The following is a 288358-nucleotide window of genomic DNA, read 5'->3' as shown; positions in this document are numbered from 1 at the left end:
GTTCTCTATTCATCTTTATGGTCTCACTGTACTCCTCTCAGAAAGTGCCTTTTTTCTTCAAATTTCCTCAGTGCAGTTATATTCCTCCTGTCAACATGGGTTGGTATCAGTCAAGATCCACTCCCCTCCTTCTATCAGTGTAAGTCTGAGGATGCAAAACTTAGCAAAGTCCAAGTAAATTGCTTTAGAAAGCACCTTGGAGATATGGCCATGGTCTAGACTGCCCTTTAGAACTCTTAGTTTCTAGCCTCCAGCTTGTGTGAGGTAGCTATGCTTCCTCATTATTTAAAATCTTTCTTCCTCCAGCAAATAATTATGGGGTAGGTCCTTTCTCTCTGGGTGTGCTATATACACACATCATTTTCAAAGATACATCTGTTCTTTGAACACCTACTGTTCTTCATAAATACTTAAACTTTAAAGTATAGAACTCACCAAGCACCTACTCTCTCCTCTTGTAGGCCAGGTCATCTGCTTATTGACATGCTGACAGTACAGGGCCTGAATTAGACTTCACCTCTTCCAGCCACAGGCCTCTGTGGTAAGTACCTGCTGAAGTGATCCTGTTAGGAATCCTGGCTTGTCTTGTACATACCACTCCCCCTCAATAGTTCCTGCTACTGGTTTATAGCTGAACGGATAGGAGCTTCCCTTAGTCCATCTCCATATACAAGTCCATTTAGAATAATTTTTCCTTTAAGAGGATCTATTATTGAAGTATAAAACATGTGATGGTTAATTTTATGTATCAGTCTGGGGTGCCGAGATTAAACATGATTTCTGGGTGTGTCTGTGAAGGTGTTTCTGGATTAACATTTGAATCAGTTGCCTCGGTAAAGTAGAAGTTTGGTACATTTCTGGAAATTTTCTGTGTTCATCTGAAGAAAAATTATTTGTCCAATGTTAGCAAAAAACGGTTGTTAAAGTTGGATAGGTTTTAAAAACATTCAGTCTTTTCTTTAGTCTCAGACCCTACATGAAATACATTATATCACTGAATTCTCCTGATCATAGAGCTAGAAGAAAAATTGACCTCTCTCACTTTACCAAGGGTCAACTTTGTGCACAAATTCACCAAACTCTTCAATGTACTCATTTGCTCATTCCTTTGTCCCAGTACTTCTAGGTGGGGTCCTCATTCATCCAAAGGATTAAGCAAACCGCTGGAATCCTTTTCCAGATTCCTTTGAAGAAATGTATCCACTTTGCTGGGGACCCTAATTTGTTCTGTCTTTCACACACACACACACACACATCGTGTCACACACTCACACACACACACATCGTGTCACACACTCACACACACACACACACACACATCGTGTCACACACTCACACACACACACCATGTCACACACACACACACACCCCATCACACACACACACACCGTGTCACACACTCACACACACACACACACACACCGTGTCACACACACACACACACACACACACACACACACCGTGTCACACATACACACACCCCGTCACACACACACACACACACACACACACACACACACACTTCTATTTCACAGAGAAAAATGACCAGGAAGGGGACCTGAGCAACTGATAAAAAGGCCAAATGTCTCAGGTGTCAACCGAAAGAAAAGTAGCTCAGATCAAAACCCGCTCATTTTTCTCTGCCGGGCTAGCTTTCAGCCTCTTTTTCCTTCCCTTTACCAGCCCCAGTCCACCCGCCCATCATCGGGTGGCTGTCCGTGTCCTTCCCTACTGGTTACCAATAAAGTTGTTACAAAGTGACCTTGAGCGTCTTCCCCGCTGCGCCCGATTCCCCGCCTTCTCCATCCGGGTGCCGCGGCGCGGATAAGAACCGGACCGCGCCTGCGCGCCCAGCCCCACTCCTTCGACCTCTGCCGCCGCCGCCGCCGCCGCCGCCGCCGCCTCCTCCTGGAAGGTAAGCCGAGGGCGCGGAGCCGGCCCGGCCGCGGGAGCGGCGTCCACGGGGACCCATTCATTCGGCTGGCGTGCCGCTGGGCGCGGGGCCCAGGCCGCCGGCGCGCACGGGAGCCCGCGGGACCTGGCGGGGAGGACGGGCCCTTGGGGGGCGCTTGACCTTAAGCCTCCTTTCCTCCGCAGAAAGCGGGAGAGGAGCCCACGTCGCCTGCCACCAAGTGTCCAGCCGCGCCGCCCCAGGAGTGTAAGATGTTCGCCTGCGCCAAGCTCGCCTGCAGCCCCGCTCTGGTGCGTAGCCCCGCGGGGCCCAGGGCTCGGCGCCCGGCCTGTGGGCCTGCAGCGTCCACGTTGAACGGGCCACGTCCCGGCGGCGCACACCGCCCTCTCTCTCGGGACAGCTCGCCCCTCACTCCCAACCCTGTCATTTCCCCCCCTTTCCCTCTAGTCCTGGCGCGCCTCGCTCTCCTCGCGAGGGCGATGGAGGGCGGCCGAGGCCTAGCTGGCTGTCAGGCGCCCAGCGGTGTAGGTCAAGCCCTCCGGCGTCCATGCCCGCAGCGCCCCCTCCCCCACCCGGGTCGCGCTGTGCGCCGGGTGGGCGCCGGGGCCCGGGGGCCGTGAGGACGGGGGAGGCCGCCGAGGCCTAGCTCTGCGAGCAGCGCTCTCCAATGCCTGCCTGTAGGTCAAACTCGCTGCTGCAGAGGGAGGGACTTTGCCTCGCCCTGTGTGGGTGGAGGAAGGTGGCGGAGCAGCGGAGCCTCTTCCTGCCTCTAGAATGTGATTTCCAAAACCATTTTGGGGGCTTTAGGGGAAGTGAAGACCTGGGGGATTTGTCTTACAGAATCCGATCTTGGTTCTGAAGGGATTTTCTGTGACCTTAGTTTAGTGGACACTCAAGGGCAGGCAGAGCAGCTGGACTGGAATATGTCCTTATGGTCAGAGTATTGCACTGATTATTCTTACTCTGATATGGAATTGCTTAAACTGCTTTTTAATTTTATGATTAACTGGCATATTGGAATATCTTGGAAATGGGGAGCTCATATTAACTAAGGTGCTGTTTTAAATAAGAAGCTTTTAGAGTGACACTCCTAATATGCTCATTTGTTGGTGCTCTTAAACTTAACAAAAAATGTGTGGTGTTTATTGTCCTTTTTCTGATCTGAATTATGACACCACAATAATTAAAATTTTAAAAGCAATATGTATATTTTAAACTAATTGTTCTTAGTTTTGTTTGGTATATTACAAATAGCTTATGAAGCAAGCTTTAAAATTTCATTAGCAACTTTAAAACTATTAAAATTGCTTCATCTATTGAAAACGACCAAACTGCCAAGATAAGTGTCAGTACAGAAGCCATGAACTTGGACTCATTTTTCTTCTTGCTTTCTTAGAACTCATGGTGTGAGAAAGGTCATTGAAATCTTATCTGTATCCTTATTTAATATGTGAATTTTCTTTCATTAATAGATCCGAGCTGGATCCAGAGTTGCATACAGACCAATTTCTGCATCAGTGTTATCTCGACCAGAGGCAAGGAATGGAGAGGTAATAGTAGTAATAGCAGAAATTAAGTGACACTCCTAAGTAAGTCTTATGGTTATGCCTAAAGTGAAGGGGGTGGGGAAACCACCTCATTAATGAATGGTTTGAAGGCAATCCTTTCCATCTGATAATAAAATGTGCAGAAGATAAGCCAATAAAATAAACTTCGGTTTCCAAAACTTATTCACCTGATTTGACTAAGCAATATAGCCTGTAGGTATATTTAAGTGCATAGGCTTGAGTTGTCTATATTTAAGATTATAGTTGCTGCAGTTATTGAAAAGCCTACTCTATTAAAAAGCATATGCACATATTTTGTTTCTTAATTTTCAGCTTTCTAGGGTATAGCTAGTGTTATTCTTATTGTGCCAGATTGGATTTATTTTAAGCCCTTGATTTTTCTATTGTGCCACATCACCTCCTATTCAAAATTGGCTACAAAAAAGAGAACTACTTATCATTTTGACAGTATGGTAATTGAAATAGCTAACTGTGATAACTGATTTGACCTTTGCCTTTATTTCCTGTTCTCTAGGGCTCTACAGTATTCAATGGAGCCCAGAATGGAGTGCCTCAGCTAATCCAAAGGGAGTTTCAGACCAGTGCAATCAGCAGAGACATTGATACTGCTGCCAAATTTATTGGTGCAGGTGCTGCAACAGTAGGAGTGGCTGGTTCTGGTGCTGGTATTGGAACAGTCTTTGGCAGCCTTATCATTGGTTATGCCAGGTAATTTCAATAGCCAAATAAGAAATAATAATAGCTAATTTCTATAAAGTGCCCACTCTGTGTTTTGCATTAGATTTTGAGGGCTTTGCACACATTATGTCACTTAACTCCCCATTTGTCATAGCTAGTAAGTGTCAAAATAAATTTTAACTCAGTTTGACTTCAGAATCTACACTCTTAATTGTTAAACTATACTGGGAATACAATAGTACGTTCTTTAAAAGTCCATTTTATTATGTAAGACCTTATTTCTAAATTCAGATCTTAAAAGGTTTAGAACATACTTTCATAAGAATGGTTAGTCTTCACCCAAAATGGATGAAGACTAATGGTTTATATTAACATACAGAATCAGCTCTCCCCCTTTTCTTCATATGATTAGGATTGAGGAGGAAGGGATGTCAAAGGCAAAGCAAAAGAGATCTAGACAAATACTCTTCCAGTATTTCCAGTTTACAGAGATCTCCATACTAGTAATCTGATTATTTAACATTGAAATTCAAATAATATTTCAAAATAATGTGTTGTGTGTCTTTTTTAGAAACCCTTCGCTGAAGCAGCAGCTGTTCTCATATGCTATCCTGGGATTTGCCTTATCTGAAGCTATGGGTCTCTTTTGTTTGATGGTTGCTTTCTTGATTTTGTTTGCCATGTAACAGAAATTACTGCTCGAAATGTTGGCATTCATATTAATTACGGATGTAATTCTGTGTACCTTACTGTGACTCCGAGCACTGTAGTATTGGTGTCATGGAAATAGACATTATTTCCAAAGTCATTTCATTAAAGATGAAAACTTTAATTTTTGCTGTGATTTGTACTTCCCCTACAGTTAGATCATCACAAAGAAGGACATGCATTCAGGCAAATGCTGTACAAGTCAGAGGGAACTACAGCCATTGTCTCACTGATGAAAAAGACCCTAATGTAATTTTTATGGGAATTATTTTATATAGTGTCTGAACATTGTAAATTATAGGGTTTTTGATTATTCATTAAAGCAGAAATATTTGAATGCTTTGAGCTTCTATGAAATATGATTAATGAAACCAAGATAGTGAATTGCTCAAGATGGTTTTGAGTTTTTAAGGGCTAATGAATTCAATACTTGGAAGCAGGATCACCTTCCAAGAGTAACTTTGCTGGTCTTACACAGCTGGGTCTAAAAATCATGTCAGCTTTTTAGGGATTGAAGCCTTGTTAAAGGGGAGTGGAAAGCAATTTTCACTTTTCATTAAGTTATAAGCAATTATGTGTCTATGATGAATCTTATCTATCTTCTAAGAAACAGTCTGGCAGCTAGTTTCTTGCCTAAACAAGTCTCTCCCTAACCAAATATCAAAAACTAAACTGAATTGGCTACATTTTAAAGCCAAACGTTGCTAAAGCACTGCTTATCATTGATACTAACTTGTGTATAGTAGGAGTCTTAGAAATAAAGAGTTGCCTCAATAGTATTTTGCTTATAATAGTACATATTAGTTCTTGGTCAAATTTTTCCTATTAAAAGGAAGAGAGTAGTGCTACTATAGAAAGGCTGAGTTTTCCCCTATCCTCAGTTTCAGGGTTTTCAATAAAGGTTAGGATGACAGTTACTAAACCTACTTTTTATTCCTTTAATGCCCTCTGCCCAATTTAATTCCAACGGAGTCATCAATTACCAGGGTTTTTCAGAGTGCTGTGGAAAGACCACCTCCAGCAAAATCACCTAGGATGTCTGTTAAAAATACAAATCCTAGATTCTGGACCTACTGAATTGGAATCTTGGGCCATGAGACTCAGCCATCTGCATTTTTTAGGTTTTGTGCACACTTAGAGATTTACTAACTTATATGTACCCTTCCCACTTTCTGTAATGTGCAATGAGTCCACAAAGAGCTAGACCTAGAACTATTACCACTTTTTGGTTAATCATCTAATCTATAACATTCCTGGAGTCTTCACTATTGTTTTAATAGTATTATGCAATATTTGAACCCCAATGTAAAAGTTATATGATCCAGCAATTCCACACATTGGTAAAAATCCAAAAGATTTGAAAACAAGTGTTCAAACAGAAACTTGTACTCAAATGTTCATTGCAGGCTGCCCCTTAATATTCACAATAGCTCAAAGGTCAAAACAAAAACCAGTTGTCCATCAACTGATAAGCAAAATGTATATCCATGTAGTAGAATATTGTTCAGCCATAAAAATAAGAGTACTGATAAATGCTAATGAACCTTGAAAAGTTGGGTAAGTGAAAAAAGCCAGACACAAAAGGCTGCAACTATATGATTCCATTTATATGAAATAACCCAGAATAGGCAAGTCCATAGAGACAAAGCAGATTACCAAGGAGAAGGGAGATGGGAAGAATAGGAAGTGACTGCTTATGGGTATAGAGGTTACTTTTGGGGTAATAAAAGTATTTTGGAACTAGATAGTGGTGATGGTTACACAATATTGTGAATGTACTAAATGCCGCTGAATTGGTACACTTTAAAGTGGTTAAAATGGCAAATATATTTTACTATAAGTACTATAACCATGTAGTATATAAATCATACTACATTTTTTTAAATGTAGGAAAATAAATTAACTAGTCCTCTGTTCCAAGTTGGTTTAAATAAAATCAACTTGTATTTAAAAACAAAAACTGTTCTTAATACTGTTTTGGTGGCTGGCTGAAGAGGCCTGAAACTGATTCTGGGACGGGTCTCTTGCAAGAGGTGTCCCTCCCTGAGGAAATCTAAAAGTGAAAATATCGGGGCTGCGGTTGCCTAACTTCCATGTTGCTGAGCAAAATAGACTTTAGAAAGTATAATGAAGTATAAACACAGCCTACTTTACCTAGAAGGAAAAGGAAATATTAAGTGGTCAATATCCTGGAGTATATCTCTCTACTTATACTTCCATTTCCAGTAACAAGTTTCTGACATTGAAAGAACCTCACTGGAATACATGGACTCTGACAGCAGAAATGTTTATTGTGCACCATCTTAAAGGAGGTACTGCTTCCCTTAGTTCATGAGCCTTACAAACAAGCTTTTCACCAGCTTCTTAGTTTCTAAACAGAGGCCAGTAAGATTGTTATTTTCACATCAAACAAGTGAATTCATATTGATAGGAATTGGGTCTTTTAGTAAGTCCACATTTTCTAGGCATACGTTCTTTTGGTATTGGGTTCTTACCTTTCCAAATTGCAGAAATGTGATATTTTTAATGCTTTTGGAATTAACTCAAAAGCTCGAGTGTGAAATGTATGTTTGAACTAAAGAGAAACTTGTCGTGTAGCCACAAACACTAGGTATGTACGGAAATAACTAAAACTCAGAAGGGTGAGTTCCAGAAGAGGAGCAGTAAGTACTAACATGTTCAGAGGTGGCAGAAAGGATTTCCACTGATGGAATCCTGTGAAGAAATGTAAAGCTCAAGGAACTGGTGAGATGAAGACAGGCCAGAAGAGGGTTTCTTGGCTAGTGGTTTCATCAGGAAAGGTATGTGAGAAATAAAGAGCTGCCTGGGTATGGGAGGGAAGCATTGTGAGATAAGGCTGCCAAGGTAGACTGCCAAATTAGGTAAACTGGCAGGTATGAGAGAGTGGGTTTCATTCAGGTGACTACAGCCAGCCTTTGGATGTTTAGAGCTGTGTTTTAGAAAGTTAATATAAGACCAGTGTGTGGGACAAACTAGGGCTAGTAACCCTTAGTGGTTGCTATAGTACAGTGATCAGCAAACTGTGGCTCGCGAGGCACATGCGGTTCTTTGGCCCCTTGAGTGTGGCTCTTCCACAAAATACCATGGCCTGGATGAGACTATTTTGAAGAAGTGGCGTTAAAGAAGTTTAAGTTTAAAAAATTTGGCTCTCAAAAGAAATTTCAATCATTGTATTGTTGATTTTGGCTCTGTTGACTAATGAGTTTGCCGACCACTCTTCTAGCCACTGAGCCAAACAAGCTAGGGCTAGGCATGCCTCTTTTTATTGAACTTCACTTTATTGCACTTTATAGGTGTTGCATGTTTTACTAAATGAAGGTAAGACCCTCCACCTTCAAAAAGAATCCGACTCACTTTATTGTGATACTTGCTTTATTACAGTGTTTAAGTATCTCCCAGGTATGCCTGTATTTTCTATTTCCCTATATCACATCCTTTCAGTTATCTTTTTATAATCTAAAAATTGGCCCAGACTCCTGGTCAGAATCTGTACTTTCTCCTGACCGATGCTGATAATCTAACTCCTCTTAGAAATTTACTACTGTAGAGTTCCTTTCTCAAGGGATTTTAAATATTAAAAAGAGGAATTGACCTGAGACTAAAAGGGACTCATAAATTCTAGAGCTTTTGATTGTCCCATGTATTAGGTTGAGCTAACATCCTACAATTGATCTTGGCAGATTCCTAAGGGGACCCATGGTTGTTGGCTGCCTTTCAACAGCAACTTTTAGTCAGCACTTCCCAGCCATGGAGATTCCAGGATCTGCTCCTCTTGTAGGAGAGTCCCAGAGTTTGCTTCCTCAAATAGCTACAGGCTGGCTGAGTCCTCAGCCACTGAACAGCTCAGTATTTGACAGTATTGAGAGGCTACCCCTTAATATTCCCTTAATACTTATAGCCAAAGGGCATCTCAAAGCAATTATCTACCTCTAGAAATACCTAAAATATCTGTAGCTCATAAGTCCTCTAAAGTCATATGAAAGGTTATAATACTGCATATTATTACATCCTTGCTATATTTTCTCCATAGCACTTACTACCACTATTTAAATCTTATTTTCATACTAGAGTCCTAGTACACAAAATTTGTGCATGGGTAAGGTCCCTAGGCCTGGCTAGCAAATCAGGGCCAATCAGGGCCTTCTGGCTGCCAGCTAGATCCTTCATTCCATGCCGCCCCCCTGGTGGTCAGCACACATCATAGGGAGAGATTGGTCTCCTCGTTGGTTGAACTCCCAGGGACAATATGCATATTAGGCACACATATTTATCTCTCTCACCTTCCCCATGACAGCCTCCTTAAGTGACTGTCTTGTTTATAGTTGTAGATTCAGCACCAGGAATAGTGCCTGATATGTTTATGCTCAATACATCTCAGTGTTATGAGTAAAGAACTATGTAGAGACACAGCATCTGATTGATAGTTAACCCAAGAGGCTGTGTCCAAGGTTAGAAAGTACCTAGAAAGAGCAAGTTATTAGGGCCCAGACTAGTTTTGGTTCCTAGCATAGGAGTTCATGGCTTTAGTATTATGTGGGCCTCAGGTTGACAAATAGACTAACCATGAAGGGTAGACACTGAAATACCCGGCAAAATTATTTACACTAGAAGTGGTTCTATCTATTTTTACTGATAACTTAGTGTGAGGGAAACAATATAATGTTGACAAGCCTCTGTCTAGCGCAGTGGTTCTCAATCTTTTTGATGCCGCAAACCTTTAATACAGTTCCTCATGTTGTGGTGACCCCCAACCATAAAATTATTTCCGTTGCTACTGTTAATGAATCATAATGTAAATACCTGTTTTCTGATGATCTTAGGCAACCCTACTAGTGGTTCTCAACCTGTGGGTCTCGAAAACACAGATATTTACATTACGATTCATTAACAATAGCAAAATGACAGCTATGAAGTAGCAAGGAAAATAATTTTATGGGTGGGGCTCACCACAACATGAGGAACTGTATTAAAGGGTCGCAGCATTAAAAAGGTTGAGAACCACTGGTCTAGGGAGTGGGATGAGAGAGATTGGAGCAGGCATTGATATGAAAGATGAAAATAGAGCCCTTAGGTTCCATTCTCTGTCTCTGGGCTGTTCTCACTGAGGCCGGCATAAACTAATTGGTACGACTTAAAGATAAATACAGCCCTCTAATTTTCCCCCCACAAGGCTATGCACAGTAAATAAGTTATTTTTGAGAAACCAAAGATTGGGGGTGAGAGGTGGACAACGGTCCCCCCTGCACTTGAAATTCATGGAAATTTCCATAGTGAGAACAGGCGCTGAGAGGTAACTATAACATAGGTCATTTTAGCAATGTACAGAAAAACCCTGGGCTGTAAGATATAAGATTACCTGCCATGGATAGAAAGTACTAAAAATAATTAACACTATGTGTAGGGCCATACTGTTTTCATCTCATCTCTTTGATATCAGGTGGGTGCACACTCATGCCTTGCCTCGTCCACCCTTTTCATGACACACACACTCCTGATCTCACTGGCAAAATTCCAGCTAATGCACTGTACTGAGTTGCATCTTGAGGATACCTGTGAAAATGCAGAGTCCCAGGCAGATATAAGGGATGCCCTAGAGTATGTTTAAAGACAAACTAAAACCCTAGCCAGTTGGGGTCAGTGGATAGAACATTGGCCTGTGGACTGAAGAGTCCCAGGTTTGATTCTGATCAAGGGCACATGCCCACGTTGCAGGCTCGACCTGTTAAAAGTGTCCAGTGCAATTACAATTTCATTTATGCTGGATACCATTATTGAATTGCAGTTCATTAACTCTCAGATACTATCCACCACAATCTCCCAACAATTTTAGTTACACTTTGATTTAGAGATGTGAGTAAATTTTGTTAACCCATAAACTGTATTCATAATTTTGTTATGGACAAGAAATTAACACTTAAATGAAAAAACAAGATACTGAAAAGAATTCCCATTTATTAATAGTTAATGCAAATTTTCCACAGGGGCCTGATCATACTTCTCAACTTATGCCATGTGTATTTATTGAACAATCAATAGCTATATACTTAACATCTAAACATTTAAATTGTATAGGTGATCATAGAGCAACATTAAGAAATAATTTTAACACTGTACTTATTTTGGTGTTTTTAGGAATTTGTGTGTGTCAGTGGCAAAGAAATAAATACAGGGGTGGGCAATAGTAGGTAGATTACATCATCATTACCTAAAAGATAAATCATAAGAAAGGATACAAAATAACACAAGTAATACAATAATTAATAATACAAGAATAAACCCCGTTCACAACTGTAAACCTACTTTTGCCCACCCTGTATGGTTTTTCTCTCTCCTGTTAATTTAACATATTAAGCAGTGGGATAATATTGTGGAAAGTGGGGCATTTCTATGCCATATTCTAATTTAGTGTCCTTTGGTCCTCTCTAAAATAGTTGTTTTAAAGGGTTGAAATTATTTCTACTAATATTGATACATATCTATAACTACTAAATACAGGGAAATTGATAATATAGGATACACCAAAAAAAGGAAGACTTTCTCTTAGAAGCAAGTTCTTGCATTGTTTTAAATTACGTTGTTATAGATAGTAGAAAGCATTAAATTTCCTTTTCTTAAGTTACTTAAAACATAATTATATGCTACCATCACACACTACTAGACGCTTAGTAGCTGGAAGAATCAGTTCTAGTTATAGCTTAGTAAAATTCGAACAAATTTTACTTCGCCCTCCTGAGAGCGAAGGCTTTTCCTTTCCTTTCCAGAACTGACTTATCAGGCTTTCCCGCTTTAAGCGTAAGGGGCTGGGGGGTTATTTCCGGCAAACTCCGCCCCTTCCAATCTGCTCCCCGAGCTCCCTCCGCCGGCTTCGGGGAGGCGGAGAGGTGGGTTTAGGCTCCGGCTCCCGGCGCTTTAAGCCTTCTTCCTTCCCAGGGCCAGGGAGTGACAAAGACGGAAATACGGTGATTCGTCCCCGCTCTCCCTCCGGCCACCCCTCCCCGCACGCGGTCCACCCCTTCCCGCGACCTCACCGTCCACCTGCTTTAACGCCCCACACCCAGCCCGCCTCCACCTGCTGCCAATCACGGGCTTCCGCACGTCCGTTGCTACCAAGACACCCGGTTTGGGCTACCTGGTTACGCCCCCTCCAGATCCGCTTCCCGCCCTTCGTGATCTTCGTCCAATCACCTGCCTCCGAGTGTTTCTTGGTCCCCGCCCCCTCGATCCCCGCCTTCCTGAAGTCCCGCCCCTTCCCTTAAACCCGATGTTCTCACTGGACGCGGAGGCGCTCCTCTGAAAGAAGGCAAGGAGGGGCGTGTGCACAGAAGGGAGGGGCCCGAGAAGACAAGGGGTGGGGGATGCCGGGAGAGGGGCGGGGACAAGGGTTGTCAATCCGATCTCGCGAGAGAGGACGGAAGCCTGTGGGAGCCCGTGGCCTTTAAAGTGCCGTTCAGCCCTTTCCTCCAAGGGTAGTTTGTAAACACGGCCGAGCTCGGGTCTTGCCGGCGACCGAGAGGAGCATGAATTAGTGACCGAGGCCGGTGAGTAGCGGTGGGCAGAGGGCCGCAGGGCTGCAGCCTGGAGGGATACGGAGAAAGCAGGCGCTAACATGGCGACGTCGCTCACCCCAGTCCCCACCCCCCCCGCTTCCCATCACCTCGGGCGCTCCTGCCTCGGTGCCTAGCCCTCCGGGCAGTTTATGGTGCTGCCCCCTCCGCGGCCGTACAGCGTCGGCTGCCTGGGCACGACCGGCGCGGCCGGCCCGTTAGGTAACCGCTCTTCCTCGGCCGGGCCCCTCCCCGCTCGCGCGCTTTCCTAAGGCGGAGGAAAAAGGGATAACGGCTCCTAGACCCCTCCCCCCCGATTTATCTCCTTCCGTCAGCCCAGGTCCGAGACGCTCGGGTTTCAGGGAGACCGACCTCCTTCAGACCTTGGAGCGGGAGGAGGGCTGGCTCGGTCTCCCAACCCCGGACCCGGAGGCTGGGGACTGTGGATGCGATGCTGGCGGGGATGCAGCTGAGGGAGGCGCGGCTGAAGCAGGGTCAGGGTGCCGTGCTGCGGGAGAAGGGGATAGGACAAATGGAACGAGGAATCCTGGAGTTGAAAGTCAGCCTTTTCTGCCCGTTCTGCCCCCTCCCACTCCCGCCACCCCCCTCCCCCACTTCTTCCCGGCGGGGCGGGGCCGAGGTGTGGGTGCGTATTGATTATTGTTTTAACCCCCCTCCCCACCCCCCACATTTCACCTCCCTGGATGGACTGCGGAGCTTCTGTTGGGAAATAACCTGTGTTTTGTATTGATGCCCCAGGAACCAGAACCGAGTGTGTGTGTGTGTGTGTTCTGTATTCGCTCGTTGAACCTACACTGGAAGGAGGGAGAGGGTGGAGGAGCTGGGGACTATTTGTGTGCCCTTATGTAGTATGAAATTGTCCTCGTTTAAAACTAGTGAAGCCAAGAGTAACACTAAAGTGCATATGATGGAGTAAAAGGGATTACTCCTGATGGGTTTTAGGCCTTTTGACTAATCCTTAAATTATAATGTGAAAGCTACAATTTCTTGGGAATTTTAAATCATGGAAACGGTAACAATGCATGAATTTAATATATATATTTGAAACGAGAGCAAAAACTCTTCCTCTGAGCATATGTTGCCCTATTTGAAGAAATTCATAATCACTGGCATGGTCAGTAATAGCTTTTCTAGGCATAATATTTAACCATGTATCCTTGGCCTTTTGTACCAAAGCTCTGAAGGTGAGAAGCTTGTTAAAAAATCAATCCTATAGGGTTAAGTGCCCTGAAAGACACCTACTGTAGCAATTATATCTCTTAATTAAATTGTTACACTGACTGAGGAACCCATTGCAAACATATTTTTTTTTTCAAAAATTGCAAGGAACACTGATGTAAAGTATGTTAAAAAATAGAGGATCAAGAAACAGAGTCAAGAAAGTTCATGCATCTTCAAGGCCACCAATTGAATTGTAATTAATAGTCCTAGTCTTTGTAATTATGAGAATCTTCCAAATTTATGGTGTGTATGTTGCTTTTCCAAAACATGTTTAAGCTTGCTTCTAGAAAATGCTACTGCCATTGAGTTTTTATTTAAAATACAATATTGTGATAATTTCAAATTTAGGTGTTTGTATTTACTGACAAGTAAGGAAGGAGTTTTTAGAAAGAGACTTTTGCATGTGTGTTTTTAAGTTATATAAACATGCATTCCAGAAATTCCTGCACTTACTTTTTTACTTGGGAGTATTGATTTCATGTGTTGTTGTTTTTTTTTAATATATTTTTATTGATTTTAGAGAGGAAGAGGGAGATAGAAACATCAATGATGAGAGCGAACCATTGATCGGCTTCTCCTGCACGCCTCCTACTGGGGATCAAACCTGCAAACAGGGCATGTGCCCTGATTTGGAATCTAACCGTGACCTCCTGGTTCATAGGTCATTACTCAACCACTGAACCACACCAACTGGGCTGTTTCATGTATTTAAACTAAGATAATAGTAGAAATGGTTATTTTGTCAGCTCTTTAATATTTTGCAGGGATACTTTCTATTAGTATTATGCTACAGGATTTAGAAGCTATATGAATATTAAAAAGTTGTATGATATGCATGAAAGCCTACTACTTAAAACTAGCATGCCCTAGCTGGTTTGTCTCAGTGGATAGAAAGTCAGCCTGCAGACCGAAGGGTCCCAGGTTTGATTCCAGTCAAGGGCACATGCCTGGGTTGCGTGCTTGATCTCCAGTAGGTAGCTTACAGGAGGCAGTCAATGATCCTCTCTCATCACTGATGTTTCTCTCTTCCCTCTCTAAAATCAATAAAAATATATTTTAAAGTAATAAAATAAATTAAAACACTAGCATTAACTCTTAAGAAATCATCTACATTTTTTTCTACCTACATTTTTGTATTTTGAAAAAGTTGTATTTCAATGATTTTTATGTTCTCTGCTGGTATGTTAAATTGTTAGATCAAGTATGTGGATCTCACTGTGTCACTGAGGGCAAATAATAGAATCTCTCATTTAAGAACCAGTGGATAACAAAAAGTGGATATGCAACTAATCCTTATAAAAATCAATACTTGTTATGCTATTCTCTATAACTAAACTGTACTGTACAAAATCCCCAAATTTTCCTTGTTGTAGTTAGTTTAACATAGTATTTCTGTATTTAACCTATACTCACCCCTATTCTTTTTTTTTATTTTATTATTTTTTTTTTTTTTTTACAGAGAGGAAGGGAGAGGGATAGAGAGCTAGAAACATCGATGAGAGAGGAACATCCACCAGCTGCCTCTTGCACACCCCCTACAGGGGATGTGCCCAATGTACATGCCCTTGACAGGAATCGAACCTGGGACCTTTCAGTCCACAGACCAATGCTCTATCCACTGAGCCAAACTGGTTTCAGCTCACCCCTATTCTTTGAGGCTAAGAAATTATCTAAAAAGCTGTATGTTCTCTTAATGTTTTTAATAATGAGGTAGTAGTGACAGTATTTACCTATTTCTATCTAGGGGTAAACCCCATAAAACATTTTATTTTATTTTTGTTCTGATTCTTAAGCTCAGGATTAAAAAGTATAGCCCTCATGGGTTTGGCTCAGTAAATAGAACTTCAGCCTTCAGACTCAAGGGTCTCAGGTTCGGTTCCAGTCAAGGGCATGTATCTGGGTTGTGGGCACATCCCCAACAGGGGGTGTGTAGGAGGCAGCTGATCCATGTCTCTCTCTCATCAATGTTTCTAACTCTCTCCCTCTCCCTTCCTCTCTGTAAAAAATCAAAATATATATTTTTAAAAATATATATAGTTTCATAGAAATTTAAGGGAGTTTGTGGATTTTTAAAGTCGGCAATAATTGGAATTATTTACGTATATTATTATAAATATATATCATATAATTATATATACTATTTTCATTTATTCTTTTTAACAACCTTAAAACTTGTCTTTATTTACATTTTTAAGTAAATTTAGTGGTGCTGTTTTTTTCCTTGGCATTTTGCAGTGGAAATAAAGTGATTAAAAACTTTTTGTAACAAGAAAGAATGTAAATAAGTAGAATATTTTTGTGGCAAGGCCTTGTCACCCATGTCTGTATTCTGTATCTTAAAAATATTGGTCTCAACCATTTTTCTGTCTTGGTATCTAAGAAATAGAAAACACTCTCAATACTAGTAGTAGGTTATTACCACAGAGATTCTCAATAAGATTAATGGGGAAAGACAGGGTGGGAATGATAATAATTAGCAAAAACCATTTGGCAAAATACCAAGTGCACTTGGGCTATTTTGGTAGTATATGGTTACCTTAATATATAATTAATTAAATTTATAAATATGTTCCCTAAATGTTCTTTAGTTCATCTAACTGAACCTAAACCTTTGCTTTTTCAGTTTTATAGCTTGGTGGTTTTTTTAATTATACTGTTTGGACTAGTGTGTTTTATTTATTGAACATTTGTTAGAATAGTGTTACCAGAAATCAACTCCAGTTTTGCCCTATTAACAAATAATCATTTTCATTTTATTTTTTTTTGTTAATCCTCAGCTGAGGATATTTTTCCCATTGATTTTATTTTTATTTTTAGAGAGAGTGGAAGAGAGAGGGCAAGGAGGAAGGGAGAAGGAGGTCGAGAAAGAGAGAAAGGGAAAGACATAAGCATAGATGTGAGACAAACGAATGGATTGGTTGCCTCCCTCACTGCACCAGAGTTGGAGATTGAACCTGCAACCAAAGTATGTGTCCTTGACCAGGAATCAAACCCTTGACCCTTCAGTGGTTCTCCTGCCAGTGCTCTAACAACTGACCCACACCAGCCAGGGCTTTTTTCATTATTTTTGTTGCCTTCTAATTTGTGCATGTATGTTATGGTTTTTACAGAATTATGATACAGAATTTTGTTTTACTTTTTATATCATTAACATTTCCCCCATATTATCTACTGGTAAATTTTATAATATGTAATGATTACATGACATTTACCAAATGACAGTTAAAATGTCCTCAATTTTAAATGCCCAATAAGAAAATAATTATCTTCACTTTTTGCCTACTCTAATAGTGAATTGAGCATCTCTGTGCAGGTACTTATTTTGAATTGCTTCCATTGTTTACTGTTCTCAAATGAGATGACTAGGTCAGAGGATATTGTTTCTCCAGTTGCTAATTTTTTGCTTTCCCAAACATTTGAATAAATTTACACCATCAGAATATGAATGCATCAATTTTGTTATAATTTCACTAACTTTATAGTTGTGCTTATTAACAAAGAATTAATTAGGAATTATTAGTGGGAATAAGTTTCATTATTTAGCAGTTTGATTTAGTTGACCATATCAATCTCTAGTTATTTGTCTACCAGTGCTGGAACAGATATATTCCATATTTTCTATCATTTCACTGACTTTTTCTTAAAGATTACTAAAATTTTGACAGTCTAATAATAATAACTCTTAAATTTTATGCAGTTTTACATAGATTATATGTGGCATGTCTTATGCTAGTTTGTTTTAATATAATACTTTATAAACTATAGATTTATGAGCTGTTAAAATTCATAATGAATTTCTGTATAGCTAACCTTTGAAATAAAGAATATGCATATTATATAGCCAAATTGAGTTATTGCTTCCTCCATATCATTTTCTGGTACATAATAAGCATGTAATCAATGTTTTAGGGAAGTTATTAGGAGCCAGGTTGTCATGGTTCTACTACTTATTATCTATGTCACCTTGAGCAAATAATTTCCCTGTGCCTGATTCCTTATCCTTAAGAATAACAATATATAACTTCTAGCTTGTTGTGATAGTTGAAATAATTAACATATATACAATGTTTGAAACACTGTCAGAAACTTAATGAGTGTTCAGTATGTGGTGTGGTAATTATTATTGTTAAAGTTCATGCAAAAATAATAATCTATCACAGCCCCTCCTGGCATATGTGTGGTGTGACTTGAAGGCAGACATCAACCATCTATTTGGTAGCTTTGGCAATATAGTTGGTTTCCCCAGGAATTTATAATTTGTGGTAGAATTTATCACTTTAGAATGTTTGTAAATCCATGCTAGAAGATATATCATCTTTTTTGTCTCATATATGCTACTTCACCCCAAATCAGGCTTTTCTATATCAAACACATGCAATATAGCATATTTTGTGATAATGGAATTATTTATGATTTCCATAAAATCCAATTCTTATTTTTTTCTGTTCTATCAATCCCACTTATACACATTTCAGAGAGACCTTCCATTTCTTCCCCACTATAGTGGAAGAGATGATTAAAGTACCACATTTCTAATGTTCATTTGAATTCCTTACAACTTTTCAACTAATACAACTACATCATTAGTTCTTAACCAGTGTTGAAAGTCTCTGATGTCTTTTATCATTTTTAAGGAAGGTTTTTAATGATTGTTGAAATATATGTGTTTAATTGATGGTAATAACTCACTTCCTTGAATTTTGACATACTTTGAGAGGAGTTGAGAGAGGTGAGCTTACCAGTGTTGTAATGGGAATTGTACATAATTCATATCCTCTCTTATTTGTGGCTTCTTCATACTGAGAAATTATTTATGTACTTTTAATAGCAATGACAACTGTGAATTGTTGTAATACTTGGTGAGATATGAATTTGTTTTCTTTTTACTTTTACAAAAGACAGATTTTTAGTAAGAAAACAAAAACAATGATAGATAAGTACATTTTATACATCTACCTTGAACAAAAATAATTCATTGGACATTATTTTATATTATTTTACACTAGTGCCCCAGTGCACAGATTTGTGCACATTGAAATGAAATTAATAAAAGGTGGCCAGCAGGGCAGGACTGGGTGAGATGGGCTGGACATGCCCTGGAGCCAACCTCCTGAAATCCCTCCACAGCATCTGTGGAGTGAGCAGGTTCCCTCTGGCAGGTGAGGTCCCTCCACCTGGCCTGTGGGGATCGGGCTGAAACTGGCTCTCTGGCATCCCCCAAGGGGTCCTGAATTGTGAGAGGGCAGTTCTTGGGTGACACACCCTGGAATTGCGCCGGGCCCCTTCTCTCTGGTTTTGAGGTTAGTCACCTGAGAACCACCACTGCCAAGTTACCACAGCTTAGCAGCTCCTGCATTGAGCATCTGCCCCCTGGTGGTTAGTGAGCATCATACCTACCGGCCAAACAGACAGTTGGATGGTTGTTTAGCCCAGTGTTTTTCAACCTTTTTTGGGCAAAGGCACACTTGTTTCATGAAAAAAATCACGAGGCACACCACCATTAGAAAATGTTAAAAAATTTAACTCTGTGCCTATATTGACTATATATAAAGTAATTCTCTTGAATAGGAATCAAATAAACACAAAGAAAGTATTTTATAATTACTTTATTATGAAATATTAAGTAAACAAAATAGTGAAAAATTATAAAATTCTTGTCTTGTCTGCACCTACGGCACACCAGGGTGCTGCGGAACAGCGGTTGAAAAACGCTGGTTTAGCCATATGTGTGTGTATATATATGTATATGTATATATATAGATAGATAGATAGATAGATAACAGATACAATTACCAAATCTAAAATGTTACTAGTAAAAACTTGGATTAGCACTGTTCATGTTCATAACCATTAGTCTGTAAGTTCTTTGTATTTATATATTTCTAATGAGCTGTTGTAATTTTAAACTATAAAACAAAAACTTGTTTGCCTTACCTTACCTAGTGATTAGAGGTCTGTGAATAATCAAAACTCACTTTAAAAATGAAATTTAAATTAGACTTATGATTTTTATTAAAGAATATTTTGAGATATGGGGCTGACATCATTTCAGATATTAATAATGTACTTTCATGAATACAATATTGAGAAAATCTGTGATACTCTTTATTTGTCCCATTAACTTTGAGGAATTTCATCAAAACTTTAGTATACTCCTAGGGGTTGTGGTATGTGTGAAGGAAATCTGTCATGTCTGCTGTGATTGGGGAAAAAACTAAAAACTGCTGCTTTCCTGTTAAAGCTGGGCTTATATTTTTCTTACATCTCAGGACTTTGATTTAACTACATTGATGAACTAAATGTCATGTACCAAATAACGTTTGGGTTAGAGGTTAATGTAAAAATCTTCTAAAAGTTAAGTCTTGTTTCACATGTAGGTCTCATTTTCTAGCTTTAAAAATAAAGAAGGCAGTAAGTGTAAGGTTGATCAAGCATTAGGAAAATGTACACTTAAAGTCAAAATAAAATGCAGTGAAACTTCTAATAAACTTACTGGTTACTTTATGAGCATCATACACTGTACTGTGTATTTGACATAAATTTCACTTATTCAGGCAACCCTGAAACTGGTATATTATTTCTTACTAGAGAGGATTGCAGTGAAATCATACTATTTAAAATTTTCCTAATAATAGAAATATTGAAAAGGGAATGAAGTCCTTCCAGCTCATAGCTGCAGGTTTTCAAACTCTTAAAATTTGTTATTTTGTTGTTTCCAAAGTGAACTCTAGGATTAATTCATGCATTTTTGTGATGCTTGACTAAGATAGCCTATATAATAAAAGCCTAATATGCTAAGTGTCTGGTTGTGCAGTCTTCTGTTCAACCAATCAAAGTATAGTATGCTAAGGATATGCTAAGGCTGCTCAACCACTCGCTATTATGTGCACTGGCCACCAGGGGGCAAACAGTCAACCATTGACCAGTAGCTATGACAGGCACTGACTACCAGGGGGCAGATGCTTTGACTGGTTAGCTTGCTGCTGGAGTCCAGCCAATCAGGACTGAGTAAGATGGGCCAGACATGCCCTGGAGCCCTCCTGTGGTCCCTCCCCTGCTGGCTAACCTCCTGTATTCCTCCCCAGCCCCAGTTGTGCACCTATGGGGTCCCTTAGCCTGGCCTGTGCCCTCTCACAATCTGGGACCACTTGGGGGGATGTTGGAGAGCTGGTTTCAGTTCGATCCCGCAGGCCAGGGCGAGGGACCCCACTGGTGTGAATTCATGCACTGGGCCTCTAGTAAGGAAATAATAGCACAGAGAAAATTCTGCAAGATGCTGATGCCCTTGAAGCCTTGGGATACAAAGCTTATCCTCCTGGGCACCTTAGCTTTGGGTCTTACAAAGCCAAAATCAATATGTTGGCAGAGCTGTGTTTCTTTTTTGGAGTCTCTGGGGAAGAATTCACTTCCAGTTTCATTCAGATTGTTGGCTGAATGCAGTTGTAGGACTGAGGTCCTTCCAATCTTGCTGACTGCCAGCCAGGGCTGGTCTTTGCTGCCCCCCTTCAGTAATGGCAGGTCAGGTCTCTTCCACACTTATACTCTGTGACTGCGGCTGCGGTGCTGAATCACTGATTCCAGAGGGAGGAAGTTCTCTGTTCACGTAATTAGATTGGGCCCCCTGGATAACCCAGGTAATCTTACTTTAGGATCTGTAATCTTTTTACATCCCCAAAGTCCATTTTGCCTTGTAACATAACCTATTCACAGGTTCCAGGAATTTAGGTGTGTGCATCTTTGGGGGACCATTCTACCTACTATACTCATATGCACCTGAAAAGAATTTGATTTAGCTGAAACCGGTTTGGCTCAGTGGATAGAGCTTTGGTCTGCGGACTAAAAGGTCCCAGGTTTGATTCAGGTCAAGGGCATGTACTTGGTTGCAGGCATATCCTCATTAGGGGGTGTGCAAGAGGCAGCTGATCGATGATTCTCTCTCATCGATGTTTCTAAATCTCTATCCCTCTCTCTTCCTCTGTCTGTAAAAAATCAATAAAATATATATATTAAAAGAAGTTGATTTGAAAAGTTGAGGAAAGTATAATTTCTAGCCTTTCTAGATATTGATACCACTATTTTGTAAGTATCCATTTTCCAGGGTGATTGATACTGTTATTGATTTTAAAAACAAACTTGACTCTCCATGCTGATAGCACTCCTGCAAACATTGTGAAGTTCCTAACACCTGTCAATACTTTCTGTACGTGTGGCAAGCATCAGCCCTACAAAGTCATACAGTACAAGAAGGGCAAAAATTCTCCGTACGTGCAGGGAAAGTGGCATTATGACGAAGCAGAGTGGCTGAGGTGGGCAGATTAAGCCAGTTTTCCGCAAAAAGGCTGAAACTACAAAGAAGATTGTGTTGAGGCTTGAATGAGTTGAGCCTGCCTGCAGATCTAAGAGAATGCTGCCTATTAAGATATGTATATATTTTGGGAAAGTAAGAGCCACATGATCAAAGTTGCATGTTTTGTTTTATTATGTAACAATAAAATCTTGATATGTTCACTTAAAAAAACTTGAATTCATATTTTTAAGAATATTTTTATTGACTTCAGAGAGGAAAGGAAAGAGGCAGAGAGATAGAAACATCAATGATGAGAAAGAACATTGACTGGCTGCCTCCTGCAGGCCCGGCATGTGCCCTTACTAGGAATTGAATGAACCATGACCTCGACTCTCAACCACTGCACCTTGACAGCCTGGCAACAGTTGGAAACTTTTGATGTTCCTTTTCCTTTTTCTATTGAAGTTTTATTTAATTTGCACTTCTCTAACAATTTTACTTGAATCCAGAGTATTTTAATATTTTAAAATAATTATTAATCACCTATTTTCTCCGCAACAAGTATAAATTAAATTTTTCAAAGTTTCTTACTGATTTCCCCTTTGTTTTGTTCTCTTGGAGCTCTCTGTCAGGACAATTCATTTTTGGAGAATATTGTGCGAATGGAAATCATTAAATGAGAGTGTTTTTTATTGTTACAGTCATTACACTATGCAATATATCTGAATTCAGAACATTCCTAAATATAGGGCAAAACAGCATTCTAAAAGCCATGCTTTGTGGGTTTTGTTTGTTTGTGTTTTTGTTTTTGTTTTTCTTAAATTTGATTGATTTTTTAGAGAGGAAGGGAGAGAGAGATATTTAGAAACATTGTTGAGAGAGAAACACCTATCAGCTTCCTCCTGCACACCCGCTACTGGGTTGTGCCCTCAACCAAGGTACATGCCCTTGATTGGGATAAAACCGGGACCCTTCAGTCCGTAGGCCAACACTCTATCCACTGAGCCAAACTGGTCAGGGGAAGCCATGCTTTGTTTTAACAAAAATATTTGTAAGACAGGAAAAGACTCAAGTCTGAGATTTAATTAATGGAAGCTTTAAGACATCTTAAATTATCTTTTGTTTCCTGGGGGATTTTACAACCTGGGCAATATATTGTAATAAGATTTTATGTTAGAGAGAGATGGGTTTCTTTTGCAATGTGGAAGACTGAGGACTTAAGGAAAGTAGGCAGATCATTTTTAGGAAAGCAAACATAGGGAAGTTGAAGATATTGGAATTGATTTTCTTAAAACTTGTTCAGATTTCTTTTGGAAAGTCTTATATACACTATTTGAACACTGCTGCTTGGAGAAAATGTCTCCCTTTTGCCTAGTTCCCATCCTCTCACAAGGTCAGAAGCCAACTTCTCTCTTCCAACCAAGATTGCCTTTGAGTATTTTAGACTCCTCTGAGTCCATGTCCAAGAAAATTCCTTTCTCATACTACCTCTTATGCCCTATTTCCTGGCGCAGTATCTACCTTTTTCCAGTACTTGCCTTGCCATTAGCACTGTTTATCCCCTTCAGCAGAGATCCTACCCCTTACCCACAGGTTAGTTATATTCAAATATAAAAAGTACATACACAGTAGTCAGGATAGAGTAGAAACAAGAGTCTTCTGGTATTTGCATAAGTTTTAAACATACCATATTAACGCCATTTCAGCCAACTTTATTCAAAGTAAAAGTGCAACCCTTCTTTCCAACATTCTGTACAATAAGGAAATCTCTGAAGTTCATACATGACCTAATAATGGGAGAGGAAAGTCTACTTTCCCTTTTAACATCTTGCTTCTGAGTTCATTGCCTTTCCCTAGTGCATTTTGTAACTAAGCTTTCTGCCAAGTTCTTACCCAATCTCACCTTGGGCACTCCCTTGCTTACATAATGGTCCTGTATAATTCTGTGTTTTGTGGACTGCTTGGATGAGTTTATCCTCCTAAAATACAACTATATAGATTGTTTCTTTACTCTGGCTTTGTTACTGGGGCCCTCAGATTTCCCCCTCTGTCACCTACAGATTGTCCTTGCATATTTAGAGTAGTCCTTGTGGACATTGGTCTTGTTCCTTGATCACTGGCAGGACTTGCTGCTTTTGAAAGCTCTCTTCAGTAGACTGCTAAGGCAGCTCTACAGGCATCCAGCCATCTCACATTTTAGAATGAAATGAATGAAACAACTAATTGCCCACTAATATTCACTCTTTCTTTTTCCTTATTAGCTTAGCATATGGTGAAATAAAAATTAAAAAAATGCATTTCCCAGATTTCCTGCTAGCTGTGGCCATGTGACTTAAATTCTAGCCTATGGAAGGTAAATAGAAGTTTCCTGTGAGATTTCTAAAAAATTTCCCTAAAGGGAAGCTATTGCTTATCTCCTTATTCTCCTTCTTCTTGTCTGATCAAAAGATGTAATGACTCTACCTTCAGCAGTTACATGTTAAGGGTGGCAAAACAACAAAAAAGCAAGAGCCTAGACCAGTGGTCGGCAAACACATTAGTCAACAGAGCCACATACCAACAGTACAATGATTGAAATTCTTTTGAGAGCCGAAAACCGACTTCTGCACATGGGCCACAAAGTTTCAATTGCACTGTATGTGCGCACCCGCACGTGGTATTTTGTGGAAGAGCCACACTCAATAGGCCAAAGAGCCGCATGTGGCTCGCAAGCCACAGTTTGCTGACAACTGGCCTAGACTAATGATCACAGTTCTGAACTGCCTGTGTTTATATGAGAGAAATAAACTTCAGAATCTTTTAGGCCATTGTTATTTTGAGTTTTCTGTCACTCACAGCTGAACCTAATTTTGATTCAGGTATACAAAAGTCAAGCTGTTTCCAAATAAGAATCACATAAACTAAGTCCCATAGATGTTTCTTCTGTCAGTGTTGGTAGCACTGACAGAAGAAACACTATAATCTGAACTAACAATTTTGATGCTCAGATTTAGCACTGCCATTTCACCTGTTGTCTATGACTACCTCTCCCTTCTATTATGGTAAAACTAGAGGCCCGGTGCACAAATTCATACATGGGTGGGGTCCAGTCAGCCTGCCTTGATGGGGATCATCGGGCCTGGCTGCCCAGGGGGAGGGGATGCAGGAGGTTGGCATATTAGCCTTTTATTAGATAGGATAGGATGCTTCATTTTTCTCCTTTCACCAAGATTCCCCTGCGGTACTTCTATCCTTAAAACTTAATACTCTCCTAAATGGCAGTATACCTGGAGTTATGGAGGCCACAAGATAAATATCTTCCTGGAGCATTGAAGACTTTGGAGGGAATCCTAATTTTTATATAAAAGTAATAGCATGGAAGGCAAAATTCACATGCATTTTAAAATATAAAATAAAATTCACATTTAAAAATATAGTGGATGGAGTTGAACTGGATGAGCCATTTTCTTTAGATCTCACAGAGTAATGAGTTTACTCTTTTCTGCCTCTTAGAAGGAAACCTGAGAAGCACTGCTTACCTGCCTAGAACTGGGAGATTCCTGGCAGCAGAGTGACTAAAGCTCATGGCCCACCAACTAGAAAGGTAAGAGATTTTAAGCTTTTAATGTAAAAGTATCTTTTTATTTTGTGATTGTCTCTCAAATATTACTGAATTCAATAGATATCTCCAGATGGTAGTCTTCAGAATGCTGGTGTTCTACTATATTGATATAAATATTCTAGTAATTAAATAGTAATTAAAAAATTCTGAAGTTCAGCAAATTTGAAAGTGTCCTTTTGGAGCTACTATGCATAGTAGCACACTGTATACTTACATTGAAGTGTTTAATTTTGTTTAACCCAGAGGTTCTTAAACCTTTCTGATTAGGGAGTCTTCTATATAGTACACTGGTCCTAATATGAAAGTTCCAATTCTCCTAGGATTTCAAAAGGATAGTAACAGGAGTTAATCCCTGACACATTTTCTACATTTCAAAAATATTTCACCCACTTTAAGACAGTACCGCTAACTAAAATGTCAAAGCTATTTGCTTTTGGCTTGAGTTTAGTACCATGATTATTTCATGCTGATCAGAAACATTTAATAGGAAGTTATATATTCAAACATTTACCTTTATTAAATATCTCTGTCGCAGCCGCAGTGTGCTGATGTTAAAAGATACAAAGTACAATGAGTTCTGGTCTCAAGCCATTTATAATTTGGGGATGTAGCTTCTAAAAATGGAAAGAAAATACTGATTTAATAAATGTGGCCCAACAAATGTGGCCTGGTGATAGTCTTTGTCAGATATATCAAGATACACAAGAAAACTGACATATTTTGTTGTATCTGAATCTGAAGATTCAGATCAAAAGAAAAACTGTATGTAAATGTACATTTGCTCTAATTTTGATAAAAAACTTAGAAAATAATTTAAATGTACATATGTATTTGAAAAAGTAAAATATTTTCAACAGGTATAAGGAGAAAAGGATGGCAACACTCGGTAATTTTTTCTTATACACTGATACCTACATTAAATAATTTTGAGCTACCTGCCCCACTTACATGTTGGTTAGAACTATTTCCATAAAATGTAAATTCCATGAGGACAGGTACTGTGTCTATATCATTGTACTCTGGAATCTAGCACACTTCCTACCCTTCTGCACCTACTCAATAAATATTTAATCACTAAATGACTAAATAAATTAGAGATCTGAATTTCAGGTTGTGGGTAGAGTGGATGGAAGAATATCAGAACCAATGTAAGGATATGAGGTTTTATCTTAAGAGCATTTTTTCATAAGCAGGTCCTTTTCTCTCACTTTGATTGGTGCTGCTTAACTTTAGACCATTATTCTCTTTGCTGAGGTTAGCAGTAGATTGTACTGGTTTTCTTTTGTATAGTATTGCCCTCTCTAATCATGGTACTAAACTAAACTTTATACTTACATTAGTGATCTTACCAGTGTGCCCCTTTTATTATCTAATTCACCTGCTTTAAATCTTTTCACTTTTTTACAGCAGGGTTAAGCAAGCTTTATCTTTAAAGGGCCACATAGAAAAAATGTAAGGCTTTGTGGGAACCACATATTGTCTCTGTAGTGTTGTGTTTGTTTGTTTTTTTAAATTTACTTATTAATATTTAGAGAGAGAGGAAAGGGGTAGAGAGAAACATCAGTTTATTGTTCCACTTTTTTATGCATTCATTTGGTTGCTTCTTGTGTATGTCCTGACCAGAGATCGAACCCACAGCCTTCGTGTATTAGGACGATGCTCTAACCAACTGAGCTCCCTGGTAAGGGCTCTGTAGCTTATTTTTCTTCCCTCTCCCACTCCCTACCCCCCCCCCCCCCAACCAATTAAAAATGTGAAAAACTTTCTTAGCTGAACATTTTGGCACAGGGCCCTAGTTTATAACCTCACAGTGGAGGTGGGGTGGGGAGATAAGTATAGATTTGAACTCCTTGCCAAGGCGTTAAAGGCCCTTCAAGTTGTGTTCCCTCTCTCATTACCGCTCTTCCCTTCAACCTATGTTTCTATATTTCAGCCATCAGAAGTCCTTAGAGATCCTTCAGTGTATTCTGCTTTATTGTGCTTTCTACATGGTGTTTCCTCTGCCAAAGCATCATCTCTAACTGGCTGATGCCTCTTTCATTGAGAAGACTAAGTGCAGACATTGTTTCCTTCAGTAGTCTTCCCAAACTCTTTTGCTAGGTACTGTCTTAGTTAGGGGATAGAAAATCAGATAAATTCAGGTTAAAAAAGTAAAAGGAGTTTCACACTCACGATAGAGAAGACTCTCTCATGACCCAATCATAAGCATAGTTAGGCATAACAGAAACTACATTACTTCATACTGACTGAACTGTTTCTCATATCATTTTCTACATCATTGTGGTCTATGATCAGTATGAACTTGACAGAAAATATCCACCAGTTTTGAGTATGATTTTGAATCTCTCGTGCCCACCTGTTTGGCTGATTATGTTTTTCTTTTATAAATTTCTTGAAGAGGTAATCTACTTGGCTTAACTTGACCAGGTGTCTCCTCTGGTTCACCTGAGCCAGGTATGTTAGGGGCAAGGATATATAGGATTATCCTTTACTATGCAATTTCTAAGGGCACTGTGGGTGCTGAGGAAGATGACTGCTCCAGTATACCCCTTATTTCCCCATGTTCCCTTAGTGTTTGTCTATATATATAAAAGCCTAAGTGACAGAAATACTGGAATGCCAGAATGACTGGTTCCTATGATGTGCAGACCACCAGAGGGCAGACAATCAACACTGGTGATCAGTGTGCTCTCACAGCCAACCTCAAGGAGCCAAAGAACCACATGTGGCTCGTGAGCCGCAGTTTGCCAACAATAGTCCTAAACCACATCAATCTTGACTCCAGGCTCAGAACGGTGGCTATTTACAGATTTTCTTACAAGAATCACCCATTGTTTTTGAGCAAGACATTCTTGACAACAAAATTATAGAAGCAAAATTATGAAAAATGAAGTTTTTCTTTCTGTAACATTGGCTTATTAAAATAAGTGTTTATAGTTATTTGCCTACTAGATGGAATTTCAGTGAATCCAAGATGAAATTGTATTAGAGTTTTAATGGACCACTGACCTGGATAGTTTCAGTAAGTTACTTGTCCTTAAGCTAATATCAAATAAGTAAGTAGTAAAATTATGGAAGTGAGAACTGCTTATATTGATCAAATACAATATGAGACAAATAGATTTTGATGAATTAGGCTGAGAACCTCACCACCATGAACTACATTTTAAAAAAATAAAAGACTTTTGAAATACTAGCTCTCATCTTTCTCATCAGTCTTCAAAAGTCAGGCTTTTCACCCTTTTAAGGGCTACTCTTTAATCACAGCCATAAAGGTCAAATGAAATGTTTCTCTTTTACTCTCTTTGTGGTAGAGTTTGATATATTAATATATAACTTTATATATATGTAAATGTTTAAGTCATTTACATGAGTGGTATTCATATTTAAGAAGTAGTACTGTAGTATAAAGATTCTTAATAGTGACTGGATTTTTAGATGACAGTAACAGTGTCATTATTTGAGTATTATTTTTTCTACAGTGTTTCAAGGACTGTTTAAGTACTATTAAGAGTGGGAAGCCACTTGGAGTTTTTTGTTTTGTTTTTCAGTATCCTTGCAATGAAAAAAAGGACGTGATAAGTTGTTCAACTTATGAAATTCAAGTTACGTGTGAATTCTGCCAGGTATGTATGCAATATTTGATATTTTTAGCCATTTTAATATTTTAGAGTATAATGTTTTTCATAGGTTGTTTCTAGATAAATATTTTGGTGTTTTTCCATTAATAAGAAAACACTTGTGTGTTATTTAGTTGAATATACTATTTTTAAAATTTTTTTCAAATATATTTTTATTGATTTCAAAGAGGAAGGAAGAGAGAGAGAGAGAGAGAGAGAGAAAGAGAAACATCAATGATGAGAATCATTGATTGGCTGCCTCCAGCACAACCCCACAACCCAGGCATGTGTCCTTGACTAGAATTAAACTTGGGACCCTTCATTCCTCAGGCCGATGCTCTATTCACCTAGCCAAACCAGCTCGGGCTGTTTTTAAATTATTAAATAGAGCATCTAAATTCATTTAACTATAGTAAACATAAACATATTTTAGGGTTTTGTTTTATTTTAAAATGATTACAAATAATAATGATCTCATGAGATAATCTGTAAAAAAGGGTTCAAATAGCAAATGGATGTGGGAAAAATATTCTAGGTGCTCCTTTATTCATTTCACTTGAACATGTGGATGTCTCTGAGAAGTAGGACCAAAAAAAAGTACTTTAGCATTTTCCAAATTTGTTTACATTTTTCTATAATAGCTATTGTCAATCCTACTGGAAATGCTTTGGGAAACATTGCTATGAAGAGATAACAAGCTCTTGTTATTGAAAAGGCCAGAATTTTTAGTTGCACCAAATACACTTGTTATATGTAATTTCTAGAAAGAATGCAAAACAAAAGCCTATAAGTTGATAGAAGGAATAATTAGAAACTTTAAGTCTAAATCTAAAAGTAGGAAATAATCTTGACTTAAAAATGTCTTTTTGTAGTTGTTTTGTTCAAATCAGGATCAAAAAGGTCACCATATTGCATTTGGTTAGTATGTTTATAAAACCTCTTTTAACCTAAAACATTTTCCTCTATTACATATTCTCTTTTGTTCCCTATGTTATTTACTTATCTATTGATGAGACCAGGTAGTTTGTCCTATAGAAATAAGCTAATTACAACCTGGTAGTGTTGATCAACGTGTTTTTTTATCACTTATATTTCCTATAGCTGTATCTACAGAGGCTTAATTACATTAAGTTTGACTTCTTTACCCCCACGCATACTTCATGTGTTTTCTATTACATCATATCCAGAAACATGTAAATTTTTTGTCCCACTTTTAGTGATGTTGATTTAAGACTGATCAGCAAGTTTAGGTGCTATCAGCCCAATTCAACCTTTGTAAAGTTCCCATCGCTTTTTTCAAAATGGCTTTATCAGACATTAATGATAGTTGCCTAGCTCCATTATTTTATTAGGGGTTAAAGTGGTGAATTTCTAGCTACAGTATTTCATGCTTTCTGCACTTTACTATTTAATAGGAAATAATTTAGCCTGATAGATCAGGGTTCCTACCTCCTTTTTTTTTTTTTATCCTCATTCAAGGATGTGTTTGACTTTAGAGAGAGAGGGAGAAGAGAGAGAAACATCCAGCTGTTGCCTCCCATACCCAACCCTGACCAGGGATCAAACCCACAACCTGTGCCCTTATGTGGAATCAGATCCCCATTCTTTTTGGTGTACAAATGGAGCCATCTTGGCAGGGGCCTTATCTTTTTCTTCTATAGTATAAAATCTGCATTGTTTACATACATTTGTCTACTCATAATAAGTTAGAAGAGAGGAGAAACCAAGATGGTGGCATAGGTAAATACCTAAACTGCAGCCTTGCACAACGATTTCAAAAATACAACTAAAAGACAAAACGGATATCATCCAGAACCACAGGAAAGCTGACTGACTAGAAATTCTACAACTAGAAGGAAAGAGAAAACCTCAAGAAAATCAGAGGAGCTGTAAAAGCCTGAGGTTCGGAGCCACGGGCACACGCACATGTGTACAGGGAAGATGGAGCCTGAGAGGACAAGGTGGATGAATGCCTGGCTTGTGTTCTCTAGCGGGAAGGAGATAAAAGCTCCAGACTGTGCTGAACCCTAGTTTCTACTGCACTGAACTCCAGTTCCAGGCAAGACCCTGAGGACCCAGGCTCATACAGGCAGAATCTGGGCTGTACGGCGGAAACTTAGGGGCGTGGCTAAAGGCAGAACTCCGGAGGTTTGCACGTGAATGTGCACAGAGGATGGACTGTTGACTATGCCGCCGGATTGCCCTAGTGAGAAGGAAACAAAAGCTCCAGACTGCACTGCACCCCAGTTTCGGGCGAGAATCTGGGAATCCAGATTCATTGGGGGAGAGATTAGACTGTCTGACAGCGGGCGAAACTTGAGGGTGCCTTTCTTGCAGCGATAGGGCTGGGCTGACAGGAAGCCAAGGCTATAGACTCCACCCTGAAACTCCACCCTATCCCAACTGAGCACAGAGGCTTTTGCAATTTTTCTGTCTTTTCGAATAAGGCTGTCTCCCAGCATAGACACAGCTGATCCTCACAGCCAATTGGCCTGGAGATCAACTCCTCCCACTGATACCAACAACAATCAAGACTTAACTACAACAAGGCTGTACACACAGTCCACAAAGAGGTGCACCAAGAGTGTCCACCTCAGGTAACTGGGGAGGCCGATCCACTGGCCCATATAGGAAACCTAGCACACAAAGCTAACCTACCAACTCGGAAGCAGTGAAAATGCAGAGACAAAAAAACAGATCACAAACGAGAGAAATGGAGGAAAACAAATAACTGAAGACAGAGTTCAAAACCACGGTTATAAGGTTTTTCAAGACTTTCCTAGAAAGGCCGATAAATTGAGCGAGACCCTCAAAGATATGGAAAAGGACCAACTAGAAATTATACATACACTGACTGAAATAAAAAATACTATGCAGACACCCAACAGCAAACTAGAGGAACGCAAGAATCAAGTCAAAGATTTGAAATACAGGGAAGCAAAAAATCACTCAACTGGAAAAGCTAAAAGAAAAAAGAATCCAAAAATTTGCAGATAGTGTAGGAAGCCTCTGGGACAACTTCTAACCTATCAACATCAGAATTATGGGGGTGCCAGAAGAAGAGAGAGAGCAAGATACAGAAAACCTATTTGAAGAAATAATGACTGAAAACTTTCCCCACCTGGTGAAATAGACTTACAAGTCCAGGATGCACACAGAACCCCAAACAAAAGGAATCCAAAGAGGACCACACCAAGAGACATCATAATTAAAATTCCAAGAGCAAAAGACAAAGAGAGAATATTAAAAGCAGATAGAGGAAAAACAGTTAATTACCTACAAGGGAGCACCCATCTGATTGTCAGCTGATTTTTCAACAGAAACTATGCAGGCCAAAAACTATGCAGGAGTGGAAAGAGTCAAAGTGATGATTAGCAAGAACCTACAACCAAGAGTACTCTACCCGGTCAAGCTGACATTCAGAATTGAAGGGCAGACAAAGAGCTTCACAGATAAGAAAAAGCTAAAGGAGTTCATCAACACCAAACCAGTATGATATGAAATGCTAAAAGGTATTTTTTAAGAAGAGGAAGAAGAAGAAAAAGGTAAAGATAAAAATTATGAACAACAAATACATATCTATCAACAAGTGAATCTAAAAATCAAGTGAATAAAAAGTCTGATGAACAGAATAAACTGGTGAATATAATAGAATCGGGGGCATAGAAAGAAAGTGGACTGACAAATTTTGGGGAAAGGGGAGTGGGGGTGCAGGAAGAGACGACAAAAATTGTACATCTATGGATGAGGACAGTGGGGAGGGGGGTAAGGGAAGAGGGTGGGATGGGAACCAGGTGGAGGGGAGCTATGGGGGGGAAAAGAGGAACAACTGTAATAATCAGAACAATAAAGATTTATTTAAAATAAATAAATAAATAATGCAGGTGGAGAACCTGAAGCTCTGAACAACTCAGCCTGTCTACTTACAGACCACAGCTCTTGAAATTTTTCATTTCCATGTGTTCATCTTTAAAGAACATGTGCTTAATCAAAATTTTAGAAATAGGGTAGAAAGGTTAGTTACAGAGCTATTCTATTGATTTCCTTGTTGTTAAGCAATAATTCTGTGTCATCCCTAGCTGGTTTGGCTCATTTGGCCTGTTGACTGAAAAGTCCCAGGTTTGATTTCATTCAAGGGCATATGCCTGGGGTTGCGGGCTCGATCTCCAGTAGGGGGTCGTGTAGGAGGCAGCTGATCAATGATTTTCTCTCATCATTGAAGTTTCTATCTCTCCCTCTCTCCCTTCCAATCTGAAATCAATAAAAATATTTTTTAAAATAATAATAAGTTAGAAGATAGGGTTAGAATGTCACTAAAAGTGTATCATTTCACATTTAAATAGAGAAGGTAACAAACTTAGTGAAAATAAAAATTATTATTTTTTAAATTATTCTTGAATTAAAAATCTATACTGTAAAAGATTTAGCCATCTCTTAATGTTTTACTATAGGCAATACAAGGACCTGTGGAATATGAGTGATGACAAACCCTTTCTATGCACTGCCCCTGGATGTGGCCAGGTAATACATAAATTACTTTAAATCATTTTGTATATTTATATTTGTTAAAACACTGATGACAGTATATGTTATCGTTAAAAGGATTCCCTTATAATATTTTGTACAGTTTTGGGGTTAAAGAAAATAACCCAGAATAATTTGGGGAAGGAGTTCTTCTTTTTCCTCAGCATTATGTTGAGTTTTAAAAAGTTCAACCTAATATTGAAAAAAGTTATATCTTATAATGAAAAGATGAAAACCTGGACAAAATCTAGGGTTTTAAAGTATTTTCATTTGACCATTATTGGTTGAAAATCACTGTAAACTGCCTAATTGGAAATTAGATGTACCTTATCATATATGAAAATTATTTTATTTGCTCAACTTTTATGAATTTAGCTAATATTTACCTGAGAGTATTATTAATGTATTAATGTTCTTAAAGCTAACATCTTTAATACAGAGCATGTGTAGAAGCATTTTCAGAAAATACTTCAGTGTTGTTTCAGAAATAATATTTCAGTGTTTTGTAACAGGCTATTAAATTATTAACTTATGCTATTATAATTATTCTAATCTTAAAATAACTACAGGTACTAAAGAATTAAAGAATAAATTTAATGTGTAGTGAAATTACGGACTACTTAAATAGATAAATTATAAATAAAAAGTAAGTATGAAAGTGTTTTATTCTGGCATATCACATTTACTCCTTGGACTCAGTACTGAGTTAAATGGACAAAGAAGTGGTATTACTCAAGTCATCCATTTTACTAAAGTGGTTTGAACAGACATGATTCTATACTACCCTGGATTATAGTAAACTCAGTATGTTTGTTGCTAGAGCCAGATTTGCTGTGTTCTAGGAATTATCCTTAGAAACTCAGCCTCAAACAAACCCCTTATTCCTTCTCTTATTCTTTTCTCAAAATAGTAAGAATTGTTTGTTATCTTGTGATTGATCTTTTACTAATACGCCATTTTTAAAATAAAAAGTATTACATTTAAATTTGCTTAAATTCAGCAGAACAAAAGGAAACCTGTTGCTCATATAAGAATGTATGAGTATGTATATCATAAGAGATTGTTTCTTAAAAGACCTTTCTAATATTATAAAAAGGAAAATATTAAGGAGTTAGAATTGTTTTTAGACTCCATTGTGAAAGGAGTTAACATTCATAGCTCCTTCTACCCCTTCTTCCCATTTCTTGATGTTTGATAATTTTGTTTTGTTTTTTTACATTGTCAAGGTTTATAATACATTTTGTCTAATAACCTGTAATTCCCATATTTGCTTATCTTACTTCCATTTAAATAATATAGATAGAGAAAAAGGGAAGAACTAAGTTTTAAGGCACTGTGTATTTAGAAGCCAGAAAAAGGAGGAAAGGAAGGATGTAGAATAGAAGGCTGAGAAGCAGCAAACAAGAAAATTGTGTCCTGAAAGTCAGGTGGAAGGAAGTGTTTCAAAATGGAGAAACAACGTAGTTCAGATAGTTGACAGGAAAAGGTGAGAATTCAGAATTTACTATTGGATTAAGAAATATGAAGATTATTATGTGAGTAGTTTCATTGAAGTGGCAGTGACAACAATGTGATTGCAGTAGGTTAAAGAGAAAATGGGGAGAACCAGAAGTGGAAAACATTGTAAGACAGCTCTTTCTTGGAGTTTAGCTTAAAGGGAACAGAAGAATATAGCTGGAGGAGAACTGAAGATGGAGCTTATTTGTTTTGCATTGTATAGTGGGAATATCACAGCATATTTGACCCTGCAGAGAGAGAGATTGTTACAAGATTAGAGCCCTTAAGTAGGTAAAAGAAAGGATGGGCTCTGGTGCTCAAGTAAAGGGATTGGCCTTAATTAGACCATGGGCAATTATTCCATAGTAAAAGAGAGTAAAAAGGGAGGGGTAGAGGTTTGGAAGGTTTAAATAGAGAAAAGAAAGCATACAGACATATTTCCTTCAATATAGTCACCATAAAAAACAAAATTACATTTCTGTTTATTCCATTGCACACAAAAAATTACCTTTAGAAGCTATGGCATGCTGTTTTAAATAGTATAGATAGGGGTGGCAAATTTTTAGCCATTTGTTTTACTTAGCGTACTGGTTAGGTCAAAAAGTCAATCTAACAATAGCTTGAACAGTTTGTTTTTCATGTAACAGCCCAGAATTAGGAGTTCCAGGGCAGGCTGACTGCTATCCTCAACATTTGAATTCCATTTTTAGATCCAGGATGGCTGGCCCAGCTCCTGCCATCAGGTTCACATGCCAGCAATAAGGAGAGAGAATTGGAAACAAGAGCACACACGCTCGCACACACATACACTCACCATTTTATTAACATTAACTGGAAATAATGCGTATAATTTTCATTTATTTCTTTTGGTAAGAACGCAATCACATGGCCACCTTATTGCAAAGGAAGCTAGAAAAATGTAGTCTTTGTTCTGGGCAGCCAGGTATTCAACTAAAATTGGGAAATTCCTTTGGGAAAATTTTGAGTAATGGAGATTAAGGAACAGTTAGCAGTCCTTTTCATAGTTTTCAAAGATGATTTTTCACTTGGGGACATAGCAGTAAGTCATTTGGAGCCTGAATTTGGTTTACCTGGGCACAGTAAGTCCTCACTTAATGTTATTAGTAGATTCTGCAACTTTAAGTGAAACGACATATAGCAATCATAAGCAAAAATGAGTGAAAGACCTTTCAAGGACTTGCTATACTGTTTTTAAAGTTGAAAATAAAGTTTTCAACGTCTGGAATTTAGTTGTCAGTAATGTATCAGTGGTGGTTTCTTAGTTAGCAGTATACCATACCTATTTTTTATCTGTGCCCAACTTGTTTCAAATAGTATTTGAGAAATTAAAGGTTCATATAATAGTTGTCATAATAATAAAAACAATAATATTTTTAACTTAGCTAGCCTCTGTACTAAGAAGGTTATGTGGATTATCATTTAATGTTTCCAACAACTCTATGAAATCGGTGGTTATAGCTCATTTCTCATGAGTCACAAAACCGGGAAGTATTGGAAATAAGTTTGTACCTAAAAGCCTGTCTTTGTGTTCTGTCCGTAAATAGAATGTTCAGGTTTCAAGGCATATTTGAATACAGGTCTTGGTATTTGTTATCTTTCAATTAACATGGTTTTTATTTCCTCTTAATACCAAAAGTTTCCCCGAAAATGTTGACAAGCTTAACATGGCAAAATAAAATCTAGAGAGGACTTGTTAACATTAGGAGCATTTCATAAAGTCCTTCTCCTGTCTTATTTTTTTTAAAACAAAATTGGGACCTTACTTCATTTACATAGTTTTATATTCCATCAGTATAGAGATTACATTGCATGTTTTATAAGCATTTTGTGTGGTAATTGAAAACATGGGTTTATGTTGCTGTGCCCTATTCTATTGCCAGAACATGTCCCATAATTTATTTACTCATTCCTCTATTATGGACTTTTATAATTTTATAACTTATTAAATTTGTATGATTTTTATATAATTATAAAATATACAATTTTATGAGTATATATAATATAACATAATTATATATAATGTTATAATTCCAGTATTATAAACAATAGTGTGATGAAATCCTTTATATGCATCTCTAATTAATTTCTCAAAATACATTCTTAAAAATAGATTACTTGGCCAAAATGTATACACAGTTTTGAGGTTCTTCAGGCATTTTGCCATATTGTTTTTAAAAGCTAAGCCAATTTTTATAAGCACTGGCTTCATCATGAACACTCCAGTTTGGGGCATTATTACTTCTGTTTTGTGTCTGTGCCTGTATTTATTCCCTAAGGGATATAAAATAATATTGATGTTATATTAATATAACTGCTACTGATCAAAATAGTAACTTTGCTGCCATGGTCGGGTCTCTCAGTTGGTTGGGAGTGTCATCCCATACACCAAAAGGTTACAGTTTGATTTCTGGTCAAGGCACATACCTAGGTTGCAGGTTCAATCCCCAGTCCAGGAGCTTGGAGTAGGCAACTGATTTTCTCCATTCCTTTCTAAAATCAGTTAAAAAAAACATCCTTGGGTGAGAATTAAAAAAAAAAAAAATGTAACCTGGCTAATGCCAGCATCATCCATTTGTTAAGTCTCTCTAAGAACAGAAATGGAATGTCTCTTTAGATTCAAATAATATTTCCTAGGAAATCAAAACTTCAACTGGTATTATCCTGATGGCCTCATAACTTAGTTGTACCTATTTATCTGTTAAATAGGAATAATAATCTATATCATGTGTGTGAATTAAATGCAGAATGACTGATTTTTAAGGAAGTTAATTCTAGTTTGTGTTCAAATGTTCATGCCTTGGAATTACAGATTTATCTATACCATATATCAGAACTTATATTGCTTTTATTATAAAAGCATCAGATTCCCATCCCTTCAATCTGTCAGGTTGCCCTTCCTTTTTTAACCTTTTAAGAAAGATTATTATCCTGTTCTATCTTTCTTGACTGCTTTTCTCATTGCTTATTCAGCTATATGCTACAAAGTCTTGTTTAACACAATACTGTGCACATTTCGCATTGGATTTATGCTCTTGTATTCTTAATATGTTGTTATTGCTAGCAGTATCATTACAATTTTATTCAATATACATTTTTAGAATAAATTGTTTAAATTTGGCTGGGAAAACAGATTTTGCAAAAATTTTATTTTAGCATATAGTAGCTACTTTTATATAAGTATTTATTGAAAAGATGCACTTTATTTATTCATATATATATATATATATATATATATATATATAGGCATTGGCAAAAGTAGGCTTACAGTTGTGATGCAAATAATATAATTAATAAGTAAATAATAATACAAGAATAAAACCTGTGTGTTTTGTGTACTCTCAACTACAAACCTACTTTTGCCCAACCCTGTAAAATATTACATATGTCCCTTTTCCCCCCCCATTGCCCTCTCCCATTCCTCTCCCCCCCCCCCCCCCCCAGCCTATTGGTGACCACCTTTCGACAAGATTGCCTTTCGCCACTGTCTTAAAATTTCTTGTTAGAGGTAAATAAATTTTCTTATGACAATCCAAGTTTAGAGTTAAACTTGGATTGTCATAAGAAAATTTATCAACTACTTATTTTAGTATATTTTATCCATGTATATAAGTGATACCATTGTATGATCAACAGTTCGTTTATAAATAGCATTTAGGTAAGTTTGATCTGGAGATCGAACATTCATATTTCTTTAATTTCTCCTTTTAATATTAATTAATATGACCCAAAATGTTTTTAGGGTCTTTTTAGCAGCTGCTTTTCACTTAAGATCCATCTTGGTGCCATTTTCACATGTTTTATACAAAACAATGTTATTTATTCTATATGTAGTTGCTCTTTGATTTGAATATTTGTGGTCAAGCCATCTAAGCAAAAGATATTGGTAGAATAAAATTCCTGGGAGGTAATTTTCTAGGTTCGTATGCATTAATTATGTTGACTTTGCTGTTTTGAAATCTATGTTCTCTAGCTACCAAAATACATTCACTCACAAATGTTTACTGATTCTCTTCCATGCAGAAGTCACATTGTTAGGTTATTTGTAACATTAAAGCGAATTTTGCTTTAAGATACATGTACTTTTAAACATGTAATGCAAAGTTAAAAGCAATGAAATAATGCCAGTAAACTGCAGATATGTTCATTCTCTAAGAGTTTTGTTATTCAACAGTCTGTCAATTCTCCAAATTTGCAAGGGATTCTTATAATGATGCAGGGGTCCTCAAACTTTTTAAAGTGGGGGCCAGATCACGGTCCCTCAGAGAGCTGGAGGGCCGGACTATATGAACTACTAATTCCTACTGTAACACCTCAGCTGCGCTCACTGCCCAAAAAACCTGGCGGGCCGGATCAGACTCCTCTGCAGGCCGCATGTGGCCCGCGGGCCATAGTTTGAAGACCCCTGTATAGCACTTGAGTGGAGAAAACTGAGTTATGGTTCCAGTTGCTGCTTAGTAAATGTTTGAAGAGTGAAAAAATGAATAAATTAAGACATCAGGGGGAGGGGAGGGTACTGTTGCATCTGAACACAAACTTTCAATGGGACCATAAACAGGTTTTGAAAGGGGGTCATATAATAATAGATATTTTTCTATTGGTGTATACAGTAACCTAAAGACTGAGTGGTAAACCATCCTATCTAATAAAGAGGGAATATGCTAATTGACCATCATCCCTCACAAAGATGGTAGCATCCACAGCCAATAAAAGGAGGGAATATGCTAATTGACTGCCATGCCCTCAAAGATAGCAGCACCCACAGCCCAGTCATCTCAGCACCGCTGGGGTGGCAGGTGCGTGGCATGGCCGGACCCGGCTCCATGCACCTGCCTCAGGAGTCCCCCGGTCCTTTCAACCCCCAGCCACCCAGGGATGTTGGCTGCCCAGCCACTCAGGGCCAGCTTGAGAGGCAGGCAAGCCTCGGATACCAGCTGCCCAGCCACCAAAGGCTTGTGCCCTGGCAGTGGCAGCAGCAGAGGTGTGATGAGGGCATCACCTTCCCCTGATTGCTGGGTCACTTCCCACCCCTGAGAGCTCCCGGACTATGAGAGGGGGCAGGCCGGGTTGAGGGATCCCCTCCTCCAGTGCATAAGTTTTCACGCACCGGGCCTCTAGTACTTAATAATACAGCAAAATATGGCCAAATTAAATAAAAGCTTACTTTACTGAATATCTATGGTTTTGGTGGCTTATTTTTGTTTCTTCTTTAGACTGGGCTTGAAGATTAAACTGTTTAATTGTAAGGAGCTCATTCTTTTGAACATTTATTAAATACCATATGTTAACTTTGGGGGAGCACAAACAAATAGGAACTCAGACTACTTTAAAGAACAGACATACAAAATAATCAATATAATATTGATAGGTACTATAACCAAGGCATTGTGTAGAGCATAATGGGCATTAATGAGAGAGATTATTATTTACAGAGTGAGGGTCTGGTTGGCTTGTAAGGATGATATAGGTAGATATTCAGTGTCATACTTTTAGAATAATTGGAAAACTTTAGAATAAAGAGCATAATGGTAAGAAATGTTTCATTCTTTTACATTGTTTACATTTTATATGATCCCTTTTCAGAACCTGCTTATGGTCCCATTGAAGATAAATGTTCAAGTGGCAATAGATTCCACAAGAGAAGGAATCCATTTTGATGGTTTAGCAGGGGTCTTCAAACTACGGCCCGCGGGCCACATGCGGCCCGCAGAGGAGTCTGATCCGGCCCGCCAGGTTTTTTGGGCAGTGAGCGCAGCTGAGGTGTTACAGTAGGAATTAGTAGTTCATATAGTCCGGCCCTCCAGCTCTCTGAGGGACCGTGATCTGGCCCCCACTTTAAAAAGTTTGAGGACCCCTGGTTTAGAGGAACTAAGTTAAAATATCATAAACTTAACAGCCCCTTTTGTAGGTAGATAGTCTAGGACTGTGGTCAACAAACTGCGGCTCTTGAGCCACATGGGGCTCTTTGGCCCCTTGAGTATGGCTCTTCCACAAAATACCATGGCCTGGGCAAGTCTATTTTGAAGAAGTGGCATTAGAAGAAGTTTAAGTTTTAAAATTTGGCTGTCAAAAGAAATTTCAATCATTGTACTGTTGATATTTGGCTCTGTTAATTAATGAATTAGCTAACCACTGGTCTGGGGAGTGAGTTTAGATCTCTTGGCATTTTATAGTAATTGCTCTGAAATAAAGTGCTTCAAATTTTCAGTTATAGGAATTACTTAGTAGCCAAAACCGGTTTGGCTCAGTGGATAGAGCTTCGGTCTGCGGACTGAAAAGTCCCAGGTTCGATTCTGGTTAAAGGGCATGTACCTTGGTGGGGGGAACATCCCCGGTACGGGGTGTGCGAGAGGCAGCTGATCAATGATTCGCACTCATCGATGTTTCTAACTCTCTATCCCTCTCTCTTCCTCTCTGTAAAAAATCAATAAAATATATTTAAAAAAAAAAAAAAGAATTACTTAGTAAAGAGTATCTTCATTAAGGTTGATGTCCAGACATTCAGGAGATATTTAAATTATGCATTTATTATATTGGCATGCAGGACCTAACCAAGTTAAATGTAGCTTTAAAAATAATCTTGCTTCATTTTTAAGAATTGTGGTGAAAAACATCAATATTTTAAGTAAAATTTTTTTATTTTCAATTAACTATTATTACATTGATTGCTATTTCTTCACTGAATTGTGACAGAGGCATTCTTTTTATATGTGGTAACATAAAGAACCCAATTTACTTCTTAATTTATCCAGAAGTAATATTTTTATAAGAAAAGTCTCATTTTAAAAGTGGTAAGTAACTTGAAGTCTAAATACAGTCCTTTTTTCAAAAGTCATTATACCACAGAGCATATATTTTTATTGTGATATGGCAGAAATTAATAATGGTCTATTTTTAATGTCCAATGAAATTTATATAAAGTTTGTTTGCCTCAAGTTTTGTTTTTATGTGCTCTCAAGTGAGCTATGAGACCTAGTAATATATCAGCATTGCTTATTCTTGGGTAATGGGTTTCTCTATGATTACTTGAAATCTAGTATGTTTATACTAACAATAGATCCTTTTATAGTTAACAGACTGCTATTTCATTGTTAATGGTGGTTTTACATGTTGTGGAAATGAATTTCCTTATTTTACTTATTTGATCAAATTGAAATTCTTAACTATATTTTAAAACTTTTTGCCACAGCGTTTTACCAACGAGGATCATTTGGCTGTCCATAAACATAAACATGAGATGACACTGAAATTTGGTCCAGCACGTAATGACAGTGTCATTGTGGCTGGTTAGTATATGCTTTTATTAATAGCTTATATACATATTTCACCTGGAATGTGCACAATTTTTGTGTATTCTCTGTAAATAATATAGACTGGTGATATTCCAATGACTTCATTTGCAATAAATGTTGGCAACATGTATTTTACCCATTACATATCCATGTTTCCTTCTGATCATTCATTTCACTTTTTGGATTTCAAATGTAGATTTCAATGTCAATTTTGTGGAAGTTAATTAGAAACCTGGGAGCATTCATACCACCTCCAAAGTTTAGATTTAATAGACAATTGAACTAATGTGATGTTTAGTTATTGTTTCTTTTAGCTGTTCACACCTGGTCTACAGTGCTGTGCGAAGACAGAAAATGATCACACTCCTCCTGTTGGAGAAAGAGCACTTAGCTGACTTGTTCATTAGGATTTTTGTTTCTATTTCTTTGTACGAAACATCCATGTTAGTAAAATAATTCTGAGTACTCTCCTAAATTCAGTCATTTTTGTATGTTGATCCAGTATCACCTAAGCAGATGATTATCTTTCACAATATGTGAAAAGAGAATATACGTTGTTTTATTGTCCTTCATACTGTGTTAGTTGCTCCTTTTTAGGCATATATAAGCACACATCTGTGTATGTGTATACACACATAATATGTGTAATTTTACCATATTTCATATATTTTCTAATTATTGTGATAAAATGTTTATATGAAATCTAACATATTTATGTAATTTCAGACTTTTAGTATCATAACCACAGATTCACATATCATAAGTATTCAGAATAACACTAAATTATTTTCTTCTATACAGCTTAGGTTATACTCTTTGTAAGTCTGTATTTATATCTGAATACTGAATATTATTAATACTTTAAAATTATCACCCGAATCTAGAGATCAATTTTACATATGCAATCTTTGGAGCAATATGAGGCAAATATTAGGTGGTTCTTCTAGTACTTTCAGCATCAAAGTTTTTGTAATGAAAAAATTAGAGGTAACAAAAAGTTGGTAATTTATCAAAATAATTTATTTATGAAAAACGTAGGGAAATGTTCAACCTTTCTTCAACTCCACAAGTTAAAGGAAGCTAAAAAGAGTGAGGTGTGCATTTCTTTAGAGTGTCATGTCTCAGATGCTATAAGCTGGAACCAGAAAACAGTCAAATAAGCAGTATAGCAACAACTGGGAGGTTCGCTCTCCTAGGTATGAAAGTCTTTGTTTCTCTAAAACTGTCTTAGAGCAATATTTCTCTTTGTAACTTTAACTCAAAAGTGTTTGAGATTGCTTTCTAAAAACTACTTTTCTATCTGCATTTAGTACAATAAAAAAAAAAATAGAACAAATTCAGACACAGTACTTGACCATTTTTTTACTTATGTCAAGGTGAGTAATTTAGCATTACTATATAAATAGAATGCATGATATATGTACTATATATTTGATGATGATCAACAGTCATAAGCCATCTGCATGTTAAAACAATTGTGCCTGTGTTGACTTTCTCAAGCTTGATCATTCCAGTAATCACTGATAAATGTGACTTACACATGCATTTTATTTTTAAGACTTTTCTCTCTCAAATACAAATTAGGAGCCTTCCATTGAGCTTAGATAGATAAACCCTTTAAGTGTGAACAGAAGACTCAAATTTATATACAGTTTACAAATTCAGTAATGCGTGTATGCTGGGTCTTTATATAATACGATTTTAGAAATATTTTTTGGGGTGAGGGTATGTAAGTTGCAGACACAATAGACTTCTTCAGTAATTCTAATAATACTAATAGTATCTAAAATAGACCTACATTATGTGTAATATGACAAGTAGGTCTTTTAGAGCTAACTATATATATATAGTAAGCATTAGTACTCTAATGTCATGCTAGTATATGTGTGAGGGCAATAATAAAACAATAAGTAATGCCCATTTTGGAGACACAGTAATTAACAAATGTATGAATATTAATCTCACAAAAGATTTTATTAATATTTTAGCTTAAATACGAGTCATCTTATACTTTTATTCTGCTTAGGCTAGATTGGTGATACAAGCTGTAAAATTGATGCCCTAAAAGATGTAAAATGTGACTAGAATTTCAATGTACTACCAACTCTGATCTATATGAATAGCTTTGAGAATAATAAGATTTAAGAGGCAAAATTAATAAATTTACTATTTTTTATTACACATGGACCTTGGTCACAGAAGGTCACATAGTCATTTGTTCTGTGACCAACATGTACATATATACTAATGTAGTACCTGAGTTAATGCACATAGTATGAGTAACGTTCAAATATAGTGAAAATATTTCAAGTTTTTAAAATGTAAAGTTGAAGTCCTCTGCTGTCCTAGAAATTGTGCTAGAGCATTCCATAGATATGGAACTCTTCCATAACTAGCTCCTCATACAAGCTTGACAAATGCATTAAAATAGAAAATTGGTTTCAATAGGTAGAAATGAGGATTTTGTTTTAGTTTTTGTTATAGGGCTCTTATTTTAACCTTTTTTCCCCTTGTAATATTTTGAGTTACCTGCTAAAGATTGTCCTATCTTAAGCATGCTTTCATAATAGATTATGAGCACTAGTGGAAGGCCAAGTTGAGTGTATATACATGCTCTTGTCTAGTTTTCCCCAAACTGCATGTATTTTAAACATAATTTTTAATGTAAAATTTAAAAAATCTATGTTGACTGATGATAATAGTTGATCTCTGAGCAGAGCATGTGTATGTCAGTCTACTCAGAAGGTATGGACTAAGAAACAAGGAGGACTTCTTTCATGGTTCATAAACTTTGAGGAAATATCTTGAACTGCAACAAAAACTTAACCAAATTATGTTTGCTTCAAAGGAAAAGGACTTTCCAAAGAGAAAATTAACAACTGACTGAAGCAGTCCTGCTAATTTGTTAATTTATTAGGTATATTTTGGGTTCTTTATGATATTTAAATCTATATTATTACTTCTTGACATTTATTTCAGATCAGACCCCAACACCAACAAGATTCTTGAAAAACTGTGAAGAAGTGGGTTTGTTTAATGAGTTGGCAAGTCCATTTGAGAATGAATTCAAGAAAGCCTCAGAAGATGACATTAAAAAAGTATGATGTTCACTATGATATTAAAGAGTACTTCTCACAGAACAACAATTATAGTTTATATTTCTTTTTATTTTAGATTTACCGATTGGCTTTTTTTAAAAAAACGCCTAACATTTTCTTTAATGTTTATCTTAGATGCCTCTAGATTTATCCCCTCTTGCAACACCCATCATAAGAAGCAAAATTGAAGAACCATCTGTTGTAGAAACAACTCACCAAGATAGTCCTTTACCTCACCCCGAGTCTACCACCAGTGATGAAAAGGTTAGAAATTTTTACTTATGTAGAAATACATACTAAGTGTAAAATTAGCTTCCTAATAAGGATTAATATTTGATCTACATAGCTAATAAATTGTACATCATTCAGTGTCAGATTATATGTGAAAGCCTGTGAATAGTCAGAAATTCCAGGGAAAGAAGATTCTAGATTCTAGAATCTACTTATAAAAGGTGACAGCTTAATTAAGAATCTTTATAATGAATATTGAACAAAGGTTATTTCAGCTTTTGTACATTGGTTGCTGGCACATCCCTGGTGGGGGGTGTGCAGGAGGCAGCTGGTCGATGTTTCTCTCTCATCGATGTTTCTAGCTTTCATCCCTCTCCCTTCCTCTCTGTAAAAAATCAATAAAATATATTTTTAAAAGTATTTCTAATATTGGATTATGTATAAGCTATAAGTCTCCCTAGACCTCTTTACTTCTTTTTAAAAAATTGGTTTTAGAGAGTTATGCCTTTATGTTGCCACATCAAAAATCTTATTAAGAATGAGTTACTAGTCCCATAACCCTTTAAATATATTTTATTGATTTCTTTCCGGAGAGGGATAAAGAGATAGAAACATCAATGAGAGAGAACCATCGATCAGCTGCCTCTTGCATACCCACTACTGAACAAAGGTTATTTTAGTTATTTTGGCATAGTTACTCATTCTCAGCAACGCATCTGAGGTATCAGCACTAAGATGTTGGCGATACTGTCTTAGTACCGGCCTTTAGTAGGTGGTTTCGGGCCTGACTTCTGGATCTTGAATAACCTAGTACAGGGGTTGGCAACCTTTAAGACATAAAGAGCCACTTGGACCCGTTTTCGAAGGAAAAAAAAAACCTCGGAGCCGCAAAATCATTGCGACATAAGTGATACAGCTCCCCGCCCCGCCCTGCTATCTGCCCTGCTAGTGTCGGACCTGCTGGGGGCCGCAGCAAAGGTTCAAAAGAGCCGCATGCGGCTCCGGAGCCGCAGGTTGCTGACCCCTGGCCTAGTAACTTGAACCACCTGGTTCTCATTTTAAACTTTGTATGTCTAAATTAGAGCCCTTGATTCTTTCTACAGTTTATCCTATCTCAGTATATTTTCTCTCAATCCATTAGTTTCTCAAGCCAAGAATCCTTAATTTTTTTCCTTTTTCTTCACACTGAAATCAGCAGCAAATCTTATCAGATCTACTTCCTGAGTATAACCTTCTATCATCTTCTGTCATCAGTGTCATCACTTTAGTTCAAGCCATCTTAATACATTGTCACTTCCCTGCTTGAAATCCTTCAGTGGTTTGCCATTGCATTTAAGGCAGGGGTCTTCAAACTACGGCCCGCGGGCCACATGCGGCCTGCAGAGGAGTCTGATCCGGCCCACCAGGTTTTTTGGGCAGTGAGCGCAGCCGAGGTGTTACAGTAGGAATTAGTAGTTCATATAGTCCGGCCCTCCAGCTCTCTGAGGGACCGTGATCTGGCCCCCACTTTAAAAAGTTTGAGGACCCCTGATTTAAGGTAACTCTCACTCCTTCCATACCCCTCATTGATCTGGGTTTGTCTGTCAATCCAATCTCACCTCATGCCACTCTCCTGATGTCTTTATCAAATATTGCAAGCTTTTTCCTGCCTTAAAGACATTGCTTCCTTCTCACTATAATGATCTCCTTAGTGTCAATTCAAATACCATTTTTTCAAAGAAGCTTCACTTTACTTCACTGTACTATCTAAAGTAGCTAACTCCAACCTTCTTCCAGTTAATCTTTCATTATATTATGTTGCATTTTTACTCTAGAGCACATTTCAATCTGAGATTCTTTTTGTTGTACTTGTTTATTGTCTGTCTCTTCAGATTAGTCCTTGTGAGCATGTTGTAAATTATTAAACTTGTTGTATAAATGAATTTCTAATAGTATTTATCTTTCTATGAAAAATTGGACAGATGTTATTTAGGCTTTTAAAGGGTTATGGGCCCTAACCAGTTTGGCTCAGTAGAGTGTCGGCCTGCGGACTGAAGGGTTCCAGGTTTAATTCCAGTTGAGGGCATGTACCTTGGTTGTGGGCACATCCTCAGTAGTGGGTATGCAAGAGGCAGCTGATTGATGGTTCTCTCTCATTGATATTTCTATCTCTTTATTCCTCTCCGTAAAAAAATCAATAAAATATACTAAAAGGGTTATGGAACTAGTAACTCATTCTTAATAAGATTTTTGATGTGGCAACATAAAGGCCAATTAAAAGTACACAGTTGACCCAGTTTTTATACTAACTAACTAGTTTAGGAGTTCTGGATAAAGCCCGTAATCTCTTTGTTTCCTAATCTGTAAAACTGGGGAAAAGACCACCTATAAGGTCCTGGCTAACTCAGATAATTATGTAATTATGTATTTTATATTTAAGGTATCAATATTATATGGCCATTTGATACTGAGAAATCATTGATAATGGATAAACATTTGTGTTGCTTTAAATTTTAAAAAATATTTCTATTATAAGCCAAAACCGGTTTGGCTCAGTGGATAGAGCATCGTCCTGCGGACTGAAAGGTCCCAGGTTTGATTCCAGTCAAGGGCATGTACATTGGTTGCTGGCACATTCCCGGTGGGGGGTGTGCAGGAGGCAGCTGGTCGATGTTTCTCTCTCATCGATGTTTCTAGCTTTCATCCCTCTCCCTTCCTCTCTGTAAAAAATCAAAATATATTTTTAAAAATATTTCTATTATTGGATATGTATAAGTTATAACAATCTCCCTAGACCTCTTTACTTCTTTTTTAAAAATTGGTTTAAGAGAGAAGAAGGGAGAGTGAGAGAAACATTGATGTGAGAGAGAAGCATCAATCGATTGCCTTCTGTATGTGCTCTAACTGGGGATCAAACCTGCAACCCAGATATGTGCCCTGACCAGGAATCAAACCCACAATCTTTTGGTGTGTGGGAAGTCACTCTAACCTACTGTGCCACAATGACCAAGGCCTCTTTCCTCTTTTTATAATATAGTGATAGAGTAGAACTAGGCAATCCCTTCTGGATTTTAAGTTCTATGACTCCTGAGAATGGTTTGTATTTTTTTATAAACATATTTTTATTGATTTCAGAGTGGAAGGGAGAGGGAGAGAGAGAAACATCAATGATGACAAAGAATCATTGATTGGGTACCTCTTGTACACCCCACTGAGGATTGAGCCTGCAACCTGAGCATGTGCCTGGACTGAGAATCGAACTGTGATCTCCTGGTTCGTTGATCGATGTTCACCCATTGAGGCATAGCATCTGGGCTGTATTTTTATCTTTTACTAAAATTCTCATGGAATCATAGCCTAGTTATTCTGCCTGACTTGTTTCTGGATTGATAGGAAAACAAGTTGTACTGATAAATATGAACATTGCATTTGAAATGTTATAGCTGCTTCTAAAATTTTCTTGTAATTAACTTTAGATGTTTATTTTTGGAGGGGTATTAAGTATCATCCTGTGGACACTTTTCCAAATGTATTATTTTCTGTATATTAAGGAATATAAATTTACTTGCATTTTTAAATTCTACTCTTTCTCTTATCTCGTTATTAAATAGGAAGTACCACTGGCACAAACTGCACAGCCAACATCAGCTATTGTTCGTCCAGCATCATTACAGGTTCCCAATGTGCTGCTTACAAGTTCTGATTCAAGTGTAATTATTCAGCAGGCAGTACCTTCACCAACCTCAAGTACTGTAATCACCCAGGCACCATCCTCCAATAGGCCAATTGTGTAAGTGATTTGGGCCAGTCATTGACATGTTTACGAATTAAGTTTTTGCTGTCATTTTATTGTTTCAATTGTGACCTTAGTTTTATGTGTCTGTTATATTCTGCGTGCTTTGATAAAGATTTTTTATTTATTTAATATATTGGCAATTGTCATGAGTAAATCCACAACTTTTTCCATTTTTTTCCTGTTATTTTTTCCACACTGCTACATGCATTATACATTTTAGATGCGATTAAAAATAAACTTTGCAAGCTTCTTTATTTGATTAGAAATTTTTTTAATGCTGTAGTAATAGGAATAAAAATACTCTTTAATTTCCATTTTTTTGTTTTTCTTAGTCCTGTACCAGGTCCATTTCCTCTTCTATTACATCTTCCCAATGGACAAACCATGCCTGTTGCTATTCCTGCATCAATTACAAGTTCTAACGTGCATGTTCCAGCTGCAGTACCAGTAAGTTTGAGATTTAGACTATTTATATTTTTCTTTATAACAAAACTTATCTGTGTAATCAGGAAATAACCTTTGGCTGTTTAATTGGTTTATGAAAATGAATTCAACAAACTATTAGTGGCAAGTAGTATTTCCTCTTTGATATTTATAGTGATAACGTGTACCATCCAAGAAAAACAACTGGATAGAAAACATTTTTTTCATTCTCTAAAAATCTTAGTTGTTTTTCTTGTATTTTTAATACTGAGAACATTATTCCTAGTCAGCCCATTTTAATTTGACTTAGATTTGTAGAATGCAAATATTAACACAGATTTCTATCCTTTGAGAGTTTATTTATAATAGAATACTTGTCAGATAACTCCATGGTATTTCAGATATTGTAGAAATTGTTTATAAAAACACTCTGAATTTTATGGTCAAGTTTGGTTCATAGAATTATTTTTGCTATTCAAGCATGTGAAAATTTAAACAGTCTAAAACAATAGTCTGCCACTTTCCTAATGGGGAAAATAAAAATAAAGTTGTTTGAGGGGCATGTTAATTATATAAAATTTAAAAGATATAGGTAAATATCTAATTATAATACTTAATAATTTAGTGAATATTTAAAAGCACATTATTTAGAATTATGTAAGTTAGAAATAATGCTTTTTTTCCTATTTTCACATTCATAAAACCATTTTATTCAAACTCTACAACTGTGTCTTCAGTATTAAAGTTTGCATCATTAGAATGATGTTTTAAGATATATGGCACAATTTTCAAAAACACATTATTTTCATTTTTACCTAAGAAATTTCAATAAAATACTTTTTAAATTTAGTATTCTCTTTCTGGAAGTGTAATCTCAATTCTTAATACTCATTCATACAATAAAAAGATAGTTTCTTTTTTTACCTTGTAGGTACATATTTCTGATTAGTGCCATATAATCATTTATTGCACAGCTTTAAAAAAATGTTTTTAAAGCCTACCAATAGTAACATCAAACATTTTTGGTGAGAATATTCCCCAGAATATTATTGAGATTAATGTTAAATATTTATTTTTATTAATTCTATCTTTTTTTTTTTTTTACTTTTTTTTAATTAAATTATTATCTGTGTACATATACCATTGCCCCCCACCTCCATACATGCCCTCCCAGTTGGTCCGAAGGTTGTGGGTTATTGTTAAGCTGATTAACATACATGCCCTCCCCAGAGTTTTGTGTCCATTGGTTGTACTTATATGCATGTAATATATAAGTCCTTCGGGTGATCTCTTATATTCATCAGATCTCCCTACCCTCCCCACTGTAATTTGACAGTTTGCTTGTTGCTTCTAAGTGATATTTTAAAGCATTGATAGGAATCATCTTGATTATGTATGTGCTCTTCAAATAGAACTTTGCTGTTCAAATTCATTATTTGAGAGACTTTATAAAGGTCACTACTTCCTCTTTTCTGAGGATATTTTTGAAGGGAAACATTTTTGCCCTGCATTTGAGATTATGTGGTTATCCTATGAAATGTAACTGATTATAGAAACTGAAATGAAAAAGAGGTATATTTAGTTATACAATAATCATTCAGTGTTGATACTAGGTCAAAAACAAAATGGAAAAATCTGTTTTAGGTTGTTAGAGAAATTAGAGGTTATTAGATTCTTTTTTTAATGCAGTATATTAAATAGGCTATTTTTATGTATTTTTAAAAAGCACAATTGTTGAAATTATTTTTCATGTCTATTTGTCATAAGTTTTGACATTTTCTTTCACCTCAGAATGTAAGTGTGACAGATATGTGAGAAGTTTAACTTTGAATACTGTGAGTTATAAGAAGGAACTATTTTTAAAAATTGTGAAAGTTGAAGATTAGAGAAGCAAATGTATTAGAAATTGATAACTTTTTAAAGTAAATCGGGATGTAAGGTCAATAACAATTTAGGTAGAGATATAGTTTCTGATTTGAAGTCTCAAATTACTATAACAGCCATTGTGCAAATAAAGTACAAATCTCATTTTTAATATATTTTCTAGCAATTTTTTAAAATATCTTTTTTATAGCTCGTTCGACCAGTCACCATGGTGCCTAGTGTTCCAGGAATTCCAGGTCCTTCTTCTCCTCAACCAGTACAGTCAGAAGCAAAAATGGTAAACAATATTTTATTCATTCTGCCCATTTCTTGAGCTGATTTTGAAATCTTTTTTTTTTTTGTCTGGTTTCTGCCTGTATCTTTTTAAACAAACTGTCCTCCTAGTGGAGGCTATGGATATTACAGCTGAAACTAGGTCTAATCATCTGAACACAGTGCTGATAAGTGGTTTCAAACAGTGATATACATTTGTGGAACAGTATTGACAAAAATTTTGAAATAGCACACAATTAGTCACCATTGCACCTAATATATAAAGGAAAACCATATTTTTGAGTTTGCTTTAGATACTGAGAAATTATTGTTTAAGGAAGGAACTGCAGATTAGGAGTCAGGAGACATGTGTCTTTATTTTAATCCTAATTCTGTTATTCATTACCATTAACCAAGCCAATTCTACCCTTCATATATCTTAAATTCTATCTAATGTCTTTATTTAAAATGACTTTAAATCCTACTTTATATTATATATAAATGAATTCCCTAAGAGGCTTTGTACATAATCCCTGAAGGATAACAGAGCCAGAATTTTGAATCCTGGCTTTGGCAGAGAACATTGTTTCCTCTTCTCATGTAAGTTGTGAACCTTTGAAGCAAAGGATAGTAAGAGTTAACAAAGTCTGCCCTAACCGATGTGGCTCAGTGGATACAGAGTCGGCCTGTGGATTCAAGGGTCCCAGGTTCGATTCTAGTCAAGGGCATGTACCTTGGTTGCGTGCACATACCAGTAGGGAGTGTGCAGGAGGCAGCTGATCGATGTTTCTCTCTCATTGATGTTTCTAACTCTCTATCCCTCTCTCTTCCTATTTTAATAATATTTAAAATATATATATTTTTAAAGACTTAAGAAAGTCTTAAATGTATATCAATTCATGATGCTCTTTCAGATGATATCTCCAAGAATATTATTTTTCGATCATTCTGCAATTAGATGTGCTCAATGACATCACTGAGCTAACTCAGTGTGTGGTCTATTTTATTAGCTGCCCAGTTCCCTGACGCGGGACCTCAGGACCATGGTAAACCAACTCTATGGTTTGTGAAGTTAGGGTGAAGACAGCAGTTTCTTTGAGCTTGCACAAAGAAAGTGTGGAATTCCATCACAGCTTCAGGAAGAGACCTTGCAGGGCCCATAAGCCAAAGAAGGGAATAGAATATACACCACTCACCTTTACATTATGCCATGATTCCCATAGAATTCCAGAATGAGAATGGAGTGTCTTTCCTTTCCCTCCACAATCAGTTTGCAGGGTAGCCAGCAGCTAGGCTGGTTTTCCAAAATGCTGTATGCATTATCATCATCTTTTTAAATCAGTGTGAATCTCCCTTCTACAGTCTATAATACTTCAGGACAGTTTCTTCTTAACAGCAATTAATGAATGTATTATTAGGAAATCAATAGATAAATAGTTACTAGGCACCTATTATTTGCTTCACTTCAATGTTAGGCACTGTATTAACTATATACATTTATACACATAAAACCATTCTATATTGCAAGGCTTTAAATTTTTTATTGCTAGTCTCCATTAGTGCAAATAATCAATCTGAAATTGTCACGTGATAACTTTATTTAACAATAAAACACACCATCTGATGAACTAAATAGGTGGTTGAGGAGTGTAAAAATTAGTTGGTTATTGATTGTGGTGGGAGAACTTGAAAACCTGAGAGGGAAATGTTTCTCATATCAGCATGTTTAGAGGTCAAAATTTCGGAAAACTAAGATGAATCTTGACTTGATAGCCAAAGAGCTTCACTGGGAATGTTTTTTATTTACAATTTTTACTTTAAACATTTCGTACTAATGAAAATGTTATTATTGAGAACTGAGAATAGAAATGGGAGCTAAAGAGATCATATTGTACATTACATCTAAAAATATTTTTACATATTTAGTGGGCTTCCTTTCTTACAAATTAATTAGAAGGAACAAATCAGATTTAAAGAAAACATGACTTACAAGAGTAGGCCATATTTGCAGAAATTATTCAATTTAGCACTTCCCTAAATAACTTTCTCTATTAAGTCACCAGGAAATTAAATTAATAAGAATAAAAGCATTTTGTGTGCTTGTATATTAAAAAATACCAAAGCTATAATATTCACAGATTTATATATGGAATACAGTCATCAATGAAGGCCCCCAAAATAGCATGGGGAGTCACAGATTGCCCCACTCAAATTTAATGATCCAAATATTTCTTATAGAAATTTTCTAATGTGAAATAGCTATATTTAGATGATTGCCTATTTTAATTGGGATAATAGATGTTTGTCCTTTTGTAATTAAATAAAAAGACTCAGAAATTAGTCTTTCCTTTTTTAAACTTTTCATTATGAGAAATTTCAAACATAGATAAAGTAAACAAGATAATATAATGAATCCCCACATACCCATCACTCACCTTCAATTATTAGCAGTATAACTACTATTTGTATTTTATCCATACCACAGACCACTCCCTACTCCCATTCACTTATTTTTAATAGCCTTTTTTGGTGTAAAATTTACATACATTGGAATGAACTAATTTTAACTGTACAGTTTTGATAAGTGCATTCATGTAACATCCTCATTATAGTATAGACCATTAACCTCTACCCATAAAGTTTATTTTCCTTCCCTATCAGTTCACCTCCCCCAAGTGTTTTGATATTTGTCACCAGCAGATGAGTGTATTATAGTTTGCTTCTTTTTATTGCAGTTAGTATCCATTGTATAAATAGAATATGCCACAGTTGTTTATCTGTTCTCTTGTTGATGGACACTTGAATGACCTTTAGTGTTTAGCTACTGTGACTAAAACTACTGTACACATTTTTATATAACTTTTTGGGGATGTATATTTTCATTTGGTCTTTCTACCAAAGAGTAGACAGGTATTCATTTAACTTTATGAGAAACTGCCAGAGCTTTTTCCAGAGGTTTACATTCTCATAAGCAATGTATGGGAATGCCAGTTGTTCCCACTTTTTTCCAACATTTAGTTTTGTTATTATATTCCTTGTAGACTTTCTATGATGGTATAGCAGAATCTTGCAGTTTTTATTTGCATCCAGTATGACTAGACTTAATTGTGATATATTGTGCCCATTTTTAAATTGGGTTACTTGTCTTTTGTTGTGTTTATGAATTCTTTCTATGTATATCAGATACAAATTTTTTACAAATAATTCTTAGTCTGTAGCTTGCCTTTTCTTAGTATATTTGTACTATTATTTTATTTAATATATTTTTATTGATTTCAGAGAGGAAGGGAGAAGGAGAGAGAGATAGAAAAACATCAATGACAAAGAATTGTTGATTGGCTGCCTCCTGCACACTCCCTACTGGGGATTGAGCCCACAACCTGGGCATGTGCCCTGACTGGGAATCTTAACTGTGACCTCCTGAACGCTCAACCACTGAGCAACACCAGCTGGGCTATTTGTACTTATTGGTTGCTACAGTTATCTAGTATTTCCTTTCACCTACTTAATTGGTTTAAGTTTGCTTATCTTTATTAGCTTCTTAAAGTAGAAACTTAGATTATTGCTTTAAATATTTCTATCTTTTAATATATGCATTTAAAACTACCATTTTCCTCTGCGCAGAAATTTGATACTCCATATTTTAATTATTCATTTTCTAATTTCCCTTGTGATTTCTTCTTTGAGCTATGGGTTATTTAAAAGTGAACTGTATAAATGGATTTACACAGTATTGACTATTGTGTCTGTCTTGCTTCAGCATAGTGCTTTTGAGACTTACTGATTGTTGTGTATTTCATTCTCTTTATTGCCGAGTTATATTTCATTATATGAATATATCATAATTTGTTTATCCACTCACCTGTTGATGAACATTTGGGTTGTTTTTGGTGTTTAGATATTATGAGTTAATCTGCTATGAACATTCTTGCACAAGAATTTGTGGAGAAATATGTCTTTTCTTCGGTAAATATCCACTGTGGAGTTTTACTGTTTTTATCTGCATGACTAGAATGATACTAGCTGAACCAATTATTTGCTTTTTAAAATATAAAAAGTAAGGCTCTTTTGACAAAAATGACTCTAATGTTACTATAAAGAAAATTGTTTCAAAACATCGGGATACTTTTAGCTATTTATCTTTATCATTTACTTATTTAACAAATATTTATTAAAGTCCCATGTGACAGTTGGGGAAATTTTAATATGATCTGAGTATTAGATGATATTAAGGACTTGCTGTTAATTTTGTTAGAGCATTAATGCCATATGGTGATTATGATTATTTTTTTAATCTCCAGGCATACTGATATGTGGTGAAATGGAGACAGACAGGAAATTATATAATTTCTGGCAGTAGAAAACAGAACAATGTGATAGAACAGTGTTTACAAACTAGAGGTATATTGGACGTATTGGGTTCAAAGTTATATTTTGCTTGATCTGAGTGTGAAAACTTTTCATTTGTTACTAATTTTTCACTATTTCCACATGAAAATCTAGGTTTCTGGCATCTCTTGAAAACTCAATCTGCATTTCTTTTTCTTTTTTTAAGTTTTAAGAATTTAATAGTCCTGTATAAGATGTATTTATCTAATCAACTAGATTTCTATTTAAGCCCTTTTTCTAATAAGATATTTCTCTCATTCCTTTTTTTTCTATTTTAATACTTTTAATCTATTTATATAAATTCTATATCAGGTAAAACTAATCTATGATGAAAAGATATCAGAATAGTGGGAAGGAACATGAGAGAATCTTCTGGGGTGTGGCTTTGGTTACACAAAGTTTGTACATTTGTGGAAACACTGAGTGGTACACTAACAATTTGTGCATGTTTTTATATCTATATTTCAGCCTCAGAGAATGTTAAATATTTAGTTGAATATGTACTGATTTTTGCTACTTACTTAAAATACACCAAAAAATAAGTTGACTTTATGAATGATGAATAGAGAGATGGGTTTGTGAACAGCTATGTGATAAAGCAATATAGTAAAATGTCCATAGATTGTAGTGCTGGGTTTGCAGCTGTTTATTGAATGATTTTTCTATTTTAGATGTATAAAAATGCATATAATATTTTATAATAAAATGTTGAGAAAGACTCCCTAGTGTTTCTCAAAAGACAGGGAAGCAAGGGGACTAGCCTGAGGATATATATGACAGACTTTCTGAGATACTTGCTGATCTGCCTCTCTAGTTAATTTTGGATGAACTGACCTCTACTCCCAGTTCTTGTGTAAACTGGTAGCTTCTTGACAATATCAGCGGGCATCTGCTTTTGGATCTCGGTCTCTTTCATTTTCATAATGCTCCTTGTCTATATTAGAATAAGTGGAATTGGAAGCAGAATGAGAAGTAAGACTTTATTTTCCAAGGTTTACAAACAACAATGATTATTTAGAAGAAAATATTTGTTACCTATCCTTGAACCTCAGGTACCTATTTGGCTTATAACTTTCTCTTTAAATTATCTCAGTTGATCTTATCATGCTTTTATCTCAATCTTCATAACTGTAATAGGTGTTATCCTATAAAATAAAAGGACAGCCACCACAAGGGTAATGACCAGAGACCAGAACTACCACAGCCCCTTGCCGGGCTGGCCCGGCCACCAAGCAAGTGGTTCGAGGCAATCAGGCAGGTAGGCAGAGTGGTTAGTGGCAATCAGTTAGGCAGGCCAGCAGTTAGAGGCAGTCAGGTAGACAGCAGTTAGAGCCAATCAGCCCTTGCTGGGCTGGCCCCACCCCCAAGCAAGTGGTTAGGGGCTATCAGGTAGGCAAGCAAGTGGTTAGGGGTGATCAGATAGCCTGGCGAACAGTTAATCCCCAGGGGAAAAAAAAAAAAAAAGGAAGACATAGGCCACTGGCAGCGACTCTGCCAGGGTGTGGCTGGCCAGCGAACACTCTGCAAAGGGAGGCCCAGGCCAGCCAAGCCATCGCACCCTACACCTGTGGCCTGCAGAGGTAGGCCACCTGTGGCAAGGAAGTCGGGGGCAGCACTGCACAGATGGCAAGCAGTGGCAGTGGTGGGTGTGGGGCCAGCTGCTTATAGCCAGGGGAAGGAAAGCCCCAATAGGCCCTGATCTCAAGCCAGGGAGGGACCCTACCTGTGGGGTCCTGGATTGTGAGATGGTGCAGACTGGGCTGAGGGATTGCCCCGCCCCTCCCCCCCCCCCCCCCCCGCCCCAAGTGCAAGAATTTTCATGCACTGGGCCTCTCGTTTATATGTATAAAAGGATAATATGCAAAGTGTCCCTCTGGAGTTCGACTGGGAAAACAGAAATTCAGTTGCTTGCTGTGACATGCACTGACCACCAGGAGGGGGCGCAGAACATGTCAGGAGACGAGCAGTGGCCGCAGGGTGCTGAGGAAGTGAAGAAAGGAGGAGGTGGGGAAGTGGGGGGAACCGCGTGGTGGTGGCACAGGTTCCGAGGGAAGGAGGAGGCAGGAGGCTTGGAACCTAATTGGCCCTGATCAGCAGCCAGGCCTAGGGACCCTCCATGCACGAATTTTGTGCACCAGGCCTCTATTTTAAAGCTTTTCTTTTATGTTTTTTATTTATTAACTAGAGGCCTGGTGCATGAAAATTCATGCACTTGGTTTGGGGGGTTCCTCAGCCCAGTCTGCCTCCTTCTCACAGTCTGGGAATTCTCAGGAGCGGAAGGTGACCAGGCAATCAGAGGAAGGCAATGCTCCATCATACCTCTGCTGCTGCCACTGCTGGCTGCCGCCATCCAATGCTTGCCTGCACCTCGGGCTGGCCCCGGGGGGCTGAGGGACTGGAGACTTCGGAGGCAGGCGGGCAGGGCGGGTCCAGCCTTGCCACATGCCTGCCAGCCCAGTGGAGCTGAGGGGACTGAGTGCTGCCATCTTGTGGCTGTGTGGGCTCACCCATCTTTGAGGGTGGGGCAACTATTAGCATATTCCCTCCTTATTGTCTGTGGGTACCGCCATCTTTGTGATGGTGTGAGGGTCAATTAGCATATTCCCTCTTTATTAGATAGGATATTTTAATTACTGTGCTTTGATATATTTGTCCTTTGCTTCCATTTTCTAATATATCATAGCTTTCTGGTTAGTTTGTGAAAACAATAGATATTTCCATGCTATTCAGGTAACATGAACAGGTAACAAAATACCAATTGCCTGGAATGCTAAAGGAATTCTGATTAATTGCGTTTATTTTATTGTGCAGAAATTATTTCACACTTCACTATTGGTTTGATACTTTTATCAAATATTATTAGTCTGTTTACCCTGTCTTAGTAACATAGAATAAACATTATTCAGTATCTGTTTAAGAACTTTCTGTGCTTATATGTCATTATCATCAACATCAACTATACTTACATATGGTTAGCAGGACTAATGAATATACCAGCCTGAGGGATTAACCAGAAATAGTTTGTTTTTATATATTAATTCATGTTTATATATTTTGCTTCAGTCTCATTTAACAGCTATTTCTGTCCATTATTATTTATTTAACAAATATTTCTTGGTTATCAGGAAATTCAGGTATGATCTGACATTTTGAGATTATTTATTTATTCATTTATTTACTTACTGGAGGCCCAGTGCACGAAATTCATGCATGGGGGCCAGGGAGTCCCTCAGCCCAGCCTACCCTCTCCATTCTGGGACCCCTCAGGGTTTAAAGCGGCAGTTGGATATCCCTCTCACAATCCAAGACTGCTGGCTCCTAACCACTCGCCTTCCTTCCTGCCTGATTGCCCCTAATCGCTTTTGCCTGCCAGCCTGATCCACCCCCTCTTGCCTCCCTGCTGGCCTGATTGATGTCATACTGCTCCCCTGCCTGCATGATTGACACCTAACTGCTCCCCTGCTGACCCGATCACCCCCAACTGCCCTCCCCTGCAGGCCTGGTCACCCCCAACTCCCCTCCCCTGCTGGCCATCTTGTTATAACGTCGGGCGGCCATCTTCTGGTGGCCATCTTCTGGCAGTCATCTTGTGATGACATAGCGGCCATCTTTTGACATGAAGGTGTGAGGGTCAGTTTGCATGTTACTTCTTTATTATGTAGGATAGTTAAGGATTCTGTTGTGGGGCCCTTATTTTCAGAAGCCTAGTGCTTATAGGAAGATATTATGCATTGTGTTTGTGTACACTATAAATATTGACATGAGATCCTCCTTTTCTGCTGAAGAAATTTCTTCAGAGCAAACACTTTTTAAAATTTATTTAAGAACTCTAAAATAAAATTTTGGAAAAGAGTGGTAAAAACAAATGTAGGCGGTGGGGGGGGCACAGAGACAAGATTATCTAGTACTTTTTTAAACTACACAAAAATTTATAGGACCTATTTTCTACAAAATTGCACTGTATCTTACCAAATTTAGGTATAAGGATTTTGTTTGTCATTAAACACACAAACCCTATTTGCTATCTTTGTTACCCTTCTGTTAGAACAATTTTCTTATGTAATATTTGTAATAGAAAAGTAAATCTTCTGAATGTTAATCATCTAGTTTTGTTTAAGATGTGGTAAGGTACTTAAGTGGTATTCTCCAGAATCATTCCTTTAAGATTTGTGTGACAAACTGAGAAATACCTTTAAACACAGGGGGTAGCCAGTAGGCTTTCTGCAGGGGGTTTCTACTGAGAGCTGACAGAGGGCATCTTGGCAAATGTTCAGAAACGTACATTAACTTAGTTAGGCCCTGCATGGAACCTCATGTTCAGCAGAATTCTTCTGACCTGCCTCTGCATGCCAAGCTAATCAGCAAACACCTAATGAGCCTGCTCCAAAGAAGCAGACTCTCTCCCATCCTACTTCATTTTCATATGTTCTCTGGGGGAGGGGAGACAAGACTTCAGGAGGACTGATGATGCTGCAAAGACCACAATAATGATAATTAACTTGCTGAATTTAGAAGATTATGCTGTTAATTAGTTGCAAAATAAAGATAAGTAATAGAGCAGCAGATGGTAGGATAACACCCAGGAGAAGGAGGGTTATTACTCTGATGAGCTTTTGTGGCACATATGAAATATGGATCTGACTTTTTCATAAATTGTTTCTAGAGAACATTATGTGTTGTGTTTTTTTGGGTTTTTTTTGTACTATGATGGAGTAGTTTGTTCCTACTAAGTTCTGACAGATGTGATAAAAACTTTTTTCAATAATACAACATATAACATAGAATTTGAATAGCAGATTACCCCTTAAAGTGAATGTCAGATACATCATCAGCAAAACAATCTATCTCAGACTATCTCTCTAGGAAAAACATTTTTAATATAGTAGTTGAATTTTACATCACTAAAAACTAATTCTAAACATTAAAGCTTTAGTCTGCTTAGAATTATAGTAATAAAGATATTTTCATTTTCTTCTAAACAAGGTATATATCTTTAGTTTAAAATTAAAATTATGTCAGTGTTTTATTGTACATGTTGGAAAATATAGACTTTTAAATATTTAATTTCATTGAGTTTTATTATCTTAAATTTTTTGTGAGAAATTTTGATCTTAGCAATGGGTTGACCAATGTCTGATTTCTTATTGAATCCTGATATGCATAGAATACTAAATATTAGACAAAAACTCTAGTTTGGAAAACTTTTGTTTAAAATATGTTTAATGAACTAGGAGTCAACAGACAATTCCTTATCCTGGCTCTGCTTCTACCTCAGTCTATGATTCTGGGAATTAACTTCACTCTTGGGCCTTCATTTATCTGTAGGATGGTGATTGGACTAATTGATGTCCAATATCTCTGCTAGCTCTAAAATTATATTATAAAATAAATATTCATTATATTTATATTTTTAAATTAATTTTTGAACCAAAGTATTAGTTCTTTAAACTGTCTCTAGCAAATATAGATATAGATATATAGATGATATATTAATATATAGATTGTAGATATACTAATACAGTTGTAAAATTTATATGAATCATATTTGGTGACAACATTTTTACCTAACCCATTCTATCAATATTATTTTTAGTTTACATGTATATTTACTGCTGTTTTAAAAAGTCTGCATTTTAGAGCAGTGTTAATTAACCCTTGAAAATCTTTTTATAAATTTTATACTCAGTGGCACACTCTCCAAGTCAGACTCATTGTAATCAATGTAACAGCATGAAGCAAACATTAGAGTTTCTGCACTGGATGAGTACTGTATACCCTAGGGCAGTCAAGAGAGGATAATGAATGAATACTGATGCTGTTCTAAATGCTCAATAAGGTAGTTACTTGCCCTACTAAAGATTATTCAAGAGAGTGATGTTTATGTACTTCAGAGTCTCCTATGTGCAGTTACTATATTTCATTAATTCTAAGAGTTAAGCTCTTCTCTATAAAACTTTAAATGCTCTTCAATCTTGTTTTCTACCTAAGGACTTATAAAAATACATGATTTTACCAAGTTTTACATCTCAACAGCTACTTATATTTATATCCAGAAATGAAAGCCGTAATCTAACACTAGACTGGGCACTGTTTATTGTATTTTGATATCTAATATTCTTTTGTTAAAAGATATAATTATGCAGCGTGTCCACCTCCCCAGATTCTCCTCCTTTGTTATGTTTATATAACCCACACTTTTAAACTCCTATCTTTCTACTTTTAATTCTTTGAACCAAAACCGGTTTGGCTCAGTGGATAAAGCTTCGGCCTGCGGACTGAACGGTCCCAGGTTCGATTCAGATCAAGGGCATTTACCTTGGTTGTGGGCACATCCCCAGTAGGGGGTATGCAAGAAGCAGCTGATCGATGTTTCTCTCACATTGATGTTTCTAACTCTCTATCCTTCTCCCTTCCTCTCTGTAAAAAATCAGTAAAATATATTTTTTAAAAATATTCTTTGACCATTTAGCCTAAGCATTCCTACCTGATTATAGCCAATACTCCTTTGGACACTTATTGATTTTAGTTTTAATACATCCACTTCCACATTATCCCAAGTTTCTGTATCTTAGTGACTAATGTGGTTGTTTCTGCTTGTTTAAGAATGAAGAAAATTAAGGGATGAACTAAGAATTTTACGTTATCTGAATTCTGAAAGATGTAGTGTATTTACATAATAAAATATGTCTGATGCTAAACCAGTGCTAAAGATGACCCCTAAGTTCATTTTTCCTAAGTACATTGTGAAAATACAAAAGTTTAGGAATTCTCCTGGCTCTTTGGCATCACCACTCACACATTTATGCTAAGAAAATAGAGGCTATTTTTTAAGAAATAAGGAAGCAGACATTAGAGAAATTCTTTTATTAGTAAGGTACTTTTACATATTATACTTAATCTTTACCTTAACCCTACAAGGAAGTTACCATTATTCATTCCCAGTTTTACAGATAAGGAAATTGAGACTCAAAGATTAAAGGATTTGTTCAGAGTCACAGATAGTTTGAGGCAGAATTAAATTCTGAAAATTGTCTTCTAGCTGTATAACATGTATACAAATATGTATATAGCATACAGTATGTATAGTAACCAGTGAAGATACTGTGACTTTACATATTGTAGTGCTTTTAGCAGTTCATAAAGAAGTACTCTGTCAGAAAGGAAGGGAGAAACCTACCTGATCCTTAGGTAGTGTGGCTTTAGCAGTTGCAATATCAGACTTGGCAATTCTAATATTTTGTGGTTGTCTTTTGAAGCAGTAAGCCTTCCAACCTCATATATATATTTTATTGATTTCAGAGAGGAAGGAAGAGGGAGAGAGATATAGAAGCATCAGTGATAAAAGAGAATCATTGAGTGGATGCCTCCTGCACACCCCACACTGGGAATTGAGCCCACAATCTGGGCATGTTCCCTGATCAGGAATTGAACCATGACCTCTTGGTTCATAGGTTGACGTTCAGCCACTGAGCCACACCAGTTGGGCCAGCCTCAGATTTTACTTCTTGATCATTCCTTGTGTGTTTGTTGTTTGTTTGTTTGTTTGTTTGTTTGTTTGAAGACAAATCCAGGATTTGAACTAGCTTAATGGCTGTGTGATTTTGGGCAAATGATCAGGTTTCCTAATCTGTCCTATTAGAAACTCATTGGAGCTGAAACCGGTTTGGCTTAGTGTAGGGGTGTCGAACTCAATCAGAGAAGGGGCCAAAATCTAAAATCCAGCCTAAATCGCGGGCCGAATGGTTTACCGAACAGTCATAAACTGACAGTGTCATAAACTGACAGCGGAGTGCAGTGATGACAGCGTGGTGCGGGCCACATTGCAAGGCCTGGCGGGCTGGATTTGGCCCGTGGGCCTTGTGTTTGGCACATGTGGTAGTGGATAGAGGGTCAGCCTCTGGACTGAAGGGTCCCAGGTTCAATTCTGGTCAAGGGCATGTACCTTGGTTGTGGGCACATCCCTAGTAGGGGGCGTGTAAGAGGCAGCTGATTGATGAGTCTCTCATTGATATTTCTATCTCTCTTCCTCTCTGTAAAAAATCAATAAAATATATATTTTAAAAAATAAAATCAATAAGAATATATATAAAAAAGAAACTCATTGGACACAACATGAATGGATCTCAAGTACATTATGCTAAAGGAAAGCTGGATTCAATTCCATTTACATGGTAGTCTGAGAAAGTTTTGGGGATCAGAAAACAGATTAGTGGTTTTCAGAGGCTGGGTATGTGAGGGGAGAATGACAGGAAAGGAATATGAGGGAAGTTTGGGAGATAATAGAACTGTACTGTATTCTGACTGTAGAGGGTGTTTGTTAAAACTTAAAACTGTACATCAAAATGAGTTCATTTTATTTTAAGTAACATATTCCTCAGTAAAACTTTTTTTTAACCTGCTGACTTTGTTCTTTAAATCATACTCAGAATCCACAATGATTAGTAGTAAAGAAAAAATGTCCACTAACCAGTTGTCCAGGTGTAATTAATTGGCTAGTGGAAATTTTCTTAATCTTTTCATATATGCTTCAGTTTTTAAGGGATCTGGATCATTTATAGAAGGTAAGATATGCATATATGAAAATAAAGAAACTTCAAATTTTTGAATAGTCAAATTTTCTAAATTGTTCTTAATTGGCGTGAATAAAATTATTACTAGAATAATTTATTTGGGAGCCTTTTTCAAAAGTTCTTCTCCCTTACTCACCCCTTTCTGCTATATCCAGGGAAGGAAGAGAGAAAGATTATCAAGAATCTGTTTTAGCATGTAACATCCAAGCAGTTACTTCTAGGAAGTTTGGGTAGCACTGGATAAATTGCAACACACTTCTCATATCGATATCTGTAGCCTCTCTCCTAAAATTTGCACCTGAGTATGGATCTTAGGAAAATGTAATAAACACATTTCTCTATCAAATGTTGTAAGAAAACTTTATTTTGGGTTCAAGGACTATATCTGTTATTAAGAATATTATCAGCAATAATAGTTACAGGTCTCCCATGTTCCTGAGGTCTCTTTCATCACTAAGATATATAATTTAATTATATTATGCTAATTATTTCAAATTTACAGATCATAACAATAAAATTACCCAAAAAAATTATGTCCTTCTCACCAAAGAAACCAATTTCTGTTTATTAGCAAATGTGTTTTTCACCTATGATGCATATCAGTAATGTACCAGCTACTAAAAGGAATGCAAATAAATATAAGGCAGCCTCTGCTCTTAAAATGCTTGGGGAGATAATATATTCACATGGGACACATTTTTGCTGATAGGATAATAAACTTGATTCAAATTGTGTCTTTATAAAGAGGTAGCCATAAATGTCTAGGGCCTCATTCTAACACTAGATCTGCCCCACTCTGATAGTGGGTCAGGTTCAGTCCAGTTAACTAGTGGAAGAGATAAACTCAGAAGTAGATCTGTTTACTGGAGACTGGGAAGACCTAACTAAGGGAGGCAAAACCAGCTGTAGGTTCTCAGAGGAGGTTTATCCTGACAGATAATGTACTGGCCTAAAAAAAAAAAAAAAAAGCAACATCAAGTCATTGTCGAAGTAAGCACTGACAATAGACTTGCTTGCAGAGATCAGATGGCCCATATCTGGAAAAGAAAAGATTTTGGTCTAAGAATCTAAGAACCTGAGAATATTGGGATATGGGATACAGTAATGGGGTGGGGGAAATAGGTGAAAGTGTACGTAATTAACTTCTGTTGTTTATTTATTTTTTAAATATATTTTATTGATTTTCCACAGAGAGGAAGAGAGAGGGATAGAGAGCTAGAAACGTCAATGAGAGTGAAACATCGACCAGCTGCCTCCTGCACACCCCCCACTGGGGATATGCCCTCAACCAATGTATTATACATGCCCTTGACCGGAATCGAACCTGGGACCTTTCAGTCCGCAGACCGACGCTCTATCCACTGAGCCAAACCGGTCTCGGCCTGTTGTTTATTTTATTAGTTGAACGGTTATTTTCAGTCAGCAGTGTTTTAAATTTTCACTCTTTCTCAAAATTGATTAGGAACAAGAAAGTTCAGAATTCTCTAGTAGTACTAGACAAAAAGACTCAGGGAAGCTTTCCAAAGGTCCTTTTGTTTATCTTATTGATATTTATAATGATCTTAGGAATATAATGAATTATGATAAATCAAAGCTAATTTTGAAGTTGAATGAATTTATGCTTTCCTTTATAAATTTCTCTTTTGTTTAACCAAAGAGTATTTCAAGAGTTGGATTTGGGTGGAAAGTAGAGAATTTTTAAAGAATTTGTGTTTGCATTTCAGAGATTAAAAGCTGCTTTGACCCAGCAACATCCTCCTGTGACCAATGGCGATACTGTAAAGGGTCACAGTAGCGGATTGGTTAGGACTCAATCAGAGGAATCTCGACCACAGTCATTACAACAGCCAGCCACATCCACTACAGAAACTCCGGTAGGTGTGTTGTTTTTATCTTGCAGCACTCTTATTATCCTTAAAAAGGCAAAGACAGTGTAACTTAAATGACTATATGCTTCGAAAAAAAATATTTCTGGTTATATTGTTATTCCAAAAGTATATGAGAAGTCTTAGATAAAGGTAGTTCATATATTAAATAAAGTCAGTCCAGTCCATCAGTCCATCGAGCAGTTATTACTGCATAGAACACCCTATATGTATGTAGGTCTGACATGGCACAATATCCATCAGTACTTTTAAGGAAACATATTTGCTGTTGATTATATTCAAGTAATGTATATATATGTATTACATTGCTCACATAGATGAAACAATTATTTAAAATTTTGGAAACATCACGAAAGGAAAAGATATGCCATATAGCAGTCGTTTGTACTAGAGGCCCTTTTTACTCCTTTCTAGTTCTGGACTGCCTGTTAGGTGATTGATATTTCTGTATGTCTACAGTATATTTCTATACTGTAAAGGGTTGCTGTATTTCTGTTAAATGTTTCAGAACTCAAGAAGAGCTTTTATCTTCTCTACTTAAAGAATGTTAGCATTGGCATTAAAAAGTAGAACTTTCTTTCCATTTAAAGAAACACGGGTAAACAGCAAGTTTTAGAATGCCTCCTAAGCATAGGTGTTTAGATAATTACATTTTATCTTTATGAAACTTACAACAAAGTGGAATGTAGTTGTGGTTGTCATCCACTAAACAACTTTACTAAATGTCCGAGAGAGGGAAAGTAAATAAGTGTGTTTTAATGTCATAATTCAGTGGTAAGCAAGCTGGCCCACCTGCCAAATGAACCCCAGTGCTATTTTTTTGTATGGTCTGCAAGCTAATTATGGTTTTTACATCTTTAAAAGTTTATTGAAAAGAAATGAATACGTTATTTTCTTATACTACCTATAGTTTCCATGAATCTAACTTTTTATATCTTTACATTTTATTACTTTAAATTAAAGCTCCACTGCTATATCTCTAGTTTCTAGAATAGTTTAATTTTTTTTTTTTTAATGAAGTGGAATGAATGAATCAGTGAAAGAAGGGAGAGAAGAAGGTACATATTCTTCTAATTAGCCTCAAGTTCTTGTTAGGTGTAAAAATATAACAAATGTAAATGGTAGCTTTCACATATCATAATCGGATTTAGCCTTTGCTGTAATAACTGAGTTGTCAATTTAAAAAAAAACAAAAAAACTGGCTGAAACCGGTTTGGCTCAGTGGATAGAGCGTCGGCCTGCGGACTGATAGGTCCCGGGTTCGATTTCGGTCAAGGGCATGTACCTTGGTTGTGGGCACATACCCAGTAGGGGATGTGCAAGAGGCAGCTGATCAATGTCTCTCTCATCGATGTTTCTAACTCTCTATCCCTCTCTCTTCCTCTCTGTAAAAAATCAATAAAACATATTTTTTAAAAAACTGTTCTTTCTTATTGAGTCAAATGAGTAAAAATAAGTAAAAAAAAAACAAACCCTGCTGTAAGTTACAAGGGTGAAGTAAAGAAAATATTTCAAGGTTGCCTTTCTTGAAGCCAGCCATAGAAATATTTTTATAAAAGATTAACTTGGAATCATGTACATAAAATAAGTAAACTAATACTTGATCTTTATTATTATAATTAAAATACAGTACAAATGGAATAACCCTTAAAATTTTCAATGCTAGTTATTTGGAAAAGGAATTAAATCATACCATTGTATTTTTTGGAGTTCATAGGATGAGAAGTAGTTTGGTGGTTTTCTTGCAAAACTTATCTTGATCTTATATATAAAATTTTTGCTTATTATATAGTAAGAAAATTGAAGTTTTATTTGTTTACACAGTTTTAAAATATAATTAATTGTAGGTAAAGATTGTTTTCAGACTTCTTTGGATCATGGGCCTATGGCCACAAAGTGACTGTTTGCTCTGCACTATTTCCAAGAGTTCATTTCCTGTTTTTTTATTCAAGTGTTCTGTGGTACAATTTTGGGATTTGTAAGAGGGTTGAAGTTATTTATTGCTCTGTAGTGCTAGACACTAGACAATATCATTAGCAAGTGAAGATTTCTGTCTCTCACTGATCTGAAATAACCATGCCAATCCGTTGAGGAGTCGGGGGATAAATTAAAATGAAAATCTGGACTCCTATGGGATACTGCCCATCAGGAAAATAAGCATTAATGAACCTGACCCTTAGAAAAAGACTTCCCCTAAATTCCAAAACCTGAAGAAAAGCTGAGTAGAGTCCTATGCCATTAACAATGTTTTAGTGATGGACTGCATATATGGTGGTGGATCTATAAGATCACAATATATGCTTATAGCAAACCTATGATGGAAAAGGGGGTGTGGGGAGAGACAAGGAAACTATCATAGACATATTTCTGAAAAGAGTGACACTTCCTCAAGAAGAACCTCAGGTACGCCCTTCAGGAGGCATTTTTGTCATAGGAGATGACAACTCCACGGGTGTTATTGCCCCTGAAGACCTTCCAGTGGGACAAGATGTGGAAGTAGATGGCAGTGAGGTGGTGTAAAAGTCTACAGTAGTGTACCATAGTGTCCTAGGCCTTCACATCCACTCACCAGTCACTCACTGACACACCCACAGCAACTTCCAGTCCTGCAAGCTCCATTTATGGTAAATGCCCAATGCAGGTGTGCCATTTTTTTATTCTCTATTTTTATTGTATCTTTTCTATGTTCAGATACACAAATGCCATGTGTTAAAATTGTCTATTGTATTCAGTATAGTAACATGCTGTCCAGGCTTGTAGCCTAGGAGCAGTAAGCTATATCATGTGGCCTAGGTATGTAGTAGTCTGTACCATCTAAGTTTGAGTAAGTACACTCTGTGATGTTCCCACAACAAGGAAATTGCCTAACAATGCATTTCTCAGACTGCATCCCCGGCACTGAGAGTCACCGGACTGTATACCAAAGAAGGTACATTGATGCCTTAATTTTAGAGAAACCAGTTTTTAAAAAATATATTTTTGTTGATTTCAGAGAGGAAAAGAGAGGGGGAGAGAGGTAGAAACATCAATGATGAGAAAGAATCATTGATCGGCTGCCTCCTGCAATCCACAGCCTTACTGTGGATCGAGCCCGCAACCTGGACCTGTGCCCTTGACCGGAATCGAATTCATGAGACTTCAGTCCACAGGCCAACCCTCTGTCCACTGAGCCAAGCCGGCTAGGACATAGAGAGACCAATTTACAGATTTAATGTAAATGTGGTTTCCCATTTAAATTTAAATAAGCAATTATTAAATCTTTACTTTAGTACCTTATTAGTTTTCAAAGGATTGAATAACACCTTAATGTACTTTTAAGAGTATACTTGGGAAAGTGTAAGATTTTTATATGATCATTTGCATTGCATTTTCAGTTTCTTCATATTCTATATAAATGAAAATATTATAGAAACTTTAAAGACTTTATTTAATGTAAATAGTGACTTAGTGAGAATCTTATTTTAGCAGTGCTCATTTATTTCAAGGAATTTGTTAAACCACTGGGTGATCTTCACATTGTCCCAAAATATTGATATATACAATAAGACTTAGAAAATAAAGTTAGTAGCTCTCCCCCTTTGCCACCCTTTATTGCCTGTGTTAAAAAAGCTTTCCTTTCTGTTTATTACAGGCTTCTCCAGCTCACACAACTCCACAGACCCAAAATACAAGTGGTCGACGAAGAAGAGCTGCTAATGAAGATCCTGATGAGAAAAGGAGGAAATTTCTGGAACGAAATAGAGCAGCAGCTTCAAGATGCCGACAAAAAAGGAAAGTCTGGGTTCAGTCTTTAGAGAAGAAGGCCGAAGATTTGAGTTCATTAAATGGACAACTACAGGTAGGGTGCATATGTATAAATTTTGTTGTATATATTTTAATAATTGTGACCACAGCTCTTCCCTTTCTTTCTACTTAGCCATCTAAATATTGTAGGACCCAATATTGGGTGTGTGTATGTAAAACCTAATTTTATAAACTTATTTGGATACTGAGATAAAATAATATAAAACTTTCAATTTAAAATAAGTGTTTGTAAAGTAATTTAAAATAAGTGTTTGTGTAGTGCAAAAGTACTTAAACTTTATAAAGTTGTGATATAAAGTTCAAAGAATTTTAAAAGTAAAAATATCACTGGTATTTCACTTTTCATGTTCAATTGTTGGTTTATATCACAGTGATAAAGTTGCTTTAGTAGCAGTTTTGATTTTAAGTCCTTTTGTTCTTTGAATTATAAATTTTGTTTTGTTTTGTTTGTTTTATTTAAAGTGAATATAATGCTCAAGAAAGGTGCCAGATTGACAGCTTTGGAAACTGAAGGACTCTTATTATCCACAGAACAGGTACAATATGGCCAGTGGCAATAGAAATCATTTTATGCTGCCCTGCCAATGTGCCTCAGATACATTTCTTAGGAACTTCGTGGGTATAAAGGTTTAAGGCTCCTTCCTATTCAGTCTTTGGTAAGATTTCCAATGGAAGAGCACCAAATCTATTTCCTTCCTTCTGTTTTTTGTTTTGTTTTTCTTTTTTTCTTAATGTTGTGAACATTGTCCAATAAAATGTTCTAAATTACCCATCAATGAGCATCAGCTAGAAAATTGATGTTAATGAATTCTAGTTATTGATCAGTTTTCTGAGTTAATTTATTCCCAGTTAAAAATAAATATTTCTATGTAATTATAATTGATGAGAGCTCTCTTCTTAAACCTTTCTATCTTTAAAGATATCACTAATATAAATGTCTATTTAAATGCTTGAGAAAAAGTTTTTAGCATCAGGAATAGCATTTAACATGTAATATAAATTTTATAACCTAAAAATTTTTCATATGTGTGGTAGACATTTTTTAATACTGTGTTGTGCTTTGTGCTTTGAATATTGGCATGTTAGTTTAGAACAAATGGTCTTATAAAATCTATTTTAACCATTTAGAAAAAATTTAAAAATGATTTACCACATCACAGAGACCTTAAATATATACTTATATACCAAGGTATACTAAGAAATTATTACATTATCATCTGATAAATGAATTCTTAAGAACTATTTTCATAAGTTTTTAGAAAAAAAATGTATAAATTTTTTTCCTCTTAAATTCAGTGAAACAGATTATAGGTACCAATTTATTTATACAACTATAAAAAAAAGTCTATTCTTTAACAGGTTTGTTACAATATTAACTTTTTAAAAACTATTTTAAGTAATTTAAAAACTAATTTTACTATTAAAATTTTAAATATTTATATTAAAGTGACTTAACTAGACTACTTATAGTTATATGACATTAAACATATAATTCTTTGTTAGCCTCACTTGTCTTATCCAGAGAATAGAGCTAATACCTGCTGGTCTATTTCTCTGGTTTGGTGCATAAATTAGTTGAATCAGAATGAATGTATGTATTTTTAAATACATAAATTTTAATTTTAATAAGATAAATGTATCAATATTTTCCTTTGTCATTTGGCTTACTTACCTTAGGTAAAGATGACTTAAAATTATAAATGTTATATAAATACATAATCTCATTTACAGGTATTGTTGAACTTGAGGTTTTCTGCTTTGACCCAAGTTTTAGCAATTTTAACAGCTTTTAATGAAATATTGCTATTTCCTTATATACTGCAGAACTGATCGCTATTATTAATACTGATGCTTTATTATTGGAAAACTTTGGAAAATTCAGTATTCAAAATAAATGTAATCTTTATTTATTGCATGTTTTTTCCACCATGCAAACTATAATTAAAATGTCATTGTAAAATGTGTTGCATTTTTATTTTCTAAGTGAGGTATTGATAGAAATATTTTGACTGGAGGAATAAAGGCAAGATTTATCTAGGTACAAGTTAGCTAGCACATCATTTTCAAAACATAAAACTTAAAAAAAGTCAAATTCAAGAAATCACTAAATAAAGTTATATTCAACTGTAGAGGTTAATACCTCAAATTACAAACAGAACAAGTAAAATCAGTATTTTTATCATTAAAAACTGATGATGGCATCATATATAATAAAAGAAAAACAAGTAAATTGACAATATCTCCGTTAAGCTCACCAGCCAATCAGGAGTGAGTATGCAAATTAACCTGACAAAGATGGTGGGTTAATTGGGGAGCTTGGCTCCCCAAGCCGCTAGATGGAGAGCAGAGAGGGAGAGCTGGTGGCTTGGAGGACTTGGCAGAGTGGGAGGCCATGGGACGGAAACAGAGCAGGAAGGGAAAAACCAAGAGTGTGGGGAGCACCAGGAATTCTGGTGGCAGCCCCAGGACCAAGGAATAGTAGTTCTGGTGGCAGCCCCAGCACCAGAAGCAAAAGCCCAGAGTGCAGTCAGCAACAGGAATGCTGGGAATTGCAGTTCTGGTGGCAGATAGATCTCCTAGACACTAGAGCAAAGTGAGCCTGGAGCAAGTTACTGTTGCGGTGGGGAGGGAGGGAAAGCAAAGGTGAGAGATATAAGTAAAATCAGAGTGTCTAGGGAAAATATCCTAAAACTTCTAGGAAATTTCCACCAATGAAGCAAAGAAAAGAAGAAGAAAAAAAAGCCTCTATTATTCTGTGAGCAATAAACTTAACTGGGTTGGGGTCTCAGACAATCCACTCATATGATTGCCAAGACAAACTCCCAGATTGGAGAGGGTGCAGGTCGGGCTGAGGTTCCCACCTCCCGGGCAGGAATCTTTGTGCACTGGGCCCCTAGTAGTTAGATAAGAAAGTGTTCTCAGTTTTAGAGATACACACCAAAATATGTAAGATAGGCACAATGATATGTTGTCAGGGATTTCCTTTAAAACTAGAGGCCCCATACACCAAATTTGTGCAAGAGTAGGCCTTCCTTCCCCCGGCTTATGGCACCAGCTTCCCTCTGGCACCCAGAACCCGGGCTTCATTCTGGCCACCAACAGGCATCCAGGACTCGGGCTTCCTTTGCAGCCCCGTTCCTGAAGGACGTCTGGTCTAATTAGCATATTACACTTTTATTATTATAGATAATTCTGCAAGCCCAGCTGGTGCGATTCAGTGGTTGAGGGTCTCTCAGTCCCCATTTGGAAGCCTACAGGCGGCAGCTGATCAATGATTCTCTGTCATTGATGTTTTTATCTCTCCCTCTCCTTTCTGCTCTGAGGTCAATAAAAATATATTTAAAAAAAAAAAATACTTCTGCAAAAAAAAAAAAAAAAGAAGAAGAATAAGGTTCATTTGTATGTACTAACCTGCGAAAATGTCTGTAATACATTGTGGGCAAAAAAGAAAGTTGCTGAAAACAGTCTAAACATTCATCAGTGGATGAGTGGATAAATAAATTGGGGTATATACATTCAATGGAATATTATTTGGGCACTAAAAGGATTAAAAGTACATACTAAAATGTAGATGAACCTCAAAACATGCTTAAGTAAAAGAAGCTAGACACACAGTCACATTATATGACTATTTGTATGCAATATCTAGAGCAGATAAATTCATAGAGACAAAAATGCAAATTGGTTATTGCCAGAGACTGGGGAAAAAAGAAAAGGGAGAAACTGGTTCATGGGTAATAGGTTTTATTTTAGAGTGACAGAGATGTTTTATAAGTAGACAGAGGGAGGTGGTTGTACAACATGGTAAATGTACTAAATGCCATTGAATTAATTCACTTCAAAATGGTTAATTCTGTATTATGGGAATTTCACTTCAATAAATTACTCAATAAAAAGTTAGTTGCATACTAAAATGTATACCATAAATCTTTTTCATTAGTAAAAGGTTTGTGGTTAAGTTAGATAGATAAATGTGTAGGTTTGGAAATCTATAGTACTGAATCTCTACATATACCTAGGTAAAATTTTAGGAATGACATGTAAAAGTAATAAAGAGAAGAGAGGGTATGGGGAAGCCTGGATGGTTTGGGAAGAAAAGGCACTTCAATTATGACTTTCTCTAATCAAGTAGATATGTGATTTTGATTTTTGTTTTATAGTTATTTGTCAAAATAAAAAGTTTTAAAATAGTGATACCATAGTTTTCAGAGTGTGAAGAGTTAACATGCTTATAGTAGATTCAGGGAGAAAAAATATTTTTCCATTAGCTGTGAAAAATAGAATGACTTGTAAAGAAAATTGAATGTAAAAATAATAATTAAACTGTGCTTTATGTAAACACGTTCATCAATTCTACATTTTTTAAAATAATCCTTCATGTGACATACATGCTTAACTGATTGGTGTAGTGGGCAGTAACGATTCAAAAAATATTAGATTTTTAAAAATATTATTCAACCTTATTGCCCCAGTCATGAAATTTAATTATATTTTAGCTTTCTAAAATCATTGCTAAAAAGGCAATTTTATCAAATTGTATTAGAGACATTTGTGATAATCTAGACCAATAATCTAGACAAAATTATATTTTTAAGGTAATACATGATTTCGTTGTCTTTTATTTATAATGCTTTTAACCTCTTATGCCTTTGTCTTTCAGTTATATTCATTTTGGTGGTTAGTTTTCAATTTATAACTTCAGCATATTTCCTTTATGAACTAAAGTCAGACTCCTTAACAATTACTCTATGGATAAAACTTGCAAATTTTGTTGTAGATTTTGCTTTTAAAACTTAGGTATTGTAAAATGTATGTGAAATAAGAGGTTCAATAAATTAATAGAAGCATTCTTTGATAGCTGGTTACATGAGGAGTTTTCACTTATGGAGAAGGTTTTATGGAAATCTTTTCCAAATAGTGATAGGGAAGAGGTTTTGCTTATTCGTCTGTTGACTTTAAAGGAATAAGATCAAATCTTTAGTATTTATCATTTGAAATAGAAAGGAATAGCAATAATTCAAGATGCTGTACAATGCCTGTTTTAATTTCTGAAAAAAAATATGGTATTACTATCTTCCTCTGCGCCCCTCCCCCTTAGTTTTTTTTTTATCTAGAGAAGGGGGGAAAAGGTAATAATGATGCCACCTGTTTTTTATTAAGAGTTTGAGACCTAGTATTGTTTTTACTAGCCTTTATCAAAAAAATCTAAGCCTTTACTTTCCCATCAGACAAAGTCATAAAGTACTTTGTGAGAGAGGATATAGAAAAGTATTCTGTAACTGTGCTATGTAAATACTAATTATTTATTATTTGTTCTGTCATTAAACATAAGTGCTTAATGTGTACAGGGCATGTTATTAGACACAGAGAATATAATAGTGAAAAAGATATTGTCCTTGAACTTATAAAATTTGTGGTCTAGCAGAGGAGACAAACATGAAGAGACGGGTCATTCCCTTTCATTTTGCAAAATATTTTTAAAATAGGCCGAAACCGGTTTGGCTCAGTGGATAGAGCTTCAGCCTGTGGACTGAAGGGTCCCGGTTCAATTCCGGTCAAGGGCATGTACCTTGGTTTTGGGCACATCCCCAATACGGGGTGTGCAAGAGGCAGCTGATGGATGACTCTCTCTCATCTATGTTTCTAGCTCTCTCTCTCTCTTCCTCTCTCTAAAAAATCAATAAAATATATTTTTTTTAAATTAAAAAAATATATTTTTGAAGTAGAATTCCATCATCTATATTTCTGTTGTAGACAAAAAACTATTTTATTCTCAAGTGTAGGTTTTGCATCCATGACAACCTTTGGAACTGTGTAGTGAGAATCTTGATATTTTATCATCGATTTTTCTGAAAACTAAACATGGGAAAAATTTGATCTTCAGCAATGAGAAATTCCTCTAAGAAGAAATTATCTAACATTATTTCTTTAATTTTGAGAGTAGTGGCTGAACTAGTAAGGTAAAGATCATAAATGTATGGAATACCTGTGGTCATTAAGATGTGGCCAGGTATCAGTGAGAAATTTTGATTGGTTAGTCTGACCTGATTTCATCAGTCTGATCTGTTGCAGATAAACTGTAAAAAACAAAAACAAAAACAAAAAAAACCAACACTTGTTAATTAGTATGTAAATTTCAAGTAGCTAAAAATAGAATGGATTGATGGTAAGAAAATGCCTAAGTAATTTACATTTTATTTTAAACCAGAATAATTTTTACAGCATCTGCTTTATCTTACCAAACAGGTTTTACTTTGATTAGAAAAAAATCAATAAATGCTCACATTTTAATGAGACTTTGACATTTTCAAAATGTTTTCATACCCTTTATTTCACTTCGCCTCTTTTTGGTATTTTTTACCTCCTGGACATAGAATTTCCATGGTCCTCTCTAAAGATAGCTATGTACTCTCAGTCTATGCCAGCCTGTGCTGTGCTCTGGGGATACAAAGAGAAAGATATCTGCCATTGAGAAAATCCCAGTCTGGTAGAGGTGGCAAACAAATAAACCAAAAATTAGAATCCAGTGTCATAAGTACTGTGTTAATGCACACACACACATAAGTATATAGGGTTGTGGGAACAAAGAAATGGGCATCTCTTTTTCTATGCAAACTTATGCTGTACTGAGTTGACTTAAAGATGAGTAAAATAATTGGTAAGGCAAAAAGGAGAGGAAAGATTTTCTAGTTAGAGATAGCAGTATGTGTTTAGTTAGCTATACACATTTTCATTTTTATAGTATAAATGATTAAATATTAATTATATCATAGGTTCACACTAATGTGAAGGGTAGCTACAGGTACCAGAGTATAAAAAACTGTGTATGCTTGACATACCTATCCAGCCCTATGTTATATTACAGAAATTAATAACACACTTGTAGACACGAGTCTCAAATTCAAGATGACACAGCAGACAGAGGAACTTTCTTGGAAGGTATAAGTTCGGTTATTCATAAAATGGTTTCTCATCAACAGTGTCATTAATAAAGAGCTATAATTAGCAATATTGACACTGATACAATATTTCATAGAAATGAGTTTTCTAAATAACACTTTATTTTTAAGGCAAAACTTTTGCTTTCCCTTTTGTACTTTGATCACTCTAAACCCATTCTTCTCTCAAATAGAAGAATATTCTAGGCAACTTAACCCTTTTATTAATGGTTCAGTTTTATTATGAGCATCAATATTTGTTTCATGTTTTAATACAGTATTAGAGTTCATTATTATTGGGATGTGAGGAACTATTTGATTCAACAGACATGCCCTTAGATTGCCTAATTTTTATTCTTTTGATTTTTTGTTTGTCATTGATCACATCAAGAGACCTAATGAGTCTAATCTGCTAAATTATTTTACATTGAGCTTTCTGCATAGGAGACTCTGGTAGAAAATGAAGTGCCTGAGCTTTGTGTACAATCTTTTGCTATATTTCTTCATTTAATTTTGAGTTCATGAATGAAATCTGCATAATTAAGGTTAATATAAGTTCAAATAAATAGAGGTATTTGTAAATTAAGATTTTTATGTTATCAATTTATTAAGTTTATATTATAATATTTCTAACTCTAGTATTGATAATTATCACTGATCTATATGTCTTTAATATTTGTGGGCGACCCCCAAAAAATTAACTGGGCTCTCAATTTGGAACTTTTTCAGAGAATTTTCCAGATTAATGTTCCCAAAACAAAAGCTGACTTGCTTGTTCTGTAATAAGGAATAGTACAAATCACCATTGATTTATCAGATTTAAATTTAGATGTGTACGAATTATCTAGGTCAAAGGCAACTCTGCCTTTTAGATATTACATCTACTTTCATTGGTTTTGTGTCCAACACAGTGTCTTGCATTGCACTCTAGATATCTGTGACTCCTTGGTTATTGTGGTTTCCCATTAGTAAGTAGCTTTTCCAGGTTTCTTAGAAACCTGAGTCTCCAGGATATATATTTCATTTTCAATTGAATAGAGGAGTAAAAATTTATCCTGACTCCCTTGATTTCTCTAATTTTTCAAACAAAAGAACATGTAACATACACATAGTATAAAAAATATCCTCAACAGGTAATCTCTGATATGTAATAAGCAGCTTCAAGGCAAATGGTAATATAAAAACTTAGAAATATGCTTTCTGGTTGTGTTATCTTAAATCTTTATAAAGGTTGCAGTTTTTGTTTAAATGCTAAAATATAAAACTGATATGTACTGATTAAACATATTTAAGCAGCATATTTTGTTTATTCCTTGATATTCTGATAAAGATGTTCAATTTTTGTTATCTTAACCTTCACTTGTTTTAAACAGTAAGAAATGTTTAATCTGATGCTGGTAAGGGACATAACTTGTTTCTTCTGCAGAATGAAGTCACCCTGCTGAGAAATGAAGTGGCACAGCTGAAACAGCTTCTTCTGGCTCATAAAGATTGCCCTGTAACCGCCATGCAGAAGAAATCTGGCTATCACAGTGAGTAATGTTCCATTACCTACAGCCTTAGGCTACATCGTGAAACACTGCCACAGTGAACCAAGTTTCCATCAAAAAACGGAGCCTGAAATTCCTATACTTAATATTAAATATCAGACTTCTCCAAGGTTATTATGGAATGGGGTATACTTCTTAGAATCTAGATTTTAAAAAATTTTCTATTTCTAGCTTTTATTTTAGTAATTGCTATGGATCAGCAAAATGGGTTAGTTTATAAGTACTGATGATTATTTTGTTTATCATCCCAGTATAACACTTTGACTTAGATCAACATGGTGAAGCATTTCTTGTCCAGCCTTTGTTCAGTAATGATGTGTATTTTTTTTTTAATCAACTGACCTTACTAAAAATAGGTGTCCCAAAAGAAATTTATACACATACCTTGAATAATTATAAAGTCAGTGTTTATTAAAATGCATTTCATTTTCAAAATTGAGCTGTCACCTGGTAAAACATGTATACATTTTTGGGGGGACACCCTGTATGTAGTATTCATTTACAGTATCAGATCCTATTGTTCTTCTTTAGAGATCAGCATTGTGTGGGGTTTTTAATTATTATGAACCTTTGTATTGAATCTTCTAGTTAGTCATAAAAATGCTAAAATAGAACATTATCTGCTTACCACTTTCCTCTTAAATGTTTTCCCTAAAAGTGAGGTTCTTCTGTTTTCAGCATTTTTAGAGGTTAATTGTGTTTTTTCTTCTATAGTGTCCTTCTTTTTGGTAATATAAACAGTGTTGGAACCAGCTGTAACTCTTGAATAAATGGCCTGTCCATTGTACACAAATTTGTAACAAATAACAGAGTTGGGAATGCATTAGGCAACATTCATAATATATAACCCACAGCTTTCGTTTTTATGATTTAGAGGTATTTCAGGATATTTGTAAATGTGAAGATTGTTTCAACCATATGTATCCACTTTATTTTAATTTGCCAGTGTCAGTAATTCAAAAGAAAGAAACATTTTATATTAGATGCAAATTGTTCTTCAGGTGCTCAAGATAAAACTTAATAGTCACCATCTTGTAGTCAATGTAAGCAGTTTCATCAGAATGGGCAATATTTTTTAATTTAAAAGATTCGAAAGATTTAGCAACTCTCTATTGCCATATATATTTAGAACATGGATTTTTGTCAGTTTTGAGCAAATAAATCTCAGACCATTTATAGGTGATGATTTTTAAAAATCTTTATTGTTGAGATTATTACACATCCCCTTTTCCCTCCCATTGCCCCCCTCCACTTGGTTTCCGCCCTGCCCCACGCCTTCACTACCCTATTGTCTGTGTCTATAAGTAATGCATATAAGTTCTTTGATTAATCTCTCCCCATCACCACCCCCTTCCCTCTGAGATTTGTCAAGTCTGTTCCATTTTCCATGTCTTTTATTCTATTTTATTCATCAGTTTATTTTGTTCATTAGATTCCTTGTTTATTTTGATTTTTAGGTTCAGTTATTGATATGTATTTATTGCCATTTTATTGTTCATATTTTGTATCTTTTTTTTCTTCCTTCTCCTCTTCTTATTAACTGCTTTACTCTTGCTGCTTTTAAGATTCTTTGTCTTTAACCTTTGGTATTTTAATTATGATGTGTCTTTGTGTGGGCCTCTTTGGTTTCCTCTTGTTCGGACTCTCTGCTTTTTGGACTTATAAGTGTATTTCTTTCACCAGGGAGAAGTTTGCTGTCATTATTTCTTCAAATGGGTTTTCAACAGCTTGCTTTCTCTTCTCCTTTGGCACCCCCATAATGCGAATGTTGGTACGCTTGAGGTTGTCCCAGAGGCTCCTTATGCTCCTTCATGTTTTTGAATTTTTTCTCTTTGCTCTTCTGATTGGGTGTTTTTTGCTTCCTCATATTCCAAATCATTGACTTGATTCTCAGAATCTTCTACTCTACACTTGAATTCCTGTAAATTATTCTTTATTTCAGTTAGTGTATGCTTGATATCTAGTCATTTTGACAGGAAGGTAAAACACATTGTGGAGTAAATTGGGCCCACATAGAAATATGTTTGGAGTTGGTGTTTACAGTGATTGCTGCAGGGTTGAGGCCATTATGGCTTCCATCTGACTTAACATAATTTCATATAGAAGCTGCTGAGTTCAGCATTATAAATACATGCTTTTCTTAAGAGAGTTACCTTGAATTTTAATAGTATAGTTCAAAAGTAAATGTATAATTGATTCTATAAAATTAGAAAGAAAATTAACTCATATTGCATTCAATTAAAAATTATCTACAATTTTTAAATCCTTAGTAATTTATTAGGTAATCCCAACAGCTTTCTCTCTGTTCTCTAGGCAGAATATGTTCAGCAAATATAAGCCAATTTTTCATTTTAGTCAAAAATTTATAAAGGTATTTTTAAATGTTTAGGTGCATGGGTTTATGTCTTATACCCTTAAATAAACTGACTGGAAATCTAGATGAGTAAGTTTTTAGTGACTATCTATTATACTACATTGTAAAAATGAGAGACAATTTTCGTTTTTGGAACTATACCTACCTTTTTTCCTATCTAGTCATCTAGATAGTCAATAAGTATAGTTCTAGTATAAAATTTGTCCTCTTCAGCTCTGTGGAGATAATTGGATTTTGTAGAAATTTTAAAGTAATGTCTATTTTCAGATTTGAAGTCTTTGCAAAAATACAACTTCCCTGTTGTTTAATAGTTAAGGTAAATAAAGAGATTGACTAAGTGAATATTTAAATTTTATAGAAAATAAGGGAAATTCATAAATAACTAAAACTTTTGATGTTGCACACAGCAATTACTAATGGTAGTGAGCTATAGTGCTAATTCTTTCAAGACATTTGAGAGAGAAAACTAAGGTTTCGTAGAAATTAAGAAATATTGCAAAATCTTGTGGGTAAAGTTGACAGTTAAAGTCACACTGTCACAGGGTCATACCCTCAGTCATGGGAAAACTGTGACAGTTGGCACCTTAACAGTCAAATAGTATAAAATGTGAATGAAAATGTAATATTTTCTAAATATTTGGATTCCATCAAAAATAAAGCACGAGAGTGATCTTATTGCCATTAAGTCATATTCTCTAGATCACTGAGCATAATTAAAATTATATAATAGTTGTTTCTATAATCATAAGTGGGAAGGAAAGCTTCTTGAGTTCCAAATGTCCTTGAGAACTTATACAGGTGGGGCAAAAGTAGGTTTACAGTTGTGAGTACACGAAACAGTTTATTCTTGTATTATTTATTTATTATTATTATTTTCTTCCATACAAACCATTGTGAACTTACTTTTGCCATACCCTATATTTTTCAGTACTGAAAATATATATGAACAGAGGTAGAGAACTTTAGAGAGTGAATTATTAAACATCTAGTTTCTTTAAACTTATATAAGCCTGAAATGGCTCTTGAGTGCCGTAAGATCTCTTGTATCTGTCTAGTTCTTGTGATTATACTAGTAATTTTTCTCCCCTCACCTTCTGGAAGTGGATATGGGTGCAGATATATCATATTATAAATGTATTTATAAAATTTATAATTACAGAACTGATAAGTGAGTACCTGTTTTTTGTATAGGCTAAAGATTTGCTTTACCTAATTCTGAAAGACTGGAGACAGTCACTTACCCCTTAGAATTTACTGTTTAATTTTGAGTCATTGCCTTCACTATATATTTACATTTCCTTATTACACCTATCACAGATCAGCCTCTATTTCTGAAAGCATCCCTAGAACCTAACCTCACTTGCTGTCCTGTTGGAGATCAGTGGTCACATAAACAAAAGAGAGCTTTTTACTATCTAGTGTTTTCTTTGAACACATAACTATTTGTGTTGGCTAATGAAATTGTGTTTTATAACATCTAATATAATTTTAAAAGAATTACTGTGACTTTTTTATTATAACTTGAGGTCAAATTTTATCCAAGGATGTGGTTTTGAATTCATAGCAGATTATGGAGAAAATGGGATTCTTTCTCACTTAAATTTATTAAAAATCAATGAACTAGGAGCAAGTATGTCAAAATTCCTAAAAATTACTAGATTTGAGAAAACCCTCAGAATAAGGAATTTTATTTGAATAAAAGTTGTGCTTTGCAGGGTTCCTCTCCTTCCATCTTCTATATTATAAATCATAGGGTAAGTTCTGTTTCATAGGGTGCAGACCTTTTAATAATTGACTTGCAGAATGGGGACTTAGCCATTAAGAAGAAGGCTGGTATGCATTCTCAAATTTGATAGAAAACCTGCTTATTATCTCTTCTAAACACTAAATAAAAATTATTTTAATGCCAAGTGAATAAAACAAGGTGCAAAAGAATATATCCAATATGATACTTCTTTAGAATGTTCATTATTAAACAAGCTAAACAATATTGTTAGGGGTACATACCTACTTGGCAAAACTTAAAAGAAAAAATATGGGAATGATTAAAAAAATAGCAGATGGTAATTATCTTGGTAAGGAGAAGAGCTCCTAGGAAGCATCCTAGTTACTAAGGCAATATTCTCTTTTAGAGTTGGGGGCTGGGTTCATAGGTGTTTGTGTTGTCATTGTGCCTCATAATTTACAAACACTATAACTGTTTGTGTGTTCTGCCTATCAAATTTTTCACTAAATGAAATTATTGGATTCTTTTCTGTAATAAAAACTATATGGAAGATTTGTTATTCAAAAGCCTACAAGTTGGTAGATTTATTTTTATAAATATTTAGAATGCCCTTTCTTGAATATCTTTTCAATTGTAGACTTTTATGTACATTTTTATTTGGATCTCAATTCATGCAACTATAACAGCTGGTGGAATTTAAATTCTAAATATTGCTTATTCTCATGTGTCTGCATCATTAGAATCAGGTATTGTAATCACCCAGTGCTGCAGTAGATGGAAAGTCAGCTAGAATAAATATAGTTGTGGAGACTGCAAGGGAATAATTTGAAGATATAATTTGTATATAAGAATTCATGTTGTTTATGCATGTGGTAATACTGTACATTTTTTTATCTTTTAATAAGAATGGGACATAGACCAACATTGGTTTTGTTAAATGTGTTATTTGATATGGATTTGATTATGGCGATAAGGGTCTTTCTCCCAAAATCCTACCCAGTTTAACTCTATTCAGCAGATATTTCTTCAGCTCTATTCTCTGAGGTATTGGGTACCCAGATGTTTCCATGTGTGTGGTTGTGCCTTTGTTTGGCCTGTTGAGGATAAAATGCCCACTTCATGTCTTACATCCACCTTTCAGTTATTCAATTCCCATCATACTGACTTTTCTAAATAACTGATTATATAAAATATCTTGTCGCTTTTTACTCTGTATATGGACTCAGCCTACTGATACATTCTTACAGTATTTTAAGAAACTGAGCAATTTTTCTTTTTTCCACTCAGCTGCTGATAAAGATGATAGTTCAGAAGACCTGTCAGTGCCAAGTAGTCCACATACGGAAGCGATACAGCATAGTTCTGTCAGCACATCCAATGGAGTCAGTTCAACCTCCAAGGCAGAAGCTGTAGCCACTTCAGTCCTCACCCAGATGGCGGACCAGAGTACAGAGCCTGCACTTTCACAGATCGTAATGGCTCCTTCCTCCCAGGCCCAGCCCTCAGGAAGTTGATTAGAAACCTGCAGTGCAGCAGTTTTAGATACTCATTAGTGACTTCAAAGGGAAATCAAGGAAAGACCAGTTTCCATTTATGCGAAATCTGTGGTTGTAAATTTTTTTTTTTTACTTGAAATTAAATTTGGCTCTAAAGTTGGGGTAGCAGCAGTTGATCAGACTGAACAACAGTTTTTATTCTCTGGAAAAAGGCTGATTTTGCTTTTTTATAAATATTGTTAGATTTATTAATTTTTCTGTGCTAAATGTATAAATTGTATTATAATTCATTGTGGTTTTATTTCATTTTTTATTTGGTGGTGTTTAATAAATGGGGGTGTTCCTGAATCTCTCTTCCCACTTCCATTTTTTTTTTTTTTTTACCACCTTTTATCCCTCAACTGTGATGGTAATATTATATCATTTATACCAAAGTTCTGCTTAAATCCTTATTGACTTTGTACATTAACAAAGTCATAAAGTACTTGCGAGAGAAAGTTGCTTTTAACCTTTTTGCCTTTTATTTTGCACATTATGCAAAAGGAAGAACATTAGAGAACACTTTTTGAGTGAAAAGATGGTAGAAGACATACAGTGCTTTTATGCACACTTATAATCTTAAACTAAATCAAGATCATGAATAGTGCATTTTTCTTTTTAAAGATTTTAAGTAGACTTGAATTTTGAAATCCTTTATCATTTCAAAAAATGGCTATTTTTCAAGTTTTGACTTTAGTATTTTAAACCTTATGTTTTGAGGCGAATAAAATATGAAATTATATAATGTACAATACAGGGTTATTAGATATCTAATAATTTTTTGAAATTAGGTTTTTGGGTTTTTTTGCAGATTTTAGGTTACAAACTGAGAAGTTTATGCATAATCAAGTAAGGCATGGTTGCCAGAAAAGCCTAAAATTACTACTTAGAAAATTTAAGACTGTTTACCCCCATTGTCTTGTACTTGCAAGCTAACTTGTACTTATTCTTGTGAAAGCACTGTCATCTTTTAGTAGCAAATTTTGATAACGTTTCTTGTGGGGAAAAAAATCAATATCTATCTTTAGAACAATGTAATTATAAAGTGGGAAGCAAGAGTGAGTGAGAATGTGTGTGAGTGTGTATGTATGTATGTGTCTTTCAATAGTTTATGCCAGCAATCTTTGCTTGAATGTTTAACGATGCCTTCAGTGTGATGCTGGCCAATAGATGATTGCAATTTAAAAGGTCATTACTGTGCAGGCTTGGATAACTAACATTCCATGATGTAGTTTGTTTCTGATGACACGATTGTAGGTACACTTTCCTCTTTATCCAGTCATCTGTGGGATACTGAGTTTTCTAATGTGCCATTATCTATTTTTATTCTGCAGTTACGTTCAAAATATAGTACAATATTTTAAAATAGACTAAATTGTTAAAAATTTAAAAGTAGTAGATGTGTGTAAGAGAACTTTGTAAAATAGTTAAGAGTCCAGTAGCAACTTCTGGCATTCAAGCAGGATTCCATTATGTAAATATCTGTAATGCGTTTATAATAAGTTGTGTAGTTTGTTCTGCATCCATACTACACTCCTTGCTAAAGTCTCAGTGCCATCTCCTAATGAGACTGACATTTAAAACCTACATGGAATATCCTTGACAACTCAAGGAAATAACCCACCTGCCTAAGTTCCAGACTGGGAAGCATTCAAATTATACAAATGACATTTTAGGACTTTAAGTTATGAAGATAATAGGAATTTTATTGTTTGGGTTGTTAAAACAGAACATTTTAGTTGATAATTCTACTTCTACATTTTTTTAAATTTTTAACTGATTTTATAATTTTAAAGTAATCAATTTCTAATCATGATTTTTCCATAATTATGCTAAGGAGTTGATCTCAAAGGCACAAAATATGAATTTTGCAAGAAGGCTATTTTTTATTGTAGTTTGGATGGGTTAGAAAAAGCCTCAATTTTTCTCTCTCCAAAGTCCTTCAAGTGCATTTTCCTTTCATTTTATTATTTATGCAAGTTAAAGTTCTTTGATAACAGGAATTCTTGCAACTGTAAAATAAAGCTACATAGATGTAAGAAGTCATGTAAACGGTTAATGAGCTTACCAACGTTAGCAAAACTTTCATTGTAAAACAGTCTGTACTCAGCAAATAAAAATCATTATTAGTTGTATAAACACAAATTTCATTTGGACTTTCAGGATGTCACACTACTTCTGTACCTAGCATTTTGAGTCCTTATATTTGCAATGTTACACAAACTGTACTATTTTCTTTTATGTGCAGTTTGCATGAGTAAACCATCAGAGAATAAATTCTATCTTTAAATTATGTTCATAATTGGCTTGTTCTTATCTATCTTTCATAAAGTAGCATCATCTGATATTATTTTTCTTCAGGGCATTTATCACCTGAGAAGAACCTGATAGTCTATTTCTGTGATAAAATTGATTCATTCTCAAAGACCTTTTCACTGCAGGGTGCTCAGGCCTTATTCCTGTTCCTCTGCATTCAGTTTTAGCCCTGTTCATGTACAACAAACCTTTAATTTAGGTCCCTGCAACCTCATCCACACACAGATCCACCAGCCTTTGGTGTCTCGGTGCGTCCCTGACAAAACATCTTAAAGGTAATAAATATGTCCTACGCTGAACTCTTGATCTCCCCCCTCCCTTCCCTCAAATAGAATCCTCCCACCATCTTTCATAAGTTAATAACAACTCCATTCTTCCAGTTGCTTAAGCCAGAGCAACCTTGTCATTCTCATTCCTCCTCTTTTCACAGTCCACATCAAACTCATTGGGAAACAGTTTGTTTTACCTTCAGAATAAACCAGAATTCAGCCACATCTCACCATTTACACTGCTATCACCCTGAACTGTGCCATCGTTTCTCACCCAATGTATACACCCCAACAGAGGATCACACCTTTCGGTGTACACAACAAAATGGTGCCCCAACCAACTGAGCCCCCCGGCCAGGGCTCCTATTATTATAATACAAGAAACATATTTACTCCCAGGCCTTCACCTTAAATAGACATAGACACACACACACACACACCCTTTGAATTATCAAATCAATTAGTTCTAAATTTAGAACAAAATTTAACCTGACTTTTTGAAATTGTTTTGACCACAGGACAATAGTTTTGAAGCAATTGGAGTTACATCATTTTATTTTATTTTTATTTTTAAATATATTGTATTGATTTTTTACAGAGAGGAAGGGATAGAGATAAAGAGCTAGAAACGTCGATGAGAAACATCGACCAGCTGCTTCCTGCACACCCCCTACCGGGGATGTGCCCGCAACCAACGTACATGCCCCTGACCGGAATAGAACCTGGGACCCCTCAGTCCACAGACCGAGGCTCTACCGCTAAGCCAAACCGGTTTCGGCTCATTTTATTTTTTATATAGTTGTGAAAGATTTTTTAAACTTTTCATAAATAACTTTTCTGTAATTTTCTCAGAGTTTTAAAAACAAGTGCAGGTCTATCCAGATTATCTTTAAATATAGAGACTTGGGTGTCACTGAAGCAAATATTAAGATCCTAGAGAGCTAGCATCCAATGAGGAACTGGGAAGAACAACTCACAAAATGTAAAAGATCTTTCTGATATAAATGGTAAGTTGCCAATTACATATTTCCATAGAAGAAGTGTGATCAGTGAAAGTGTTTCCAAAATGATTTATTAGTTCTGAAATAACAAAGGTAATACGGCATTGGAACCTACATAAAAGGGGAAATATATGTAGTTTTATTCTATTGCAGCAACCCAAAGCACCAAGTCAAATGTTAATTGTAAAATAAATGATCACATATGTTGCAACACTCAAATTAGAAGGGTTTTGTTATTCAATAGTGAACCAATGAGTTCCCCAAAGGTACATGCAAATTTTCGAATGGCTTTCTGGGCCAAGGATGCCATTAATACACGCTTATCTTGGTCACAATGCCTTCCCTTGCCTCTTTATTTTGCATTAGATTTTATATGTAAGACATTTCTTGAGCTAGAATTTTTTAACAGAATAGTTACATGGTTTTAGCATGCATTACCTCAGTTATTTGGGAAATATTTCTGATTCTGAATCTTATTTTTAACTATGTCATGTCAAATAAGGGTTAGTTTACTCTTTTTTTATTAAAATATATTTTTATTGATTTCAGAGGGGAAGGGAAAGAGAGAAACATCAACAATGAGAAAGAATCGTTGATAAGCTGCCTTCCTACACGCCCCCCCTCCCAACCCCTACCACTGGGGATTGAGCCCACAACCTGGGCATGTGCCCTTGACTAGAATAGAACTTGGGACCCTTCAGTCCACAGGCCAACGCTCTATCCACTGATCCAAAGCGGCCAAGGCTCTATTAAATTTTATAGTAGGTTTTGCTTTTTGTGAAAAACAGAATGTTCCCCCCAAAAAAGCACCTTTTAAAATTTTTGCTTTAATATTTTTAAAGCATGTAAGTTAAAAAGATGGACTGTTTTCTATGCCTGGCACAAAAATTATTTAGTGGGGTTTATTTACAGGATTTAAGATGATAGAGTTGTTTGAGTTCCTTATAACTGGGAACAAATTCGTATGTGAGGTCTACGAGGAACTGAGGACATTATCAATACCATTGTTCTTCAAAATAAACCCTTTTGCATTATCCATTATCACTGGTAGGATTGTAAATTGGTGCACAAATCTCATGCACCAGACCTCTAGTATATACATATATGCTTTTATACCCTGATACCAGACCACTAAAATGTTATATAGGTAGGTCTAGCCAGTAGGCCTCAATTCAAGATGGTCTCTATTTCCTTTCATTTTGTTTGCAAACTGGCCAATTCTTATTCTAAACACTGCTTTTCAGTGTGTCAAAGTAAGGGAAAAACACAAAGAACTCTTGAGGGTCTCAAGCCAGCAATTCCAGAGATCACAACTGTCACTTCTACTCACAGCCAGAAATGAGTCACATAGCTTGACCCAGGCACAAGAGGGCCAGAAGGGAAGAACTAGAAAGATTTAGTCAGTACAGTGGGTGTATTACCTTCGTATTTCACAGATGAGGCAATGAAAGTTTAAGTTACCCAGGCACATAGTCACACAGGCGATAGTTAGAATTTGAATGTAGGCAGTTTGGCTATTGACCACTATGCTACACAACTCCTAAAGAACTTGAAGAAATTCTGGGAGGTGCTCTAGGCACATGTAAGATGTGAAATCAGGGCTCAAGTTACCTCGTATAGTTCTCAAGGACACGGAACCGTAGTTCCTATCTCAAGAGTAATCTTTACAGTGTTCTGACTTTGGAACTCCCAACCATACTATCTTGTTTTATGTTAGCGCAAACGTTGCTAAAGAGATATCCAAAGGCCTCTGGGGGTTCATTCCCTCACCTCTTTCAGCAGCTTAGCAGGAAGCCCAGTTCAGCAGAAAATCTGGTAAGTACCAGAGACTGAGCTCTGAGCCTCTTTATCTGTTTCTCAGGCAATCCCCCAGTTATATCCACTAAGTGTTCCTCCCTTCCTCCCATCTTCCCCATAAATATATAAAACACTTTGGGCCCCTCTCCTGGATCATGTGCACCCCAAGATCACCCTGCTCAATAATGAGAGCTCCGTGCCAGTGCCCAGTGCCAGATCTCTGCTGTAAGTTTTTCTGGATAAACTAATTTTATTCTATTACAGCACTAGTGACGTGTACCCATACACTGTAAGACATTTTTTAACACCCAGAATGTGTGCCCGCCCCGCTACCCACATACACAGACATCCTCCCTTTAAAACATTACCCGGGGAAGGAAATAGATTCACAATAAATAACTCATGATACAGGAAGATCTGATATACCTAAAAGAGTTGTGAAAAAAAACCAGTGAGATGCATATTTAAGTTCAAATAATTATCGATACTGTATTTGCGAGTTTTAAGTAGAACTGTTTAAGGAAGTCTTAAAATGCTATGGGCATAAATTACAAAAATTAATGAACTGGAGTGAAAGTGAAAGCACAAGATGGTTTCAACAAATCTGGAAAGGTCTGGTGGAGCAGAAGGGAAGAATGAAGCTGTACTAAGATTCTCAGTTTGTTCTGAGGACCAGTAGTTGTACCCATATGCATGGCCACTTCTCAAGTAGCAAGAGAATATTTAGTGGCATTGGGCCAACCAGCTGCAGACTAATACGTCTGTCAGGCAGAGTTCATTCAGGAAAACCAAAGCTCTACTTGGCATTTAAACAGAAGAACCCAATATAGCAAATGAGTTTAATACAATAGATGTTGGAAAATTGAAAAGTCTAAGTAGGAACACTGAGGTAAAAGTGAAGTAATAGCTTTAGGAAGCAACTACAACTCCTAGAGGCGTGGGGACAGAGAGAAAACACTGATGCCTATAGACTAGGGGTGTCGAACTCAATCAGAGAAGGGGCCAAAATCTAAAATCCAGCCTAAATCGCGGGCCGAATGGTTTACTGAACAGTCATAAACTGACAATGTCATAAACTGACAGCGGAGTGCAGTGATGACAGCGCGGTGCGGGCCACATTGCAAGGCCTGGCGGGCTGGATTTGGCCCGCGGGCCTTGTGTTTGACACATGTGCTATAGACCCTAACGGTTCAGAGGACGGGTTCCCGGCTGTGACTGAGATCTCGGAGGGCAAAAGAAGCTGGAGTCTGGGACCAACTGATGCAACTGGGGTGCGGGACCATTCTTGGGGGTGACATGAAAGCAAATAAGGAAGAAGCAGTTCCTTTCTCCTATCTTCCAGTGTCCTTCCACTGACCCTTCTTGGAACTTACCACGAAGTCAGCTGACGAAGGTGAAATGTAGTTTGCAGAGCCACAATCCCAGCGCCGAAAACCAGCACTTAGAAGGGTGGGAGGGTGGGAATGCCTCTGAGCGAGGACAGCTCAATAGCCGCCTAACGGCTTTCCCAGCCTCCCTCGTCCCCGAACCGCCAGGTGGTGATGGCCCCGCTCACTGAATGAATGGAAATCGCAGGTGCAGCTCCTGAGTCATCCCTCCCTCCCCTCTTCTCTTTCCTTGGGCTGCAATGTCCAGCAAGAGGTGAGCCACCGGGTCACACAGGTGAGGTTAACACCTTGCAGATGGCGGAGCAATAAGATTAAAAAGACCCGAGTCCCTGAAAACACGGAGGCACACAATGAAGAAGAAACAGGTGTAACTGGGCTTGTTGAAACTTTAAGGCTTTATAGGGGGCAGGACGAAAGGGGGAAAATAATAATATAGTGGAAATCATGAAACTGAGGGAAACAACAGTAGAACATAAACATATAGTTGGGCAACAAAGTGATCAACCTTTAACTATATTCTCTGTAGGAGTGAGACGTGTATGTAAGAAGAAATGTTGAAAATAAAGAAATGAAAAAAGATATGCTGGGAAATGCAAACTAATAAGATTAGAGGTCAGGCAATATGGACATGGGGCAAACTAGCGCTCAGAGGATGCAGTATTAAATGAGACAAAAACTACATAAATTAAGATGGGGGAAATTTATCAAAAATATAAGTAAACCATGCATAAGCTGGGTCGAAAAAATTTTTAATTCTTGAAATTGAACTTAGCTTGTTATACAACCCAATGTCAAGTCATTGTGATGTTAAAACTACTCTTATATTAGACAGTCTAGCCAGAATCTGAGAAGTGCATCTGTGATTGCAGGGCCATTATCCCTCGGACTCCAGAGGAGAATGGGTTTCCGCATGAAGGGGTGAATAGTCCCACTGTCATTCTGGGAATAGCTCAGCCCACACAGTGACAAAGCTTTGGGCTGGAGAGAGAAGTGTCCCCGGAAATGGGAGGCTGGGCTTGGAGACGCTGGAGGTGAGCTACTCCCAGCTCAGGGGGTGGGGGCTGTTGCTACCGAGTTTCTGCTTTGTGCTTCTTTCCTTCTGTAGGTTTTATTTTCCATGATCCCTAAACCATCAGAAAAGCCTACTTAACTCTAGTCTAAATGTTCCCACCTGGTCTCAGCTTTCGCTGTGGGTGTGGCGGGCTGCCTGCTCTGAGTCTGCAGTCCCTGTCGCTCCGGCCAAGGAGGCCCAGGGCCCAGGTCCTCACACCAGCCTCCTCCTGCACCAGAGGAGGGGCTCCAGGCCAGGGGCCCCGCCCGGGCAGGGCTCCTCACAGCCAGGTTTTGTCCTCTGCTCTTTGGTGGGGCTGGTGTTTAGTTGCTGATTTGGAGGAGCTCTCAGCTGTGTAAACAGAGCTGATGGATACGCCGGAGGGAAAGGCTCATGGAGTGCGGTCCTGGGGGGAAGGCTGGGGAAGCGCTTTTTGCCAGCTGCTCCCAGGCAGCGCCCCCCTGCAGGCTGCGGGATGGGGATCCTAGGGGTGGCCCCCGGTGGGGAGGGGAGGACCTAGCACACGGGTGCAGAGGCTGGGCCAGTTTCCCTGGGCCACAGAGGGATGGTCTGTCCCGTGGGGTGGGGAAAAGGGGGCTGTGGAAAGAGACCTGGCCAGGCGCTCCAGAGAAACAGTGGCCGCTGAGGAGCATGGGATGACAGGAGACGACAGATAATGGGGGTTCACTTGGGAGGTCCGGGGAGACAGTAAAGATGGCTGTACAGTCCGGGTGGGATGCGATGGGGTCCCTGCCGTGTCATGCCCGCTCTTCTGCAGGGTCCCAGAGCCTCACAAAAGGTGGATGTGTTCGGAGTCCTTGGGGGGTTAGGGGGGGGTTCACATCGGGCCTGATCCTTAGGGGAGGGGGACCCTGGATCACAGGGACCCAGCAGCAAAAAGGTGGTGCAGGTGCAGGCTTAGGCAGTGTAGGAGGGTCTGATAAAGGGACTATGTATATAGTATCTAATATATAGAAGGGGTGGGCAGGTGTTGTCACTAGAGCTAGTTCTATTGGGCAAGGCGAATGGGTAGGTGGGGAAACTCTCAGGGAGAGAGAGGTGGGCGGAGGGGGCTGCCCACCGACCCTGGGACACAGCTGAGAGTGAGCCAGCCCACAATGGCCCACAGGGAAGAAGGAGGCTTGTCCGAGGTCACAGAGCTGGTAAGGAGCAGAATTAGAGTCTGAATCCAGGTTGTACCCAGAGGGAAAGGAAGGCTTTGAGTGGATACATAAAAGCCTGTTTTTACTATTTCTAATGAAAAAAAATTTTTTTACTTAACTAATGTTCTCAAGCTGGGAGTTCTATTATATAAGTAATCCATAATTTTGGTTTTAAACAAAGTGACTTTAGTAATAAATTTACAGAAGACTCAGTATGTCTGGAATAGGAGCAGTAGGCACTGTTAAATAAGGAATTTAAAAGTCTGGTATCTTTAGTTTTTAAAGGGGAATTTGACTTTTTATATATGGATTTTTTTTTTTTTTTTTTTTTTAAGAAAGGTGCAAGAATTGTAAATAAAAGTGATTTCTCAGTCAGGCAACAATTCATACTTCTCTCAGGGCTTGCCTCCTGCATACGCTATTCCCAGGTCCTTCCAGGGAGAGAAAAGAAAAACCTAGTCATTTCCACTTGTTGAAAGAAAAACGAGCAGTGTGTCTAACCCTGGAGGAAAGCAAACTTTTCATTTTTACCATAGCTGGTCTAGAAAATTGGAATTAGTTGGAAAGTAAATATTAAGACTGAAATGCCAGCTGGTACTGTTTACTTTTCAGTACCTTTCCTTCTGACATAGGAGTCAAAAGAAATGTTACTTTCTAATTAATTGAACAGAATACCACCTAGTGGTAGTATTTTAAAAGTGAAGAGAACATAAGTTTCTTGTAGAAAATTTGAAATGGATACAGTATCAGTTTATTTCAGCAGGTTAACTATTAGTTTAACATTAATTTAATATTAAAATATAAAGTGCTTACATAGGTGGTGTGTGTGTGGGTGTGTTGTTTGTTTTCTTGGCTGTAGCTGTTAAAAGCTAGACAAATAAAATCTTGTTGCACCAAATATCATTGAATACTCTTTTCTCATGGAGGCCTCCCTAGTGAGCGGCAACTATGTGTCTGCAAAAGTAAGAACTGCATGCTACATGTTACATTGAGCAATTTACATGTATTATCTCACTTAATCTTCACAACAAATGCACAAATCGGGTTCTATTTATTTCTTATGTTTTGTGAATTAAAGCACTGAGGCTCTGAGCAGATAATCTTCTCAAGGGCACACAGAAAGTAACAGAGCTAGGATTCTGTAATGGGGTAATGTTTTCATGGTGAATTATACAATTTCTACTTCTTTGCCTTACCTCTCACGCTAACCTCCCTCTCCCGCGAACCATCGAGCAGGAGTCGTTTTCTAGGTGCATGACCTACAGGGGAACAATTGAGATAGTTTAGAACCAAGAGGTTGTAGCTCAATTTTGACTCTCAAAATAGGCATTTTAAAGCCCGTGGTACAAAAATAGTAATGAGAAGCCTGGCTTCCTACTGTAAGAACTAAGCAAAAAGGATTCTTGCTGTGCCTCCGAGCACTGAGCGAGAAAGCTTGGAGAATTAATCACAAAGTGGACCAAGAACCACGGAGAAGAAAAAATGCAAAATGTGAATATAGGCCCTGCTTCCTGGGTTGGGGAGGGATTTGGAGGGCGTTGGGGGGGTGAGTGTAGGCAGGGAACTGTCCGGTCCTGGAAAAGCCCCTGGTGCCACGTGTCCTCCAGAACTTTGTTTTTCCTGCTTTGTTCCTTGGTGTCCAACCTGCTGAGCTTTGAAATGTATTTGTTAACCAAGAAACCTGGCAGTTACCAAACACTGAGCTAATTCTGGCTCTCAGCAGACAAGCGGAAGGCGTGCAGCGATCACCAGGAAAGCCGGCTCCTGCACAGCCGGGATCGGCAGCCCACTCCAGGCCAGCTCAAGTGCTGGGCTGCAGGGCCTGCTGTGGCAGTGAGGAGGTGCCCTGGGATCTGGGGACAGGAGCTCGAGTCTCACAGAAGGAGAGAGTGGGCAGCAAGCACTAAAGTAGCCAGAAGAGCCCTAGCCAGCGTGGCTCCGTGGATAGAGCATCGACCTGCAGACTGAAGGGTTCCAGGTTCGATTCTGGTCAAGGGCATGTACCTTGGTTGCAGGCACATCCCAGTAGGTAGCCAATTCTCATCATTGATGTTTCTCTCCCTCTCTCTCTCTCTCTCTCTCTTTCTCTCTCTCTCCCCCTCCCTCCCTCCCTCTCCCTTCCTCTCTGAAATCAACAAAAATATATTAAAAAATAAAGTGGCCAGAAGAGACCAAGAACAGAAACTACCCTGTTTCCCTGAAAATTAAGACAGTGTCTTATATTAATTTTTGCTCCCGAAGATGCGCTAGGTCTTATTTTCAGGGGATGTCTTGTTTTTCCATGCGCTAGGTCTTATTTTCAGGGGATGTCTTGTTTTTCCATGCACTAGGTCTTATTTTCAGGGGATGTCTTATTTTCGGGGAAACACGGTAGAGAAGGCCGATTAGCTGACAGGGTACCACTTTAGCACAATGGGAAGCTGCCACTAGTTCAGTTGCTCTGGGCACTTACTGCACTCTTGTCCCAGGAAGACTCTCTCGGGAGCACCTTTATCTTTTGCATTATTGCTCAGGAGTTACAGCGGCAGGCGGCCCCGCTGCCCACGCTCACTGCCTCCCAGGGGATGGCGCGCGGGGTACCTGTCTGCTTCCGGTGCTGCAGTGGGAGATGGTTCCCCACCAAGACTTAGGCAACGGAAGACTCTCCGGATCTATAATAACAAAAGGGTAATATGCTAATTAGACCCGGCGTTCTTCTGGACGTCACTCCGGACACAGCTGGGGCCAGCATGAAGCCAGTGCTGGCCACCAGGGGAAGGAAGGCCTGCTCTTGCATGGATTTCGTGTGTAGGGCCTCTAGCGTAAGGTGACCGGTCGTCCCGCTTTTGGCGGGACAGTCCCGATTTTTAACAATTTGTCCCGCGTCCCGCAGCGTTTTAAAAAAAAAGTCCCGATTTTTGCCAAAAATCGGGACTTTTTTTTAAAACGCCGCGGGACGAATCATTAAAAATCAGGACGTCCAGTCACCTTTCTCTAGTGTAGAAATAACATTCTGATGCGGGGTAATCAGAGGAACTAACAGACCCCCCCACCCCCAACCTTAGCTAAACCAGTGCAATCACAGCATCAGAAACACCGGGTAGGTAGGAGGTGGAACCCAAAACGCCAAGGCCTGCCTTCCGGCCTGCCTTCCGGCCTGCCTTCCGGCCGGACACGGTCTGGAGAAGAAGGAAAACTTCACGGGAAGTAGGTAGGAATGCTTTTAAATGTGTTTCCACGTCCCCTGGGCAAGGGTGCCCTGCAAAATGCCTTGTAGGGAGTCCGGGTGTCCCTGCTTTCTGAGAGTTCATGTCGCACCACCTCTTTGCTGCAGACCACACCATGTAGCACCTGTTTTCGTTAATGGAGAGGGTTTCCACTTTCACAAAAGAGGCAAAAATTGCACCCAGCATTTGTTTGCACCTTGTCCTTATAGAGGCAGCAGTGCCGGAGCATTAAGTGTGGCCTGTTTTCACTGTACGTTAGTGTTATGTGTTATGAGTTCGTAGATTATTTAGAGGATCTGGGAAGACTTCACTTTTTTTTTTTTTTCATGTAAATTAACGGTAATTGCTTCTTCGCTTTACGCCTAATTCAAAAGGTTTCATAGGAACCGCTCTGCTTTGGATAGCGGGGGATCGTACTGAATGAGAGTCACGGTTGATATAGGAGGCCCAGGACGCTGAAGCCGCTCTGGACTCTGAGGCCTGGGCCAGCTCAGGGAGCTGCCCGCGCTGAGCGCCTGGCAGGCGGAGTGCGGACGCGGGTCCAAGTGCCGGTGCGGTCTCCCTCCCCCTCTTCTCTCCCTGAGCCGCCCCTGGGCAGGGCTGGACTCCCAGCTGAGCCGGGAACAGCTAACGTGGGCGCAGAGGCAGAGTCTAGTGTGGGTTCCCCAGGTAAGAGTGGGGAGGGTGGTCCATCAGGGAGGCAAGTCTTGGTGCGTCGCGGTGGGAAACGAAGCAGGGTGACTGCTTTTCCATTTTAAGACATAGGAGCCCTCGCCAGTCTGATTCAGTGGATAGAGCGCTGGCCTGTGGACTGAAGGGTCCTGGGTTCCATTCCTGTCAAGGGCACATGCCCCGGTTTCGGGTTCAATTCCCAGGAAAGGGGGTGGGGGGCGTGCAGGAGGCAGCTGATCAATGATTCTCTGTCATTGATGTTTCTATCTCTCCTTCTCCCTTCCTCTCTGAAATCAATAAAGAAAAAATAAAAATTAAAAAAAAAGGCATGTGAGGTAGCTCAGGGCTGAGGCAGAGAGTTTCTGTGGCTCTGGGGCACGTCACCCTCGTGGCCAGGACAGAGGCAGGCGCCTGCGAGAGGGGTGGCCCTCAGGGGCCCTTCCTGGTCCTGGGTGTCCTTCCCCCTCCTCAGGCTCCTCCGAGAGGAGGTTTCTTCAGCAGGTCTGTTCTTCTTTGTTTGTTTGTTTCATTTTTCTTTGATACTTTTGAAAGAGACAGAGAGAACAGAGAGGAAAGAATGTGACTAATCCCCCAATCTGGGGGCCTCGGGGTACAAAACCAGGCTTCTCTGCCTCAAGGCCCATCCAGACTGCCAGGAACTTCAGCACCCAGGGAGTCGGAGACCCTAACCCCTCACAGGGCTCTAGCTAAAGCAGCGTTTTTTCAACCGCTGTTCCGCGGCACACTAGTGTGCCGCGAGATGTTGCCTGGTGTGCCGTAGGTGCAGACAAGACAAGAATTTTATAATTTTTCACTATTTTGTTTACTTAATACTTCATAATAAAGTAATTATAAAATACTTTCTTTGTGTTTATTTGATTTCTATTCAAGAGAATTACTTTATATATAGTCAATGTAGGCACAGAGTTAAATTTTTTAACATTTTCTAATGGTGGTGTGCCTCGTGATTTTTTTCATGAAACAAGTGTGCCTTTGCCCAAAAAAGGTTGAAAAACACTGAGCTAAAGCATACATTTAAAACCACAGAGGGCTCAGCTTGGAGACTTTTCATTGGTTTATGTACCCGTGGAAATGCCACCCAGATCCAGATGTACATGTGATTTAGAGTTGCAAGTCAATTCCTCACAATGCAGCTGGGGGTCATCTAAGACAGTGGTTCTCAAACGTTTGAATCATCACAATCATCTGGAGGTCTTATCAAAACACATTGCTGTCCTAGCTGGTTTGGCTCAGTGATAGAGCGTCAGCCTGCAGACCAAAGGATCCCGGGTTCAATTCCAGTCAAAGGCACATGCCTCGGTTGCAGACTCCTCCCTAGCCTGGGCCCTGTAAGGAGGCAACCAATCGATGTGTTCCTCTCACATTGATATTTCTCTGGGTCTTTCCCTCTCCCACTCTCTCTAAAAATCAATGGGGAAATGTCCTTGATGATGATTAAAAATAAATTAATAAAATACCAAAAAAATACTAAATTCTTTTTTAAAAACTACAAAAAACAAAGCAAACAAACAAACAAACAAACCAAACAAAAAACACCACAACTGGGCCAAGGATTTGCATTTCTAACAAGTTCCCAGATGATTTGGATTCTTCTCTTCAGCACCACTCTTAGAGCTCCACCCCCTCCATCCAGGAACGTGTGTGTGTGTGTGTGTGTGTGTGTGTGTGTGTCCACCACACCATCCCCCCCACACACACACACACACACAAGGCGTATACAAAGAAGAAAAGCCCATGAGCAGAACAATTGTAATTTAAATGAAATAGCCAGATACTTGGCTGATGGTCTTTAAATTATGGCTTTCTGTTGTCTGACCCATAACTCTGTTTTCATCAAAGGGTCAACAAAGTTAGAAACAGATTGGGTCGGTACACTGGCTCTCTGAGACTACTTACAAGTGAATCAATCCGTACTGATTACTCAGAGCTCAAAAGAATCTGTATGCTTTTTAAACACTGAAAGACTCTTAGAGAGGGGTATTGGTAAACTGCTTTGAGATCCTCAAAAGGAGATTAACCAGTGTTAAAATTTCAACTGAGTACATTTAAAGATCAATTGGGCTTTATTCAATGATTCATGAATCCGGCAGCATCCATCTCGCAGATAGAAAGGAGTTCCCAAGAGCTGCAGAAAAGGAAAGGTTTCTACAGGCTGAGAGGAGACAGGAAGAGAAGGTTTAGTAGCAAAGAGTGGCTCGGTTCAGGCTTAGGTAACCTACCTGTGGGGGATGGAAGAGGTTTCATTGGGGATTATCTCACTAGCGCTGATCAGGTAATTTCAGGTTGACAGTTAAGGTTACCTTTCTGGGAGAGGGGCTGGCCAGTGATTTCATCAGCCATGTTTACATATTAATAATTACACCTCCATGAAAACCTCTGCACCACGGTGTTGACAGAGCTTCCAAGTTGGTGCACACATGCAGGTGCTGGGAGGGTGGCTCACCCAGAGAGGCATGGAGTCCCTGAGCCCCTTCCACACCCTTTCTCTGTGCATCTCTTCCATGCGCCTGCTCCTGAGCTGTGTCCTTTGTGATAAATCAACAATAGCATGCCCAGGTGGAGTGGTTCAGTGATTGAGCATCAACCTATGAACCAGGAGGGCACGGTTTGATTCCAGGCCAGGGCACATGCCCAGATTGGGAGCTTGATGCCCAGTGCGGGGCCTGCAGGAGGCAATCGGTGGTTCTCTCTCATCTGTGATGTTTTTCTCTCTCTCCCTCTCCCTTCCTCTCTGAAATCTATGTATTTCAAGTAAAGTGCTTTCCTGAGGCCTGTGAGCTACACTACCAAACCTGGAATCTGAGGAGGGAGTTATGGGAACTCCTGATTGACAGCCGAGTTTGTTGGTCAGAAGCACAGGTGACAACCCAGGGCTTCTGACTGGGCAGTCTAATGGGACCTGCGCTAACTCCGGGTAGTAGATTACCCATTTGGGGAAGTGGGAGAATCGATTGGTGTGGAAAAAAAGCCGACACATTTGGTGTCAGAAGTGTTGTTGAGTAACAACAAATAAAGCACATTTAATAAACGTAAAATTAACCACCTAGATAGAATATGCATTTTTGTTTTTATATTCATTTACTGAACCTAGAAAGTTTTTCTTAACTTTCCATGTATTCCAGATTATAGGCTGTTTTTCAGTGCAATTTGAACCTACAATGTACAAGAAATAGTTTTTAAATAATAATTTTTCAATATACTATCAGTATATTGAAATATACCGATATCAATACACACACACACACATATATGTATGTGTGTGCATATACATATATATGAAGAATATACTTTGTGTAAAATATATATATTCTTTTTTAAAAGCAGCATGGAAATGGAGTAGTGTTTGCAACAAGAGAAAGGTTGTGTGGTTTTTTGTTTGGTTTTTTGTTTTGTTTTGTTTTTTTTGTTTTTTTAAGAAAAGTTAAACCACTTTTTCTGTGGAGTAAACAGTAATTCTGGTCCCCCTGATTCATTTTCATTCCTTTGTGTTTATTTCGTGTGAGCTCTGCCAGCCCGCAGTGGTTCTGTAAACAGGTATTCTGGCCATTCTTTCTTTAGAAAGAAATGCACTCGCAGATAGGATCTGCGCTGTCAGCTCTGTCTTCTGTGCCCCCAGACTGAGAGGGAAGTGACCAAAATGAAACACAGCAATTAGATGAGTTCGCATGTACCCTCATCTCAGCATCACGCCAGGGCAGGGCCACGGCCTTCTCCCGGTCCCTCCAAAGCTGTGGTGTGAGTCTGAGCACAGGGAAAGTTGTCTCCACACTAACAGCCTGGGCACAGCCTGAAGACAGGACCAGCTGCGAACAATCTGCCCTGGGAGGCAGCCTGGCTCTCTCCTCTCCCGCTGGGCCTTCAGGGCAAAAGGCAAACACTGCGTGCAGCTGCTTCTACTTATCAAAAGTTGCAATTCGTTGGTCTAGTCGTGTTTGGTTAACCTCCTTTATATCTAAACAAAATTTCCAAAAAATAGTTAGAATGTGGAATGAAACAAAAAGCAGTCATGTATGATCCATCCCTCCCACAGTTAGAATCTTTTGTTCCTATGTCCCTAAACACGTTCCCCTGGCTCCTCATGGGGGGGGGGGGGGGGGGGCGCGGGGCAGGAACTGTCTGCTTTGCAAGGCAGCCTCTCTGTCACCGGGCAGCCCTCACGGGTCAAGAGCAAGTCCTTCCCCTGAGCCCCTGAACACACAGTCTGGTCTTTAAACGTTTTACGATAGCCTTGCCATTCTGCCAGCTCAAAATGGACTTGTGGTCAGCTCAGGGTCTGTTTTACATGAACTTCTGTTCAATTATCTTAAGCCCAATTATTTGAGCCACAGTATGGGACTTAATATGTGCCTGGTTAAAGAGTAAAAAGCTGTTTCTCAGGGAAAGTAGGCCTTTTATTCAAAATCCCACAACTAATAACTGAGGTTTTAGCATACCAATTCTTGATAGCACATCAATGTCTGTTTTAATATTTTTTATTTTATTTTATTTTTTATTTCAGAGAGGAAGGGAGAAGGAAAGAGATAGAAACATCAATGATGAAAAAGAACCATTGATAGGCTGCCTCCTGCACACCCCCTACTGGAGATAGAGCCCACAACCTGGGCATGTGCCCTTGACTGGAATCAAACCCAGGGCCCTTCGGTCTGCAGTCCAACTCTCTATTTACTGAGCCAAACCAGCTAGGGCAAAGTCTGTTTCAATCTTGACTCCATCATCCAAAAAATTGTCAGCATCAAAACAAAAATTAAAAAGCACTTCCATGTATCAGGCATTAAGTGCTTTTTAAAAATTAACTAATTTAGCTGAAACCGGTTTGGCTCAGTGGTAGAGTATCGGTATTTTAGTGGTAGAGTATTTTAAAAATAAATAAATAAAAATTAACTAAATTAACTGGTGAGTTAAATTAGCCTCCCCTAGTATGAATGAGCACCAACCTTTTCTTTTTTTCTTTTCCTTTTTAAAAAATATATTTTATTGATTTTTTTACAGAGAGGAAGGGAGAGAGAGAGAGAGAGGGAGAGAGGGAGAGTTAGAAACATCAATGAGAGAGAAACATCGATCAGCTGCCTCCTGCACACCTCCTACTGGGGATGTGCCCACAACCAAGGTACATGCCCTTGACTGGAATCGAACCTGGGACCTTTCAGTCCTCAAGCCAACACTCTATCCACTGAGCCAAACCCGTTAGGGTGAGCACCAACCTTTCCCCCGCACCATGTCTCTTTGCTCAAAATTTTTAGCAAATTAAAATTAGAATGGCTGAAATTTAAAAGACGGACCATAACAAGTGTCGACAAGCATGTGGAGGAATAGTTCTCCTACACTGTTGGTGAGAATGTGAAAATGCACAACCACTTTACAAAATACTTCTTAACAATTTTTAAATGCATTTATCATCTGACCCCATCATTGTACTCCTAAATATTCACCCAGTAGGAATGGAAGTATGTGTGTAAAGACTTATACATGAATGTTTATAGAACTTTGTTCAGAATAGCCCCAAACTGGACACAAATGAAATGCCAAAATAAAAAGGAGTGAACTATGATCCACTCAACGGCATGTGTGAGTCTAAAATAATAATGCTGCATGGAAGAAGCCAGTCAAAAAAGGCTATAAAATTCTTTAAAACGACCACTAACCTACTGTGACAGAAACTCATGTTAACAAAATCCATGGTCTGCCTGGCTAGAGGAAGGAACTCCAAAGGAGAATAATAAAACTTCGGGGGATGATGGATATATTTGCCACCTTGAGTGTGGTGATGGTTTCACGGGTACACTCAGATGTCTAATTATATAAAAGTGTACATTTTAAAAATGCATAATTTGTCATATGTCAATTATACTTCAGAAAATCTGTTTAAAATATTCTCTGCAGCCCAGCCAGTGGTTAAGTGTTGACCTGTGAACCCGGAGGTCACAGTTCGATTCCCAGTCAGGGCACATGCCTGGATTGTGGTCTCAATCCCCAGTAGGGGGCGTGCAGGAGGCAGCCAATCAATGATTCTCTCTCATCATTGATGTTTCTACCTCTCTCTCTCTCTCTCTCTCTCTCTCTCTCTCTCTCTCTCTCTCTCTCTCTCTCTCTCTCTTTCTCTCTCCCCCTATCTCCCTCCCAACCTCCCTCCTTCCCTCCCTCTCTGAAATCAATAAAAATATGTTTTAAAAAATAAATAAATGTTCTCTTCAATCTCCACTATAGGCTTAGAATGGAGGTGATCTTCCCTCTCCAATCATCACTATTGGAGAAACTATGAAATGTGTGCCAATTTCTTATTGTGTCTTTGGTAAGTTATCTTTGAAGGTGTTGGCTCTAGTGGAGGTGAAATGCCTTGGGGGAATGCAACATTAGTTAGTTCATGGTTTCATACACCCAACACATCCCTTCAGGAAACTGGTAAATGACTACATCAGAGTGTTTATGTTTGTAAGAACATTCGAAATCACCGAGTTCAACAGGGACAAAAAGTAAGTGGGGAAAAAATTGAGAATCAGCCCTAACTGGTTTGGCTCCGTGGATAGAGCGTCGGCCTGCGGACTGAAAGGTTCCAAGTTTGATTCCAGTCAAGGGCATGTGCCTTGGTTGCAGAGGTGTGCAGGAGGCAGCTGATTGATGTTTCTAACTCTATCCTTCTCCCTTCCTTTCTGTAAAAAAATCAATAAAATATATATATATATATATATATATATATATATATATATATATATATATATATTTAAATTGAGAATCAAAGAAATAATTTGCCTACAGTTATTTGGATTTTTTTAAAATCACAATATAATTAATTTAAAAATTATCTTATTTGGCAAATGACAAGCCCCCTCCAAATAAATTCAACAGCTATCTTGCCTGATTTTTTGTTTGTTTGCGTCTTCAGTCATCTCTGTGATTTATCTCCTCTAGAGATACCCTCTCCCAAGGAAAAAGGGGTAGGAAGGCTGTGGCAGGCATTGGACTGCTCGTGCCTTTCTGAATTCAGCTGTTTCTCCCCCAAAGCTCTGGGCAGAATTCCTGGGACACGGTGGCCTGGTGGTGGCTCCCTCCTCGGGTCAAAGAACCACGGGGGAGAGTGACCACGTTTGGCTGATTCTCTCCTGTGGCCTGCTTTTGTCATTGGTAAGAATCAACAATAGCCGGGACTGGTTTGGCTCAATGGATAGAGCGTCGGCTTGGCGACTGAAGGGTCCCGGGTTCGATTCCGGTCAAGGGCATGTACCTTGGTTGCGGGCATATCCCCAGTAGGGAGTGTGCAAGAGGCAGCTGATTGATGACTCTCTCTCATCGATGTTTCTAACTCTCTATCTCTCTCCCTTCCTCTCTGTACAAAATCAATAAAATATATTAAAAAAAAAAAAAGAATCAACAATAACAACAAAACATACAACCAAGGGGAATTTCCAACAATCAGGCAAACATCATTAAACAGCAATAGTCATCCAAGTCCTTGCAGCAAGCTACGATGTAAGACATCTGGTTCATTTCAATAGCAATTTTGGTACAAGCTCAACTTTTTCCTTCAAATTTGGGAACAATTTTTGCAATAAAGTATGAAATAAAACAAAGTGATATTTCTATGGTATACCTGACACAAAAAATGAATTTCAGATGTATGGAGCACTTAAAACCATAAAAGTGCTAGGACAAACTATAGATGGATATACATTATACTTCTTTTATGGGGTATGTTCAATGCATGCCTTCTATTCCTTTAAGAGCTGCTCTTTCTCCACCATGCCCCCCTCAAGAGGAGCCCCCCCAGAGCTTGTGTCTCTAACTCTCCCTGGACACAGCTTATTTGTTATTGGCAGGGCGGGGGAAGAGGGGTGTCAGAGAGACAGGCCTCGCTACTAAAGGTGTGAATTAGCTTCTCTTTTCAACGAGTCAAAACTGGGGCACAGGGCTGCTAGTCCACTTGCCAGTGGTGCTGGAACTGGGGTGGCCACAGTGTGGATTATCAATTTATCAGAGGAGAATGAAGCAGATGATTAGAGAAGCAGAGCGGAGAGGGCAGAGAGGAGAGGGCAGGTAAGCTGAGAGAAATGGGAAAGATGCTTAGAGAAGCAGAGAGGAGAGGGCAGAGAGGAGAGGGCAGGTAAGCTGAGAGAAATGGGAACGATGCTTTGGTTCCTAGTTCCAGAATCTCAAATGACCTGGTTAAATATCCTACCTCCAGGTTCCAGTTTAAATCCCAGGGTGTGTGTGTGTGTGTGTATCCTCATAAAAATTAAAAATTTCTCTATTAAAAAAATGATAAGCAGGATTAAATTAAAAGAACAATCGAGGACAGAGAATTACATGACAAAGAGCTGCATTCTTAATATCACTGAAAGCTCATAACAAAAGGTAAAAATGATAATAGCAACACCAGCAAAGGTCTCAAAATAGGCCGTTTCTAATAGGAGAAATACAAACAACCGATTTGTATATAAAATGTTCAAGTGCAAAAGAAACCAAAATGAAATACGCTTTCGGTCTAGCACAGTGATTTTCAACCTTTTTTGTCTCATGGCACACACAGACTAATCACTAAAGTTCTGCAACACACCAAAAAATATATTTTTTTGCTGGTTTGAAAAACAAAAAAATGGGGGGGGGGGGGATAATTTTGATTTGTTTACACCAACGGTTATAGTTGTGTTGACTGTTGTCAATTTTTTATTTGACAATTTTTAAGGGGAAAGAGGTCAGCGCCCCTGACTGAATATTGCATCTTTAAAAAATTCTTGTGGCACACCGTTGAAAATCGTTGTCTAGCAGATAGGCGAAGTCTCCCAATGGTTTCCCACTTCTAACTTTGCATTTACTATAGTTTTTCCTTAACAGAGCCACCAGAGGGCGCCTTTTGAACACATCAGAATGTGCCACTTCCTTTCCAGGACCTCCACTGGCTGTTCATCTGGTCCAGAGAAAGCCACAACCCCAGCACCACATCGCAGCCCCCATTACCTCACTAACTGCATCTTCTCCCACTCTCCCCCCACCCCCATCCCCGGCGCCCTGCCCCCTGCCCTCCAGCCTCCTGCCTGTGGCTGAGCACACCAGGTGTGCTCCGGCCTCTAGAACCTGCTGTTCCCTCTGCCAGAAATGCTCTTCCCCAAATATGATCATGCCTTGTTCCTCACATCCTTCAAGTCTTCAATGAAAAGTAACCCTCTTGGTGAGAATGTCTTTAACCGCTGTGCTTCAATAGATGGGCCTCTCCCCCTGCAGTGCCTGCCTCCCTCCCAGCCCGTCTTATATGTCTCCGAGCACTTACCACCTCCTGGTACACAATTAACTTAGGTTAATTGTCTGTCTCTTCACACCTAGAATTCTAGCTCCATGAGGGCAGGGATTTATCCACAGGCGCATAACGGGCACTCAATAAACATGTGTTGAGTGAATGAATTTTAAAAAGGATGACATTAGCTGTGTGCAGAGTCTGGGAAATGGTTACTTTCATACACTACTGTTGAGAATGCAAAATGGTGCAATGTTTCTGCAGGATGATGTGGCAATAGCGATCAAGAGTCTTAAAAATGTGTATCTCTTGTGTAAACATTTTACTTCTAGAAATTTATCAACTAAGAAACTGATAATGTTATTTAAAATCCTTTTGGTTGCACAACACCAGAAGCGCCTTGTGCTAGCATAAGTAATAATGGTGGAGTGATTTATTACAAGGATACATCATAAGTCATATTACAAAGGGAGAAAGGGAGAAGGCACTATGTGGGCATCTAGACGTCTCTGCCACACTCTCTGTCCCAGGTCAGGCTCCCCAGAAAACATGGAGACAGATTTGCATGCAGAACGTTCAGTAAGGAAGTGAGAGTGAGGAAATGGGGATGGCACAGAGGGCACGGTGGAGCTGTGTTGCAGTTGTAACCAGTGCCACAGGCAATGCCATGGATTGTCCCATGCTAAAGCCCTGGTACCCACATATCACCCAGTCGTTGGATGTGGTCTGCTTGTGGAGAGGGTGTGTGACCTTGGTCCAAGCAGCTCCTTTAGTCCAAGTACAAATCCTGGGAATTGCTGGTGTGATCCATCATCAACAGATGTTCCAGCATCTGGGGGAACAGGTACCTCACTTCTGACGGGGAGAATCTGGGCAGCACCCCAAGCATCTGTGCTATCTACAGAACTTAAAGTCTGCGTCCTTCCAAGCCTTAGGTAATTGGAACCAGACACTTGGATGCTGTCAGGGCTCGCTCGCTCTCTCTCTCCCTCTCTCTCTCTCTCTCTCTGTCTGTCTGTCTCTCTCTCTCTCTCTCTCTCTCAACCATTTTCACTCTAGACCATTTTTGTTTCTTATTCCATGTGGTCAAAGATTATTTCCAGCAGCCCCTAACTTAAACATGATGGTTTCACCCTCACAGAAAGGGTAACTGGCCTGGCGTGGGTCAGTGTTTGTTCATCACCTACCCCACGGCTGTGCTAGAGGGTAAGTCATGTTGTAACCATTTGAGGAGGCAGAGAAAAAACTCTCAAATGTGAATAGTGGTCATTTTTAATTTTTTGGTAGTGGAAATAACAATGGTTTCTCTTTTTTCACATAAATATTTTTGTAATTGTTATATGTAGAAAATATGTAAAAAAAAAAGTAACATTTTTCTAATTGAAAATAGTTTTTTAAAGCATAATATTCTTAAGGTTTATCCATGTTGTCGCAAATGGCAGTATTTCATCTTTTCTTACGATTGAGTAGTATTTCATTGTATATATGTATCACACCTTTATCCAGTCCTCTACGGAGGTTGTCTCCATGTTTTGGCCACCTAAATATATATTTACTCTATCATTGTATATGTTTTGTTTTGTTTTAATCAAGCATCTGTATTAGCCTATCCCTATACCCCCACAGACTGTATAGGCTTGAAAACGAAAAGCAGGTCCTAAAGAAGAACTGGCATTAAGTATTTTCAATTAAATGAAACTCTGAGTCCCACTTTGCGGGAGGGAAAAGAAGGGCGGGGTTTGGAGGCCGGGATGGTCTGGAGAGAGGAGGAACTGTAGAATGTGATGCTGTCCAGCTGCCTCCTTACTGTAAGCGATGCCTGGGGCTGACCCTGATTCCAGAAAGACAGGCCAACACCCGTTTTTCCCTGGAGGAGACTGCGTTGTAACAAGGAAAATGGAGAAACGATTAGCTATGTCTTTCCATGAAGGAGTGGGATAAAAATGCCTGCTGCATGATAGAAAGCCTTAAGTTTCCCATCACAGTGGGGAGGGGGTGCTTTTGGGACTAAAGGGACAGCTTCAGTGGAAGGGACAAACTTAACCTAATGCGCCGAGGACTGGAAAAGGGCAGAGAACACAGAGGCAGGGCCAGGAGGAGGGAAGACCGGATATGAGAGCCTTTCTCATTCTGGGTGTTTTCTCCTTTCTGTTTGATTTCACCCTCTCCCTGGAGGTTATCTTTCTCTAATTCGCATTGTTCCTCAGAGGAAACCAGGAAACACAGGAAGACATACCCGCAGACAGCTCGCTTCCCTTCACTGCTCAGAGGTCTGAGGCACTCACAACGCTTTTGAAGCCTAGGAATCGGGCTAACCCAAGCTCAGAGAGCAAGCAGTATTGACCAAGTCACTCATGGACACAATAGACACTCGGTGGGAAGCTGTTTTTTCTATCTCAGATTGGAATTTTACAGTCTAGCACTCACCTGCTGAGCCTAGTATCTTTGGACCCCTTGTAAGTCCTGGGCAAGCTGTGTCTGGGCATTCTGGGGGCACGGATAGTCCAATGAGAGGCAGGTTCTAAAGACCCCTTTCCTTCTCCTCTTCCTCTCTCTGCTGCTTGGCCAGCTGGCTCCCACCAGCCAGCGTTATCCAAAGAGATCTGAGGGCAAGAGCAGCAGGTTAATACTCTCCGAGAATTTTAAAGATTTAACCACACCCCAATTATATAATGTTTCTGTCCTTGGGCCTGCCCAAAACACATATAAGAGATTTTTATCAAAGCACTTTGAAAACTATTGAGTTCATAATAGATATGTTGGATAGACATGTCATTTGCTTTATTAATTGGATTTTATCTCTTTGCGTGGCTTAGCTCCTGGCACATTGTCATTGTCAATAAATGTTTTATCAAGTGAATAAATGCTTAATTTCTAAACTGGATTCAAATCAGAACATCAAACCTAAACTCAATTATTTAGTAATTAATTATTTTTCTTTATTGATTAAGGTACTACATATGTGTCCTTATCCCTCATTGCCTCCCACCCCCACACCCTCTCTCATGCCATCACCCCTCTGTTGTCTGTGTCCACCAGTTAGGCTTATATGCATGCATACAAGTCCTTTGGTTGATCTCTCCCTCTTACCCCCACCCTCCCCTACCTTCCCTCTGAAATTTGATGATCTGATTGATGCTTCTCTGTCTCTGGATCTGTTTTTGTTCATCAGTGTATGTTGTTCATTATATTCCAGAAATGAGTAAAATCATGTGATATTTATCTTTCTTTAACTGGTTTATTTCGCTTAGCATAATGCTCTCCAGTTCCACCCATGTTGTTGCAAATGGTAAGGATTCCCGCCCCCCACCCCACCCCCACCCCCCGCGCAACCTAGTATTCCACTATGTATTGGGTCGGCAGCTAAGTAATTGCGGATTTTTTAAAGAAAATCAAAGACAATTTTTTCATGGAACTAAATAACTTTATTCTGTAATGTATTGCCCATTTTGATCAATGACCTTTTGCCATCTTTCAGGCAGCATCATAATCCCACGTTCAAAAAACTTCTGGTTTTTATTAGCAAAAAACTGAATCAGGTATGATTTGACATCATCATCATTATTGAAATTTTTACCATTCAAGGAGTTTTGTAAAGATCGAAACAAAAAGTAATCAGATGGTGCAAGGTCAGGACTATATGGTGGATGTGGCAAAACATCCCAACCAAGCTCCATTAATTTTTGCCGAGTGACCAAAGATGTGTGTGTCCTTGCATTGTCATGATGGAATACAACACCTTTTCGATTTGTCAATTCGGGCCGCTTTTCTTCAACTGCATTATTTAATTTCGTTAGTTGTTCAATGTAGACATCAGAATTGATCGTTCGGTTGGGTGGTAAGAGTTCAAAGTAGACAATTCCTTTGTAATCCCACCAAACTGATAACAAAACCTTCTTTTGATGAATATCAGCTTTTGATGTTGTTTGAGTTGGTTCACCTGGCCTGCTCCACGATCTTTTCCGCTTGATATTGTTGTAAACAACCCATTTTTCATCGCCAGTTATCAGTCGTTTTAAAAATGGATCATTTTCATTACGTTTCTTTAGCAAATCGCAGCTGCTAATGCGTTGCGTTAACTGTGATTCTTTAATTTCGTGAGGAACCCATGTATCGAGTTTTAAAGCATAGCCAAGTTGTTTTAAGTGATTTTCAATGCATGTATGTGATACATGAAGCTTCTCTGCAATCTCACGTGTTGTACTGTGACAGTCAGAATTGATTATTGCTTTGATTAGGGCGTCATCAACTTCAACTGGACGACGAGAGCGTCTTTCATCTTTGAGTGAAAAATCACCAGAACAAAATTTGGCAAACCAATTTTGACACTGCCGTTCTTTTAAGGCTTCGTCACCATAAACAGCACATAACTTTTTATGAGCTTGCGATGCGTTTTTCCCTTTGAGGAAATAAAAAAGCAAAATATGACGAAAATGTTCCTTTTGATTTTCCATTTTTTAACGAACGCCAAACGAAAACTACAAAACAGATCAAAAAACTTTTTTTACTGATTAACAGCTGAATAGCCAACTATCAAATAACAAAATGTGTTTTACATTTGTACTACGTCTGCAAACCTAAAAATTCAACTGAAGCCATATATGTGAGAAACCCGCAATTACTTAGTTGCCGACCCAATAGATTTACCACTGTTTTTTAATCCAATCATCTGCTGATGGGCACTTAGGCTGTTTCCAAATCTTAGCTATTGTAAATTGTGCTGCTATGAACATAGGGGTGCATAGATCCTTTCTGATTGGTGTTTCTAGTTTCTTGGGATATATTCCTAGAGTGGGATCACTGGGTCAAATGAGAGTTTCATTTTAGTTTTTTGAGGAAACTCTATATCGTTCTCCACAGTGGCTGCACCAGCCTGCATTCCTACCAGCAGTGTGTGCATGAGAGCTCCTTTTTCTCCGCATCCTCGCCAGCACTTGTCATTTGTTGATTTGTTGATGATAGCCATTCTGAAAGTGTGAGATGGCACCGCATTGTCATTTTGATTTGCTTCTCTCAGATGATTAGTGACTTTGAGCATGTTTTCATATGTCTCTTGGCCTTCTCTATGTCCTCTTTCAAAAAGTATCTATTGCCGAAACAGGTTTGGCTCAGTGGATAGAGCGTCAGCCTGCAGACTGAAGGGTCCCAGGTTCGATTCCAGTCAAGGGCATGTACCTTGGTTGGGGGCACATTCCCAGTGGGGTCTGTGCAGGATCGATGATTCTCATCGATGTTTCTAGCTCTCTCTCCCTCTCACTTCCTCTCTGTAAAAAATCAATAAAAAAATACATTTTTAAAGAAGTATCTATTTAGGTCTGTTGCCCATTTTTTTATTGGGTTGTTTATCTTTCTTTTAAGTTGTATGAGTTCCCTGTAAATGTTGGAGAGTAAACCCTTATGGGAGATAACATTGGCAAATATGTTCTCCCATGCAGTGGGCTTTCTTGTTGTTTTGCTGATGGTTTCTTTTGCTGTACAGCAGCTTTTCATTTTGATGTAGTCCCATTTGTTTATTTTATCTTTAGTTTATATTGTCCTAAGAGCTGTATCAGTGAAGATATTGCTTCAGCATATGTCTGAGATTTTGCTGCCTGTGGATTCCTTTAATATTTTTATGGCTTCCTGTCTTATGTTTAAGTCCTTTATCCATTTTGATAAACTCAATTTCTTAATAGAAAAGTATTTGTTTATGATATTGGGCTAATTTTTATACGAAAAGGTCCTCAATGAGCAAACTATATCAATGTAGTTGAATATGCCAATGATAAAAATGTGTCTGTGGCTAAACCTGTTTACAAAGAAAGGTGGTGGATTCTAGTTAATCAAGTACTGGAGTTAGGAATCAAAAGTCTTAGATTTTGAGGTCTACATCACCAGTTTGCTATGAGGTTCAAATGAGGATACACAAAGGATTTCAACATTCCTGGCACTCATTTTAAACTGGGGGCAAAATTTGTTAGAATTTTGTCTTGGCCATCTTTCCTACCATCTAACCTGACATAATGAATCAAAATTCCTAGTTGTCTGAGTACGTGCAGAAAGATAGCAGGGTTGAGATAACATAATACACAACCTGTATGTGACAGGTTGGCCTTCTACATACGTCCCCAGCTTACATGTCCAGCCTCTCCTCCCAGGAGTCCTTGTAATAGCCAAATCGTCCTCCCTGACATTCTTCTCAGGATTTTTCATCTCTTTTCCTGGGGACTTTCGTCATGCCTTTCCCTCACTTAAACCCTCCTCTCCCTTCCTGAGTTGATCTAATTTTGGTCCATACTCTAAGCACAGCTCCATCCCTTATGAAGCCTTTATCCATTTCATCAGCTGGAGATAACCTTTCTCTCCTCTGAATTTCCACAATATTTCATTGGTACCCCTCTTGTGGCCTTTGTCATTGTCCCATTTATCCCCCGGGGTTGCAAGTTCTTAAAGATTTGATGGCCTATATGATTCATCTTTGAGTCCTTTGCCAGAATCCAGCACAATGCCTGGTATAACATAGGTACTCAGTTAATATTTGTTAACTGGATGAAGGATGGATGGATGAATTCCAGTTGGTGCATTGTCCTAAATGTCTGATACAAAATCTATTTTACCGCAGCATACAAAGGGGCTTTAGGAAAAATCTGCCGCAGAGTTAGACAGGGTTTGAGCCTAGATTGTGATTTTAAGCGTAGACATATACCTCTCTCTTTTTCACTCTGTTTTTTAATTAGAGATTGTGTAATTCTCACCCAGAGTTCACAGCTATTTTGCTGATTTATAACCCACAATGTAATGAACTCAAATAAGTCATCTTATCATGGACACCCACATTAATCAGGAAAACCATGGCTGTGTTAGGGAGATTTGACTTGTAGCCAAGTCTCCTTATACCCCTTGAAAACAAAATCTGGCAGGAATCCAACTGCTCAAGTCAAATAGACATTTAGCTCCTCTGTGCATTAGTTATGCCCGATGACCTCAGAAAAACACACAGGCGGACATGCTGGCTTAGAGCACCAGAATATGATTATAGTTCAGAACAAAAACTCACGAGCAGCCATAATCTCTGTATTTTATCTACTGTGTATTTGAAAATGTATCTTAAGCCTATAAAAATTTCCAAAAGATCTGCTGTACTATTTACCAGGAAATAAAGTATTCTTTTAAACATGTAGTCAAGACAAATTAAAGACAGACCTTTTTACCCTTTCTTTTCTCTTAGCCACTCCAAACCAGAGGTCATTTTAACACTTCAGAGTAAATTCTATCACAAAATTAAAAAAAAAAAAAAAAAAAAGATAGTAGAACCTGTAGCTTTTAGAGGATTCTAAGCTAAGGTTTGTAGTAACACCTGTGGTTCCATCACCTATTAAACTAAATTTTCCTCTTCAAGCTGAGCAATTAACAAAAACATTATTATCCTGGGCCAGGAATAGAAAACCTTTTCATTCTGCTTTTGAATTCAATTTCTCTCCTCTCTCTCTCTCTCTCTCTCTCTCTCTCTCTCTCTCTCTCTCTCTCCACACACACACACACACAGACCTTCTACAAGCAGTTTCTTTTCACTTTGGAAGTGCTATAAGGGCTGAGCAAGCACTGCTCAGCAGTATACAGTTTCTCAGTCATGTCAGTTCCAAGTCTGTGCCTGACCAGGTCAGCAGCCACGCCCCCTTTTAGCTTGACTTTGGTGGGATTCTTTCCTGCCCTGTGTCAGAGAACTGAGAAGGTTTTCAATTCTTAAGTATTTTTCAAATTTTACTTCGTTACTGAGATCCAAGATCACTCCTGTGGATATAATTTAGGCACCCTCTGGTGGTCAACAGAACACCACTAAGTCTCCTCAACATTACCTTGAGTGATTTAAGCTGAAAGGCCAGTTTTATAGCTTACGACATAAATATTCTTTTTGTTTTCTTAAATAGTTTAATGGTCTAAATCTTTACGTTTAAGGCAAGTACTGCCTCCAATACCTGTATGGATATATGGCTTTGATCTATGGAAGTGCTGTTTATAAACCATGGAATGCCATGCAAATATCAGGTGAAGTATCCATTAAGGAAGCCTCGGATAAAAGAGAGGGAGAAACTCACCTGGATTAAGTGTTTGAGGGAAACATTATCATAGAAACAAATCTACTCTAAGTAAATTCACATTATGGACATAAATACTTCAACCAGTAATGTAAATATAAGATAGGGAGAATGTCTCCTGTTGTGAATATTTTAAGTAAGTAATTTTAACTTTAATCAGCATAACCGAGGAATAGAAAATGTTCCTATCACATTAGCAGAAATATGCTTTGTACTTTTTTTCTTCAACAGCAAACTTCTGCACTATTTTGGGAACGGGGCAAATAGTACTGGGATTGCTAGTGTTCAAAGCCATGTTGACATGATAAAGTGCTATAACTTTAACTTGTTATTGTGAGGCAGAAACCACCTCATTAATTTCTACTTCATTCAAAGCTGAGGAACAAATCGATGTTTACCAATGGGAATGAATCTAAAGGAGTAACAGAAGAAAACAAAGCACTTGTCGTTAGTTTGAAATGTAGAAAGGAATTTTAAAGGGTTTTTAAGTTCTGTTTAGTCAACAAAACTTAAAAACGAGAAACCATTTTAGTCAATTTAAAATGGATTTTTTAGTGCAGACTTTACATTTTGATCCTGTTAAACCTGAAAAAAGGTTGCTATCCATTCAATAAATAGAATCTTACCTAATAAAAGAGAAACATGCAAATTAACCATCACTCCACTATGCCCACAGCAGAGTGGATATGCAAATTAACCCAACAAAGATGGAGGTTAATTTGAATAAGCAGGTGCAGAGTGGTGTGAAGCCTGCTAAGAGGGGGAGGAGGGTGGTGGAGGGAGCTATTGGAGCGGTGCTCCAAACAGAAGCAAGGACTTGCCGGCTCCCAGGCAGCCTGGGAGTGGGGACTAGCCAGCTCCTGGGCGACTGGGAGTGAAGCCGGAGCCTATTCTTGCACAAATATCATGCAACGGGCCTCTAGTCTATTCTATAAAAAGCCTGTGGTTGTCACCCCATCATGCTGTAATGACTGATCAGCAGGAGACTGCATGCGTGGGGTGAGAAGGGCTGCGTGTGTGTGTGTGTGTGTGTGTGTGTGTGTGTGTGGCAAAGTGCACGCAGATGGGTGGGACTTGACTCTGGAGGACTTGACGGGAGGTGTGTGCGAGTTTCTGGGTCCCATTGTAGTGGCCTGTGTCTTTCTGGGCCCCACCTCCCACAGCACTGGTGGAGGGGGCCGCTGAACTTTCCTGTGTCCTGCCTCCTGTGGCGGTAGCAGCAGCCGTGGCCTCTTTCTGGGTCCGGCCGAGCTGTGGGACTCTGGGTCCTGGGTCTGAAGCGATTTTGTGCGCTGGGCCCCTAGTCTATACTAATAAAAGGGTAAAATGTTAATTAGGGCGGACATCCTTCCAGACAAAGCCGCAGTGGCTGTGAGGGCCGAGGTGCAGCTGCGAAAGGCCCAGGCTCAGGCCGGCAGTGGCAGCGGCGGCAGCAGCAGCAGGGTAATGGGCGGCAACTTTCCCTGATCTGCCAGGTCGCCTCCCGCAGAGGGAGGCCAGACTGTGGCTTAGGCTGAGGGCTGAGGCAGAGGCAGAGGCAGTTAGGGGCAATCAGGCCAGCAGGGGAGCAAGGTAGGGGTGATCAGGCCGGCAATGGAGCAAGTTAGGGTTGATCAGACTGGCAGGGGAGCAAGCTAGCATTGATCAGGCAGGCAGGGGGGCAAGATAAGGGCGATCAGGCCAGCAGGCAGAGGCAGTTAGCTTAAACTGGCAGTGGACATCCCCTGAGGGTTCCCAGATTAGAGAGGGTGCATGCCAAGCTGAGATACCCCCCCAACCCTTGTGCATGAATTTTGTGCATTGGGCCTCTAGTGTTAGTATAAGATACTGTAGATGAAATTGCAGTATTAATGTTTTAATAAGATATGGCTTCTTTATTACACTAGTTATTTATGGAACTGTAAGGTATCACTCAGACTTACTAAATATATTAGTACTTTAAATATATTGAAGAGTCAAATAAAAGAATGCCTTGCTTTACCCATTACCCAGTTAAATTAAATATTTTAAAATATCACAGCATGACAGCTAAATCTAAAAGGGACATTAGAGATAACTTAGTCACATCCCTTCATTTTACAAATGAGGTGATAAGAAGAAGGAGGAAAACATTTGTCTAAAAATGTAACTAGTTGTTAACAGAGCCAACAAATCTGGCTCTTCTGGGTGCTTGTGTGTCAAGCACAAAATGAAATTTTGAGTGAAAGATAAATGTTTTGAAAAATCAATTAATGTGTCGCCTTTTCTTACAAACAATCAAAGGTACCACCCCTAATAATCACCCCAAGAGGGTAAGGCCCTTCCTTACATTGTATCTGCAGCCAAAAGGCGACTGTTTCATTTCCAGCTAAGTGAGAAAGGAAACACACTCTATTCCTCATCAGATAACATGGCATTATAAAAACCAACACTATCTTCAAGACATAGCATTCTGATCAAGTATAGAAAGCATTTTGTTAGACCGTTAGGAAATCAATAGAAAGGAATCTCTTGTGGAAAGCTAGATGCTTGAAAAGGAAAACATGGCAACATGCAGCCCTATTGTTTCAAACAGTATCCTGAACATCCTCTGGATGTCTCTCTCTCTCTCTGGGTGTGTGTGTGTGTGTGTGTGTGTGTGTGTGTGTGGTGTGGAGTGCCAAGACTTGTGTAGGAGAGGAAGGGGAGGGGAAGAAGGTCCCCACCTGAACCTAAACTGAGTATAGCACTAGGATTCAACTGTGTTTGACACAACTAGTGAGTGCAAAGCTGCTCTAGCAACCAAAGCCTGGTACCATGGCGGTGGGGGTGAGACTGACTCCCTGACTCCTGCCCAGGATAACACCCCAGGGACACAGAGAAGGGGTTTCCCGGGGAGGGGGTGAGGGGTGAGGGGGGTGCTGAGCTGCAGCTTTGGAGCTGTAGCACCAAAACCCCGATTCTCTGGCACCTCCTTTTAAGAGAGCTTAACAAAGAGGAGGGAAAAGCAGCTGCTTCTCTCAGCCTGATTGGATGCGTAGTTCTGAGAGGACCCTGGGAATAGACTCTTGGGACAAAATTCAGCTTTCCAAACTATAAGACGCAAACATACAAAAGTGGCTGAGAATGAAATACCCTCCTTGCCTCTCCGCTTCTATTACTAAACAGTTTTTTTCTTTTAAAATTCGAACCATGTACCCTCTAAATTGGTGGGGAATGGAGAGTGGGGGAGGTGGTCTGGGACAACAACAGATATGTAAGATTTTCCTATTAATTTTGCCACTCACTGGTATACACATTTGGGGAAATCTTTTGATTGCTGGGCCCTCACTTTCCTTATCTGTAAATTAGGATAGTTTGGCCCCTTCTTGAAAATTCCATGCTTTTGTGTGAAAGGAGAAGTCTTTACAATTTTTTTTATTATAAAGGCACAAACTTTTGAGATTGCAAAGGGTCTATCGGGGGCTAAAGTAAGGCCCTAGAATAGTCTATAAATCCCCCTGGAATTGGGTGAACGTTTTTTGGTGAGTGTGTATATGTACATAAGCAGTTTTCCAGGAAGAGGGACAGGACTGTCTTTTCATTAGAGCCTCAAAGGGAAATTAGGTCCTTTGCCTTCTTTGGTTGAGACAGTAAAGGGTTCTTTAGTTTTGGATTTATCTGCTTGCAGAGCAGACCGGCAGCAATCTTTACATGGCTGTAAAATCTGTCCCACCAAGCCATCTGGAGTTTCTCATTTGTCTTCATGAGCTGAGCATTTGTAATTTTTCATGGGCAGAAAGGCTGTTCAGAATCAGGAGGGTTGTTTTTTTTTTTCATTAAAGCATTAAATTCTGGGGATTTCAAGATTTATCTTGATAGTGGTGGCTAAAGGAGAGCCATTTTACTACATCAGAAAATTTCCAGCATGTAGCACCTAGCACATCTGCCCATTCATGTAGAGTTATTTTACTATTTCTTTTATTCTTGAGTTAACGGACATGAAACAAAAGGCTTGGCTCCGCCTTTCTTTTTCCTCTGATGTTTGAGTCGGCTGTGAAATGATGAATTACCAGTGTTTCTATTTGAACAAGTCATTTATATAATATTCTTAAAAGTTGAAAACTAGAAAGAGAAGAGGAAAACGACACTAGGGAATCCGAGGAACTAAAAGAGGAAAGACGCACGTAAGGAAGAAATAGGGACCAAAGAGAAAAATCTGCATGATTAGATGCGGAAATAGTTACCAACTCCCTAAGCAAAGACTCGAGTAAAAAGGAAAATTTTTAAAACGGGGAACCTATATCGCAACCAGAGAAGACTGGATTTTTTGAATACATTAAATGAACCGAGTTTTTCAAGAACATCTTTTGGCTGCTCAGCTCAGGGCCTTACGCGGCTTCTCCTTAATTAAAGCGGAGGCAGAGGCCGGCGGAGAACATCACAGGGAGAAGGATGCTGCCCGTGATTTTTAGACAAACGCGGAAGCTCAGGGGACCGATCCTTTGTGGTCACGGAGCAGCGCCAATTAGTGAGGAACGCTGATGTTCCCCGAGACGGTATCAAAGCGCTCCACAGTCAAAGGAAGAAAAGGGCTCACACATGGACCTTGTCACCATTTATGTTGGGTGATCCCAGATGCTGGGTAACGGACTGCGGCTTCCTCCCGTAGGACCAGCTCAGCAGACCCCTCTCTCCCAACGGCTCCTAAGTCCCAGCGGAGGCGAAGGGACCTGCAGCGACCCCCGGGGACCCAGGTTCCCCCCACTCGCCCCAGACGCTGCGTTAGCCCCGTGGGCGCCGGGGAGAGACTGTCCTCAGACGACCCCGGTCCCCAGATGACCCTGGCTGGGTCCCCGTGTTCACGGAGCACCCAGTGCCTCCCCCTCTTTGGAGTAACGGCTCGGTGTGGCTCTCCTCAAATCCCATTCATGAAAAAAACCTGGGCTTTCAGCGCACACGCACACCGCCCCGCCCCGCCCCGCCGGACTCCCCGGCCGCAGCTCCGGGCCCCGGGCTGGAGGGGCGCGCGCCCCCGGCCCCCGCGCACGCGCGCCGGTTGCCATGGGGACGCACGCAGCCCCGCCGCCCGGTGGGGAGGCGGGAGGGGGCGCCGCGGCCGCTCCAGCGGGAGACGCTCGTATCGCAAGATGGCGACTGCCAGGCCGCGGGATGCGGAGTGAGCGCGCCCCGCCGGGGGCTCAGCGCGGCTGCTCCTCTCCCTCCCCGCCCGCCCCGCCGCGGCGCCGCCTCCCGGCCGCCCGCCCCGCGGCCCAGCCCCCGCCGGCAGGTACCTCTCGCGCGCGCCCTGATGGCAGCGGCCGGCGCCGCTCCCCGGGGGCGGGCTAGCGGGTCTCCCTGAGCCCGGGCGCCTGACAATAACACGATCCTAACTTTTCCTTGCAGCGGCCGCCGCGGCCCGGCCTGCAGCCTCCCAGCGCCCGCCACGCCCCTCCGCCTCCGCCGCCCTCCGAGGTGCGAGCGCCGCCGGCGGCCGGTGACCTCCGGGCGGCCCGGGAGGAGCGCGTGGACCGGCGGGCGGCAGCGAGCAGCCGGCGAGCGCCTTTGCCATGGCCCTGACCCTGTTCGGTGAGTGCAGCCCGGGCCCCGCCGCAGGGGGGCCGCGCCCCGCGGCTCGGGGGCGGGGGCCGGGGCGCCCCGGGCGCGGCGTGGAGCGGGGTCCGGGCGGGCAGTCGGGGCGCCGGGCTCGCGCCCTCGCGCCGCTCCCATTGTTCCCTCTCCAGGCGGGGCCGATGGGCGTGTGCTCCCCTGGCCCAGTGTGTGCGGGAGGCGCTGAGGTCCGGGGGTGTTTTGTAAACGGAGGGTCCCCCCAAGATGCCAACTTGGGAGCGCAGTTTGCTGGTTGTTTCCAATCCTGCGTTTCTCAAGTCGACACATAAAGGTCTTGGAAAGTTTATTTATTTTGAACGAGATGTCTGTGCATCCTAACCCATCTCAGGAATTGCCAAATGCATCCTGTGTTATTCCTGTTGAATTTTGGGGGGGGGGGGGGATTTTTTTTTTATTTTTTTAAGACGGTATATTCCGTGGAAAACTACAGTAAGTGTTGAATGTATTCGTTAAAATTGAAAATGTTTGCTCTAACATAGGACAGCAGACAGAAGAAAGTTGGTTACTGGAAGTAAGTAATCTCGGGAGAGTATCGTTGAGTGTTTCAGGAAAGAAATGTTATTTCTGTGATGTAATTACTGCAACACTATTGTTTGGGTGGCTAAGGCTTCAAGGTGTATTTTTTTTTTCTTTTCTTGCTTAGTCAAAAATTGACAAAGGGTTGGAAAGAGGGACTGAAAAGATACACATTCCTTCCTTTTACAGAAACAGCTTATGGTACATAAGTGCCTTGCTCTCAGAAAACTCAGTACGTACAGTATGTGAAAACTGGCATGTTCAAAGTATTTAGTTTTTCAAAGAAACTAAGTCCATTGGCATGTAACTGATAGCGACAAGAACAGTCTTAGTAAGTTACTCACAATGTCAAGTTTCCAGTTACGTTTTAATAATGTCATTTGATCACACATCACATACCACAAATGCCTTTTGATGTGAATGCTTAAGAGTGAATTAATCTGCTGGCTTCAAAGAGTTACTTTAATGTCACCATCTTATTTTAGGAATTACATTTAGACCCAGGAAGGGTTTGATCAAGGTTACATGGCCTTTTTGTGGCAAAACGGAGCCTAGAACACAGGTTGCCAGTCTTCAGTCTAGGGCTGTTTACGATGTCCAAATACCCACAGTGCTAGAAGTGACATTTCTTACTTTGTGTTGGTTCCCCAGGGGTGCTTTAAAGTACGGTATCCTTTTTTTGTCTGGAAGAAATGATAAGAATCTCACTGTTTCCCAATACATTGTATCTAATCTGCATTGCTTAGAAGCATTTTCCTTAAGTAGTGACTTTTTTGTTCGAAAAATGATAGGAGGCTTTACTCATAGTTAATTTCTTTCGAAGAAGCATTTATCTTACACTCTTGGTGCTAATACATCGCAGTAAATTTCTCTTTAAAACTACTTCTGACTAAATTTATTGTCCTTCCTAAAGAGAGAGTCTGTAGTTTCAAATTTGCTTTCAAAGGTTATGTTTACAAATTAACCACTTTTGGAATTCTCACATTCTGGGTGAGTAAAACAGATAGATTGAGGAGTATGTGATAAGGTTCCCAAAAGGATTCCTAAGTTGTGAAATCTTTTAATTCCTGAGTAGAAGTAAGGAAAGAAAGAAGAATTTGGAATTCGACCTTTAGAAGAATGTGTATGAAGCCATCCCACCCTTAATGTGAAACAAGTGTCTTTAAAAATATAAAGTTATCTTGTAAGAAAATATAATTTAGTTTACAAAACCCAGCTTGGTTACATTTTTTAAGAACATTCTCGTTATAAAGCAAACTTACACCTGTGTGTAGAGGCTATTTTTCCAATAATGATAGAGCAGCAGCTGCTCTCAAAAATGTGGTTGCACTCCACTCATCAGTCATCTGAGATGTCTGTTAAAAATGTTGATTCCTTTTCCAAGAGACCAACAGCACCTGCCTTTCGGAGGGAGGGGTCTTTAAAGGCACTCCCGGTGATTCTTAGGCACACTCGAGTTTGAAAACGGTTGTATTAAAATTAAATACTGGATTTCCTCCAACTTGTCCAATTCAAAATTAGCTTTTGTATATGTTAAGAGCAGTCCTCAAGGGTTAGAAGAAGTGGATCTTATTTTAGATATTACTACTATTTAACTAATTGGTCTCAATCCTAAATACCTCCTTTCCCTTCATATTTACTCTGAGTAACCAGTTTACAACAGAGGAGCAATGAGATAATCAAGGTCTGTGAGCTGGAGGTGAAGAGAAGGTAGGAACAAGAAACCAGACAGGTGTGACTTCTCAGTCATAAAGGCAGACCTCAGTAGATTCCTGCCTGAGCCTCCCCACAGTCACCATCGTCAGGACCCCATGTTGTGTATCCTGTGTGTGTCAGTTGGTTAGCCCCGCCTGCTGGGCTGGCCATACTAAAATACCACAGCAGGGTGGGTTACACAGCACACATTTCTTTCTCATCCTTTGGGAGGCTGCAAAGTCCAAGTCTAAGGTACCAGGTAATTCTCCACACATGCACACATGGTGAGGAAGAGAAAGCAAGCTTTCTGGTCTCTCTCTCTCTCTCTCTCTCTCTCTCTCTCTCTCTCTCTCTCTCTCGTCTCTCTGTCTCTGTCTCTCTTTAAATATTATTGATTTTTTATAGAGAGGAAGGGAGAGAGAGAGAGAGTTAGAAACATTGATGAGAGAGAGACATCGACCAGCTGCCTCATGCACATCCCCTCCTAGGGATGTGCCCGCAACCGAAGTACATGCCCTTGATTGGAATCGAACCTGAGACCCTTGAGTCCGCAGGCTGACACTCTATCCACTGAGCTAAACTGGTTTCAGCTCCGGTCTCTTTTTTATAAGGGCATTAATTCCATCATGAGGATCACACCCTCATGACCTCATCCAATTCTAACTACCTCCCAAAGGACCAATGTCCAAATACTAAGACATTGGGGGTTAGAGCCTCAACATATGAAGTTGTGGGAAGGTGCATTTCAATGCATAGCTCCCAGCAATAGACTCCAGCGCTTTTGCTTTGTTTTACATTGCCATCCAGGTTTTATAATCGTCAGGAGTGTCCTTTTTATAGGAAGTTAGTGAAGGTTAGCTTACTTAAAAACACAAAGGAACGAGAGCTTCTAAAATTACTACAATTTTACATTTATATACATGTAATATTTTTATCTTAATGTTGTAGGACCCTCAGTAAAATAATTATCAAATTAAGCTGAAGAGTGAAGAACGTCTTCTCTTCTGTACACTATTCATCACCTCCTTTATGCTTAAAAGGGTATTTTTAATGCAAATTTCTGCCCCATTCTGTGATAGACCAGACTCTAATCTTTCCTGGTTTTTACAGTCTTATCTGGGAGTTGAAAATATGCATTTTTAAAGGTTTAGGAATTTTCAAGAATTTTAATTCAATTTTCAGAATCCACCCTTCAGACATCAGTATTGATAATTTTTAAATCCTCATATAAAAAAAAATTACCTAAGTGCAGTTCAGACTCTGGTCACTCATCTTGCAAGAGACAAGGTCCCTGTCTTAGAGTTTACCTTCCAGAATGTACCACTTGGACCTGACTACCTAATTCAATGCAAGCTTTGTTAGAACCTCCCTTGACAGAGAAGCACATGTTCTTTTAATAATTGCCGGGGAAGGAAAGTCTCAGGTCATCTAATTTAGGACTTTTTAGCAGGTGTACTTGACAGACATCCTGATTGGCCGTCCTTAGCGCTCTAGTTGACAGAGTTGAGTGAAAAATCATTCTCCAAGTCATATCTCTTTCTCTCTCTCTCCCTCTCTCTCTAAAAAAAAAAATATTTTACTGATTTTTTACAGAGAGAAAGGGAGAGGGATAGAGAGTTAGAAACATTGATGAGAGAGAAACGTCAATCAGCTGCCTCCTGCACACCTCCCTCTGGGGATGTGCTCGTTACCAAGGTATGTGCCCTTGACCAGAATCAAACCTGGGACCTTTCAGTCCTAAGGCTGACGCTCTATCCACTGAGCCAAACTGGTTTTGGCTCAAGTCATCTCTTGGTATGAATTTCTGTCATTTATAACTAAACTGGAGGCCCAGTGCATGAAATTTATGCACATTGAAAGGGGATTAAGAAGAAATAATTTAATATTGCTATTTGCCCTTTCTCTATAATAGAAGTGTCAGAGATGAAAGAAAATTAGTAAAATATATATGAAAACCTTCCTCCTGTCAGCATCTGGGGCTCACCACGGGACCCAGAGTCAAGTCCCCGCCTACCCACACACACCTCAAAATTGTGTGAGACCCAGACCCGGCTAGTCCCCCCTCCCCCATTGGGCTAGATCCAGACCCAGCCAGTCCCACCCTTGTCAAGCCTTGCTGGGCAGAGGGCGTAGCCTCAAATCCCTGGGCCTGGTGCCAGGACTGGGGTCGTGATCTGAGGTTTCCCCAGCCCAGACTAGGGCAGGGGGCTGCCTTGAGGTCCTCCCTCAAGCCCCTCCAGGTGGGGGACATGGATCCCCTGAGATCCCCTGTCAAGCCCCACTGGGTGGGGGGCATGGCCTCAGGTCCCCTGGCCTGGTGCTGGGGTGGGGGCATGGCCTGAAGTCCCCTGTCAAACCCCACCTGGTTGGGGGTGCGGACTGAGGTCCCCTGGCCTGGTGCTGGGGTAGGGGGAGCAGCCTGAGGTCCCTTAGCCCAGCACCAGGACGGGAAGCACACCTTGAGGTCCCCTGTCAAGCCCCGCTGGCAGGGTAGCACAGCCTCAGGTCCCCTGTCAAGCCCCACCTGGTGGGGTGTGTGGCCTCAGGTCCCCTGGCCTGGTGCCAAGGGGACACCAGGGCGGGGGGCATGGCCTGAGGTCCCCTGTCAAGCCCCATGGGGGTGGGGGAAGGCGTAGCCTCAGGTCCCTGCTGATTGCTCATTAGGCTCCTTAAGGGAACTTGGCCTCAGCTGTGGGTGCAGCCATCTTTGTGATGGAGTGATGGTCAATTAGCATATTCCCTCTTTATTAGATAGGATGGGGCTGTTGTGTACAGCCAGGACCTAATGATGAGATTGGTAACTCAGTTACAGTTCAGCTGGGTTGGCTGAGCCCTCAATAACTCTTCTGTGTGGGTGGAATTGGCTCTGGGGTTGCCCCCTCTCCCCCTTTATCTTTTCCCTCTCATTACCATGTATTCACCATTATCACTGCCATAGGTCACTTCTCATTCTTGAGATTTCACTGAAATGTCTTACCTTCTTTCCTCAGACTCTTCTACTGCCATGGAAATCTTGCATCATGCTACTTCATGTGGCATCTCTCAGCCCCTGACACACTGGCCTGTGGGAATCTATCTTTATAGAGATCCTTTGGATCCAGTGGCAATGGTGTGTTCTTTGAGATACAGTTAGGAAATTTTCTGATCACCCATGACTGTCCTGCTGCTAAAATTTATCTTAAGAAAGACTGGTCAGTTGCACACTTGCAGTATGACTTGCTTGACCCAAAGCTAATTTTATAGGAAATTCCCACTTGAGTACATCCTCTGCCGATATTTTTATTTTTCAGATGTTGCTCATGAAAGAATATGAGAGGGCGTTACCTGAGCATCAGGGTGGTGCAATGGTGAGAGCCCAGCTACTTCCTAACATCGCCATTCTTATTTGCGTACTTGTTCATATTCCTTCTTTTACTGGTCAAAAACTTAATACTTCAGCTTTAAAAGTTTCCTTTTAATGTTTGGAGATTTGGGCCTGTGTAAGAGAAATAAAAGAATTACAGTTGCTATAACTCTTATAGGTACCATCTGTGTACAAGGAATGCAGCCTTTTGAGTCACATCTGTTCTTCTAAGTAGCCATCCTATAGCAGCCCAATCTTGGAAGACAGAACAGAAGATAGTGTTGTGTATAATTATAAAAAGTTGACATATTTGTTAAGAAAAGTTTCTTTTACATCAGCATTTCTCAACCTTTTTTAAAAAATCACTGTCCACATGATGCCTTTTGGACATTTTTTCAATTCTCTCCATGAAACTAATATAACCGAGATATAGTGTCTTATCTGTTTACGGACTGTATGGTATATCTGCTTTAGGCATAAAAAGTCCGTTGTTGTGTGTGTTTCTTTTTTTGATTCCCAAAAGTCAATCTTTGCTCCCTTGAGGGCATTGTTACCACCCATTGAGAATGCAGGTTTTATACTAACGTGAAGCTATCATAAGAGAATTAGGCAGAAAAATATTGTTTGGCCATGCTTTATAGGTCAGATAATAATAGTTCTGAAGGAATGACATTAGTATAAGTTACACATTTTTCATCACATTGGTTTAACCTCAGTTACTGTCATCTTGAGAAAAGCCATAACAAGGAGTTCCTGGTGTGAGGTTGGGTGTGTGTAGCTTTTCTCTAAGTCCCTCTAGTAATGATACCCTTTGATATGGAAAGCTGATGTTTTCTCAGTCTTACATAAAGTATCAGCAGCAGTACCTTTAAAAGACTTTATTACTTATCTGCAATATGTAAAACTAAATGAAGTTATTGAACTTCTGTGCAAGAAAAGTCCTGGATTTACAACCTGGCATTACAACCAAGGTACCAGTCATATGTTATTCCTATGTAGAAAACGGTTCCCATAAATTTGATTTTTATTAATATAATTCTACTACCCTTAAGAACAGAATAGGAAGAAAGTAGGGAAACAGGGTGGTGTGACCATATTTTACATTGAAAATCGTGTTGAAAAAAATAATGTCTGAGAAAATAAGGTACAGATATATATTTCTAATTTGGCTCCTTATTTTTAAACCTATCCAGCTTGAATACTTTGTGAATATGATAAAAACCACTGCATTGGATACTTTAAAAGGGTAAATTTTTATGGTATGTGAATTCTCAATATAAGCTGTTATTAATTTTAAAAAATCATCAGTGTGGGAGCAGATTGATTAGAAGGAAAATTTACTTCACTTTAACTGTAAAAAAAAAAACCCAGGAAGTATTATTTTTAAGAGCGTTTTATATCTGGGAACCTTTAGGACTTTTTATCGTTTTAGAAAGATTTTTTCCTTTTATTTCCCAAGGAACAAAAAACAAAAGTAAAAATCGGTAGGTTAAAATGCCTCTCCGTCTTTTGAATTGTTTTAAATTTAGAAAAATAAGCACTTCTTGGAAAGAGTTAATGCGGACAGTTGGGATCTGTGGGAGGGGGAGGTGAGTCAGGCGGCCGTGGCCAGCTGCTGAGCTGGGTGGCAAAGGGCCACTGCATTGTGTTCGCCGGCTGCACGGAAGGCTGCTCCTTTCCCTCTCCACGCTGACTCTCACCCAGACGTCACTGCCTCCATATTTCTAGGTGTGAAGCAAGCAGAAGGATGCGGTCCAAGAAATATGTCCCTGCTTTGATGGATTTTTATGGCCACAAACTTGACATTTCAGCAATTGAGTGGGGCCCCTTCCTTAAACTGCTAATCGTTCCTGGTTTTCCCATTTCTGCCCTCAGCACATACCTGCAGCCTGTATAGCATGTGTGCCTATGTATGGAACTTTGTGGCTGCTTTTTAGCTACTTGTTGTCAGTGAAATTAGTTTGTCAGAGATGTTTTGGGGATTTGAAGTGACTTGTGCCAGGTAGCACACGGGGCAGGCGAGTGGTGTCAGTGTTCGTTGGAGGGATATATAAATGTCTAACAACCGAACTATGTCCCCTGCCGGCCTCCCCTGCTGGATGGATTGTACAGCGTTATAATAACATTAAAGCATGTTATTACCATGAGGAATAACATGCTAAATATGCGTACTTATTTTCATATAGTATGAAAAAATGACTTTAATTTATGAACTGAAGATCTTACACTAGTAAGGCAGGGCGTGCATTTTGACTCAGAGAGCTACACTGTAAGATAAAAGGAAATGGCAGAGTACTTATTTCAGTTACTTTCTGTATTATTTAGAGGTTGGGGTACTACTAAGAGGGACCATAGTGGGTGTGAAAGCACAGCATATAAGCACGGAACAGTATAAAAACATGGCACACTTGGGATTGGGGGAGGAATAGATGAACCAGAGAGTGAGAGAAGGAAGTAAAACAGGAAGTGTTTACTGTTTCATAATTTTTCTGAAGAGTATCTCTGAGGCGGGGTATGTGTTCTTCTACTTTGTCATTTGTTTACTCATCTGTTCAATGGATTTTGGGTACCTAATGTGTGCTGGGGATCTGTTAGTTCCTGTTGTCCAGGGATTTATGTGGAGGGAGACAGCCGACTAAAAAATGTATAGTGCTGTGAAGAAAGATAAAGCAGGGGCAGGGAGGGGTCAGCTCTGTGGCAGAGGATTCAGTGATGACCCCACAGCTAAGGTGAATTTTGAGCAGATACTTGAAGGAAGCTGGGGAATGTGCTGGGCAGTTTTGAAAACCAGAAAGAAGGGCAAAATGGCTGGAGTGGAGTAAGGAGGGAAAGTGGTAGGAGATGAGGGCAGAGAGCTACCTGGGGGGTGGAGGAATGTTGGGGTCACAGATTATATAACCAGGGCAAGGACTTCACAGCTGAGGCCTTACCTCAGTCTGAGAAAGATGGGAAGCTGGTGGAGGATAGTCCATGGCACGTGGAATTAGTCCTTTCTCTGCCAGGAGGCACCGATACGGTCCCGTCTTGTTTTCCTCACGTGTAAACAGAGCCTGTTCTCTTCTCCCATTCACACAGAGAGAAATGAGATCATGGACACAAGCTCCTAATGCAGTGGTTGAAGATACATAGTAGCTAATGTTGTCACTAATTGTTATTATAAATATTAACAAAGATCCAAGATACCAGCAGCGTTTCTCCATTTCTTTATTACACAAGTCCGTGGGCTCACTTGAAAAAGTAGTCTGCAGTATTTCTCTTTATGTGTGTGGCTGAATACATGCCACGTCCCGTTATAGACTTTGTCTGAGAATGCTCTGGTGGAGACCAGATACACTTCTGCTAGTGCTGGACACTTTATACTTTCAATTACACTCTGGAAATGTGAAAAATACACTGGCTAACAGGCAGTGCTTACTTTTCCTTTGGGAGATAATCCAGAATTAATCAGATCTAGCCCCTGCCCTCATGGCACTTACATATCAAGAACTGTATGGTCAATGTCTGGCACATAGCGGGTGCTCAGTCCAGGTTTATTGAGTAGATGAATGAATGAGTCAGTCAGTGAACATGCAACAATGGACTGTCACTCTGTATACTTAGCCCGTGAATAACCTTGACTCAATTTAAACTTGAGCTTTCATTTACTTTTTTTCCTCCTTTGTTATTTTGGGTTATTCTTGTTTATTAGGTTAGAGTCCATAATTGGACATTTAAACCTGCCTCTTAGAAATTGTTTAGTCTAACAGTTCACTTTCCTACTTAAAAATCCTCCAGCGATTCCCGGTCACCATTAAGTCCAGATTCCTTAGCTTGCACGTAAGGCTGTCAGGTTAGGACCCCTGCTCACCCGACTGGCCTCATCTCCGACGCTGCCCCCTCAGCGGCTACTCTTCTGCCACACTGACCCCCTGTCCGTGTCCAGAGGGGACCGTGCTCAGTGTGCCTTTGGCACCGTCATTTCCCAGCCCTCTTTGCCTCCCTCACCACCACTCGTCGTGGCAAACCTCAGCTTGAGCAGTCATCTCTCCTAAGTAGCCTGGGTGAGTTAGTTATGCCTCTTCTGCATCCGTAGCGCCCTGCACACATTTCCGCCCTGCTGCTTGTCGTGTGGTGCTTTAATGATTAATGTAGTTTATATTCCCCTGTCTTCCCATTTGGTGGTTTCCTAATGGGAAAGCTGTGGATGTCTTTGTATATTTAACAACTGCCAGTGTCTGATGCATACCAGCTCCTCGTAAACATTTGAATGAATTGATCTTACAGTAGTCTACTATATTTCTTAAATTTGGGGGTTAATTTTAAGCCCGAAATTCATATGATGCACTCCTTTGATTTTTTTTCTCATTATTTTTTGTTCATTTGTTTGTCTTTTTTTTAAAAAAAATCCAGTAAATGTGCATTATATCATCCCTTGCTTCCATATTCTAATATGGCGTCCCCAACTGGCTGCTAACAAAGGCTTGAATAAATTGGAAATCTTTCTGGGAGCAGATTCTTAGAGGTTTAACTATAGTATTACTAACCACCAGCAGATGTTTCTAAATTATTTGGCATAATTAGATAACAAATTCCACTTCATTAAACTGTTGTTCCTTTTCATTTCAGTGGTACAAGGGAGTCGCACATAAATTAGCTTGGTCTATTCATGTTTTACCCTCACTGTAGGGAACATAATCAAATTGAATGGCAATTCAATATGAAAATGGCCAACTTACCCTCTTAGAGGTTTGAAAATAAAAGCAATATAATCTTTCTCTCATCATCATAAATTTGTGTGCTACATCAACATTCCTGTTAGTGTTTATATTTATTAAGAGAGCAGATGTAAGTGACAGTTTACTAATTCATATTTTTAAATGGGTAAAAGAATATTTTTATTTGTTACTTAATACCTCTCATTGTTCAAGAAAGAATTTGAAGTGGTTTCCAGAAAGATAGAATTCAGGAAGACTGAAGGCAGTCAGCATGGGGATTCCTTTTTCTCTTTCTTGTATCATTGATTTCACCCTCTCCTTTGGGCCGTTTCCCGTAGGTCACCATCATGCTTTGCTATTCTGAGTAAGAAAGCCTTTCCTCAGTGTTGGACCCTCTCAGTACCATGCTGAGCTGTGGGTGGCCCTCCTCCTACCGGAGGTTAATTGAGAGAGCGTTGGAGATGCCCATCTCCTCTTCCCGCGTGCCTGCTCTTTCACCCCCTACACCCTCTCGTCCAGCCACTGTGCTTTATCATACTTATTTATGAGGAAGTTGGGAATCTCATTCAGCTCTAGTGGAAAGAAAGGTAGGCAACTATGAAAGAAAAGTGTTTTTGACACTTGTTAAAAACAACAACAAATGCTGAAGCCGGTTTGGCTCAGCGGTAGAGCATCGGTCTGCGGACTGAAAGGTCCCGGGTTCGATTCTGGTCAAGGGCATGTACATTGGTTGCGGGCACATCCCCAGTAGGGGATGTGCAGGAGGCAGCTGACCGATGTCTCTCTCATCTATGTTTCTAGCTCTCTATCTCTCACTTTTCCTCTCCGTAAAAAATCAATAAGATATATTAAAACAAAACAAAACAAAAATGCAAGAATAACTTTATTCAAGGCTATTGCAAATGCCAGTGCTGTTTCAAGAAGAACTGACCCCCCTGTCTCACTTGGGAATATGTAGGCTTTCAACAGTGTGCACCATGTGGAGGGTTCCCAGGTCTCTATCTTCGGCCTCGCCCTTCCACACCCTCCAAATCTCCATCAGGATTTCCTGCAGACACTTTGAACTCCATGTGTTCCCAGGCCTTAGCTTGTGTTTTACCATCCTCTCTTCCTTTGCCTCTAATATCCAGTCAGCTGCTCAGTAACTTGCAGCTTGGTCTTTGCAATAGCTTCCATATGTCTTTCTCTGTATTTCCAACTCTTGCTCTGCCCTTACTTTCAGTAAATTCTGCAATTCATACTCCTGCCCTGACTCCCCCTTCCTCCTTCACCCCCTGCTCTGCCGCCCATCCAAAAGGAAGCTCTTCACCTTCTGAATTCTTTATCCTTTTATCTGCAAATCTCCTGTGACAGCCGTCGGCATGTTCCTTTTCCAGTAGTTATGAATCTTTATCATGTTTTTCTAGGCTGATGGTTTCTGTGAGGTAAGATTCACACTTTCTCATTGTATGCCCGACTGTCCTTGGTGCGGTGCTTCACATATAGTAGGTACTCAAAAACATTTAGGTGAATAAAATAGTTCTCAAACCATAGTATTTCTGCAGTTTAACTGTTCCAAAGGCAGAAATATAAAGCATTCTTTAATTTTCTACAACTTTGTAATACTTTAAGATGATAGTAGCTAACATATCTCAAAATTTCTCATATGTTGTTTTTATGGCCTCATGATACTATTTTCATTCTTTAAAGGAAGAGATAGATATAATCCTAAAATATCTATTACTTTGGGATAGATCACTTTTGTCAGCTTGACTTTTTTCAAAATTTCCCACTGAAATTCTGATTGGATTTTACTGTTTTATATTCTGTAAAAGCCTCTTTGTCCTCTTTTCAACTTTCAAAGGAGAGGGGGAGGGGACACTCAACAGCATCTGCAAGCTCAGGGTTTGCTAATCCAGGTTGATTGGCTGGTCCCTTTGCCAGGTGTCCAGTATTCACCTAGAAGCAAACTTCTTGTGAGACCGAGCTAAAGATGAGGAAAATACGGGTATGTCATTTGTTATCTGAACTCTGTTCTTTTAGACTTTTTCAGGCCACTAGCAGGGAGGGGGTGAAGGGAAGTTCTTCCTTGTTCAAGCTCACTTTCAGGCCTGAATGGGCTAGGCCAGTGGTTGGCAAACTCATTAGTCAACAGAGCCAAATATCAACAGTACGATTGAAATTTCTTTTGAGAGCCAAGTTTTTTAAACTTAAACTTCTTTTATCAGCACTTCTTCAAAATAGACTTGCCCAGGCCGTGGTATTTTGTGGAAGAGCCACACTCAAGGGGCCAAAGAGCCGCATATGGCTCATGAGCTGTGGTTTGCTGACCACCAGCTAGGCAAGTTCATAGGACATTTGCATATTACTCTTCAGTTTAAAAACTGTCTTATTAAGTGTTTTTAAAGTTGCTGAATGGAAGTCACTAAGCAGTGACCAAAAAGTTCATGCCAAAGATTGTTTTCCAGAATGTGCTGAAACTCCAAAAGAAAGATGGAGTCAGTGGCTTATAGGATATTTCATGTATTGCTAATAATACTTCATTTCACTGAGGGGGAAAAATTGAGGGATGAAATTGACTTTGCAACTCCTATAAGTTGTTTTTAGTGATACTACCTATTTAAGTATTTGATTAGCATTTGTTAATATTTTCAGGTTTGGCCTGTGGACCAAAGGGTCCTGTGTTCAATTCTGGTCAGGGGCATGTACTGTGATTGCAGGCTCCTCCTCAGGCCTGAGGCCTGGTCAGGGCTTGTGCAGGAGACAACCAATCAATGTGTTTCTCTTACTTCGATGTTTCTGTCTTTCCCTCTCGCTTCCACTCTCCTTAAAAATCAATAGGAAAAATATCCTTGGGTGAGGATTATAAAACATTCTCAGGTTTGGATGTTATCTCATTACTAGGGGCCTGGTGCACAACATTTTTGGCCTGCTTCCTCTCACATACTGGGAGCCCTCCGAGGACAGCCTGGGCAGGGATCCCCAGCTGGCTTCGATCGCCCGGCTCTTCCCCAGCCAAGGCCAGCAGGAAGTGTGGGTTCCTCCATTGCTGGGGAAACCCAAGCTTCCCTCCTGCTCTCCATGGCCACAGCTATGTTGGTTGGGTTTATTTGCATATTAGATCCTGATTGGCTGGTGGTCATGGCTGGTGGTCATGGCTCATGGTCATAGCTTGTGGGTGTAGTGGAGGTATGGTCAATTTGCATATTACTCTTTTATTAGATAGGATATCTGTGTGAAAAATATGTAGTTACAGCTGAGAGCCATAAAAACACAAAGCACAATTCATGTTTTTTTCCCCCTTTCATCATAATGTTTAAAAGTTAACTAGAGACTTCAGGTTATATTCATTGAATGTGAAATGATTCTCAACTTGTCAGTTCACTCTTAGTTGAAGTTAAAAGGGTATTATTTCAAAACTAGAAGAAAAGGGAGCACGATGGATTAATAATACGGCACAAAAAGGAAGGAGGAAACAAACGTGGCTATACACCGAGGACACTTGCAGGATACTTATAATAGAAGCCTGTCATCCTGAGTTTTCCAGGCAGATGGCTCTGTGGTTCTCTGGAGAGACACAAGCCTCTTTACCCACCCTCTCCCCTCATCTGCTGATCTTAGGTCTCTCCAGACAGTGGAGCCCTTGCTCTCTTCTCTTCTCTTCTCTTCTCTTCTCTTCTCTTCTCTTCTCTTCTCTTCTCTTCTCTTCTCTTCTCTTCTCTTCTCTTCTCTTCTTTCTCTCTCTCTCTCTCTCTCTCTCTCTCTCTCTCTCTCTCTCTCTCTCTCTCTCCCCCCCCCCCCCACACACACACACACACACACACACACACACACACACACACACCAACTTCAGGAAAGCTGTGAGGAAAGGAGCAGTGATTGCACTCACCAGTCTCAGAACTTGTTCCTTTGGGGTGACATCTCATTCAGCTCAGGCTAATCAAAACGTTTCTCCTTTCATCTTATTTTTCAACTATAATAATTGGCCTTAGGGAAAATAGAGGCATCTGAAAATTTAAAAAAGATTTTTTGGAAAGCATTTTAATTTAATGGAAAGTTGATAAAAATCTTAACAGAAAATGTTCAGCTATTTTCCATTACCAGGGGAAGAAGGAAAATTAATGTATATTAAGTATCAATATTAGATAATCTGCAAAAAATATCTGGCCCAATGTAGGGTTTTTTTTGTGTGTTTTTTTTTCATTTGAAATAAATATGCAGTTCTAATATGTTGTTTACAGATATATTTTAGCTGCATAACTAGATGGCAGGGTACAATTTAAAAAAAATTTAAACTGAAGGCTTATGGAAATACAATTAAAATGCACTTAACTAATCCCTAGATTTATAGACCAAAAATTTATACAATAATAGGTAAGTTTTAGCTAATTTTTTTATTGAGAAAAATGCAGCAGATTTAAATAATAAATAGCATTAAGAAGCATTTTTTCAAATTTATGATTTTAAAGCCAGACTTAGAATTGGTAATATAAATGGGAATAAATGAAGTCTGCCATTTTAAACTCTCAAGTTCTGTATTTCAAATCTATTTTTAAAAATTACATCTATCTGCCCTAGCCGGTTTGGCTCAATGTTTAGGGCAGTCTGTGGACTCAAGGGAACCGGATTTGATTCAAGTCCAGGGCAAATGCCCGGGTTGTGGGCTCCATCCCCAGTGTGGGGCGTGCAGGAGGCAGCCAATCAATGATTCCCTCTCATCATTGATGTTTCTCTCTCTCTCTCCCTCTCCTTTCCTCTCTGAAATCAATAAAAATAAAAAAAATTAAAAATTATATCTAAAACTTTTTCCCAATTATAAAAATACATTGTTAATACTGAAAACTTGGATGAACTGGTGCATTTAACACTGTATTTATTATTACTTTATATACTGTCTCTTTCTTAAAGAACTCAAAGATGAAGTTTAATGGGCTTCACATTTTATTTTCTAATACTTTATTATAAAAAAATTCCTTCAGAAAGCTGCTATAGAAAAATTGTCTGTCATATTGTTACCAGGTAACTAAATGCATGATGGTAGTTATGTTGTAAATCACTTTTAAAACTCTAATAAGAAAAAAAAAATCATTAGTAACACTAGCAAAATTATCAAAATAGATGTGGGAGATTATAGAAATTTAAAATGCCATCAGATCTTAACCAACTTACTGGTATACTTGGCCACAGCGATGCTCTCCCTCATCTCCCCCAATTATTTAATCTTTTTTTTTCTTCCAATTATTTAATCTTTATTCCCTCCCTTAAAGTGAGTGTCAAACCATATCTTTGTAAGGTTTTCCCTTACAAAGCAGAAAGTTTTCTCAAAGTTCTGCATCTCAGAACATAGATTTTACAAGATGAATATTCTGTAAACTTCAGTAGCAGAATTGGGACTAAGCACTCGTAAGTAGAGGATTGGGGAAGCATCCTGGAGCAGTCAGCATTGCTCCCTGACAGTGGAAGACATGAGCTTGGTTGCTGTTATACACCCTCCCCCCTCCCTCCCCCCAAAAAAAGGGTCCCAGGAGAAATAACCCTGAAGAAAAAAATCAGCGAAGTTAGAAAGAAAAAAATATAAACCGACAGCCGAAACTTGGATGCCTACAATGAGCAGATAAGAAACAGACAATAGGGAATGTTGAGGAATTTCCCAATTTTAAATGTTGGTAATTATTTGGGGCCTTAAAAAGCACTGTGTGGGCCAAAGAAAATACATCTTTTGGCTGGCAGGTGAGGCAATTCCAGGCCACTGTGTACTTTTAGAATATTAATATTTCTACTTTAATATTAAAAGAAAAATAAAATCATGCTATTTCTGAATTCCAAAGAGAACCTTAAAAACATGACTCGGGGGGGTATTTTCTTTCCTTTTAGTCTTTCATTTGTTACTGGTTTTTCATATTTATATACTATGTACCTTAACCACTAAATCAGATCTTTTTTCTTATAAAAAGTTCACAGACACACACACACACACACACACACACATCTGTGGATGTATGTACTTACTAGTTCCACTGAATTTTGGAGTTCTTAATGAATTTTTATAATTTAGTTTTTATAAACAAGAAAAGGCCTCTATTTTGCAATGCAATATTCTATGACTGCTACACTAAAAAAATTAGGAGAATTATTCTAACTTCTCTACTGAGTAGATGCTTTTTTAATTCCTTTGGTTTACATCTCTCCAGCTTAGCTCCTGAGAATGTCATAACAATCAAATATGATGGTTTGGCTTTAAATATTTCCATTGTTTTAGGAGAAGGAATGTACTTCAAATCCACAAATGCACTTCATTACAGCTATTGGTGTTTGGCCCCTGGAAAACTAACCTTTGGTGAATCCTTTGACTTAAAGTAACATTTTGAATATTGAGAATATTCATATTGAGAGTATTTATAATGGTTTAGCTCTGAAACTTCACTGAATAGAGTGAAAACATTTTCTAGGGAATCCACAAGATGGCGCTTGCTAACCTATTTCCTCTTTTTCCCTGAGCTTAAGAAAATGTGGTAATTTGAGAAGAAACATCTAAATATTTATGTATTTTAAATAATATTAAAGTTTAGATTTCCAGAAAGCTTGACTCCTTAAAATTGATGAGGTTCCGTTTAACATTTTGAAAAGTGCTCATTTTTAGTATAAGAGCTGAGTTTTTATTGAACATTTTAAGGTTATTTTGAAAAAACAGGAATCTGTTTAATACTAAGGACTGCCTCCATTCGTTCCAGTTGCCTTCAAACACTTCCTTTAAAAGGATATATATGATTTGTGAACATGTGGTCTATATGCATAGTTCAGTACATCTTAAAATATTGACATTTATAAGGTCCCAGTGATTAGTAATTTTTCTAAAATAATTGTTTTCTATTTAAAAACATAATCTTTAATTATGAATGTGATTTAATAAGTGGAATAGTAATGAAGGGCAACTGGAACTTACCTAGTCATAACACAGTATGCATTAGGCTTCCTTTTTACCCATGGCTATTCAGTGTTCAGTTAGTACTGTTTTACATATGTACTCTGTACCGTAACACTGTTGTTTGTGCAGGGAATTTATGGAAAGTATGTTGAGATTGGTAAGGGAAGTTTTATGTTTGTTTATTGTTTTGTGAAATCCTGCTCATTATTTCAGTGAAAAGAGCTATATTCGTAAAAGACTGACACAAAAAGTATATCCAGTAAAATTTAGAGCGAATTAGGTTTTGGTCTATAGCATTCTATAGGTCAGAATTTTTTCAGCCTCATCATAAAAGTGGTCAAGCAATGGAATCAAAGACATATAAAGAGTAAAAAGAGTAAAAGAAATCTTCTTTTGAAAACTAAGTCAGACTTGAAATTTCTAAATGAAAGATTATAACCCAATATTTTAGATGATTGTGAAAGCATTTTCCCCCACCATTCTTTATGAAGGTTTGTGAAGAAATAACCTATTATATCTGAAGAGAGAATCACCAGAGGTTTCTTTTATCGTATGGACTGGCTGCTCAGTGTGCGTGTGTCCTGTGGGAAGGTTGCACATTGAAACCACTCCCTTGTTAGCTTGCCCTTTCGATATCCAGGGTTTAGTGTTCGGTTTCAGGTTGCCATAATTTTCATCATACCATTTTGCACAGGATCTCCTTTAGAAAGGCTTATAAAACAATCTCTTTAAAGCTCAATGATTTTCATTACGTTTATGTAAACATTGAGTGTAAGCTAAATTCGATTCTGAGTGAAGACCTTTCTGGAGAAACACCCATCAGAGAAATGTAACATCACACAGGGCTGATTCACCCACTGGCATCTTTGCTCTGACATCTTCGGATTTTATTTTTAAAGTACGTACTTTGATTGTTTTTCCATTCGTAAATGAAGAGTATGGTTTCAAGTGGGCCAATTTTTAGGTTCCCCCCTCCTCCACCCTCCAGAATTAAATTCTGAAAAGCTTCTGGAAATGAAGTGTTCTTTGTAGGTCTTTTCCTTCACATCTTTAGAAAATGTAAGCATGTATGTCAAGGGAAGAAATTGTCTTTTCAGTTGGTTGACTGATTGCATGAGTTCTAAAGCTTGATTCTAAGCATTGATAAATTTTACTCGTTTCTTCTTCTATCTCTAATTGTGGCATTTGAGATAGTCATTATGCCCTCCTTACACTTGATCAGTAGGACTGCTGACATACTAAGGACAGTGGAACTGTAAGGAGCCATATTTATTTATTCCCCAAGGGATTTTCTTCTCATTTTTAAATTGTAACACACAGAAAAAAACATAGTGCATAGCCTATTTGAGTAAAATATCCAAAGAAGTAAATAAGTAAGTAAAATACAGAACTCATTAGCTTAATGAATCATTACAGAATGAACATGCCTTTGTGTGTCGCCACTAGTCAGACCAAGAAATATTATAGAACATTACTTGCATCTTAGATACTAGCCTTCTTTGGAACCCCTTCTAATCTCTTGTTTTTCTGTCTCCTGAAGCTTATCACTATCCTGACTTCTAACTCTGTAGCTTAATTTTGCCTGTGCCTTTTAAAAACAGATTTCTCCCCCTCCCCCCGTCCTTTTCTGTAGTGGAGATGAAATGCTTTTTCACAGTAGAGCAAACATGTCTAACTCAAAGGCTAACACGAGCCAAATAAAGGAGGCATGCGGCCCACCGGATGTGAGTTTGACGTGCTTTCTTCAGTTGAATCCAGTTCTATTAAATCATATTACTTTACCTTTATTTTTGAGCATTTCTTTGTTGCTGGGAAAACGTTTGCTGCTAGCATATTTGCATTAGCCAAAAGTATACCAGTTATTTAAGTTTATGAGAAAACTGAATTTGATCTAATTATCAAATTGTAAAAATTTAAACTGTAAAAATTCATTTATTTTTATTATGATATAAGAATTTAAAACACCCTTCCTACAAATAAATAATTCCCTCTTATAGACTGATAAAGTTACTTGTATATTGCTGTCATTTCTCTGAGCTTGATGTTGGTTTGAATCAGATAAATCTTTCTTAATTTTCTAGTGAATGACCTTTTGTTTTCCAATCTGTGGTTTTCAGCATCCTTGAGGGCATTCTAACAATGTTAGTACAGTAAAGCATGCAGTTAGTATTTTCAACACAATGCTTGTTCACAGCTGCATGACATAAATCTCTCAGTGGTTTTTGAATAACAAATAATGTTCTTATTAGAAAGCAGCATCAAGTCTGGAGTTAAACAAAAGAAGACTCCCTAGATATTTAAAAACAAACATCTACCTTTTCATTTTGGAAAACCTATTGGATGACACCATTTCATGTGTTAAGTATGTTGGGCATTGGCACAACTTTCTGAGTCCTGAAGTAGAATTGGGGAGGAGGGGGGGTGGAGTGATATCTAATAAATAAGAACATTTTGGACAATTCTGTAAATTTTTTTTTAACCTATGGTCAACTGAGGTCTAAAAGTATTAAATGGAAAGTTTCAGAAATAAGCACTTCCTAAGTTTCAAATTGTGCATTGGTCTGAGTGGCACGAGTAAATCTCTCATTGTCTCCCTCCTTCCTTCCTGGGAATGGATCCTGTCTTTGTCCAGAATATCCACACTGTATACTCTCTTCACCCCCCATTATTCACTTAGTAGCTGTCTGAGTTATCAGATCAACTGTCACTCTATCACAGTGGTGTTCAAGTAACCCTTATTTTACTTTTATTACAGTATATTGTTGTAATTATTCTATTTTGTAATTAACTAGAGGCCTGGTGCACATATTTGTGCACCGGTGGCGTTCCTTGGCCTGGCCTGCACCCTTTCACAATCCGGGACCCCTCAGGGGATGTTGGACTGCCAGTTTCGGCCCGATCCCCACATGCCAGGACAAGGGACCCCACCGATGCACAAATCTGTCGACACTCAACCATTGATCCATACATTTTTTTTCAAACTATTGCTATTCATGCGATAGAGGATGCTCAGTAGCCCTGGCCAGTTTTTCTCAGTGGTTAGAGTGTGGCCCTGGCCACCAAAAGTCGCTGGTTTGTGTCCTACTTCAGCTGCAGTTTCCCCAGCCCCAGTAGGGGCATGTTCGGGAGGCAACCAATCAATGTGGCTCTCTCATCTCAACGTTTATCTTTTTCTATCTCCTCCTCCTCCCTCTCTCCCACTCTCTCTAGGAATCATTGGAAAAAAATATCCTGGGGTGAGGATTAAAAATAAATGAAAGAAAATGATCAGTAGCTTAGGAAATGCTCATTGCAGATTGACAAGAAGAAATGTTATTCTGTAATGGCTTAGGCTATGACATCTTACATGTTCTGAATACTGTCTGTGAAAATCTTACTAGTGATATCTAGAAATTTCATAGGAAATTCCTGGCTTTCAGGTACCTCAAGAATCAAGTTTTTTGTTTTTGTTTTTTTAAAGACTTTTTTTTTTTTTTTTTGGCTAATAATAACAACAGCTAATCCATTTGTTCAATTGACTTCCCAAGGTCAGACTCAGCAATAGTAAGTTTTAGAAGAGTCATATTTTCAAACCTACAGAGCCCACAGTGTGGCCAGCACTCTGCACAGCAGAGCGAGCAGCACAAAGTGAGGCAGGTCCTCCCGATCAGCACTGAAACACACCAGCCTGGTCCCGTGTGTAATTCCTCTTCCTCATGAGTACCCGGGGTGACCACTCAGGTCTCTCTGTTCTTTGGCTTGTTCATTGTGTTCATAGAAATATCCCAGAACATGGTCTCAGTCATTAGTTTTTCTGACCCCTATGGATATATCGTTGTCCTCTGTTCCAGGTTTCTGTCCTTCCGAAGAAAACTGTGTTTGGTGACTAGGCCTCGAGCAGCCTAAGTTGATCTTGCTGTTGTACAAGAAAACCACAGTGCTCTGTGCGATTTAAGACATGAGTAACTGTGTTTCATGTACATGTTTTCTGTTCCATGGTCTAGCATAGTGTTGAGTCACTGTAGTTCCGTGCACCATATGCTGAAGCACAGGCTGTGCCGGAAGGAGGCATGCTGATTAGACTGCAGCCCACTCAGCTCTGGCAGTACCAGAGAGCACAGCCGTCGTCCACCATTCTCTCTCTGACCTTAGACTCTTACTCCGATGACCTCATGTAGAGGAATTTGTGGGTGAGGAACCAAAAGGTTCCAAGGCAAAATGTAGCGCCAGGGTAATCCTGTACCACTAATGAAGCAATGAAAGCCCTCATAATGTTCTTCTTATATTTGCCGACATTATATGAAGGTAGAAGACTAGCGAAAGAAAAAAGTTATCATTATCATCCTTTGTATATCAGCATCTGTTTAGGATCTTCATTCAAGATTTCAAGAATATGTTTATAAGTTCATTTTTCTTTTTCTCCTTGCTGATTTTACGCATAGGAAAGGGTTATATTTTTCTATTTTTTGTCTTCTGTACATATAGCTGAGTCAGAATTTTTCAAAACTTCTGATAGGGTTATTTCTCACATTCTCAACACTGAACATATTACACCTAGGAAAACACTAACCACCTTTGTGGCTCCTGCCCTCCTAATAGAGAGAGACAGTTCCAAGATTTCTCTTTACTTTCTTCGACCTAATTCCCATTGTTTGTCTGAATACTGCATTGCCAAAACTGACTGCTGCTCTGCCGCCCACTTGGCCTGATCCCAGATCACTCATTTTGTAATCATCCCTAAGTGATTCATGGTTTAGAGTAAGTGGAAAATTTCAAGATTGTAGGAAGTATATGTGCATATTCTAGCAGGAATTTTAACTTAGGAAAATTTGAAGTTGGGAAGGGATTACTGTCATTGACCTTTGGGCATGGGAACCAGAGAACATCCTAAACATTTCATTAAAGATTATACTCAAGATTGAGCTACAGGGAAACCAACAGTAGCAAAACAATTTTAATAGCATCATAAATGATCCTCACCATTGGGTCTTAAAGCTGAATAGATATCTTAAGATTTTTGCCCATTTTTCAGTCTAATGGAAGTTGTACTTGAATTATTTGTCTATGAAATAAACATCTACATTCTGTCCTGGCCTTCCCTCTGCTCACAGGAACCTCCTTAGATTGTCTTTCTTCAATCCCCACTCATTTGATTTTATATGGAGTTGGACAAAAGTAGGTTTACAGTTTGTATGGAAAAGAATACATTAATGAATAAACAATATAAGGATAAACTTGTGTGTGTCACATACTCACAACTGTAAACCTACTTTTGTCCACCCTATGTTGGCTTCTATTGTTTCTTGTGTATTTGATGAATGGCAAGGTGATGGAAGAGCCAGGAGCAGAGTGGTGAATGGGAGAGAAGTAGGGATGAGCTCCGCAGAGTGAGGACAGGTCATCTAAGGTCCTGTCAGTCAGCAGTTCTGAAAAACCAGGTGCATACACATCACCTGGGAACCTTGTGACAAGGCAGATTCATAGATGGGAGTTTGGTCCTGCAATTTACATTTCTAACAAATTGCCAGTTGATGTCAATATTGTAGTTCCTTTTGAAAAGCAATATTACAGGCAGTTGTAGAGTTTGGCTTTATTCTGAGTGACACAGGGAGCCATTGGAGAGGATGTAGCAGAAGAGTGTCATGTTCTGACTTACGTTTGAACATGATCAGCCATAAATATTAATAACATATTAGGTCTATAATTCCTTGTCCAAAACCCTGGGTAACAGATGTGTGTTACAATTCAGAATATTTCAGATTTTAGAAAGGTAATATATTTCTCAAATATAGAGGATATTTTATAACAACCCAGTAGTCGGAGACATCACTCTAATCACACATTAATATTTCTGCAATGAAACAAATGAACAATTACTCTCTGAGGGGTAAAGTGAGACTGTAAATAGTCTCATATTCGTTCAGGTTGAGCTTTCTGTTATCAAATGAGTTATAAAGAATTTAAAAATACTGTCAGGTTTTGATCATACCAAAGTTTGCTGCAAAATGAATTATAAAAGTACTTTCATTTTGTAAAGCATTTGGATTTTAAAATTAGGGAAAGGTAGGCCTTTGTTATTATTATACTTTCAGTTAGCTGCTCCTCTTTCCTCAGACTGCCAGAAGTTCTTTCAGACAAATACGTTCCTTACCATGTGCATTTTAGGCCTTGTCGAATGCAAATGTCAGCGAGAGACCACAAACAACCCCAGTTCTTTGGTGCCCTGGGCTCTGCTTTCAAAGGAGGAAAATAGGTACCTATCAATTTGGAACACGAGTTCTCATTTCCAGAGAGTTTTTGCATCTTGGCAGCCTACACTGTCATGTGTGCAGACAAAGCACAGTTAATTAAAACATGCTGAGCATTTTATTATACCTTGGGACAGTTAGCATGTGCTTAGAATTATCCAACTGTGCTCATTTGTGGTTGATACAGTATTACTTCTCTGACTCTGCTTTCTTTCCTACAGCTGTGAGCTGCCTTATTCCACATTTGGTTCCACATTTTGTAATCTAAAGCAAACATCTCTGTGTTTTTCAGAATCCACTTTTGTTTTTAAGTGACTGATTGGTTTTCCCAGAAAAGTCCAGTTTAAAAGAAGTGCCTTGGGAAAATATAGTGACAAGATGAAGAAGGCTGTGATCTTTCCCATCTCAGTGAGCTGTGATGTCAAAGCACTGTTCTCCCCGGGGAATTGGTTCCAGGATCCTCCCTGCCCCTACAGATGCCAAAATCTGGGCATCCTCAATTTCCTTCTGAAAATGGCATAAGATTTTCATATAACTGTGCACATCCTCCATATACATTAAATCATCTCTAGATTACAATGTAATACAATGTAAATGCGATGTAAATAGTTGTTACACTGTATTGTTTAGGGAATAATGACAAGAAAAAAGTCTGGACATATTTAGTGCAGAGCAACTATCTTAGGCCTAACCACATAGTACATGCCAGCAGCAATAACATTTAAAAGGTATTCTAGATCCACAATTGGTTGCATGTACAGATGCAGAGCCCACAGATACACAGAGCCAATGATATCAGTAAAAGGAGCATTATCTCTCTTTCCCCCAGGGAGTTTCATTTAAGAGCTAGTATATCCTATTTTCTAGGCATCTGTCCTTTCGATAAAGCTTGAAAACACTGATGTAAGGCAGGGCTTTAAAAGGTTGCTGTTTTAATGCTTGCTGACAAAATGGTATAACTACTTACATCATTGGGAAATCCCAACTATTCTGTATCAAAAATAATGTGCATTCTAATAAACACATTCTATTGCATATTCCTAAGCCTGAGAATATGGTGATAGATTCCTTTGAATATGGTGATAGATTCCTTTGCCAAGGGCAAGGATCCAAGTGAATCACTGCTGCAAAACTATGTTGGTGTATGGGAAATTCATGGGTTAGGAATAATGTCTCCCAGAGGATGAATAATAAGGAGAAAGACACTGTTTGCAACTTCTCTTTTAAGAACAAAGAGGTATGATCTATACTGTGTCTACTGAAGGAGGTGAGAGCATTGCTAACAACTGAGTTATAGTTTTTAGGTAACTGAGTAGGAAGATCCCCAATAAAGTATTGTTTTAGTTGATTATTTTCCAGAACTCATATTTATAAAAAGTAAAAGTTCCATATGATTACATATTTTATATCTATTTTCAAGTGCTCTGGATGATTAAAAGTCTGAATTGCTGGATTTGGAAACAGTATCCACTATATATATAAGTGTATATATATATATATATATATATATATATATATATATATATATGTGTGTGTGTGTGTGTGTGTGAGAGAGAGAGAGAGAGAGAGAGAGAGAGAGAGAGAGAGAGAGAGAGAGTAAGAGAGAGAGGGAGAGAGAGAGAGAGATGAGGTGTATATATATTTTTTCAAGAATGAAGTATAAGGGCTTCATAAAAAATTAATTTATTGCAGTTTAATTTTAGATGAGATGCAGAGCAATCAACTGCCATTTTTGTGTTTGTGTGTTCTGTGCTTTGTGGTAGAGGGTCTTAGAAAATGCACCATGTTATTAAAGATGATTTTTTTTTTTTTTACTTACGGTAACAAAGTCCAAATGGGAACCGTTGAGAAATGTTGAGATGTTATTGAAGACTTGGCCGGCGCTAAATCTCTTCAGGAAGATCTGTTAGAAAACATGTGGTTAAATGAGCCTCTCTGAGGACTTTATATTAATATGCCAACATATTAGGATAAATATTATCATAAATTATCAAATCCTTTAAAGAAAAAGCCTCATATATGACTTGCCTAACAGTGTTTCCCAAACTTTTGACATATGTGTACCCCTTCTATAATTTTCGTAACGCTGAGTACCCCTCGTACTCATGAGAACATAGAATCAGGCTCAGCTAAGCACTGTGCAGTGTATATCCCCACCAAACTCTGGTGCAACTCGTATCCCCACCAAACTCTTTCTGTACCCCTGCGGGTACGCGTACCACACTTTGGGAAACACTGGAGAAGAAGAAATAGTATAATATATTGGATAAGATTGTCACCAGAAGCTTTACAGGCTTGTAAGGATTGGCATGAAATATCCAAAGTGATGAAAAGCAAGGACCTACAACCAAGATTACTCTACCCAATAAAGCTACCACTTAAAATTGAAGGACAGGTAAAGAGTTTTCTAGAAAGAACAAGTTGAAGGAGTTCATTACCATCAACCAGTATTACAAGAAATGTTAAAGGGCCTTTAAGAAAAAAGAAGAAAAATATATGAACAATAAATGGCCATAAAAATAAAATTTTACCATTTACAACAGGAATGAACCTAAAGGATATTACCGTAAGTGAGATAATGCAGTCAGAGAAAGAGAAATACCATAGGAGTTCACTTATAGGTAGAGTCAAAGAACAATAAAAACAAACAAAATAGACTCTTAGAGAAAACAGGCTGATAGTTGTCAGAGGGGAGAGAGTGCTTGGGGAAACTGGGTGAAAAAGGTGAAGGGATTGAGAAGTATAGATTGGTAGCTACAAAATTGTCATGGGGATGTAAAGTACAGCCAGAGAATATAGTCAGTAATATTATAAATATGTATGGTGCCAGTTGGGTACTGGAAAATATCAGAAGAACATTTTGGAAGGTATATGATTGTCTAACCACTATGCTGTACACCTGAAGCTAATACAAAATTATATTGAATGTAAACTATAATTAAGAAAATTTAAAAAATACTTTTTTAAGAAAAGAAAGAGTAGATTGGAAAATGACAACCCTTCCCTTTGAATAGAGTTGAGTGACTTAAGTTCCTGTGTATAGTTTTTTGTTTCTAAGAGTACAGTGAAAAGATTTGAATAAGCAGAAGGGTTTTGTTTGTGTAATCTGCTTGCTGGGTCTGCCAACTTGGTTAGAGGAAACATTGCTTAGGTCTTTAATAAAGGCTAAGCTGGAGTTTTAAAAAGCAGAGGTTTCCAAGTTTGGTCCACATTACATTTAGGAGGCTTTTTTGGCCCGGGCTATGGGTCTGTGGTGAATAGTTGAGCACTGCATTTGCAAAATATTTGTTCTTGGAGCTCTTTGAAGGAGTTACATGTGAGCTGCACAGTAGTTGCACAGTCTCAGAAGTTTTTCCCATATACTAACAGTTCTGGGTCATTATTCTCCAAAGAATAAAAAACAATTATCTTTGGTTTTAAAAATAGTTTATTTCTGTCAGAATTGTATCATGACACATCAGTTTTCAACTTGGAACAATTTTAAATGACTTTGTTTCATCCAAGGATGAATTTTACTGACCTGATTTGGCCATGACTTTGCAGAGTGAATTTTAATTATTTTAGTTGAAATGCTTACTTTCCACGTTTTGGATCATTTTCTAGGAAAGAAGTTTAGTGAGGGTATGAGGTATCTAGAAACCTAGTAAAGCTGTTTTTAATTGTTTCATCCTTACTTTAGCATTGCATATGTTGTTATGAGCATTGGATTTTTAAAATTATTTATTTATTTACTTTTTTGCTGTGAATTTTTATTTTCCAAGAAATATATTTCTTTTAGAGTAAAAAGTCAGTTTGTTCTCTTGTGACTCTTTCAAATATTAACAATAGTAATTGCTTGGTACTTAGTATGAATGTTATGCCCTTGTTCTTTTAAGGGATTACTCTGTAGTAAATAAAGTTTTGTGGTCACAAGCATCTCATTATTGTGGCATGCCAGATTTGGTATAGAAACAGAAAAGCAACAGATGGGGATTAATCATTAATGCTTTGCATTTTCTGATGAAAGCAGGACAGGGAAGCTCTTGACGGTTGGTTGGAAGGCAAGTCTTCATTTGAAGGGAAGAAATGCTCTTTCTGTCAATAAGTGCCATTCTTTTTACTGAAATAAAAATGATTAATTTAAAAATCAGAGGCGATCTGAAACAAACTTGCTCAAAACATTAATCACACACTTTTTTAGTGTTCCTGGGTCCAAACCATATTTAAAATATAGCCTAGCCCTTTTTGAGAAAATTCACGATAGTGTTAAAAAGTTATAAAAAGCCTTTTTGGTTTTAGCCTAAAACAATAGCTTAAATTTGAGTCTAGTCTTTTCTAGAATGAAATATTTATTTTTTAAATGTAAAGTTAAGCAGTTTTAAACTTTACCAGAATATTGTTCTAAACCAAAAAATTTATAAGACATAACCATATAATGATACACAAAGCTATGAAAACAAGAAACTTTTTTTGTTTTGAAAGGTCAGTCATTTTTCAGTGACATCCATAGATAAGCTGGTTGTAAACAGGTTCTAACTGGAGAGAGCAGGCATAAAATGTTTTAGGTTAATCTAAAAATTTGGAGCATTGGGTTACTTATACAAACATTTAATCTTGTCAGTTAATAATTGAACACTTTGAGTACCTCCCAAATAGCCTTAATATTATAAATTATATTATATACTAGCAAAGATATTATTTTAGATATGTTTTATTAATGTTTTTAAAATTATTACCTAAACGTATAGATAAATATCTTGAGATTTTTAATATTTAAAGGAAAAATGAATGCTCTAAAAATACTAATATTTAGACATAAGAGCAGCACAAAAGGAAATTATAGGCAAAAATTTTAATACCAAATCTTGTTTAAAATCTCTATCTTTGGATTTATACAAGGAAGAAAAATTGGAATCATTTTTTATAAAAACAAAATAGATTAAAGTAAGATTCCCTCGACTCTCAATTCTAGCAATTAATCAAAAGTGAAAGAAATTTTAAGAAATTGATCTCTTTTCCATAATGAATGCTTGCCATTCAGCCGATTCATTTAGAACAGGGGGGAAAAAATGAAGAGAGCTTTCAAAGACTTTAGAATAAGCATGTCAAACTCAAAGGCTAACGGCCAAATAAACGAGGCATGCGGCCCATGGGCTGCGAGTTTGACATGCTTGCTTTAGAAGAAGATGGTACTTTATGATGTGCACATTTGCCACAAAGTTGTAGTTGATGTCTAAGTCTGGAAATATGTCAGAATAATTATAACTTCATGTGGGGTTTGTTAAATGAGATTTTTCATGTTTTTTTTTTTTAAATATATTTTATTGATTTTGTACAGAGAGGAAGGGAGAGAGACAGAGAGTTAGAAACATCGATGAGAGAGAGTCATCGATCAGCTGCCTCTTGCACACCCCCTACTGGGGATATGCCCCCGCAACCAAGGTACATGCCCTTGACCGGAATCGAACCTGGGACCCTTCAGTCCCCAAGCCGACGCTCTATCCATTGAGCCAAACCGGTCTCAGCAGATTTTTCATGTTTTTCTCTTCTTATACATAGTAGGTAATATACAACAAGTATGTCAAACTCAAAGGCTAACACGGGCCAAATAAATGAGGTATGTAGTTTGTAGGCCATGAGTTTGACATGTTTGATGTACACCTTTTGTTTAATAGTGTTTTCTCCTTAGTACAAATGTAATATATTCATTGTATAATTTTTTATAAACCTGTGTAGATATATAAGGAAAATATATATGATACTTGATTTAGTCCTCCAACAAATCTGTTACTGCTGTTCCCATTTTAGATATTTCTATTACATTTTATAAAGAAAGGTTGGTGTTCCTCTAAGAAAACCCTGTTTAGGACTAGATACATAATTCCCCAGAGACAGGACTATGTCTTTCTCAGTCACCTTCACCAAAGTCAAAGCAATCTGCAGGAGGCCCTCATTGCTCATAGGTACAGGGTTTGCACAGAGTTTGCAGAGAGTTAGGGCCAACTACAGAGTTAGAGAGCCAGTCCCAAGACTTCTCTCACTTCTGACAGCAACTGCAAATTGGAGGGGTTTCCCCCAAAGCAGCCTCGGTTTTGATAATTTGCTAAAAGAACTCACAGAACTCACTGAACACTTTTACACTGACAGCCATGATTTATTACAAGGAAAGGATGCAGACTGAAACCAGCCAAAGGAAGAAGCATGTAAGGCAGGGTCCAGGAGCAGTACAAAACTCGAAGCCTCCGTTGTCTCTCCATGAAGTCAGGTGCATATTCTGACCACATGGATGGAGTATATTATCTCTTTAAAATGGAATTTATTGGGGTGAAATTGATTAATAAATTTATATAAGTTTTAGGGTGAAAACTATGAAGGGATTAAGCAAAAAAAAAAAAAAAATCCTCGTACACAAATAGTATGGTGATTATCAGAGGGAAAGGGCTGTGGGTGGAGGCAGGAGAAGGTAAAGGGGAGAGAAATGGTGATGGAAGGAGTACAGCAGTCTGGTAGGGTTAACTTCGGGTGGTAAGCACACAATGCAGTATACAGCTGATGTGTTATATTACGATATGTAATATAACACATATGTATGATAGAATTGTACACGTGGAGTATTTCAAACCAAAGAAGCTCTCCCAAGCCTTGAGTTCAGAGTTTTTATTGGGGCTTTATTATGTATTCATGGTTGATTTCCCAAGTCGACTGATACCAAGTGATCCAAAGCCCCACTGGTTGCTCTCTGGCTAGCCTGAGGCTCACAGGCAAGTAAAATTACCTCTGAGGAGCTGAGGGTGAAACCAGACTCCATAGGATGATGTGCAGTTCTTTACTCCAGCCCCAGCCTGGTCCAGTGCCCTTCCCTCCCTGGCCACACATGGTGTCTTCTACATGGAGGGTTAGGAGGTGCCTGGTCACTGCAGCTTATGCTATTTGGACCCTGGAAAGGAAGCTGAGATGCACATGGAATATGGACAGTTGCCAAGGGAGGAGTGAATGTGCATTCTGTTAATCCCTGAACCAGTTTAGGATAGCGTTCATGTCATGAGTGAAATCGTAAAATGACTTGAATGCTCACATACAATTTTTTAGTATTTAAAATATATAATTGAATTTATTAAAATTTACTTAAGACAAATCCAATATAATTAAACTCCCCAAACGCGTGCGCGCGCGCACACACACACACACACACACACACACTGCATTAAAACCATATTTCATCCTAACTTTAGGTCATTACAAAGCAGGTTCACCTGAGTTGGCAATTTTCTTAAATAATTGCTCTTTTATATGTAGTAGTTAATCCTCATTATTCATGCTTCTGTATTTGCAAATTTGCTAGCTTTTATTTATAATTTTTAGATAAACACCTGTGACATTTTTGTGTTCATTAGCCAATGATCACCGAGTGGCAAAATATTTGAGTTGCATGATCTGCATATTTCCAGCTGAGGTCCAACAAGGTGGCCCTCTGCCGTCTTTGTTTTAACTCTTACACTGTAAACAAGTGTCCTCTTCATAGTCTATTCAGTGTCACATTTTTTGAATTTTGTGGATTTTTATTGGTGATTTTGCTGTCCAAAGGGTCCCCAAGCATAGTGTCAAAGTGCTGTCTGTGTTGTATCTTATTGAGAAAACACTCATGTTAGATAAACTTCATTGAGGCATGAGTTTTAATGCTGGCTGTGAGTTCAATGTTAATCAATAGTATGTACTAAATATTTTTAAATACAATAATAGTTTTTATTGATTTCATAGAGGACAGAAGAGGGAAAGAGAGATAAATCAGTGATGAGAGAGAATCATTGATTGGCTGCCTCTTGCACACCCTCTTCTGGTGATTGATCCCACAACCTGGGCATGTGCCCCTGACTGGAATTGAACCTGAGACCTTTCAGTACTCAGGCAGATGCTCTATCCACTGAGCCAAACCGGCTAGGGCACTAAATATATATTTTTAAACAGAAACACACTGAATATGAAGTAATACTTGGTATACCAATTGTGAATTTTGTAATCAAAGAAAACACAATTTCAAGAGAAACATCAAAAGTGCTTTTATTCAAAGTAATGTCCATTGCTAGCTACACATTTCCCCATCTTTCAGGTAATTTGTGGTTACCGTCCCAATAGAACTTTTCTTGATTTGAGGCAAACCATTCAGAGACCCAATTTTCCACTTCTTTGTATCTTTTGAAGTGCTACTCAGAAAGTGCATGCGCCGTTAATTGGAACAAGTGGTAATCTGAAGGAGCAAGGTCTGGTGAACTTCCCAGGCAAGATCTTTTAATTTGTCTTTAACTGGTTTTGAAGTGTGTGATGGTGCATTATCATGAAGGAAAATTACTTTGCCTTGTCTTCTGGCACATTTTGGTTGTTTCACAATCAAAGTTTGTTCAAATTGATTATTTATTGTTGGTAACGATCAATGTTAATGGTGTTACCTGGTTTTAGAAGCTCATAATACACCACACCTTCCTGATCCCACCAAACTCAGAGCATTGTCTTCTTTCCGAAGTGATTTGGCCTTGCAGTTGATATTGATGGTTGACCTGGATTAATCCATGATTTTGTGTGTTTGAGATTCACTTTCATTGCCAGTCACAATTCGATGCAAAAAGGACTTTCTTTCATGCCATTGAAGCAACATTTTACTGATGACTTTGTGGTTTTCCATTTTTCTTTCGTTCAGTTGATGTGGCACCCATTTACCTTCCTTTAAAATCATTCCCATTGCTTATAAACAATTGGAAATGGTTTGCTGAGCAACGTTTAATCTTTCTGCAAGTTGTTTTGAGTTTGACATGTATCTTCATCCAATAATGCTTGTAATTGTTGGTCTTCAAACTTTTTTTGGTTGACTTTGCTGTTCTTTGTCTTTCACATTGAAATCATCACTTTTAAAGCATTTAAACCAGCGTTTACAGGTATCTTGAGATGGAACATGTTCACCATAAGCTTCCCGAAGTATTCAGCAGCACTTTTCTTCAAAATAAAAATAAAGTAATGAATTAAAACTTCACACAAATGCTCTTTTTTTTTTGGCATGAAACTCAACATTTTTAAGCGTAAAAATATATGATATTAACACCTTCAGCAAATTTGACATATGAAGTTTGGAAGCTTGCTGTCAATACAACAAAATAGCATATATATCAAATCCCATATATATCAACATATGTGTAGCTCCATCTATTGAAAAAAATTTGCATTATTAACTGGTACAGCTAGTATATTGTTTGGTTGATGAAAATATGGCCAGAGGCATGCAGGAACCTTACTTTATGTTACTCCTAGGAGCAGTGGTTCAGTATTTAGTCATTCAGTGCTTGAGGTGACTTTATAGAATATAACTATTGTGAATAATAAGAGTCAACTGCATTTGCGGCATTACTTTATTCCTTAATTCATTTATTCAAGTAATATTTTATTTGTTCTTTAAGAACACATATTTGAACACTTCTGGGTGCCAAGCAATTTCTATATGACTTATACTTTCCCTTTTGTGTTCTTATTCCCAGTATTACTAGTCTTTCTGTAGTCCAGTGACTCAAAGTATTTGTGGGGTTTGTAATTGCACATCATACATGAAGTGTGAGATTGCGTTTAAAGATTGAGAATTGGGGGCTGAATGTTTTGAGACTATGGACATTTTTACTTTAGCTACATATACTAGATTCAGACTTCTCAAGAAACTTTCTAGGAATTGTCTTGCCTTCTTAAAGGTCAGATTTTTTAGCATGAAATTTCTTAATGGGTTCATGTCAGATGCTAGCAGAGCCCCACCTTCCCCCACCAAAATGCTGCTACATGGGCTTGCAGGTGGAATTTATGACTTGCAGTGTTATGCCTCAATGATGCTTTACTGATTTGAAGCCAGACCACACTGGCCCCTCTCCTTCTCTGATTCCCCCATCTCTCCCACATGTTTGCATTTGCATCTCTTTCTACTGCCTCTTCACACTGTCTCCTACTTCTGTACTCAGGCAGAGGGAGGGGAAATGGACTTGAAGAGCAGATGTTCACCTTATGGTCTTTTGTGGCTCCCTAGATACATTCTCTTCCATTGAGGTGTTTCTCATTTCCTGGCTTTGATTGTTCAGAATGTATGAGGACTAAGATCTGTACCTTCCTACTCTTCTCTCCTGACGTTAGGAAAACCAGTTATACTGGAATCCCCTAAATGTGATAGGGACAGGGTATATCCAAGTACATTTCTGACTACCTGTAAGTAATAAGTGCCAGCAGGAAAAATTAATCTTGATATTTTTGTGATAAGTAGTTAAATAAGTGGAGTGACTTTCTTTGAACATTTTTGAAACTGTACTCCAAGAAAATGAGGACCAAGACTAAAAAAAATATCTTTGAATATGCCTAGCACAATGTGTAGGACAAATAGGCCTCAACAAATACATATATTAAATTAATTAATAATTAATATATCTCATTTAAAATATAAATGTTTGGTAATGTTAATTTGATGTTTATTCTTTTCAGATACAGATGAATATAGACCTCCTGTTTGGAAATCTTACTGTAAGTATACTAATAATTTTAAATTGGGTGGATTATAGTGCTTTATAAGTAATATAAAAATACTAGGATCATTAAATAGGAAGTCATTCCATTTTGTTCCTGTTATTGAGAAATTAATTCGCAACAGGATTTTGGAATAGCAGAAGTAATTGTGGGGAAACAGGAGTGTTTATACAGCCTGTACATGGTTTGCACATGTGGAATGCATCTCATCCTCCTGAGCCTGCGTAGAATTCCATATCATGGAACCTGAGACTGCTTGTTGACAGGGGCTGATAAATTAATTCAAGGAGAAGCTAGCTAAGAATTCGGGCTGTTTAATTATTTATTCTCAGATCTTGATGCTTTATAGGAAGAAGGACTCTGTTAATGATATTAAATCAGGAAGCTATCTTGATAAAAGGAATGGATAAAAATGGCAAAAGAAAAGCAGTCTTTCTTTTTTCAGAAATTGTCTTCCCCAGTATAAAAGAGAGGCATTTGAGTTCTGTATTGCTCTTTAAACTTTGCCTTAGAATAAAAATTTCTTCAAGTCTAGGTTCTTAGTTTTTTATTTTGTCTTCCTTATTTTCTAGAAAATATGGTTTCATCAACTAAAAGATATTTTTAAAAAGTAGAAATAAGGTTAAATATAATCAATGAAGTTTTTAAAAAATTTATGAATGCACTATTGCAAAAATTTGTACTGTATGCTTTTGTTTGTTATCTATAAAGTTGAAAAAGCAACCTAAGAAACCTTTCCTTTAAATATAGATTACTAACATCTTGTACATGCTGAGTTATTCTAACTTTGATATTGGTATGTTTCTGAAATTTGCTAACTGAAGAAGCAGCAATTCAGTTTCTTGTTGGTTTTATATCCCCAGAACAAATGGAGAGTTTTATTTTAATAGGTTGTTACTTTGGCTAATTATAGTAAGCAAACTATGAACAATTTATGAAATACTGCCATATATGCATTTCCCCGCACCCCTGCTGGTGCCTTTGGTTTCTGGAGAGTGTAGAATGTATAAAAATGACTAATGTTCTTTAATCTCCTAAAGATTTTATCTCATAATCTCATTGGCAGAAGCCTACTTAAAATTATTTTCTGCATTTTTCGGTTTTCAATTTCTCTTTGTTCCCTTGCTCTGACTTGTGCCTTACACATTTTTTTTTTTTTTTATGTAAGAGTATTTATGTAGTCTCAGACTGTTATTGAATCATGGTGGTGATTTTGTTCCCTCTAAAGAATATTGATTACTATATGTAGTATATGAAATGTCTATTTTTTCTATTTTCATACGTCCTACCGTAGCCACCATTTTTCTTTAAAAATGGCATACGTCTTTTTTGGGGGGTGAGAATACTGCTACTGGATTTTAGTTTCTTTTAGTGCCTTCAATGCCTGAGCTTCCCCCTCCATCATTTTAATAGTAGAAACAGGGAGGAAATTATTAGAGTAGACTTTATCTCCTGACCATCAAATGAAAAAACTTCATTCCACGTCAAGGAAATGTTATGATTAAACTGTTAAAACCAAGTGGAAAAGCCCATTTTAAAAATAGGTCAGACCTATATCTATATCATATCTATATCTATTGATATATCTATATCTATATATCTATATCTTGGTTAGAATTGATAATTGACAATAAATTCTACGACATTATTCAACACTGACAAACCATTATGCATTCATCATTTTCTCTGTGATGTGAATTAAATTTTTGTAATTAAAAAAATTCTCAAAATGTTAATAAAATCTAAATGGATTGAGATTTTTAAGAAATGGGTTTTGTCAGTCAGTGTTAGGAGGGAAATGCAAAACAGCAACTATTCAAAGTGTTCTGGTTGTTAACTTCTAGTCTGTATTTACATTTGTAAAACCAAAGGGGACAGTTAAATCTTAATGTCAGAAGTTGCAACTTGTTAAGGTGTTTGTTTGTTTTTTACTTTCTGTGTCTAGCTCGATGGGATTTGGATGGTTTTTCCCCACCTCAGAATTCCTCCCTTCATATTATCTTTTTAACCCATAAAAAGTTATTCATAGAAGTACTTTTGAAAAAGGAAAAAGGAGCTCACACAGTGAAATATGGGCATCTAAAACTGTTTTAATGTGCTGTCTTTCTTAGGGATTTTTGCAACCAGGAAGAAAAGGCACAAGAAGACATTTCTATGATAGAATTTCAGTCATTAATAATGAGGAAGGGCTTTGTTTGTGTTTTGATTTTTAAACAGTAAAGCTGTATCTTCTCTGTGCCTTTTCAGTGATAGCATTACCGTGGTCTGTTTGGGTGATGAACTCAAGATGCATGCTGGTGACCAAACAGTACTCCAAAGGAGCTTGGTGTTACTGTCAGTCACCTACATACTCTCACAACTGATCTTTGCTGAGTGTTTACTTTGTGCCAAGGACTGTTTTGTCTAACGTAGTAACTTACTTAATCCTTTCCATATCCTATGAATTAGAAATTATTTTTATCTCCTTATTATTGCAAGTGAAGAACACTGAAGCACAGTATGCAGTGTTAGTAGCAGAGCCCGGTGTTCAGACAACCCCAGAGGGTCTGGTCCAGGAGCTCACATTCTTAGACACAATGTTATATCGCCTTTCCATAGCAATACAGGACAGTGGTATGTGTCTGTTCGCAGTACAAATATTGTATGTAATAGACACACACATACATACTTGTAGTCTAGTTATATATGCATGTATATGTAGTCTAATTGTATGTACTTATATATGTTTCTGTATATGAATCAATTCAATCAGAGGTGAAGCCTCTATAATGACATGTAATTAAAATCTTAGTCTTTATTATCTGACAATACCAGATGTCCGTGTAGTGTAATGTTATATATGTCTTTAAATACAATATTAACTTAAATTTGAATGTGATTATATATGTTGAAATCGAAAATAAATTCCAAGTGATAAATTTAAACTTATGTAAGCACACTTTCTCTAATAACCACATATTCTATTCATTCTTTTTTTTCTATTTCAAATAAAAGCCAAAGACAGTCTAGAAGATTATGGTATTGGTATAACTTTCACTGGTCCATTTTTAAACACTCTAAAAATTATTCTCTCTTTGGGAAGTTATTTATTTATTTATTTATTTGCTTCATTTGCCCAAATTGAATAAGTGGCAGTAGTGTTGGCTCAGAGTTTTGTTTAAAGGGAGATTATAAAAAAGAAATAAATAAATAAAATGTAAAAGATATGGGAGATTATCTTTGACGATAGAGGTTTGCATATAAATAGGGTAGAAAAACGGCATATCTAGCCTAATTTTAGTTTCAAGTTTGACATTAATAATGTACTTAAAAATACATAACCATTACTGGTTTGTATCAGAGAATAGTTTTAAGTAATGCAGCCACAAAAAAACGGGTTGAGGAGGAGATAAATGACTCAGATTATGGAGAAGAGAGCTAGATATCGAGTACTGATTTTTTATAAGACAGAATGGCAATCTTGTGTTTTCAATTTGTGTTTGTTCTTGAACTTGCACTAAATTTAGTTAGGTTTCCTTAAAAAGTAGGGCTGTACCACAGTTTACTTGTGACCATAAAAAAGCAGACAGTTTGTGATTCCTAATATATTCAGAAGTTCTATCTACGTGAGAGAAATGACCCGTTTTGCTTTCTTTCTTGTAGTGTATCAGCTGCAGCAGGAAGCCCCCCATCCTAGGAGAATCACCTGTACAAATGAGGTGGGTGGAATGAAACTGTTGCAATGAAATTTTTTTCATTTATTTGTTTCCCAGACTTGGACCTTCTTCATTGGCTTGGTTATTTGTGGGATTAACCATCTACAGTAGTTGGCACCATAACATTGCAACTTGAATGAATTTTTCTTAACATTTTTCTTTCTTGAAACAGCTGTCACTGTTTAAGGGACGGTCTGGGAACACATTATATAGAACATGACAGTATAGTTTTAAGTGATGCTAATCTTTTTTGTACATACATTCTTCTTCCATTTTTTGTTTTATTTTTTGCTTTTAAAACAAAGTTTGAAGGCATTATGGAAGTATTATTAATTTTTCCATTAGAAAGATGTAAGTCATGATGTAAAAAATAAGCAGACATAGTTCACAAAAAAATAGGACATATGACAATATATAGGAAAAGATGTTCAATTTCATTAATAATAGAAATGCAAATTAAAATATATAGACCATTGTCACCTTTCCGCGTAGCAGAAGTTCAAAAGCTTAGCGTATACTTGGTTAGTAAGCCTGTGAGGACATAGACATTTATCTATTGCTGATGGGAATGTGCCATGCTACAATTCTCTGAGAATTTTGTAATGTCTAACAAAATATACTTCACTGACCTTTGACCCACTAGTCCAAGTTACAGGGATTTACCCTGATGAATTATCTATACAAATATGGAATAACTTATGCTAACGTTTTTAGTGTAGGACTGTTTATAGTAAAGTACTAGGGAAAAAACCTAATTGTCTATAAGGAAGATTTCTATGATATGATATGGAATGATATAAAATGTATATACAATATAGTAAATATGGTCCCTTTTTAGTAATAAAAAAAATAACTCTGCCTGTGTGGTTCAGTGGTTGAATATCAGCCTATGAACCAGGAGGTCATAGTTCAATTCCCAGTCAGAGTATATGCCTGGATTGCAGGCTTGATATCCAGTGGGGTATGTAGGAGGCAGCCAATCAATGATTCTCTCTCATCATTGATGTTTCTCCCTTTCTGAAATCAAGTAAGAAAAAAAAGAAAGGTCATTTTTGTAAAAGAGAAACACAGAAAGGATTAGCCAGGGATTGGTGAAATGTTTATCCATAAAGAGTGGATGAGGAGTAGTGTTGATAGTATACGGATGGGAGTGAGACTTCTCTGAGGACATGTTTTGAGTTATGCAAAAATATCACATACTCAAACAACAGATTTAAATGAAAATGATAAAATCATCAGAACTGAACATAAATGAACCTACCCTTCCAGATAGAACAATGCCTCATTCAGAAAATATTTCTTAGTTGAACCAGGCAAATACTCTCTTTCAGTCTCCCCCAGTACAAATTCCTTAGAAACTTTTCTGCTAGGCCTTTCTTTATCTCATAGCCCGCACACACTGCACACACTGCTGTGAAAAGCTAGGGGAGATTAGCTGGGGAGGTTATGGCCCCAGTGAGAGAACAAAGGGGCAAGATTATGTCGAGATGTTAACAGAAGGAGGAATGTGGAAGGAAAGTCACAATCTCTTCTGACAAATTGTGGCATGAGGTCTGAGGTGTTTTACTTTTTGGATAAAGTGATGTAAATATTTTTTCATATTTGTAAAGCCTAGACATGAAAAGGTAATTTAGTCCAACTCTTTTTACAGATGAAATGTTTTATAGATAAGGAACAGGTCTTAAGAGGCAGTCTGCTGGTAGAACTGGAACTCCAGACTCTGATTTTTCTTTTTCTTAATATTTGCTTTAATTTGTCACATACACAAATGTTGAGTAATGTTTTGAACATTTGCATTAGCACAAATAACTTTCTTTTTTATTTTTCCAATAGGTAGAAAACAGACCAAAGTATTATGGAAGAGAGTAAGTATGGATTATCAGAAAACATTTTATAGATTGGAATATGTAAGAGAGACAGTTAAATGGGCGCTTTTAGTAAATGGAAGAGGTATTCAAGTTTGGATGACTGAAATTATTTTTCTCATTATAAATGTAATTATTCTAATTGGTGAAAACCCAGAAAATAAAGACAAGTATAGAGAAGAAAGTAACATGGGGAAATGTATGCAAGAATGTTAAAAATAAAGCCATGTAAGCAAATAAATAGTTCTAGATGTATATGAGGGAAACATTTATATTTGTGTGTACATGTATATATTAAGCATATAGATATATATACACACATGGGTGTGTTGGGATATGGGTTGGTTAGTCTCTATGCTTTTCTTTATTTTTAACTTTCTTATAAAATTTCTATAAGTAAATATATGCCACCTAGAAATAACTTAGCAGTTTGAAGTATTACCTTCTAAAGATCTATTTTTCTAATTGATTTTACAAAATGGAGATATGCTTATAATTTTTGTAGCCTGGTTTTCCCCCATTTAATATTAATAATGAACATTTTTCTATTTTATGAAAAATGTTATAAATTTAAAATCCTTAATTTTTCTAAATATTGAAATAAGGAAATAAAGCCCTTTGGGGAAAAGAATAAAAATCACCTATTATCTCATCATTCCCCAAATAAATTATTTGTTTTTTAAGACTTAATATCATATCAAATAATGTATATGGCAAGTATTTAGAAATTATTTAAAATTCTATTTAAGTTTTTAAGACCCTTGTGAATAGAACTTACGAATTTGGGGAGCCAATGGTGTTCTTTATGGTTATACCATAATTTAGTTATTTCTCTGCTTTTGGCATTTAGGTTGCATATAAGTTATGCAATCATATGTTGCATAATGATGGATCACATATACAATAGTGGTACACCATGTACAACCTATATGTGTAGTAGGCTTTACCGTCTAGGTTTGTATCAGGCACTCTATGATGAAATCACCTAAAATGTGTTTTTCAGAATGTATCTCTGTCATTTAGTGGTACGAGCCTGTATTATTAATGGTAATACCACAAGAAGCATCTTAGTGCATACAGCTTTTATGGGTAGAAATTTTGAGTCAAGTGTTATGAATAGTTTTAAGGGGTTATTAATCCTCACCTGAGGATATATTTTTTCCATTGTTTTTCTCAGAGAGTGGAAGGGAGATGAAGGGAGGGAGGGAGAAGGAGAGGGAGAGGGAGAGGGAGAGGGAAAAGGAGAGGGAGAGGGAGGGAGGGAGGGAGGGAGAGAGAGAGAGAGAGAGAGAGAGAGAGAGAGAGAGAGAGAGGGAGAGAGAGAGAAAGACATCTGTGTGAGAGAGATGTGGGAGAGCCACATCAACTGGTTGCCTCCCACAGGTGCCCCCACTGGGGCCAGGGAGGGAACCTGCAACCCAGGTACATGCCATTGACCATGAATCAAACCCAAAACCCTCTGGTGTGGAGGCTAACGCTCTAACCACTGCCCCGCACTGGCCAGGGCAGTTTTAAGATTTTTAAAATACCATTGTCAAGTTTTGTTACAAAATTTGTTTTCTTGATGTCATTCTTTATTATTATTATTATTATTATTATTATTTGAATATATTTTTATTGATTTCAGAGGGGAAGGGAGAGGGAGAGGGAGAGATAGAAACATCAGTGATGGCAGAGAATCATTGATCACTGCCTCCTGCATGTCCCTTACCAGGGATTGGGCCTGCAACCTGGCATGTGCAGGGAATCGAACCTGATTCCTGGGTTGATGCTCAACCACTGAGGCATTCTGGCCAGGTGAATGCTATTCTTCTTTAAATTGAGTTTTTTTAAACAAATAGATAATAAATTTTACTGATATTAATTGATGACAGATAAACTTAAAATAAACATATCCATATGCTAATCTGAAGGTAGGGATAGGTTACCATCTTCTTGCTCCAGCAGAGTCAGGGTGGACCTGGTTCTGAAAGATTGAGGAATTTGTGAAGATCAAAAATTCCAAGCCATTGCTAAACCTAGCTGTTTTAATTGTCACGATTTGAATATACCTATCCTGGACCGTTTTAAGACTTAAGTTGAGACTGATCATTTCCATGAGAAAAATCTCTAAAAAGTTGCCACTTGCACCTAATAAGATTTCTATTATTAAGGTGCCATTTCAGAGCCTTTAAAATACATTATTCCAAATTATTTCAAATTCAAGAAACTGTTATTTTGTTTTACCAGTAAAAGCTGCAAAGTTTCAGTATAGCAATAACTCAGTTCTATTATTTTGAGTTACCAAAAGGACGTAATGAATATTCTTTATAATTTGTAAATCCCATACGAATGTAAGGTGATTTTATATTTTTAATATTAATCATCAGTCACCATTGGCATATTTTTCTTTTTCAGTGTTTTAGCTCTGAGTGTTTTATAGATGAATCTACTGTGTTTGTGTAAAGAGTGTGCTTATTCTTCTTCCCCCTTTTTTCTCCGTTAATCAAAAATAGGTTTTAGCAGGGAATGAAAGCAAGTATTACAGCTCATTGCTTCTGGCTTGAGAACCAGTGGTGCAGATTATGCTCATTATTGGACAATCATGCCAATTAAGGGCAACACAGGGTCCTGGAAAATTGCCAACATGGACTCTGAGCCAAAATTTTGAGAAACGTTATTAGTATGAAGAAAGGAAATGGGACACATTTCTGTGTATTTTTCATCATGTCCATGTGGTCAGACCGGCTGCATCAGAATGGCATGTTTGCTCAGGAGAGGTGGTTGGTCTTCCTTTGGCTGGATGTGGGTTTGGGTTTTGTAATTGTTAAATGGATTGGGTAGTGGCTTTGGTGCTGTTTTATCACCACAGAGAAGCTGGCCAGGGGCCAGGGCCAGGGCAACACAAGCATAGTTAAACTAATCCCCTTTGAGTATATGGCAGTGTTTGATCTCAAAAACAAGAGGGAAAGGTGGGGATTTTGTTTTGTCTTGTTGCACTGAGAAAGGAAGACCTGCGGTTTCTGAATGGGCTGTGTTTCTCAGGTTCCATGGCAGGATCTCCCGGGAAGCCGCCGACCAGCTCCTGAGCGTGGCCGAGGGGAGCTACCTCATTCGGGAGAGCCAGCGCCAGCCAGGAACCTACACGTTGGCTTTAAGGTTGGTCGAGGACCTGTAATTATAACTGTGCTTCATTTAAAACCCTCTTAATAGAGGGCTTTAAATTTTAAAAGCATCCAGCTCGTAATTGAATTGGTTCTTGTTTTCTTGGGACCTAATTACCATTTTAATAGCTTGGAGGCCCTTAAAAAATTCCTCATGAATGGTAGCACTCTCTAATTAAGAATTGAAGAACTTTTAAAGCATTTTTATTGTAGCTGCTTTCTTGCATTTCATTGTGGGTTCTCTCCCATCTGTCCTGCTGTGTCAGCTCCATCTATTTCTTGAACAAGAAAAGGAACTAAGAGAAAAGATCTTTGTAACTCATAAAATTAAAAGCCAGTGTCGTTTCTCTTAGGTTGGCTTTTGGTTGAAGCAGTTTTTCTTGGGAGCTCTTGGCTCTTTCCTATCAGCTGAACTTTTTCAGCATTTTGTCTGTTCTTAGCTTCTAGTACCGTGCCCAGAAACAAGTATTTACATTAACCCTGCAATACAGAACAGAAATATAATAGCATGTTTATCCTTGGATTTACCTCCTGCCAGGCCTCTAACCTCATTTCATCTTCACAACTCCAGGATTTATGGATTGTTACCTTCTCCACTTTACCTATAAGGAAACAGAGGAACTAGAGACCGAAAACTTGGCCAGGGTCATATATTTAATAATTCATGTAACTGCTATTTGAAACCTGTTAATCTAGTCTGCATTGCTGCCTCTCCAAAGGCTTGGAATAATTATCCATTATCTTTGCCCATTCATCATTTATTCATCCATTCTTCAGAAAAGCCATAAAAATAGAAACTTTCTGCTCTGGCTCAGTGATTGGAGCATTAGCCCAAGTACCAAAGTGTGATAGTTTTGATTCCCAGTCAGTGGAACATACCTGGATTGCGGGTTCACTGCTCACCCCTTCACCCCGCCAGGGTGTGTACAGGAAGCAACTGATCTATGTTTCTCTCACATCAGTGTTTCTATCTACCTCCTCTTCCCTCCTACTCCCTCCCTTCCAGTCTCTCTAAAAAGCAATGGAAAAAAAATCCTCTGGCGAGGATTAAAAATAAAAAATAAAGAAACTTTCTAAGAAAGCGGTCAAAGAAATTAAGTTTCTTTCTATGGCCTCAAAGAGAGAATAGGAAGTTATGTTATTGCTCAGAACTCTAAAATGACATTCTGACTTAGTCACTTATGCCTATGTGAGTGATCAGGGACTGCTCTTATTCCCACCCATCAGATTTAATCATCTTTCTGACAAAAAGAATTATTAATATATAATTCAGTATTATTTCATACTGAATGCCGAATTAATAGCATACTTGGAAAACAGAGCTTGATTTAGGACTTCATGGAAATTTGCTTTTGATGACAAATGATAAAGTGTAAGTCCCCATTAATTATTTAATCATATTTTTGGGGGGTTTAAATTATGGCATACAGAGGGAGAAAAATCTGGGCTGGGAATTCAAAAACCTATTTGTTTTGCCACTGAATGAACTAAAAGACAGATATTGGGCCAACCACAGAACTCCTTAAAGTCGGTTTTTCATCTTTCTGCTCCTAACATTTTATAATTTTAGGATTCTACATCACATTTCCAAAAAGTCTGGTCATCTGAGTGTGTGCGGTAATAAGCCTTGAGGTCAAGGTTAGTGGATCTGAATAAGGAAGAAGGAGGTACAGTGAGAGCAGACATAGAAATCTCCCCTTTGCTGCCCTTCTTACCTGCCCCTGAGATCACATAGTAAGTTACGGAACTGGAATTTGAACTCAGTTTTGCCTCATTGCAAAGTTCCCATATCTTTCCTTATGCTGTATTGCCTGTCAGAACATGCTGTCAATCAGTTTTCACTTAATGACACCAGCAGACACTGTAGGGCCAAGTATTTAGTTTGGAGAAAAGTAGCACACAAACCTTCCAAGGTCTTCCTCATTCCCTCCCCCTCACTGTCATGCTACATATGCCTGTGTTATCTAACAGCGAGGGGGACTTTTTCTTCTTGCTCATCCCATAATTTTTATTTCTTGAGTCCCCCTACCCCCCCCCCCCCCCTTAAAGTTCCCTCTCCTTTTCAACTGTAAGCCTTTTCCTGGACTAGTTCAATAACTGCCTAATAAATATTCCTTTATCCAGTCTTGTCCTTCTGATATATCTTCCACAGTATCGTAAATGCCCATCAATCTTAAAATCTGATGCAGTGATCAGCAATGTTGTAATGTTGGATAGGGCAAAAGGTTTCAAAGATTACACCTCCCCCCATCACTGACATCTCTCCCATACATGTGGAGGCCTAGCCCTAACCTTTCACTGATGATCTTTGTGATCATGTGGGGCATTCCTCAGGGGAGTGCGTGTTATGTAAGTGCTGTCACATCAGCAGTTTTCTGCAGTGAGAAAAGAGATCTCATTCCATAGCTGGGAGGTATTCTGCAGTTGAATTTTACTCGCCTCTTCACCATCTTCTCCCATATTCCATCTCAGCCTGAATTTCAGGTCAGGCCTTGACTGGCTTTTTTGCCTTTGCCCATGTTGACCCCTTGGTTCAGGAAATAACTGTTGCTCAGTGAAAGGAAGTATACAGACAGACGTTTACATGGTTGCAGTGTGTAATTAACACATGTCAAACCCAAGGCCCGCAGGCCAAATCCAGCCCGCCAGGCCTTGCAATGTGGCCCGCACCGCGCTGTCATCACTGCACTCCGCTGTCAGTTTATGACATTGTCAGTTTATGACTGTTCAGTAAACCATTCGGCCCGCGATTTAGGCTGGATTTTAGATTTTGGCCCCTTCTCTGATTGAGTTCGACACCCCTAGTGTAATTGAAGATGCTAGGCCAGGCATCAGATAATAGTACCTTATGAAGAATTAGATGTGTGTTTCAAAGTGACTTTGGGATTTTCTGTATGTTTTTGACAACATTTGGATTAACTATAGTTTAATGAGTTCTGGCAAATACAGTTATGTGTAAGCTTAAGATAATTTAAGAAGTTTGATTGAAAACATTTTTTATCATTTTCATAGTTTTAAAACTAATTCCTTAAAAAAAATTTTATCATGTAATTTTTCTCACTAAGAAGAAAATAGTATGTTCACTGTTGTCATGTGTAGTGACAAATGAAAAGGGATAGGACAGTGCATGTTTTCTGTGATCTTTTATTAAATGTTAAGTATATACCAACGAATCCTATCTAATAAAAGAGTAATATGCAGATTGACCATCACTCCAACACACAATATGGCTACCCCATGTGGTCAAAGATCCTGCCCCCATGTGGACACAAGATGGCCACCACAAGATGACCAGCAGGGGAGGGCAGTTGGGAGGCACCAGGCCTGCAAGGAAGAGCAGTTGAGAGCGACTAAGTCTGTAAGGGAGGGCAGTTGGAGGTGATCAACCCTGCAGGAGAGGGCAGTTAGGGGAGACCAGGCCGGCAGAGGAGGGAAGTTGGGGGCAAACAGGCTGGCAGGGGAGCAGTTAGACATCAATCAGGCTGGCATGGGAGTGGTTAGGGGATGATCAGGCTGGCAGGCAGAAGTGGTTAGGGGCAATTAGGAAGGCAACAGGCAAGCAGTTGGGAGCCAGCAGTCCTGGATTATGAAAGGGATGTTCAACTGCCCGTTTAGGCCCGATCCCATCGGGTACTAACTTTAGGCAGCCGGACATCCCTCAAGGGGTCCCAGATTGGAGAGGGTGCAGGCTGGACTGAGGGACAACCTCACCCCCCTCCCGGGCTCCGTGCACTAATTTCATGCACCAGGCCTTATGTAACTTATAAGAAACACAACAATTATTAAATATGATTATAACTGTTATGTGGCCAGCATATATTTTAAGAAGCAGCCATTGCCTTTGGAATCTCCTGTGTACTGTGTATTCCTCCTCTGTTCCCCTTACTTGCTCCTGTGACTCGCACTGCAGCCTTAGCCGATGATCAGCCTTCTTTATGAATTTGTAACATATGTTTATATCCCCACACAGCACATTGTTTAGATTTGCTTGTTTTGGACTTAAAATAAATGGAACCTGTAGAATGTATTCTTCATCCTTTTTTCACTCAACATTTTGTTCCTGAGATATATCCTTACTGTAGAACATGGCTATAGTTTACTTATTTTCACTGTTGTATAATAACCCATTAAATAATTATCCTGTAATTTTAGTTGCTTGACTTTATTGTGTATATTTAACCTCTTTGAGCTTTAGTTTCCTGTTTATAAAATAAAACCTTTAAGATTCTTTAATTAGTAGCATCCCACTTTTTTTTTTTGCAACACACTTTTAAGAATCAAATTATCAGTTGAGAAGCCTTCAGCTCCAAGTGTTATCTGATACTCAAAAGCAAACTCTTCCTGCTTAAACAGTACTTTATTTAAGGTAATATTTCACATAATGAGAAATTCAGAAATGCAAAAGCATGGATGCTCAGTATCCCAGTGATATTATGGAGGACTTGTGATCTTTTCATTTCTGGCCATTCCAGCATCAGCTCCTGCCTAAGGCTGGTTTTCCTTGTGGTCCGAGGTGGCTGCAGGGGCAGTCAGAGTTGTGTGCTTCCTTCTATGTGCTCCTTGCAAGGGAGCACACTGCTGTTCTCTCGTACAGGATGCATCCTTCCCTTCAGGTTGATTGAGCCAATGTGGCCTCCCTTTCCCAACCAGGACCAATGGGCCAATAAAAGCCTGCAGGGAAATGCATGTACTAACTTTTTGTTCTGGACCTGGGAGATGGAGTCAGCTTCTGCTGGAAAATAAGGCTTTGGGAGGAGGTCTGGATAAATACATTCTGGTTTTCTTTTCTTGTTTTAAAAGAAGGAAAAAAGTTGCAGTGTGTGTGTGTGTGTGTGTGTGTGTGGAGGGGGGTGGGGCATCAGGGTGGTGAATGTGTACGGTTATACTATACAGCATAGTAAGTATTCATTAAAATAATTTCCATGTTAGACAATGAGGATCAATCCATTGTATAATTCTTCAAATATTTTAGTCTGATCAACTTCTTATTAAAGAGGCATATCCAGTTTTGTAAATAGTGGTATGAGTTCCACAGAAAGTCAGGTACATGAAGCCAGGCACCAAAGTTCTATAAATTCTCTTTGGTGATGTTGTTTTGTCTATAGTATTTTCAAAATTTGATTTAAAATAGTTTTCAATTTGACTTAAAATAATTTAATATTTTAAAGATGACATGGAGAGTCTAATTATGTTAGTATTTTTAGCACAGTGAAATAAATCCATTGTACTATTGACTAATATATTCCTTAAAATATTTATCCCTGATACGTCGCTGACATATGCCAAGGACTTTCATAGATATCAGAGTCTTGATCTTCATTATTAAATTGGGAAATTAACATAATCTCCCAGGTAACTGCATCATCAAAAACAACATTTATTGAGCTTCTGTATTCTGCCAGGGTCTGGCTATCCAGATGGGTCAAGGAAGAAGGCCTTTAAGCTACTTCTTAAAAGTAGAGTGGAAGTTTGCCAGATATAAGGTAGGATGTGATGAAAATTAGCATTTTGGGAAGAAGAAACAACCAAACCCGGAATATATAGAACAACATAGAACATTTGGTGTATGGCAGGTTGCTAGGGTTTGGGAATACAGGAAGTGTGCCAGGAAAGCCTGGTATTTCAGACTTAAGAATTTGGTCTTTCTCTGTGGGACATGGGAGTCAATGAAAATGTTTTTAGATGAGAGTGATGATTACATTTATAATTTAGATCGATCATTGTAGGAGCAATAAGAATGAATGGAGCCCTGCCAGTGTTTTTAAGTGGTTAGAGAGCATCAGCCCATGCACTGAAGGGTCATGGGTTTGATTACTGGTCAAGGGCACATACCTGGGCTGCAGGTCTGATCCCAGTTGGGGTGCATGCTGGGGGCAACCAATGGATATTTCTTTCTCACATAAATGTGAGGATGGTAGAAACTAAGTTGTACCAGAATTACTTAGATAATTAATTTAGTAAGCAGTTTTTTTTTTGGCTATGGAGAACTGATCTTTCAAAGGGTTTCTAGATATCTTATAGATTTTAAAGGGTTCACTTTGAGGAGAAATGTTAGCTTCAAATTTGGCAATTTCTGTTGAGTCTGATTCATTTTACCTACTCTAAATTGGGAGAAGAATAAGATGACAAGTGCAGGAGTCAGTACTCCCAAATCCTGTATCTGGATATTCCAGGACAGAACTGGACATAGTCCTGGGAATGTTTTACCCACAGTGCTTGCACTCTCCTTGGTTTTAGGATGGCCAACCATAACAAGAATTATTTGGAAAAAGATTTAGATAATGGAGAACAAATAAGAATTTAAAAACTGTAAAAGCATAGTGTAACTCTATATTTGGACATACTTATTATATTTTCTGTTAAAAATGTATTTATTAAATTCTAAAATATACATAGCATAAGTTAATCTGAAAAATAAAATTCATTAGAGGGGTCGTTATGTATATTATTGTACTACTTACATAAAATTAGATATCTATTGGGTATACTGGGTATATGTAAGTAGAGAGATGTCTAAAAGAATGATCACCAAAATGTTCATAGTGTTCATCTCTGAATGATGAATTCAAAGGTGATTTTTATTTCTTTGTAGCTTTCTGAGTGCCTGATTTGTTGTTGTTTTTTTTTACAATGTGTGTATAGAATTATTATAGTCGACCAAAGAAAATCAATAGGGCTATCTTCATTTTGAGAAGTATTCAAGACACTAACTGTACTCTTTAAGCAAAGTGGAAGATAAAACTTCCTATATCTCTGAAGATCTGACTCTAAGTGGAATGTATTAACTTACTTGAATAATTGTTCAGAATCGAAGAATTGGTCAGCCTTGGGGGCTATAGAGAGGGCAGTCATATGTTGATATAACTATACTGCATTTCTCAAAACCATTTGATTATGAGACCCTCTTTTCATGGAATCCCTCTGTGGAACACACTTTGAGAAACATTCCATTAAACATTTGATTTGCACAGTTCCTCTTTCTCTGGATTTCATGCACCAAGCAACCTTCTAATTTAGGCTTTCCATGTGGTCTACATGGAGAGAAAACTTAAAATATATAAGTAGAGTATTAGGAGCTTTTGAGTTATTTCTCATTTTCAAGTTAACAAATTAGAATTAAATGCTGCAGTTGGGGGAGAAAAGAAGGGGGAACAAATCTACCAGGTTTCTTCTATTTGGTAAGTTAAGAGAGACATTCTTCCGGCCAATGTGCCTCAGTGGTTGAATGTTCACCCATGCACCAGGAGGTCATGGTTTGATTCCCAGTCAGGGCACATGCCCATGTTTTGGCATCCCCACCAATGAATGATTCTCTGTTGTCGATGTTTCTCTCCCTCCCTCTCTGAAATGAATAAAAGAAAAAGAGACATCCTTCCCATTGATTTCATACCTCTTTTTGATAAGCCCCAAAAAACTTCCTACTAAAGTGTTAAGTTGATAGATAAAAATTAAGGGCTTATTGCCTCATTGATTTTTTTTTTCTTATTTCTTATTTTATTTTCCTGAACCAGAAAAGATTTACTTCCTATTTAAAGAGTGTTCTGAAACTTATGGCACCCAAGCACCATTTTTATGTATTAAAAAATTGCAGGCGTGGCTTTGCATTCTATGAACACTTACCTCTTTTTTTTAAAAAACTTTTTATTTCGTTATAAATAACATGCCAATTTACCCATTTAAAGTGTATTATTCAGTGGTTTTTAGAGCATTCAGAAAATTATGCAACAAAATCCATTTTAGAACATTTAATCACCCTAGAAAGAAACTCCATACCCATTTGCAGTCACTTCCTATTCCTCCCAACCCTCCTAGCCTCAGGGAACCATTAGCCTACTTTTGTCTCATGGAGTTATGCATCCTGGCTATTTCATACTAATGGAGTCATATGTATGGGTTCTTTTGTGACTGACTTCTTTCTCTTAGTATGTTTTTACTAAGAATAAAGTAGTGAAGTATCACTACTCTATTCACTCTATTACTTTAGAGTGAAGTCTCACTACTTCACTCCTTTTTATTAACGAATATTTAAATAATGTTCCAACGTTTGCCTGTATGCCCATTTTGTTTATTCATTAGTTGATGGACATTTGGATTGTTTCCACTTTTTTGGCTATTATGAATAATGTTGCTATTATGAATAATGCTACTCACAAGTTTTTGTATGGACATACGTGTTTGTTTGCCTTGTATATATACCTAGGCGTGAAAATGCTGGCTCTCATTGCAACTTAGTTTTGACATTTTGAGGAACTGCCAAATTTTTTTCCAAAACATTTTTACCATTTTATAGTCCCACCAGCATTACAGTATAGGATGGTTCCAGTTTCTCCTCCTCACCAGCCCTTACTATGTCTTTGATTTCGACAGTGCATGTGACATCCTAGGGCAGGGGTCCTCAAACTTTTTAAAGTGGGGACCAGATCACGGTCCCTCAGAGAGCTGGAGGGCCGGACTATATGAACTACTAATTCCTACTGTAACACCTCGGCTGCGCTCACTGCCCAAAAAACCTGGCGGGCCGGATCAGACTCCTCTGCAGGTCACATGTGGCCCGCGGGCCGTAGTTTGAAGACCCCTGTAGGGGATGTGAAGTGGTATCTCATTGTGATTTTGAACTGCACTTTACTCTCGAATGGTACTTCATTTTTCAAATGTTTATGCTCAATATCATTTTCATATACTGCTGTCTATTCAAACTTCAGTTTCATCTCAAAAGTTTGCATACAGAGCAATGGATTTAAAGCAACAGTAGATGAATCAAAAAAGTTGAGTTTAAAAATTTTTTGCATTTTAAAGGCACAGCATAAGGCAAATTCCACTGAGTATTTCATTTAGGGAGAGGTTGAGTTTCAAATATATTTGGGGGCTAATCGATAGGAACTTTGATCTGAGAGAGTTAACTGACTCTGTGGTTATCTACCTACTTTGCAAAGGGAATCTAGAATCTGACTTACAGACATACTTGAGGGTACAGTAGAAAATATACCAGGTTCTCTTAAGAGGTCCTATTACTTGGCAACAGAATGCATTGATAATGTGCCTCCTTCCCTGCGAATGATTTGTTATACCCAAATATTTTTTAATGGATTTAACCATTTTACAAATGTAGTAGTTAACATTTCCTGTATCAGACACTGGTAAATACTTTATGTGAATTATCTTTCAGTATTTTCCAATACTTTTTCATAATTGGCATCTATTGAAAATTATATTTAAGGAAGTAAATGCATGAGGCTGATTAAGGCCAAGTATGACTGGCTAAAGGACTTAAGCCTCTAACATTTCCGACCCTGTAAAGGCTTGACAGGTTTGATATCTTGTAATCTGTGTCCTCTATTTGTGGCAGCTAGGTTGGAAAACTCAGTTTTAGCTGTAAAAGAAGCTTAAGTTATATAGACTACATTTTCTGCATTTTACAGATAAAACCAAGAATTAAGTTACTTAAGAACAAAGAGCTAAGATATGGAGACTATAAGTTATTAAAATGAAAAACATCCCAAATCATAATGAAATTAGAGACCGAGTGCACAGATTTGTCCACGGGTGGGGTCCCTCAGGGTGGCCTGCGGAAATAGGCCCCAGCTCACACCCCCAGCCTCCCAGCCCCGCAACCCCGCCTGGCACCCGGCCTTGGCATAGCACCGCCCCCCCACCTGCTCCACTATCCCGCCTGTGCGGCGATTTATCAGGGCCTGGCTTCTTGCTGCCATGCTGCTGGTTGTCGTCTGTGGAGCGATTGGGCCCCTGTTTGCACCTGCCTTGACCTGGCGCCGCCCACTCACCTGCTCCACCATTCCATTGTGGTCCTGTTCTTGTCGGGGCCCATTGGGGCTGGCATTGCCTCCACTGCCGTTTGCTGCCAGCACCGAGTCACTTGCCAATTTCACGCTGCCCCCTGGTGGTCAGCACACATCATAGCGAGTGGTCAAATGACTGCCCAAGGGGACAGTTTGCATATTGGGCTTTTATTATATAGGATATGCAATACTTTACATAAGGAATGTGATAAGAGTAAACTCAGCTTTAAATCAATGTGTTTTTAATAATGATTTTAACATTACTAAAACATAGCCATTTTTATAAAATACATATACCTTTGTTTAAAGTCTTTAAGGATGAGGTTTACACAACTAATTCTCAAGGGATAACTTTTCATCACTACCCCCCAAAAGAGAAAAAACCAAATTAGGTATATATACTGTTCAATTATTTAGCCTAAAATAATTTGGTGGTCATTTGTACTTATAAAAAAAAATTTTGTAGGAGTTTGTGTGACACTTCGAATAAAAACAGCAATGATAATTTATGAAGATCATAGCACATTTACTCTCATGTAATTTATTACATCTCTTTGACTATGAAAACACATAGATATGTTAAAAAATTCAAGAGAAGCATATATAATAAATTATATTATTTTCCCACTACATACTCCTAGCTCCACTTTCTAGAGATAATACCATTTATAATTATTTGATTGTCCTTCCAGATATTGGTCATATATAAAATATACATATATTTTAATGGCATATATGTCTATTGTATTTTATTTTAGGTGCTAATTGCTAGAGGTTTACTAATCATAGCAGCAAAGATAATCTCTAGTATTTGCAGAAGTTCACCCTATTGTCTGCCTCACTATGTAGTTATGTAATAAACTGCTAATGCCTGACAGAAGCCATCAGTACTTTATTTAGCTTTAGCTGATGGTTGGTAGTTTAAGAACATGTTGAGCTGCATCCTGTGAGTTTAACTTCCATTCCTATGATAGGGGTTGATGATTGGTGATAGAATATACAACTCGATAATAAAATGGGGCTCTCTGTAATATAAGTGCAATTGTGATTTAATTTATTGTGGCTTGGAGTTTAGAATGCTAGTATGATTCGATTAATTGAGAGAATTCTTAGTGAGAATGTTATATTTACTCTTTACTGCTCTGAAATTTTACAATGAAGAAACCATTGCTGCTGTATTAGAAAATAATAAAATGCATTGAAATTTTAAAAATGTAAATTTGGAAAAAAATATTTGGGATAAAAACCAACAATTTTTAATTGAATCTCAGAATATTTGGTTGACTTTTTAAAGTGAACTCAGCCACAGTTCCTGGGTAAAGTCAGCGAATTGCAGTGTATTGGTAAAGGGGCTTTCACATTTTTACAATGTGATCACTGGATGAAAGCTTTTCCACCTTTAGGAAGAAGGATCAAAAGTAACCGGGGGAGAATTATGCTGCTGGTAGGCGTTGACGTGTAATGTACTTGGTGTTCTTTGATCTGATAGCTCATGATAGGTTTAGTTGGTTACCATGGTTTCGTTTCATTTCCTGCAAACCTTGTTGTGCTATTTGGAATAAGTGAAAAATAATGTTCTGCAGAATAATTTTTGAAAAAGGGTTTCTGTTCTCTTAGTTAAGATTATAAATTACTTTTTGGGAAATTTTCTGGATATAAGAGTATGTGAATAGCACATATGTTGACAATTGAATTTAATAATTCTGCAGTATCAGGATTATTATTGATAAAAAGGATAACATAATTTACTTCAAAATGTAATACCATGTCATCAGTGCCATAAGCTTTTAAAAATATTGGTATAATCCAGTTTATATGAAGGATCCTTAGGTCAAGTATGCTTTAATAAAACAAACTGTCAAAAGTAATTAATATGTCACAGTAGGGAGTGGAGAGTTTAATATAAGGCACTCCTTACTTAAATAAAATAGATGTGTTTCTGAAAATGGTTGCAAGTTGAAAGGTAAATGCCCAAGAGTTCATAGCTGTTTAACAAGATTATTTAGTTTTTTTCCTAACACAGAAAACATTTAATGTAAAAAGCTGAAGGAAAAGCAAAAAAATCACCAATAATCCTACCAGCTAGAGACAACAAGCACTGTAAGAACTGTAGTGTAACTCTCATACTTTCCTGGGTTAAAGAGATGGTTCCATACCAAGTATCCTTTCTATGGTATAATTTTAAAATTAGCTATATGTCATGAATATTTTCCATGTCAGTAAACATGTGCAAAATTTGCTATTTGAATTAATTTTTTTATAAGGTCAGGTTTTACATTGCAAATTTTTAAAAACTCTGTTTTTTACTTACTATATTTACTTATTTAAATTTAAATTTAGGCCCATCGTAACTTTTGTTTTTTATTAAAATGTACAATATAGAAACTGTAAAATGCAGAAATGTAGGAAAAGAAATATATTACCGGTCTCATTGGCCACAAAGTAAATAATATTTTGGCAACAAGGTTTTATTGTGGTTTCTTCTTCTTTTTTTGATCTTAGAGGAAGGGATGGGGGAGAGAGAGTGAAACATTGATATAAGAGAGAAACATCAATCAGTTGCCTCCTGTACATGTCCTGACCAGGGATGGAACCTGCAACCTGGGTATGTGCCCTGAGTCTCCTTTTGATGTATGGGGCGATGGTCCAGCTAACTGATCCATGCCATCCAAGGCTTTTTACTTTGTTTACACACACACACACACACACACACACACGCACACTGAATGGCCAGATTATAATGCATTCAGAGGTCATAATAATCTGGCCAGTCAGAGTGTGTGTGTGTGTGTGTGTGTGTGTGTGTGTGTATGTGTTTATGTATATATTATACATATACAATCAAGTATAGTAAAAAAATTATAATGATATTCTACTGGGTGCTGGGGTTATAAGGATGAATAGACAATCAAGATCCCTGGCTATATGAAGTTTATCAGGGAGTGAGAGGATTAAACTTTAATGAGACTGTCTCATATTTAAAGTTAAAACTGAGACAAGTGCTATGGAGGGAAAGGAACAGGAAGTATGAAAGTATAAAGGAAAATCTGATCTAAATTCAAGGAGTTTAGTAAGATGGGTTCTGTCAGATTTTGTCTTATTTAGAGGCAGGTCCTTCATTTTGGGAAATACTGTATGCTGCTTCTCCCCATCACCCCTGTTACCACACACCTCTTCATCTGGCTAGTCCCCGAAGACAGTGAATTGTGGTCAGTTCTCTCTAGTTTGTCAGAGCTCTTGTTGTTTAGCAAGCTCTCAGTTCCATTATAATTTCTTTTTGTGTGTGTATGCTTTTTAATCAAGTTATATGTTTGTTTCCACAATAAAAGGACATATACCTTTAGTTCATCTGGCCACTAGACAGGTGATGAAACCTTTCAAGGGATACTTTCATCCCATGGAGCTGAACTTTGAAGTATTTTAATTTTCCTCCCAATAAAGCTAACATATCTCAGAAATGTCTGGATAAATATATTTATATTTGTATATCTCCTTTGTATACCACCTCCACAAAACACGCGGACACAGATTTCTTTCTTTGAAGATAATTTTGACATAATTCTAGGGCAAATATCAGTCTTTTGTCATTTATGCTGTCAGCTATTCAAGGATAAGCTTCTGTCTTGTCAAAGTACAGAGCATTAGTGCATTTTCGCTCAGAGTATAAGGTGCAAAATAATAAATATGCAATAAGTATACAAATTGGTTAAGATATTGCTCATTTTGGGAAAAATATCTTTTTATTCTTTAAGTTTTAGTGGATTTTATAAACTGGAACACCCATTTGAATAAAAAGAGCCTGGGGTTCCAAACAATTATACAGCTTTTTCTAGTTAGATTTTGCCAGAACATACAGATTTCAGAATTTTGGAACACACCAATTTTAGATTTACCAGAATATAGCAACAGAAAATGGGAAAAGAAACTTCTCTCTCTCTCTTTTTTTTTTTTTTTTTTTTTTTGCTTTCCTCCTCCCTCCCCTATTTTTCAGATTTATTTATAAGCTATTTTACTAAAGCATATACACATATATGTAACATACCTCAGACATTTCTAAGATATGTTAGCTCTATTGGGAGGAAAATTAAAGTACTTCAAAGTTCAGTTATGCATCAGGAGGGCCCTCAGCCCAGCCTGCTCCCTCTTACAGTCCGGGAGCCCTCAGGGGCAGGAGGCAACCTGGTGATCAGGGGAAAGTGATGCCCCCATCACGCCTCTGCAGCTGCACTGCTGGCAGTGCAAACCTTGGCCGTCCCTAGTTACCTGAGCCTCTGGCAGCCCTGGGTGGCTGGGCAGCCGCCATCTGAGGCTTGCCTGCACCTTAGGCTGGCCCTGGGCAGCTTGGAGGCTGAGGGCAGGTCCGGTCCCACCATGCACCTGTCCCCCCACCCCTGCCCCCAGCTGGGCTGAAAGGACTGTGGGACTCCAGTGGCTGGCACAAGGAGTGGCTGCCACCACTGCCTCCCCTCACCCAGGTGGGGCTGAAAGGACTGGGGGATTCTGGCAGGGGCTGAGGGTACAATATGGTCAATTTGCATATTCCCTCTTTATTAGATAGGATATATATATTGTGTGTGTGTGTGTGTGTATGATTTGAATATCAATATAACATATAAAAGTATAATTTATACTATTTTAAGCATTAATATCAATAGCCATTTATATGGTTGATATTTAATTAAAGTTTAACTAATTGAGTCTGACTTTTAACAATAAATGTGATGAATTTTGAAGACGTGAAGAAAAGAGATTTGTGGTTTTCTCTTTTACAAACTTAACCTTTGTCATATTGAATACATAGAGAGGATAATAAGTTATGCAGCAGTATCCAATTCTGTTTACAGAATAGAAACCAGGCTCTTTATCAAGAGTATGTGTTTTTTATTTTCTTATTAATTTTAGGTTTGGCCTTTGTGACTTTTCATTTTTCAACTGATATGAGTAAAAGTTGAAGCCAAAAATAATTGAAGTCTTTATAAATGTCATGTAAGCACTCATAAATGTGATTTAGAGTCCAGTATAGATGGTGTTTCCACTGCATTGGTAAAGCCTTTTATTTTCCTTTCACCAGACACTGTCTCTATTGGGATTCAGTTACATTCATGTCTGTCTTGGAACTAAAAATATTAGTAATCTTCAGTTCTCCTCAGTCAATAAAAATAATTTCTATTAGTTGAGCTGAGAGGAAAATGGAAAGTTTCATATATATCCTATATAATAAAAGGCTAATATGCAAATAGACCAAACTGCAGAATAACCAAACAACCAGTTGCTATGACATGCACTGACCACCAGGGGTCATGCACAGAATATGGCAGAAGTTGGCTGCAGTGGGATGGGGGAGCAGTTGAGTGTGGGGCATCAGACCAAGGCAGGGCGCCGGTCACTATCATCAGGGCAAGCCTCTAGTGGTTACTGAAAATTATTTGCTTCCGTGCACCACAGTCCTGCCTGGTGCTCACACCTGCTGCCGGCCTTGGCCCCGCTCGCACCCGCTGCTGGCACGCGGCATTGGTCCCAATTGCTTGGCACTGTTAGTGGGTGCGAGCAGCGGCTTCCAGCCCCGATCACCCCTGAGGACTTCTCCACCTCCCCTTGCTCCTGAGGGGTGATTGGGGCAGTAGCCGCTGCTCACACCTACTGACGGCACCGGCCCCAATCACTCCTTGCTGTCAGCAGGTGTGAGCGGGGCTGGCATCTTCAGCGAGGGAGAGGCAGCAGCAGGAGCTGAGCAGCCGGCAAACATGGGACTGGGGGCTGTGGCGGGAGGGGCCGGGTGGGGGTGCAGAGGATGGGCCAAGACCCACCCTGTGCCCACCACAGCCTTGTGGCCCACAGTTCCTTTTTAAGGTGCACGAATTTGTGCACGAGGCCCCTAGTATATGGATAATCATAGTAGAATTTTTCAAATTTCTGAAACCTGCCACGGATAGAGAGGTCCTTTTCAAGTTGCACATGTTATGAATGACTTCTGTTGTCTTATCCAAAGAGATGTATGGTATTTGGATTTGCTAAGGAAAGGGTAGTCATGGGAGTTCCCTTGTACATAAGTCATTTTTCCCATGCTGCTTTCAAGATTCTTTCTTTGACTTTTGACAGTTTGATTATATGTCTTGGTATGGACCTTCTCAGTTCACCCTGGTTGAAGTTCTTTGAGCTTTTGGGTGTCAGTTTTTTTCCTCTGATTTGGGATGTTTTTAGCCATTGTTTCTTCAGATAAGCACTCTGTCTCTTCCTCTTATCTGCTACCATAAGTGCCTTAGGGGTCTCACTTTCCCTCCTTCATTCTTCTTTTTGTGACTCTGTCTCAATACTTTGAAATGCCTTTTTTTTTTTTTTTCAATTTTGTTGAATCTTTTGCTTGGTCAGGTCTGATGTTGAATATTTTTAATTGCTGTTTTAATGAGCTTCAAATTTTGTTTTGTTCTTTTCTATCATTTCTATATCATTGTTGATCCTTTTGTTTTGTTCATGCATCATTTTCCTGATTTCATTTAGTTGTCTGTGTGCTGTTTCAGATAATTAAAATCCTTTAAGAAATTATTTTGAATTCTTTGTCAAGTCATTAATAGATCTGTCCCTCTGGGGTTAGTTTCTGGAGATTTATTTTTATTCCATGGATTGGGCCATGTTTCCCTGGTTCTTTGTGATTTTATTTTATTTTATTTTATTTTATTTTATTGCTGAGTTTTATGCATTTTTAAAAACAGCCACTTCTCCAAGTTTTTGTAGGCTTACTTCATACAGAGGAAAATCTTCACTAATCAGCGCAAGTAAAGATTTTAGGGCCCAGGTAAACATTTTGGAGGCTGTTACGTGATTTTTCTGGGCTTGTGTGTATGTGATTTACCCATTAGAGAGGTTGCCAGTTTGTCCTAATCTCTTATACTATCTGGTGTCTGTGGTACTGCAGGTTCTTTTTCTCTCCCCTTGTTCTCAGTAGCCCCCAAGCATCCTAAGTATGCCAGCTCCCTGTAAACTCCCCAGGTCAAGCAAGACAGATACCAGTCCCCCTGGGCAGCTTTCTGCAAAGCTGGGCACATGTCCCACTCTTCTCCCTCCCTCCTGAGGGAGAAGTACAAGTTGTGCACCTTCTCCTGATTAATACATCCTATTGCACCAAATCAAGCCAGCGTTTTTCTAGGGTACCACAGGCTGTTGCTGCAAGCTACCCCTGCTTTCCCTTGCTTTCAGCACACCCCAGCACTCAGACTGCCAGTTCCATTAGAACTCTAAATTAGGCAAGATGGTAACCAGTTCTCTGGGCAGCCCTCCGAAAAGCCAGAATTTTAGACACACGTTCCATTGTTCTCCCTGTCCCTCCCGCCAACACCCAGAGAGAAGCCACAAACCAAGCTGAGCTTTGCTGACTTGAGGAAGGGCTTGTTCTTTGGCTTTGTGCTTTCCTGGGGTACTACAATTTCTTAAATGGTTTCTGAAGATTGCATATAAGAACGTTGGTCCATATATTATTGCTAATTCAGTGTCTTTAAGGGGAACGGAACTGGGACTTCCTATCCCTCCATCTTGCCCTTATATAGTATTTTTTATTCACATGACCCTTATCAAATATACTGACTGGTCTGTCCTCCCTCCCACCCATCCTTAAATTGTCCGGTGTACCCTGGGGGACAGGTCTTTTATGAATATCTCATGTTGTCCTCAAGTTAAAATAGCTGCCCTATGGCTCTTTCATTGTTCTGAGGGAGTTTTCCTCCCTCCTCCTGATGCCCATCTGCTCCTTTCAGACAATTGTGTTAGCTTTTGGCTCTGCTTCTGCTTTCAGTGGTGGTCATTCTGCAAGCTACAGATTAACTCCTCTTGCTAGGTCTTCCAGAATTTTTTCCTAAGGGTTGGAATAGATGTTTTCTGCCAGATTTTAAAGCTTGCTAAGAAATCTGTCCACAAGTTAAGGCATTTTTATTTTCAGGGATGGTACTTCCTCCTCAAGCTTATACTTGGTTTTCTCTCTACTGAATATATTTCTGCCTGGTACTGATCATATGGTTACTCATTTCTTTTCTGAAAAGATCGCCACATATTCCCTGATGATACCTAGGAACAAGGTATCAGTGATACTCTATTTACATTAATTTATTTACATAAATTAATTGAGGTATTCCAGGGTAGAAATTAAGTCGTATCTTGGTTTCCTTGAACCTCATCCAGTGCTTGACATACAGTATATTGGGCTTACTTAATAAAATTGCATTGTCAGATTTAGAATCCTTCCCTATGATATAGTCCTTTCCATAAATAAGGAACTAAAAAAAGCCAATTTCCCCGTACAATTTATTGCTCTTATCTAAGGATCTCTTAAGTGGACAAATATTTATGATTCCTTTGTTGTGTTGCTCTAAAAGATATATAACCCAATTATTGGGCTTTTAATGACTTTCTTGGCCCTGTGGTTCTAAATATAAATAAGTACATATGGTTGTAGTTCAGAACATGGCTTTGCAATCAGACAGATAGTCCTGGATATATCTATTTCCAGCACTTTCTGAATGACTCAAAAATATTAAATAGAGTCTTTTAATTTATTTGGCTTAGTGGATAGAGCATCGACCTGTGGACTGAGGGGTCCCGGGTTCAATTCTGGTCAAGGGCATGTACCTTGGTTGCAGGCACATCCCCAGTGGGGGGTGTGCAGGAGGCAGCTGGTTGATGTTTCTCTCTCATCAATGTTTCTGGTTTTCTGTCCCTCTCCCTTCCTCTCTGTAAAAAATCAATAAAATATATTTAAAAATAAATATTAAATAGAATTATTAAGATGAACACACAGATATATTGTAAGCTTTTTACTTATTAGCCAACAAATGACAACTCTGGCTTTTCTGATCATCCTTTTTTCCAGCTAACAGGTTGATTATATATGATGTCTAATATCTTCCTTAGAGACAAGAAGCTACATAAAAATAAACCCAGAAATAGGCCCTGGCCGGATAGCCTAGTTATTTAGAGTGTCGCCCCAATACACCAAGGTTGTGGGTTCAATTCCTAGTCAAGGTACAAAAGAAGAATCAACCAATGATACATAAGTAAATGGAACAACAAATTGATGTTTCTCTCTTAGTCTCTCTCTCTCTCCTTCCCTCCATTCCTTCCTCCTTTCCCTTCTCTCTCTGAAAAAAAATTAGTTTATTGCTTTTCACAGCTTGAAATCCTGATCTGGTTGTATTTAAAATCTGATGAGAACAGTATCTTTTAGTTTAAAGTAAGTCTTTATATTAGAAACCAAGACAAATAAACACACAGGAATATATGCTGTGGAATTCCATTTACATAAAATAGTAGAAAATTATAGAAAGTGTTTGGATAGGACAAGGGGCAGAAGAATAGGGTATAAAAGGACATGAGGTGACTTTGGGGGCGGGGGTGTTGGAAATGTTCTGAATCTTGACTTTGAAAGTAGCAAATTAGTTGATTTTAGTAATATAGTTAGATTCAAGTACTATCAGTTCAATTATTGGGGGCAGTGTAGGTCAGGGAGAGACAACTCAAAGCCTGTAGCAACCTCTGGGATAGCTCTGTATTCAGACACTAAAATTTTAGTAGTAGTATATTCATGATAATGAACCTGAGTCTTCAGGTTGTAATTGTGGTTTGTATACGATTCTGAGAATTGTGTAGTTTATATAGAAATGATTAAATAAAAGCATTTTGCTGTTTAAAGGAATTAAATAGCAACCTGGAAAATAAGTATATGAAGGTATGTATTTGTTTTTGTAGTACACACCATTTGTGTACATGTGTAGAACTCTGCAAGGACTCACATATATAGCTCCATGATTTTGTAGACTTTAGTGGCTTTTTATCTTTAAATAGTAAACTCATGAAAATAACATTTATAAGCTTTTAGTGGGGCTGATCACCAGCTCTTAAATAAGCCACATCTGTTAATTATACAAATAAATTGACCGTCTCTGGACCTAACCTGGTTTTGCGACGATTGTAATATGTTTACAACTTTTTATAACTAAACATATATTTACTTATTGACTGGGCATAATACTTAATATTGTTTCTCTGACTTAATGAAAACAGAGGATAGCAGAAGTTACTATAATTGATTCACTATATTAGAAAGTTGTTTTTCATTTACTGCCAATCGTAATTATACTAATAGAAAGCAGTTTCATGCTATACAGTTCATCACAGGAAGAGCATTAAAGCTCTGTATGTGACAAATATTGTATCATAATTATTGCTTTTTAAAAAATTACACCCAGTAAAATTGATCTACTCAATTTTGGAAGAATTCTGTTACTCACATGTAGTTTTTTTTAGAGTACTTTTTATTGTTACATTTAGGTGGACAATTTAGAGGAAAGTATTAATGAAGTATTTACTAATATATTCAACAGCCATTTACTTAGGGCCTAATATGTGCCCAGCACTGTGCCAGTCTCTAGTGCTTTTAACAGTGAAACTAATAACTCATTCTAAGGGCTCAGTGCTTGCTAGAGTGTTTGGACTTGTTCTTATAGGCAGTAGTGAACCATTAACAATTTTCAAGAGGGAAAAGGATGTCATAGGCTCTCTCTTGGAATAAACTCCAGTGTATATAAGCAGAATGGGTGCAGTTTGCATAGATTCAGAAAGGTAAATCCTATTTAGTAAAAGAGTAATATGCAAATTGACCATCACTCCAACACACAAGATGGCCAGCCCATGTGGACACAAGATGGCCGCCACAAGATAGCCAGCAGGGGAGAGCAGTTGAGAGGGACCAGGCTTGCAGGGGAGGATAGTTGGGGGTAGAGGGGACCCAGGCCTGCAGGGGAGGACAGTTGGGAGGGACTACGGTAGGCCTTCAGGGAAAGGCAGTTGGGAGGGACCTAGGCCTGCAGGGGAGGGTAGTTAGGGGCAACCAGGCTGGCAAGGGAGGGCAGTTAGGGGTTACCAGGCCTACAGGAGAAGGCAGTTGGGGGCAACCAGGCCTGCAGAGGATGGAAGTGGGGGCCATTAGACTGGCAGGGGAGCAGTTAGGCGGCGATCAAGCAGGTAGGCAGGCAAGTCGGACATCCTCTGAACAGTACCAGATTGGAGAGGGTGCAGGATAGGCTGAGGGATGCCCCCTCTGCCCCCCCCCCCTCCCCAGTGCTTGAATTTTGTGAATGGGTGGGGTTCCTCGGCCTGGCTGGCTGGAGGAAGAGACCACGGGAGGTTATACACACACACACACACACACACACACACACACTATATATATATATATATATATATATATATATATATATATATATATTTATTTATTTATTTATTTATAAAAATATATATAATATATATAATTTTTAAATATATTTATATATTATATATATAATATGTTTATAAACATCTCAAAAGAGATTTATTACAAGGAACTGGGTCACATGATTGTGGAGTCTGGCAAGTCCAAAGCTGTAGGGTGAGTTGGTAGACTCAAGACCCAGAAGAGCCAGTGGTGCATATAAAGTCCAAAGTCCTAGATAATTCCCTCTTGTTAAGTGAGGTCAGTCTTTTTGTTTTATTTAGCCCTTCAGTGGACTGGATGAGGTCCACCCAATTAGGGAGAGCAGAGCATCAGCTTGATCCAGAGTTAACTGATTTAAATGTTAATCTTGTCTGAAACACCCTCCAAGTTCACATATAAAATTAACCAGCACAGAATGTATACCACTTTTTTTTTAACTGGGAATTTATGTGATTTCTAGGTTTTGAACATTGCTGCTTGCTCTGTGTGTGTGTGTGTGTGTGTGTGTGTGTGTGTGTGTGTCTGACCCCTAGTGCACATAATCACTCATACTGTCTGGGACATTACCCAGGATTGCTGGGTCACAGGGTATGCATTTATTCAGCTTTACTAGATAATCTAAAACCTTGCTGTGAAGCAGTGCACCAGGTGTTGATTACATTAGAGATTCTCTGGCTACTGCTTGGTGTTGTCAGACTTGTTCAGTGTTGCCATTCTAAGGAATTAACTTGCATTTATGGACTACTGATTGTGCACCTTTTCATATTTACCCTCTTGGTGTGGGCACATTTTTGTTTCCTATATATGCTAGTGTTCTTTAGTAATTTCTTTAATTATCTCTTTGATTTCTTATTCTTCTATTTTCTCTTTCCATAATTTTTATTATTTAAATGTTGGACTACCTGGATTGATTTTTTTTTCTTTTTTTTTTTACAGAGAGGGAGAGAGAGAGAGATAGAGAGCTAGAAACATCCATGAGAGAGAATCATCGATCAGCTGCCTCTTGCACACCCCCTACTGGGGATGTACCCGCAACCAAGGTACATGCCCTTGACCGGAATTGAACCTGGGACCTTTCAGTCCACAGGCCAAGGCTCTATCCACTGAGCCAAACAGGTTTCGGCTGATTATCTTATTTTGTTTCTCCCTTCTTTTTCATCTTTTTGTCTTTCTTCTCTTCTTCAGTATTTTCTCAACTTTATTTTTATTATTGTTTTAAGATTTTCATTCTGACACATTTTCTTTTTTCTAATTATTTTTCTATGTATTCTATATGTATGTCTTTTTTTTATAGCATCCTAATGTTTCTTGCTAAATCCTTAAGAATAGGTATGGGAAATATTTTACCTCTGTTCTGGTGAGAATGCTGATAATTAAGTGTTTTTCATCTCCTTGCATGGTTTGTTTCCTTTAGCTTGCTTTCTTTTTCTTTGTCCTTTATGAGGGAGATTTTTCTTAGATGTCAAGTGGTCCTTGGTTAATGGCTTATATTTAAATTCATTTGGCACTAAAAAGCTGACCAGCAGTTCTGAGAGCTTGAGAGAAGCCTGCCAAGTATAATGTGATGTCTCTATTCTCAAGCCTTTCATTCTCTTATCAGGAAAACACAGGCCTTCTGAGAACCTGAGGGGAGAGAAAGACTGAGGTCTCAGACTTCAGCATTTAAGACTTTCACTGAGTTTTCAGGATTATATGTCTGCCTTCAACATTTTCCCATGTTCCTCTATTCAGCTCTTCTTGTTTTAGTCTACGTAGAAAACAGAACTAAGTTTTCCACCAGAGTGGGGACGGGGTGGCACGGGCACAGGATTGGGGAGGATGGGGAAATATCTAACTGCTTCTTAAACAGACTTCAGCCAATCCTTCTGTATCAGTGCCAGAGCCTCCTGGCACCATTTTGGAGGTTTAGGTGGGCACGTGGGTTTGTTTTTTTCCTGAGATGATTTATCCCACCAAGGGACTGTTGTCATGAGTTCACATATTTAATACTTTTGCCCACTTTACCATCCAAAAGTAAATAGCAATATAGACAACAGCATCCTAATAACAGATTTAGATATACAAAATATTTTAAAATTGTATATTGCTATGTTCTCTCTTTCTTGGCCTTTCTTAGTGTTGAAGTGAATGCCTCATCATATTCTTGTTTCAGTTTTTTAAAAGTTAGTCTTTATTGTTGAAAATATTACAGATGTCCCCTTTGTTTTTTTCTCCCTATTGACCCCCTCCACCCTGAAACCTCCCCTCCCAAACCCTCACTATACTAATGTCTGCGTCCAAGGGCTATGCATATATGCATATAATTTCCCTAGTTAATTCCTCCATTCCCATCTTGTCTCAGTTTTAACTTTCTTCTGAGGGTATGTTTATGATGAGATGAATTTATGAGATATTTGTATTTCACTATTAGATTAGTTTCTTTGACTTTGATAAACAATACACAAATATATATATTATAAATAGAATTGCTTGTAGGTTGGTTTCTGGAAATAGTTCTAACATTTTATTGTTAACTTAGACAAGTGTGTTGTATAATGTTTTGTTTTCTGTTTGTTAATAGAAAACATCTGTTAGCTTGGAGCTTTCCTTTGAAGAGATACTTCCAAATATTTTGGGCCAAATCAGCACTAATTCATGGTTTTAGAAAAAGTAAAGTATAACCCCAAAGGCTATTCTTTATATATATATTTTTTCATCACTTTGTACCTCTAGAAAAAATTTTGAAAATGTATTTTTTATTGTTGGTAGTATAAAAGGTATCTCTGATGAAAATTTTCCCAGGGATTTTTTTTACGATTAAGATTTACTTGCTAAAAAATAGAAAGAATGGTATTAAGGGTTTTGTTCACTTTTTAAAGCTGGATGTTAGAATTATATATTTTGAAATTCATCTGAATGCAACTGGGCACAGCATTAAACAGTTCTTTAAAACATGAAAACCAAGACCCAGAACCCTAGAGAAAAAACATTCTTTCTAGAAGTGGCAATTATGTGCAAAAGTAGCAGTTCAAAGCAGATTATCCCAAAACACACACACACACACACACACACACACACACACTCTCTCTCTCTCTCTCTCTCTCTCTCTCTATCTCTCTCTCTCCCTCTCTCCCTCTCTCCCTCTCTCTCTCTCTCTCTCTCTCTTTGTGTGTGTGTGTGTGTGTTTAACATTTGGGATGGTTATCTTGTTGCATTTTATCTGGGTGAGAGTTGGCCTGTACAGTTTCAAACATGTTCACCGAAGAATAAACAGCTATTTAAAAGCAAGGGCAGAGGCAGATAATAAATATAAGAAAAATGAAAAGAAAATTTTCCTATAAAAGTGGAAAGTGGTTTAGCTTTAACAGTTTTTACAAATCAGTGCTCTGTAATCTAGAGTTCAGCATTGTCACTAGACCATTTAACATGTCCCACTTTCAATATGATTATATTTACTGACCTTTCTCCTTTAAATTCAGAGACCTAACTCCCAAGCACACTGGCCAGGTTCTCCTTGCTTCTCTCCTCCTCCCCTTTGCACTGTGTTGTAGTCCACTCTGTTTAACCAAGTACTATACAGGCTTATTCAGGAACACCCAGAAGAAAAATTCCCAAAGAGCTCTTGCCTTTTTTGACTAAAATCAATCAGTGCAGAGATGTTCCTATACAACAGTGTTACCAGTTATTTATTGGATTCCTTCAATGCATATTTACTAAGCATCTTTTTTTTTTTTTTTACCTTATTGTTTGCTAACTCATCTGTCACACTCTGCAGCGGCCTGAGCCTACAGAAGAGAAGAAAGGGGATCACCATTCATTGAACATACTATATACTTAGCTTTTACTTAAACATTCTTATGCAGTCCTCACAACCATAGGGGTAGAGTGATATATTGTTCCTATTTTCAAGCTGCAGAATCTGAAAAATGACTTTCCCCAAATCACCCAGCTAAGAAGTGACAGGTCCAGGATTTAACATTAATCTGTCTGATGCCAAAGCCTAAGGTTTTCTACTAAACCCCAGGACTTCCTGTCCTTGGCCTGATCCTCTTTCAAGACTGCAAGGGTGCTTTTGCTTTTGGACATAAGCAGCATCTCTCAGATCTTACGTAAGCTTAGGTGTGCACGTGCTTATTAAGAGATCTTATTAAGCAGTGAGTTTCTTGATTTTCAGTATGAGGGAGAGATTGGATTCACATGGTTTTATGAATCACTGTATAGAAATAACTTTTCTATATAAGAATAAAGTTATATACATTTTAAATTGCTTTTTAGAAATCAATCCAAACATTAACTTTTAAAATTTAAGTATCTCATCTTGTCGTTGTATTAACTTGTTTTTGTTTATCTATTTCCCATTGAGATTATCAAGGAAATAGAAACTTTACTTTTTATTAATTTATTTTTTAAAATATATTTTATTGACTTTTTACAGAGAGGAGGAGAGAGGGATAGAGAGCTAGAAACATCGATGAGAGAGAAACATCAACCAGCTGCCTCTTGCACACTCCCTACCGGGGATGTGCCCGCAACCAATGTACATGCCCTTGACCGGAATCGAACCTGGGACCTTTCAATCTGCAGACCGACACTCTACCACTGAGCCAAACCAGTTTCGGCGAAACTTTAATATTTAATATCGTTCCTGTTAACTGTTTGTTGAATAAATGACAACTGTGAGTGATAAACTTCTTGTAAGGGAGGATTCTTTCTTTGCGTTTAGTTTGGGCATCCCCCTTTTATGGCTCTTGTAGAATAGACGCAGCCATTCACCAAAGATTTTCTATCATGACTTTCAGATCAGGTCCCTATCTGTCTGCACTGTGGTGCTAATCTTTATGTAACTTCCAAAAGTAAAAGAGAGGACAGGGCAGAGTAGGCAAAAAAAAGTGAGTGGTTCCTTTAGTAAAAATAATGCAATTTTTCTTTTAAAAATCATAATTTTAAAATGGACATTCATATTTTTGTCCTTTGAAGTTAAGTTTTAATCAACTTAAATTCTTTATTAAGTTTTTTATTAGTCATCTGATCAGCTCCCTTAAGATTGGAAGTCTGATGGATCTGAAAGTAGAGAGCTCTAGTGGGCTTAGGAAGAATTGGGAATCGTGCATGGGGTCTCCTGAAGTCACTGTGAGAAAGAGAAGAGTCAGACTTCTTAGTCTTTTTCACCCAATAATGTAGAGGTAGACAGGAAATTCTCTTCTTGGATGGATTAGAAATAGCCCCCTTATCAAGTATCAGGAAGTCACCAAACGTCTCCTCTTGCAGTCTAACCATTCCAACCCCGGTGAGGCCAGCTTCCCTCTGCCCTGTGCCCCCAGGTCTCTCAGATTTCAAAAGACAACTGAGTGATAAACGCCTCTGCCATTGCTTTATTTTAAAGTGCTGAACCCACTGTGGAAATGCCCGTTGAAAATCATAAGCCCTTACAGGAGTAAAATGATCTGAAATATGAAGGGATTTCACATTAAACAATGTTGTGTTTATGTTATAAGAACTTATAAAAGCTATATTGTAGCTTTCCCTGTTGATTTCTCAATAACAGATAATATACACTGACAAAGATGAAATAATAAAGCAGCATATTAAACTGTAAAAAAAAATTTATATTTAACTTTGGTGTAGAAGTTTTACCTTCTAATTTTTTTAGACTTACATTAAATGAAAATTTACTTGGGAGAAATAATCTTTAACATTAGAGGAAAATTGAGAATGGGAAAATAGAATTGTATGGGTCATTCACTTGAATGTGAGTCAAATTTCATTGCTTCTAAAGTACCAAAAAAGTGAATAAATTTTATTTTAGAGAAAGGATCAGACTGGATAGAATGTTGGGTTTTAGATTAAATAATTATTAAAGTCTGGTTTGAACTACAGAAACAGATACCTCAGGGTGTTGTAAATAATGATTTTGTTAATATTTTTAAAGGACACATTAAAAGGAAAAATCTAAGTTTCTAACGCCTGTCCTTCTGGAATAAAACCTATACCAGAATAATATTTTGCATAACTTTGTAGTTCTATTTAAATACTTTATTTTAGTGCCACACGGGGTGTGATTTTAGTACTTTAGTTTACCTCTGTTCTTTATATTTTTAACAGTAAAATTAAATGTATTCTTTATGATTTGTTTAGTTTTTAATTACGTTCACTCAGGGCTATTGTTGGGAGACCACGATGCTAGTTCTTAGTGCCTTTTGGCGTCAGCTTTTATTACAGTCAGTGCGCATTCTTGCCTTTGTCTTGCAAGGACACTGGTGTTAGTCATGCCAACTCGATCCATTTCTGAGGTGTGCTACAGGAAGCAAAATACTGAAATTATCGTAAGACCAAACCATTCTCTTCCAGATTTTAAAATATGTAATCACAACATAACTCAGAAGTGAGGACAGAATTTCTAGAGTCCAATTGTTTTTTACTTATTTGCCATATATAGGGTGTCCCAAAATGTATACATACACTTTGAATAATTATAAAGGCAGTGTTTATGAAAATGTCTCATTTTCATTTAATAGCTACCAGCTGTTGCAAACATTTCTTGCTCAGACTCAACAAGCAGACACAAGAAAATGACTTTGTAAAAGGGAGGAGCAAGTCCATGACCTTTGGCTAGGAATAGCAAAAGTATGTTTCTGTTGTCATCCTGCCCACTGTGTGATGTAGGTTCTGTAATCACTTCTTTAAATGAAGGCTAGCATCACGCTCAGGTGAGCTCTAAATGGAGCTTTCTAAAGTACATGGACTATTTTTGTTGATCAACTTGAAGAGAACTTGTTAATATTGAAATTTCATGTATTATGGAGTTGAACAATTAAATATTGAATGTGTTCGAATAGGATAGAAGGATTATTTTCCTGTTTTTCTTATTAGCATACTGGAGTGGCTTAAAAGATAAATAAGAACAATTTTTTCCTTCTAGGGTGGGCATATTTTTGGATCGTTATCCCTAGTCATTGGGAATTCACTCTTTGTGTTCAAAAGTTTTAGTTTTCTATATTCCAGACGATTCATAGAGACTAGCCATAGTTCATTTAACAAACAAAGCCACACAAACGAATAGTGTGTTTTTTTTCTTTCAGAAAGAATTTACGTGGTTACTTTTCTTAAAAACATCTTTCCCATTTCATTGAGGCAGATTTGGAAGTCAAACCAGAAACTTCAGGCTCTACTACGATGGAAAGCACTTTGTTGGGGAGAAGCGCTTTGAGTCCATCCACGATCTGGTGACTGATGGATTGATTACTCTCTATATTGAAACCAAGGCAGCAGAATACATTGCCAAGATGACGATAAACCCAATATATGAGCACATAGGATACACAACCTTAAACAGAGAGCCAGCATACCAAAAACATATGCCAGTCCTGAAAGAGACACATGATGAGAAAGATTCTACAGGCCAGGATGGGGTGTCAGAAAAAAGGGTAAGCTACCATGAAACCACACTTTATCTTCTTCTCTTTGGGGTCCTTGTGAGAAAGTCATTACTGCCAGCAGATATGGGCTGCTCCACAGTGCTTTGAAAGGATATGTGTTTTCCTTAATGTCTAGTTTCAGTGGTCATGAGCTTTACATATATCTAATTCATATTTAGTTAAAATGTTTCAGGTGTACTTTTGTACTCCTGTTTATTTCCTATTTTATCTGTTTCACAGTTTTAGAAATATTTCCTAGTAAAAAAGTTCAGGGGTTTTGTTCAGAAAGCATAACTTATGGTCAAGAAAAGATAGCTATATTACATAAGAGATTGATTGTTTTTTTTATTTCCCTTAAAGATAATTCCCCATAGAAATAGTTCTGTTATTTATAAAAGTGATATATATCCATATTTTAAAAATATGTTATTAAATTAAGTTTATTAATAACTCATACTATTTTGAAATCAGGATTTATTCCATTGTGGACTCTTCGGAAATAATTGAATCAGGAAGATTTACTTTTATTAATTATAACAGCATTTCAGTTTTCATTCTTTAATTATAATCTATTTAAGGTTAACATCAGAGGTTTTCATTTCTTGACACTAAGATTTTTTTACTTTCAAAATTGTCCCTGGTCTTCCCTCCATTTCAAGAAAAAGGGTGAATTTCCTGATGTTTTATATCAGGGATGGGGAACATATGGCCTGAGAGCCGTGTAAAGCCTGAGAAACCATTTGTCTGGCCCTGCCAAGGCATTAAGGATGAGGCTAATTTTTAAGTTGATAATTTGAATGGCCTGTGAATGATGTTATAAATATCCAAATATGGCTTGGCATAAAAAAGGTTCTTCAATCCTATTTTATATTGAGAGGGATTTAGTTGGGGGAATTTTTATTGGAATCATGTTAATTTGATATGTTTTTGAGAATCTTTAGTTGCTATGTTAAAGAAATGTAGTATTGTGAGATTGGATTCTGTCATGGAATAGATTTATGGGCAGATTTTTCTATTTTACCAGTTGAGTGAATCTCAGCAAGTTACTTAACTTTCCTGTGCTTTGATGTATTTATATGTAAAATTGTAATAATAATAATAAAGTTGTAAGGATTGATTGAAGGAGACAGTATGTATAAAATAATCTAACAGTGCTAGGCACATAGTAAGCACTCAATATGAATTTGGTGATAAGATTAGTATTATAACAACCTCAAGGCAGCATCATAAAATACTTTCAGTTATCTTGGAGTATTTAGGTACAGAATGGAAATTTAAAATGTACATTTTCAGTCCAAATTTTAGTTTATGGCAGGTCTTATTGTAGCATTTTGTGGCTACAGAGAAATAAACGTCTTAAATTATAGACTAGAAAAAATTTGTAGAAAATGGTTTTTAATTTACCCATATTTGTTAGGAACCACAAATCTTTTTGGGAAGTGACCAGAATTTAGAATCCTAAGTGCATGTTATATTTAATTTTCTTTTCACTCTCTAGTTCCCATTTTCTCACTTTGTTTTTCCCCCCATTCATGACATTTTTCAATAATGCTTATATTTAGATATCTAATACTGTTACTACATTTTATGCAAATGTGCTTGAATATTCTAAGTCAACATTTGTGAAATATTAAAAAAATGTATACATGGGAGTCTTTCAAAGTTGATCAGCCTAATGATAACTTTTGCAAATTTGTTCTCCATATACTTTTCATCATCAAGGAACTTAATCTTAAAAACACTTAGCTGTTTAACATTGGGCTAGTCACTTAACTTCTTGGGACCTGGACGGTTCCTTCCACACAGTGAAAATAATATTCACAAGTAGCAAGAGATTGAGGGAGAGGGTGCCTAGAGGACTCTAGCTCTAGCATTCACAGTTCCCTATGTATTCTGGCCACATTACATGTCACATTACCCGGGTTTTCTCCTGATGGCCAGTGATAGATAGCTACGTAAAGTGAAATGGTTGGCCCTGGAAAATTCCTCTCTAGTAGTACATAGTTAAGAATCAATTTAAGAAATACCCTTTGCTTTAAACTGCATGCATATTAAATCTAGTTGGCTCAAAGTCTACTTACTCAAAAATAGATTTATTTTATTTACAGGTGTCATCCAACAGGACAGGGATGATGACCTGTTCAACAGCTTGAATCATTGATTCCCTGTCAGAGTGGATGACATTTGTAAGTAAAGACAATCACCTTTAACTGATTTAAGTACCTATTGACACAAGTTTAGTTTAATAAACATTTCACTGGGTCCTGAATAGCTAAAGCCCCTCTTGTTCAAGACTCCTTTTCCTTAGAGGCAGGAAGTGTTGCTTTGCAGGAGTTCGTGTGCTGTGGTGGAAAGGACACGAGTGTTAGTAAAGAGCTGGGTTCTGCTAGTAGTTCTACCGGAATTGACTGTGTGTGTCACTTTGGGCACGCTCTTCACTTCGGGGAGACTGCATTTCCCCACCTTTCCTAGGAGGGCTCTGGACTAGGTGATCCCCAGTATGGCTCCTTCAGTGTGTGATCCTCAAGGAGTGCAGGTGGTGTAGGAGAGATGACACAGTACCCGAAAGAGCACATTAGCATGGACTTGAAAGGTTTTAGCTTGCATTAAGTTAAAAAAATTTTATTGCTTAGTTCAGGTTAGGATTACTCTAGTCATTTTAATAGACTTTCTAAATTCAGAGTTTTGTTTTTGCAAAATGGCTTTTTGCCCTTCATGTAAAAGATTTGTTTCCAGACTACTTATTGCAGTAAAAATAAATGTTTCTTTAGGAATAAGGATAACCAAAAATTTTGGTTTATAAATTCATGAACTTCAGGTATAAATTAAAATCATCTACAATTGTTTTTCTTGGAATAATCTATGTCTTTAAAATCTACAAAACTTTTACATGAGAGAAACGTTTCTGAATTTGTTGAATAAAGAAAGTTACGTATTAGCTTCCTATGTAATCATAACCAAGCTTGTGTATTCTTCTCAGTCACACGGTTCTAAATTAAGGAGGCTTTTTGAGGGGGAAGGATTTCCATAATTTCTATCTGCTGCATGCACAGGGGTGTTTAGCTGAAACTATTATTTAAAACAGAACTATTTGATATCATTTGGACATAATATTTTAATTAGCATGTATTTAAATGTAAATAGTGAATACCCTTTGTCTCTTGTAGGTAAAGCCCTCTCCCCATACCTTTGCCTAATTAATGAATATAATAGATGATTTTAAAATTTTTATTTTCAATCACAGTTAGCATTCAATATTATTTTGTATTTCAGATGTACAACAGGGTGGTTAGGCAATTACATACTTTACAGAGTGTTCCCCCAGTACCACCTGGCACCTACACAGTTATTACAGTATTATTGACTCTATTCTCTATGTGTTACACATGCTTTTATTTAGGAGCAGCATTCATAGTTATGGCAAAGGGTTTGATTTTGTTTCATTTTTTTAAATATATATACATATATGTGATTAAATTCATAGTGATACTGGATTATAAACCAGTGTTTTTAATATTTCACTTTTAGTTTCATAAAAAAATATTTTAAACCTTTAAGCTAAAATTTTCTTTCTCTATGACTGAATACTTAAATAGTATCTTTAACATTTGATCTTATTTAAGACTCAAAAAGAATTTTGTAGTGCTGTATGCCAGTGTTTGGCCTTAACTTTGGAGCAGTCCACAGCATCTGGTTCAAATACTCTTTGTGCTGTTCCTTTTCTCTCAATTCCTTACTTTTTTGAGATGTGTTTTCCACAAAGATCCACCTTTACTCCTTAAATAGAGGCACTTATAAAGGAGCTTTTATTATGATGCTAGAGGCCCGGTGCACGAAATGTGCACTTGAAGGAGGGCGTCCCTCAGCCTGGATTTCAAGAGGCACAGGCCAGGCCGAGGGATCACACTGGTGTACGATCAGGGCCCGGGAGGGAAGCAGGGGGTTGGTCACCTAGGGAGGGACTGTGGGAGGGCTCCATTAGCTCAGTCCCGATGAGCTGACCCCAGTAGCAAGCTAACCTACTGGTTGGAGCATTTGCCTCCTGGTCGTCAGTGCATGTCATAGTGAGCAGTTGAGTGGACTTAGCATTCATTAACATATTATGCTTTTGATTGGTTAAATGGATGACCAGACACTTAGCATATTAGGCTTTTATTATATAGGATTATCTCTTATGTACCCAACCATTCTTTTCCACACCCCCCCAAAAAAAAACAAAAACAAAAACAAACAAACAAACAAACAATGTTTTCATTGGGCATCATCTTGGAACAGCTCTGGATAGTTGTCTTATGACTTAGTGATATCACTCTAAGCATGTCATTAACCTCCCTGGACCTGAGTTGTAAAATGAAGGACTCAGTTTTCCTAGATGACAGTCGGGTCCCTTCTAGCTATCACGATTCACTACCCATAAGTTCTCTTTGTTAACTCTTTAAGAGGTTTTCAGACATAAGATTCTGTACTTCTGAGAACTTACTATTCGAAGAGGTAGAACAGGCTACAAACATTTAAGTATAGTTTTGGCTCTGCTTCTTACTAGGATTGAATCTTTGAACCAGTTACATAATTTTCTTTAGCCTAGGGAAATTGAAGGCTCTTCTAGCTTTTCAGTGTACACTGCTAAGGGTTGGAAAACTACAAATAATAACAGAAATAACTACAATTAGTAAGCCTCTGTATGTCAGAAAATATACTAGGTACTTTACCAGATTATCTACTTTAATCTTTATAGCATACTTTTGAGGGTAGGTATTATAACAGCATGAGTATTTTGAGGGGACATAGGTTTATGGTAAGTTACCTAGGGATTCTTAGGCTGTGTTTTAATAGTGTATCCTTTATTTTAAAAAATAAAATCAGAAGGCAGCCAGACCCTATTACCAAATGCCCCTCCCTTCATGTTATCATAAAAACTGAACATTAGACTGTGCTAATATTTAGACTTAAGTGGGTCACTGTATTTTGAGTAATTGGATTACTCCAAAGGGAGAAGTTAAAACATCCTGGAACTTGTCCAAAGGAAGTTGCAGCATGGTTCCAATGAGGCATGTCACTCTAGAACTGCAACTCTTCAGTTTTAAAAATAAACTCTTATTTGACAATTGAATTTTTTAATATTACCAAAAAAAAGAAAAAAAAAGAAATAGCCTAGCTGGTTTGGCTCAGTGGATAGAGTGTCAGCCTGTGAATGAAGGGTACCAGGTTCAAGGGCACATGCCCAGTTGCGGGCACATGCCCAGTTGCGGGCTCGATCCCCAGTGTGGGTCATGCAGGAGGCAGCCGATTAATGATTCTCTCATCATTGATGTTTTTCTCTCTCCCTCTCTTTTCCTCTGTGAAATTATTTTAAAAAAAAAAAAAAAAGAAGAAGAAGAAGAAGAAGAAGAAGAAAAAGAAAAACAATTGTTCCTGATGCTGTAGCTTCATTTTCTAATGGCTGTTGTGCCGAGTGCTACCCTCTCTTTGCCTTTAAGTATCATATATATTTCCAAATTCAAATGGTGCTCCTTTTATAAAACAACAAAAATAAAAAAGGATTTATAATTACATGATAGTGTAAATGATATAAATGTGCAAAGCTGTCAATAATTCAACATGTGAATTTAAATAGCAGTATACTTAGTAGAACGAGATCTGGATAAATTTCTTTAAAGATTAAATAACATAATTCATCTATGTATTAGTATAATATATTGGTAACTAAGATTTATTGTATAATAAAGAATGTCACCTTATTATGCTTTCAAAGTTGACTGAAATTCAGGTTGATATCTTCAGGATTTCACCAGTTCAGTATAAGTGCTTATTAGCATTTCATTATCAAAGTTGAAGCTTACTTAAGTTTTTGAAACTGACAAGAGACATCTGAATTAGTTATCTCTCAAATAAACTATATATTTTTTAAGGCAGTTGAAGTGTTTTTCAGATCAATACTCTAGAGACTATATGTAAAACATATTGTAGCAAATTTATTATCATTTAGAAGCAAAAAAGAGAGAAATGAAGCAAACAACAAAACCTTTTCAGCGATTTAATACAATTTGACAGTTTATCATTTTTCCATAGAATCTCTCAGAAGCAGGGAAACCAATAACATGAATAAGGATTTACATTTATAGCAACAAAAGAAAAAAATATATTGTTAATGATAATACGTTTGAAAAGTAAAATAATAAAGAAAATGAAAACAGTAACATAAGGTAAATAAACTTTTGTGGACATTCTAAAATAGGCAGTCATAAATACTTTTTGATTAAAAAGCCAAATTGGATCAATGTTCTCACCAGTGAAGTTTTATGCTTAGGAGAGACACCTGCAGAAATTTGATTCAGTAGAATCAACATGAGGCCCAGACATATATTAATATATTTGCCTTTCTACCCTGTTTCCCCGAAAATAAGACAGTGTCTTATATTAATTTTTTCTCCCAAAGTTGCGCTAGGTCTTATTTTCAGGGGATGTCTTAAATATCTGTTAATTCATTTAAAAAATTATAAAACCATTGCATGTTAATATCATGAGAATAATCCTATATAAAAAAAAGCTTAATATGCTAAGTGTCTGGCCATCTGGTTGGCCATTCAACCAATCAAAGCTTAATATGCTAATGATATGCTAAGGCCACTCAATCACTCACTATGATGTGCACTGACCACCAGGGGCAGTCACTCCAACCAGTAGGTTAGCTGGCTGCTGGGGCCTGGCCGATCAGGACTGAGCAAGATGGGCCGGACACACCTTGGAGCCCTCCCACAGTTCCTCTCCGGCTGACCAACCTCCCACATCCCTCCCTGGTCCTGATCGTGCACCAGTGGGATCCCTTAGCCTGGTCTACACCCTCTCACAATATGGGACCCCTCGGGGGATGTCAAAAAGTCAGTTTCGGCCTAATCCTGCAGGCCAGGCCAAGGGAACTCACTGGTGCATGAATTCATGCACTAGGCCTCTAGTGCTATAATGTTTTATGAAACAAATTTAGTTAGAAGAGTGGCATTTTTTACATTTCTGTAAATCTCTTTAATATATGTCTTACTACTATGAAAATAATTCAATTCTCATAAGTTTTTCTGCATTTGATCTGTGGTTATGTGTTAATTTGAAGTATGTGAAGAAAATTTGACCTCATATAAGTATGCTTTTGGAAAGAGATGAGTATTTTAATAACATTTTCAGATAACTGTATATTCCTCTTTGAAATCACACAAAAACTGGGTAAGTGGCAGTTTCCTAAAGGTTACTTGCCATGTGGAATCTGAAACCCTATCAATAAGCATTTCTTACTCTGTTATACTTAGTCCACTGGTCTATTTTGAACCCTGAATGAATCTTTCAACTCTGCATGGTTCTGAATATCATGCATTGGTCATTTGGAAAATATTGGTTCACTGCATTATGTAGGTCTTTAAACATGGACACATTTCTTTATAAGATATAAAAAAAATCACATTTGTTAATATCATTTGATGTCAACAGAAAAATAATTTAAGGACTGGAAATCTTTTAGGTTCAGAGTGGCAGATACAGCATGTCCAAACTTCTTATTTTCACTTGAAAGTTTGAGTTTTATCATCCACTGTCAGTAGTTTTCCATGAGATGGCAGGCTCACTTTGTTCCTTTTTGAGAAAATGCCAATTTTGAATAACCAAAATTTATGTTAGTCATTTTTCCAAGTAAAAAATGATATTCTGTGGAAAAAAGCACCTAACTCATCTAGCAACTCAATATTTTTCCTCAAGAAAACTGTCCCTAAAAGAAACCCAGATAACTTTTACATCATTTGGTATGAGGCTCTTTCTCTTTTGGAGAGTTTTCAAATGTGGGGGTGTAAAACTCTAAATTTAACTTAATCTACAGCAGAAAAAAACAGGAGACAGAGTTAAGGAGAAAAAACTATCGAAACATGTGACCCATAGTAGCTAATTTAGTAAGCTATCATTTATTAAAATCAGTACCATTGGTATAAAATAATGCATTAAATTCTATATTTTATGTCCCAAAGAATGGGTTATCTTAAGAATGGAAACAACGAAGAAACATTATTCAACTGATGCCATGGTTGGATATTTCTAACAGAGAAAAACATAATGAAAGCATCCACTTAAAAAACTCTGCAGCTCATCCTGCAAGAGGAGATATTTTAGGCAAGTTATTTTTTAACATCAAGCTTCTTATTTTAATGTCTTCCTTATTAAGACATGCATTTGAAAATAATTTTATCTTACAATTTTATAACAAGTTATGGGTTGGAATTCTTAGGAAGAAAAATCATCAAACTTGAAACTAGGTTTACTAATGGTGGATACAGCCAAAATTTCTTTCCTTCTAACATTTTCTCACAAACACCATTACAGATTATTTTTATTTATCCATAAACTGTCATGGCATTTTGCACTAATCCTCCAGTAATAATTGTGTTGGTCCTACGTACAAGTGTAAAGCACAATGATTCAACAATCTTTAGAATCAAAATTGCAGTTTGTTGCTGGAGGACATTAAGGGAGAGATTAACAGCAATACAATCATAGTAGGAGATTTTAATACCCCACTGTCACCCTTCGACAAATCATCCAAACAAAAAATCAGCAAAGAAATATCAATCCTAAATGACTCACTAGACCAGATGGAATTAATTGACATCTTCAGAACATTCCACCCCAAAGCCACAGAATATACATTCTTCTCAAATGCACATGGGACATTCTCAAAGATAGACCACATTTTGGGACATAGGCAAAGTCTCTTCAAATTCAAGAAGATAGAAATCATACCAAGCATCTTCTCAGACCATAATGGCATAAAACTGGAAATTAACTACAATAAAAATAATCCAAAGAAATCAAACACATGGAGACTAAACAGCATGCTATTAAACAAGGACTGGGTTACCAGAGAAATCAAGGAAGAAATTAAAAACATCCTGGAAACAAATGACAATGAAAACACAACAATCCAAAATCTATGGGACCCAGCAAAAGCAGTTTTGAGAGGGAAGTTCATATCCTTACAAGCCTATTGCAAAAAACTAGAAAAAAGTGTAACAAATGATCTAACTCTACAACTCAAAGAGTTAGAAAAAGAGCAACAAGAAAAGCCCAGTGTAAGTAGAAGGAAGGAAATAACAAAAATCAGAGCACAGATAAACGACATAGAGACCAAAGAAACAATACATAAGATCAACAAAACCAAGAGCTGGTTCTTTGAAAGGATAAACAAGATAGATGGACCTCTAGCCAGACTAACCAAGAAACAAAGAGAGAGGACCCAAATAAACAAAATCAGAAATGAAAGAGGTGAAATAACAACAGACCCCACCGAAATACAACGGATTGTTACAAAATACTATGAACAACTCTACTCCAACAAACTGAACAACCTGGAGGAAATGGACATATTCCTAGAAAAATATAATCTTCCAAAACTCAATCAGGAAGATTCTAAAAATCTCAATAAACCAGTGACTTGGGAAGAAATTGAAACAGTCATCAAAAAGCTTCCAGCAAACAAAAGCCCAGGGCCAGATGGCTTCACAGGAGAGTTTTACCAAACATTCAAGGAAGAACTAAAAACTATCCTCCTCAGACTATTCCAAAAAATCCAAGAGGAAGGAACACTTCCAAATTCCTTCTATGAAGCCAGCATCACCCTAATACCAAAACCAGATAAAGACAACTCAATGAAAGAGAATTACAGACCAATATCCCTCATGAACATAGATGCTAAAATCCTCAACAAAATTCTAGCAAATCGACTCCAGAAGAGCAACACAAAGATCATACACCATGACCAAGTAGGATTTATTCCAGGAATGCAAGGATGGTACAATATCCGCAAATCAATAAACGTGATACATCACATAAACAAATTGAAAGATAAAAATCATATAGTCATATCAATTGATGCAGAAAAAGCATTCGATAAAATCCAACACCCTTTTCTGATAAAAACTCTTAACAAGGTGGGAGTACAAGGATCATACCTCAACATAATAAAAGCTATATATGATAAACCCACAGCCAACATTATACTCAATGGGCAAAAACTAAAACCATTCCCTCTAAGAACAGGAACAAGACAGGGATGCCCACTCTCGCCACTCCTGTTTGACATAGTACTGGAAGTACTAGCCATTGCAATTAGACAAGAGGAGGAAATAAAAGGCATCCAAATTGGAAAAGAAGAAGTAAAGTTATCCTTATTTGCCGATGACATGATATTGTACATAAAAAACCCAAAAGACTCCATTAAAAAACTAATTGACTTAATAAATGAATTTGGTAATGTAGCAGGATACAAAATTAATGCCAAGAAATCCATGGCTTTTCTATACACCAACAGAGAAACTGCAGAAACAGAGACTAAAAAAGCAATTCCATTTACCATAGCACCAAAAAAATTAAGATACCTAGGAATAACTTTAACTAAGGAAGTAAAGGACCTATATGGGGAAAACTACACGACACTGAAAAAAGAGATAGAGGAAGATGTAAGGAGATGGAAGAACATACCATGTTCATGGATTGGTAGGATCAACATCATCAAAATGTCCATACTTCCTAAAGCAATCTATAGGTTCAATGCACTCCCCATTAAAATACCAACGACATATTTCACCGACCTAGAAAGAACTCTCCAAAAGTTCATTTGGAACAATAAAAGACCCCGAATAGCCACAGCAATCCTGAGAAAGAAGAGTAAAGTAGGAGGGATCTCAATACCAGACTTCAAACTATATTACAAAGCCACTGTTCTCAAAACAGCCTGGTACTGGCACAAGAACAGACATATAGATCAATGGAATCGAATTGAGAACCCAGATATCAACCCAAATCACTATGCTCAACTAATATTTGACAAAAGAGGCACGAATATACAATGGAGTCAAGACAGTTTCTTCAATAAATGGTGTTGGGAAAATTGGACAGACACATGCAAAAGAATGAAACTAGATCACCAACTTACACCATTCACAAAAATAAACTCAAAATGGATACAGGACTTAAACATCAGACGGGAAACCATAAAAATACTAGAAGCATCCACAGGCAGCAAAATCTCAGACGTATGCCAAAAGAACTTCTTCACTGATACTACCCCTAGGGCAATGGAAGCTAAAGAGAAAATAAACAAATGGGACTACATCAAAATAAAAAGCTTTTTTACAGCAAAAGAAACCATCAACAAAACAACAAGAAAGCCCACAGTGTGGGAGAACATATTTGCAAATGATACCACTGATAAAGGTTTAATCTCCAACATCTACAAACAGCTTATACAACTAAATAAAAGGAAGATAAATAATCCAATTAAAAAATGGGCAATGGACCTAAATAGAACATTTTCAAAAGAAGACAGAAGGAAGGCCAAAAGGCACATGAAAACATGCTCAAAGTCACTAATTGTCCGAGAGATGCAAATCAAAACAACAATGCGGTACCATCTCACACCTGTCAGAATGGCCAACATCAACAAATCAACAAACGACAAGTGTTGGCGAGGTTGCGGAGAAAAAGGAACCCTCGTGCACTGCTGGTGGGAATGTAGACTGGTGCAACCACTGTGGAGAACAGTGTGGAGTTTCCTCAAAAAACTGAAAATGGAACTCCCATTTGACCCAGTAATCCCACTTCTAGGAATATATCCCAAGAAACTAGAAACACCAATCAGAAAGGATATATGCACCCCTATGTTCATAGCAGCACAATCTACAATAGCCAGAATTTGGAAACAGCCTAAGTGTCCGTCAGCAGATGATTGGATCCAAAAACTTTGGTACATCTACACAATGGAATACTATGCGGCCATAAAAAATAAGGAATTCTCATCATTTGCAGCAAACTGGATGGAACTGGAGAACATCATGCTGAGTGAAATAAGCCAATCAATGAAAGAGAAACACCACATGACCTCACTCATTTGTGGATAACAAAGAGCATTATAAACTGATGAACCAAAAGATAGATATAGAGACAGTAAATCAACAAGTAGACTGTCAAATTACAGCGGGGAGGGGAGGAAGATCTGGGGGAGATAATAGATCAACCGAAGGACTTTTATACATGCATATAAGTATAACCAATGGACACAAAACTCTGGGGAGGGAGGGGATGTGTGGGAGGGAGGGTGGGGGGCAAAAATAAAAAAATCAATAAAATATATCAAAATTGCAGTTTGTGAAGTCCAGGCACCCTTGGTCTTTCAGGAGGCACTGGTTCTCTTAACAGAACAAATGTTTTCAAATCAGTCTCATCCTTTAGTCAACTGTGTTGCTAACATACCTATGTTATCGCCGTTTTTCTCGCTAACATCTTTTCAGTTCATGGCTGAATACATTTTGTCTATTAAATGAGGGAACTATTTAAAATGCCCTTCTTCCTTGCACTTCTGGCCAGCATTACTTTGTTAAAACCAAGTTATAGGATACTTCAAAGAATAGCCATTATAAGAAAACTAGACAACTAGAGCACGAAACTCATGCATGGGTGGGGTCTCTAGGCCTGGCCAGCGATCAGGACTGATGAGGTTCCCTGCTTCCCCGCCTCCTCCTTCCCTCACCACCTGCACATGCCGCTGTGTGGTTCCTCTCCTCCTCCCCTCATTGCCCATGTCCACTGCCACCCACCGCCCGTTCCCTGTCCCAACCCAGGCAATTGGGGCCTGCTGGCCAGTGGAGGGATGGGGGAGGGACCCAGGAAGTTGGCCACTGCCCCGAGGATGGAGCTGGCCCTCAGCCCCACTGAGAAAGGGACTGTGTCCACTGCCACCCACCTCCAGTTTCCCATCCTGACCTGGGGGCTCGGTGCCAATCAGGCAGTCAGGGCCTGCTGGTTCGGGGAGGGACCAGGAGAGTAGCTGGCAGGCCCCATCGGCAATCATTCTGGTTGTTTCATTGTAATTGTCACTTAGGCTTTTATATATATATAGATGGCCATTTCCTTTGCATTAAATCTATCCTGATAGTATTTTTAGGGCAGGAGGGTGGAATCATTCAGAAAGGCATTCATCTACGTGTGAAGAATTCAGTGAGGCTTACTTATATTCTATGGATTGGTGTGCTCATTCTTTCAAGATTTAGCACCTACTTTGTGCTAGGTGGTAAAACCGATATGCTAATGACAGTATCAGTATCATCACCACCACTTATCTTTGAGAGCTCTGTGCATGCTAAGAATTGAAAATATGTTCCTATACATTTCAGACATTCTATGTACGGTATCTCATCCTATCCTTCTAACTACCCTTTGAGGTAGGTACTGTCATTATTCTAATTTACAGATGAAGAAACAGACTTTTTCTAGGACTCCATAACTAATAAGTAGAGCTGATATTCTTTAATAGATAGTTGTTTAACCACTTAACTATAGGTAACACTGAACTTTAGTTTAAATTTTTTTAATTATTTTAAATCTTTATGGAAGGGGTGGTTAAGCAGATTGAGGAAAAGGGTTTATCCTCAGCAGTTCCCCTCTGCATTGTTTCTGATAAAAGAACTCTATACAGTGCTCAGCACACTACCCTGTGGTTTGGGCATTTTGAAGGCTTCTGAAGTATTCGAAGAAGAGAGAGAGATCTGGGATGGAGAGATGTATAGAAGTCACCAGTTATAGTCTCAGTAGGACCACGAGAGAAGGAAGTGCTAGGAAGGAGGGCATGGATATAGATTTCATAAGTAAATTTGACCTTCGTTAGAAAATGAAAATATTATAATTAAAATAGGATGGAAAAAATCCATTACCCATCTAATACATATCCCAAATATAATTAATTCATTAAGAGTGTGTGTGTGTGTGTGTGTGTGTGTGTGTGTGTGTGTTTGTGTTTAATATCTGATCCTTGTGAAAATAGTGCAGGGCTCCATTCTCTGCTATTTGTCACAGTTTCACTAAAGCCTGGAACATGGTAGACACTAAATAAACAATTTATTGAATGAAAACTATTTAGGAGAGCCTTGTACTTGTACATATACAGATGGTCCCCAACTTACTATGATTTGACTTAATTTTTCAAGCTTATGATGGAACAAAAGTGATACCCGTTCAACTATTTTGCTTTTCACTTTCAGTACAGTATTCAATAAATTACATGAGATAGTCAACACTTTCTTATAAAATAGGCTTTGTGTTATATTATTTTGCCCAACTACAGGCTAATGTAAGTGTTTTTGGGTAAGTTTAAGATAGGCTAAATATGTATGCTAAATGCATTTCAACATAATATTTTCAGTTTACCATGGGTTTATCAGGACATAACCCCATTGTAAGTCAAGGAGTATCTGTTTGTACTTTGACCACTTCTCTATTTTCATTTAATGAAATTTTTGGTTGGTTATACTTTCTCAGGCCACATGTCCAAAACCTCAAATCCTTATTTTTTATACTATATTACTTTAAAGATAAAATGTAGCCCAACTGGCATTGCTCAGTGGTTGAGCATCAACCTATGATCCAGGAGGTCAGAGTTTGATTCCTGGTCAGGGTACATGCCTGGGTTGCAGGCTTGATTCTCAGTGTGGGGCATGTTGATCAATGATTCTCTCTCAGCACTGATGTTTCTCTCTCCCTCACCCCCGAAATCAATTTAAAAAATTAAAATAATAAAGATAGAATGTATCCTAATTATGTAATTTTCCTGCATTGGCCATTCTGGAATATCTGTTATATCAATAAGTATAGTACTTAATTGTTTACCCATGAGATTGGAATGGCTTTCTGCCTGGTAAATTATATATGTCTGTCTGGTGAATTTTAATGGAAAGCTTAATTACCTATTTCTGAAAACAGCCTAATTTGTTGCTCAAGAGACTACTCTCTTAATTCATTGGTTTGGAGGATAGTTTTGTTTATTTGTTTTTATTTAAAGAACAGGGAAAGCCAGCACAAAAACAAAAACCAACAAAACAGGTGGCTCAGTAACTCTCCTTAAAGTTCTGGTAGACGGTGACAAAGGGTCTGCATGTATCTAAGTATGAGCAACCTATCCCCCCACTTTACCCATCACCATCAAAGTAAGGAAAAAGGCTTTTGAAAATGCCAAAAATTAATTACTAAAGGTGACTTGACTTCTTTGTCTGTTGTAAACAATTTGTCAGGCTTAGAACTGAACTGGGGGTGGTCATTTCCAGCTGTAAATGTTTCTGCTGGGTGATTGGTGGCCCTGGTTCTTACATCAGGCAAGAGTCAGTCTTGTCACATGTTGAGTGTTCATGTGCCAAATCCAGGGAAGCACAGAGGAATGGATAGAGGATAGGATGTGAAGTCAGGGGGCCTGTGTTTCCAGCATGGCTCCTTTGCTTACCAGTTTATCTTTTCCTGAGCAAGTGCCTTAACATCGCTGAATCTTCTTTCTGAAAACAGGAATGGGGGGCGGGGGGGCGGTGGGGGAGGGGTTTACAGTGTGACAAAGAGCTTTGTGGAATCTAAAATTCTGCCTAAGTGGTACCAATTTGGGGACAGTGTCAGTACTGGGCCTGGTTTATTATTGTTGTTTTAGCTAAATAGGAAGAAGAATGCAGTAAGGCTCTGGTGAAGTAGGTCTAGAACAGGATTATTAAGGCAGTTAATTTACAGATTACTTCTTGCTGTGCAACCTGGTGATAGAATCTGGCCTACTGCTGGTAGGGCTCTAAGTGTGCCTCAGCCATGCCCACTCTCTGGAATCTAAGAGGATGCATTTCCAGCTGCTCAGCAGGGATACGATAAATCGAAAGAAAATGCAGCACATCTTCCTAGAGCACCAGTTGTACTCAGTGGTAATTAATTGAACACCTTTTTTTGTATTAAACATTTTACATGGGTGCATTATAGAGAGCTTAGGGAACCAACCCAGATCCCTCACACCCTGTTGGCTTTTGTTTGTTCTTGGGAACATTTTGGTGGAAAGGGTAGTAAAACACAAGCCTAAGCTGGCTTGATAACCTTAAATAACATTTGACTTTATCAATGTTAGGTCTGAAAATCATATCCCATTAACCTATCCTTTGTGGAGGAGGAAAACAGGGTGAATCCCTCAATATATTAAAAATGTCACTGAATTACCCTTTCATCTTTTCTTCCTCCTCCTCATAGGAAGTTGATTGCAGCCTGCCTTTCTGTGTTTTTTTTTTTCCTAATGATCTGTTTATCTGTGGGCCTCATCCAGATGCCTCAAATTGCTCTTCAGATGTTGAGTTCCTTATGGGACACAGTATATACATACATACATACATACATACATACATACATACATACATATGTATGTATATGAATGAATCTAATCATCTTGTATGTGAAGGAGAGCATTCGAGTTGGGGGTTATTAATGTTTTCTCTTAATTTCATTAGGATCCTTTGAACTAACAGAAATGTCATGAAATGAAATACTATGGACATATTATGTGAAGTTTATTTTAGAAAATGCCCAGATGCGGTTATTTTTATTTTCATCATCTTGATGTAAACCATGCTGTATAGCAGCATCATTACAAAGGAAAGACAAGTTAATGTCTAGCAGTGAGGTGAACTATCAACACATCTATGAATTATGGTCAGGCTTACACTTCTCGGGGTAGTTGTTATACACGTTAAGTCTTTTATTTCAGGCCATTTTGTCATTTTCAAGTAATAAAAATAGGTTTTCAAAAGTATGAACTTCACAGGTATACTTCATACTATTAGCCAAAAGTTATCTTGAGACTTAAAAATGAATATAAAAATAAATTATAGTTGGAATATTCTAATTAAACTACACATATAGGAAGTAAGCTTTTATAACTTACATCAAGAAAGTCGGTAACAGATTCTTTTAAAAATCCAAATCACATAGATTTCATCTCAGCCTCAAAAACAGAAGTCACTAACAAAAACTAAAAATATAGGCCCTCGCTTTTGTTATGACACACTGTTGTGCTTCTGTTAGATGGGTGATGGTAAAATGTTCACTGGGCTCAGTGACTTGAGTAACCTCATGTGGCAGTTTAAAACCTGAAAATACTCCTACTAATGCCAATCTGAGTCTCTTTTTAGTTGTAGTCCATATGTGTATCATATAGCTCAAGGCTTTTTGAAAAAGTGAAAACATTTATGATGCAAGAGCTTTATACTAGATTTTAAGTCCCTAATTGTTGATAAAGTATTAGAGCTTCTTTAATTTTATCTCCTCTATTGGTACAGCACAATGTTTCTTTAAGTGTCAGAGGTAATAGGTAACAATATTTTGGCTAAAATAAAAGCCAAAATGTTAATGACACATTTCTGTACATATCCCCTCGAGTTTAGTTACGGGGTAAAAATGAGAAATTCCCATGGAGGCCAATTTCAGCTTTTCATTAGGAAGAACTAAGAAAAAACATTATCACCACCATACAGTCATCACTGCCAGTGGCCAAAAACTGGTGAGTGTTAGACTAGAATACTTTAATTTACTCTAATGTATTTTTATATATATTACATGTATGTATTAACTTGTGGTTACATAATTCGGGAGAAGAAAACAGCTATCATTTATTTTACTATATCGCATTATATAAACTGTTACCAGTACATTGGGACCATAATCTAGTATTCTTTAAGAACTTGTAAAAAAAAATAAATAAATAAGACTAACTTAGGAATTCATTTTAAGATCACTACCTGAGATATTTGAACAGAGATGCGAAAAATCATAGGAAGAAGATACCAGGAAATGGAGACTTGAAGATGTAGAAGTTGCTTGTGCACATCTAAGTAAGCACTGACCTAAATGGACACTGAGTATTCGAATACTGGAGATCGTTAGCGAGGCCAGACTGATTGTAGAGGATTCAGCAGATGTCTGCTCTGTGTGCAGTAACTAATCAGTCCATCAGACCCACTCCACTTGTTCTGATTCCATTTTTCCTAGTGTGTTTTTCCCAGTGCAGGTGTGCTACCAAAAAAGAAATGGTGGTCACCCACGTTATATCTTACATCTCAGTATAAATTAGGCAGCCTTTGTTCTCCTTTACCTCTCAGTTTTATGATCTTGGTATTATAATGCCAGTCTCCCTTTGAGAAATAGATGTGATCTCCTTGGGCTGACAAAGTCAGTTTCTGACCCTGCTAGACTGAGCACTAGACAGAAGTCCATACACAATAAATTAGCCAGAGCTACCTTGTGGGGACTGACTAGAGATGGCCATGATGGCCTTTCCCATGTAAGCACACCAATCTTGACAGCTTTCTTTTCTTTTTGAATTTCTCTGAGAAATGGAGAAGACCACGGAGCTCATTTGGTCCAGCTGGGACTTAGGAAAGTTCACTGGCTTGGCTGGTATCAGTCAGAAGCAGGCTCGGAAACCGGGCTGTGTGCCAGCCATTTCAACCTCCTCTCTGAGCCTGGTTTTCTTGTGCAGAAGGCTCCATGCTCCCTCAAAACTGTCACTTGGAGAACTGGGTCATTTCTGTTGTTTCTTGGAGAACAGGAATGCAGGGCTGTCCATTTTTTGTTTGTGTTGTTTTCAAATGTTTTATGTTCGTAAGGGGACATGTGAACCTGTGCAGAGTTTGGTAGTGTCTGTAGTGTAATTTAAATTTATTCTGTACTGAAATGAATGCCTTGATGTGCCTTATTGTTATCTGTTTAGATGGATATTAAGTTAATGCTAGAGGAGCGATGTAATGAAGATTGAGTTAGGAATTAACAAGGTGACTGATGCCAGTAGCATAAAAATTTAGAACCCTGGCAAGAGGTAAGAGCTTCCTGTGCAACATAAAAAGTTCCTTATCCCTGTATAACTTAAGGGATTTATAGAGTTCTGAGTTGAAGTCTCTAATGTTTGACATTAAATGGATTTGGAAATTTTTTATTAAATGATGAATCTATAAATTCAAACATAAGCAGTACTAAAATAGCTAGTGATCTGAAGGCAGGGGGCAGGGGAGTTGCTAGGATATAAATGATCCAGAAATTTATTCACATGATAGCCTTTCAATATTGTATGTTGACAATAGTGAGGCAAGATAGTCTAGAGTAGTGGTCGTCAAACCGCGGCTCTCGAGCCACATGTGGCTCTTTGGCCCCTTGAGTGTGGCTCTTCCACAAAAAACCACATGCGGGCACATACGTACAGTGCCACTGAGACTTCGTGGCCCATGCACAGAAGTCAGTTTTCGGCCTGGGTGAGTCTATTTTGAAGAAGTGGCATTAGAACACTCAAGGAGCCAAAGAGCTGCATGTGGCTCGCGAGCCGCGGTTTGCCAACCACACTGGTCTAGGGGAAAGACACAGAACTTGAAGTCACGTAGCCTGGGGGTCAAATCCTGTTCCGACACATAGTAATCAGGTGACTTTGGACAAGGCACTCAATCTCTCTGAGCTTCTGTTTCTTTGTCATTGAGGTGAACAATGTCAGTATCAAGAATGGCCAGAGTTGGGTCTAAGACGGGCCAAAGATTCCCAGTCAAAATAAAAAGCTAAATACTGATGGTGTTTCCAGCAAGAATGATTTTGTGGGATATGTGCCTGCCCCCACCCAGTTTAGCCATTTCTTCCTACTTTATAGAACCAGAATCTGAGGGGTTAGATCCCCAAACATCTTGGTTTTATCTCCTACTCATTAAAGGGTAGTATTAGGTCTAGTAATAATTAATGTCATTTTCTAATACTTTTTTAAATCGAATTTATTTAAACAATACAACAAAATTTAATCAACAATATAGTTGCCATTGTTTTCTACTACTTGTGCCCAACGTTCAGGAAGCATTTTAATCCCTCTGTTGTAAAATTTTTGTGATTTTGATGCAAAAAATTCAGTCAATGCAGTTTTGAGGCATTCTTCATTATTAAATTTTTTTCCAAGAAGAAAGTTTTGCAAAGAACGAAACAAATGGTAATCGGAAGGGGCAATATCAGGAGAATATGCAGGTTGAGGGAGAACTTCCCATTCCAACTGGCGCAGTTTTTCAGCAGTGATTCTTGCAGTATGTGGTCTTGCGTTATCGTGGTGAAGAATTACGCCCTTCGGGTTAATCAGCGAGGGTTCTTTTTCTCTTAAAGCTTGGGCTAACCTTTCCAATTGGGCACTATACACTGCACTTGTAATGGTTTGATTAGATGGTAAAAGTTCATAATGAAGAATTCCTTTAAAATTCCACCAAACACACAACATCACTTTTTTCGCATGCAAGTCAGGTTTTGGCGTGGGCTGCGGAGCTTCATTTTTGTCCAACCATTGAGGCCGCCTTTTCAAATTAACATACAGCACCCATTTTTCATCTCTGGTAACAATTTGCTCTAAAAACAGCAAACGGTTTTGACAAGAGAGGAGCGAACTGCAAATTGTGACTCTTTGATTACGGTTGTTGTCGGTCAACTCATGAGGAACCCATTTTCCAAACTTTTGGACTTTGCCAAGTGCACGCAATTGATTGGAAATTGTTTTTTGTGAACAATTTAAAGTTGTCGCAAGCTCTTGTTGGGTAATTTGAGGATTTTGCACCAAAAGAGCTTGAAGAGCTTCTTGATCAAAATTGGACACACGGCCTCGACCACTCTTGTCATCTAACGAAAAATTTCCCTCCCGAAATTTCTCAAACCAATGCTGGCATTTTCTGGTGCTAACTGCATCTTGACCAAGAGCACTACAGATGTTTTTTGCAGCCTCACTTGCTTTTCTTCCTAATTGGAACTCGTAAAGCATGCAGTGCCGAATATGCTCTTCATCCGCCATCTTCTTAGCCCTAGTTTTGCAACAAAAACCAAACCAAACACAAACTTTTTCAAGCAAAACTTGTTAATTGCACTTCACACGTTCTGTAGATACCACGTGTTTGAAGGTTATGTCAATACAAGTCAACGCCAAGCAAGATTTTAAACGAATGTTTAAAAACGACATTAATTATTACTAGACCCGATAGAAACAGCTGCCAGGCTTGGCAGATAAAAAACAACAAAAAAAAAATAGGAATTCAGATCACAGACTCCTCTTCCTATGACCTTGAGCAAGTCATTTTGTGTTTCATCATCTATAAAATGCCCATTTTACAACATAGTCCCAGAATTGTTGTGACTAATAAGTAGGACAATATGAAGCATCAGACATTGTTCCTGGATTCTTAACAAAGATAATCTCCTTTCCTTTCCACTTTCCATGCCTCCCCCCTCCCCCCAGTCCCCGCTGCCCCCCCCCCCGGCTGACTCTCCCCCCCACCCCCCCGCAGCTCCCTCAGCTAACATACATGTCATTATATACCTTTTAAAAGGTAAGATTAGAGCCCTGACTGGTTCGGCTCAGTGTATAGAGCATCGGCCTGGGGACTGAAGGGTCCCAGGTTTGATTCCAGTCCAAGGGCATGTACCTTGGTTGCGGGCACATCCCCAGTAAGGGTTGTGCAGGAGGCAGCTGATCTATGTTTCTCTCTCATGGATGTTTCTAACTCTATCCCCCTTTGTAAAAAATCAATATATTTTAAAAGAAAAAAAACAAAAAATTTAAAAAAAGGTAAGATTAGAACTAGAATCTGAGAAATTTGGTAGGGAACATAATATAAAAGATAGGGCAGGAGTTTCTAATCATGTTTGTACTGTAGACCAAAAACAGATGGTTGTACAAACTCTTGGAAGGCAGAAACCTGTGCTCTTAACACTACACAGCATACCCTGCCACTGATTTTTGATATGGCACCCCTGTAATGCTATTATTTAGTATGTGCTCACTGTCTTCCTACAGTCTTTTTCTCTGTTATGTGTCATTCCCTTTAAACTGTCCAGTAACCTTCTGGGTAGGTGGTATTATTCAAAATATGTAGATGAGGTAACCAGGACACCAAGAAAATCTCCCAAGGTCAGGATTCAAACATCAATATGTCTGATTTCAAGTCCCATCTTTTTTATTATTACAAAAACACACTGCCCCCCAATAAAATAGCTGCCTTCATTTGGTTTTACTCTTTTAACCAAATATGTATTAAACCTTTATTTCTGCCAGCTATTATGCTAGATGTTCACATGAAATTTGTGTGTGTGTGTGTGGGGGGGGGGAGGGGGGGGTCCACACAGCCCTTCCTGCACCCTCTCCAATCTGGGACCCCTCGGGGAATGTCTGACTGCTGATTTAGGCCTGATCATGGGGATCGGCCCTAAACTGGCAATTGGACATTCCTCTCACAATCTGGGACCGCTAGCTCCTAACTGCTCACATGCCTGCCTGCCTAATTGTCCCTAAAGGTCTCCCCCTCCCCCGCCAGTCTGATCACCCCTATCCGCTTCTGTCTGCCAGCCTGATTGCCCCTAACTGCCCCCCATGCTGGCCTGGTCACCCCTTACTGCCCCCCCTGCTGGCCTGGTCTCTCCCAACTGCCCCCCTGCTGGCCTGGTCACCACCAACTGCCCCCCCTGCCAGCCTTGTCGGCCTATGCAGCTTGTTGTTTGGTTGTTACTGTTACTGTGACGGCATCCTGGACAATTTGCATATTCCTCTATTATTTTAGTATGAATAGTAGCTACACAGTTTCTCTGTGATATAGGGTAGGGTGTGATGTCTCATAATAAATCTAGAAGTGAAGGGCTCTGAGGTTCACTGATGGGCAAGATCACATCTAATTGGTACAAGTCATCAAAGGCTTCATGGAGGAGGGAGTATTTGAATGGGGCTTAGAGGGTTGCATTGTCTACTGTATGTACTGTGTGCTAAACTTGAGATCTAAAGATCTTAGTTACAATCACTTTTCTTACCGTCCACTGTTACTTGTTATTTGCTCTGACCCTGGGTCATAAGTACTTAATAATCAAATGATTAAAAGGTACTGTAACTCTAATACATATATATGGATGAGTAGTATACATTTGTCCGGAACAGCAGAACATTAATGTTGGTTCTGAATTTTAGAGTTAGTGGCTCTTAGGACTTGAGAGCTCTTCAGCAAAATTAATGCAGAAATACAGTTGCAGTTATGGAAGGCATAATGGTGACCAAACCCCAGCCATTGGAGGGTAGCCAAGCACTTTTTACTGAAGTTTCTCTTTATCTCCTACTACCCTAGGTAGTGCCCACGTTGTAGTTAATGCAGTTTTTCTTGATTAGGTAGAAAAAGTATTCAGGAAGGACAGACTCGGCAGAGCCTGCAACAACAGACTTTGCCTCTCAATGACAAATGTTCACTTTTACCCACCAGGAATTTTCTGGATGACTACCACTAATATTTGTGTGCTTTTAGTTTCTTACAGCTGAAATACTGGGGCTCTAGATCAGAAATATTCAGAAAAAAAAGAAAGCTACTTGGATCATATGAATGATTGTTTTCTTTAGCTTAGTAGCTTAAACGTTGTGTTAAACACTGTGGGGGGAAAATTACTGTTAAAATTGCCTTCGGAGTCTGTTTTTATCTGGTGCCTCCTGGGAATCAGGTGACTCCACTGTAGGTTGTACATGACCGAAGAATCAGTTGGCCTTATATTTTTAGTCATCACATGAGCATCTAGGTCTAAGCCGAAGAGTAATTTAGGTTAGGCAAGGAAAATTTTTTCCGTTGTGTTTCCTCTTGGAACGGGAGCACTTTTTGTTTCTTATTAATCACATAAGAGTATAAATTTATGGAAATAAAATATCTATCGATATAAATATTAATCTCTGCCTTTAGTTATTTAGAAATGTTTTTAATAGAATAAACGATTTTAAAAGAAGGGACTTTATAGACTCAAGTAAATAAAAAAGTTGGGGGGATGTTGAGAAAATAGTTTATTCAATATATCCAGTATTTGTCTTGGTTTAAGGACCACTTTATGCCCTAATTAAGTGAGAATCTGCATTGGGCACATAACTTCTACAGATTATGAAATTTGAGGTAAATTGTTTGCACTAAGCAAATGGATTGAATTCATATAAATGTAGAATTTTAGCTTCGTTAAATATAGAGATTATTAGAATATAATGGGTTAAATTTAATTACATAGTATGAGGAAACAGATGGGAGATGTTTAGGGAACCAGTATGAGAAAACAAGCTTCTAGTAGCACCTTATTATAGATTTTTTTATTAAATGGAAGTAGCTTTGTGTCTATTACCCAGCTAGCCCCACTTTCTTTATTTAAAAAATTTATTTCAAAAAAACTGTTTTTAATGATTTAGTTTTAATTTATTTTTAATTATACTTGAAATACAATTTTTTTTAAGTTTCAGATATACAACAGTGATTCAATATTTATATAATAGTACCTTATGAAGTGATCACAACAATGCATCTAGTAACCATCTGTCACCATACTTGTTATTGACTATATTCCCTATGCTGTACATTATATCCTCATGATATTTTATACCCAGAAGTTTGTACTTCTTAATCCCCTTCCCCTTTTCTGCCCATCATCTCACCACCCTACCCTTTGGCAACCATCAGTTTCTTCTTTATATCTATTACTTTGTTTCTGTTTTGTCTTATTCATTTGTTTGTTTGTTGTTTTTTTTTTAGATCTCACATATAAGTGAAACCATATAGTATTTGTCTTGTCTGTTTAACTTACTTCATTTAACATAATACTCTTTAAGTTCATCCATGTTGTCGCAAATGGCACAATGAATTCTTTATGGTTGAGCAATATTCCATCATACATATACATATGGGTGTCCCAAAAAATGTATATACACACTTTGAATAATTATTATAATAATTATTAATTGCAGTGGGTTAGGTCTGAAAAGAAAGAAACATTAGTTGAGCTATCAGCTGTTAAAGTGTGTATATATTTTTTGGGGGGACACCCTATTCTATCCCCTCCACCCCCCAATCTTCTTTATCCATTTATCTATCAGTAGGTTGCTTCCAGATCCTGGCTATTTTAAACAATGTTGCAGTGAACATAAGGGAACATACTGTCTTTTTAATTATTGTTTTATTTTCTTCAGGTAACTACCCAGAAATAGAATTGCTGGATGGAACATTAGTCTTATTTCTAATGTTTTGAGAAATCTAAATACTGTTTTCTGCAGTGGTTGACACTGGTTTACAATCCCACCAACAGTGCACAAGGATGTTCTCCACATTCGTGCACACACTTATTTGTTGTCTTTTGATAACAGCCATTTTGACGGTGTGAGGTGATATCTCATTGTGGTTTTGATTTGCATTTTCCTGTTGATTGTTGTTTCCTATTGAACATCTTTTCATGTGTCTGTTGGCCATCTGTTTGTCTTGAAATATCTATTCAGGTCCTCTGCCCATTTTTAATTGAATTAGTTTATTTATATTGAATTTTATAGATTTTTAAATATATTTTGGGTATTAAACCCATAACAGAGATATCATTTGCAAATATCTTCTCCCATTCAGTAGGTTGCCTTTTCATTCTGTTGGTTTCTTTCACTGTATAATAGCTTTTTAGTCGGATGTAGTGTCATTTATTTTTGTTTTTGTTACCTTGACCTGCGGAGACATTAAAAAAATAATTACTGCCCTCGCTGTGGTTTGGCTCCGTGGATAGAGCGCTGGCTTGCGGGCTCAAGGGTTCTGGTCAAGGGCACATGTCTGGGTTGTGGGCTTGATGCCCAGTGTGGAGTGTGCAGGAGGCAGCCAATCAATGATTCTTTCTCATCATTGATGTTTCTCTCTCTCCCCCTTCTCCTCTGAAATCAATAAAAATATTTTTTTAAAAAATATCACTAAGACCAATGTCAAAGAGTCATATGGGTACTCCCTTGCTGCCTGTCTTTTTTTTTTTTTTTTTTAATAGGAGTTTTATGGTTTCAGGTCTTACATTTAAATCTTTAATCCATTTTGAGTTTATATTTGTATATAGTGACCTCATTTCTTTTTTTAAATCTTTATTGTTCAGATTATTACAGGTGTTCCTCCTTTTCCCCCCCATAGCTCCCCTCAACCCAGTTCCCACCCCACCCCAGGCTCTTGGCACCCCACTGTCCACATCCATAAGCATTGAATACAAGCATATAAGATCTTTGTCCCATCTCTTCCTGCACCCCCTCCCCCTACCGAGAATTGTCAGTCCGCTCCATTTCCATGCCCTTGATTCTATTACATTCACCAGTTTTTTCTGTTCATCAGAATTTTTTTTTCATTTTTAGATTCACTTATTGATAGATATGTATTTGTTGTCACTTCGTTCATAATTTTTTATCTTTACCTTTTTCTTTTTCTTCCTCTTCTTAAAGAATACCCTTCAGCATTTTATATAACACTGTTTTGGTGATGATGAACTCCTTTAGCTTTTTCTTTTCTGTGAAGCTCTTTATCTGACCTTCAATTCTAAATGATAGCTTTGCTGGGTAGAGTAATCTTGATTATAGTTCTTGCTATTCCTCACTTTGAATATTTCTTGCCACTCCTGTCTGGCCTGCATAATTTGTTGAGAAATCTGCTGACAGTCATATGGGTACCCCCCGTAAATAACTGTTTTTCTCTTTCTGCTTTTAATATTCTTTGTCTTTTGCCCTTGGCATTTTAATTATGATGTGTCTTGGTGTGGTCCTCTTTGGATTCCTCCTCTTTGGGGTTCTCTGTGCTTCCTGGACTTATAAGTCTTTTTCTTTCACCAGGTAGGGGAAGTTTTCTGTCATTATTTCTTCAAATAGGTTTTCAATATCTTGCTCTCTCTCTTCTTCTGGCACCCCCATAATTCAGAAGTTGGTATACTTGAAGTTGTCCCAGAGGCTCCTTACAATATCTTCATATTTTTGGATTCTTTTTTCTTTTCTGGTTTGGTGTTTATTGCTTCCTCATATTTCAAATCTTTGACTTGATTATTAGGATCCTCTACTGTTGAATTGCTGTATATTATTCTTTATTTCAGTCAGTGTATGCTTAATTTCGGACTGATCCTTTTATTATTATTATTATTATTATTATTATTATTATTATTATTTTGTATTCTCACTAAGATCCTTGAAGGTCTCACTAAGTTCCTCTGAGGTTTCTAGAAGATTCTTGAGTAACCTTATAACTGTAGTTTTGAACTATATATCCAGTAGTTTGCTTTCTTCCACTTCTGACACATTTGTCTCCACCTTTTGGCTGTCTCCCTGTGTTTGTTTCTCTGTATTTGGTAGCTGCTAAGTCTCCCTGAGTTGATAGAGTAGTCTTGTGTAGTAGGTGTCCTATAGGCCTGGTGGCTCAGCCTCCCCAGTCACCTGAGGTGGACAGTCTTGGTGTAGCCCTTTGTGGGCTGTGTGCACAGTCTTGTTGTAGTTAAGCCTTGATTGCTGTTGGTATCACTGGGAGGAATTGTCTTCCAGGCAAATTGACTGTGGGACCAGCCGTATCTACAGTGGAAGAGCTGCTGTGCAGCAGACACCCCTATGGAGCAGGACTTGATTCAGTGGGGCTTTGGTGCTCACTGAGTCTGCCCCTTGAGTGTGTCACTTATTGAAGAGTTGTAATCTGGTATGGTCTCACACTGATCACTGGGTACACTGGCTCTTGGGGCTCCAAGATGGTGCAAAGTCAACCACTGCCTGCGGCCATCCAGCAGGAGCTACAGAAAGATCAGCAATTCCTCCTCTTTGTATGGGGTTTGGAAGTACCCAGATGAGGCCCAGCTGTGAGGCAAGGCAGGCTGCTGGCCTTGGGCCTTCTTTGGATAGTTTTGGGGCTCCCTGATCCAGATGCAGTTCCTACCTGATGCCAGACAGTCCAGTTTCTCCCCATATGTGTCTGGGTCCTCCAAAGTCTCACCCAGCACTGGAGCTCAGAGCAAGCAGGAGCTTGTATCTCCCTCCCCATTAAAAAAGCAGCACAACCAAGTGCCAGCCTGTTCTATACGTCCGCATCTCCTACCAGTCTCAATGCACTTTCTTCTTTACCTCTTAGTTGTGGTTCTTCCACTCAGCCAGGTTTCCCATGGTTCTGGATGATGGTTGCTTTGTATTTTAGTTTAATTTTGATATGGTTGTTGGAGGCAGCAAGTACAGGTATTTATCTCTGCTGCCCTCTTGGTTCTACCCTGGTCTAATTTCTTTTTCTTTTCTTTTTGCATGTTTCTGTCCAGTTTTCCCAGCACCATTTATTGAAGAGACTGTCTTTTCCCCATTGTATATTCTTGCCTCCTTTATTACAGATTAGTTGAACATATATGCATGGGTTTATTTCTAAACTCTTCCGTTTCATTAACCATATGCCTGTTTTTGTATCAGCATCATACTGCTTTGATTGCTATAGCTTTGTAGTATAGATTGAAATCAGGGAGCATGTAACCTCCAGTTTTGTTTTTTTCTCTCAAGATTGCTTTGGCTATTCAGGGTCTTTTGTAGTTCCATATAAATATTAGGATTAATTGTTCTAGTTTTGTGAAAAATGCCATTGGTATTTTGAATAGGGATTTCATTGAATCTATAGATTGCTTTGAGTAGTATGGGCATTTTAACAATATTAATTCTTCCAATCCATGAGCACCTGTAGTTCTACATCAGCAAATATCCACGGGTCCTTCCTATAAGCACAGTTACACTACATCCCATTGTGACCTGGCCTCAGGTTCTTAGAATAATGAATGTTGAGACTAAGGATAAACATATGGTTAGATCTATTTAAGTGTAGACCAACAGCAGAAGCACTCATAGTAAGGAGACAAAACTCACCACTTCAGGGTGCTAACTATTATATGCATGCTCCTTGTTTTATGTGAAAACAGTATGATACCTAGTTAAACTCCTTTTTTATCAAAATATTTGTCAGCTTTTTCTCATCTTCAGTAAAATTTGGTTTTAGTTAACTAACCTCAGTCTATATGCACAAAGAAGGATATGGAAAGCATTTTCCTGGCATTGGTGCATTCTTTTTGAAACCTGGTTGCTGCGTGTTAATTTTCTTTTGCTTTCAATAGGTAACAATATATTCCATTTTGTAATGAGGCATGACTCAGTCATTGCTCATTGTCTTCCCACTGTGGGTTTTTGTTTTGTTTTCGTTGAGCAAGCAAGAAAATCTTACATGAGAGGAGGGAGAAACAGAGTGAGTTGAGGAATACAAAACTTAAATACTGTTGCTTCATTTTCATTGGTTATCTCCTTTCCTACAGTGACCAGTCTAATCCAGCCTTCCTTGTCAAATCCCTCCCCCCACCCCCTCTGTTAAGGGTTGCACAGAGTATCTGTTTCTGGAAACTGATTGCAGGCAGTATGTAGGCATCTTTCATTCAGAATGGACGTTAATATATTCAGTAGGGAAGAAAGCTTTTAGAAATGTACCATTTGTCAAAATTGGATGGCTTTTAAAAAGGGACAGAGATATGCTGAATGTTTTGTATGTTAGCATCGACACTTTCTGTTCAGACTCAAGTTTTCAGAAGCTTAAATAGAGAGCCCTTTAAAAAAAAAAAAAAAAAGGGAAGAAAGAAGAATTTTTCTGGTTAGTCGACCTCTTTTTAAGAAGTGCTTCATCATCCTCCTCCACCTCTCTGTGATGTTTCTCTGCAGCTCTCTGTAGGTTAGGGTTCTGTGCTGGCTGGCAAAATGCTCATGTGATAGCTGAATAGAGTCCATCGACAGACATAGATTAATATAGGTTTTATTTCCTGTGAATTCCAAAAATGCCATCCAAAGAGTCTTGGTCGGGTAGGAAAACTAACAGAGCTGCAGCTCGCAAATCAAAACAAGAGGGCCGTCAGCAAGATTTATTGATAGCAGCCTTGGGAATGAAACTGGGCTCTCGAAAGTCGTCTGTGACAATCTGGCAACCTCTGAAACTCTTTGCTTATTCACAGTTGACATCACTTGTTAGAAGAGCAACTCTGAAAGAAAACGAGCAAATTCCAAAATATGAAAAGGTTCACAATTTCAAGGTAAGAATCTTTTTTTAACCTTTTCTTATAAGAAAGAAAATGCACATTATTTGAATTACACAATATTAAAGGAATATCTGCTGATGTTTTTTTTAACACTAGGGTGACTGAACTAAAACGCTCTTGCTATTTTAAGAATTGAAGATGTATTAAGCATGCTTTTAAACAGGGGGAGAAAAAAAAAACGCTAATAGAATCCAACCCCACTTTCTTTAATGCTGATTTGTATTCTGTTTAATCTGTGTGTTTCAGTGGTAAAAGTATTGACTGATATTTGAAAGGTCTCATTGAATGATTTTGTCATTATTTTTATTTGTCTATCTTTTTTGGGGTTTTCTGTGAGAGGATTAGATCTGATCTCTGTTCGTTTTGTGGTAAAAAGCTTTGGCTATAAGAGTTATTATAAGAGTCATGTGCTGGTGCATCTGGATTGAGCAGATGGTCTGCATTTCCCATAGTTTCTGTCTTTCCTCCTCCGTTAGCTAATTGGCCGTGATGAAAGGAGACTGACCACCATGGGAGTGTTGATGCTGCTGACACGAGCAGCTTCTCTTCAGTTTCTAAGTATTTGTTTTCACCTTGTGTATGTGTAGTTCTAAATTATTGTTAATGTGCTTTACCAACTATACTTTAATCATCTTTCATCAAAATGATGTGTGTGATTCAAGCTGTGTGTAGATCTTGCCTCTACTTATAGCATGATATTCGGACTTGAAGTTCAGTCCTTTGCAACCTAATTTAAAGGACATACAATGTGAGGCCATGCATGAGACCCAGTTACACTTAATGGATGAATGGATGCACTGGCGTTTCTATAGTAACTTCCCAGTAGTTAAACAACTTTAAGCTGAAGTTCTTGAGACATCAATATTTTTAGGTTGGGAAAATGTCATAGTTTTGATGTTGGGAGTGTATAGTTTCAAAAGATGATAAAGCTGGAAACCCCATTCTGCCATTCGTTTATTAATTTATTCAGCAGATATAATGCACCATTATCTGTAGTTAGAAACTTTATTCCAAACTTGCCATTCATCCTGATTTATAACACCAGCATTTATTTTACTTAAATGCTAAATACAGAACTCCCAATATGCTGGGGTTTTTTTGCATAGTGAGGAATAGACTTTTATGATATTCAGATCATTTGGGGATACCGGATAAATTCCAGGATGTATGGGATATGTAAAGATTGCTACTATTTCAAGATAAACCAAATAGCATTTTCTTCTTTAATCTTAAGGCCTTGCCTTTCAGCCAGAATCTTTGATTTAAAATGGAACAAGACCATTTATGTGTATCAGGTCTCAACCACATCTTCCATTTATAAACCTAAATAGCACATACAGGTTACTAGGCCTCAGTTTCTTCTTGCATGATATAGAACTTGGTCTTACAGGATATTGATCAGGAAATGATCCCAGATAAATACAATATTTTTGCAAATACAAAGTTTATGTGTTGTTTCATGCTTAGGAACCTAAATGACAATAGTTTTTAAGCAGGAAACTAAGCATACTATTTAGAAATAACTGAGATTTAAAAATATACAATATTTCCAAAGATGTACCCTCTGGTGTGTTCAGCAGGAACAGATTGACCTATTAAGGATCCACTTCAGTGCTAAGTCAAGTTCATTGTACATGTTTTCTGACAGTATTGGTAAAAGACAAACAGTAGGTCTTTTCAAGGATTTGCATAAGCAAGCAAATATTCTCTATATTTTGGGTGTATTTCCAGTAATTTATCTATTTCAATTTAGCACATGGCTTTAATGAGGAAATTTTGTACAGCCAGAAAGTGCTGACTCTGGGGCCAATTGTGACTCTTAGCTTGGTACTCAAACTGTTTTAAAGATATTTGTCTTAAGGGGGGAAAAACATGCTCAGGAAATAACTTGTGTTAGATAGTGAGTTGCATTACATACTTTTTAGAGCTGCTAATAAGGTCAGAAGTCTCAGAACTTGACTCTTTCCATTGAAATTACTCTTTGTTATTTAAATGTTTCTGTAGGGTGGCATCATTAAAAAGTGTGTGTGTGTGGGGGGGGGGGGGGATGTCATACTTGGCTTCCAAGAACATCCCCCAAGAATTCAGACTCTGGCAGCAGTTCTCTCCCACACGAGCGTTCACTTAAGGTCACTGCTGCGATATGTAAGTGTGTATACAGTGCGGAGATTTATTGTGGGAAAACCCTGAGCATTTACATAATGACTGTTCACGCAGCCTTGCCATTGATTGTTTCCTGTGTTGGTAAAGTGTTTTCTGCCTCCCCACAAGCCCACTCACCAAAGCCTCATTTCAATGCGGTTTTCTTTTTTGCTTCTTGAACTGCCTTGTTATGTAATGTTGCTCTGTGGTGAACAGCTGCCAAACCTTATTTCAGAGAGTAAAGCCAAGAGTGTCTTATACCTTTGGGGGGGGGGGGGGGGGGGGCGGGGATCAGCTGGGCCTAACTCCAGACAGGTGTTTGTTTTTTTAAGGAAATAGAAACAAAACAGGAACCCTTCGCCTTTTGATATGTTATATAACATGGTCTTTTGCTCCCTGTTGTTACTTAATGATCTTTCTTGTGATCAATTCTTTGTCAAATCCTTATTATCTCTTCGGGGGAGGGTCATCATTTTAAAAATCAATTTTAACTGTCTCCTGGATCAGCCTCTCATAAGAACTGCCCCCATCCTAACACAAGAACAAGAGAGCAAGCTAATTTCTGGAGCAGTCCTTAAACTAAACAAGAAACTTATGACATTAAAAGGAAGACACAGCCAAAACCGGTTTGGCTCAGTGGATAGAGCATCAGCCTGCAGACTGAAAGGTCCCGGGTTGGATTCCGGTCAAGGGCATGTACCTTGGTTGCGGGCACGTCCCCAGTGGGGGGTGTGCAGGAGGCAGCTGATCGATGATTCTCTCTCATCGATGTTTCTAACTCTCTATAAAAACTCAATAAAATAATTTTTTTAATTTAAAAAATAAAAGGAAGACACAGGCACCCACCAGCAGTTAGTGTGCCCACACAGGAGGCTCTCTGTATAGAATGATAGCTGCATCCCAGCCCTTGCCCTCAGGAGCTTACTCATTATCTGTATGACCTTGGCAGATGACTTCATCTCTCTAAGCCTCTGATTCCGCATAAGGAAAAGTGAATGCTGGGAGTGTGTGGGCACATGGAGGTAGTCACTATTTTTGTTCTTATAGATTACCCCTAAATCCGTACCATGACTGATTTTCTTGCTGTTATAGTGGTCATGATGCAGTTGAGAACTCTGGCATGATTGTGGGGGCCAAAGACAGTTCTTGATTCTTAGCTCTCAGGCAGTGTTGGTTATGTAAGAGCAGTTGCATTTTCCTGCACCACAGAATACAGCGAAATCCTCTATATTTACTCCCTCCAAATTAAAGTATTCTATGTTTCACTTGGTATGTTTAATTCAGATAGTTCTATAAAATAAAATCAAGATTACATATGATAACAACAACACCAGAAACCTGGCTAGTTGGGCAAATTAAACAATTAGAAAGCGAACAGCATGAAGAACTTTAGTAAGTAGTTTCTTAAAAATCTTGAAGATAGTCTGGAAGTGGTGACTGGTTGGTTTTAGAGTTTCAGATACTTGCATTCTGCAACTAAATTAGATTGTAACGTAATAGATTTAATGTTGCCCAGATAATATACAAGCAATGAATCCTGAGATGTGAATTGATACTGTAATTATAACACTCTAACATGAACCATGTAATATTTGTTTTAGAGTAGAAGGGAGGGATAGAAACATCAGTGATGAGAGTCATTGATAGGCTGCCTCCTGCACACCACCTACTGAGGATTGAGCCTGCAATCTGGGCATGTGCCCTTGACCGAAACTGAACCCCGGACCCTTCAATCCTCAAGTTGACACTCTATCCAAGTGCAGAACCTTGTAATATTTAGTAAAATTACTGACTTAAGACTACTGGGATAAAGCAATAATAGTGAACCCGTCAATCCTGGCCACAGACCAGACATTGTGTGGTTTGGAAACTGAGGGGTAGGGATGGCCAGCACTCCTGCTCAAAGTGGCCTTTTCTTCTGAGGATACAGACAAATGCAAGCCCTGTGGTTTTCATTTGGTTCACATTTAAGAATGATTACAAAATTAACCAACAAATAAACAGCTAGAAGCAGCATGAAATTTAGAGTTAAATTTTAAGATCTGTAAGTTCTTTTATACCTTGAAAATTCTCTGATTCAATTATAATGAGAAGCATTTGATTTGTTAATATATTGTCTTCCGTTATTAAAATTTTATTAATGCCCATATGGAAACTAACTTTTAATACTGATTTTTAGAAAGAATAAAAATAAACTACATATGAAAGAATATTTTTAAAAATTAGTTATATTAACAGTCAGTGAAGTGTCAGATTCAAGGACTGAATATCCATCTTCCTTCTCCTGTCCCCCACATCTAGTAAAATGCCTTATCTCCTGTCCCCCACATCTAGTAAAATGCCTTATCTAGTAAAAAAGCACCCATTAAATGAAGTGACATGTGCTGAAGCCAGTTTGGCTCAGTGGTAGAGCGTCGGTCTGCGGACTGAAAGGTCCCAGGTTCGATTCCAGCCAAGGGCATGTACATTGGTTGCGGGCACATTCCCGGTAGGGGGTATGCAAGAGGCAGCTGGTCGATGTTTCTCTCTCATCAATGTTTCTAGCTCTCTATCTCTCTCCCTCCTCTCTGTAAAAAATCAATAAAATATATAAAAATATAAGCTTCAGCAATAAGGTCACTCATCATTGCTTCTCCTATCTATATGAACATGAGTGCCCCACATTAACATTTCAAAGGAATGATGTTTTCCTCCCAATAGTTATGTGTGTGTATACACAGGCACTATTCCTGATTCGTAATGTGGGTATTTTGCAAGAAAATATAAAAATAAAGGTCAGTGCAGGGAGGGATTATTTCTGCCTAGGGCAGTCAGACTTGTAAAGGCTGATAGAGAGTAGGGGATTGGATAAGATCATCTGTAAAGTCTCTGTGGGCATTGTGTTTCTATTCTAAGTATTCTTGGATAGAATACTTAGCAGATGTGTGAAAGCCAAAAGTAATGAACACACACTAGTCTGCCTCTGCTGCTGAGGAGGACCAGAGACTCAGAATGCACTCTCATCCAGGCCTCCATGCTACCCCGCAGCACTGCAGCCCCAACCCTGTCTGACCTTATGGTTCGTAATTCTGGCTGGGAACTGGCTGTAACCCCTCGAGTGCAAATCTAGATTGTTAAGACCATTGGGAAGGTTACTGCGTGCCATTAATAATCCAAAAAAGAAACATGTCACAAGTTTCTTTCTGGTTGGTACATAGTTGCTTATACTTCTTCACAGACATTTTATGGGACTAGAGAATTTTAAGATGCTATACTTAAGAAAAACCCATGATTTTGTGGATTGGAAGAATTGATATGGTCACTATACCCAAAGTGATCTACAGATTCAATGCAATTTTATCAAAATCCCAATGACATTCTTCACAGAAATAGAAAAGACAACCCTAAAATTCATATGGAACCACAAAAGACCCCAAATAGCCAAAGCAATATTAAGCAAGAACAAAGCTATAGTAATTAAAACAGTGTTAAAGCAGACATATGGACCGATGGAACAGAAAGCCCAGAAAAAAAGTCCATGCATCTATAGTCAATTCATCTTCAGCAAGATTGCCAAGAACAGTAAATGGGAACAGTAGTCTCCTCAATTAATGATATTGGGAAAACCAAATATCCACATGCAATGAAATTGGTCTCTTATAACATATACAAAAAAAAAAAAAGCAGTTCAAAATTGGATTAAACATTTAAATATAAGTCCTGGAACAAAAGAAAGAAAACATAGGAAGAAAGTTTCTTAACATTGGTCTGGGCAATGTGTTTTTGAATGACACCAAAGCACAAGCAACAACAGCAAACCAGACAAGTGGGACTATTTCAAACTAAAAAGCTTTTGCACAGCAAAGGAAATAACAGAGTGAAAAGAAAACTTAAAGAATAGGAGAAAATATAGGCAAACCATATATCCGATAAGGGAAGGGGTTTATGTCCAAAATATATAAAGAACTCATACAACTCAGTAGCAAAAAACAAATAACCCAGTTTTAAAATGGGTAAAAGACATGAATAGACATTTCTCAAAAGAAGATTATAAAAAAAAAAGATTGGCCACAAGATGCTCATCACTAATCAACCTCACAGCTGTTAGAATGGCTATTTTTTAAAAAGACAAAAAATACCAAGTGTTGATGAGGATGCGGAGAGAAGGGAATCCTTCAATACTGTTGGTACAAATGTAAATTGGTGTAGCAATTATGAAAACGGTATGGAAGTTCCTAAAAAAATTAAAAACATAGCTACCTTGTGATCCAGCAGTAGGTTGCCTTTTAACGCTGCTGATTGTTTCCTTTGCTGTGGTGCAGAAAGTGTATCATTACATGGAGCCTGCATGTCTGTTTTTGCTTTTGTTGTTTTAAAATTTGGAGAGAGATTTGGAAGTTTGTTTTTCTTTATTTAGAAGCTGTTAGTGGAATTTATTGGGAATTAAAAAACAAACTAAAAAGATTATCGAGTAGTTTAAATTTGGGGAGAGATTTACAAATGTGTCCTTCTCACTAGGTGGCTGTTGGTAAAACATATTAAGTGTCCTATTTCTTTTATGTAACTAAAAACAAGCCTGCACCAGATCTTCGGTTTAATTCCCAGTCAGGGCACATGCCCAGCTTTTGGACTCCATCCCCAATAGGAGGCGTGTAGGAGGCAGCTTATCAATGTTTCTATTTCTCTCTCCCTCTAGTATTACAAAAAAAAAAAAAAAAAAAAAACCAAGAAAATCTGAAGCTAGCCTTTGAAATTAAGATGTAGGGTTGCTACTTTTAAACACCTTAAGAAGGACACACAATTTCAGAAACTCACTTCAAAAATTCTTGGTTTTTTTTAATATATTTTATTGATATTTTATAGAGAGGAAGGGAGATGGATAGAGAGTTAGAAACATTGATGAGAGAGAAACATCGATCAGCTGCTTCTTGCACATCCCCTACTGGAGATGTGCCCACAACCAAGATACATGCCCTTGACCGGAATCAAATCTGGGACCCTTCGGTGTGCAGGTCGATGCTCTATCCACTGAGCCAAACTGGTTAAGACCAAAATTCTGTTCTTTTAATAATTTAGTTTTTGTGTCCACACAATAATTTAACCCTCAAGGATTGTTTTTTCCCCCTTACATTTGGGACATGTTGGTACTTTTATAGTTACTTGTATCACATATCCATTCTCCCCTTTCAGATTTAACTGAGGAGAAAGTCATAATTCTGTCCTGCTCATTCTGTAAGTTAAAGGAAGAGATGCATATGTAATATTTCATATCTCTATTTTTTAAAACCTTAATTGACAAATTATACTGTCATACTTCATTGTCCTTGAGACCCATTATGTCAAAATTCCTCAGTGGACAAAGAGTCTTCACTTGGGATTGAAGCCTACTGTAACTTCAATAAGATTGCCAAAGCATGTGCCTAAAAAATATGTACATGTCATAATATCTTACCTCAGTTATTGTCTATATTGCCAAGTTCCTTATTATCTGAGTATACTTATCATTAGTCAGCATTCATTATTTGTATATAATAGTATAATACATGACACAAAAATACCATTGTCTAAAGAGAATATATGCAAATATTGGTTTTTCTTTTTTAAATACTTTACCACAGTAATGATGTTATCTGGGAAAACCACCACAAATTCTTTTTCTGATAAACACCAGTTTTCTTTCCCAGGTTTACTCTTCTTAAATTATCTTAAGATTCTCCTGGTTACAAAATAGGAAAGCTAGAAAAGGAAGGGGAAATAGCCCAGTAGTGTCGCACTTCCGGATAACATAGTCAACTGCTTATTTTTTGTATTATATATATATTGCTTGAGGAGCAAAAATGGAACTTGAGTGTGTTTTTAAAAGTGTTATCCAGATGTAAAAGTTAAAAAGAAAATAATATATCCACTTTTAGGTCATGGGAATGAGAGGCTTCTTGTTATGTAGGTGATATCCTACAGTCTGCTGTATTAGAAATGACATTTTGGCTGTCAGTGTGAATGGATTCGCCCAAATCGGGCCTAAACTGTCAGGCTCACTCCTTCTCTTTTTTAGAATTCCCTTTGGAGTTCCAGCTCTCACATGTGCCACACCCTAATCACTGCTTTTGGCTCTGCCGCACAAGCTTGGCTAGTGCCCTTGTTCATAAAGAGAAGGCCCATCTCTAGGAAGCATGCGATTTTGCTTTGATGGATGTTATTACAGCTCATTTCTCCAAAATTGTATGACATTGCTTCAGTGTGTCTGTTTCAATCCTCCATTTGGAACCCATGCCTGATATTTGCCATTTGATGGAACAGATAGGACTCTCCATTTCAAGTGCTGGAAAGCCAAACCCATGCTCTCCAAGGCAAAAGGAAGTTATAGTCTGGTGTTAGTTGACGCAGAAGCTTAATAATGTCAACAAAACTCTATCTCCAAGCTCCCTCTTCATGTTTAGGCTCCTACTGCTGACCAGGTGCTGGTAGGGATTCCAGCTCTGTATACTGCAGATGCCAGTCAGAGATTGTGTGCACACACGTAAGCAGGTACAAGGCAGTTGCACAGCATTGCTGAGCCTCCTCATCTATTTATACCACCCCAAGCTAGCAGTAAATTCAACATCATACTTGGGTCCAGCATTTTTTTTTTCCAATATCACAAGCATTTTGCTTATAACCCATTATAATCTTATGGGACCACCATCGTATATATGCCTCAGCCTGAAAAGTGAACTTGTTACCCCTCACATATGATAACAAAATGAATTTATAGAGGACATCTCTAGGATTTAGATATTAAACGTGTGTCCAGTTTCTCTTAAATTTTATTTTCACATTTCAGCTTTTTAAATGTGTTTATAGTTTTATGGTTTTACAGGACTTTTAAGTTTGCACACACAAGAATACAATGTACAATTTTTTAAAGAAGAGAAATTACTTTTATACTACTGTTTTCTGTATTAACATCTTTAAAGATTATTTCAATGTAGGAAAAGTTTGTAAACAGAAAAATCAAATTATTTGTTTTCCATTGGTACTCCTACAAAATGTTTTGTTTTTTTTAAGTGGGGGAGAGGAGTATATGTATTACATACAGATGAATAAAGAATGACAGCAAAGCCCTAGCTAGTGTGGTTCAGTGGATAGAGCATCGGCCTGCGGACTGAAGGGTCCCAGGTTCAATTCTGGTCAAGGGTTTGTACCTTGGCTGTGGGCACATCCCCAGTAGGGAGCGTGCAGGAGGCAGCTGATCGATGTTTCTCTCTCTCAACAATGTTTCTAGCTCTCTATCCCTCTCCCTTACTCTCTGTAAAAAATCAATAAAATATATATATATTTTTAAAAGAATGACAGCAGAATTCTCATCAGAAACTATGCAAAACAATGGAATGACATCTTTAAAGTACTCAACAACAAAAAATACCAACCTGGAATTCTGTTTCCAGCAAAACATCTTTTAAAAATGAAGACAAAAAAAAAAAAAAAAAAAATGAAAATATCACCTGGAGACCCATAGTACTAGAATACTAAGGGAAGTTCTTCAGACAGAGGGAAATTATACCAGATGGAAATTTAGATCTATTCAAAAGAATAAGATGCCAAAAATGGTGAACATGTGGGTAAGTGTAAAATTTGTGTTTTCTTCATTTTAGTGCCATTAAAGGATAATTGACTGTTTAAAACAAAAATAGGGATGTATTATATAGTTATACAAGTAAAATGTATGACAACAGTTGCATAAAATATGGGGTTGGGAAAGTGCAAGTATACTAAGATTCTATACCTGTACCTGCAGTGGCATAATATTATTTGAAAGTAGACTGATAAGTTAAAGATATATATTGTAGACCTTAAAGCAAACTTTAAGAAATAATAGTTATAAGTTAATAGTGGAAACAAAATAGATTCATAAAATCTATGCAATTTATTCAAAAGTATGCAAGAAAGAGAAAAAGGAATAAAGAACAAATGGAATAGTATTTTGGAGACAAAAGTAAGATAACAGGCTTAAACCCAGTCATACTGATAGTTATAGTATATGGAAATGGCCAAACACCCCATGAAAGGCAGAGGTTGTCAGATTGGGTAAAAAGGCAATATCCAACTAATTGTTACCCATAAGAAACCTATTTTAAATATAAATACACAGAGAGGCAAAAAGAATAAGCTATAGAATTATCAAGCAATAATTCAAAGAAAATTGGAGTGGCTATATTTATATTAAATGCAGTTTTTAGACAAGAAATAGTAATGGGAGTAAAATTCATCAAGAAGACATAACAATTTAAAATTTACATGCACCTAACAATAGAGATTTAAATTACATTATTCAACAACTGAATTGAAAAGTGAAATAGATAATCCATAATTATAAATGGAGATTTCCTACTTTTCTCCAGATGAACAAATAGAAAAAAAAGACAAATGGAAAATTATTAAGAATACAGAAGCCTTAAACAACAGTATCAACCAATTTGACTTAATTGATATTTATATAATACTAGAGGCCTGGTGCACGAATTCCTGCACAGGTGGGGTCCAGCCAACCTGCCTCATTGGGGGCCCACCAGGCCGGGCTGGTGGGGGAGAGGGGCCACTGGTGGTTGGCCAGCTGGCCCCACCCCCAATTGGGGTATTGAGAGCTGTTTGGGGGCCGGGCTGGCTGGGGATGGGGACAGTGGGGGCCCAGACCAGGTCGGTTGGCTGCCACAGTGCATTTCATAGCCACCAGTCGTTCTGGTTGCTGGGCTCTTATATATTTAGATTCTCAGCAACAGCAGAATATACATACTATTCAAGTGAACATGGAAGATTCACCAAGACAGTATTTCAGGCCATAAAACAGGTATCAATAAATGTAAAAGGACTGAAATTATACAAATCATAATCTCTCACCACAACAGAATTTCAAAATCAATAGCAAATATCAGAAAAACTCCCCACATATTTAAAAATTAAGCATCTTACTGCTGAATAACTCATGGATTAAAGAAATCGCAAGGGACATTAAAAAATGCATCATATCAAGATTCATGGAATGTGGCAATAGTAATATATATGGTGAAATATTTACTATTAAAATGCTTATTTTAGGAAAATGAAGAAAAGGTCTTCAATCAAAGAGCTAAGTTTTATCATAAGAATAAAAGATAAGAAGACCCAGTTAAACCAAGCAACAGAAGGATGGAAATGCTCAAGATAGGAGCAGCTGTCAATGAAATAGAAATAATAAAGAAAATCTGGATCTCTTTTACTAGAGCTTTAAGAGGGTTTTTTAAGCCACATAGTTTCATAATTTCTTGCGAATTTTAGTCAAACTTTTTTCCTGATATATTATAGGAATACTTCCATTCATAACATGTTAAAAGATTACACTTCTTTAGAGGACAGATTTAAAACCAGGCCAAAGAGAAATTGAAACCTGGTTGTGTGGGAATGTCAATATTAGTACCTACTTGTGGTCTGGTCTGAGCCTGTTGTCTCTCAGTGTTCAGTTTAGTGTGTGGATTATACCCTGGTTTTTACTGCATAACCAAGTGAATTCATTTATTTTATTTTGCTTTTACACCCCCCCATACTATAACTTTAGGAGACTGGAATTTTGAAGTATTGATTTATTGTATTGATATTGTACTACTCATATTTCAGTGCAAATTTATTCAACTAGTGAAACTAAACTTTCAATGTAGAAGGGTTTACTTTATGTCATTTGACATTTTAAAACTTTAACCATGGTTCATTTTAGAGGTAAAGTTCTCATTAGAGCTCCTTTAACAACAACACAAAAAATTGCTTCTGAAACTTATTTTTTTAAAAGTCTAAACATTATGAGTTTTCTAACACTTTAAACACCCATATATTGAAATACACCTGTTTTTGCATTGTTGGTTATATTTATGGTTATAGTATTTAATATATAATCTGTACCTTGTAATGTGATCAGAATAAATAAAAGGAATGCCTTGAGAACTCCCATTTTTCCGCCGCGTGATTCCTGTGTTTCAGGCAGATGACTATGTGTCAGGGGCCACTCTTGTGTGTATGTTGGCTCCAGACCTAAGTGTTCTAGCACAGCGGTCACCAACCCATGGTCCATGAGGCCCGAAAGGTTGGCGACCACTGTTCTAGCAAGTTCATGGTCTGCACCACATGAACCCAGCTGTCATTTTAGAGATATTTCTCCCTCACAGGCAAGGAATGGGGATAGGAATGGGAAGGGATAGGGACATCCTTAACACATTAAGCGCCCAGTCAGTCATCAGTGACTGACACTAACTATACTTTCTGTCTGGAAGACAAAACAGGCTGGGCACCTAACATGTTAAGGAAGCCAGAAGGAAATTTAAATGCAGGATTACAGTGAATGGGTTGTATGCTTGGAATTGGTAATTATTTTTCCTGTACATGTTTACTTAAGATACTGTTTTATATACCAGTCCTATGTTAAGTACCCCCTCCCCACCTTTTGTTTGAGGGAATCCCTACACAGCTCTATATATTTGTTCCTAATGATCATAGCCAATGTTAAGCATTCTCTTCTCATGGTTTAATAGTATAATCAAAATGCTTTGACTGAAGTGGCAAAATCAGTACCAAAATTCTAAATCCCAAATCCTTTGGATCAAAATTAAGCCATCTTGGTGAGACTGAAATTGGATACTTAAAAGATACATTCTGATTGCCCTGAAGATAAAATGGGGAGAAGGGGGAAACGCCTTTCCTGCCCAGCTGTCTGCCTACCTACATCTCTTCCTTTTTGGTTTTGATCATCTGTTCTCTCCCTCCCTCGCCCAATACCATGCTGCAGAACTGACTCATCAGAGGCTCCGGAATGAAGAGTGGCAGCCCAACCTCATTCCCACCTTCCCAGGCAAAATTTTGTTTCCCCTAATGTTCTTATCACCTCCATCCTGGTCTGCATTTGCATTTGCAGCAGGCTTTGCAGTCTCCTTGGCTGTTTGTGTTCATGCTTATTTCAAGAGGTAGTGTTATGGAAGGGAGAACGAGAAGGGCTAATTTTTTCTCATTTCCTTTCCCTCGTTTGTTACTGACGTTCAAGCTGGAGATTTGAATGTCAGTAACATGATGGGAAAAAGACGCCAGGGTTTTGGTCGGTGGTACAGCAATTCCAGTTGAGAGTGGCTTCAGTGTTTACTAGGGTCAGTGCCAGGAGGCACACACCCTTGGCCTGTGCCACGGGGGCCCCTCGTTAGTCCACCCGTCTCCCTTCCTGTCTGTCCCTCTCAGCCTGGCTCCAGCCAGTGCCTTCTCTGTGACAGATTTGGCGTCCACTAATGAAGCTAGTCTTTCATCTCTATTTTTAAAGTGATTAACTTGAAAGGAGTCCTTCTTGGGTGAAAAGCAGTCTCGATGTCATGGTAACAAACTTGTCTTTTCTCCAGTTGCAAAAGAGAAGAGGGCTTTAAAACTCCTTGCTATGCCCTTTGTGCATGAAGGTATAGTTCATGCCAGGTACTCTGTCACTGACGCACCAAAGCCTCTGGAGGCGGCCTAGGAAAGATGGCAGTGGCCCACTCACAAGATTGCTTGGCTCTGGGGACCACCCCTGACCGCACTGATAATGTTTTATACTGAAGCCGATTGCTTTTTTGTATTACCTCACCAAAACATCCTCCCTATAGAAACCCTTTTTCAGCAAATTGTTCGAATGATTTGTTTAAATAACTCCACGGAAGACGTAATGGTGTTTCTAGAGGAGGCCGTGTCTCCCGCCTTATAAAGCAGTGCTATTAAGGTTGCATAGTAAACAGCAGAAACAGGCAGCTTGTGAGGAACAAAGACTAGTGGATGTCATAGGATAAAGTCAGATGCTATCAATACCTCAGTCATCACAAGAATATGCCCGTTAGCCTCAACTATCAGAAACACGGGCAAGGATGCCACCCTGGTTCTTAGCATCCTCCGAAGCAGAAAGAATCTCCAAGATGCAACTTCTGATCTTTTCATTGTTATATTTTGAGTGCCAGTTACATTCTGATTTCATCATTTTAAGACCAGTAATCAAAATGCAGCCATGAATAGTAAACAAAGGTGTCGGCATTGTCAGCGCCCTCAGCCTCATCTGTGGGGTCAGCACCTGCTTCCATGGTGCTGGCAGAGCAGGGCAGCCCAAGAGCTGTTCTCTGTGTATAATGTGTCCGATTGATTTTTTTAGATACCTTTTCTGAATTGGTAAATACGTGATATAAACATCACTGATTATGTAAGACTACATGCAGAATAAACTATTTAAAGCTCAAGTTTAGCACACTCACCCCTTTAATAAGAAAGTATTTGTTACTTTTTCTTTAATGCACTTGACACTGTGACAGTATGACTTAGTGCCCCTCAGGAAGGAAACTGGCTTCCAAGTTCAGCAGTCTGTTAATTTCTGGCACATTCCAGTTCCTGTCCCCCACTCCCCGCAACTCCTCATTTGCTTAGTAACTGAACCGCTGTGCTAATGCATGGAGACTACAGACTAGGAACTTCCTTAGCTTCTGGCCTCCAGGCCCCCAGCACTCCTGCAGCCGTCCTCTTTCCTCTTACTCTTTTTTGAGCTCGGAGAAAGGGAAAGTAATTTTCCTCTAATTCAGAGCTAATCCTTCTACCTGGATCCCATCTCCCTTTGACGCCTTCAGAAACCTACTCCATGAGGTAGTTACCTCCTCTTTCCCTTCCCTTCCACTGTTGTTATTCACAAACACTTACGTGATGGCATATACAAAGAGGAAGAGGGTATCGGCTAGGGATGCACTGTAGGTTTCTCCCTGTAAATACACTGCAGAAATGCTCTACTGACAGCCTCCCTCCTAGTCTGCTCCTCTACTCTTGTTCCTTCTGTTAATGCCATCACCCCTCGCCCGCTCTCCCCTGACAGTTAGCCCAGGTGCTTCCCATCTCCAGACCCTGTTGGTTCTGCCTCCCAAAAACCTCATCCCTTTCTCTTGATCACCACTGCCTAAGTGCAGATCCATGTCATCCATCCCCTGGACCACTGCCACAGCATGCTGCGCAATCTGTCTTCTTCCAGCCTGTCCCCCTTCCTTGACTGTGTCGCTCTCCTTAAAAGTCATCATTGGCCTTTCATTGCTCACTAGGCAGAGTATAAATCTGTAGGCATGGACAAGGCCCTGTCTGCCAACCATCTCCTGCCATGCCAGTCATTCCCACGCCCACCCTTCCTTGGAATTCTCTGAACATATTGCTTCACTCATGCTTTGTGCCTTTGATCTCCCAGCTTTTCCTGTGTGCCAACAGGGACACCCCATGAGTCGCCTGGCTGACCCTACTTAAGCCGGTGGGTTGCTTCAAGCCTGAGGAGTGCCCCTCCCCCCCCACTTCCTTCACACTTGGTAGGTGCTGTCAGTAGAGCATTTTGCAGAGTATTTAAAGGGAAAAACCTACAACGCATTCCTTGAGCCAATATCCTTTTTATCTTTGTATGTGTCATCACTTTAAGTATTCATGAATAATAAAAATAATTAATGAAGTCTCTCTTTGGATGACCTCTAGAGAAATAGAAAAAAAAGGCTGCAATATTCAGTTTTTTGCTAATGCCATCTAGTTATTGAGCCATAGAGATAACAAAACAAAATTTAAGAAATATGAATTTTAGATATAAAAATTCAAAAGGGAATTCAGGTAACCCCTGTTGTACAAATAGAAGTTTCATAAGCTTCTGGTATTTTGGTGCTAATTGGTAGAACAGTTTCTTGGAGAGCTATGAAAGCAACTTTCTAAAAAAATTAAAAACAATAAAATCATCCCCAAATTGCTCAGGATGCCTTTATAAAAAGCTGTCCAAGAAGGAAGTGTGTAAATAATTTCCCAAAGATTGCTTTCTGAGATAATTGAATGATCATTTAATTAGAGGATATTGGGCCTGCTTGGACAGTTACACCCTTCAGGGAGTGTAATACGAAGAAATGTGCCAAGATCTGCAAAATGACACATTCACTATTTCTTCTGTGAAGGTGAGGAAGAGAATTAGTTTTATCATAATATCTCAGTGCTATTTGCAAGAGCCCTTTATAAAGTAAGTTCACGAGATCTACTCTGCATTGTGCTCCCCTTAATCATGAGTTAACGGGCAGGTACGGAAGTGGGGCTTCCAGTCCCTTCTTCTTAACCAGGGGTCCTCAAACTTTTTAAAGTGGGGGCCAGATCACGGTCCCTCAGAGAGCTGGAGGGCCGAACTATATGAACTACTAATTCCTACTGTAACACCTCGGCTGCGCTTACTGCCCAAAAAACCTGGCGGGCCGGATCAGACTCCTCTGCGGGCCGCATGTGGCCCGCGGGCCGTAGTTTGAAGACCCCTGTTCTTAACCTTACCAAGTTAGGTGAGACTGGGCTACCCTGAGATCTGGCAACTGAGAAGCCAGTTTGCATCCCAAAGACTTTCCCTAAAAATAACCTCACAGTTCTATAGCTATTTATATAATAGTCTCTAACCTTTTTTATGAGTCAGAGCTATCTATGTCACTCATTCTCTTCAGACTGAAGCAGGATTGCATAGTTTACCCAGTTTCATTCACTCAGAGGAACATGGACCAACACAAGGACATCCCAATCTATCTGAATGTTGATCTTGGACTCTGCTTCAGGAACTCCAGGAAATACTTTCAATTTGCAGACTCTGAGCATCATTAACAATCCAGAAGCAACTGTGTCTGCATTCCTGATGCTTTCCCGTCAAAGACATAAAAGGGATTATGCCTTCTTTCCAAAATCAACACGATGCTTAGTACTCAAGCTCACTTGGCAATAACCAGAGTTAAGAGCACATACCTGCTTAGAATGAACCCCAGGTTACCCGTTGCAGCTGTATATGGGTAATTTTCCAGGAATAGTATTTTGAAATCTGATAGAACATATTTCATTGATTCTAATATGTACTTTTGTTTCATTTTAACACCTTGAAATTGGCATTTTTGTCTTATAATCAGTGACTTGTCATAATTTTGACACAGTTTTTCTAAATGGAATAAACAGGGTAGGACAAAAGTAGACTTACAGTTGTGAGTATGTAAAAATTTATTCTTGTATTATTATTAATCATTGTATTATTTTCCATACAAACTGTAAACCAAATTTTGCCCCATTTACATTTACTGTAAGTCTTATGTTCAGTAGCATCTTAAGTTTGAAGAAATATATATATATTTATATATATCTTAGAGCGTTGCCTTGGTTTCTAAGACCTATTTGATACATACATAGAACAGCAGTAAAAATGACCATTTTAGCTGTGAATTTCATTATTAGCAATAGCTGTTACAGCAGTTATTTATGTTGGAATCAAATAGTCACACTCTGATATTCACACTCTTTATTACTATTTTTCTGCAGGAAGAAATCATATATATATATACATATATATATATGTGTGTGTATATATATATATATATATATGAAATTATCTCAAGTAAATGTAATTCGATACAGCTCAGTGGCTTCCTTGTTCCCTCTTCCTTTAAACACCACACACACACACACACACACACACACACACAAAACTTATTTCTTGAGTGCATTTTCAGCCAATATTTGCTCAGAAATCTTATTGTGTTACTAATAATATTCATTTTTTTCTATTCTCTGTTTGGGGTTTGAAAGTATTCATTACTTTCCTATTTGACCAATACTTTTCCACCTGAGTTAAGGTAGAATGCCTTCTCTTTCCTGTACATACTAGGTGTACTAGTTACTAATGCGGATTTTTTTTCAATAGATGGAGCTATACATATGTTGATATATATGTGATTTGATATGTATGCTATTTGTTGTATTGACAGCAAGTTCAAAACTTCATATTCAAATTTGCTGAAGGTGTTAACATCAGATATTTTTTTTACGCTTAAATATGTCAAATTTTGTGGCAAGAAAAGAGCATTTGTGGGAAGTTTTAATTCATTATTTTGAAGAAAAAGTTATCTACTTCAGGAAGCTTATGGTGAACATGTTCCATCTCAAGATACTTGTGAACACTGGTTTAAATGTTTTAAAAGTGATGATTTCAATGTGAAAGACAAAGAAATCCAGGTCAACTAAAAAAGTTTGAAGACCAATAATTACAAGCATTATTGGATGAAGATACATGTCAAACTCAAAACCAACTTGCAGAAAGATTAAACATTGCTCAGCAAATAATTTCTGATCATTTATAAGCAATGGGAAAGATTTTAAAGGGAGGAAAATGGGTGCCACATCACCTGAACGAAAGACAAATGGAAAATTAAAAAGTCATCAGTAAAATGTTGCTTCAACAGCACGAAAGAAAGTCTTTTTGGTATTAAATTGTGACTGGTGATGAAATGTGGATTTATTTTGAGAATCCCAAATGCACAAAATCATGGGTTGATCCTGGTCAACCATCAACATCGACTACAAGGCCAAATCGCTTCAGAAAGAAGACAATGCTCTGCGTTTGGTGGGATCAGGAAGGTGTATTGTGAGCTTCTAAAACCAGGTGAAACCATTAATACTGATTTTGTTGTCGGTAGCTAGGATAGGATTGCTGAAATGGAGGGGAGAACAAATAATCAATTTGAACCACGCTTTAATTGTGAAATGACCAGAATGGGCCAGAAGACACGGCAAAGTAATTTTGCTTCGTGATGATGCACCATCACACACTTCAAAACCAGTTAAAGGCACTTTAAAAGATCTTGCCTAGGAAGTATTAACCCACCCGCTGTATTCACCAGACCTTGCTCCTTCAGATTACCACTTGTTCTGATCGATGGCACATGTACTTTCGGAGCATCACTTCAAAACAAATGAAGAAGTGGAAAATTGGGTTTCTAAATGGTTTGCCTCTAAACAAGAAAAGTTCTATTGGGATGGTATCCACAAATTACCTGAAAGATGGGGAAATGTGTAGCTAGAGATGGACATTACTTTGAATAAAGCACTTTTGATGTTTCTCTTGAAATTATGTTTTCTTTGATTTACAAAATCTGCATTATTAACTGGTAGTAAGAACCTATAGGTGTCTTAGCCCTGGAATCCTTTCTCCTTTGGGTTCCTTCCTTAGGGATAAAGGACTCAACTGTAGTATAACCTTTATGAGCTAGAATGGTTAATGAGTAATTCCTGTGCTAAAACAGGGTTCCTGACTGACTGTAGTTCCTAAAATACATTCAGTCTCTTTGCTAACATAGTTAAGTATCAAATAGTTTTGAACAGAAATTGGCACTTCATGATGATTCAGTCGTGACCAGTCACTAAGTGTCACCTTCAGCATTTGTGGCCCTCACTGTGGTCATAGGGGACAAAAGGCGGATCACCTGTCAAAACCCTCCTCAGGACTCAGACGTGCTGTTCATGGCTCCTCCCCCTCCTCCTGCATGCCACAGTGCTCAGAGAATGCCAGCGTAACACGTAAAGGGGGCTGCTCACTGGGAAGGGAACAGTTGCAAAAGTAAATTGCAGAATACTGGTGTGCTTTGCCACCACGTATAAGACTAAGAGGGAAGAAATTTTATCTTCTTGTCAGTTTGACTCATCTAAGGCTTTGCGGAATGTGACCATATCGTGCCCCTTCAGTGCTAACCTGGTCTGGTGTGTGTATCAGCCCTTTACAGGAAACGCCTCCTCACTAGCATTTGCCTCCGGCCACTTTGTCGCTCTTCTCTTTCAGGTCCACACGTTCAGAGGGCCGCACTGGTGTGAGTACTGTGCCAACTTCATGTGGGGTCTCATTGCTCAGGGAGTGAAATGTGCAGGTAAGAGCTCTTCCCTCTCCCGTTCTGAGTGAGGAGTCAGGAGGAGGGCGGGGAGGAGACTGGCTGTTACGCACAATGGTCTGGGCCCTGGTTTGCCCTTAACACACATGCAGTTGTCTGGATTTCCAGGCAGCCAATTTGGAAATTGATATTTTATCTGCCCTTAACCTTGTACTTAATGAACAACAGACCAGGGATCTGGTATTAGTCCTTTAAAAAGACAGAAGTCAGCTTGTTCAAAAAGTCTGATAAAAGGAGATACGTACAAGTAAGGCAGTTATATTTAACTGCTGTCTTTGATGTTGCAGGAACTAAATTTATAAAAATGATTTTTTTAAAAACAGTATACAGGGGCCTGTGATTGTTGCCTTGGAAACTGAATTTTAAAGATAAGTTGTTAAGCTGGATTGTCCTTACTAATTTTTTGAAAAATCGAGTTGAAGCTGTAGAAATCTGAATTTATCTTTGAAGAGGGTTACCAAATTCAGCAAAAGCACTTATTTCACTAGTATCTTGTGATATTTTAAATTTTTGAATATACCAAATCTTTTTATAAAGCATAACCACAATATTTTTAGATTTAAATTTAGAAACTTTTAAGATTTGCACATAAAGAAATAGCCACGCTTTATGAAATAAGTGCTTATTCACACCATGTGAAATTCATTTGTATATAACAACTATACAGAGTATTGGTCATTTATTCAAACTCCTCTAAATTCTGGCATAAGCTTAAAGATGACCACTTAAACTTTAAATACATAGTGTTTGGTCACATAAGTTTCTTTCTGCTCTTTAAATTATAAAACTGAAAACTGCCTTCTTACATGGCGTTTAGCGTGAAGATTAACATTAAAAATGTATACTAAGCGTAAAGTAGTTTAAAATTATAGCTATAATAATCCTGTCAAGTCTGTCACTGTAAAAACCTACATTTCTTTTGTGGCCTGATTTTTAATGGAATCTTTTATGTTGTGTGCAGAAACTTCTAGGGTATGATTTTCCTTATTTTTAAATTGCATTTTTTGTTGAATAACAGGTGCAATATGCATTGCCTGTGAATGTCCCAAATAACCCTCCATTTAGTTATCATCACTAAAGTCCCAGGCATCCATCACTAGCCAGATACCTACAGGACCCGCCACTAGGAGGAAGAGGGCCCACATGTGCAGAGGTGTCCACTAAGGAGAGGCTCAGCTCAGTCCAGTCTAACTCCTCCCTCGTGCAGAGGGCGACAGCCCCAAGGCAGGTCTCTGCCCAGAGAGTAAATAAAAGCAATTGTCATCCAGGCCAGTGGTGAGGAAATACCATTGGGAAGGCTGTTTTCGAGCCTTTGAACTGCAGAGGAGCACAGTGGAACATAAAGTGTTGAAGTGGTGGTGTTAAGAACTCCGGCATTGCTGTGGTGTTTCAAAGGCAAATGGAGTGTTCTTCCCACCTGTTCAGGGAACACGGTCTCAGTAAGCCCGGATTGCCTTTATGGCTCAGCCTGGACCAGCTGGGACTGCAACAGTTTCCTAAACACCCTATGACTGTCTCTAACTTCCAAAGCCCTTTTACTGGCTTGTGTGTCCTTTACGGTTTGAAGGGGTGAAGGCCACGGCATGAGAATTCTGGGTCAGCTATTAGAATAGGTACAACACATAATGAATAATCTTTAGCAATAGGCTATGTTCCCAAATCATGTTTGAAAGAAATGTTTGGAACACTTATGATAGTAATAATATGAAGAAAAGGAGTCACTCCCTCCCACAGCCCCCTGCATTAATAGGCCTCACCTCTTGTTATGAGTAAAGGGGCAGGAATTGAAAGGAAAGCCTTGAGGAGATTTTTCATTTTGTGTTACATCTTGTGTTTCAAAGCATTATCTGTGTGATTTGGACCATGCTGATGTGTAATATAAGAACAAGTCAGCTCATTTTTTAAAATGGGATGGTTGGGATTTCAATTAGTTCTGATTTCCATGACAACGAATTACATTTGGATTGACAGTGGGGTTCTTAGGTATAAAGTGGCTCCTCCTGACTTGGAGCCATCACTTTATTTGAAACAGAATGCACAGAATTAAGAATTTAAAGAGCCAGAGGGAAGTACGTAACTGGTAGGCTGAACAGTGGCTCCCCAAAGATTTCTACTTCCTAATCCTCAGAACCTGTGAATATGTTACCTTCTGTGGCAAAAGGGGCTCTGATGAAGTTAAGGATTTTGAGATGGTAGAGTGTCAGGATTGTCGGGTGGGCCCAGTGTAACCATTATAAGAGGGAGGCAGACAGGCAGAGACAGAGAGAAGATGTAAGGACGGAAGCAGAGATCAGAGAGAGAGGAGCCATGCCTCTGGTTTAGCTGGAAGAAGGGGGCCGGAGCCAAGGAATGCAGGCCTCAAGAAGCTGGAAAAGGCAAAGGAAAGAAACAGATTCTCCCCGAGAGCTTCCAGAAGGAGCACAGGCCCGCCAATACCTTGCTTCCAGCCCAGTGAAGCTGATTTTGTACTTGTAACCTCCAGAACTGTAAGATGAGAAACTCATGTTGATCCACGAAGTTTGTGATAATTTGTTATAGCAGCAGTAGAAAACTAATGCACTAGCTACTGAACATTAAAGATATCACTTCAAAAAAAAAAAAAAAAAAAAAAAAAAGGCAGCTTACTGCCTGTCGGAAAAGAGATTTATTGCTTTTGATCTCTAAGACAACCTGCTTCGTTCCAGTTTCTTTTTTCAAACTCCACCAAGGCAGACTTCTCAGGAATTGTTTTTAAAATATGTTTTTATTGATTTCAGAGAGAGAAAAAAAATCAATGATGAGAGAGAATCATTGATTGGCTGCCTCCTGCACAACCACACTGGAGTTCGAGCCTGCAACCCGGGCATGTAACCTGACGGGAACTCAAACCATGACTTCCTGGTTCGTAGATTGATAAAACCACTGAGCCACGCTGGCCAGGCAAGGACTTTTTTTAAGGAGTGTTGGCCAAAAGCAGTGTTTTGTATCCCACCCCCCCCCCCCTTTTTTTTTTTTTTTTAAAACATCATATATGCCAAAACCGGTTTGGCTCAGTGGATAGAGCGTCGGCCTGCGGACTGAAGGGTCCCAGGTTCTATTCCGGTCAAGGGCATGTACCTTGGTTGTGGGCACATCCCCAGTAGGGGATGTGTGAGAGGCAGCTGATCGATGATTCTCTCTTATCGATGTTTCTAACTCTCTATCCCTGTCTCTTCCTTTCTGTAAAAAAATCAATAAAATACATTTTTAAAAAATCATGTACACTGTTGGGTGGTAGTGCAATCAACAGACTGGAAAAGTTGCTGTAGGAATCAGACTGAATCCAACCAATAGGAGGCTTGCTGCTATGCACTGCACAGCACAGCTGATGAGGACAAGTGAGGGAGCAGCAGGGATAATCATGAGAACACCAGTCATGATCTTTTCCAAACCCTTTAGTATAATACAAGGTACCATAGTAGGAACCAGCATCTCCCTTCCCTTCTTTACAGTGAGCAAAATGATGTTACCGGAGAGTATCAACTACAGCCTGGCAGTGGTGCTCCTCCTCCTAAAATTCTTATGATTGAAGTAGACCGACTTTTAAAGTAAAGTTCAAAGGCTTGTCATTGCTCAGATAGAATAGTTTCCCAAAGCACTCCCCCCCCTTCTTTATGAAATGTAAGCTTATAGATCTATTATCCTATATAATAAAAGCCTAATATGCAAATCGACCGAACTGCAGAACAACCGGTCTCTATGCTACACTCTGACCACCAGGGGGCAGATGCTCAACACAGGAACGGACCCAGCCGGCAGGCCCCAGGCCAGTTAAGTTGAGTGCCAGCAAGTCCCCCCACCCCCAATCACCCCGCAAATCAGCCCTGATCGCCAGCCAGGCCTAGGGACCCTACCCGTTCACAAATTTTGTGCACCTGGCATCTAGTTATTATATTACCATTGAGATAGCCAAACATTCCTGCCACCAAAAAGACTTCCACCAGCATTCCTAAATTGCTTTCATTTTAGCCTTACCAGAATATTATAAGAAATTAGCCAGATAATTTTGTTCTCAGACGTATCAACTTAATATTGGTTACTTATTAAAGTGACTTCATTCTTCCAGTGTGTTATCATTACTGCCAGGCCCCAAGGGAAATAGCAGCAGTTGTTTTCCTAATAATTAAATGTATTTATTGCTTCAAATATGCAAGCATTTACCTTCTAGGCTGAAGAGAGGAAGTGGAAGTAACGTTGTTTATTTTAATTACTATTCTGATTGACTGAACCTAAAAAAATTATGTTTGTCCTTGTAAGCCAGCAAGAAACTCGTGGGACTTGCTTAAAACTTTTATGTAGCCCCTTTTGATCAAAGGCAGTATTTTCACAAATATCCCGAAGAACAAGGTATTTGCCTTAATTTTGTTTACGGGATTTCTAATGTAAATTAGAAATAGGTTACCCCACTTCTCCTACATGCAGGGTGGGTGGATGATGGCAACTAGGAAATGTTTAAAAATAGAGCTTTTTCTTGCAGTTACTTAAAATAGGAACAGTCATGTAAAAGAAGGAATAATTACCGGTATCTTTACTTTCAAAACACATTAACATTACCCTTTAATGCTATCAATAGAATATAAATAATAGCAGCTATTTATTTCAAAAAGTATATTTCTGTGCTTTCTAGATAAAGAATACATTACATTTTTAGGGTAATCAAGCCCAAGAAAATTTGAGTAGCCTAAAGTTAGCAGTCTTAAGTAATAACAATAGTTTATTAATAAAGGACAGAATAAAATGTGATTTGAGTTTTTTATTCTTCCTTTCATATGTTTATTCTATGCTTATTAACTTGAATAATTGGGAGGGGAGATGTGGTTTAATTGTAATATAAAAAATAACCCACCAAACCAAGAGATGCGGCAAATGAAATGATCTTTTATGGACTTTTTTTTTTTTTTTTTTTTTTTTTTCATTTATAGTGTAGATCTTCCCTGGGAGAAATAGAACTATATAAGAGTTATATGACTTTAATAAATAAGTATGAAAACCAAATAAAGTCTTAATGGCAAACTGAAAGTTGATATACTGCTGGTCCTTGAAGCAGCAATTTTCAGAGCAAGCTCATAGCTAGTATATGGCACTGTGAACTTCAGGGTATAAAGATGCTTTACTTTAATGACTTTACCCTATCCTTTCATCTTCTGAAGGACTTCTTATCCAGTCCTGCTAAAAATGTGGCCTTTGACATTTATTTATAAAATTTAGCACAATATATTGTTCCATGATTTAATTTTACTCAATTGGAAGAAAGAATATCAGTTTAAAAACATTTTCCTCACCCTAGGTGGTTTGGCTCAGTGGGTAAAGCATCAGCCTGCGAACTGAAGGGTCCTGGGTTCAATTCTAGTCAAGGGCACATGCCTGGTTGCAGGCTCAGTCCCTAGTGGAGGCAGCCAATCAATGATTCTCTCTCATCATTGATTTTTCTATCTCTCCCTTTATCTCTGAATCAAAAAATATATTTAAAAAAAAAAAAAACTTTCCACTTTCCTGTCCTCTAAGTCTAAGCTTTGTCCTCAGTTTGTCCAGTTTTCACCCAGGCACAAATTATTGTGCCTTTGGAGAACAATTATGTGGCCACAACCCATAAATGCCAACAAGCACCAACAAAGACTAATCCCAAGAAAAGCTTTCTCTTCCTAACCAAAGCCCTGCGAAAAGGGCAGCATGTCCAGACAGAAATCTTAGGATTCTGATGTTTAAAATGGGAGATAACTTCAAACATTCAAAGGGAAAAATATCAGACCATTAAGGCCACAGGCTGGGAATCAGGAAGCCAGCGTTGAAATCTCAGTTCTATGGCTTTGTGGCTGAGTAACTTTTATTGTCTTTCTTAAATGACTTTGGGTTAGGTTGTTACATGCAGCCCTTTCCTACTGGATCTGTGGCTTCTGTGTACATACTTCAACAGCATGAGGCACATCAATATAATTATTAAATTAGGAAGCGTTGCTGACTTTTATACCTTGAAAATACTATGGAAGAGTTTTTCCATTTTTGGACAAGACAAATAAATATGTTTCATTTTGTTCCTTATAATAACAAAATCCCCTGAACAGCATATACACAGCAACTATCAGAAGACTCTGAGGGTTGAGAAAAGAAGGAAGTCTGACTAGGGACCTCAGGATTCAAAGGAACCCAGTAGTGAGTTGCCTCCTGGTGTTTGAGGTTTGGTTTTGGTTTTTAACGTCCTATGTATTCCAGTGGGGGCACTAGAGAAACCCTTAACCCATAATTGCCAACAGACACCAACAGAAAATAATCCCAAGGAAAGCCTACTCATCCTAGCCAAAGCCCTGGGAAAAGCATAGTTGCGTGAGACAGAAGTCTTTTAGCTGCACCTACTGTTCTCCAGGTGAACACCATGAAAAAGCCACAGTGGAACCCCTCCCCACTGGATGTGCAGCAGCAGTCTGCGTAGAACCCTGTTTTCTACCCTACCCTGCAATAGCAAGGGTGCATTTCTTTTCTGTGTGTCTGTGAGTGGAGCCCTGTCTTCCATCACTACGTTGCAGGAAAAAAAGTAGCACCCCTCCTTGATCTAGCTTGTGGGTGGACCCTGGCTTTCATCCCCACCCACTTTCTACAGTAGAAGCAGGACCCTCTTAGCCCAAGTCTGTAGGCAGAGCCCTGCCTTCATCCCTCACCTGCTTTAATGAGATGACTGAGAACATAATCAAAACTGTCCACTGTGCCCACCCTGCACTTCCACTCCGCATAGCACTCCTCAGCCAGGTTTGTGGGCAAACGCCAATTTCCATGCCCACCCTGCAGTAAGTAGGAGGTGGTGGCCCTCCCTCTTCCCCAGAATGTGGGGTAGAGTCCTGCCATTTAGGTGGCATATAAGTGGGCAGGCAAAATAACACTGCAGAAGCATTACAAAGGCTTTGTAACCTAAGTTGATGTTTGAACCACTGCCTACAAAAGTAATCCAGTATGTAGGCCAGACTGTACACTCTAAAGAGTTTACCTGCCTGCTAATCTTGAAGATTTCAATAGGAACCAGAGTCTTATAACACTCAAAAAATCCAAAATATAGTTCAAAATTATACTTTATACCATGAACCAGGAAAATCTCAACTCAGATGGAAAAAAAAAAAGAAAAAGACAGTTAACAGATACCGATTTTGAGATGGCATAGATGTTGGAATTGTCAGACAAGGAAAACGGCTATCACAAAAATGCTCCAACAGGCAATTAAAAACACCCTTCAAACAAATGGAAAAAAAAAAAAAGGAAAATATCACTAAGTAAATAAAGTTATAAACATAACTAAATGGGAATTTAGAACTGAAAAGTCATTAAACTCTTGGCTCAGTAGCAGAGGGGGGATGACAAAAGAATCAACGAACTTGTAGGTCAACAGAAATTATCCAATTCAAACAAGAGAGAATAAATCTCACAAAGTGAAATGAGACCTCTGGGGCAATAACAGAAGACTTAACTCGTGTTTTAGAGTCCCAGAAGAGGACAAAGAGAGGCAAAAAAAATATTTAAAAATTAGTGGCTGAAAACTCCCCAAGTTTGCTAAGAGCAGCTAGAGAAAGATGATGTACTTACTTGGAGATACTTTTATGTAAATGAAATGTACTAAGAACAGTGTAGATGAAGAACTAAAACCCCAGACATCCAAGTCCTTTTCAGGACCTGGTATTCATATTTACAGACAGAAAGGGCCTAGAGTTCAACTAACTTCTGACCATAAGCTGGTTATAACAGTGCCAGATAACAATCTGATGTACCCCATGTGAGAAGCTCCTCAAAACTTTTCAGAAATAATTATGGTAAATACTTAAAATTTACTTACATGTAAGCACTTTATATGTATTAACCTAATAGATCAAAATTGGTCTAATAGTGAATACTCTGATTTCCATTTTATATACCTGCTACACAGAAAAGTTAGGTAACTCACTCAAAATTGCACAGCTGATAGATTCTAGATCTAACTCTTAAGTTTCAGAAGTTATACAAAATATTAAAATGTTCAGGGGAAACAGGTCTTTTAAATGGTCATTTTGCCATTGATTTGCCTTGTATTGAATCAGGACTGTTATCTATAGATATAAAGAGGAATTTGGAATTTCAATCATGTATTCATTTGGACATTATTTAACTATACAGAATGGTGTTGCATCATTTCTTCAGATAGTGCAGATCGAGCTCTTTGCTCTAGAAGCCTTTACGTATTCAAAGAAGCAGCTGTTCTTTAGCAGTGTTCATGCCTGGGCACTGTTACCACTGGCCGTGCCGTCTCCAGTGCTGCCCACTTACACACGTGTGCACACTCAGCTTCCCGCTGCACCTCGCCTGTCTGTGCACATGGAAGTGCTCAGTACATATGAATTCCTCCCACAGTCACCACAGACCTTAGGTTCTTATTTGTCGGTGGTATCTATATATTTAATGAAAGAAAATTTTATTGTAAGTTTTGGCTAATTTTCCTTGTCTGTCCATGGTTACTACTATATATAACTAGATTGCAGCATTACTAAAAGTCATATTAATCATCTGATCACCAGCATTTGTCAAACATTTTATAATATGCAAAGCACCTGAATACATTGGCTTATTAATTCTCATAACAATTCCGTGAGGTCAATGTTATGCTCCCCTTTCTGCCAGAAGAGCAAGCAAAACTAAAGCTTGTTCAAGGACCATAGACAGTTGTGATAGCATTGTATTGTATAAATATCAAGTGTTTTTATTAAGACCTGGTTATAAACAATATATACCCCACTTTATTCAGATTTACATGATGTCAGCATCAGATTTTCTTAACTTAAAAAATATGGATTATGTTTTGAAAACATAAAAAATGACTTTTATTTCAAACTAGAGGCCACTCTCACAATCCGAGACCCCTTGGGGAATGTCAACTGCCAATTTCTGTCCTGTCCCCACAGGCCAGGCGGAGGGACCCCACCAGGGCATGAATCCATGCACCAGGCCTCTAGTATCCATAGAAGATCTTTGGTTAATCTCTTCCCCACCCCACCCCCACTCCCTTCTTCCCTCAGATTCATCAGTCTGTTCCATGTTTCCATGCTTATGCGTTGAGCGTCTGCCCCCTGGCATTCAGTGCACATCATAGCTACTGATCAAATAATCACTTTTATATATATATAGATTATACAGCTATGGTTTATCACTCTTCAGTCTAATTTAATAACATATTCATTTTCCTCTCTATTCTTCCTGCTTAAAATAAATATTAACTGGAAAATATTTGGGTTCTAGCATCTTAGAAGTTACAATCCAGTAAAATTACAAAGCAAAGAATAATTTCAGTAGAGTCAATATAGTGTAGTGTTATAATCACAGGCCCTAGAATCACCGTAGGCTTGACTCTCAGCTCCCTACAGAGTAAACACATGCCCTTGGGTGAATTACTTAAGACCCATGTGCTCAGTTTTATCAGGTTTATAAAATGAGAAGAATAATAGTATCCATTTCATAGTTTTGTGAGTTTAAATGGAATAATATAAAGCACTTGGAATAATGTTTGGCATTAGTAAGCTAGAGATGACAGTAGTAATTAATAACTCACTATTTTTAGATATTAAAATGCAGTTATATTCCACACTTAAGTATATTTTTATGTAACTTTAAATAAATGGATAAAATTTTAGTTGGCTAATTAGCATGATATTATGTTTTATAGATGTTTAATTACACACTCATTTGGTTTGGGTTGGGTTGGTATTCTCCTGAGATCATAATAGCAAATAAATGATAAAGCCTGAGCTTGAAGTTTGGTCTTCTGACATAAAACTCAGAAAGTTTTGTAAGAGAAGAGATGGGGAAAATAGGGTCTGCTGGGAGCTAATTAAACCTAACTCAATCTGGAATGACTTTTGCTAAAATAGTTCAGAATGCTCAAAACTCTAAAACAATAATGAATCTTTTCTTTCTTCATTCTTTTGTTAGATTGTGGTCTGAATGTTCATAAGCAGTGTTCCAAGATGGTCCCAAATGACTGTAAGCCAGACTTGAAACATGTCAAGAAGGTGTACAGCTGTGACCTCACAACACTGGTGAAAGCCCACATCACCAAGCGGCCCATGGTGGTGGACATGTGCATCAGGGAAATTGAGTCCAGAGGTGAGGCGCTCCCCGTGCGGGTCAGAGCGGCTGTGATTCCCCGGGAGTGCGAGTCCTAACGCTATCCTGGGTACCTCGTTGCACAACCCCATTGTCTTCTTAAGTTTAGGGGAAATGGAGGAGAATCCAAGATGGCTGCACAGGTAAACACCTAGCCACAGCCGCACACAACAATTTCAATAAAATACAACTAAAATATAAAATGGACATTACCCAGAACTACAGGAAAGTTGACTGACTGGAAATTCTACAACGAGAAGCAAGGAGAAAACCAGAAGGAAGCGCGGAGGAGCTGTAAAAGCCTAAGGTACAGAGACACGTGGCGCACGGAGAGGACGGAGCCGGAAAGGAGGGGCGGCTAAGTGCCTGGCTGGCGTTCCTTAGCGGGAAAGAGATCAAAGCTCCAACTGTGCTGAGCCCCAGTTCTGACTGCTCTGAACCCCAGTTCTAGGCCAGACCCCGGGGACCCAGGCTCACACAGAGGGAGCTGGGCTGCAAGGCAGAACCCTGGGGGAGCGGCGAAAGGAGGTCCCGGAGGCGCGCACATTGCGTGCAGAGAAGGGACGGTTGGCTGTGCCGCGTTTTGCCCTGGCGGGAAGGAGACAAAGGCTCCAGACTGCTCTGAACGCCACCTCCAACTCCACTTCCAACTGAACTGAACCCTAGTTCCAGGCCCATTGGGGGAGAGCCTAGACTGTTTGGTAGCAGGCGAAAATCAAGGGCACCTTTCTCTCAGAGGTGCTTGCAGCTAGTACTGAAGGACCCTGAGACTCAGGAGCCACATAGGCGGGGCTGATGGAAGCCAAGGCTGTGGGCTCCTCCCTGAAACCCCGCCCCATCACGGAAGCTACGAAAATGCGGAGACAACAAAATAGATCACAAACAAAAGAAATGGAGGACAAAAAGAGACTGGATATAGAGTTCAAATCTACGCTTATAAGGTTTTTCAAGAATTTCCTAGAAAAGGTCGATAAGACCTGTGAGGATATGAAAAGGGAGCAACTAGAATTAATAAGGAATCAACAAGAAATGATAAGGGATCAACAAGAAATAAAGAATACATTGTCTGAAATAAAAAATATTATGCAGAGTCCTAAAAACAGAATGAAAGATCGCGAGAATCAGGTCATAGATTTGGAACATAAGGGGCCAGAAGACACTCCTCCACAGAAGCAAGAAGGCAAGAGAATCCAGAAAATTGAAGATAATGTAAGAAACCTCTGGGACAACTTCAAGCAAACCAACATCAGAGTTATGGGGGTCCCAGAAGATGAGAGAGAGCAAGATATCGAAAACATACTGAAAGAAATAGTGGCAGAAAACTTCCCCCACCTGGTGAAAGAATTAGACTTACAAGTCCAGGAAGCACACAGAACTCCAAACAAAAGGAATCCAAAGAGGATCACACCAAGACAAATCATAATTAAAATTCCAAGAGCAAAAGACAAAGAATATTAAAAGCAACAAGAGCAAAGCAGGTAGTTACCTATAAAGGAGCACCTATACGATTGTCAGCTGATTTCTCAACAGAAATCATGCAGGCCAGACAGGAATGGCAAGAAATATTCAAGGTGATGAATAGTAGGAACCTACAGCCAAAGATAATCTACCCCGCAAAGCTATCACTCAGAATCGAAGGCCAGATAAAGAGCTTCACTAATGGAAAAAAGCTAAAGGAGTTATCACCACCAAACCAGAATTATATGAATTGCTGAAGGGGGTTCTTTCAGAAGAAAAAGTAAATAAAGATAAAAATTATGAACAACAAATATGTAACTATCAACAAGTGAATCTAAAAACCAAGGAAATTAAAAAAAAAAAAAATCTGATGAACAATATTAACTGTTGAATATAATAGAATCAGAGGTATGGAAGGGGAGTGAACTGACGATTCTTGGGGAGGAGGGGAGAGGGGGATGTGGGAAGAGACTGAACATAAACTGTGCACCTATGGATGAGGACAATGGGGGGTGGGGACCTGGTGGAGGAGAGCAAAGGGGGGGTGGGGGAGGAACATTTGTAATAATTTGAACAATAAAAATTTACTTAAAAAAAAAAGTTTAGGGGAAATGATTTCAGATGGCAAATGATCTGAAAGTCTGAGAGGAGTTACTCTAACAAATAATTAAACAGCTTCATTTTTAAGATACATTTAGGTACATTTAACCAGTTATAGGAAATATGCCTAAAAGCCTATGGATAATGTTTTCATAAATGTCTAAAAGTTGACATATAGATACCAATTCATTGTTCCGTTTTTTGGTTGTTTTTTTTCCTTGGGTCTGAGAAGCAAAGGTGTAATGCTCCTTTAAAACTATCCCAGGCCAGGAGCTCCAGTGGCGCAATCGGTTAGCGCGCGGTACTTATAAAACTATCCCAGGCCAAAAATCAGAGCTGCACCTAATTATTCTTTCTCATTTGGGAAAAATTGCTATGTAGTTTATCTTAGTCTTCTGTTATGTAAGAGAATTTATGGTATAATTAGGGTGATGAATTATTTCCCATAAGACTTCACATCTTTGATCTAATTAGACATGGTGATGAGCCAGATTACAAATATCCAGGTGGCAGCAGGTCAGAGCTAAAGAACTGTCAGTGAAATGGTTTTATTTCAGGAGAAAAAGCTGAAGAGGTTTCTAAACATGTATATTTATCAATCTTTCTGGCATATTACTTCCTCAGCCTGAAGTATGGCAAGAAGTTAACATTTGAAGGAAAGGCCTGATCTCAGAGAAACTGATGAGCTCCTTTGCTTTATTCACAGGTCTTAACTCTGAAGGACTATACCGAGTGTCAGGATTTAGTGACCTCATTGAAGATGTCAAGATGGCTTTTGACAGAGGTATGTTCTTCAGCCTGTTCATTAACTCGGGGCAATGACACTCTTTGCCAAAAACGCACCATACCTTACGCTATTCTTTGTATTATCTTTCTGAACCATTGATGCTTGTTATACCAAATAAAAAGACATAGCTTTTGATTTTTAAAATTCTTTTTCTCAGTTGTATTAAACTGCTACATTTCATGGTGGAAAAGGAGCATAAAACTTAGCTACATTACCTGCATATTCCATATTCAAGGCTGGTTCTAAGTTCACTGAAATATATGCAGAGCAATTTAATTTACCAAAAAACACAGGGACAGTGGGAGAGGATGGGACAAAGTGATTGCGGATCTCAGATTTTCCATCTGAGAGGCCCCCCTGCCTCCTCCTCACCAGCTCTGACTGAGGGAGGCCCGGTCCTGACCGTGTGTGGGGACAAGAAGCCCTGAGGAGCAGAGCGAGCCAGAGTGGAGGCCCTTCTGGCATGGGACCCACCCGGCTGTGGGAGGAGGGACCCAGCCACAGAGGAGCTCAGGCCTCTATTGTCTTTAACATTTACACTTAGGTTTGTGCCTGAGGGTCTCCGTTTTGGCTTTAAGTACTGGAGTAAGGTGGTCCAAAGAAGACCTGGCACGATGAGTGCAGGGAGGGAAACGGAAAGAGCCTCTGTCCTGTGCAAGAACATATTTCTAGTCCCGTCGCACCAAACGCCATCACACAGCTCTTACTGCCCACACAGGGAGAAGACAAAAATACATTTAAGAATTATTGCCCATCTGACATGAGGAAATCTAGGCCAGCCCAACAGTCTGATAAAGTCAGAGATGATGAAGGGAAGGAGCAGTAAGCTAAATCCACATTAGCATCAAGAAGAGCCCCGAATCAGTGCCCAGTTGAAGGTTAAAGAGGCTTCTTTTTCCCTCTAGAAGGCAGCATGTCCATCCCCAGCCACTAGCCAGGGTTCTCCAACTCACACTGACAAAGAAACTGAATGTTTCCACGGAGCCCAGAGAGCAAATAAATCGCAGCAGTTTCCCTCTCGTTAAAAATACAAGGCAGCCTTTCTGTGCTCTGAAAGCACCAACAACAGATTGGGAGAAGCTTGAAGAGCTCCCGCTGGCTTCGTGCTGCCACACACTCGGCCACCCAGCTGATCACTTCCGGGCGCTTACACCCCTGAAATAACGAGCTCCGAGGGGAAAAGGCAGACCATAGAATGCTAGGTTGGACTCATTCAGTTCTAAGTAAAAAGGCAGAATTTGGAAAATCTCCCCTCACTTAGATGGCCACTCAACGGAGCACAAATTACGCTGAGGCCAGCACATGCCATGGTAGCCCTGCACGCTTTATCCCCCAGTGGAACAGCAAGCGTCTCTGTGCCCAGGACGGGAGGTGCGTGGGAAGTTCAGCAAACAAAAACCCTTGAGCCCCCCTCCAGGGAGACCCCACAGGAGAGCCCCCGTCTGACGAGTCAAGGGCTGACAGTAATAAAGCAGCCAGGGGCCAGTCTGTGCTGCTACGTCCACGCCCTGGAATATAGTATCTAGAAATCGAATCACAGAATGCATTTATATTACTTTAAAATAGATGTAAGAGAATATATAGATTCTTTTCAAAAAGCAGGTTTTTTAAAGGAACCAGTTTTAGAATTATATGCATAGTGAGTCCCAGAGTATTAATATTTTAGGCTCCTAGCTTTTTAAAATCTACTTTCCCATGATTCATTAATTCACAATCACTTAAGTAACAGCTACTGTGTGCCAGGCACCAGGTTCTTTACTTTAAACACAGCAGTTAACTATGCACACATGGTCCTTGCATTCGTGGCGGGCTCACATTAAATAATAATCACACAATGGCTATTGATTTTTATTTTAATAGACACCATAAAGGAAAATATTAATAACTGGGGAGTTAATCTAGTCTGTTAGGGTTAGGGGGATGGGATGCTGGAGACCAGAACAGGCTTTCCCAAAGAAGAAATGTTTATGCTCAGGTTGGAAGGATGGATAGGCGCTGGCTGTATATTGATTGGGTGGCAAAGAAACAGGCTGTGTGAAGGCCTTGACAGCATGGGAGTCTGTGCAAAGGCCCTGAGGCTGACCTGTCAAGGCACTGAAAGGTGCTGTGGCTTAGAGGGAGTCAGTGAAAGGAGAGTGGACGGAGATGCAATGAACACAATATTTTACCATGAAAAGAATTGTCTGAATGGTAGAAGACTCTCAGACCAACCTCCAAATTCTGCTCAGCACTATCAGGTAGCTGAACTATAAAAATTGTGACTTTACTTTCCAAACCAAAATGGTACTGTAGCCAATGATGACGGAGGATATTTGAAATCTGGATTTTCATAGAAAAATACAGAAGAAAAGGAAACTTTTTCTGAGTAAAACACACATAAGTATCTCTGTGCCCAGTATGGGGAGAAGTGCGTGGGAAGGTTAAAATGTAAAAATTGACGGTCATTTTTGTACATTCTCGCTGTGCTCGCATCCCTTTCTGCAGATTCGTAGGCCCAGCACCTACATGCTTCCCCCGGCCGCCCCGTGAAGCATTCATGGCGGGCTCAACTTTAAATAATTGCCTTCCTTCCAGGAGGCACTCTACCCCAGTTTGTACTGCCCCTGCATTTTATTCCATCCCAAGTGTCAAACAGGCCAAGGTATTTGCATTTTAAAAGAGGCTGCTTAAAAAAAAAAAAAAGCTTTGGAGCAGTTTTAGGTTCACCAAAAATTTGAGGAGAGATTTTTTTCCCATGTAATCCCTCCTCTCATGCTCTGGCCCAAGATGTTAATATTCCCCTATTAACATTTGCATTAGTACAATATATTTGTTAGTGTATGAACCAGTATTGATGCATTAACTAGAGTCAGTTTATGTTAGGGTTCACTGCTTACATTGCACAGTTCCGTGGGTTTTGACAGATGTGTGAGGTCATGTATCTACCATCCGGTACCACACAGAACGTTGACTCTCATAAAAACCCCTGTGCTTACACTTCATTCTTCCCTCCTGCCCCGAGCCCCTGCACCCACTGATCTTTCCAGAGTTTTGCCTTTCCCAGAATGTCCTACAGTTGGACCCACAGAGGGCAAAGCCTTTCCAGACTGACTTCTTTTCTTACTGTATTTAAAATTCCTCTGTGTCTTTCTTGGCTCGAGAGCTCATTTGTTTTCATAGCTGAAAAGCATTCCATTGTCTGGGTGTACCTCAATTCATTCACCTATTAAAAAGACATCTTGGTTGCTTGCAGTTTTTTGACAATTGCGAGTAAAACGGCTATAAACCCTGTGCCAGGGTCTTGGGGTCGCAGGTTTTCTGCTCCCCTAGGTGAAAAGGAAGGAGCGCTGGTGCTGGATTCTGTGGCGAGAGCGTGTTTAGCTTAGCAAGAAGCTGCCTGTCCTCCACAGTGGCCGATCCCCTTTGCACTCTCCTCAGCAGGGACTGAGTTCCTGTCACTCCACATCCTTGCGGGCCGTGGGCGTCATCAGGTTCTGAACTGTGGCCGTTCTGATGGGTGTGTGGTGAAGAGGCTGCTGTGTAACCCATAGGAATCTCCCATAAACCAAACAGCAGAGAAAGCCAGCTAGGCTCTAGCTCAGAGTGGATGCGAATTAAATCTTCAGTAGATGAACAGTCCGGTGTTCTAACCAAGGAAAGTACTAAATGCCAGGGACTGGGGCAGGCCGCCCGCCCTGAAGGAAGGCAGCTTTGCTGGGAGCCCCAGGGCCCAGCGCCTCTCAAAGCCCCTCCACTTGGCAATTCCTTCTGTTCTCGTCATTTCAACACTTTACGGTTCTGTTTTGTCTGTTTCCCTCTCTCCTCACCGCCTCCTTTACCCCGAGGACTCAGGCGAGCTCCATACACCAGTGTGGGGGCCGGGGCGGTACAAAGCTCTGTACACCAGTGTGGGGGCCGGGGCAGTACAAAGCACAGACTAGAGACCTTTGGTGCTCGGGGTCTTTTGTAAGTTAAGAGTGCCTCTGTTGCCACTTTCCACAGTCTCTGTGTTTATTTTAAAAAGAAAAGCAGCAATCCCATAGTAGTCCCCTGGGAATTCTCAAGCAGCCATGAAATTTAAAAAAATATATTTCTGTTGACCCGCATTCTCTTCTGATTTTCACTTCTCAAGTGACATGTAAAAATAACTTTAGAATAGAAAACAAACAGATTTTGCTTTTCAGAGTATCGATCATTTCTATAACCCGGCACACCGAAGCTGATGTTTAAAATGGGAGCATTGCTCATCTTTAAAAACTGTACACAGAAATGCGTCACTTATAAAAACAGTGCTGTGGATCCAAATATTTACTTCCTTTCTTTTAACGTCCTTCAAAGATGGAGAGAAAGCAGATATTTCTGTGAACGTATATGAAGATATCAACATCATCACTGGTGCGCTGAAACTCTACTTCAGGGACTTACCGATTCCACTCATCACGTATGACGCCTACCCCAAGTTCATAGAGTCCGCCAGTAAGTACACAGGCGTGCACCTCAACCCCAACAACCTGCCTCTCCTGGGCCATCCCTCCTCCCGGGGTTCTCTCTGGGTATCTCGAATGTGTTTCATTAAATACGTCCTCCTCCCCCTCTCCATGGTTGTATATACGCTCACAAGAATCGGAACTGTTCTCCAACACGGGTGACTTACAGCGGCTACCACCGGGGGCTTCCTGGTACCGGGCCAGCGAACCCTCGTTCTCCAAAGGAAGGCTTCGACCCGTGCCCCTGAGACACAGGCCATCTTTGTAAAACAAAAATAAAACTGAAAAAACAAGATCAACTCCTTTGTTGTTAGGTTCAGCAAGCATAAAAATTACCGTCAGATTTCAATAGACGTTTCTAAAGTCTCACTCTCAGTTCCCATGTTCCCTCTGTGATAGAGCATTAGCAGTGTGTAAGCTGGCACTGGTCCACAGATCCCGTTTTAAGGAGCCCTGGTTTGTGTCAAGAAGTTGTTTTTTAAATTCTAGTTAAGATGAAAACGAGAAAAAGCAAAGGCTCATGTGCCAAATTCTGTTTATAGAACAAAAATCATACCTATAATTCATGCTCCATTTTTTTTTAAGGGAATTCTGAACAGATTTTAACTGTCGGCATTACCATGTTTTAAGAAAAGATAGGCTATTTCTGTCATTTGCTCGTCTCTCTTAAAAGCCACATGTCTTGATCTTTAAATATAATTTCCTTGGTAACACTGATTTGCTCTTTGACTTGGAGATTTCATGAAGCACAAACTTGACTTGTTTTAATTTTTAGTTTCCCCTTCAGAGCATTTGTTGAGAATTCTTGTGGTTTGCAGAGCCTTCATTTCTTGCGGGTCAGCTCAGCTCTCATGTAGAGAACAGCCATGAGAATTGCCCTGGTTTTTACAGACTTTCTGAGCTGAAAGGCTCTAGGTCTCTCCCGGAGGAATTTAACTCCTCTCACTGTGAGCTGGATTTATTGCTGAGGTTCTTGTTTCCCATAAAGATCGGTCAGATTGGACACACTCCTCCCAGAGGGGTGCTCGGTCACCTCCCAGTTTGCTGTGATGCCCAGGACAACACTGGGGGCTCAGCTAGATGGTGCTCCTGTCCCCGTGTTGCTTGGGACAAAACTACAACTTGGCTTCTGAGCCTGACCCACGGCAGCCAATTAGCAGAGAACAAAGCAGCGATGGAAACCCAGTTCCGAATGCTACACACTGTTCAGCCTCGTGGAAGAAATAGCCACGCCTCACTTACTGGATTTCAAGGCCTTGAGCCCCAAATACCTCACCTTCTTTCCTCTCACCCACCCTGGGGGCTCAGGAATAGTCTCCCCCTTTATGCTTCCAAGCCATTAGTCATTGTTCTGGGACGTGTGTCTGACACAGGCCTGTCCAAAAGCAGCAAACCCCCACTCACCCCTCCGAGGGCTCGCAAAAGCACAGCAGAATAGACTTGCCTAAATCGAGGCAGAAACACCTTAAAATTTCAACTATTTTCTTGTGATATCCATAACAGAACCCCTAGCAGAGCATGTATATCCAACATAAATGTTTATTGTGCATGTTCGATGTTGATATAATTGTTTGTGGAACATTGTGGCCTTGTATTTGTCTTTTTTAGTAGAATGTGTCCTTTAGATGCATAGATACAGCCGTTCTCCTATCTGTATAGGCAGATATGGAGATAAGAAAAACTAAGATTTATAGCGCAGTACTAAGTGCCAGGAATCATGCTCAATACTTTACATCCATGATATTTTATTTTTAATTGATTTTAGAAATAGAAGGGGAGAAAGAGAGAAACATCGATTTGTTGTTCCACTTATTCATGCATTCATTGGTTGACTTTTTTTTGTGCCCTGACTGGGGATCAAACCCTCACCCTTGTTGTATTTGGGATGACACTCTAACCCACTGAGCTACCAAGTCATGGCCCATGATATTATTTTATAAAGAAGATGTTTTTGGTTATAAGTAAACTGCCCAAGTACTATCACTGGGAGAGGTGGCAACGGTGTTCAAACCCACATCTCTCTAACATCAGAGCCCCAGCTCTCTCCGGTCTGCGTGCTGTGTGGGTCGCCTGATAGAACAGGGGCAGAGCCTTGCATGGGGGGAAGGCAGGCAGAGGACAGGAGCCCCTTCTGAAAGAAGGACACGGTTAGCTGACCTTTCCTGATGCACGTGCTCTTGGACTTTTTTTTTTTTTTCTCTCTAGCCCCTAAAAATCCTTGGGCCATATTCTTTAGGTCTCGGTATCTCTGGCATTTAGTAGCATCCCTAACCAACAAAAAGTCACAGTTCATATTAAAGCCTCTTCCTGCAGAAGCTGTTTGAGCTCTGCTATTGCAGCCTTCTTTGGAGAACTGCTGGTTGAAAGCTGGAGGGCTGAGGCTGCAGGAAATGGCAAAGGCGGTAGAGGAGGCCAGGCATCCCACCGAAAGGCTGGACGTTCGGCTCAGTCCCCTACGTGCTCCCTGTGAGCCACCTGGAAGTCTTGGTCTCCCCAGCGCGTTTTTGCTCACTTCCTCCCCCACCAATTAAGAAATCCCTGCAGTACAGCAGGAAGGCCTGGGACAGAGGTGCTGCCCCAGGGCTGCTCCTCAGCCCGGCTTCCACACATGCTTCCCGGCCGCGGGCACCGCTCGGCCACAGCTGAGCCTGGCAGAGCTGGACCTGGAACGCTTCCCCTGCCAAGGGTTCCGAGAGCAGTGTTCCCAGATCCTAGAGAAGCCGCATGACTCCGTGTGTAACCGGGAGTGACTCTGATGAACTCAGGAATGAAACCCAGAGTTCTTGTTCCGAGCAACGAGAACGTCCCAGAGAGGATCCTGGGAGTCAGAGCCCGTGGAGCTTCTCCCTCCGCTCTGCCCAGATCCCCGCTTCTGCTCGGCTACGTTTATTCTTGTACTTGAGTTTCTCTCTAAAGAAAGTAGCATTTTAAAAGAGCTTTTAGCCACATCTTGGTCCAGGTTCAGAGTGCTTATTTCCTGTCCCGCCCCTCCCCCCCCCCCCCCCCCCCCCGCCCCGGGGTTGTATTTCCAGATCCTTCCAGACCTCCCTCAAATGCCATCTCTCTCTCTCCTGTCCCCCTGCCTCAGCCACCTTTCCCCTCTGTGTCCATGTCAGGCTTGCTTGGACGCCCGTCAGAGTGTCTTTCTTCCGGTCAGAGGTTATGCTCATTCCTGTCCTCCCTCCTGACTGCAGCCCCTTCCAGGCAGTTCTCTTGCTCATGTTCATTTTCCCAAGCGCCTGTGTAGCTTCTTGCTGACATGATAGATGCTCCGTGAATATTTGTTCAATGAGTAAACATAATTTCATAATTGAGAACCATAGAACCTTAGTTTTTAAATACTCTAAGAAGTCATGTAACTAGACTTTCTTTTTTAAATACCCAGTAACCCCAGAATCATCTGTCCAGGCAGCCAGTCCGCTGGTGACAGATTCCACAGTCTTAGAGCCCCACGGGGCACAACAGAGATCTGTCCGCGTCTAGCTCCCTCCCCGTGGCCGTGGTCCTGGTATCTCCCTCGTCCATGTGCAGGCCTTCCATGGACTCACAGCGGGGATGGTGGTTATCCCTCCGAATGCATTTCATCGATCTATCTCCCTCTTAAATTACGCTGTGATCTTCTTAAAGGTTTGTGTTCTCTGAAAAACTGATCACGGGTAACACTCCTCATAGTGGAAAAGAGAAGTGGATTCCAGAGCAAGTCTCTGTCAACTTGAAATCAGTGTCTTCAAGTGCATTTTGTCACATGTTCCCAGGTTTCTAGCTCCAATCTGGACCTCTCCCTGGGCAGCAGGTTAATCCAAGTCAGCATGTTCATTTGCAGATGTCTTCCTCTTCCCCACAAAGCCTCCTCCACCAGCTCTTTCCTTTCTCAGTTAATGGTGGGTCCATCCTCCCCGTTACCTATGCTCCAAACGTGGCTCATTCTTGCTTTTCTCTCTCATACATCCTCATCAGTTACTACTCCTATGGACCCGGCACATCCAATGTCTTTTCCATAGTGCTTGCCTCCTCCTCTACAGTGTAAGCTAAAAGACAGATATGCTTATTTGTTGTTAGTCACCCTCCAGCAGGGAAAGTGAGCTCTCCATGAACCGGGAATTTTGTTCGTTTCCATCCCACCAACACTGCCCTTAACCTCACACCATCTCAAGATTCTCCCTGCACAGACTAAGTGTGGAAATTAAAGGAAAACTAAACTACCCCTTTTTCAATTTTTATGATAGTGTAGTTTCCAATTACTTAGTTCTATCAAGGTTTCTATAGTAAATGGAATTTCTTCTCTTAATTTTAAAATTAAATTATTGGATTTCAGTATCTGAAATTGCTGTTATTAAGTGGCACTGTTATTAGGCCTCGTGGTTCAGAGACCGCGCATTATTTATCCCAGTAAATGTCAAATCATACATCCTTCATCCCCAAGAAACGAACCAGAAGCTCTGGGGAAGCTTTGGGCAGAAATTGCAAAACGGCCAAAGTTCTTTGAATTAAAAAGCTTCAGTCATTGTTTACATTCTGAAATTTATCAAGTCTGCTCTGCTAACACTGAGAACCTTTTATGTCATTCCAGCATATTGCCTCTGAGTTGCTTTATTTTATTAAATCTGAAAGCCTGGGATTCCTGTGTCCTGAATGTCAGGTTCTGATCGGATGTGGCCTTCCAGCATCTCACAGCTGTGCTCTGATCTGTGTCCCTTTGCAATTGCCCTGAAACCAAACATTTAAGGGCTCCCCATCTTCATGACGTTTGGGTAGATGCAGGAAATGTGCTAAATTAGAGCACAGAATTCCAAAGATATCTCTTATTTCTGATTCCGGAAATAATTATTTTAATTCGATCTGTAACCTCAAAGGAGTGTGCTGGTTTTTTGGCCAACACAGCAGAACTAAAATATGCACATGAAGATGTGCCCCTTCAAAGTTTAGACCTTTGAAAGAGTCCCATTTATCTGATGGACCCTGTTGTCACTCAGAACATTTGGCATTGCCTTCAGAGTCTGCATGTGTCTCCTGAATATCCTAAGTAGTAGAGTGTCTTTGTGCTTTGATGACAGATTTAACTCTTTAAGTAACACACAGTCATTTAAAACTAAATCTAATCAATAAAAGAAGTAAATATTAGATGATATATTTCTTGGTTGAAAAAGAAAGAACTTAAATATTAACAGGGGTTGCAGGGGCAAAGGAGTGGCATAGCTTCGGTAGTGTTGCTTTCTGAAGGGATTTTAAAAATCTTTTGAACAATGCAGCATTCCTTAGATATGTTTGTAATGCTCTAAGATGACCTCACTTGGGTGTGTAAGTTATTATTTGTATCATTTGTTTGTAGAATTTTCCATAATTACATCCTATATATCCAATGCCCAGTGTTCATAGTTACCAGATTCAAGACTTTCAAGTGAAAAAAATGGGTGGTCTCCCCAAAAGTCCAAGTAAATGGTGTTGTCACATTGAAACTAAGCCTTTGGAAATCTGAGGCTTGAACCTTAAAAATACTTTCCAAGGCTGCGGGCAAGGAACTGTGAGAAAGCATTTCTTACCAGTTTTAAAACAGAATAGAAAGAAATGAACCACTTACACCAGTAGTCTTTAACGTTTTCCTCTGTATTCATTCATCTCGCTCCTTTAGAAATTATGGATCCTGATGAGCAATTAGAGACCCTTCATGAGGCGCTGAAACTGCTGCCGCCCGCTCACTGCGAGACCCTCCGGTACCTCATGGCGCATCTGAAGAGGCAAGTCAGACGCAGTGCTTCACCTGTGCTGCATCCAGATCTTAAGAATGAAATAAAACCAAATGTGCAAGAAAGGACACATGGTCCATTGAATGAATAAACACAAGCTCTGTTGTCTTGTGTGGAATTGCACAAGTTAAGGAATGCTAAAAGTATTCTGCGCTACAAAGCTGAACACACACTTGATTCTAACGGGAATGTATTTACAGTTGCACTAGGTGTTGGCAAATATGTTAGAAATACTAGTATCCTGCCAAGGACAATCATTCATTTCTATGGAAAGGGAAAGGTTGTAGCTGTAGAGACACTAGCATTAGCATAATAAAGAGCAAAGCAATCCACTAGAAGGTTCATTCTTCTTTCTCTAAATCAGGCACTTCAGACTTGGTGCTGGGATTGTAGATTATTGGATTGATGCTGTCAGCACTAAATATTGCTGTAAAAAACAAAAAAAAACAAAAACGATGGAGTAAAGTAAGGGGTAAAGGAGGAATGGAAAATGAAATATTTTGTTACTCTGGTTTAACGTGTTACAGTGATTGATGATGATGGAGCTTTATTTCCTTGCTCAGTCACCGTCAAACTCTACCAGTTGTAGCAATGTTTTTAAAATTATATGACCAGGATTTAGTGGTTTTAGGGTTTTGAAATATAAGACCAGTCAGCAACAAGAAAAATAGCAGAACTTGACATCTATGTTGTATGCCTTTAGGCATTGAGTTATCCAGAAACAAATACTTAATTCATGCTGCTTTTAATATTTACACATTTCTCCTCTTTAAAAGCACCATGAGTTAAAACTTTAATGTCATTTGCTTACAACTTTACTTGTAAATTCAAGTTTGCTTCGTATATGGATGCAGTTAAGTACTCCACACAGAAGAAATAACTCTCAAATTGTAGTCTCTGTGCCTTCAGTGCAGCAGTAAAAAATATAAACACACACTCTTTCTGACAAGGTTGCTTATGCTGAGCCATCTCCTATCAATGCCACTACCACTTTCTCCCTAGACACTTGCAAAAATAATCTACAGGAAACCCGATAGCCAAAGAGGAGGGAGGGAGGGCGGGCTGAGGGAACCCTCAGGACGACTCAGTTCCTTCTCTGCTCTTTCAGACATCCCTGCAGCTCAGGCTGTGGCCAGAGAATCCACAAATAGAGCCGAACCCACACACACCTTGGTTTTGGTTTCGTTCCAAAGCACAGTGAAGAACCGCGTGGCTTACACGAAATCCTCCTCCTCTGCTTGTATTTTCAGAGTGACCCTCCACGAGAAGGAGAACCTCATGAATGCAGAAAACCTGGGCATCGTTTTCGGCCCCACCCTCATGAGGTCCCCGGAGCTGGACGCCATGGCTGCACTGAACGATATCCGATATCAGAGACTGGTGGTAGAGCTGCTCATCAAGAATGAAGACATTTTATTTTAGATGTTTAGTCTGAGGAGGGAAAGAAGTGTTTTACAGATGAAGGAATGTTTTATAGTAATTTAATTGGCTCTCACGGCTGCATTATTCCTCTGTTAGATCTAAGGCTGGGCATATAACCAGTTTAAAATGAAGGAGCTTTCCATTGTTCTTGTAGCACCGCTCAGCTGTCCTTGTCAAGCAGTGACCATACGCTTTCCCGTTCCAGTAACCCTGGGTGTTTATCACGTTAAGAGAAGCTCAGGCTATTGCATGATTAGCCCCGTTTGGCAAGGGGACCCATTCAAAGGAGACGGCAGCCTGCCCCGCTCTCCGTCCCAGGTAGTCTGTGGTTGTAATTCAGCATGTTTCGCAGAGTGAACCTGTCATGACTTCGCTTGGGTTCTGTCGTTGGTGTCTGACGCTTTCATAAACATGCACATCAATGGACAGAACAGCACCTCGGCCGCTGCACTGCCATAGACTATAGCATATGCCTTCTTTTCACCAATGCTTTATTTCTGGGTTATCTTCATTCTTCTCAGACATAGTGCTTTCTTTCCAGCAAAAAAGCAAGATGTTTTCAGATTAGTGACTTTAGTAAATGACCCATGCCAATAAAAAAATACAACGCAGAGCGTTTTCTGTTAAGTTATTGGGTTTTAGTTGTAATTTTGTGTTTTTATCTGGCATGCATTTATTAATTTATTAAATTTTGCTTTTAGAAATTAAAAATATCAATAGCTTGCTTTTTTCCCCACGATTAGAAATATTTGGGGAAATGCGTGATGCCACTTGCGTAACACTGAGTAATCCTCTCTCTTGTTTACTGCTGAACGTTTTATATTGAGTTCCTAAAATAACAACATAAAACTGCTTAGAATTAGGACACCCATTCATTGGATTCATTTTTCTTCTTGCATACGGTGACGGAAATATATTTTCCCGACTGGAGCTGGGGGCACAGGCAGGAGTACCTTCTAGATCCAGGAGAAGACAAAAGGCTACTGGAAAGAGTGGCTTTCCAAACACTTGCTTTGTCACTTGGATGTGCGTGGTGTTGGCACGTAGCTGAGCAGACAGGCTGCCTGCGATGAGTCCCCGCAGCCGCCTGCCAGCAGGGGAAGGCGGGCTGCAGGAACCGGGGTGTGAGCCTCACCTCGCAGTGGCTGCCCGTGCGGCTCTGAGCAAATGGCCCTCCAAGTCTGTTTCCCTGTCAACCAAGCGAGCGCCCTTTCAGAACTACAATTCTGTCCTGCTTTAAAAGTTAAAAAAAAGTACAAACATTTCCATTTTTACCATCTCAATCCTTGACACTCTCAAGACTACCTCAAAGAGCATGGGAACTGCAGCACTGGAGTTTTCCATATTTCCGCCCCTCGGCTACAGGAGGGGGCTAGCAGTATGTTTTCATGTTTGTGTTCCGAAAGCTGGTTGTTCAGGAGATAGTCTGTCCCAGCTGCCTTCTTAGCCACAGCCCCCTACGAATAATGTCATTGCACCAGGCAACATCAGACACACAGGTGAATCGAGTTCAGAGATTCGTTTTCTGTAACTAATTTTCTTTAAAATGGAGAGCACTGAAAGTCACTATGCAGGAAGGCAGGGCTTGGAAATAGAGAAATCTGACCACGTGTCCTGTCCCTGGGTTAGGTGAACCGAATGAATTTCTGCATGCTCTTGGCTGAAGTTCTTTTTCAACAAAGTCCTTTGAAAGGGGAAATTCAGTAAGGAAATTTGTCGAGAAATCTGCTTCATCAGAATGTAATCACCTTGTCCTTTTCCTAAAAGGAACAGCTGTGATTGACTAGAGTAGGCACTTATCAGAACGAGCGGTTTGCCTGGAGCAGAAGCCAGGCCTGATCAGAGCACACATTAAGCATATGTTCAGGTAACACCCTGAGCACTGTCCGGATAGGTGACTGCTTATCAGGCCTGTGCACAAGGACACGTGGTGTATTTTTTGTTTGTTCAATAGGAACTGCATCCTTAAGTTTTTTAGTCAATTTATTGGGGGATACTGGTTCATAGTTACATAGGTTTCAGGTGTACAATTCTATAACACATCATCTGCATATTGCATTGTGTGTTCACCACCAAGGTCAAGTCTCCTCCCATCGCCATTTATCTCCCCTTTGCTCCTCTGCCTGCCCGGCCCCTTTCCCTCTGGTGTGATTTAAACTGACGGGTGTGTGCGTGGCCCATCCCCTCGGGACATGCAGATACAGATCACAGCTGCGTCGTCGTCGTCATCATCATCGGTGAGCACTCCTGGACTGTCAGGCGACACTCCCTGAAATGAAGAAACAGTCCCTCGGGGAGGCTCTTCCTCAATAACCAGCCTGAGTCTTTCATACGCAACTACCTATGACTAATGGGAGGTGTCTTAAATCAGGACCTTTCAATGAGGCGGCAGAGGTTTCATTTGTTCCCCCACAGTCAGCAGGGGGCACCCCGCACCTCTTGGTGATCGCCGCAGACCCACATGCTGCAGATGCTCTGCCCGAACGGAAAGTCTGTCTTCCCAAAGTTCTACCCATAGTTTTAGAGAAATCACTGAGAAATCATTGGAAGCAGGACACCCAAAACTCTTCTCCCGACTATATATTGTATTTTTGTCCTCAGGAGGCTAAGTTCTTGTGGAACTCTTCAAGCATATTTATAACTTGACTAGGAGCCCAGTGCACAAATTTGTGCACCTGGAAAGGAACTGTGGCTGCAGTGGGCACAGGGGCGGGTCTCAGCCCATCCTCTGCACCCCCACCCAGCCCCTTCTGCCACGGCCCCCGGTCCTGCCAGCCCTCCTTGTACCCACTGACACCACAGAACGACTGGGGCCAGCACCAGCAGCAGGCGCGAGTGGGGCTGGTGCCTTCAGCGGGTGTGAGCAGTGGCTGCTGCCCCAGTCGCCCCTCAGGAGCAGGGGGAGGTGGAGAAGCCCTCAGGGGCAATCAGGGCTGGCAGCTGCCACTCGCACTCACTGATGGCACTGAGCTATTGGGACCAGCGCCAGGCATTGACAGCAGGTGCGAGTAGCGGATCCAGTGCTGGCAGTGGGTACGAGTGGGGCCAGCACCAGCAGCAGGTGGGATGCTGGGCAGGAACAAAGAATTTTCAGTAACCACCAGAGGCTCACCCTGATGGCAGTGACTGGCCTTGGTCTGGCGCCCCTGCTCATCTGCCCCACCATCCCACTGCAGCCAATGTCCATCATGTTTAATATTCTGCTGCCTACTGCCCACACCCACCATGTTCTGCTCACACTCTGCTTGCTGGTCAGTGCATGTCACAGAGACATGTTCAGTTGTTCCACCATTCGGTCTATTTGCATATTAGCCTTTTATTACATAGGACTAGAGGCCCAGTGCATGAAATTCATGCACAGGGGCTGGGGCGGGGGGTTCCCTCAGCCCAGCCTGTGCCCTCTCCTACCCTAACCCTAACCCAATCCCTGCCTAAACCAGCTGTTGGACATCCCTCTCACAATCCGGGACCTCTGGCTCCTAACTGCTCCCCTGCCTGCCTGCCTGATCACCCCTAACCACTCTTCCTGCCTGCCTGGTCACCCCTAACTACTTTCCCCTGCCAGCCTGGTTGCCCCTAACTACCCCTGCCTCAGCCCTCACCACTGTAGTTTTATCCGGAAGGATGTCTGGAAGACGTCCAGTCTAATTAGCATATTACTCTTTTATTAGTATAGATTGGCTGTAACAGCCACATGGCATTCACATTTGCCTATTAGTGTTAAGTGAAAGACATCCTTTTATGAGCAGGGGTAATAGTGATTCTTACATACATCATTATCACACATCACATTTCCACAGAACATCTGGGCAGTTCTGACCTGTGATTGGCATTATGGTGAAATGTAGGAAGGTCTAAGAAGAATGTAACATCATCAGGGATCTGTCCTCTGCCCTAATCTTTAGAGAACTAGTTCTCACTTGGAGTCTCTCTCCAAATCAAGCCCAGACCTGCATCCCTGGGTATCTGCATCCTTGTCCCACACCCATTTCCTGCCTGCGCCCCATGGGCTAAGCCTGGAAACAAGACCAGCTCTAGTTCCCAAGGAACTTACCGGCCCAATCTGGCCCAGTCAAACTTGAATGTTCTCCTTTTTCCCATTGAGCATCTCTTTCCAATGGGCCTCATCCTACACATCAGTGGAAAGCTACAACAAAACAGCATGGCCAAAACTGGTTTTGTTCAGTGGATAGAGAGTTGGCCTGAGGACTGAAAGGTCCCGGGTTCGATTCTGGTCAAGGGCATGTACTTTGGTTGTGGGCACATCCCCCGTAGGGGGTGTGCAAGAGGCAGCTGATCGATGTTTCTCTCTCATCGATGTTTCTAACTCTCTATCCCTCTCTCTTCCTCTCTGTAAAAAATCAATAAAACATGAAAAACAAACAACAACAAAAAAAACACAGCTTGGGTGTACTTGCCCTTCTTTGGGGAAATGGGAGCTCACAAAGCCACACTCTTGCAGTTCCATGTGATACTTTTAATAGATTAGAACATTTATTTGACCAATAAGAAAAAGAGATGTAAAATGAAAGTGACTTAAATCATATCCCAACTGTGTGCCCAGTGTGAGCTTGTTTGGAAGCATCAGAGGATCACTTGCTGCCTGTCCCCGAGGGCGTGCTATCTGAAGTGGGACATCAGAGTGTGAGGAGCCTGTGTCCTCCTCAGTCGTGGGCTCACCAGCCCCTCGTTTCCCTCCTTCTCATGAGGCCAGACAACATTGCATTGAGCCCGCCAAAGCCAGGCGCACCAATCTCATGCTGGCCCATCCCGCGCACAGTTGGTGGTCATTCTGGAACAAGAAATGGTCTCAACCTGACAGCTCAGAGTCTCCCATGTATCTAAAACAGACTGACAATCTCTCCATTTCTTATATCGTAATGATGAGGGAAGGGAAACTAAAGTAGTTGTTTTCCCCTGGCTCATATAGTCAAGGATTTAGATTATACCTAACCCACCGAAGACAAGTTAGCAATTTTATTGAGGTTGTATTAATACTTTCATTATAGGTTCAAATATTTGTTGGTTTCAACACACTTTTCTTACTAAAGTTATTGGACCTCTCAGCAAATGCTTCAGTAATTTTTAAAGTAAAATTATTTCACTTAGCCGAAACCGGTTTGGTTCAATGGATAGAGCATCGGTCTGCGGACTGAAAGGTCCCAGGTTCGATTCCAGTCAAGGGCATGTACCTTGGTTGTGGGCACATCCCCAGTAGGGGGTGTGCAAGAGGCAGCTGATCAATGATTCTTTCTCATCGATGTTTCTAACTCTGTCCCTCTCTCTTCCTCTCTGTAAAAAAATCAATAAAATATATATATTTTTAAATTATTTCACTTAGATATGCTTATCACACAGGGATCTCACATCAATTGCTATTTCACAGATTGAAACCAAAAGTCGAAAGCGCCATGTTAAAAATTATGATTCATCACCATGTGTTGTAAGGAAAACCCTGATTTATGAGCTTTATTGTTCTCCACTGGAGAGATTATATTTTAATGCTGTCTTTTAGTCACAACATATCTCACAGTGGAAATGTTTTCCATTGCTTCTTCCACTAAGTAGCACAAAACAGCACAGGAAGCGGAAGCCCCGTGTTGCTGACCTTGTGTCTGGAGCTCTGGTTAGCGGTGGAAGCGTCGGGGATCACTGTTATTCAGATACAGCCACGATTACACTGTAGCAGGAAACACCAGCATGTGAAGCTAAGACACCTAGTGTTTGTGTTTGCAGGTTATGAAACAGACTAAACTGCCCATGTCACTATGGTAACACAAAAAGCAGAGGAAGTAATGCTTAGAGATTAAAATGGCACAACGAAGGAAATTAGCCGAAAGGGCTTTCTTAGACATAAAATGATGTGAACTTGGGGTGGTCGAAAATGTAAAAACCTTTTGGTTTTCCCTGTGTTGGACCAGTGAGTTTCCTCCAATGTGCGAAAGAGGAGCCACCTACAAAACAGCAGATACATCTTGGGCACAAGCCAGTGCTAGTCCAGCAAAAAAAAATCAAGGCTGGCCAGATATTGGGATGCTTCTTCATGTGAATGGACATTTTCCTAAGATAGTTTTTAATTCTTACCAAATAAAATTTATAACAGGAGTAATTTGTTCCAATATTTTTTAAGTTATCTATGAGACAGGAGTTGGCTTGGGATACCAAGGTTAGGTTTACATCAATGTCACAAGATTCTAGGAACACGGTGACATCAAAAACATCAACTGTGGGGATATGTTCAAACTTCTAGAGCTTCTAGAATATGTTCAAACTTCAGTTCTTATCTTAAAATAGACGGTTTCTGGTTGTTTTATGTAAGCTTTGTGGTAACCACCAAGCAAAACCTGTAGTAGATGCACCAACAATAAAGAGAAAAGAATCTAAGACAATAACGAAATCTCAAAGGAAATCTCAAAGGAAGAGCAGGAGCAGAGGAACCACCTACAAAACAGCAGAAAACAACTAAGATGGCAACAAGTACACACATATCAATACTTTCTTTAAATGCAATGGACTAAATTCTCCCACCAAAAGACATAGAGTGGCTGGGTGGATAAAAAAAGCAGGAGCATCTATATACTGCCTACAAGAGACTCAATGCAGATATGAGGACACAGACAGAAAGTGAAGGGGCAGAAAAATGTATTCCATGGAAATGGGAACCAAAAGAAAACTGGGATAGCTATGCTTATAGCAGACAAAATAGACTTGAACACAAAGACTTCAATGAGAGACAAGGATGGGCACCACACCACGATAAAGGGTCAATCCCATGAGAGGATATGACATTTGTAAGTATGTATGCACCCAACACAGGACCCACAAATATATAAAGCAAATATGAACAGACCTAAAGGGAGAAATAACAATAAAATAACAGTATTGCACCTCAATGGCCCACTTCCACAAAAGAACGGATCGTCCAGATGAAACATCAGTGAGGAAACATGAGCTCTAAACGTTTAGACCAGAAGGACATCAGACAGACAGAGGTACACCTCGTTTTATTGTGTTTCCTTCACTTTACTGGGCTTCGAAGATGTTGCATTTTTTACAAACTGACCTTCCACCAGCAGAAAGCTCGCACTCTCTCTCCTGGGGGTCTGGGACTGACCTGCAGTATCTAGGAGGTCTGCCTGCCTGCACAGGACGTTCCATCCCATCAACAGCATGTGCATTCTTCCCGAACACACGGACATTCTCCAGAATAAGTCGTGTGAGGCCACAAAACAAGGCAATAAATTTAAGAAGAAATCATAGCATCTTTCCTGACCACAATGGTATGAAACTAGAAATCAACTATAAAACAGAAACTCACAAATCTGTGGAAATAAAGCAACATGCTACCAAACGATCAATGGGCCAGGGAACTTAAGAGAGAAATTAAAAAGTACTCTGCCTGGATCGTGTGGCTCAGCTGATGGAGCATTGTCCCATGTACCAGGACGTTGCTGGTTCAATTCCCCGTCAGGGCATATACCCGGCTTTCAGGCTGGCTCCCAGTACGGGGCATGCAGGAGGCAGCCAATCAAAACATTTCTCATCGATGTTTCTCTCTCTCTCACTCCCTTCCTCTCTCTGAAATCAATAAAAAAAAAAAAAATTTAAATACGCTGAGACAAATAAAAATGAAAATACAATATACCAAAATGTATGGGATGCACCAGGTCTAGGAACGGAAGCAGATGTGGGTCCGCACCAGGAGATTGCATTAAAAGTAGCCCAAAGCTGAAACCGGTTTGGCTCAGTGGATAGAGCGTCAGCCTGCAGACTGAAAGGTCCTGGGTTCGATTCTGGTCAAGGGCATGTACCTTGGTTGCAGGCACATCCCCAGTAGGGGGTGTGCAAGAGGCAGCTGATCGATGATTCTCTCTCATCAATGTTTCTGGCTCTCTACCCCTCTCTCTTTCTCTCTGTAAAAAAATCAATAAAATATATTTTTAAAAATAAAAATAAAAAATAAATAAAAGTAGCCCAAAACATAGGGGCTTCTGGCTCTCAGCCATTGGTGGCCTGCTTCTCTGATCCCACCCTGCTGCAGCCCAGAGCAGCAGTGCGCCGGTTTTCAGACTTCAGCATCTCTCAGAATCACCTTTCAGAGAGCTCAGCTCCAGTTTCTGCATTAGAAGCTCTGGGCAGGACCAACATTTTGCATTTCTAATAAGCTCCCAGGTGTGGCTGCAGGGCCCAGAATCACACTCCGAGATCTAATGGACATCAGCATCACCTGGGGCCCCACTGCGGGCCAATCAACGCTCTGGGGGCGGGGCTTGGGCTCTCCGCTCCCCGGGTGTGCAGACTTCATTTCCTGTTGGTATGTTCAAATGGATCGGGATTTGTTTTAATCAGGTGTGATATGACGTGCAGACGTGGGACGATGGTCATGAAGGAGTCATAGTCACACATCTTTACAAACGGGAGGCACCGCACGCCATGCAGGGCCAGACCAGGGTCAGTCAGGAGGCAGAATGGGAGAGGGCAGACATGGCCCAGAGCCTTTTTTGGGGTTTTGGGAGAAGGAATGGTGAGTCAGAGTAGGTTCCTTGAGTCAGTTCAGGATTCAATAGTTTGAATAGTTTTGCAGGCTCTGGCCCTGGGGTGACAGGGGGGGAATGCTGGCTTGGTGTGTGAGTTTGATAAAGAGACATGTGGGCGTTGGGAGGTTTGTAGACGACAGGTGTGCCAGCAGGAAAGTCCTTTGCCATCCCAAGAGTTAGCTGGCCCTGGGAGCGGCAGCCTCACCAGGATCAAGGCCCCAAATGCCAGAGCATCAGGAATTCAGAAAATAAGAAAACACGGTCTTCTGCTTCCCTTCCAAACCTCGTCTCCTAGTTTCTAACCCAAGTCTGACTCTTCCTCAATACTCTCTTTTCTTACTGCAGTTTTATTTGAAATTGCATAGCTTAAACCTAAATTCTCTGTCACATCAGAAAAGGCAGATGGGTTCTAGTGCGAACCATGTTCAATCACTTCAAGAAAAATTCTGTGTTTCCCAGACTGCATTTGAGGAGACTGGCGTGCCACAGAATGATAGAAATACAATTTTTCTGAGAATTATGACAACTGCTCCAACCTAACAGCCAGAGAGGCCTACGAACCAAGACCCCTTGTGTCCACATGACTTCACTGTTTGTCCCAAGAAAGAGAAGACCATTCCAGAAATTTACCTGAGACAAGACTGCTCACCTGGCAAACAGCTTGCTTGTCAAGCAGCTCACCTCTGAAGACTCCCTACAAAACCCTTGCTGTGTTCACAGTCTTCACCTGCTTTGTTGCACTGCTTGAAAGACACATCTTAGCACTTGAGCCGACCTTCCCCTCCCCCTCACCACCACAAGCCTTTCAAAACCCTCCTCTGCCTTCCCATTGGACGCCCTCCTCGCTGCTGTGGGCTCTCCCTGCTGCCTGGGGTTCTGATTCGCTCGGTTTTGTGTGACTGACAGACCACGTGGTAATACCTTGGGGAGCTCAGTGTACTCATTAGGGTAGGGGTGTCGAACTCAATCAGAGAAGGGGCCAAAATCTAAAATCCAGCCTAAATCGCGGGCCGAATGGTTTACTGAACAGTCATAAACTGACAATGTCATAAACTGACAGCGGAGTGCAGTGATGACAGCGCGGTGCGGGCCACATTGCAAGGCCTGGCGGGCTGGATTTGGCCCGAGGGCCTTGTGTTTGACACATGTGCATTAGGGAGTCACTTCAGGAACAGAGGGCTCTCTAGTCAAGTAGGCTCGGGAAACACTATCCACCAGTTTCACCAAAATCCGTAGAGAGATTGCAATTGCGTCTGCCTAATAAAGCTCCTGAAAAGTCCTGCATTAAAAAAACAGCAACACAACTCTATGAGATTAAACAAACTGGACGCGCATTCATGGGAAGCCTTGTTTTTCCTCAGGCTTCCTGACTTCTCTAAGGACAATGTCCCCCTCAGCACCAGGGTGTACACCTTCAAGGTCACGAGTGATCCAGGAGGAGGTAAGGGCTGCTGGCACCACTCGGGCGTCCTGGCCAGGGCAGGCACCGGGCTTCTCCACACACAGGGTCCTCCCCCAAACCTCCGAGCCCGAGGAGGGGAGTGTCCACATCATTCACGGTGCCCGCAGGACTGCTGAGGGCGGGCTTCTTGGAATCCACCCGTCTGCCTGCAGAAGGCCAGTCACGGAGGCCCACTGTGGGGGCAGAGGCAGCAGGACCGCTCTCGGCCTGGATTCCCAAAGCCCCCGGCCAGCTGCGTGCTGCCTGGCGCCGCGCTCTGCACAGAATGAGCCTCTGTGACTGACCCAGACAGCAATTCCTGTCCCTGGACGTGCTGCTGACAGATCAGAGGAAATCCCCAGCCCGACCCTCCAAAGCCTCCTCAGAGACGGGGTCAGGGCCGCTGACTCCCCCTTTGTTTCCATTCTGGAAACACCCTGGAGTGGGCCCAGCTCTGGGAAAAGAAATTAATAACTTATCAGGGAATTTCAGGATCCATTGCATGGCCCGTGGATCGCGTGACCAGGCGAAGGAGGAAATCGGTCTAATGAAATCAAGGTTATTCAAGTTACCGAAGAGCATGCTGCCAGTGCATTCCTTAACATATCCTCATTAAAAATTAATCAACATGACCATTACATTAATATTAATTACCCTTCTCCCTCCCCCCCCCCCCCGCCCCTCCCCCCTGCTGCTTCTCTGGCTCACTGCTAGCATCTCGCTTGTATAGCTGTCTGTCTGCAGAGGTTACCGAGAGGTTTTCATCCTGAAAAATCCGCACTGCTCCAGGTCTACTGAGCTGAGATGTCATTGTAACCATTTTCTCCTCGCCTACACCCCACGAACCACTCACTGTTCTTCTTTAAACTTTGTGACTGGGGGAATCAAAGGGTTAAGTGAGGTCATTCTCGGGAGCTGGGGGTTTCTCACACGGACTAAATGCCCAGCAGGCCCGCCTTGCTCTCAGCGGGTGTTGAGAGCTGGAGGGAGGGGGGCGGCTGTGCTGAGAGATCAGCTTTGGCCCAAGATGCAGAGAAACTCAGCCTGGTAGGAACACCTCCCCTCCCCCATTTGTACCCGCTCAAGGGCAAGGAAAGGCACAAAGGGAAACACCCGGTTATCCGCCCACAGCAGGCAGAGTCGCTTTCTTTTGTGTATGTCCTCCCTGAGCCAAAAGCCTGGCCTGATGAAGCGTAATCCCGGGGATGAGCATTCTGCGTTCCCCGGGCGCCTGCGGCTTTCTGCAGGGTTATGGGGACAGGGGCTTGCGGCCTGGAACGTTAAAACAACGCTTTCTAATTATAAAACGGCACTGCGGGGAGACGGAGCGTGTGCTGCCAGCCCACGGCTCAGGGCCCTGGAACAGCAAACTCCAAGCTTCCTTTTCTGCCCGCACCCCCTGCGGGGCTCTCTGCGCCTCAGCGGGGCGGCGCTGCAGGCAGGGGGCCTCCGGCCTCTCCCGCAGGCGAAGGCGGGTCCTCACAGGTCAGCCGCTCTGTGTGCGCCATGAAAACGTGCCGAGAACACACTGTCCAAAGACGTGCTCTGAAAGATCAGAGGGCAAGGTCACATGGACACTCTAAGGAGGGTCTTCATATCTGTTCAAGGAACGAAGCATTAGGATCTGAGTTCTTGTCGGAGTTTTTCTAGTTACCAGGGCTGATTTTCTGGTCAGTGCTCATACCTTTTTTTTTTTTCTAATCCTTACCCGAGGATATTTTTTCCACTGATTTCTAGAAAGAGTGAAAGGGAGAGAGGAGTGAGGAGAGAGAAACATCAAGGTGACCCTTTGATCCGAGGGCCAACAACGCTCTCAGCCCTGAGAAAAACGATCAGGGCAGTGCTTGGAACTTTTGAAATCCAGCTTTTACTAGCTCTCCGAAGCCCTGAGTAGGCCTCAGGGTCCTGCATGTCTGGAGGGTGATGGCTTGCCCCTGAGTCCCCCGCCTCCCAGAGCTGGTCCCTGCCCCCGGTTAGATGGGTCTCCAGAAAGTTCCTTACAGACCAGAACAGAGCCCTCAGCCATCAACCCCGGGGCCAGAGAGCTGCCTCGGGGTGGTGTTCGGGCCCCATGTGTTTGCTGGGAGGGGCTGAAGAGCCGAGGCTTGGAAATAAGTGGGTGACCTTGGAGAGATGCGTGGTCGCTGCGGAATCTGGTTGCCATGGGGACGTGTGGTTTCTGCTCAAGCTGTTTGAGAAGCAAATTTCCCATCATGTATATGTAAACATACTGCGGCATCTTTAGCTTTCAAATTCATGTCCTTTCCACACAGCAGGCGGTGGGCTCCTCCTAAGAGGACTGTGGCGGTAACTTTCCGGGCACAGCCCTGGAGGGAGATGGCGTCCGCCTCGGCTGCTGGGGGCTGGAGGGAGAGGCCAGCAGCTCGGCAGCAGCAGCCAGGTTTCCCGCCCGCCTCCCCGGTCACACGGGGCCAACAGTAGGAAAAGCTCCAGAGACAGGCCCCAGACAGCATTTTCTTCTCCTTCTTCAATGAGGACTTCCTACCTTGCTTTCTGTCCTTCCTGCTGTCCAGTAAACGACTCCCCAGCCCTGTCTCTCTCCTCCAGCTCAACACGCAGGATCACTGTTTGAGCCTCCGTCCGGTGGACGGCTAGAACAAGTCACCAGGGACTGGGGGGCTTACACAGCAAACATTTCTGTCCCACATTCCTGGAGGCCGGCAGACCAAGATGGAAATGCCAGCAGCTGTGGGTGTGTGAGCACGCCTCTCGCTGGCTCACCGTGGTCGCTGCCTGTCTCCGCACACCCGACTCTGAGAGCTGTAATCCCTCCAGGAAGGCTCCGGCCGCATGACCTCATGACCTCATGACCTCATGACCTATGACCTCATGACCTCATGGCCTTCCACAGGCCCCACCTCCCAACACCTTTACTTTGGGGATTAGGGTTTTAACACATGAAATCTGAAGGGACATAGTCAATAATAGCCCTGTGGACTTCTTTCCTGGTGTGTGGAAAATATATATAACAAAAGTTACCACTTTAGTGTGCCATTCAGTGGCATTAACTACATTCACAGGTTGTGTGACCATCACCACTCTGTTTCTAGAACGTTCTCACCATGCCAAACAGAAGCCCCGTTCCCTCCTCCCCGAGGCCTCTGGTAACCACTCTCCCACTTTCCATCCCCAGGAATGTGTGTATCGGAGGGCCTCGTTTAAGAGGAATCATGCAATACCTGCCCTTTGTGTCTCATTTAACATAAGGTGATCAAGGTTCATGCATGTTGTAGCATGTATCAGTATTCCATCAGAGGCTGCATGTTGTATGTATATATGGACCTTAGGGCTGTTTTCACCTTTTGGCTATTTTGAACAATGCTACTATGAACATGGGTGTACAGGTATCTGTTTGTGTCTCTTCAATTCTTTTGGGGTATATACCCAGCAGTGGAATTGGGGAACCATATGGTAATTCCATTTTTAACTCTTTGAAGAGCCGTAATGCTCTTTTCCACAGGGAGCCTCTGTGACTTCTGATCACTGGCTTTCCTGGGCAGATGGGATGATTTGTGTGGCAGTGAACATCACTGTATTTGTTTCATGCTCTCAGTTACATTTCTCTGAGGTTTTCTGCATGTCATCTTATAGTTCAATGGTCCTCTATTAACTGTTTAGGCTATCATGTGTCTGGGGGCAGCAGATTGATGATCTATTGATTGACTGATAGACCTAGACCTGGGGGGGGGGGCGGGCGGGAGGGCAGGGCCCTGCAGTCAGTCTTGCTTGGCTTTGCCAGCCAGTAGCGCTGGCGACTGGGGCCACCCCTGGCATAGAGCAGAGATCCCTACTGCTCTCTAAAAATGCACCTTATTATCATAAGTTTCCAGCAATCAAGGCAAGTACAGGAGTAGCACAAACAAAGGCGTTTGAAATCTCGCCACCCAGAAATAACCATCACAAAGGTTTGGGCAACAGCATTCTAGATATCCGTGAATATACGGATGGAAGGGTAGATGGCAGGGGAAGAAGGTCGATGGTGGGTGGACGGAGAGGCAAATGGATATACAAGTTATACATATAACTTTAGGAAAAAATCTTACTACTACCCATGTTGTTTGAACATAAATTCTACTACTGTCCATGTTGTTAGAAAATAAAAATACCGTATTCCCTTTACAAACTAATATTTACTGATTTCTTCCTCTAGTTACAAGAGTAATGTATTCTCAATGCAGAAGTCTGGGAATCACAGAGCATAAAGTTCACCACCAAGAGAAGATTGCTCTGCACACATCTGCATACATGTGCGTATACAATGCAGTGCTCACGCCCCAGCAACGTCTTTATCAGAAGCACAGCAACGCCCCACGCCCACCCACCTCCCTCGGCTCCCTCTTAGCTGTTCCTGCTGCCCAGGGGCCAAGGACCCCGGGCAATGCCAGCCTGCAGATCCCAGGCTGGGCCAGCTCACAGAGACTTGCCCACGTCGGGCTCCATGACAACCGAGCCTCACCCCTTCCAACAAGGAGCCGAAAGGAAAATTGGACCAGCCTTCCCTCGTCACACGGAAGGTGGCGGCATTTTTTCCTCGGCGCTTGAAGCAAAACAAAGCCAACCTGAGCAGTATGCATGGTCGTCAGCAGTGTATAGATCGGCACAGCTCAATCCACAGAAAAGCTCAATGGCAACACTTTTTAAATAGGAACTCGCTCTGTAACCAGAACCTTATGGGGGCAGGACACGCCATGGCCGCTCTCAGAGCGCAGACACCGCAGGGTGATGAGCTTTGGGGACAGTGCACCTGGCCAGGGGTGGCAGCCCCTCGCACGGCTCCTAAAGAGCACAGGACAAGCCAGACGCTGAGACCAGGTATCTCGTCTCCACAGCTACAGGGCCTGGAACCATAGTTTAAAACAGTGTTTCCCAACCTTCTCTCATGATGAGAATCACCTGGTGGAGTTGTTAAAACACAGATTCCTGAATCCCAACTGAGAAGTGCTAAACTAGAATTTTTGAGAACATATAGGTAAAATTGCATACTTAGTGCTCTGTATATAACATCTGTCTTAGAGCACTAGTTAAGTATACAATTTTACCTATATGTTCCCCAAAATCCTAGTTTAGCACTTCTCAGTTGGGATTCAGGAATCTGTGTTTTAACAACTTCACCAGGTGATTCTCATCATGAGAGAAGGTTGGGAAACACTGGTTTAAAACAAACCACGTAGGTAATAGAAACAATCCATACAATTCCTCTCACGTCTGTCCCCAGAGCCAGCTGGAGGCGCTCCGTCTCCCCCAAGAAGTGAGTTGGCCTTGTGCCCCCACCCACCGCTATCTCCTGGCCAACACTCAGCCCAGGAGCCGGGTGAGCCTGTGTCTGGACCAAGGCCCCCGTGAGAGGCTGTACCAGCGCTTTGGGAGCCAGACCCGAAGCTGTTCAGCCTTTCCCGCGCTGCAGAGGAGCGGGGCGGCGTCTGGGCGGTCCTGAGGCCTTCTGGGGATGACTCCCACCCCCACCCCTCCTTCCTCACTCACTCCAACCGCCCTGGTGCCCCTTGTTATCCAGGGGCCTCTTGGATCCCCACACGCAGAGCACCCACCACTGACGGCCCTTCCCACACACCCCTTCTCTCGCATCAAAATACCACCAACCCCATTCTCAGGACGGTCCCAGCCTCCGTGGTCCACCGGCCAGCTCTGTGGAGGGGACTGAGCGGTCCATACAGGACCATTCCCAGGTGACAGGACTGCATTTCAGAGGGGCCCTTCTGAAAGCAACGCTGAGCTCCACACGTGCCCCACCCCCCAAAGCTCCTGCCCTGAGCCTGGAGACCACCCCCAGGCCAAAGGGCTGGGGGGAGGGAAGAGAGAGGACACCTCTCCGTTCCTGCCCCAGCCCCCCTCTGTGGGGCCCAGCTCGCTGGCGGCACCCGCTGGGGAGCTGGCTCCATCTCTCTCCATCGCCCATGCCGCCTCCTCCCCTCACCTAACACGGGAGGAGAGCGGGAGGCAAGCTTTCCGTTCCTTCTGTGCTGAATTTATCCCGCTGCAGACGGGCTGCAGGAGCCCTGAGCAGAGAAACACAAGTTTTCATCTTTCAAAGCCTCCCAGTGCCGCCAGCCCCCTCCTTCTCCTTCCTACCTTGTGAGGGGAGGAACTCCGGCTTCTACCGCTCCGTCCTGCACCCGAGAGGCCGGCTCCTGCTCATGGAGGGCCTCCTCCTCCCCGGGGGCGCTCCAGGCCCAGCTGTGGGTCGTTTCACTTATTGGCACCGAGAATTTCGACAGGTGCTCAGGGTATGCGACCCCGTGCTGCCCTTTGCCTAGGTCCGTGGTCGGCCAACTGCGGCTCTCGAGCCACAGGCGGCTCTTTGGCCTCTTGCATGTGGCTCTTCCACAAAATACCACGGCCTGGGCCAGTCTATTTTGAAGAAGTGGCGTTAGAAGAAGTTTAAGTTTAAAAAAAAAAAGGCTCTCAAAAGGAATTCCAATTGTTGTACTGTCGATAGAGGCTCTGGTCAGTGCAGGCGCACCTGGTTTTATTGGGCTTCACTTTATTGAACTTCACAGGTGTTGCTTTTTTTGTTGTTGTTTTGTTTTACAAGACTCTCCACCAGCAAAAACATTGTGACTCGCTTTGTGGTGATACTCGCTTTATGGGGATACTCCCTTTATGGCCATACTCCCTTTATGGTGATACTCGCTCTATGGTGATACTCCCTTTATGGCGATACTCCCTTTATGGTGATACTCGCTCTATGGTGATACTCCCTTTATGGCGATACTCCCTTTATGGTGATACTCGCTTTATGGTGATACTCGCTTTATGGGGATACTCCCTTTATGGTGATACTCCCTTTATGGCGATACTCCCTTTATGGGGATACTCCCTTTATGGTGATACTCGCTTTATGGTGATACTCGCTTTATGACGGTGGCCTGGAACCTGACCAGCAGTATCTTCGAGTTATGCCGGCAGTTGACCCTGAGTTCCACCTGCCCCCTGTAAATTTCCTCCAGGGCAGAGGCACGTTTGATTTTGCCTCATTTCCCTCTCTCCCCATGGAGGTGCTCAGGAGAGAGAAATGGCTCCTGCTGAGAAGGAGAAGGGAGGGGCCTGGGTGTCCACCAAGCGGGCTCTCAGGCTGGGACGCAGCGTGACGGGGTGGAGGGACAGGATCAGTGAACTCCGGAAGGTCAGATGTCTCCTGTCATCCTCATGAAAGCTCATTGGCGATGAAAGAGCCATCGGCAGTTTCCCTGCTGGGAGTTGGGAGAATTGATATCAAAACTGAGGCCTGTGGGTGCTTATCCCCTCGGGGTGGGGCGCAGCCATGGTGGAGGGTGGGGCCCGGTGTCCGCAGGCCCTCAGGCAGATGTTCCCTCCGCAGTGGTGGGGCAGCCAGGGCAGGACAGAAGGAGCCGTGATGCCCAGCGATCGTCAGCAGGGGGTGCAGAGTCCCTGCAGGACGGGGCTCCCTGGGATTCCGCCGGTGGGCCTGGCTGGGCACAACTCAGGCCTCTGTTTCCCAAGCTTGCTCCAGGCCTCCCCTAATTCTGACCATCCCACGGCCTCTCAGCACCCCCTTTTCCGTTCGAACCAGCTGTGTGGGTGTCAGTGGGTTACAGGTGAGAGCTCCAGTGCCGATGCCCCAGGGACTTCCGCCCGCCTGCTCCCCACATGCGTGCTGCCTGCCGAGCTCTCCACGTGTCAATGAAATGGAGGGATGCCCTTAGGCCAGCAGCAACCCCACCACCCCTCCCACCCTCACCCCCGATAGCTGGGCTTCCTCCACTCGTGGGCCGTCCCGCTGGTCAGTTGCGTAGATGGAAGGGTAGATGATGTCCTAAAGGCAACTGAAGACACTGGGAACCCTGTGAAGTGTGATGTCCTGCTGAAACCGGTTTGGCTCAGTGGATAGAGCGTTAGCCTGCGGACTGAAGGGTCCCGGGTTTGATTCCGGTCAAGGGCATGGACCTTGGTTGCGGGCACATCCCCAGTAGGGGTTGTGCTGGAGACAGCTGATCCGTGTTTCTCTCTCTTTGATGTTTCTAACTTTCTATCCCTCTTCCTTCCTCTCTGTAAAAAAAAAAAAAAATCAATAAAATATATATATTTTTAAAAAGTGTGATGTCCCACGAAGCCCGTGCCAGCCTCCTTCCCGCGCGTGGCTTCTGACCTGCTGGTTCAAGCCCGGCTGCTCCAGTCACCCGCGGGCTCCAAACGGGACTTCCATTGGCAGCAGCAAGGTGCACTGTGGTCCACTGCAACGATGAATCACCACCGTGGTCCCGTTATAATAGCAATTTGAAAACTAGGCAAGCTTTTCTTTTCATATTTGCCTGTTGACACGGGTAGTGTTCTCTCTGCACATGCTTTTAGCGCCTGCCTGCCAATGTTAATCATTTAAACTAGGGGTGTCAAACTCAATCAGAGAAGGGGCCAAAATCTAAAATCCAGCCTAAATTGCGGGCCGAATGGTTTACTGAACAGTCATAAACTGACAATGTCATAAACTGACAGCGGAGTGCAGTGATGACAGCGCGGTGCGGGCCACATTGCAAGGCCTGGCGGGCTGGATTTGGCCCGCGGGCCTTGTGTTTGACACATGTGATTTAAACTGAGATGAGGGGAGCAGAGCGCCCTCCGTGCCCCTGAAATGACTGGTTCGCTTCTGCGCTCAGGAGAGTCGGACTATAGGGTTCCTTCGTCCTTGGGAGAAGGGTCAACTAACAAGAATCAGCCGAAACCGGTTTGGCTCAGTGGATAGAGCATCGGCCTGTGGACTGAAAGGTCCCAGGTTCGATTCCGGTCAAGGGCATGTACTTGGTTGCGGACACATCCCCAGTAGGGGGTGTGCAAGAGGCAGCTGATTGATGATTCTCTCTTATCGATGTTTCTAACTCTTTATCCCTCTCTCTTCCTCTCTGTAAAAAATCAATAAAATATATTTTTTAAAAATCTTAAAAAAAATAAAAATAAAAAAAAGAATCAAAGGGTTTCTAAATCCACTCAGACGTGTGGGAGCTGTGGAGGGGACCAGGGGCTGCACTTGCACGAAGGCCTGGGTGAGTTCTCCTGAGCGTCTCCGGCCTCAGTAACACTGCGGCCTCCCAGCCCGGAGGCCCGGGCAGACGGAAGCGGCCTCTCACTGTGCATCCCGAAGGCCGTGCGGTTCACCTGCAGAGGGGCTCTGAAATCAGTGCCACACGTGGCCCCCGGGGTCCCACCTTCCCGGTGACATCGGATGAGTCCCCCCACGCTGGGTCTGATCAGCTGTAGGACGTGCTGTTTCCATGTTCCCAGGATTCCTCCAAGCTCCCTCGGCTGCTAATTGGGTTTGTAACCGGCAGCGGACACTGAAAAAAAAAAGCTTTTGTAGCCAATTACGTTCTCCGGGAACACACAGAGAGGGCTGTCCTGCCAGCGCTGAGCTGGGCCCTCCCTGAATGAGCTGCCCCTGACGCAGGCATGGAGCACATGGCGGTCCCCGGGTACCGGCTCTGCCGGCTGCTGCCGAACAAGCAGCCGAGCTCCATCTGGGCGCCGAGGGAGCCGGCTTTCCTGCCCTTTCCATTCACCGGCTTCCGGGGGGACACGGCTGAAGGCCATCCGGGGCATCAGAGGCGCTTGTACCGGGTCACAGTCACACCGTGGCCGGGCAAGGCCCAAGGCTCCGCCCGCGGCCTAGGGGCCCGGGGCTTGGCGTCCCTGCACCGAGGCCAGGAAACGGACACTCAGCGTCAGCCGGCCCTCCTCACGGCCACGGGGCACGCCCCTGGGGGAAGAGAGGTGGCGATCTCCCTGCAGGGCCTTTCCCCGGCCCAGGACAAATCCGTCTTCAGATGCGTGATCATCCTGAGCGGGCCTGGGAGTGACGCTGACCGTGTCTCACGGAAAAGACAGCTGTTTACAGAAGGACCAGCGGGCTGGCCGCGGCCACAGGAAGGCCTTGGCTTTTTGCCCCTTAGGGTCTCGATGGGTCAGCTTCTGCCACATTTTTGGAATACTGGGGGTTTCCAAACCTCTGCCCCAGCACTGGAGTCACTTCCTGTTCACCGGGAAATGGAAAGCTCCACGTGGCTGGCTCAAGAAATAGGGTCCCTGGCCTGGGAGCGGCTGGGAGGAGGGGGGTCCCTCTGGGGCATGGGGCTCCCTCTGGGCCGTGGGAGCCCCCGGGAGAGTGGGAGAGTGATCGTGGGGAGAGGTGGCTTCAGCCCCAGGCGGCGGTGGCAGGGAGCCAGGCTGTGGTCAGTCCGTGGTGAGGGGGTTCCATGCAGGGTGGGCAGCACCCACGTGGACCTGCCAGGCCAGCCCGGGCCTGAGGTCGGCCTGCCCTGTTTGCCTCCAGGATCCCAGGGCCAGCCTGTGAATGCGATACGATGTGGTCCAGCCACTCCTGCTCTGGGAACTGAAATTGCACATTTCCTGCCTTTCATCTGGACGTGCTGGGGAGGCATATGTCAAAATAACCTAACCGCAGTGCCGTCACGGGGCAGGGGCAGCGCCGGGCCCCGGGGGCGCAGGGAGGGCGCTGGAAGTGAGGCAGAGAGGCCTGCGGGCTGCGGCAGAGGGGAGCCTGGGGCTGCTGGGCCAGACCATCTGCCCCGGCCAGGGCACGAGAGTCCTGCCGGCCGGACAGAGCTGCTCAGACGAGGTGCAGGGCCCAGGAGGGCACGTGAGCCGCGGCTGACCGAGCAGATGGCTAGTTCTGGGCTGTCTCCGGGCGGCGCTGGGAAAGCACCCGGGGAAATGTCACCCTCAGCTGGAGCGCAGGGGCCCTCCCTTCCTCTCCTGCCAGGGAGGACTTTTGGAGCAGAGCCTGGCTTGTAAAGGCAATCGGAGCCAGACCATGAACATGCCGAGCTAGCTTTAGGGGCAGGGGGAGTTTGAAACTGATTATTTTGTTTAATTTCAGGATATAGTAAATATGGGGATGGTCACGAGTCTTTGTAGAGCCAAGGCTGCCTGATTTGCTGAGTTTTCTCCTTAATCCCAATTTGCTTTCTCTCTCCAGTTCCCCACCACCCACATCTTCACCATACCCTCCCCACCACACACACACACACACACACACACACGCACGCACACGCACACGCATGCACACGCACACGCACACACATACACGCACACACATGCACACGCAGCAGGTTTTCCTCCAGCCTCTCGCCCTCGGAGGCATGGCTCTTTCTCCCGATACCAGGCCCCGGGGGAGGATTCAGGGCACACTCCTGGGGAGTTCCCTGCGCTGTCTCCCTGGGGTCTCTTACAACAACTCATTCCCAGAACCTGTTTCTGGTTCTTCCTTAGCATTAGCCAACCCATTGTCCTTGTTTTCTTTTCTCTTCTTTTTAAAAATATATTTTTAATTGATTTCAGAGAGAGGAAGGGAGAGAGGGAAAGAAACATCAGTGTTGAGAGAGAATCATTGGTCGGCTGCCTCCTGCACTCCCCACACTGGGGACAGAGCCTGCATGTGCCCTGACTGGGAATCGAACCGTGACCTTCTGGTTCGTGTGTTGATGCTCGACCACTGAGCCACACCGGCCGGCGGTCCTGGTTTTCTTAGCTTAGTTCCTCTGAGTCTTCCTTCACCCTTCCTAAGACATATGGCAGAAGGCAGATGATCTGCCTCCATCTCAAGAATGAATTTCCGTCTGCAAAGTATCAGTCCTCGTGCACATGGTACCAGAGAGAGCTGCGGGTTAGGACCAAAAGGGGTAAACACCCCCTGTCCTCGGTGTTGGTCACACAGCCAGACCTGGAAACATGTTCTTAAGGTGACAGTTCTGATAAATGTCAACCAACATGCAAACGAAGCTCTAGAATAGAAGCGAACACAGAAGCACAATCCTCCAAATCTGCTAATTATTCTGCTCTTGGACACAGAAGTCAGAGATCAGTCTCTGGAGAATCGTATCTTTAAGAGGCTGAACCCTTTAAGGGGCTCACTGAGAAGGGTCAGACCCTTCCCCCTGAATAGAGACGCTGAAGTTGGGCCTGGAACTGGTCTGGCTGGAGCCAGACTATCACATTCAGATCTCCCTCCAGGTGGTGACTCCGATGGGGTGGTTCTTTCCACCCCAGCGTATCCGGAAAGGCCTGGGGCAGGAGGCAGGGAACAGGCCAGGTCAGGAGACAGCAGCTGTTTGTCCAGGACAGAGGCAGCAGCTGTTTGTCCAGGACAGAGAGGCCTGGTCATCCGCAGCCCCTCCAGCCACTGTGGCCTCCTGTTCACAAAGGCTTCTCCTGCCCGCCAGCGCTCCCTGAGGTTCCGCCATTTCTCCCCTAAGAGGCTGGGGCTGGGGCTGCGTGTGCCGCTGTGCTAGTCACCACAATGAAGTCAAAGTGGCTGCCAGCCCTGGCCGGGTGGGCAGCTCAGCAGCTTAGAGCATCATCCCCATGTTTGATCCCCAGGCAGGGCACATACAAGAATCAACCAAATAATGTATAAATAAGTGGAACAACTCTCTCTCTCTCTCTCTCTCTCTCTCTCTCTCTCTCTCT

The 288358-nt window shown here is 39.5% G+C and overlaps 3 protein-coding genes across 6 annotated transcripts; all 3 read left to right on the top strand.

The window, feature by feature from the left end:
* Positions 1 to 1759: 1759 nt before the first annotated feature.
* Positions 1760 to 4990, top strand: ATP5MC3 (ATP synthase membrane subunit c locus 3). Its single transcript, XM_084892681.1, has 5 exons — positions 1760 to 1915; positions 2098 to 2202; positions 3385 to 3462; positions 3995 to 4188; positions 4730 to 4990. Exons 2-5 carry the CDS (start codon positions 2164 to 2166, stop codon positions 4842 to 4844), a joined length of 426 nt encoding a protein of 141 aa, XP_084748807.1. The 5' UTR covers positions 1760 to 1915; positions 2098 to 2163; the 3' UTR covers positions 4845 to 4990.
* A 7259-nt stretch (positions 4991 to 12249) lies between these two features.
* On the top strand, positions 12250 to 87240 carry ATF2 (activating transcription factor 2). 2 transcript variants are annotated; one of them, XM_084892659.1, is made up of 14 exons: positions 12263 to 12425; positions 25453 to 25543; positions 29113 to 29187; positions 33633 to 33702; positions 42410 to 42506; positions 45492 to 45610; positions 45746 to 45874; positions 49432 to 49610; positions 49949 to 50063; positions 52114 to 52200; positions 66859 to 67008; positions 70652 to 70858; positions 79189 to 79294; positions 84700 to 87240. In XM_084892659.1, exons 3-14 carry the CDS (start codon positions 29156 to 29158, stop codon positions 84924 to 84926), a joined length of 1518 nt encoding a protein of 505 aa, XP_084748785.1. In that variant the 5' UTR covers positions 12263 to 12425; positions 25453 to 25543; positions 29113 to 29155; the 3' UTR covers positions 84927 to 87240. The 2 variants fall into 2 exon arrangements, with proteins under 2 accessions (XP_084748786.1, XP_084748785.1); XM_084892660.1 differs by lacking the exon at positions 42410 to 42506 and having other exon boundaries at positions 12250 to 12425.
* A 33116-nt stretch (positions 87241 to 120356) lies between these two features.
* On the top strand, positions 120357 to 266517 carry CHN1 (chimerin 1). Of its 3 annotated transcripts, XM_084892664.1 has the most exons (13): positions 120357 to 120655; positions 154553 to 154591; positions 158237 to 158292; positions 160123 to 160154; positions 163179 to 163292; positions 191445 to 191733; positions 221365 to 221442; positions 241196 to 241280; positions 251256 to 251429; positions 254194 to 254271; positions 258592 to 258729; positions 264370 to 264475; positions 265735 to 266517. In XM_084892664.1, exons 1-13 carry the CDS (start codon positions 120637 to 120639, stop codon positions 265904 to 265906), a joined length of 1380 nt encoding a protein of 459 aa, XP_084748790.1. In that variant the 5' UTR covers positions 120357 to 120636; the 3' UTR covers positions 265907 to 266517. The 3 variants fall into 3 exon arrangements, with proteins under 3 accessions (XP_084748790.1, XP_084748792.1, XP_084748791.1); XM_084892666.1 differs by lacking the exons at positions 120357 to 120655; positions 154553 to 154591; positions 158237 to 158292; positions 191445 to 191733 and having other exon boundaries at positions 160127 to 160154; XM_084892665.1 differs by lacking the exons at positions 120357 to 120655; positions 154553 to 154591; positions 158237 to 158292; ... (1 more) ...; positions 163179 to 163292; positions 191445 to 191733 and adding an exon at positions 193860 to 193910.
* The last annotated feature ends 21841 nt before the right edge of the window (positions 266518 to 288358 follow it).

Source organism: Pipistrellus hanaki (assembly GCF_964339955.1).
Source record: "Pipistrellus hanaki genome assembly, chromosome: 8".
NCBI classification, from domain to species: domain Eukaryota; kingdom Metazoa; phylum Chordata; class Mammalia; order Chiroptera; family Vespertilionidae; genus Pipistrellus; species Pipistrellus hanaki.
The sequence above is the reverse complement of the archived record's forward strand: the minus strand, read 5'-3'. Positions and strand labels throughout refer to the sequence as shown.

Coding starts and splice junctions, on each gene's coding strand:
- ATP5MC3 (XM_084892681.1), top strand. CDS start 2,164: ATGTTCGCCTGCGCCAAGCTCGCCTGCAGCCCCGCTCTG. Junction 2,203..3,384: donor TCGCCTGCAGCCCCGCTCTG/GTGCGTAGCCCC, acceptor TTTCATTAATAG/ATCCGAGCTGGATCCAGAGT. Junction 4,189..4,729: donor CTTATCATTGGTTATGCCAG/GTAATTTCAATA, acceptor TGTCTTTTTTAG/AAACCCTTCGCTGAAGCAGC.
- CHN1 (XM_084892664.1), top strand. Junction 251,430..254,193: donor CAGGGAAATTGAGTCCAGAG/GTGAGGCGCTCC, acceptor CTTTATTCACAG/GTCTTAACTCTGAAGGACTA. Junction 258,730..264,369: donor CAAGTTCATAGAGTCCGCCA/GTAAGTACACAG, acceptor TCGCTCCTTTAG/AAATTATGGATCCTGATGAG.
- ATF2 (XM_084892659.1), top strand. CDS start 29,156: ATGAAATTCAAGTTACGTGTGAATTCTGCCAG. Junction 33,703..42,409: donor CTGCCCCTGGATGTGGCCAG/GTAATACATAAA, acceptor TTTTTGCCACAG/CGTTTTACCAACGAGGATCA. Junction 49,611..49,948: donor TCCTCCAATAGGCCAATTGT/GTAAGTGATTTG, acceptor TGTTTTTCTTAG/TCCTGTACCAGGTCCATTTC.